At 45.2% G+C, this 248545-nt stretch overlaps 6 protein-coding genes and 1 long non-coding RNA gene across 23 annotated transcripts; 5 read left to right on the top strand and 2 right to left on the bottom strand.

Annotated features, from left to right (window-relative positions):
- Positions 1 to 25443: 25443 nt before the first annotated feature.
- HELT (helt bHLH transcription factor) lies at positions 25444 to 26842 on the bottom strand. Of its 2 annotated transcripts, none has more exons than XM_054203786.1 (4): positions 26816 to 26842; positions 26310 to 26414; positions 26050 to 26146; positions 25444 to 25922 (listed from the first exon to the last, which is right to left on the bottom strand). In XM_054203786.1, the coding sequence occupies exons 1-4, from the start codon at positions 26840 to 26842 to the stop codon at positions 25444 to 25446; spliced, it is 708 nt and encodes a 235-aa protein (XP_054059761.1). The 2 variants fall into 2 exon arrangements, with proteins under 2 accessions (XP_054059761.1, XP_054059762.1); XM_054203787.1 differs by having other exon boundaries at positions 25444 to 25919.
- A 29494-nt stretch (positions 26843 to 56336) lies between these two features.
- Positions 56337 to 60600, top strand: LOC128910610 (uncharacterized). Its single transcript, XR_008466793.1, has 3 exons — positions 56337 to 56480; positions 59104 to 59212; positions 59869 to 60600. It is a non-coding gene; the product is annotated as an uncharacterized LOC128910610 (long non-coding RNA).
- A 21872-nt stretch (positions 60601 to 82472) lies between these two features.
- On the top strand, positions 82473 to 124281 carry ACSL1 (acyl-CoA synthetase long chain family member 1). Of its 3 annotated transcripts, none has more exons than XM_054201889.1 (21): positions 82473 to 82612; positions 91559 to 91786; positions 98820 to 98934; positions 99330 to 99394; positions 100685 to 100786; positions 104587 to 104686; positions 104831 to 105009; positions 107750 to 107782; positions 107960 to 108011; positions 108811 to 108884; positions 109925 to 110002; positions 112324 to 112458; positions 113999 to 114133; positions 115064 to 115159; positions 116138 to 116210; positions 116887 to 116975; positions 120781 to 120897; positions 121446 to 121589; positions 122134 to 122235; positions 122314 to 122385; positions 122588 to 124281. In XM_054201889.1, exons 2-21 carry the CDS (start codon positions 91592 to 91594, stop codon positions 122726 to 122728), a joined length of 2097 nt encoding a protein of 698 aa, XP_054057864.1. In that variant the 5' UTR covers positions 82473 to 82612; positions 91559 to 91591; the 3' UTR covers positions 122729 to 124281. The 3 variants fall into 3 exon arrangements, with proteins under 3 accessions (XP_054057864.1, XP_054057863.1, XP_054057865.1); XM_054201888.1 differs by lacking the exon at positions 82473 to 82612 and adding an exon at positions 84151 to 84234; XM_054201890.1 differs by lacking the exon at positions 82473 to 82612 and adding an exon at positions 87167 to 87187.
- A 2309-nt stretch (positions 124282 to 126590) lies between these two features.
- CENPU (centromere protein U) lies at positions 126591 to 137599 on the top strand. 4 transcript variants are annotated; one of them, XM_054201898.1, is made up of 12 exons: positions 126591 to 126696; positions 127036 to 127154; positions 127883 to 128000; positions 129439 to 129544; positions 130418 to 130508; positions 131301 to 131376; positions 132446 to 132563; positions 132944 to 133022; positions 133805 to 133852; positions 135202 to 135263; positions 136313 to 136469; positions 137133 to 137599. In XM_054201898.1, the coding sequence occupies exons 2-12, from the start codon at positions 127104 to 127106 to the stop codon at positions 137268 to 137270; spliced, it is 1044 nt and encodes a 347-aa protein (XP_054057873.1). In that variant the 5' UTR covers positions 126591 to 126696; positions 127036 to 127103; the 3' UTR covers positions 137271 to 137599. The 4 variants fall into 4 exon arrangements, with proteins under 4 accessions (XP_054057873.1, XP_054057875.1, XP_054057874.1 ...); XM_054201900.1 differs by lacking the exons at positions 126591 to 126696; positions 137133 to 137599 and adding exons at positions 126726 to 126905; positions 136849 to 136955; XM_054201899.1 differs by lacking the exon at positions 126591 to 126696 and adding an exon at positions 126729 to 126905 and having other exon boundaries at positions 131328 to 131376.
- Positions 137578 to 157006, bottom strand: PRIMPOL (primase and DNA directed polymerase). 6 transcript variants are annotated; one of them, XM_054201893.1, is made up of 14 exons: positions 156913 to 157006; positions 156298 to 156418; positions 153193 to 153377; positions 151991 to 152082; positions 150855 to 150996; positions 149210 to 149357; positions 144366 to 144656; positions 142495 to 142657; positions 141155 to 141252; positions 140751 to 140837; positions 140555 to 140663; positions 139407 to 139489; positions 139276 to 139322; positions 137578 to 138289 (listed from the first exon to the last, which is right to left on the bottom strand). In XM_054201893.1, the coding sequence occupies exons 3-14, from the start codon at positions 153370 to 153372 to the stop codon at positions 137984 to 137986; spliced, it is 1746 nt and encodes a 581-aa protein (XP_054057868.1). In that variant the 5' UTR covers positions 153373 to 153377; positions 156298 to 156418; positions 156913 to 157006; the 3' UTR covers positions 137578 to 137983. The 6 variants fall into 6 exon arrangements, 5 of the variants coding, with proteins under 5 accessions (XP_054057868.1, XP_054057866.1, XP_054057869.1 ...); XM_054201891.1 differs by having other exon boundaries at positions 156363 to 156418; XM_054201894.1 differs by lacking the exons at positions 156298 to 156418; positions 156913 to 157006 and adding an exon at positions 153842 to 156236.
- Positions 156993 to 170647, top strand: CASP3 (caspase 3). 4 transcript variants are annotated; one of them, XM_054201903.1, is made up of 7 exons: positions 156993 to 157082; positions 162557 to 162649; positions 164817 to 164941; positions 165449 to 165577; positions 167546 to 167721; positions 168213 to 168330; positions 169265 to 170647. In XM_054201903.1, exons 2-7 carry the CDS (start codon positions 162576 to 162578, stop codon positions 169489 to 169491), a joined length of 849 nt encoding a protein of 282 aa, XP_054057878.1. In that variant the 5' UTR covers positions 156993 to 157082; positions 162557 to 162575; the 3' UTR covers positions 169492 to 170647. The 4 variants fall into 4 exon arrangements, with proteins under 4 accessions (XP_054057878.1, XP_054057877.1, XP_054057879.1 ...); XM_054201902.1 differs by having other exon boundaries at positions 156994 to 157124; XM_054201904.1 differs by lacking the exon at positions 156993 to 157082 and adding an exon at positions 157646 to 157668.
- Positions 170648 to 192889: 22242 nt separating this feature from the next.
- IRF2 (interferon regulatory factor 2) lies at positions 192890 to 237052 on the top strand. 3 transcript variants are annotated; one of them, XM_054202395.1, is made up of 10 exons: positions 192890 to 193146; positions 210793 to 210922; positions 211868 to 211974; positions 218146 to 218245; positions 218860 to 219036; positions 221081 to 221127; positions 225220 to 225331; positions 228858 to 229022; positions 234225 to 234271; positions 235685 to 237052. In XM_054202395.1, exons 3-10 carry the CDS (start codon positions 211888 to 211890, stop codon positions 235994 to 235996), a joined length of 1047 nt encoding a protein of 348 aa, XP_054058370.1. In that variant the 5' UTR covers positions 192890 to 193146; positions 210793 to 210922; positions 211868 to 211887; the 3' UTR covers positions 235997 to 237052. The 3 variants fall into 3 exon arrangements, with proteins under 3 accessions (XP_054058370.1, XP_054058371.1, XP_054058372.1); XM_054202396.1 differs by having other exon boundaries at positions 210793 to 210926; XM_054202397.1 differs by lacking the exon at positions 192890 to 193146 and adding an exon at positions 199252 to 199433.
- The last annotated feature ends 11493 nt before the right edge of the window (positions 237053 to 248545 follow it).

Below are 248545 nucleotides of genomic sequence, written 5' to 3'. Positions count from 1 at the left end.
GTGAAGAAGTGACTTTAAATATCTCTTCCATCAATGCAAGGTTTTTAATTGGTTGACTAAGACCAGCTGATGTATGATCCCGCAGGATATTTCACACCCGATCCGTAATTTTCAAACTCGGTGCTAGCTGTTCTGGAAATAAACCCTGTCTTTACCAAACAAGACTCTTTTCTAGGAATATGAGGTTAATGCAGGCATGATTAATACCCTTGCTGAGCCAAGGTGGCCTGATCGACAGTGTGGTTTTGTGAAGCTGACAGCTTATCCAGTGTACGTTTCATTTGGGAACTTCCCTGTCCTACCAGCCTTACTTGCAAAAGTGAAAGATCATTTCCACAGGTAGTGGTGACTTGTCAGTCTGTGCATAAAGGGGAATTGATCTGTAAATGATATCAGATGCCTTTTGGAATCAGTTACCTTTGTGCCAGGTACTTCCTTTGTGCGAAGCACATCAGCTGTACTAAATGTCTTACCAAGTAATGACTTGTGCAACCAAACAGCTCTACAGAAGACATGGTCTTCAGCCAACGCAGACAATGTCCCAGGCCACCAAGAGGTTTCAAGTAGCAGGAAGCATCCCAAATCCAGCCCAACCCCAGGCATTACCAGCCAATACAATATTTATTTCGCAGCCTCTGGGTATTTTCAAGGCAGGTAACAAATTTATCCTCTGATTTATAAATGCACAGTGTGAAAAGGAGACATTTGGCAACATTTTCAGTTGCTTAAAACAAACCGCAAGTGAGCTGATCATGTTCATCACTGGTCCGGTACTTTGCAAGTTGTATGCTATTTGATGGAATGTTTATTACCATCATATAAATATCTTGGGTCTAATTCTGACAGTTTTGATGTTGTTGTGGACCATTTCTGGAATGCGTGAGAAGACTTGGAGTTTAAGCACTTTACCATTTAAAGTCTCTCTTCACAGTTTACAAGGGACCTAAATAAAACCCCATCACATAGCTCATGGATCAATGCAAAACCCAGGCAGAAAAAAATGACCTCATGCTGGATTATGGGAAAAAGGCTTTGCAGACCAAAAGGAGAAAAAGATCCAGAACACGAGGATCCACAAGAAATCCAACTGTAGTTTTAGGGCTTCTCTGCTGGGCTGCTCCTTGCCTGTCCCTTCACCTCTGGCAGCACTTTAAAAGCCGACATTGGCTTTTTTATGATATCACCACTTCAATGGGATGAGCATGAAGCTGAGGTTGAAGCTGTGCAGTGCAATATAGTAACTTTTGCAGATTTTATTGGTAAGATTGGAGGGAAGCAAGAAAGGCAGCTCTTAGATCCATCACCAAATCCAGTGTCTTTATACAGACAGATCCTTCATGGCCTCCTCTTCCTCACCTCATTCAATGACTTTCTGCATAGAAAAGACAAGGTCAGCACTGGTCCCTTATGAGAGGACCGTGTGTATTGCAGTCCCTTGGCCTGTTAGTGGATCGGATAGCCAAACCCCTGAGCATTACATCTTAACATGCCCGCTGCCTTTTTAGATATATTGGTCACCTTAAAACAAAGACATTTCTAAGGAATAAAAATTCCTTTTAGCTTTCAAGGTGCTATGTATGGATTAAGCTTCTTTTTCCTGTCACTCTGCTGCTGAAAGAATCAGTAAAAAATGAAAAGTCTTGTCAGTGCAGGACAGCTAAGACAGGATCCATATACTTTTCCATAGCCAGGAGGTTGAACCACGCATAGATGAAAATTTCCAGGTGATTTGTTGTGTTGTAGAGCAAGAATATTCCCCCGGTAAAGTTGGGGGTGGCTGAACTCTTCTAAAATTTTCTATGCAAGATTTTGGTGTTTTCAGTAAATACTTATCAAAAAGCTCAGTCTTTTTTTTTTTCCTTTTGCCCTCATCCTTCCCTGTCTAAAAGTACAGGGTAGGTTCTCAGGTTACTTCACAACTGTGTTTTTAATAGACGATTTCAGGCATAAAGAGTGGGACAAGAGGCACAATATGATTGATGCGTCTGAGAGAAGCTCAGAGAGACCAAGGGATTCTCAGAAAGCGTGAGGGGAATCAGAGTGTGGCAAGATTTCCCACACTGCAATGAGGATTGTGTCTGTTACGTACATCTGTTGATGTTACCTTAGTTTGATCTGTCTTGAGATTCCAAAAAGGAAGTTCACTTCTGTCTTCCCAGCTTTATCTTTGCTTCTTTTTAGGTTCGGCTGACATTAGTCACACTCCTTCTACACCTTTAAAACCTCAAAGACGTTTCCAGTGGGACTTGAGTGATCTATGGGCCTTGTGGTGGTCTTTCTCTAAATAGCTGGAATATTTATTTCTTGCTAGAAGGATGAGATTATAAAGGGGTGCTGCTGTGCGGTAGCTGTTGATGTCACTTACAACTCATGTTTAATCTCTGCACGTGTGAGATTTCTGCAAGGAAATTTCTTATATTTTGGCATTAGTAAAGAATTAAGGCCAGACCATAGCATTTTCCTCTGTTGTGCATAACAGGATGACCATTTCAAGCACGCTTCCTTTTTTATTACAAAAAGATACTGAAAGCAACGGCCAGGGATACTAACAAACAAGAAGGAGAAAGTTATATTCAAGTTACTTTGTGCCCTCTGGCCTGTGACCTTGCCAGCCTGTGCTGAGCCGCCAACATCTTGACCATTTTGGTTACTACTGGAGGGAAAAAGCCAAATCCTTTCCTGGTCTTGAAACGGCTCCAAAACAGAGCACATATTCCCTGCTAAAGGTGACCTTTTTAGGTTTGGTTTTTGTTTTTTTTTTTTATCCCTGCTAGGTTCTGGTTTGCCATTATTAAAACTCCAGAGCGAAGCATTTACTAGCTTTGTCCCTATATTTACAATACCTTTTGACTGAGATGTCTAAGAGCTTTAAACATATGCTTTAAACAGCGGCCGGCCAGTGCTGACATTTGTTACAAATCTTTTCAGAGGGGCCGTGTGGAATCGTTCTAATCCGGGAAGAGCCACTGACTCGCTGTGTGATCTGACAGAGTGACATATCACTTGACCTCAGTCGCAGCAGCTGTAAAACGAGGTGGAAAAACCCGGGCCTGGCAGAAAAGCGGAGGATGCAGATGCTGCAGAGGGCGCAGCCTCCCTGCGCCAGCAGCACCGAAGCTTTCCCCCCACCCACTGCATGCTTTGGGGTCGGAAAGTGGGGTTTTGGTTGTTCGGGTTTTGGTATGTTTTCTTTTTCTTTCTTTTTCTTTTTCTTTTTTTTTCCTTATGGTTAGCTGGATTACTGGAGAAGTGCGGGAAAAGGTTCAGATGCTGTCAGATACAGTGAGGCGTGTTTTCTGTGAGATGGCTGTGGGGGCTTTAAGCAGTAAATGAAACTCTATTCCGTTCAGGGGCAGCTATAAGTTATGGGAGCTCTGGCAGAAGTCTGTCTCCTGGGGCAGCAGCGCTTTCCCCTGCCAAATTTTCTGACATCAGCATTACCGCCGTTCAGATTTCAGCTCGCTCGTGTCTGAGGATAACCTTAAACAAGAGTCCGTTTCCCTGCCCGTTCAGCACACCCACATTTAACCTTAAGTTTTCTGCTATTTATTCATGTGAAACATCTTCCCTGCCTTAGCCGTTCTGTCCATGTAGTGGGGTAGATCTTGAGTTACTGAACGTTTTAGAAAGCCACCCTGGCTTGCATCTGGGTACCCCCTCTCTGCTGAGAAATCTTTGGGGGGCAAAGTGCTCGTGCTGGTGCATCTATTCACTGTACGCTGCCCGGCAGAGGGAGAGGGGGCCGGGATGGACCCTGGTGAGTCTTGTTTTGGAGAGTGACCTGGTGAGGCTGGGGGGTGAAAAAGGAGGAGGGAGAGCTCTTAGAATCATGGAATCGTCTAGGTTGGAAGGGACCTTTAAGATCGTCAAGTCTAACCATCAACCCGACACTGCCAAATTGTTCCAGCTGATGAAAGTTTAAGACAGACTTAAGGCTGCTGTAAGATGTTTTAAACCCACACTGGTTTAAATCTAATCTTAACGGGAGATTAAAGAGCAAACAAGAAGGGTCCAGCTTCCATCCTCAGATATGTGACATGGCCAGGTGACATGAGCCAAGCCAAGCTGGAAATAAGTGCAGAAAAGAAATCTCATTCCAGCCTATAGCACAATTATTAGAGCTCAGCCTCTGCTAGAGCTGCCTGGCACAGCCTCAGGAGCTGACGTCCTGCTTGAGCTGCCCTGGCCCGCCGGCATTCCTGAGCCGTCAGCCGACAGCACGTGGATGCACCGGCAGCGGTCAGCACCGCATGCCGAGCAAGTTTGGTACAAAAATAGAAACACAAGAGATTTTTCCATTTTCTAGTGTGTCTTCACCAATCCTTACCCTTTTTTACTGCCAGTGAAATGCAGAGGCACGGGAGCTGCCGTGTCCCAGACGGACCTGACCTGTGCACATCTCAGGGTGTTCTGGTCTAGTTTGAGTCCAGGCAAAACCAAAACAGTTTGGATTTGAGTCAGCTTGAAGGTTTGAAGCAGTGATATTGTAAATGGGATGCTATGGGCCTTTTTCATAATTCTGGTCATAATTTGCTTCATCTTATTCTCATATAAACTAAGTCAGCCTGAAAGGCTGGAGCAATTACAGACCAAGGAATCTTAACAGTGATGGTCCATGGGAAGATAAGCCTGCCACCTCCTTCGTGAAGGTGCACCAGCCATCTCGCTATTGATGTCATTGCCGTTGTGACCTGGTACCTAAGGCACCGAGAGCTGCACTTGGGTGCCTGTCTCCACTAATTCCAGTGGCCTCGGCAGCTGATGCACGACAACTAGAATCGCTCGGGGCCAAGAGTACATGGTGTACATCCCACGCGTAATGCCATCGCTACCTGCAGACGGTTTCACCAACTCATGCAGTTTACAATCAGGTACTTAGGAATTGCTTCAGTTTCTCTGTGAGTGGTAACGATGAGGTTATTACAACTGGGATCTTTGAAAAATCTTTAAAGGTCTTTAAAAATAAACTTAATTTTCAGCAGCCTTTCATTTCATGAGCCATGAACACAGAAATAAACTAGTTAGTTTCCGGTCCTGGTTTTCAGACACTGGCACATGAATTGCCAATAGACCAAGAGCAGTCGAGGTCTGTAAAATATTTCTTTCACTTCTATTTCTTAATTTCCTGCTGGTTTTCTAATGTGGCTTTGAATTACCATTGTGACTTCCTGCATTTCTGTAAAGAAGGAGAAAGAAATGTTCTCCATCCCAGGGATATGTGATGTCATACCAGCTTTTTTTTTTTCTTTTTTTTTTTTCTGGACTTTCTAGATGGGAAGTCTCGTGAAAAAAGAGTCAAAGATGATGATGGTTCTAGGCAGAGCTCTTGAATCATTTAGTCCCACTTTCTGAATTGGGCAAAATGCCTTGTTGTGTATTTGCGCTTGACTTTAAATTAACCCCTGGATGTTTAGCACAACCCCTGGATGTTTACCACAACAGCATCTCAGCAGTCGGTGAGACCTTGTGAAGCTGTTTCCCTTTGCTTAGTAGCCTATCATAAGATTTTTAAAAATTAATCTATAAATGTTTGGTTTTTGTTTTTTTTTCCCCTGGCAGCTTCTAATCAATATGAAATGTGAATATGCCCATTCTTCTAATCAATAATGTATTTCGTTGTATATAAATTGTATTTTCATATGCTTATCCTGGATAAAAGTGTAAGAAACAATATGTATATTGTCTCTGGGAGGGGCAGAGTCTCTATAGAATAATATTACTTCAGTAGACTTTTTAAGGGGCTCTTTTATGGTGGTATCCAGTAAAGTAATTCTGGCTTCTGTGACTTCTTTTCCTCCACATCTTCCTTTTAAAGTAAACCAACCTGAGTTCTGTAGGACCGCTAGGAAATTCTTTGGGAGGAAACCTGCAACATGCATCTGTGCTGGCCAAACAGCTTTCTAATTCCCAGTTTCATTTCCTGAAGACACCTAAATAGGGCTGAGCTGCTGAGTGTCTGAACTTCTCCCTGCTGTTCGTATTTTATCTGTTATCTCGGACACCGTTCAGAAGAATTTATACTGTATAAAAGAGCACGGAGAAGTTGAGACCAACCACACAGCAAGAGTACTAAAGATTCATCCTTCCTCCCACACAACATGAAGGTTGAATAATGCTATAATATTTAAAAAAAAAACTCCTGAAATGTTATATTTTTTATGACTAAGCAGAGCAGTGTTTCAGGGAGTGGATACATTGCTAGTTCAGAATGGTCTAACGTCTCGGACCCTCTGACTTCTGAAGCTGGGGACTAACTCAGTGCTTCGGTGAGTGGTACTTGCACGTTTCGAGAGGCAGGCGAAATATAAAGTATACTTGAAAACACTTGTGTGGTAGCAACTGCCATCACGGAGCAGACCCCAAAGGGCAGATTTGCATTGCACTTGCTGCCTTGGTGTTTGTCTTGAGTGTCTGATCAGCCAAGCCAAACTTCCTCTGCTTGAAGGAGGGTTCTTTGGGTCATTTACTGATGTATTTATTAGTGCAAACTGTCTCTTCAGCTTCGATGGGAAATTTTTAATAACATCTTTCACAACAATGTCATGCTTTTGCACATCTCTTTTTATGATCGTCTGCTTTTTGTGCCCCTTTACCTTTAGACCTTCTGCTGAAAACTGTTACAACAGTAGTTATCATCCATTTAAATGGACTTTGTCCGCTTCTTATTAAAACGAAAGAAATCTTTGTGATTCAGTAAAGTCTGTGGATCTCTTTGGAAAAGTCTTTTGTAAGACAAAATTTTCATTTGACGCTTAATCATTCTATGATGATGCTATGATTAAGGTAGCATAACTTTCTGTTTTGTCTCACATCACTTAGTCTACCTTTTAATTGCTGGTTTTGTGGTTTTTTCTCTCTTCAGGAGGCGTAAACATCCATGCACTTAGCCGAATAGAGAAACAGCACACTAATTTCACAGTGACTTTACACCTATTTGCATAGTGAAGGCTATTATTTGTAAAACGCAAACATCCCAGAAGTCTGTAACAACAAGGCTATAGCTGCTGCACCTTGAGCTTGGTGACAGGATTTCCCAGGAGCCTACTTGAACCTCCTTGCTCTGGCTCAGAGAAGAGTCTGGTTTCCTTCTGCTGCTTCCTGGCTGCTGAAGTTCTACCTTTCTTTGCTAATTTTTCTTTTCTGATCTATTTCTACTATATGTGGATGTTTAATAACTTTACTTACAAACAAGTAGAAGGAGGGAGGTGATTGTCCCCCTGTACTCAGCACTGGTGAGGCCACACCTGGAGTATTGTGTCCAGTTTTGGGCACCTCAATACGAGAGAGATATCGAGGTGCTGGAGCGAGTGCAGAGGAGGGCAACGAAGCTGGTGAAGGGCCTGGAGAATAAATCTGATGAGGAGCGATGGAAGGAGCTGGGACTGTTTAGTTAAAGGAAGAGGAGGCTGAGGGGAGACCTCATCGCTCTCTACAACTACTTGAAAGGACATTGTAGAGAGGTTGGTGCTGGTCTCTTCTCACAGGTAATTAGCGATAGAACAAGAGGGAATGGGTTCAAGCTGCAGCAGGATAGGTTTAGGCTGGAGATTAGGAAAAAATTCTTCCCAGAAAGAGTGGTAAGGCACTGGAATAGGCTGCCCAGGGAGGTGGTGGAGTCACCATCCCTGGATGTGTTTAAGACTCGTTTAGATGTGGTGTTAAGGGATATGGTGTAAGGGAGAACTTTGTAGAGTGGGGTTGATGGTTGGACTCGATGATCCCAAGGGTCTTTTCCAACCTAAATGATTCTATGATTCTAATTCTGCACAATTTGGAAAGTGAACACTGAAGCTGGAAAAAGTGTGAAGTAGTAAAGAAATCTTAAAATTAATAGGTGGGGAGATAGGTGAGAGAACATAATATTGAAAGTATTTTACTTTCAATATTAATAATGCTAATGGAAATACCATTTGGAATGGAAATCCCTTCTTTATCAGGGAGTGTAGTGATAGGACAAAGGGTAACGGTTTTAAATAGAAAGAGGGCAGGCTTAATTAAATATTAGGAAGAAATTCTTTGCTGTGAGGGTGGTGAGCCCCTGGCCCAGGTTGCCCAGAGAAGCTGTGGCTGCCCCATCCCTGGAGGGGTTCAAGGCCAGGTTGGACGGGGCTTGGAGCAACCTGGTCTGGTGGGAGGTGTCCCTGCCCAGGGCAGGGGGGTGGAACTAGGTGGTCTTTAAGGTCCCTCCCAACCCAAACCATTCTGTGATTCTATGAAATACTAATATTTTATCTAATGAGTTTGACACCAAAAGTAGGCAGGTAGTGGTGAATTTACCCATGAGGTATAGCTATGAAGTCAGAGACAACATAGAAGGTGAGTTGGATAGCCTTGAGGACATGAAATTCAGTCATAGTACTAGATCATGCCCTTGCATGCTGATAATAAGTATTTCTCTTATGAGCTGGGACTCCATCCATTTGAAACGATGAGCAAGAAGAGGTCTGGTGTGTGCTGCTTGTTCCTGAGACGGCGGAGCTCTCAGTGCTGTGTAACTCTGCTTTTGGCCCCTGCCTCTTTAAAAGGCGCCCTGCCAGCCCATGGAACAGGCCCCCTGGTTGGTGTGTGTCACAGCTCTCAGTGGGCTGCGGAAGGTAAGCGGTGGCGTATTAGTGACATGTTGTCATTCATGTTGATTGAATTCTTCCTCACCCATTAATGGTCGAGGCAGAAAGGAGGACTTTTTGGCTCCAGGGAGGAAGAAGACTTTCCACTTGAATTGTGGGGTTTTTTTGTGTGGCCTGGGAAATTCTGTCATTGAACTTTTAATTTGAAGTAATGTTTTAAATTTAGGATTATTAAAGACGTTTGTTCTTTAAAATACCTTCTGTTTTTCTCTTTAGTCGCCCTCACTCCAAAATGGCATAAAGAAGGCTGGTTTTGAGAAGAGGGCCTGAGAATGGCCAAGAGGAGGGAAACACCTGGGCGGAGCAGAAGCGTGTAAGGTAGCATTCTACATAAACCTGTCTGCTTTCGAGCTGTGTAGGTTTCGATTTTTCTTATGGGGCAGTTTTACTAGCCCCAGCGTAGCTGCTGATGCTTGTCCTGAAGAAAGATCATTTGTTATGACCTCTCCTGCCCAAATATCTACAACACCTTTCTGGATTTAGTGAAAAATCTTCCTTACCAGTCAACCTTCAAGCGTATCTCTGCAGAAGGACGTCAAACCCAGCAGGACTCCCTTATCACGTGGCAGTAACTGATGTGACGCTGTCATTTTCGATATGTGTGACTTCTTGCCTCCAACCCCCATGCTGAGATCTCGTGTTCCTTTTTTCCCCAGGGTCATGTCGTACACAGAGTCCCCACTGTGGCTTTGCTCTGCTGGGTCAAGAGAAACACGAGATGACAATTCTTACCCTTTCCTATCAATGGTTAAATCTGCAGAAGGAAAGACAAGAGGTGTTTGTGGATTTCATCTTCAAGATTGATTTTATAAACGGGGGCAAAATGTAAAGACGGATCCTCTCCAGGGCTTTTGACCTCCTGTACCTTTAAGAGAGGGACAGCAGGGTGGCATCTAACAGGGTCTGTAGCTGTCCCAGGTTTTAACTCTTTTCTTCTGAATAGCAAGTATGTGATTCAAAGAGCGCCTGGCAAAAGCTTCTTGTATTTTTGCGGTAGCAGCATTGGAAATATTTCATGCATATACAAGATCCAGCATCCACGTAGACTGTTGTTGCTTTCTGCAACTTTTTTGTAAGTTTGGGGAAAACTTAATAAGTACTGTTTCTCTTTCTTTCTTTAAAAAAGACAGGGAGAGAAAGCCTGCATTTTCTGCCATTTCCCAAGAGGCTTTTTATCTGTTTAAACCAACTAGGGATTTTTCACATATTGACATAAGCATTCATTTGCTAATTTGCTGGACATTAAACTGCACAGCATTCTTGAATGAGACTGGAATACTTGGGTACTTAGTGCTGCTCAGACCCCGCATCATTCCCAGTACACATATGGTTTTCCTCCTCTATCTCCTAGATAAAAGTCACTGTTTGATCGCCTTAAGGAAAAGAATGAGTTAAATGGACCAATATTCTAGCCTTGGCTCTAAAACTGGGCCTTTTCAGAAACTCCTCAGCACCTGCAGCAGCTAGGTCATTTGCACATACATAAATAAATAAATTAACAATGAATAAATAATTTAATCCCACCACACAATGCCACCTTGCAGATCTGATCCTTTGCTCCCAGTGAATTTGTCCATTCCTAATTCTTTTTGATAAAGTCCTCAGATACTTGCTGACTGTCAGTCTAATTTTCTTATTGTTTTCGCTTGATTAGTTCTGTATGACCTAAGGTCGCCCTTAAAATCCACATCTCTCGTGAAGACTCCGAAAGGCCTTCTTTTTTTCAAAGGGATGGAAAGTGCCTGCCATTTCTCCGGACAAAAGCCTGGAAGGTTTTCAGTTATTAGCCTCCTGAAGCAGCCCTTTCGCTCACCCAAGCGCAAAAAAAACTCATTAGGGGGCACCTTTCTTTCTGCCTTCTTTATCTGACGCATGTAGGGTTTACGTGTTTCAAGATTTGCAGGTCCTGGATGAATTTGGACAGCCTCCCTTTTAACCCTGCCGGCCTGCGGTTATGCCCACCGCAGACATTCGCCGTAGCTCTTGTGCCCGGAACCACCTGGAGACCCTTCGTCTTTTTAAAAGCCGCTTTACGCCCGGCTTCGTGGTGAACAGAAGACACGTCGGCGTGCTGCTGCACTTTGAAGCCATGCTCCCGCGGGGCGCGGGTGGAAAGGCAGGCAAGGCTGCCAGCTGCCGACGGGCTCCGCGTCTTGCACGTGGCGATTAAAATATGAAATCAAAGTTAGTGACTCGATCACACAACCCTTATTATCATGGGAGGGATTTGCAAGGCTAAGGCAGTACAGCCCTGAGAGCCTGCCGTGGCTGGGCTGCATTGTGCCCTGGCCTGCTTATTCCTTTTCAGGCAGCAAGGTAAATATTAATCACAGAATCACAGAATGGCGGGGGTTGGAAGGGCCCTCTGGAGATCATCTAGTCCAAGCCCCCTGCCAGAGCAGGGTCTCCTAGAGCAGGTTGCACAGGAACGCGTCCAGGCAGGTTTGGAATGTCTCCAGAGTTGGAGACTCCAGCACCTCTCTGAGCAGCCTGTGCCAGGGCTCTGCCACCCTCAAAGTAAAGAAGCTCCTCCTCATGTTTAGGTGGAACTTCCTATGTTCGAGTTTGTGCCCATTACCTCTTGTCCTGTCGCTGGGCACCACTGAAAAGAGCCTGCCCCCATCCTCCTGACACCCACCCTTTAAGTATTTATAAGCATTGATAAGATCCCCCCTCAGCCGTCTTTTTTCCAGACTGAAAAGACCCAAGTCCCTCAGCCTTTCTTCATAAGAGAGGTGTTCCAATCCCCTAATCATCATGGTAGCTCTTTACTGTACCCTCTCCAGCAGTTCCCTGTCCTTGAACTGGAGAGCCCAGAACTGGACACATATTCTTCTCATATAGGCTGAGCTGCCTTCCTGAGCCCTACCAGGTGAGCTGGAGAGACGCCCTAAAGATGCATCCTCATACACATTATATCCAGGCAGCTTGGCCTTCAGAGGGAATGTGCAAAGTTAGAATCATAGAATCCTAGAATTTTTAGGGTTGGAAGGGACCTTAAAGATCATCTAGTTCCAACCCCCCTGCCCTGGGCAGGGACACCTCCCACTAGATCTGGTTGCTCAGAGCCCCATCCAGCCTGGCCTTAAAACCTTCCAGGGATGGGGCTTCCACCACCTCTCTGGGCAACCTGTGCCAGTGTCTCACCACCCTCATGGTGAAGAACTTCTTCCTAACGTCCAGTCTAAATTGCCCCATCTCTAGTTTTAATCCATTCCCTCTAGTCCTACTGTTACCTGACAGCCTAAAAAGTCCCTCCCCAGCTTTCTTGTAGGCCCCCTTAAGATACTGGTAGGCCACTATAAGGTCTCCTCGGAGCCTTCTTTTCTCCAGAATGAACAAGCCCAGCTCTCTCAGTCTGCCCTCATAGGAGAGGTGCTCCAGCCCTCTGATCATCCTCGTGGCCCTTCTCTGGACACGTTCCAGCACGTCCATATCTCCCTTGTAGTAGGGGCTCCAGACCTGGACGCAGTACTCCAGGTGGGGTCTCATGAGAGTGGAGTAGCGGGGGAGAATCACCTCCCTCAACCTGCTGGCCACACTTCTCCTGGTGCAGCGCAGGATACGATTGGCTTTCTGGGCTGCTAGTGCACACTGACAGCTCATGTTGAGCCTCTCGTCTACCAACACCCCCAAGTCCTTTTCTTCAGGGCTGCTCTCAAGCCAGTCACTGCCCAGCCCATATCGGTGCTTGGGATTGCCCCGACCCAGATGGGACCTTGCACTTGGTCTTGTTGAACTTCATGAGGTTGGCATGGGCCCACCTCTCCAGCCTGTCAAGGTCCCTCTGGATGGCATCTCATCTCAGAGAGCCAGGGAGAATCTCCATCCCTTACTGGATGCAGGGGGGAAAGTTGCAACCAATGACGAGGAGAAGGCTGAGATACTTAATGCCTTCTTTGCCTCCGTCTTCAATAGTCAGACCAGCTATCCCCAGGGTGTTCAGCCTCCTGAGCTGGAAGATAAGAATGGAGAGCAGAACAACCCACCCATAATCCAGGAGGAAGTAGTCAATGATCTGCTTCTGCACCTAGACACACATAAGTCTATGGGGCCGGATGGGATTCACCCAAGAGTACTCAGGGAGCTGGCAGGAAAGCTCACCAAGCCTCTCTCCATCATTTATCACCAATCCTGGTCAACAGGGGAGGTGCCAGATGACTGGAGGATAGCTAATGTGACGCCCATCTACAAGAAGGGTCGGAAGGAGGATCTGGGAAACTACAGGCCTGTCAGCCTGACCTCGGTACCAGGAAAGATCATGGAGAGGATCATCTTGAGTGAGCTCTCACGGCAAGTGCAGGGCAGCCAAGGGATCAGGGCCAGTCAGCATGGGTTTAGGAAGGGGAGGTCCTGCTTAACCAACCTGATCTCTTTCTATGACCATGTGACCCGCCTTCTGGATGCGGGGAAGGCGGTGGACGTTGTCTGTCTGGACTTTGGTAAGGCCTTTGACACCATCCCCCACAGCATTCTCCTGGAGAAGCTGGTGAATCATGGCCTAGACAAGTGTACTCTTCATTGGGTTAAAAACTGGCTGGATGGCCATGCCCAGAGAGTTGTGATCAATGGAGTGAAATCCTCTTGGCGGCCGGTCACCAGTGGTGTCCCTCAGGGCTCAGTTTTGGGGCCGGTTTTGTTTAATATCTTCATCAATGATCTGGATGAGGGGATTGAGTGCACCCTCGGTAAGTTTGCAGACGACACCAAACTAGGTGGGAGTGTTGATCTGCTTGAGGGTAGGAAGGCTCTGCAGAGGGACCTGGACAGGCTGGATCGATGGGCCAAGGCCAACTGTATGAGGTTTAATAAGGCCAAGTGCCGGGTCCTGCATTTCGGTCACAACAACCCCAAGCAACGCTACAGGCTTGGGGCAGAGTGGCTGGAAAGCCGCCTGGCAGAAAAGGACCTGGGGGTGCTGGTGGACGGCCAGCTTAACATGAGCCCGCAGTGTGCCCAGGTGGCCAAGAAGGCCAACAGCATCCTGGCTTGTATCAGGAACAGCATGGCCAGCAGGAGCAGGGAAGTGATGGTGCCTCTGTACTCGGCACTGGTGAGGCCTCACCTTGAGGGCTGTGTTCAGTTCTGGGCCCCGCTGTACAAGGGGGACATTGAGGTGCTGGAGCGTATCCAGAGGAGAGCTACCAGGCTGGTGAGGGGTCTGGAGACCAGGGCATATGAGGAGAGGCTGAGGGAGCTGGGCATGTTTAGCTTGGAGGAGAGGAGGCTGAGGGGAGACCTCATTGCCCTCTACAACTCCCTGAAAGGAGGTTGGAGAGAGGTGGGTGTTGGCCTCTTCTCCCAGGTGAATAATGACAGGACCAGAGGAAATGGTCTGAAATTGCGGCAGGGGAGGTTTAGATTAGATATTAGGAGGAATTACTTTACTGAAAGAGTGGTCAGGCACTGGAACAGCCTGCCCAGGGAGGGGGTTGAGTCACCATCCCTGGAAGTGTTTAAGAAACGTCTAGATGTGGCACTTCAGGGCATGCTCTAGTGGCAGAGATTGTAGGTTGTTTGGTTGGACTCGATGATCTCAAAGGTCCTTTCCAACCATGAAGATTCTATGAAGATTCTAAAGGAGAAATGAGAGGGGAATTTTGAACTGCAACCTGGCAGTAATGTGGAGTTTAATCTTGACTTGTGGTCCTCTATCAGTAGAGTCCTGCTTCTCAGCTGCCGACTGATGTCCCTGCTTACTGCAGAGTGGGTCGGACTAGAAGACCTTTAGAGGTCCCTTCCAACCCAATACATCCTATGATGATTCTATGACTGAGTAGCTGTCAAAATTCATTCTGCTGTTTGTAACCTGGGTAATCTCATCTCCTGGGAAACTTCAGGACTACAGTGGATCCTGGAGCACATCATTGGGACCATGTAGATATTGTGATATTATGATGTATCAAGTACATAGAGGCAGCTGAAGGCACCAGGAGACAAATCACAAGGAGAAATTGTATCAGCGTGATAACAGGCAGAGTCTTGTTTATAGCTTTTTGCATGTTTCCTTCCCCGCCTCAAGCTGTGCAGGGGTATTAAAAGCTTACTGAATAAATGCTACACAGCAATAGTGAAGGAATTTGAAGATTTAGATTAAATTAGCTCCCGGTGTCTCACTCGGGAGATCATGTATCTTCTGTTGAAGTACTAAGACATCCGACCTTGGAAAAATAATGTAGAACATGATGGGTGCTGATGTCCCCGGAGATCCACTCATTATCCCTCGTTCGGAGGATTTTTTTATCTGAGCAGGCACCATTTTAGCAGTCTGATGTCTGTTGGCACAAAACCACGGCCCTTAGAAGAATTGCTGAAGACATCAATGACTTTGCTGGGAGTTTGCTGGTTAAGTACACGGTTATTTGGCTAATAATTAGAGTAACTTCCTGCTTTTCTTCAGAATAGTCATTATCTGTTGTTGTTGCTGCTCATTTTAGCGCGGTTGCATTTTGTATTTTGATGTATTGAGGGAAGGTTTGACACCCAGTCCCAAATAGCACGTGAATTCTGCAAGCTTGAGAAATTTTAATTATAAATAAGGACGATACATTGGGTTTTCAGGAGCTTGTGAGAAATTTGGCTACTTCTTGAGCTCTGCATGTTTTCCCCAAATGTCCCGTTCACTGAAAGGAAACTGATAACTTATGGTTATGAAAAAGCTCTGCTGTGATTCTGACATCCTGGTGGGCAGGGTGTGGGCAAATGGAATTTATTTTAGTGGGGGAAAAAATGGTCATCTTGAAACTGTGTTTTAACACGGTGCCCCGTTCCGAAAATGTAACAAAACTGGGTGAGTGGGGGGTTCAGTGCCAAAACCATACCTGGCTAAGGAGAAGCCTTCTTTTTAAAGTGCACGAAGCACACGCTTCAGCAGCAAAACTGGCTGATGATGAAGTTTAATCTGAAAAAGGGATTAAACATTGTTTATCCTATAGTGTATCTCGTGCCGGTTCCGAAGTACATTCAAGCGAACGCAGCATTATTCTGTTTGCTCATGTTAGCAGCCAGAGCTGGTAAAATTTCAGTGACTCTAGCGGGGAAGAGAGGAGCAGAGAACTGGTTTCCATTGAAATCAACGGCAAAATTCTCGCCTAGTGTGCATGTACTTGAGAATATCGATTTTCTGATTTTATATGTAGGTGTTTTATAGAATCATAGAATGGTTTGGGTTGGAAGGGACCTTAAAGACCACCCAGTTCCACCCCCCTGCCCTGGGCAGGGACACCTCCCACCAGCCCAGGTTGCTCCAAGCCCCGTCCAGCCTGGCCTTGAACCCCTCCAGGGATGGGGAAGCCACAGCTTCTCTGGGCAACCTGGGCCAGGGGCTCACCAGGGTATGTGGAGTTCCTGAACCCCTTTTGCTTCATGTTGGCAAAAGCGGCAGAGGAATAACTTGGCTGCTTTTATTGCAGGTGTTTCGGAGCTAAAGCAGTGCTGTGGGGGGGTACGAGCTTCTGAGCTTGGCGTTTTGACAAGCAGGCTATTGAGAAAAGTACACTGGCTTTCAGCGGGTGGCTAATGGTTTTGTCTGAAAGGGTGCTTGCTGGAGGGAAGTAGTAAAGCCCCATTCTTCCCCACCCAAAATTCTTCTCACCTTTCCCTCCTCTTCTAGCAGTACGTGCAACCAGTACATTAAAAATATCTGACAACCAGGTTAACCAGCCCCTGGGACCCTGAAACACTCATCGCCTGTGTCACTTCAGTGGCTGGACTTGCCACACCTTCAGTCTGCATAACAGACAACACAAAAAAAGTCAGATTTTTTTTTTTTTTTTTTTTTTTGTAATGAGCAACAGGTCTTGCAGTCGAGATGGAAGAAGAAGTTTTCATTAGGCTGAGTCACTGGAGGCTGAACTTCTCGTAATGAAATGTGATATTTTGGCATGGAGAAGCATAGCCCCTCCGAAATATCTGAGTGGGTAAATTAGGCTACTTGCCAGGCAGCAGCGAGGGCGGGATTCAGCTGCCCTGATTTTTCCCTTACTTATGTATCTGAGCCTGACCTATTGATCCCACATTCCCTCCTGATTCGTAAGGGGAAAGATACATATTCCGAGGAAAATCTGACCATTTTTAAGGGTGAGACTGCAATCAGTCTGATAAATTGTCCTCCAGAGACACCTGTTTGTCCCTCTTGACTAGAGGTATCGCTTAGAGTTATTAATTCATTCTTAAACCTCTACCTTTTAGACATCTGACATTTAAGTCAGATGCTTATAGATTTCAGTATGTCCTTCTATTATCAGACCACTGAAAAGATTTTTCTTTTATGGTGTGATGTTGCTTTATGACAAAATAATTTTGCCGGGTACATGAACAAAAAAAAAACATTGGTCCTACCCCATCCTTACATTTTCATCTGGTAAGGAGTGAAATTTGCCAGCATCCTCCCTGTGCGTTTGTGGACCTACAGGCTCTGAAGCACTCTGTGTCCCAACCTTGTGCCCTGGCAGCGGGATGAGATGCTCAAAGGGGGTTTGTGCCCTACCGAATGGTTGTCATTTTCCTGAAATAACATATCACCTTGATTTTTTCCTCTTTGCAGTCACGGTGCCTGGCAGACTCTTTAAAGAGCCTTTAGGAAGCCGGATGCTGGCAGCAGGCGTTACCTCTCTGTTCCAGAACTCCAGTCCCCAAATCCCTGTAACTTCCTGCTAGAAGAGGATGAAGTTTACCATTCGCTCCCCAAATTTGATCCCAATCTGAAGAGGCAAATTGATTACAAATCCTTTTTGCAAGAAGCTCATAAAAAAGCTAGCCAAATACAGTCAAAAAAAACCCCTTTGCAAACCTGCTATAAATTAACATAGGATATTCCCATGACTGGAAGAAGAGCATTTATGTTCTCCCAGTTGCCTGTCCTTCTAGCTATGTCATATTCTCCTCGTAGGGGTGTATATCTTTTACCCACTTGGTGCTTGCCATATTCCGTGCTGTAAGTTGCTTCGTGAAGGGGTGGTAGAAGCTCCTTCTGAGAGCACAAGGCAAAGCCTAATATAACACAGTTACTAACTGCATGTAACATACAACAGACTAAGAAAATTAATGCTACTAAGAAGTTATTAATTTTCTGAAAAGGAGAGGCAAAGGTGCAGCATGGAGAGTTACAAATAGCTTTGGAGAAGATGAAATATTTGGTGAAGAACAGCATGGCATTCTGCTGCATGGAACCTCCTCGCTGCGGAAGGGAGATCCTTTGGCCTTGCAGAGTTGGATTAGCTCCTGCGTATGCACACAGATGAGGGCTGACCTTTCATTTAAGTATAGATTATTGTGCCTAGATGTGTTTTCTTTTTTTTTTCTTGGAGGAGTATTTGATGCACTGAGTACCAGAGGCAGCAGGACCCGTTCTGTAGCTGTTCTGTACACGACTTTGCTTTCATGATCAGAATAATTGTGTGCTTAGGACCAGACGAGGTTACTTGCTTTCCATACATCTTTATAAACACGTGGCTGCATAGCTGAATTCGTAAAATGAGCATGAGGAGCCACTGAAATACGTCTCTCTCACCTGTTTGGTAAGCTCTCTGCTGATACAACTCCATCATGTCTCCTCCTCGTGGAAGCAGCTCCAGCTTCAGGGATCTCTGGGAAGCTCTGCCCACCTGCACTAGCTAAGGATTTGGTCCACAATGTACGCACGTAGACAACAAGCATTTAAGAGTCTCTTGTTTGCTTTAACAGAGTGGCTTTCCTGCAGACGATGACTTGTAACCTGCTGTAAACAGTGGTACCTTTAATCATCATTTTACCGATTTTCATAGATCTTTGCTGTTTAGCAGGTTTTGCAATTATTCGGCAAAGGATGTACTCTTGCTCTTGCTCTTTTTCCAGTTATTTTCTCTCCTTCTCCAGGCATCATAGAGAATTTACGATGCTTTCAGTAATAAAACTCCAACACATGTTTTTTTCTCATTTCTTTAAGAGAGAAGTAGTGTATGAAAAACAGTTGTGGCATAGAAAAATTATTATTATATCCTATGATAAAAAGGGGTTTTATAGTGGAATACGCAAGATTCAGGTTATATTGATCCCCTTAGAACATTCCAATAGTTGTGTTGTATGTAATATATATTGTCTCGGGGTTTCCTGAGGTTTTGGAAATTTTGCAGTCTGTGCTCAGTGAATGTCATGGATCCCTGTTACACTTGTCCCGTTCTGAAACCGAAGCTATGTGCCGTTCCTTCTATAAGCTTTGTTGTTACTGTTCCCTCTGCAGAAAGAAGCTTTTCTTCCTGAAAACCCAGCGGGCAGTTTGGTCACGAGGGTAGATTATTTCCCTCCTACCACCTTTGGTAGAAAAACTCTGTACCCTGGCTTTTACTGCCAGCGACAGTGGCATCTCCTGCTGTATGAGTGAGGTTGTACAGGTGTATCCGATACCTGTCTGTATCACACCACGAGGCTGCCCTGGGGTAAATCAAAGGGCGTTTTCGTTTTGGGGGAAAAGAAAAAAAAAAGACCAATCCTATAACTTAGTCATAAAAGACTGACCTTTAAAGGCTAATCTCGGGGAATTCATCCCCTGGAATGGCGCTAATGTGGCATGCACGGGAAGTTAGGGGGATCTAAGAAAGCCACATTTAAGCGAAGAACAACCAAGCTAGACTAGGAAATAATGAGAAAAACTAAAGCGAATCCAGCTGTACTGCGGAAGAGGGCCTGCACAGGCTTCCTGTGTATGTAGTGCATAGTAGTGTACACGCGGTACCTAAAGCAGGCGGCACACGGGCCACGTGTACCTCCAGAGGAGGGGAATGGCAGTGCGAAAGCCATAGTGCCCACTCCTCCCTGGCGTGGAGAAGGCGCTCAAACCCTGTCACCATCGGGACCTCAGCTTCGCGCTTGCAACTCTAAACCAGGTGTCTCCTTCTACTTGATATTCTGAGATCGAACCCTCGCCTACTGGACTACCGTCTAATCTCTCCTTTCAAAGGGCTAACCAGGACACGCTGTTTCCTTCAAAGACAACAGAAGTGGCTTTGTAGGGGCAGAGTGGTTATGAGCAGGCGCTCCCAAAGCGGACACCCAATTTTTAGCCTCGAAGACTTCAACCTTGGGACTCCAACTTCCTAGAAGAAAGTCTTAAACCTAAGGCTAGCAACTAAGGGCTGTTAGATGGAGGCACAGGCTACTGAAGCAGAGTGAAGGCACTTTCTGCTGTAATCCTGGTTTTACGGGTTTCAGGTGGACTGCACCCTACTCTAAACGCCTGTACCCTCCATGGGACTGGAAGCGTAATTTTTGATGCCGGAATTCACAAGAGACAGAGATGAGCTCAGAGCTGAGGAGCTGCCTGGTTTCCACCAAGCTGTCAGGAGACTGAGATAGTCTCTAAATAAAGGGCCACAAAATAAGCTGATGTAAACCCTTCTACATGCTTTACGTTAATCCTTCAGCAGGGGTAAAACTGCCTTCATAATGTTCACCAAAAGTAAAACAACCGAGTCATAGACCCTGTTATGAATTCTCTGTGGCCTTGCAGGGCTCCCTTGTTGTCATGGTGTAACCCCAGCCGGCAACTAAGCACCACGCAGCCGCTCAGTCACTCCCCCCACATCGAGATGGGGGAGAGAATCAGAAAAGTGAGAATAAGCTCATGGGTTGAGATAAAGACAGTTTAATAGGTAGAACAAAAGCCATGCACACAAGGAAAGCAAGAGGAGGAATTCATTCCATGCTTCCCACGGGCGGGCAGGTGCTCAGCCATCTCCAGGAAAGCTGGGCTCCATCGTGGGTAACGGTGACTTGGGAAGAGAAATGCCATCACTCCCAACGTCCCCCCCTTCCTTTGTCTTCCTGCAGCTTCATACACTGAGCATGACGTCCCATGGCATGGAATATCCCTGTGGTCAGTTGGGGTCAGCTGTCCCGGCTGTGTCCCCTCCCGACTTCTTGTGCCCCCCAGCCTGCTCCTGGTGGGGTGGGGTGAGGAGCAGAGAAGGCCCTTGATGCTGTGTAAGCTGCTCAGCAATAGCTGAAACATCCCTGTGTTATCAACATATTATCAACACCGTTTTCAGCACAAATCTGAAACACAGCCCCATATCAGCTACTAAGAAGAAAATTAACTCCATACCAGCCAACGCCAGCACACCCCAGAGCTACATCTTTTTCATTACACAATCGTTCCGTAGACTAGGACTGCACTTTGAGGTGTTGTATTCTTAAAGTAAAAATTAAGTTGCCTTTAAACTTTTCAGAGCATATGTGCAAAAGTTCACATTTTTTTATTAGCAAAAGCATTTTTTCAGACTAATTAACTGTATTACTGCTGGTGAAACATAATGCACATTTCAATTGCTGTAGCTTGAAGATGAGTGTTAAAACAGTCTGCTTTAATAAGTTGAACTGAATTTAATATTCTGAATTCGAATCTTCCATGTTACTCCTCTTTTCTTACATTGGCTGTTTCATCCAGTTGTTCTCGGTGTTGCTTTCTCTCACCTTTTTAAATGAGTGTTGTTTGTTTTAACGTGCCGCTCTGCATGCAGTGTGCTCTGTGGGCAGGTATCAGAGCTTTAACCTATAGACATGTTAAAGTGCCATTCTAATACATCTCGCCATAATTATGTGTTCTCTTGAGGAGATTCTGGTGTTCTTTTCCTGAAACAGCCTTCGTTCTTGAGTCTCTTACACAGTCTGTGGGCGAGTTTGCTAGAAATAAACGTGCTGATGTGAGAGGAGGCAAATCTGTGAGATCTGGTGCTGCAGCTCATACGCAGCAAATGTGAAACGGTCGGCTGGAGGGTTTCTGCCTCTGCGAAGGGGTTGCTGGATGAGCCTGTAGCTGCTTCAGCAGCATGTCCCCAATACGCGGACTGTTCCCAAAAGCCACAAGGAAATAGAAGCTCACCTCCTCCTCACGCTTGGGTCACTTTATGCAGAGAAACACCCGTCTGAGCTCCTGGATGCTATTTAACTCTCTCTGAGGATGTGGTAGCACGGCAAGAAGGTGACCTGGATAGGGCGGTGGTTGTACCCTGGCACCTGAGACCCTCTGCTCTCCTAAGCACTCCTGGTATGACGCCGGTCAAATCGTGCAGGCCACCCCAGGGTGCCTGAGGGAAACGGGAACAGCAGTGGCATCCCACGGAGCAGTGGGACAGCAAGACTTGCAAACTGGCAGGGTCTTTGGTACAATGGGAAAGGTTCCATAGCTGTACCACTAGGAAGCCAGCTATCACGAGGAATAATGGTTTTTAACTAAAAGAGGGGCGATTTAGACGAGACATTAGGAAGAAATTCTTTGCTGTGAGGGTGGTGAGCCCCTGGCCCAGGTTGCCCAGAGAAGCTGTGGCTGCCCCATCCCTGGAGGGGTTCAAGGCCAGGCTGGACGGGGCTTGGAGCAACCTGGGCTGGTGGGAGGTGTCCCTGCCCAGGGCAAGGTGTTGGAACTGGATGAGCTTTAAGGTCCCTTCCAACCCAAACCACTCTGTGATTCTACGATCACGTCCATCACTGCTGGAACAGGTCTGTGATCAAGAGCCTTTGGCAGAGCTGCTCATCCTCCTTCCCTCGGCTGCTTCTCCCCATGGCTCGGCCCCTACAGATGTGCCAATGCAAGTGTTTGTGGTCCAATGCTGTGAGCAAGGACCACAGCTCACCCAAGGTAAGACAAAAATACTCTTTTCTCATTAGCTGGTGACCTGATTGATAATTTGCCCCCCAAATGACTGCATTGGCATGAATTCAGGGACTGTGCTCTGTGGCACAGGCTTTGTTTCCAAGGCTGGAAACTCTACAATGTGGCACAGCCACCAGAGCCCCCAGATGTTTGAATGATGCCTTCAGACTGTCGCAAAACCATGGGAAGAGAGAAGAGTTCTGATCTGTGTTATATGTGCCCAAAGTTTGTAAACCTTTTTTACTTATTTAAATTTTCCTTCCATGATAGTGGAAATAAATCCTTGTGATAAATTAGCAAGTTGGAAATATTTTCAATGATGTAATATTGCAAAGTTCAACATAAACTCTTTTACTATCTGAGTAAAGGACAAGTAAGAGTCAGTATTAGATACAGAACTGTAAACTCCAATTTTTCCATCCATCGATCCCAAAATGATTCTTAACCTTTAACATACAGAAATTACTGAGATGTGACTACTCTGTACAACTATTTTCTGGGATAAGCAGAATTGCTGCGTACGTAGGACCTGAAAAGTGTGAAGGAAAAAGAGGAGTTCTGATAACAGGGAGGAGAAGTGGTGGAAAAGAGGGCATGAAAGGCATGGGGAGGGAAGGCAAGGCAAAATGAGGCAAAAGAGCTTTAAATGTCTGAGAAGGAGGAAGACGCTAGCTGAAGGAAAGGAATAAGAAATGATAGAACAAGTCATTCATCATACGCATTTTTAGCCAAGCAGATGAGTGACACAGAAGCTAATATTCTGGGGGCTTTGGGAGGCAAAGTAGTTTATTTTCAGGAACAAACTCTATTTGTTCCTGCGATAGCTGCTGCCAGACACCAGTAAATGGCACTGCCGTGTCGGAAGATGAGCCCAGACGGGTGCCAGGGACCAGGTGTTGCCTTTAGCTCCCCGCTGGCCCAGCACAGGGGACATCCAGCTCCTACCTGCTCCCACCAGAGCCGGCAGGAGATGCTCACAGCAGAGCTAAAGAAATCCAGAAAAAAAAAAAAAAAAAAAAGAAAGAAAAAAAAGGCAAGCTAAAAACCTCTGCCCTCCAAGCACAGAAATATAAAATAAAACAAAACCAAATGAGCTGGACCTCTGTCAAAGCACAGGGATGCCTGTCCTGGGGATGCTCCGCGCCCCATCCCCATCCCCGGTACCGCTAGCTTTAGTGGATACCAAAATAATTTTAGGGGCAGAAGCCGGGATCTGTGGTGCTGGGGCAGGATGAACTCAGAGCCCTGCAACAGGCAGAGGGGAGAGACTTTTATCCTAAAGTCATTGAAAAGCTAAAGCAGGGTTTATCCTCCACAGCTAAATGAAAACCAAAAGGAAAAAGGAAAAAAAAAAAAAAATCCAGAATAGCAACATTGGAGGTACAAAGACTGTCATGGACCAGTGCGAGTTTGCAAAATTATATGTAAATGACCCCATTTTTGACCATGGTGGCCCTCTGCTAATCCCAGAGAGAAAATCTACTTAGCAAAGGAAAGTTTTGTTTAATTTGGTTAACAGGCACCAAAATGCTGAATATATTAATAATTTATATTTCCAGGGAAACGCTATATCTTTAATGCTTCAATGCCAAAGGGGCTTCACAAGAGCTTAATGCTCACAGAATAAAAATCGTGTTGGATTTTCTCCATTTTCTGCGCCCAGCGCGGGTGAAAATGAGTGTAGGACATGTGTTTTCATAATAGGCACCAGCCCTTCTGCCGCTGCTGAATGCGTCGGGCTGATCCCACGTTGCTCTGCCTACGCTGAGCGAGGGGTTCCCGCTGGATTTACCATCCTAAAGGTGTCCCAAGGAAATGAGGGGTTTTTTTCCTCCCCTCTCTGGCTGATACGTTACATTATCCCGTGACCTTTTTCCCCGCTAATCTGAAATAGCAGCTTTTCCTGTATTTACAGGTTAAATGGAAAATACACATTCTACTTTTTACTCATTGTAATGAAGATCTTTTTTTGTCTGTCTCCGCATAAAGGGTCGGGTTGGTTTACAAATTGCGGGTCAGCCCATTCTGTGACCTGGGCAAACAAACCGGGTCAAATCTCCTCAAAGCCTCCCCACCCAACTGGAATAAGTTAATTTACCCCATCGGCGGCTCCGACCCTGCCGGGAAAACCCAGGCTGCCTGAGGGATGGATGGATGGATGGATGGATGGATGGATGGATGGATGGATGGATGGGGACCTCCTGCCAGAGGCATGGGGACACTTGGGGACACTTGGGGTTCAGGTGGCACCGAAATTGCCCTATTAGGTAGGGCAGGAGGGAGTTGTGTCACGGCCAATGAGTCTTGAAGGACTCGCTCTCAGGAGCTTTTGTTTGGTGTATTGGTTTATTTGGTTGGACTAGAGGGCCTTTAAAGGTCCCTTCCAACCCAAACTGCTCTATGGTCCTATGATTCTACGATTCTATGATTCTACAATCCTATGATTATTCTCAGTGCTCTGCACCTCCGCAGAGCCTGCCTCCCCTGGGTGGAGTAAGGGAGAGACCCCCACCGCCACCCCCCCGGAAACAAGAAGGGGCGGCCGGTATAAACCCCCGAAAAAGAAAGGTTTCCTCCTCTGCACAAGCTGCGCCGCAGAGAAAATCGCTGGAAAAAAAAGCACAGGGGAGATCCCGGCGCCTTTTGGATGCGTGTCCCTGGGATCATCCCCCCCTCTCTCCCGCCTCCACGGGTGCGTGGGAAGGCGGCACCCAGGGGGTTGCGGGGAGTGGGGGGGACGGACACTGGGGCATCCCCCACCCCGCGGGGCGTCCCCGGGGCTTCATCCCCCGGCTCTCCCGGCCCCGAGCCCCCCCGCGGGTGCCAACCCACCGCCCTCGCCCAACACGCTTCTCTCGCGTTTTCTTTTTTCCCCTGGGTGGAGTAAGGGGGAGACCCCCCCCCGCCGCCACCCCCCCGGAGACAAGAAGGGGCGGCCGGTATAAACATTTATTCCAAGGCATCGCTTGTACAGGCACCGCACCCGGAGGTGGGAAGAAGAGCGGAGGGGGGGGGGGGCAGATTCAGACCCCCAGAGAGGGCTGGGGGGGGGCAAAGCCGGGCCCCCCGGGCATCCCCCTGCCCCCGACATCCTGCCCGTGCGCAACTCGCAGCGTCCGCCGTCATAAATAGGATTTTTTCGGGGGGATTGGGGGCGGTGGTGTGAGAAAGGCGGGGGGGGGCGAGTCTCTATAGCATGGAGGGGTGCTGGCCCGGTGGCAACCCGAAGGCGTTGGGGTGGGAATGGCCGAGGAGGTTGAGGTAGTGGCGGTCCAGCCCCTGGACGGAGGAGAGGAAGGTGCTGCGCTGCTGGCCGGGGCTGGCGAGGGGCACGGCGGCGTTGGGGAGGTGGTAGGGCAGGGGGGGGCTGCGGGAAGCGCCGTGCCAAGGGAAAGGCCCCCCCGGGGGCGGCTGGAGCACGGCATCGCCGGGACACTCGGGCCCGGGGTGCAGCGGGTAGGAAAAGTCCGGCTCCGGGAGGGAGCCCAGGGAGGTGAAGAGGGGCTCGGTGACGAAGCGGGCTTTGGACTGGAGGAAGGCCAGGATGCGGGCGTATTTGGTGTCTTTGGTCTCCATCCGCTCCACCGTGGTCAGGTAGTGGACCAGGTTCTTCATGCACTCGTGGTAGCCGTAGTGGAAGTAGTTGGCGAACTCGGAGAGCAGCTCTGCTGGAAAGCAAAGGGCAGGGGAGGGCGAGTTCCTCGGGGTCCGGCCTCTGGGAGGGTGGGGAAGGTGGGGGGGACACCCCCCCCACACACACACACACGCCGCGGGTGTCCGCGCCCGCCCACCTACCCTTCTCCCGGCCGCGGGGGAAGTCCGCCGAGTGCAGGGCCCGCAGGTACTGCACCGTCATCTCCAGGATCTCCGCTTTCTCCAGCTTCCCCGAGCTCTGCAACGGGCGAGGGGCAGAGGATCATCACCTCTCCCCTGCGGCTGACCCCCTCCCCAACAACCTCCCTGCATGGGGGGGGGCGGGGGGGGGTCGGTCCGCACCGGGGAGAGGCTCCCCCCCCCCCACCCCCCCCCGGACCACCGCCACCCCCCCCGCCTACCTGCTTGGCCAGAGCCATGGGCACCGTCTTCCCCAGCTCGGTGAGGCACCGGTTGATGCGGTCCCTCCTCCGCTTCTCGATCACTTTGTGGGAAACCGGTGTCCTCTGCAAAACAGACGGGGCGAGTTAGAGGCGAGGGAGGGGGCAAAGAAGCCGGATCGGGCCCCGTCGGGGCAGCCCCCCCACCCCCCCATCTTTTCGGCCACGACCCCTTCGAGGCAGCCGGTCCCCGGGCGCGACGCGACCCCGGGAGGGATGGATGGATGGATGGATGGGATGCTCCGGCGGCGGGTCCCCTCCGAGCCTTTCCCCCCGCACACTTCCCCGGGGATCCCCATCTGCTCCGGCGTCCAGGGCAGACCTGGGGTTTATTTTTTTGGGGGGGGTTAGGTTTTGGGTTGTTTTTTTTTTTTGGGGGGGGGGGGGGGGTGGGGGCTTTTTGAAGGGCAAGGCGGTGAGGGGGCCGGGCGCGCAGAGCCGTGCGCGCAAGGCGGGCGAGGACTCACCCTCCGCTCCTTGAGCTTGGAGGCCATGGTGGGCACTGCTTCCCCTCTCTCTCCGGACCCCTTTATAAAGCCATCACTTCTTAGGGGGGACCCCCGAGGAGGGGAGAGGGGGGGGGGTGGTGGTGGTGGTGGAGGGGGGCGGGGGGGGGGGGGGGGGGGGGGGGGACGACAGCGAAACGCTGATCCCATAGGATTAAGGGCGAGCGGCGCCGGGGGAATGTATGCATTAAAGATCAGGGGGCGAGCGAGGGATGAGGGTTTGGTCGGTGGGGTTTTTTTTGTTGCTGGGGTTTTTTTTTTTCCCCTTCTCTCTTCTTCCTTTCCTTCCCCCCCCGCCCTTCGTGGTCGGGGGCTGCCCAGCTGTGTCACCCCACGTGGACCTCGGGGACACACGTGACGGTGCCACAATAGCGGCGGGGATGGGGACGGGGATGCGGCGAGCGGGGCGCAGGGCGCGGCTACCCGCGCCCTGCGCCCCGCTCGCCGCATCCCCGTCCCCATCCCCGCCTCCTGCCTGCAAATCCCCGTGTCCCCCCCCCTTCCCCCCCCCCCCCCGACTGCATTTTAAAGCCTGTCCAGAGTCATTAAAGTAATTAAGTAAGCCCTTAATAGGCTGTTCCGCCCAGTTCAAGGGAGAACCCTTGGAGACGGAGTGGCCCCGTTTGTTCTCAGGCTTTTCTCACACGACTTGGTGACACGTCCATCTTTATAAGAGATGGCAGCGAGGCTTTTTTTTTTTTGCTTTTTTTTTTTTTCCTTTTTTCTTCCCCCCCCCCTTTTTTTTTTTTTTTTTTTGTTTACACCCCGGCAGGTGTGGGACCGGGGGGCTGGCACACGATATATCCCCCCCCCACCCCTCCTCTTCCCTCCCTTTCACCCCCCTCTTTTTTTTTTTTTATTTTCCGCCGGCCCGGGGAGGCTCTCGCCAGCCTTTGGCACACGACGCTCCTTTTTTTTGTGTGGTGTGCGCGTCTGTGCGTTGTTGTTTTACCCCCCCTGCTTCCCTCCATCCCCCCATCCCCCCCCACCCTCTCCTTTGGAGAGGCTCAATTTGTAGCCTATTATCCTATAGGAAAATGTCCCATTGAAAAGTATGAATAGTTTCATTGGGCCTAAATTTTAATAATGCGGGTCAAAGAAAAGAGGGGCAAATAAAGAGGGGATCGCAGCTGGTCCGAGAGTGCATTATTCGGTGTCACCTGCGAGCGGGGTCGCCGACAGACCCCCTATTCATTTGCCTAATTTTGGTCAATTTAACAAACTTCAGGAGAAATTATTGTGGCATTGTTAAGGAGGGTAAAGCTTTCTGATCGAATTAACAGCATGTTTTGATCCGGTAAATGTCATTAAAAAGAAAGAAACAATCGCGTTTAAAAGGGGGACTCCGAGTTAAACGCGCCAAGTGGAGACGCCGGAGCGCACAGCTCACAAAGGGAGCAAGTAACTGCCACAGGGGAACTTTTGTACGCTCACATTGCTGAGGTTTTTTTACACAAAAAGGCATTATTTCATACTTGAATACGTTTAATCCAACAATTGTCTATTTTCTGCAAACATATTTTCACAGCATTGTTAGCTTTCCCTCTCCGCCGCCCCTCCGCCCGGGCCAGCCGCGCTCCGAGCCCACCGAGCGCACCGAGCCCCCGGCCCGCCCCGCACCGCCCCGCACCGCCCCCGACGGGGCCGCAACGGGGTGGGGGGTGGGGGGGGAGAGAGGGGAGCCGCCCCCCCCATCCACCTCCCCATCCGCCCCCCCCACCCGGCATCGCGGCGGCGGGTGGGGACCCCCCCCCCTCCGCCCTCTCCACGGCCGGCGATGCGCCTCCGGGGCATCTCCCCAGAAGGGCACGGCGCGGTGCCGGGCCCTACCCCTCTGGCCCGCAGCCCCCCCCGCGGGGCTGGACCGCAGCTCCCCCCCCCTCCTCCTCTCCCCGGGCTCTCCCGCAGCACGGAGCGGCCCCGCGGGAGGAGGCGGCGGCGGCCCCGGGGCGCGTCTCCGCCGGTCCGGGCCGGCTGCCCGCCCGGGCGCCCCTGCGTGCGGTGCCGCATTATTCTTCCAGGAGCCTTGTAGGTTTCGGTATATTCATCCTCGTACAATGGGATTAAACACTAACCGTTATCATCCAAATTAACTAAACTCTGAATAGTAAATGCGGGGGCTTTTATTTTTTTTTTCCTTCCCCCCCCCCCCCCCTCTTTCGCTCCACTGGCGGAGATGGAGTTGATCCTCTTACTGTCTGTGTTAACCGCCAGCTGCAGGCACCTGCGAGGCAACTTTGTACACGAGGAGAAGTTGTTTATTTTCTCGCTGGCTGCTCCCGCATCGCCTCCCCCCATCGCGGGCCGGGGACGGCGGCGGGGGGACGCGGGGCGCTGCGGGGCCGGGCGGCCGGGGCATCCCGGCGGGTACGGCCGCATCGTCCCCGCAGGGCTTTCGGCGGGGAGCATCACCCGGCACTGCCACGGCCGGAGTTTTACCCTTGTAAGGAAGCTCGGAAAAGGCTTTTTAAAAAAATGTTTAAGTTTTTAAGTCCCCGTCAGCGCCCGTTGGGTCTCCTTGCGGGAAACGCGTGCACGGCTCTTTGGTACCCAAGGCGGACACCCGCGCCCCCGTCTCCCATCACCGGTTTTCTGCTCCCGCCCAGGTTCCCCGCCGGCTGCAGCCCTCTCCCCCGGCCGAGGGGCTGCCTGGGTGCCGGGAGGGTCCCCGTCTGCAGGGGCTGTGCCCCGGGGGAGCCCCCGGCCCGGCCCCGCCGTGCGCTGCCGGCGCGGGGATGCTGCGGGAGCAGTGGCCGCAGCCGGGCGGTCCGTCGCCTCCCGGTAGCGTTTGGCCCCTGTCCCGTTGGTGCTGGCGCTGCCTCCTCTGCTCTGCCACGGGCTCTGCGGGGGGGCTGGGCTGGGGGTGGGGGTGTGTGTGTGTGTCCTTTGGGAGGTGTCGAGCTGCTTTGAATCATAGAATCACAGAATCACAGAATGGTTTGGGTTGGAGGGGACCTTAAAGATCACTTAGTTCCAACACCCCTGCCCTGGGCAGGGACACCTCCCACCAGACCAGGTTGCTCCAAGCCCCGTCCAGCCTGGCCTTGAACCCCTCCAGGGATGGGGCAGTCACAGCTTCTCTGGGCAACCTGGGCCACTGCCTCACCACCCTCATAGTGAAAAATTTCTCCCTAATATCTCACATAAATCTCCCCTCTTACAGTTTAAAACCGTTCCTGCTTGTCCTATGGCTCCCCTCCCTGCTCCAGAGTCCCTCCCCAGCTTTCCTGGAGCCCCTTTAGGGACTGGAAGGGGATTTAAGGTCTCCCCAGAGCCTTCTCTTCTCCAGGCTGAACCCCCCCAGCTCTCTCAGCCTGTCCTCACAGCAGAGGGGCTCCAGCCCTCCCAGCATCTTCATGGTGAAGTGGCATCTAGTTTTGCCTTTTTATGAAAACAGATAGTCTCCCTGTTTTTCCCTACCCCACTTTTCTGACTTCTATATAACCTATTATAACCTATTTAAGGTAGGTAACCTATTCAACATCATGTTGGACGGAGCTCTGAGCAACCTGGTCTAGTTGAAGATGTCCCTGCTCATTGCACGGGCGTTGGACTAGGTGTCCTTTAAAGGCCTCTTCCAACCCAAACTCTTCTATGATAAACTTGGGGTTATATGCAATTACTTCACCAACCAGTTGAAGCTGCGGAGTTTAGGCTTGCAAATCATTGGCCTTGTGTGCGTGCAAGAAGCCAGCTAACGAGTCTCCTAAGGAAAGTGTTGCCCATGCAAGCAGTGCAGAAAGTCAAGTGTCACAGCACGGCTGGGGCCGCAGGTGGCCTACTGCCTGCCGGACTGCTGCGGGGCTCTGGAGGAGGGTACTGCCGGTCCTGCTGTAGAAAGGCAGTCCCACTCCTGGCCGACCTAATGGCTGGTAGGGAATGGGAGAACGCAAAAGGGGCAACAGGTCCTACCTGCAGGAAGAGGTAGCTTTATTACTTGGCAATCCTGGATTTGGGAAGAAGCAGAGCCCTGAACTACAAGAGAAGGCATTTCATTTAGTAGGGGTTTAGCTCTCAAGTGTACATAGGGCAGTTCCTGACGCTGCACTGTCTTTTGCAGTGAGTTTGTTTACACTTGCGCTCTCAGTGAGGCTGGGCTGGGCTAGCAAGTTTGGAATAGAAGTTTCCAGGCTTTTCATAGCTCCTAGTGCTCTGTCCTCCAGGTCTGGGGCTGTTTGGTCGTCGTCTTGTTCCCCGTCTGCAGAGGTACCTCTTACCTCGCTGCTACTGTTGCTTCCAGCTATAGTCTGCCACCGTGTCTTCCTCCCCTGTCCCAGTGGAAGGACCACACTCCTCCGCTTTGCTCACCTGCCATGAGTGGTGGCTTCCACAGGGGGGAGGTGATAAACATGATAGGACCTACCCATCTCCATCCCAAGGTGGTTCTTCACAGAACATCCCGCCCAAGGCTCTCTGTTATTGTTGGGTTGATTACGGGGCACGTTCCTCAAAAGCCCAGAGTGCTCTAGGAAGCTCCAAGGTACAATAATGCCCATAAGCTAAACACCGATCCTAAAAGGGGTCGTTGTCAAAAGGAAGTTGTCAAGTATCTCTTGGTGCTTGTGGTGGCCAACAGGACTTCCAAGTCAGTAGTGTCCCCGAGTGCTGCTATGTGCTTGTCATATTCCACCCTTGAGGAGGCGCATTTCATTGTGAGTATATTTCATAGCGTAATAGAAGGTTGTTATATTCATAAAGAGTCACTTTATGTAATTTTACACCTCTTCAGCCATACCGATTTAAACACATGTTGCAGTCTGCAGTCCGTGTGTCAGTCTCAGCATCCACCCTGTGCATGACCGTGGCAGCAGAAGAGGAAGATTAAAAAACTGGGACACCTGAAAAAGACCTCACTTTATTTGAGGATTTAAAGGAAATTTCAGTGGGTGCAGAGAATGCCTCAAAAGGCATAAAACCACCCACTCAGCCGCCTGGCTTGGTCATCCCTGAGATGATCCGTCCCCACGATGACACAGAGGTGACCGTTGCCTTGCCTGCAGCCTCGTTCTTTCTCTGCTGAACTGACAACCATCTTTTATTGATGATCTTTCTGGAGCAGTGCCGTTTGGCTGACAGCACTGCGCAATCGGACAGGATATCTCCTGTCATAAAAAGTTAGAAAAAAGAAACGCTGGCTGGTGCCTGCAGAAACCAGTGCTTCAAAAAGCAAAGTTTTTTGGAGTACGGATTATTTGGGAGTCATTCTCTCATGTTACTGCAATTTGTGATATCTCTTTGGTTGACTTTATTTTTGTCAAACATAAAATCTCAGACTTATATGTAATATAGCTAATGTGTACAGCATTATATAGGAAAAAAATGCTTGACTGATCAAGGCCGGGTGTAGTTATATTTGTTATACCCATTTGCAGAAGCTGATTTACACCGACAGAAGACCTGACGCAGCTTTTACTTGTCAAAGGCTTGTGTGTGTATGGCAAAACTTGAGACCATGCACTGGGTGTTTGCACAAGGCTGAGGCCCCCAAAGCCGCGGCGAGATGGTTACAATTTTCCTGATGACAGTCGTCATCTCCCTCATGTCACCGTTAAGACAGGATGCATTGCTCTTTAAATGACAGCCTGTCAAAATGAGACCGGAGTGCTAAAATCTTGAATTTTTGGTGAGGTGTACCTTAGATACCTTGTGACCGAGGTGGTATAAATAACCAACCAGCTAGACTTGGCCGCCTGGTGTGAATGAAGGCTGAAGGATTTGGTTCAGAGAGTCCAAGGGCTCTTTCTGCAATGACGTGTATAATGCTGATAAAATGTCTACCCCCTCCTCTCCAGTCTTAGTAAAACCTAAAAACTAAAAAAAGTAAATACTTAAAAACAGTAAAAACTTTCCCTCTGCATGGCTTCACAGAGGGGAAGTCATGCTTGGTCCACCTGATAACCTTCTAAGATGAATTGAGTGGCTTGGTGGATGAGGGAAGAGCAGTGGATATTGTCTACCTGTAGTAGACAGACTACCTGTAGTCAAAAGTTGTATCTTTTGACATTGTCTCCTATAACATGGAATCGTAAGATCATAGAATGGTTCAGGTTGGAAGGGACCTTAAAGACCATCTAGTCCCACCCCCCTGCCCTGGGCAGGGACACCTCCCACTAGACCAGGTTGCTCAAAGCCCCGTCCAACCTGGTCTTGGACATCCTCGTAGAGAAGCCGATGATGTGGACTGAAAACTGGCTGAATTGCCAAGCTTAGAGGGTGGTAGGAAGTCTAGTGTCCAGGAACTAGTGTCATAGCCCCAGGGTCAATGCTGGGTCCAGTCCTGTTTAACATCTTCATTAATGATCTGGATGATGGGGCAGAGCATACCCTCAGCAAGTTTGCAGATGACACAAAACTGTGAGGAGCAGCTGATGCACCAGAGGTTTGTGCTGTCATCCAGAGTGATCTCAACAGGCTGGAGAAATGGGCTGTCTGGGACCTCATGAAGTCTAACAAGGAGAAGTGCAAAGTCCTGCACCTGGGGAGGAGCAGCCTCATGTGCCAGTACAGTCTGGGGGATGACTGGCTGGAAGGCAGCTTTGCAGAAAAGGACCTGGGGGTCCTGATGGACACCAAGGTGAACGTAAGCCAGCAACATGCCCTTGCAGCAAGGGTAGCAATGGTATCCTGGGCTGCACCAGGAGGAATGTTGCCAGCAGGTCAAGGGAGGTGATCTGTCCCCTTTGCTCAGCACTGGGGGGTCCACGCCTGGTCTGCTGGGCCCAGTTCTGGGCTCCCCAGTACAAGAGACATGGACATGATGCACTGGAGAGTCCAACAAAGGGCCACAAGGATGATAAAGGGTCTGGAGCACCTCAGGCATGAGGGAGGTCTGAGAGAGCTGGGACTGTTCAGCCTGGAGAAGAGAAGGCTCTGGGGGAATCTCATCAATGTACATAAATACCTGAAGGGAGGGTGCAAAGAGGATGGAGCCAGGCTCTTTTCAGTGGTGAACAGGGACAGGACAAGGGGCAATGGGCACAAACTGAAACACAGGAGTTTCTGTCTAAACAAGGAAAACTCTTTTCTGTCCTGAGGGTGGCTAATCACTGGAACGAGTTGCCCAGAGAAGTTGTGGAGTCTCCGTCCTTGGAGATACTCAAAAGCTGTCTGGACATAGTCCTGGGCAACCATCTATAGGTGGCCCCGCTTGAGCAGGGAGGTTGGACCAGATGACCTCCAAGAAGCCCCTGCCAACCTCAGCCATCCTGTGGTTCTGTAAGTCTGTGAGCTGCCGGTGTGAACGATTAGTCCTGATGTAATTCACTCCCAGTTTGGTTTGGCATAAAGAAAATGTATGTTTTGGGTTTTTTTTAAGTTACAGACCAGATTGATCTCTTTTACGCTCTTCTCAATAGGATGTGATTCATTTAGATTCAGGGCTTCTACACCTGTGTCAGGCAGAATAAATGGCAGGGAAGCACAGCCTTTTTGTTTATTGTACTTCACCACGTGTTGCGTTGTATCACGTCTCATTAAAGACTCGTTAACAGCCATTATACTTATGACTGCTTTGTAAACAATGCTAATTCAATAGGACTTCAGAGCCTAATTCCCTCTAGAGTCCTTTGTGACTCCTAGCCATGACTTTCTTTCTAGCTGAAGTGGAAAAGAGGACCCCCGTGAGAGATTTATGGACTCTGCAAAGCCTACTAATTTAGCAATGCCATAGTTCAAGCACACTGTTATTACGAACCTGCAGTACTGAGCTTATTACGATGACGAGGAACTTAAAGGATTTCTTTTCAGCGAAGCGATAACCTTTAGATCAGTCCAGCTTTGCTCTGAGTTCCCAGGGGTGGAGCAGACCAAACACTACTCCCTGTTACATTGGGTTTTATTTCCGAAATGTGCCCTTGTTGCTGACTCTGAGAGATTTTGAATGTTGGGAGTGCTTTGTGGCCAGGCTGCGCCCAGCTTTTTAAGTCTAAATGTTAAGCTTGTGACAGTCACGGCAGAAAAAAAACCACGCAGAAAAAGAGGCCCAATGATGGGAACTGCCCCTCCATTTCCCTTCCTCTGTAGGAAGAGTGAGGTGATAATGGTGGTCTCGCATGGTACGCTGTGTGCTTCTGTGAGGTTTATCCAATGTCAGCTTATGGCAAACAGGATAAATGTAAGATCTCAAAGAGATCTTACCAAGTCATCACTCGCTTCTCTGAACGTTAGCACCAAATCCTGTAATTGCTTGGAGTAACCTAGTGACTTGTGTGGCTTGTTTCTTCAAAGAGAGGAGAGATAGATACGACCGGAAAGGGAGGTCTGGGAGGTGCAACTGGGAGGGACTGTTCTGGTCCCTGCTGGGAAAAGGTACATTACGAGAGTTGAAGGCTTTCCATTGCTATCTGTGGAAGTCCTGTCTTGGCCGAGCACTGGAAAATGTCCTGCTTCTGGTTGTCCTTCATCAAGCAAAGTTCTTTGTCTTTGAACATTGCCAAGAGCCCTCTCCTCTTTGTGAACTCATGGCGCAAAGGCAACCCAGAGGCTATGGTAACGTAACAACATCACATGATAACATAACCCACAAAGTCCGCAAAAACAAGCGTAGAATTTGATTGCATGTCCTGGCTTTAAATAATCACTTCTTGCGTATGTCCACCTTTGGCAATAGCAAGGCAAGACCTCCTCTGCTACACTGCCAAAACAGGACTATTAGAGACCGTCTTTAAAAGCTGTCGAAGTATTTGGGGTAAGCGCCATCCCCTGCTCACCCTGTTCTTCAATTCCTCCCTATTGCTCCACTACCTAATGTCAGAGGGAGGATAACGGAGCTCTGGTCCAACCTCATAGGGCCATTCTTCTGCCAAAACTGGGTAGATCTGGCACAGGGGTATCAGATAGTGATGAAATATTTCTCTGATCAGTCCCACTTAACAGGTAAAGTTCAGAGTATATCGAAAGCCCAGCGTTCATAAGCCATGAGCCAAGCCCCCAAACTGTTATGATGACTGAAAAATCAGAGCTTAAAATTGTCAGCATTATTATTATTATTATTATTATCCATCAGAAGGTGGGATGTTCCTGTGGTTTTCTACTGTTGGTTTTTCCTTTTCCAGCCTCAGTTGCTCAGTTTTTCAAGCATTCCTCATAACAGCTGGGAGAGAAAAGTAATTTTTATGAAAACTCTATGTCAGCCGTGGATCCCGAAGCAGAAGTGTGAAGCACTAAATAAATGCCTGTAAAACTGTTAAATGAAAAGAGGATGTTTTTAGGAACGCTAGAAAGGGTGTCTGTGCTAGACATGGTGCCACCGCTTTTCATTTCATCCAGCTCATTTTTTGAACTAACTATACCAGCCGGGAAGAAGTGCCCACGTCCCCTCTGGCTTTAGTGCCATGTCTGTCCCCAGGGGCTGTTTGCTGGAAGGTTATTCTACGTGACCTAAGAGCATGCAGCCGCCTCACGCGTGGTCTCAGGGTCCATTCTGCCTTCACATTCTTAACCTACCCCCTCCAAGGCCAGGCTGGACGGGGCTTTGAGCAGCCTGGTCTGGTGGGAGGTGTCCCTGCCCAGGGCAGGGGGGTGGAACTGGATGGTCTTTAAGGTCCCTTCCAACCCAAACCGTTCTATGATAGTATGATTCTATGACACAGGAGCACGGCTGGGCACCCAGCCTGTCGTGGCGCTTCAGACATTAGTCACTGACTTTTCTAATAAACTGTGGTTTTGGGATGGGATAAGGAAAATGAAGTACGACAGTGCCCGTGCCAGAAAAGAGAGATGGGAAGAGTTTGTCAGTGCCAAGCACTGGAATCACATACTCCGTTCGACCGGTCTGGCATTATTTCACTGAAGCATCCGTATATCTGGCCTTGATATAAAAAGTACTAATCTCTGATAGAAAAAATACTGATTTCTGCGCTGTCCTGTTACATACACACATGAAGTTTGATATAAAATGCAGATCGGAATGGCATAATGGCACATGAGACTGACACGATGGGAGGCAGCGGAGAATTAGTCCCAAGGTTTCCTCCCGGCATGTGCGAGGAGGAAACACCCCGAATCTTCCACAGCCCCTCTCTGGTGCTAAAGGTGGGCACCAGTAGATAAAGGAACAGCACTGTATTACTTGTCACCAGGAACTTTTAAAAAATGGCTTAATATTGCGGTATGTTAACACTGTTGTCAAAGCGGGAGGTTTCTTTCTCGCCTTCCAATACATGAGCATCTTCGCTGGGGAGGCTGCTCGGCCCTTTCCTCGCTTTAAAGGCTTTGGGGGAAAATCTGGGGAGATTCGGGGTTGGCTACTGCCCTCTAGTGATCTTCACCGTCATCTAAACTTTCTAACACCTTCTTTTCTTTTTTCTTTTCTCCTTTTCTTTTCTTTTCTTTTCTTTTCTTTTCTTTTCTTTTCTTTTCTTTTCTTTTCTTTTCTTTTCTTTTCTTTTCTTTTCTTTTCTTTTCTTTTCTTTTCTTTTCTTTTCTTTTCTTTTCTTTTCTTTTCTTTTTTAAATGCAGTTGCTAAAATTAACTTTGTGTGTGATCAGATTCGTGAAATTCGGTATTACGAAGCAGTGGCTGATTCACGCGAGCTCTGGATTTACACCAGGTGACGGCAGGGGCTGTCCTTAGCGCAGACGCCAGCTGATAACATCTCTAAAAATACAGCTCACACAACCCAAACATGCCGTGTTAGGCATTTATATTATCACCTAAGTTAGTTCTTTTCCAATTCTTTATAAAAAGATATACCTTGCTTTGAATAAGCTTAGTGATAGGTAGCAATAGATAGCAATAAAAACATCGCTGCATTTTAAATACTGCCTTTTAATAATAAGCAAGTCACCCTCCTTTCAAAATAATAACAACAATAATGACTATTGGGAAATGCTATAACATATGAGCAATTGCTCACTAATTAGAGAAGGATGTGTGCTTTTTTGCTCAAGTCATTGATTCAAAACGCCGTGTTCCCTGACTAAGTCAATTCTTATCAGGTTTTACGTAATGCAAGTGCTGTCTGAGCAGAGCTCTGCTGTTGGCATTAGAGGGCAGTCGTGAGGGTTTATTTAATTTTTCGCTTATCAGTCAGCCTGGCTAGGAGCTAATTTAAAGCAGACCAGGATACGGCTATTTTTGCTCTATTTCCCAGGCTAAATGCAGGAGAATCAATTAAGAAAAACGGCCTCATTAAGTCTAGCACCGAGCTGGGTTGCTCATCGTAGAACAGCAACGACCACGACCACGGGATGGGGACAGCTGAGTATCCTGGGGACAGCTGAGCAGCTCTGCAGGTGGAACGGCCACAAATATGAGACCCTCAAATTGTAGAATCATAGAATGTGTTGGGTTGGAAGGCACCTCTGAAGGCCATCTGGTCCAACCCCCTGCAGTCAGCAGGGACATCTTCAACTAGATCAGGTCGCTCAGAGCCTCATCCAGCCTGGCCTTGAATGTCTCCAGGGATGGGGCCTACACCACCTCTCTGGGCAACCTGGGCCAGTGTCTCACCACCCTCAGTGTAAAGACCTTCCTCAAAGCTAGAAGTGTGTTGATTTAATTGGCCTGTGTAATAAGCACATAAGGAAAGAGAGTCACCTTCACTTTTATCCTGGAAGACTAATTGAGTAGTTAACAGCTTTGTCTTGTGTTCAGCAACACAACTCAGCAAAATGAACGTGCTTAATTCCTCCCTGGAGTTCCACAGGGACATGAGACCGTCACAGGTATGGACCGTGCAGCTTGTCACGCCTTTTGTGCTCTTCCTTCTAGGCCAATGAACCCTGCTTACCATCATCTTTAGGTACAACTTCTTCGTATTTCACCACTTTTCCTTCAGAGCTATGTAGGGCAAAGGTTACAAAAGTTCTTGGCATCTGCCATATGATGTAGGAGGAAATCATCAGCAGCAGAGTCTCTTGTGTAATCTACTGATGTATTTGGAGATATGGTTGGGTAATAAAATCTTCGCTTTATCTACGGATCAGACTGCTTCCTATAGAGAAAAAGTTGCCTGTTGTAAAAAAAACAAAAACAGCTTTGCGGCCACCTCACAATATCAAACCCCATAAAGGTGTGAGGATAATTTGCACAGCCCAGATTTACATGACTTACAAGGAAGCGTTCTGGAGCAAAGAGAAAGCAAATGATTTTTCACGAACATGAGATTGTCAGAGGACCGTGATTCACCATTCATCTGAGGGCAGGGGAACAGCAAAAAAACCTGGGTGGAAAAAACGGCGAGCGAGGGAAGAGCACGTTCCACATCCTGAATCACTTCTGTATAAGCCACGCTGACAGCTACTCTGTGTTTTGAGGGTTGTTCCAAATTCAACATCACTTGTCTTGAAATGATCTTGAATGGTCCTAAAAATAGCTCGGTACTGGAGATGCCAATATTTCCAGTAATTTCCCTAAGATGTCAGCAGAATTACTGGCTATGAGAACCAGCGCTCTGCCCTCATCTCCACAAGAAGATGATGTTTGTCTGCTGCAAGGCAGTGCTTTAGTAAACTGCATCCTCTCAATTTCTTTGGTTTTCAGTGTGTCCTAGATATCTTGGAAGATAACCCCATTTACGGCTGACAACTGCAGAGGTAGGAAGGTCTCATGTCCCCTAACCTGGCAGTTGGGCCATCCAAAAAGGCGAAGAGGGATCTCACCAAGGGCTTTGCCAACAGAGCAGATTTTTCCAGGTCGTGGGGTAACTTTAGGGTAACTTCAGGATCCCTATAATCTGGATAAACCTGAGGCAGGCTGTTTTTCCCCCCCCAGCCTCCTGACAGCCTCCTTCCCCTGCTGCCGCATTGATCTGTGCAGAAAGAACCTGATAAAAGTTTTTTCCACTCTTATTGGAGTCATACTGATTCCAGCAAAAGCCGGGAATCTGGAAAAACCCAATCTCCACTAAAATCAGACCATGGCAATGCCTTTTGGTATTAAATGGAGAGGTACCTTTAGGAGTGCAACATTTGAAATGTGAAAATCCTGGTCACCTTGGACAAAGAGTTGCTCCAGATGCATCCATCAGCCTGCAGTATGTGTAATGGCTCTGAGACCAACCAGAAAGTCCAGAGGAGAATTGTCCCAAACCCTTGGAAACCTCATAAATGGCAGCTCAGTGACACGACGGACTCTGCTGCTGCTTGAACACGTCCCTTGCTGTTGTTTCTGTGAATGCAGGTGTTTGGTGTACAAGTCAAACGTATGGGACCGACGTACTGCACTTCAACAGTGTGTGCTGCCACCTGAAACCACACGGTGGAAGGAGAGGAAGAGTTCGGGGAAGAGCAGCTTAGCAGCTTTCTCCTGTGTTATAACTGGCCTCTTCCTCCTTCTGGAGACCATGGTTTGCAAACCCCCGTGTTTCTTCACAGAATGGCACTGGCCCAGGTTGCCCAGAGAAGCTGTGGCTGCCCCATCCCTGGAGGGGTTCAAGGCCAGGCTAGACAGGGCTTGGAGCAACCTGGGCTGGTGGGAGGTGTCCCTGCCCAGGGCAGGGGGTTGGAACTAGGTGGTCTTTAAGGTGAGAATCACAGAATGGCGGGGGTTGGAAGGGACCTCTGGAGATCACCTAGTCCAACCCCCTGCCAGAGCAGGGTCACCCAGAGCAGGTGGCACAGGAACGCGTCCAGGCGGGGTTGGAATGTCTCCAGAGATGGAGACTCCACCACCTCTCTGGGCAGCCTGTGCCAGGGCTCTGCCACCCTTGAAGAAAAGAAGTTTTTCCTCGTGTTCAGACGTAATTTCCCATGTTCCAGCTTGTGCCCTGCAGGCTGTTTTCAGATGGTCTTCCCTCTGCCCTGCTCCTGGTTGCCATGTGCACCACCTGGGAGGAGAGAACCTTATAATAATTTACAAAGTGGTAAAAGTTAATTGACTTTAATTCTCGCACCTGTATCGTCCCGAGCTATCCCTTCTGCCTAGTTTGACAACTGCCAATCCCACGTGAAGAAACAGGGCGAGGAAGGAGTCCTGTCGCAGCAGATCTGAGTTGCGCAAGCCGCCAGCCCGGCGAGGAGGCCATCAGCTCACCCCACCGCTCCGGCGAGCAGGCTCCTCCGCTCGGCTAATTGAATAATAAGGGAGAAGGGCGATGAGAGATAAAAATTAAAGCTGGCAGAGTAAGTGGTGTTTAAACAGTGAAAGTTTTCCTCTTGCCCGCTGTGTCACAGCTTTGTGTGTCCACGGTGAACTTGCCAGTCTGCTTGGTAGGTGCTTGCAAGCTTCTCTTAGCAGAGTCCCAATCCGAGAAAACTCCCCAAACACTGCAGATTGGCAGAGAGGAAATACTGCATCTTACGAGCATAGTAACAAGGTGTCCAGGGAAATTTTAAGAACCATTTTATACTGATGGAGTAAATAGTGTTTAGCAGCATTCACAGGTACATAGGATACCTAATGGCAGGTGTAAAAGGATAAGAGATAGGCTGGGAAGGGAAGATCATCTGGTTTCCCAAGAAGACTACTTTCCCAGCATCTTTCTGCCAGTTTCCATTCCCTTTCTGTCCTCTCTTTTGTGCTTTGGAACCCCTCCCTCCACTTCTTCATCCACTTACCCTTGTCTGGGACGCGCGCAAGCAGCCTTCTGCCTATCCGCTACTTAAAAGGGGCTTATAAGAAGGATGGGGACAGACGTTTTAGTAGGGCCTGATGTGATAGCACAAGGGGTAGTGGCTTTAAACTAAAAGAGAGAAGATTTAGACTAGATATAAGGAAGAAATGTTTTACGCTGAGGGTGGTGAGGCACTGGAACAGGTTGCCCAGAGAGGTGGTAGGTGCCCCATCCCTGGAAACAGTCAAGGCCAGGTTGGACGGGGCTCTGAGCAACCTGATCTAGTTGCAGATGTCCCTGCTCATAGCAGGGGGGTTGGATTAGATGGTCGCTAAAGGTCTCTTCCCACCCAAACCATTCTGTGATTCTATGATTCTCTTGCTATTTCCTCTCACCAGTTTTCCTGGTGTGGGGATGTTGCCTGGGTGCCCCTCTACTGTCCACAGTGGAGGACTCGGCCTTGGGCAGCGACGCGGGGCGGTGGGTGCTGCAGGGTGCAGGGCAATGAGCAGGAGGAGGAAAGGGGCCATGGCTACCACTGCTCTCGGTCCCGGGTGTTCCCTTTCAGAGCAAAACCAATTTTATTTTACAATCACTGTGCCTTTTAACTCCAAAACAGTCCATGTGCATCTACTGGAGTTATTCCATTAGCACCAGAGGGCATTAAATTATGTCTCTGCAGGCACTAAAAGCCTCTGTTTTCACTTGTTGGCAGTTTCAGCCTATTTAGTGTTTTTCTTTACACTTGCATGTTCATCTTCTTGGTTTTCTAAACACAGAGTTAAAACACTGACGTGTCAGTACAAACTTTCTCTGTTAATAATGGTGCTGATTTTTGCACTGAATAAATATTTATTTCCAGGAAAAACGCAACTTTATTTTTTAAGGCAGCTAACGTTCGAAGAGGGCTGTGGTTTTTCAGGTATGTGTGGAATCAACAGGTTAAATTCACCTCTGCTGTATTGCCTCTGAATTTAGTGAATTTGTATTAGGGATAAATTCGATCAAACGTTTGCGGGCAGCTCTCAATCTGTTCTGGTCTTTAACCTCAGTGTGACAAAAGCTCTAAAATAGGACTTGGGGATCTGTTTGGTAGCAGAGAGAGATTTTTTCTTCGCTCACAGCTACTGAGTGCATAAAAGACTGCTTGAGCTGCAAAAATATCTTTTAATGCTGATGTTCAAGCACAAGCAATTGCCAGATGGGTGCCAGAAGGAGAAGGATCGGTAAGGGATCCTAAAGCCCGGGAAGGGATACCACGCAGCCGGGAGCCCACAGCCACATGTGCTCCACGGTGCCTACGGAGGGACCAGCTCCTGTCTGGGAAGCAGGAGAAAAGCTAAAAGCTGGAATAATTAAAAAAAAAAATAAATAGAAAAAATAAAAAAAAATCGAGCAGCCTGTTGGGCAGGTCGGGCATCTCGGTGTGGTGCTGTACGGCACATTCGTGCTACCTGGGAACACTTAATGCGGCACCACCACCATGCAAAAGAACCCGCTCGCGGTCTTTTGGAAGTGTTATTGCAAATATTCAACTTCTTTTTTTGTTGTGGTTTGTTTGGTTTTTGGGTTTGGTTTTTTTTTTTTTTTTTGGCGAAGGTACGGGAGTCCAGAAAAGAAACAGAAGCAGCTTTCATTTGTGACTTTTATACAGACATTCCTCACTGGAAGTTGTCCTGTTTACCAAACCATGGCACGTACCTTCTCTTTCATTCAAAGCACTTTTTTATGTGTTATCAGGTGGCTGGAGAGGAGATAAAGCGCGGCCTCGGGCAAAACAGGTAAAGGGAGAAGGAAGAAGACACGAAAAGAAAATCTAGGAAGACAATCAGACTGATTTTCTTGATTTGATCTATTCTACTAAGGCATAATCTTTCCAAGCAGCTGCATTAACAGTCATCTTTGAACACCCTGGGCAGAAAACTCAAGGGAGCAGTGTAGGGAATTGTCCAAGCCTGGTAAAAGGGAGAAGTAAATTGCTTAATAAGCAATTCTTCATTTGTAATCCTTATTAAATTTCACCCTAATCACAGAACATTAACAGCAGCGGCTGTGATAGCAGAAGTCATATATTTTTTCAGGTCAGACAGTTCTCCCTCTTTTTCTGAGAACTTAATTTTCCAGTACTATTTTGGGAGGTCGGGTGCCTTTATTTAGCAGTGTAAATTTTAGTCTCCAGACCCACAGAAGCGTATTCTGTAATAAGCTTGCTGAAGGCTAATTGCCAGTGTTCGGTATCCACAAGATGTATTATCAGAAAGTTTAAGATTTTTAGAAATTTAAAGCCAGCTAAGCTCAGGTACTCGTGTAAGTATTTTGCTAAAAAAAGCCTGCATTTAAGACTGTTCCTTTTCCAGTGGAATTTGTACTCTTAAATCGGTGTGAAAGGTTCCTCAGTGAACTGCTTAACTCAATAAGCAAATAGCCGAATAGCTAAATAAGCTGTTACGAGGGTTTTTTGTTTTCCTGTGGTTCTTGGAAAAGAACACGCATGAAAGGTGATACAACCTGACCTCTAAACACGCTCTGAAGATCGGTAAACAACCCAGGGTATGTCCCACAAAATGAAGAAAGTTCTTCCAACAGATACAGGCTTGTTGCAGCAACACCAGGTTCAGAATAAACAGTGGATTTGAGTTTCTCCACTATTTGACCTAATTTTCACTGTCTTTTGGGTAGAAAATCATGTTTTCTCTATCTGACCTTTTTGGTATTTGTGGGCTGTGCTTGAAAAGGAGCTTTGAGCCTCAGCCCAGGTGTCCCACTGGAGAAGCAGCATCCTGACCCTTCAGTCAATCACAGGGACGGCCTGTGCAATGCTCAAGGTAACTTATGTCCCTCAAAGTGCTCCCACCCGGAGTTGAGACGCTTTCGTGCCACAGCCTGGTGGTTACCCTCACCAGGCACATAGGAGACAGTGGCTGCCTTCCTTCTGACACCAACGCACCGGTGCCGGCTTTCCTTTGGGCACCTTCTCCTGCGTAGTTCTTGTGTTTTCTTTGTGGGGTAGGTTTGCTTCTACAGCGCCATCAGTGTTGCTTTCCATCTGAGGCATTTCATTGAGGTTTTTCAAGTTCTGCACAGTTGCCATTCACCTTTTCTGATGCATCATGCTAGGAATTACTGAAAGATCAGATAGTAGGAAGAAATTCTTGGCTGTGAGGGCAGTGAGCCCCTGGCCCAGGTTGCCCAGAGAAGCTGTGGCTGCCCCATCCCTGGAGGGGTTCAAGGCCAGGCTGGACGGGGCTTGGAGCAACCTGGGCTGGTGGGAGGTGTCCCTGCCCAGGGCGGGGCGTTGGACTACATGGCCCTTAAAGGTCCCTTCCAACCCAAACCACTCTATGGTTCTATGAATTAGCCTCCTGGTGCTTCAAATGAAACCTGGGTTTATTCTGAGAGCTCTTCTTTAGGTTCATAATAAGGCCCCAAAAAACGCTGGCCAGACCATCCCATGCTAGGAGATTTGATGCCTTTCTTCAGGGTTTGGTCCAGAGTAATTCCTCAGATGGCTGCAGTTCACAGTCCACGAGAGACCAAACAGCGTGTGTTTGACTTGGACTGACATGTCAGCTCAGCTCTGGACTTTGCCCTTCACTGGTCTTTCATTCTGCGAGTTAAGTAAGTTTGTAGTCTAAATCACAAATCATCTATTTGGGGATTTAAAAAGTCAACATTTTTCAAGGGAGCTGGGGGAGAGGGAGGCCCTTTCAGCAACAGCTTGGCGTGCTCAGGGCACAACAATGCTGACACGTGCAATATAGAAAAACACTTGGCACTGGCCATCTTTCCAGAGTATTCTCTGATTTCTTGTGGACTTTGGCACTGCTCGGCTTCTTGTCTCTCTGATTCACGTCTGTTTTTGTCTGCTACTTTAGATTCTCCACTCTGTCTGCCGTATCAGAGTACTGCCGTACACTGTGAAGTTCCTCTGTATCAGTGTGATGGGGATGCCTTGCTTTGGCCAGCAAATTTTCTTTGCTTTGTCCCAAGTTAATTCTGAATCTCCCTGTAGCAACTTGCTAAATGTCTTCTTGTCCCAGATCTGACTTATGTCTCTTGTTAGAGGTTCACCGAACTTCTCAAAGGCAGCTCTTCACCTTCACCTTCACCAGTCACAGATCCTCTCCCACTTTCCCCTTCCTTTTTGTACTTAAAACCATCGCGCTTACAGGTCTCAATTTTATGAGGCATGTTACTCTTCATTCTTTTGTCTAACATTTCACAGTTGGCTTCATCTGCCTTGGTTAACTGGAAGCTGCTACAAAGGGCTTTTGAGCTGCCTGTTACCAGAAATTAAGCTGATTTCTGATTGCCTGCCTTTTTGCTGGGACTCAGGGCTTGTAGGTAAAACATCCGTTAAGTCTTCTCCAAGATGATTCTCCTGGTTTCTTTTCCTGGGTTCGTTAAACACTAAGACTCTGATGGACATCCTCATCTTTTGGTGCCTGACCTCTACCTGCGCAGCACCAGGGCTGGTTTTACAGCAGCCTAATGAAGATCTGTTTCCCTACAAGAGTGACGTGCTTTTGCCCTCTCACTCTGCACGTGGATGTGACGGGCAGTCAGTCCAGTGAGGACTGGAGAAAAGAAAGGAGATGTGATGGCTCAAGAGGAATCCAGCTGTGGAGAAGGTAGGGCTGGGCTGGTGTATTCTGGTTGGTAACACGATGAGCTGGCCAACCCTTGGAAGACACTGATGGAACTGGTAGATGTTTTTAGTGGGGCAGCGTACTTCATTCAGGAGGACCTCAAGGAGCAAACCTGGATTATTTTGACATTTCAGCACCAAAAAATCATATTGATCTACCTGCAGGCATACTTCCTTATTGTGTTTCTCTTGCGCTTCAGGTAGTTCTTTTCCCTTTTGTGGGTGCGAAAAGAAAGAGGAATACTAACCCAAAATGTAGTGTACATGGAATGTCTTCGGAATTACTTGAGGTGGGATGCCTAGAAGTATGGCCATTTCTCAATGTTCTGCCAGGTGTTTCTTTTGATCTATGCCTTGTAACTAGAGGCTCCCCCGGTAAGAAAGGTGGGGTGATCTTTAGATGGGTCTGTTTACTTGCTTTGAAAGTAGATTTTTATCTAGCTACTAAGCCCTCTGCTGTTACTCAAGAAACTGTCATTGAAATCGGGATTTTTAGCTGAATACAGATTACCATGATTGAGTCAGTCTGAACTTCGCATTTTTAGATAAAATAATTATAACTTGAATTTTTCACTAAAAAGTCTCTAAATGTAATAAGGGATTTTAAGAGCAAAAGGGTATTTTTAAACCTTAAATGTCTTCAAGACAAAAATAGTTTAAAATTGCCATCACGGTATGGTGCTAGAACAGCTTCGGGGCACCTCTGCCTGCATACTCTCCTGCAAATCTGCGCATCCCTGTTTTATACAGAACCGTAGCATTGTTTCCATATTTTTTACAAACAGCATAATACAAATAAGCTCTACAAGCAGTAGACAGGTATGATCATCAAAAGGATGATTGAGTTAAAATGGTATAAACTGGCGTGCCGCGCACGGCTTTGCTCAGCGACACGTTGAGAACATTTCGTGGCTTGGGATGAAGAAGGATTTCAGTGGGACCAAAGAGCCGCTGTAGCTGCCAGAGAGCTGCGCAGGGGCTCCTCCAGCCTTTGACCGGGTTGTGTAAACCCAGTCTGATCTGTTTACCCTTTCGGTCTATGGGCCCACCTCTAGAATATGATATGTATAATTTATATTTATGTGGGCCCTGGGCCAACAGTGAGAAGCGGGGGTGAGTTAGCGTGTTGAAACGTGCAGATGTGAGTAGTAATGTGCAAGAACATGAATGTTTCTGTGTGTTTTTCACGGAAAACTGGTCTTGCCGTATTCCCAGGAGACCTGAGGGTTTTGTTCATTTTGGTTTTGAATGTAGAATCACTTAATGGGCATCCTGCGCAGGTTGTACCATTATTGTGCAAATGAAAGCTGGCCTTTGTAACCTCCTCCCTTCTTTATTAGGTTATCTCTGGCCTGGATGATCCTCTCCCGAGTAACCTCTAATTATCTGTACCAATGGGAGGGGAGCAATCCTATTTTGTCCCCTCGGGGCACCTCAGCATTTGTGAATGGTTAACTCTGATCTCAGACAACTGGTTGCGTTCTTGCGGGAAGCCCAAGCCAATGACATTATTTTAACCTTTTGCCTACATAACTTGTCCCATAACAACGATGATTCCCTCTTGGAGGCCGAGCAAAAGGTTGAGGTGTATTCCCAGCAAACACATAACACTTGTTTCACACAAAGGACATACACGTGTTACCTGCAAAATACTGGCTTCCTCGACACGTTATGCTGCAGTCTTTGCTGCTTAAGAAACTGCCAAGACGACCACTTTAAGTAGTTTTGCAGTTTATGGATGGGTACGTGTTGCTCCAACACGCAGTGTCACAATGGGGTTGGCAGTGAAAGAGAGTATGGGCCCGAATTGCTACAAGACTCTGACGAAATGCTGTGGAAAAAGCAGTTTTGCAAGTCAGGCAGAGGTGAGCGTCAGCGGCAGTGTGGAGAGGACGAGTTCAGGCCCCAGGAAACTCAATCTGCTGGAGCCTCAGAAGGCATAAAGGTCATAAAGTCTGCCTGGAGTGTGGGAAGCCGTGCCCTGCCCCTCTTGCCCATGGTGCTGGTGACCCCAAGAAAGGAGCCCAGCTCAGCCTGGCTGTGCAGATTTAATGTGATCTGCAAGGTGAGGATGCACCTTAGATATCTTTCGCTGGTTGGTGTGTTTGAAATACGGCTTGCGTCCATGCCAAGCTTCACGGACCTGACCTTGTCTTCTCACAGATGGGTTGGATGGTCTCGTCCAAAGCTGATGGATTGTCGTGGGAAGGGCACCTGCAATATGGACTCATAGAATCATAGAATTTTTTGGGTTGGAAGGGACCTTAGACATCATCTAGTTCCAACTCCCTGCCCTGGGCAGGGACACCTCCCACCAGACCAGGTTGCTCCAAGCCCCGTCCAGCCTGGCCTTGAACCCCTCCAGGGATGGGGCAGCCACAGCTTCTCTGGGCAGCCTGGGCCACTGATTCACCACCCTCACAGCAAAGAATTTCTTCCTTATATCTCATCTAAATCTTCCCTCTTTCAGTTCAAAACCTCGTCCTATGGCTCCCCTCCCTGATCCAGAGTTCCTCCCCATCTCTCCTGTAGCCCCTTTAGGGACTGGAAGGGGCTCTAAGGTCTCCCCGGAGCCTTCTCTTCTCCAGGCTGAACCCCCCCAACTCTCTCAGCCTGTCCTCACAGCAGAGGGGCTCCAGCCCTCTTGGCTGCTGCACACACATGGCCATAGGAACGCGGCCACGGGGTTTGCAGGGAAATTTCCCAGGCGGTCTGCCTGCACAGCTTCCTGCAGGGATGACTCTCGGGCACGTAGCCCAAGCCTGTGCTTTGGTGGAGCACCATGCCATCAAGGTGTGCTTGGACAGGTGTAGGGCATGGCGAGGTAGAGGGCCATCAGATGGCACTCAGGAATCTGCAGTGGGGTTCCTGTGGCAATGGCACCGGTAGTGTTGGTGGAAAAATAATGTTAAAATCTGTCCATTTTTTTGCAGCACTGGAAACCAAGAGAAGGTGACGTACTATCCAGGCTAAGGCAGTTGTTTGCAGACTGCAGTTGTGTTAATAACATTTTTTTGGGGTTGGTGAGAACGTGAAAAAATTGGAGAGATGGAAGTTTTGTCTTCAGGTTTTTTTCTGAAACAGAGATCCCACAAATCTATGCTGGCTTGGAAGAAAACACTCCTTTTTGCTTTCGGCCTGTTTTAAAATTAAATTTAGTTTGAAAGGGTAGTTTGAAATGACAGGCTGAACTTTTGTATTGAAAATGTCAAAAGGAAAAGAGAAAATGTAGTGGTGAGCAAATGGTGAGCTGGAGGCCTGAAACTGTTGAAATTGATGCAAATTTATGACTAGTTTTACTGAGCTGCAGGGAAAAACACAATGACCTACAGATCATGGGTTTGAAATCTCTGTGTACCAAGCCAGGAATTAAACCGGTAATTGTTCAGACAAAATTATTTTTGGCATGAAGGCTGTTGCCTTCAATGAATACTGCCGTTCTGCTTATCCATCTTAAGATTTACGTTCAGGCTTCTCCTTTTCTCCCACTTAGCCTGAGGGCCAGTAAGACAGTTGAGTAAAACAGATACTTAAAAACAAAATAGGAAGGTATTGTCTCCTTATGTAAGGCAGTCAAGCTGTGAAATGTTCTGCCATAGGTGACTGAATTGTTGTTATTAATTACTGTAGGGCCTAGAGGGTTGCTCTGCCACCGGGTGCTAATAGGTTTCCAGACCAAGGAGCTCAGTTTGTGTCAAAGGCTAAAGGTGTTTTGGCAGGGTAGAAGGAAACTGAGAAGCTGTAGTACAGCTTAATAGATGGTGGTGCCAACAGACCTTTTCTAAAGGTCTTTCTGAAGGTCTTCTTAGTGTAGCAGTGCGTTAAGAAAGCCTTGAGATGGAAGGAAGTGGGGAAAATACGGAAACATCTCAGGAAGGCAGTGACTAAGTGTGGATGTCACGAGTTGGGAGAGCCTTTCAGGTCTGCACTGGGAGGGGAGAATGGCAGGTTTAGGACCAGGGTGAGGGAAGGGGATGGGATGGGATGGGATGGGAGGAGATGGGAGCAGGTGCGAGCTACATCCATCACTCGGGTGGGACGGGGCCACCAGTGCAAGTGAGGAGTTAGAGAAAAGGGCGGTGTAAGAGGGAGCAAAGGCTTTTAAGGAGCAGCTGGTCCTGTAGCAAGCAGGTGTTGGGAGTGAGCCCAGGAGCGTGATACCTACCTGAGACACTGGGCTCCAGCACAAGGCTGCCCTCAGGACTGCTTGCCCAGAAGAACTGTGTTTGCAGCTAGTGGCTCCCCTCGGGATTATTTTGAGGGAAGCACTGCTGCTTGCTCTGAAAGGATGCTGGGGTATTCTGTTCGGGGATCTGTATACTCTTTCCCCCCTCTTGTTTATGCAATAAGCTCTGGCTGATGGAGTTTGGGGTTTGCTTGTTTTGGGGGGGAGTGGTGGGATTGTTGGGATTTTTTTTTTTTTTTTTTTTTTTAATCTGCTGTAGTATTGGTGGCATTTGTTGTCCTAGGCTGGAATCAAGATCTGTGAAGATGAAAAAATTCTGATCTGGTGACATGGGAGGATAAAAGGAGAGTTGTGGGGAAATGAATACAGTTAAATTTTCTTGGATGAAATCAGTAACATCTTGTTCTCTTTGTGGAAAGATATAATATTAGAGGCTGGGGGCAAACTGGGGGAGGTGGTGTCTCTTAAAGAGGAGAGAACACTGTTGTGATGAGGAAGACCATCCTTGCCACAGGATTTTTCTCAGAGATGATCTGCAGCATCAGTCCAGGCGACAGGTGCGGAGGAAGCAGGAGGACTGGGCTAGGTGGAGAAAAGTTGACATAGGAGGGAAGGGGAAAGGAACCGAAAGCAGAAGAGGATATGGAAAGCAGAGAAATGGCACCATGCTAATGGATAAAAAAAGATGAAGCCAAGAAGAAAGGGCCAAAGTGTAATCACTGTTCACAAACCAGATCTCGCAGAATGAAGGAGTGTTTCAGGAAAAAGCTTCGGGAGTTGGTGGCAAAAGACCAGCTGCTACACATTAGATGAGAAACTGGAAAGGAACTGTTTGCAAAGGAGATCTTAATTCAACATCCTCCTTTTGAATGGAAGGAAAAAGGGCTGTGAATTCAAAGAATTAGTGATGATGATGAAGCATACGACTGAGGGATGGGGTGGTTCCTCGAGCAGAAGAAGGAATTGCTGTGGATGTTTGTGATAAATTGAGAAGGCAGAAGAAGAAAAGTCTTGAGTCAGAAGGCTGGTGGGGAAAGAGCTAGGTGAAGTGCAGGTAATAACACAGCAGAGAAGAGAACGTACAGGCCTACCTGAAGATGATGGAGATAGTGGGGATTGCAAGCAGCAGCAACACAGCAGAGGCTACCCGCCTCCTTAAGTCTCTTCTCCTCCCTTTCTTGGGTTGGATCCAAGATGAGAAGTGTGAGAAAAATTAGATGCTGTACTGGGTTTTCAAGTCAGGGTACATTTGTCTTTGTAAGTCTAGCTGCAGTGCTTGAAGGCAGAAGCCATGACTGTGATTAAGCATCCCTTTCTTTCTTGACTCACTTTCCGATGCTGTGATCCTCTTTCAGCCAAAGTGGGCTGGGTCTTGGCATCATTTGGGGTCACTTTGGACTTTAGCTGTAAACAAAACAATGCCTGGCTTCTGTTTTGACCTCATGGTCCGTAGTATAGTTTTACTGGCTCTTAAGTTTTTCCTGCTCACTTGTGACTCCTGAGCAGAACAGATGTTTTCCCTTTGTCTCTCTGAAACCATTCCCCTGTGACTGTTTGGGGAATAAAATAAATATGTAGATGCCAGCTGTGAGATAAAATATACCTGTGGCGACATGTAAGAGAGCCCTAGTGTTGAGTATACATACACTGACATGTTACACTCGGCTTTCTTTGGAGCCAAAGTAAACAAATAGGATTATGCAGTGAATTAGAATTAGTTTTGCAAGAATACCCATATAACCATTCCATAAACCAACTTAACAATGCAAAATAGATGCAGAGAACGATAATAACCTAGCAATCCCTTCCCCTTCTCTTTCCCAACCTCTCTTGAGATGAAATCTGATTTAATAGAATAGTATCTGCTAATACATGACAGCTCAACATCTGAATTCCTTTCTGCGAATTCTCTGCTATTGGGGTATGATGTGATGCCAACCTAGGTATTCTTAAAGACTTTTAGTAATATCCACCAAGGGGAGTTGTACAGATTTATCAAATGAAACCAATCTGAAAGCTATTTTAGGCTAATGAACCCGAGTTCTTTGTGCAGACAAACTGTCAGTTTTCATGCAGTAACACGTCTGTTTGCGCCACACTATGTCAAAATGCTTTGACAGTACCAACACGTGTAAGCATGACATTGTCGCACCCGAGCGACTACAAAGCCGGCCAATAAATTGGGAAAGGCGATCCTTTTGGAAGACCAGAGTAAATAGATGGTATTTCTGTGGACTGTGATACCAGTTGATCGCAGTACCTCATCACTGTTAGCTAGTACCAGCACAGTGGTCTGCAAAGGACAACTTGGTTGTTACTCGATTTTAGGGAAGGGGAAAACCGATACTGAGTGAATTGGTCAGGAGCTGACACTAGGTTTCAAGGTCGTATCTGAATTTCTGTCTCCTTATAGTATGTTAAACTACTTGGCAGTATCTAAGTCTGGCATTAGATGCAAGCAGAGTTGACAGTTGCCCAAAGGTAGACTGAAGTGGGTGGAAAAATGATGTCCTGAAGAAGGAGTCGTGTGGGGAAGGGGGACCAGGCGGACAGACCTTCTAAATCTCAGGTTATGCCAGCAGTGAGGTGAGGGGATTTATGGGCTGCAGGTTGTCTGGTTTTCCCTCCTCCCTTCTCCCCAGGTCAGCATGTCTATACATATATATATATATATATATAGACACACACACACACATATATACGTATTTTGCATGCGATGAGGAGGGAACAAGAACAGGCTGAATACTGTGAACATATTAGCCTGCAAAGAGCTGAACTAGACCATGACCTCCTGCTCCTGGGATCAGGGAGCTCACTTCCCTTGAGTACCGTGATCCTCTCGGAGGCAGCAGTGTCTGTCAGAGCTCTCCTGCCCCCGCTGTCCGATTGAATTTTGACCATTCCAGAAGAGGAGAGGAAGACGTGCCGTTCTGCTTCATCCTCAGAGCGAGCACAGTTCAGCCTTGCCCAGGCTGCTGGGAAACGCTGAGCACTCAGGACCAACCATTGCTACAACGGGGCTGCCAGAGCAAAGTCAAAGCTACGTGTAAGAAGGAAACAGAAACCCTTGGACTTGCAACACCGGGCTTCGGCGCTGTATTTAGGGGTAATAGTTAGTTCACAGACTTAAGCAGGCAGAAAAATCCATGACTCAGATGACCTTAGTTAGCGGAGCTCAGAGGAAATAAACCACGCTCCGAGGCACTGCCTTTGGGAACGTTTGTAATGGCTTATTCCGCACGTTTCGAAAGACAGGAAAGGCATTTAAATGGGATATCTGTTTTCTGAGGGTATTCAGGATCAGAAAGAAGTCATGAAGCAGCAAAATAACGTAATGAACAAAATATTCCTAGCAGGTAGGCAATATAATATAAAAGCACATCACCCCGTGTAACAAAAAAGTTGTCAACAACTGGTCATCTTCAGAACTTTAGCATTGTTCTTGCAACAGAAAAAGTCCCTTTCAACGCAAACAGATTTCAGGACAATTTAAACAGGTTTCATGACAGCAGTAGGTGAGGAATAGAGGCAACTTCCCCTGCTACTCTGAGAATGTTATAACAACATGCCCAAGATGCGAAAGTTCATGTCTTTGGAAGTGGTCCATGCCTCACTTTATCTTTCATTGGTCGATCAATGCCTTCCATTGATAAATCCATGCCACCCTACTGCAGAGTGGATCAGGAGAGCCAGGTATCCCATGCCAGCTGACCACTGTTAGACTAGAGAGTGGTGTGGCCACCTGCCCTTTTCACTGGAGCTGTCCTCAGCTGTCCTGGAGCTGATGGCAGAAGAATTTGAAAAACCTACACGATGGATTTGATGACCTGGATGAAGTATAGTATAGTATAGGATGTAAATGCATAAAATCCATGGATTCTGGTGATTCTGCAACAAGAGAAAGTGGCTTACAGATAAAACATATAGCCAAATCAGAAGTGTGCTGGAGGGGTTCCACCAAGAAGTCTCCTCAAAGCCTGTAAGATGTTCTCCATGAGGTCAGGGCCGTAGGCGAGAGTACCCCACCTGTGCAGCAGGGGGAGGAGCGCTGGGGGCTTTAGGTCATGGAGGTGAAACTTGTTCCTTGTTCAACTCTTTCAGAGCTACAGGAGCTGTCTTGTCCTTTCTGCAGACTCCCTTCCTTCCGACGGCTGAAGGGACAAGGTGAGATCGAGCGGCTGGTGGCTGTAAACGCCTTCTGTGGGCCAAGGTAGGTAGACTTTGCACCCCACGGCTTGCCGAGGAGATGCTCAGTAGCTGTGAATTAACTACATTTGGGGTTGAAATGAACTCTCTCTCTTCAGTTCTCCAAGCCAAAGCGTGACCGCTTCAGCATTTCTGTAGCAGCCGCAAGTGATCCGAGAGACAGCTGGGTAAAACTGTAGTGATGAAATTGCCTATAGGTTGCTAAGTATAGACACAGCACAGACAAAAGGCTTCAAAGCAATGCCGAAATGTCTCTCAGTCATGCCTAACCTTCGGTGACTGAAACCCCTGCCACCTTCCCTGCCGTACGTGTGTATGACAATTGTCATGCCCTCCCGAGCTGGGAACAAAAATAACTCGGAGGCAAACGGTCTCTATGTGTTAATTTGAAATTCTTTTCTCTACACCTGCTGCTGTAAAAGCTGCACTTCAATCACGTAAATCACACCAATAAATCCTTTAAGGAAGTACATTTTCTACAACAAGTGGCTATTACGCCACTTGCGGGGAGGTGGGTTACTTGAAATCCAGAGCTAAGATCCAGTTGAAGTTGTTGTTGGGAGAAGGGGAGCGAGGGCAATACCGGGTGTGAGACAGGCTTGATCAAACCTGGATTCAAATCAGAGAGCAGTGTCGGAGCCCCGGTGGCAGTGCCCGATGGTGGTGCCCACGGCTTTCCAGGGTGGCAAGGCACGCACTCCGGCTCGGCGCGGCTGGGGCAGGCTAACACCGCTGTGCTGGAAATAGCAGGGCACGGATCAGCCGAGGACACGCGGCTGCTTGTCCACCCAACGCACCAGAGCAGCTGACGGGGAGTTTGTGGCATCCAGGCGTCCCATGGCAGCGTGAAAGAGGAGGAGGGGACAGGACCTGAGCTAGCCCAAAAAGTTCACTTGTCATACCTTCTTACAGAAATTGGACTTAGCAAACCTTAGGCTGCCGCCATCTGATGCAAGGTGATTTTCGGTTCACTAGCAGGAGTTGTGAAACGAGATTTATGGTTGTGAAACCACAACAATATCTATACAACCTAATATCTAGGGTGGTGACGAGCTGGTGTTATGAAAAACCTTTTGAACGCTTTGTATGGAAAGAAAGATGGGATCGGTGCAGAGCCAGCGGTTTTACAACTACTGGGGCTGTTCTCCACCGCCGCCAGTCCTTGCTGGGAGCAGGGGGGCCTGGGTAGGGATGGAGGATGCTCCTTGGGTGTCCCAGGTGAAGCAAAGCCAGCCAAATGCTCTGCTTCAGGCAGCGTTTCACAGCTGCGCAGGCTCTGTTTTTTAATTGCCTGCAATTTCCAGGATTAGACCCTGGCCTGGGTTCTTGCTGACTTCACGACTGCAATAATTCACCACCAGCAGCAGCGGCCCTGGGGAGCTCCCTGTTTTGTGGCCGCAAGAGCAGTACGGTTCTACACACCATCTGCATCTTAACTACCGCCGTGTGCGGAACGGACTGCGCAGAGACCTGGGAGTCAGATAGGAGTACGTGATGCATGAGATGCCACTACGGATCAAGGATGCAGTGCAGGCAGGCGGAAGAAAAAGCAGGTGGACCCTCTTTGTAACACCTGAACTTAGTTTGTCTTTACATATATATGTGTATATATATATGTAGCTGCTGACCCAGGGAGAAGGGAGAACCATCCAACCTGCAGCCCATAAATCCCCTCATCTGAGATTTGCAGGGTCTCCCTGCCTGGTCCCCCTTCCCCACCTGACTCTTTCTTCAGGACATCATTTTTCCTCCCACCTCTGTCTACCAGAAGGTTTGAATGTTGGCAAATAACTCATGAGGGTGGCACAGGCTGCCCGGAGAGGTGGTGGAGTCTCCGCCTCTGGAGACATTCCAAACCCGCCTGGACGCGTTCCTGTGCCACCTGCTCTGGGTGACCCTGCTCTGGCAGGGGGTTGGACTAGATGATCTCCGGAGGTCCCTTCCAACCCCTACCATTCTGTGATTTTAAAGGACAGTCATCTCTATGACCTGTATTATATGAACCAAACGTCGCTCGCTCAAACGGCAAATCAGCAGCACGATTTTGAATTAAATATTGAGTGACTTTGTGGACAACAAAGTCCAAAAGCACGTAAGAGGCGCGGGGCATGTGTGGTGTGTGGGGGTGCGCTTGTCTGCATGGGCATGCCCGTGCTGGGGATGGAGTGTGGGGGGGGGTGGGCGAGGAGCAGGGAGGGGCAGACTTGATTGGATGTGAATAATGGGCTTGATTTCTAAGCTTTTCATCACGAAGCCTCTTCCAGACTGAAAACTTTCCTGTTCTTCCTGTCTAAAAGCAGATTTCATGGCAAAACAATTCCAAGACTTTGGCTGTCATCCAGACATACTTGGAGCGGTAGTATTTCAGCTGATCAGCAGGGCCCTTTAATTTTTCTGTCATGCAGCCAAGATCTTGCTGTATAAAGATAATCCCCAGTTCAGCTTTACCATCTGAAATTACTTTTCCTTAGGAAGGAGCGCCGCAGGAAAAACAGTGCTTGGCCTTAGCGAATCTGGGTTTTCTGTAGACTACTAATGGATATTACAGAAATATCAGCCTGATTTTTATATATATATATATGTCTATATCAGCTATACATATATGTGTGTATATACATATGACTCAATAGGAGTTTAACAAACTGATAATAAGTTCTGCCTAAAACCAGCAGGTGACTGATATTTCCATAAATTTCTGTAGGCAGTGGGTGGGGAGATTCTTCCTTGTAAAGGGTCAAGTAGTTTTTAAAAATTCTTGTTTATTAAACCGTCGATTATTATAATCTTCATTGTAAGCAATAATAATGCGGGCTTGTGGGGAGAAATGTCATGTCACGGCAAGCCATGTGAAAGGATGGTGCAAACTGTGCTGTCGCTGCTGCGCTTTTTGGCCTAGTCTGCGTGTGGCTTGAATCGTTTTATGTGTGGAGGGCAGGATCCACAAACCCTTATTAATAAAAATAACCAGACTGCAGGCAACAGGGTTGCTCCCCGTAAGCGATATTGTCTGCAAGAGCAGGATGCACATACCCTGAAATTACAGCAAATTAGTTGGTTGGTAATGTGTTAGAAAGTACATTAAAAGTGCATTTTATAGCAGCTTTCCAGTGTCTAAAGGGGGCCTACATGAAAGACGGAGGGGACTTTTTACAAGGGCATGTGGCGATAGGACAAGGGGTAATGGCTTCAAACTGGAAGAGGGGAGATTTACATGAGATATCAAGGAGAAATTCTTTGCTGTGAGGGTGGTGAGCCCCTGGCCCAGGTTGCCCAGAGAAGCTGTGGCTGCCCCATCCCTGGAGGGGTTCAAGGCCAGGCTGGATGGGGCTTGGAGCAACCTGGTCTGGTGGGAGGTGTCCCTGCCCAGGGCAGGGGGGTTGAAACAAGATGGTCTTGAAGGTCCCTTCCAACCCAAACCATTCTGTGATTATACAAATTTATTCAGGTCTTCTTAGTTTGTTCTTTTGGATTCGTTGAGCTCAGCTCCCTTGCTCTTCACCATCAGAAGCTGGGGAGGGGACGGGGCAGTGAGCACAGCCCTGCAGAAGCTGTACGGGCTTAGATTGGGAGAGCTGCTCCTGCTGCTACGCCCCGACGGTGCTGGGCAGATGTTACACGCTTGCAGTGAAAACAGAAAATTACCAATCTTTTATCTTTTTTTTTTGGATGGGTGGTGGGAGGAGGGGAGCTCATGTCACTAAACCAAACAATAGTATGAAAGGATTTAAAATCACTTTATGCATGACTTTTTCTGGATGTGGATTTAACCTCTCCTCTAACTACACTGCTCAGAATCTCACCTTGCGTGTCTGTTTTGCTCACCGATTGTTTTGCAAGGCCTTGGGTTTTGATTGTCAGTGCAAGTTGCTTCCAGAAAGCAATAACAATTGAACAGTTGCAGTTGTCGGGATTACAGGCATCTACATTAGCTTGTGTTGATGACTACTTTATTGTATAAATTCCTATATAGTGTCTGTCCTTTTCAACGAGTGGCTGTGGGGACACTGCTTTGCCTTCACCAGGGTGGCGTTATTTTCTGCGAAGCAGTACAGTTGAAATGTGTCCGTGTCCAAAACCCCTTTGGGCTATCTTTTTTATAATCCTGGGATCACCGCACGCTTGCACTAATGTCTCCTGATGGATTGTACCAAAACGGACCTAGCAATGACATTCAGAAGATACATCTTTTTTTTATTGTTTTAATTTTTTTATTTTTTTTCCACCTGGCCATAACTGTGTCACATTCAAAAGAGGATTGCTGGCTTTCCAGTGACAGCAAGGTCCCCACCACACACACTTGACTGGGTGAAACTTCTGCCCCTACTTTTAACCAGTGTTGTTATTTTGCAGATTTTTGTAAACAGCGAACGTCAGGCACGTGAGGAACTGCCAACAGCTGCACTGCAGTAACTTGGAGGGATTTTTACCGTCTCCTGAAGAATATGGATTTTCAGTTCACGATCTTCTCTTTATTCACTAGGCAGTTTGTGTGTTTTTTGAAAAAAATAATATTTCTGTTCAAACTGAACGTGACTCCTATTCTGCTTGTGAGAAAACCAGCGCAGGAAGCAGCGGTGTGTGCATAAACAAAGCTTACATTTACTTTACTTCACATCCTGTGGGGCTGCATTTGGCTTCCTTCCCTCTTTCCTGCCTGCCCTCCCCCCCAACATTTTTCAGGTAAATCTCAAATCTGACACTTTTTTTTCCCCCAGGATCCTCTTGTTCCCGTGATAATCTCTGCTGTTCTTCCTGTGCGCAGTCACATAACGTCTCAAGCCTGTTCCAGCGGTGGGACACCTGTCCAGGGAATGCTACCTGAAGGTCTGGAGAACCTCTTATCACACAAGTGATACCCAAGTTTTTACCCAAACCTTGCATCCAGGAGTCCTTTTACTACTGTTTTCACCTGGGCTTTACATGGTCTCCACTACATCTTCTTGCAGCGCTGTGTCATTTTTAGTGGGTCATTAAAGGAAAACGATGCTGCTTATTTAACTCTGCCTCCCGCAATTTACTCTTCCTGAAATTCCAGAAGGTCTTCGCTTTGACCAAGAGGTTTGCCCATAGTGGATCAGCGTAGGATGGAGGCTTTACCCTGGAACCAGGCTAATTTGATCAAGTTTCTAACATCTCTCGGGGTGTTCAAATGAGCTTAAATTCACTTTAAAAATAAAAAATAAAAAAATTCAGCACAAGTGACACCCCGCACCCCCAAATTTACCTGAAAAATTAATTTATGAAAGGATAAAAATGAAATGTCACCACTGGAACTTCAGGTTTCTGTTCATCAGTTTGAAGGGATAATAATTCCTGGAGCTCAGTGCTGTTATCCTGGGGGTTACAAGTCACAAATGGGAATCTGAGATTGAACTTCAAAATCTGCACCTCTTCACTCAATTGTCATTAACTCCTGAGAGATTTTCCGGAATTATGCCATCGCATCTGACAGATCCTAACACTAGTTCTTCTTTTGACAGCTCGAAGGAGCCCCTGATCTTCTCTTCCCCGGCAGTGTGCAAACAGAAAGCAGAAAAGAGGGTCCCTCCCCTCCTCAGATAAACTCTGACTTAATTCGGGCTAATCCTGGGAAGGGCAAGTGCCGCTGAAAGCTGCCGGGGAGCTTCGAGAAGAAGAGGACACAGAAGAGCTTTGTGTGAGGGTCCGACGTAAGTGAAAGCTTAGTCACGTATTAGCTCAGCGCTGATGACATTAGCCACTCTACGCTCAGCCTTAGCTTCATTCCTTCAGATATTTTATTGTTATGGCTTAGGTTTTTTTGATGGAGAAAGGTCAGCTAAAACATCGCCTTCAACACATAATTCTGCTTAAAGGAGCCAAAAACCCCCAGAGCGCAAACTCCTGTCCTACCTGTAGTTTCTACCTGAACATGGATGTTGTAGACCTTTTTCTTGACTGTTGGAAGAGAGAATCTTTTTTGCTTCCTTTTGTTACAATCACCGTACAGAGCTGAATGAGCACGTTTTGGGCTCTTGGCTGCGACTATACTGTGGGAATCCTGAAAGGTTACAGAGGGTACAAAGGTCTGAGTATCCTTTTAGATATAAGAGGTCTCAACCTGATGTATTCGTCAGTAGGAAAAGCCCAAGGATTAAGTTAATGACTTCACTGCTCACTTGAATGTGAGACCCGCTAGCTTTGACGCTGAGTCAACAGCGTGATTCAAGTTGTTTCTACATCGTTTCTGAGGACGTCCGCAAGAGAAGAAATTCAGGAGTTTGTCGAGCTGTGAGCAATAAGAGGGTAAAAAACGTCAATGCTATGGTTGCAACAGGAAGGCTAGTTTTTACTAACTCCTCTTGCAATAATCTTAGATATTACAATAATCTTAGATATTAGAGGAGAGCCATGAAGATGATCCGAGGGCTGGAGTACCTCTCCTATCCTCCTATGAAGACAGGCTGAGAAAGTTGGGGTTGTTCAGCCTGGAGAAGAGAAGGCTCCAGGGATACCTTAGAGCCCCTTCCAGTACCTGAAGGGGGCCTACAAGAAAGCTGGGGAGGGGCTGTTTGCAAGGGCATGTAGCGATAGGACGAGGGGCAATGGTTTAAACTAGAGCAGGGCAGGTTTAGATCAGACATTAGGAAGAAGTTCTTTACACTGAGGGTGGTGAGACACCGGCCCAGGTTGCCCAGAGAGGTGGTGGAGGCCCCATCCCTGGAGACATTCAAGGCCAGGCTGGATGAGGCTCTGAGTGACCTGATCTAGTTGAAGATGTCCCTGCTGACTGCAGGGGGTTGGACTAGATGGCCGTTAGAGGTCCCTTCCAACACAACACATTCTATGATTCTATATCGAATACATTTTATACAATGAAAAAGGTGGAAGCTGACAATTATGAAGTACTCTAGAGTACTGATGTTATTCTGCTTCGAAAATTGTTTTATCCCTTTTTGTGTTCTTTAAGAAAAATACTTGATATTGGGAAACGTGCAAAAGAGAAAGTACAGACAATGGGTAGGTGGTTTGGGTTGGTTTTGTTTTAGCTAGTACTCAAGAAGTGACTTTAGCACCAGCGGGAGTTACGCAAATATCAGCTGCAGCAGTCCATCCCGAGTGGAGCAGCACAGCCAAGTCTGGGGAAAGAGTGCTTTGCCATGGCACCTACCAACCAGCGTGGACATGGCAAGGCTCCTTATTTTTCTGGGTGCAATAAACCATGCCAGCTCTTTCCAGTGTCGCTGTGTTGACACCAGGGATCCTTGCCAAACTATCTTGATATGAGATTGTATCTTTTGCCACCTTTCCCTGAATTACATCAGAGAAGTTTTGCAACATAGATCTGATCTGTTTCATTTGAAATAGAAGTATTCTCGAATGAGTGGGCACTGCAGTAACAGAGAACAAATATGTACTTTTATCTTGCCACTTTTCATTGAAGTCTTACTAGTAGGCATAGAGGCAGAAATATTTCAGGGTTTTGCTCTTATTCTTGGTATTCATTTTGCTGTGTGGGCAAATCAGCACGCTTCTCTTTGCCCTTCTTTCTCAATCTGTGAAATGGAGATAACGCTGCTCTCAGATTTGAGGTGGCTGGGCAATGCCACTGCGGGCCAAATCCCGGGACAGTTTCAGAAACCTAAAGGAGTCACCATCACTGTGACTTAGTTGGGAGCGGGCCTGGTTTGGTCTGGGTATATGTCAGCAGAAAAATTGACCTCGGGAGGGTAAGGGTGAAACTGTGACTTTTCTTCTAGTGACGATAACACCGTGAAATAGGAGGAAAGATTTGCATTGTTAAAGGAGATGTGCTTTTGATGTAATCAAAGATGTGTCTTGTGGTTGGTTCTGTGTAGATCTGGAAGGAAATTAGGAAATGTGGTTGTGAAAGAAAAAAGGACGTTGACCGAGCAGTAGGAGACAATTACCGTCTTTTCTGTAAGAAAACAGGAATTGACTTCTTTAATGATTGGAAATAAGATATATTCAACTTCAAAGGGAGTTCTTGAAAGGCTGGCTCAGTTGTACCAGCCTCTCCTCAGTCACACACCAGCTTGCCCTCTGGGCACCCTGTAAAGTTGTCCGTGGTTTGTTTATAGCCCCACCACCTCCCGTCTTAGACCTGGAGGAGATGCTGGGAAGACAGACATACCTGCAGGCAGTACCTGCACTGTGAGAAACTGTCTTTCTGCCAGAGTGGAGGCTTTTAAGCTCCCGTGGTATCGCCCTCCTTCCTCTCTGCTTTGAGGGGAAGAGATCTGAATGACTACACTTCAGGTTAGATGAAGATCGTATCTTTTTTCAAAACTACCCTGGCAGCAAAAGGAGATCAGACGAAATCTCTGCAGAAGACATTTGACACACTGCAGGGCTTCGGTCTAATGTGACACATTACCTGAAAAGTAAGATCTCAGAGAGCGTTTATTGGAGTGATAGGAGGCTGGTGTCCTCACAAGTACTTGTTCCTAGCTCTCCATTCCCCATTCAAGCCTTGCAAGGGCTCCATGCCAGAGCTTTCCCTGCGTAGCCGCTGGCTGATGTAGCTGGATACTCAGTTTCTCTCTGAACAGTGCTTGGGGTAGGAAGTAGTCATCAGAGAACCAATGCATACAAGGAGTGAAATTGTGAAAAGTGAAATTGTCTCCTTTCAGTTTCAAGCCATCAGGATTTGCGGGCTTACATTGACCACAGCTGGCTGGCTGCACAGCCCCCAGGAAGTTTCTTAACACACCAGACACTTGTGCTGATACAGAATGGGTCAGGACTTCCTCTTCTCTCTTACTGCATCACATGCGTAAGAGGCTGGTGATCCATTGCACCATGCAGGGCTCAGCACTGGGGCCAGTTCTCTTAATATCTTTATCAATGACCTGGACAAGGGGATCGAGTGCACCCTTAGTAAGTTCTCAGATGACACCAAGTTGGGCGGGAGTGTTGATCTGCTGGAGGGTAGGAAGGCTCTACAGAGGGATCTGGACAGGTTGGATTGATGGGCGCCAAGGCCAATGGTGTGAGGTTCAACAAGGCCAAGTGTCGGGTCCTGCACTTGGGTCACAACAACCCCATGAACACTACAGGCTTGGGGCAGAGCTGCTGGAGAGCTGCCTGGTGGAAAAAAAACTGGGGGTGCTGGTCGACAGCCAGCTGAATATGAGCCAGAGTGTGCCCAGGTGGCCAAGAAGGCCAACAGCATCCTGGCCTGTATCAGCAATAGTGTGGCCAGCAGGACTGGGGCAGTGACCGTCCCCCTGTACTCGGCACTGGTGAGGCCCCACCTCAAGTGCTGTGGCCAGTTTGGGCCCCTCACCACCAAAAAAAAGACACTGAGGTGCTGGAGTGTGTCCAGAGAAGGGCAACGTGAGGGGTCTGGAGCACAAGTCTGGTGAGGAGCGGCTGAGGGAGCTGGGGGTGTTCAGCCTGGAGAAGAGGAGGCTGAGGGGAGACCTTCTCGCTCTCTGCAACTCCCTGAAAGGAGGGGGTAGCCAGCGGGGGTCAGTCTCTTCTCCCACTTATTAAGTGATAGGACAAGAGGAAACAGCTTCAAGTTGTGCCAGGGGAGGTTTAGGATGGATATGAGGAAAATCTTCTTCACTGAAGAGGTTATCAAGCATTGGAACAGGCTGCCCAGGGAAGTGGTGGAGTTGCCATCCCTGGAGGTGTTTAAAAGACATTTTTACTTGGGTATTTATTCTCCCCTCTGTGTGTCCAGTCTGCTGCTTAGAGCAGGGGAAAAAAGGGTGATGGCAAGTTTGTGGGTTGTCCTCTTGAAGCTGGGGGGTGTAAACCGTGCTGGTCCTGTGCTGGGGAGAAGAGCTGGGCATGGGAAGGGAGGTTAGGGTATGTGCTGGGGTTAGATGGCTGGAGTTTTAGAGGGAGGGCAAGCAGGAAAACTACTGCCAGGAGAGAGGGAGGGTATGCCTTGGGAATAAAGGGCAGGCAAAAGAGAATAGGAAGGAAGAGGTGATTCTCCCTCTCTGGGATGGGATTCTGCCCCTCTACTCCGCTATGGCGAGACCCCACCTGCAGTGCTGCCTCCAGCTCTGGGGCCTCAGCACAGGAAAGACATGAACCTGTTGGAGCAAGTGCAGAGGAGGCCATGAAGATGCTGGAGCCCCTCTGCTGTGAGGACAGGCTGAGAGAGCTGGGGGCGTTCAGCCTGGAGAAGAGAAGGCTCCGGGGAGACCTTCGAGCCCCTTCCAGTCCCTAAAGGGGCTCCAGGAAAGCTGGGGAGGGACTCTGGATCAGGGAGGGGAGAGCTAGGACAAGGGGTAACAGTTTTAAACTGAAAGAGGGGAGATTTAGATGAGATATTAGGAAGAAATTCTTTGCTGTGAGGGTGGTGAACCCCTGGCCCAGGTTGCCCAGAGAAGCTGTGGCTGCCCCATCCCTGGAGGGGTTCAAGGCCAGGCTGGACGGGGCTTGGAGCAACCTGGGCTGGTGGGAGGTGTCCCTGCCCATGACCTCTTTAAGGTCCCTTCCAACTCTAACCATCCTGTGATTCTATGAATACTTGACAAGAGAGGGAGACAGGAGCAGGTGTACAAGTGCCGTTTGTGATCACTGACCCAACGTAGCACCTGGGAGTAAGGGAGAGAAAGCCCCTCTGCTGATGGAGAGCCTGCTTGGAAAGGCGCGTGCAGGCCCGACAGCCGGCTGGCTTGTGCTCGCAGGCACGGCGGGTCTGAGGGAAAAGTCAGACTATTTCTCTGCTGCTATCTGACCGTTGGCCAAACTACATATTTAAAACAAATAATCAGTTAAGTCAGCAACCAAGTTTTAGAGCTGAGATTTGTGCAAGGGTCAGGTACTGCCCCATCTCCCAAATTCCTGTTTTCTGCACCGGGTGTTATTTCTGTTACCGTTTAAGAACTGTGATCGATGCTTTAAGATACAGAGTCTGTGCGCTCATTTTTCAGGTTTGTCCAAACTTTTCTGACCTTACTGCAGTGCAGCGGAGTCTTTCGCTTCTTACTCTGTCTGTCCTTCTCTGATGGCATTGAAAGCTTTCTCCCTTCCGCCCACACTCGTGTAAATGAGCCGAGTTTATCTGAGTGCTTGAAGCCTGGTCAGGGCAGTTTGGTCTCAGGGTTGCTGTGGCACAACTTAATGCAGTCAGACCTCAGACCCCAGCTTTGCACCACAAGAGCTCTCAGAAGCAAAAAGAGTTCCTCCTTAAAGGCAGCTGCAGTATCAGGATATCTTTGTACCGCAGAGGACAGCTCAGGACTCCTTGTTTCTTTGACACGTCCTTGAACAAACATGCCGGTGCATATATAAACCTGAACAAATACTATTTTTCTTGGACTTTCAGAAGGAGCACAGATGAATGTGTGGCTCAAGCCCTCGCTGCATCAGATCGCTCCAGCGTGAAGCCCTTCCCAGCAGCAGGGCTGTAAAGTGGCAAAGCTATGGAACACCACTGCAGAGAGGGGTGGTGAATTCCGAACCCGGCTGCTCCATCCTTTCTGAAGAGGTATCAGCTCTATAAACAAACCTTTCAGCGCTAAGTACCTCTCTCCAGCCAGGAAAGGGAGGGAATAGCCCACCTGGAAAAAAATTAACCCTAAGCACTTTTTCCCTTCCCAACTTATTAACATATAAAATCCTTGATCCGACCACAGAGCAGATATTTTTACCCAGAAGAGAGGGCAGGTGCCAAGGGTTCAGTGGACTTTTACCACTATTGTTGAATTTATCCAGAAGATGGTCTGGTTTTGATGGCTGCCATCAGTAGGGCAGAAATGTGAGAGCTGCCCTTGGACATGGTGGGTTTAGAGTTGGAGGCTAAATCTCTGATGGATTTCCTATCACTATGTCCACCTGTGTTAAGGAGAAAGGAAGCAAGAGGTACGTAATTACCAGACAGTCACAGTTAAAAATGAAAAATCCTTTCCAACACATCATCTTTAAATTACTTTGTAAGCCTTGCAGGTTCTCAGCTCCGCTGTCTGTAAGCACCATCCGTGCCTGTGTGGTGTGGATGCGAGCGGGTAACCATACAAATGAAGCATCAGCAATCCACGCTGAATAAGCTGATAAAGCTAATGCAGGGGAGTAGGAGCTACTTGAATAACTTCTTTCAACATATTACCGTAGCTAACATTTTGTTTGGGTAGTCATGGAGTTTTTCCTCCTAGCAGGGCTAGTCAGGAGGTAAGAGAGGGACTGCTGTGTACAGAGCCAGGTAAGAGGGTAGGTCAGCATTGTGGTTGCTACCTATGGAGACTAAGAGCTCCCTTGGAGATGTAGTTATGACTGCCTTCAGTCGTGCTCTCCTCTCCTGTTGTGCCCTGGCCAATTGTGTGTGATGGACTATGTTTTAAAACGTTGTTCCCCATCGCCTTGTGGGTATTCCCTCTCGGTTTTTATGGTTTTGGAGGGCTGTCTCCCCCGAGGGATAGTGGTCGAGTGCCCTGCCACTGTTGAAATGCCACAACTGGCTGAAAATCGGCCTTGCTTTTTATCTGGTCCATCTCTCCCAAGCACCAAGGGCTCTTCTTTCTGCGTGCTTGAGTTTTTTGTTTTGCTTAAAATGATAAAGCCTTCACCGTAAAATCCAGGCTTGCATTTTAACCCATTGGGCCCTACCATAAAAAGGAGGTCCTAAATAACTGTTAAGATCGTTGATGGTTTGCTTAAACGTAGCACTTGTCAGAACAGCCCTTCCTATCAGTCGGGAGGTATCTGGGGCCATCTGTCTTCAGGTCCAGCCTAGCACTATAGTACCCACTCCTGTCTCACTGAGGGTTTGTTACTGGTGTTTGTAAATTGCTTTGATGGTAAAAGACTGTAGATTTTTGAGATACAGATATCAATATTATACCCAAAATTCATCAACCTCCTATCTGTAGATGCTTTGCACTAGTTATTTCCTATTGAAAATGGAAGTGCATTCCCTGGAAAATGGTAGCACAACTGGTAGGAGAGTAGAAAAGGCATAAGGAAGCTTGCCAGCAAACCTTGTGAGCCCAGCGGTCGTTGAGCCTTGTATCGTATAATGGAAGTTGATGCTGGGTTTGGATGTACTGCCTGAATGTGACCTTCCACACACAGATGTGAGGAGCAGAAGGCAGGAAAATAGAAAAATCCAGGTGAGCTAATATTACAGCATTTCCATCAAAATACCGCTCAGACGCTTGGTCTTTCAAGGGGTGGTGTGTGCAAGCAGCGCAGGGTGCTTGTGAGTGTATGAGGTTTCAAAATTCAAGTTGCTGTTTAAGTGAATCTGGGTCGGGGGTTAGGGAAGAGCACCCTGTTGCGGCAAAGGGTCAGTGTGACTTCGAACATCTTTGGAGGCCTGGGGGTGATTGAGTTTCGCTTTGGGCTCAACTCATTATGTAGAAGAGAAGATGGCTGAAAAGAACATTCATTGATCCTAATCTCTTCCAGAACTTAAAGGTTAAAGGAGAAGTTTAGTCTATCTTCACATAAATGAAGCTTGCAGGCTTTTTGAGAAGAAAACTGCCTGCTTTCTTGAAGAAGCCAAATTAACTGACATACAATATTTGGCCTTGGACTACACCTGAAGGTGTGGGATGCTGCAGAGTGTAGAAAATGTTGGAAGAATTCCCTGGAGTTGGAGACGCCTCTGCTTTTCCCTTTCTGCATGACAGTAGGGATAGCACTAACCAACTTCCCACCTTCTATTTGCCCCAAATGGTACCGAACAGCCCTCTACGGTCATGCAGTGGAACTCAAAGTGAAGGCAAGCGTTTGCCCGTCGCTCATGTGCTGCTGTTCCCTTGCAGGTGATCCATGCTGAGTGCTGCTCAGCCTGCTATGAGGAGATTGGATCTGCTGTATTGGGGGGGAAATAAAGCTAAAGCACGGTCTGGGGCACAGCGAGTGTCTGAAGAGCTGCACTGTGTCCTCTCCTGCTGTGACAAGGAGATAAATGGCCACTGAAGGCTGAGCCTCTCCAGCTCCTAGTGACCGCAGAGAGGGAGCTGCGTTCGCTGGGCTTCTCAGGTCATGCTCGTTCTACACAAGGATGCTGGATAATCAGCTGTTCAAAGCCATCTGGAATCATTTGTCTAGTTAAGTAGAGTGTCAGCCCTGGGCTAATCTTGCCAATTACCTAATTGTCTTGTACCACTGAGAGCACTAGCACGGAGATCTCTCTGTAGCGCTTGTTCATTTGGGTGGTTTTTACCCAGTTTCTACCCGTGCTTCCTTTATTTTGCTGCACCACGTGCAGATGCACGTGAGCTGCCTGCGGGTCCTGGGCGAACCAAATGGAAAGGCTCTGGAAGATGTCTCTGGGTTGGGAATTTGTACCCAAGGTGCAGGCTGGGGGCTTTGTCATGAGAATGATGATTTGTTTTTTTTTCCCCCCCTAGCTTGCGGAAAGTTCCTTGGTTTTCTTTCCTTATAACCTTGCTTAACCCGACAGCTGCTCATGAAGGTTTTCATTTCTGATTTATCTCTCCTGGCTCGCAGCCATGCTCCTGAGAGCCAAATTGGGAGCGATTCCCAGTCCAGATGTGACAGTAGCTCTCGGGGGGACCCTGCTGCAGAGAGAGAAGAGGAGTATATGGAGGGTTATAAGTAACCCGGTGATTCTGGTCTCAGAAGTCTTTGCTGGCTTGCTCTTTTTATTCAGCCTGGGATTTGGATAACCCAGTGGTACGTGTGTCAGCTCCAGCCTGTTCCTGGTTACATACTGTAGTCCCCTACCGGAGCCTCAGATAAATGTTGTTTTAAACGCTGCATCTTTCAACTTGGCCCACAATTTACCAATGCGATATGCAGCCTGTGTAAGACTGATCATTTCTAATGCTATAGAATAAATGTTGATGCCAAGACTGGCCTGCGTTCCTGGTGTGGGAGGTGTGGAATAACCGTGCTGGGGTAGCAGTGGAGGAAAGGGCTCCTCCTGGAAAACGCAGTCGTGGTGTGACAACAGCATGTGGGCTGTCAATACGGAGACTCTCACTGGGACAAAAAACAAGTTAGGAAGTCACGATTAAGATATTAAAATAGATTTTCATCAGGTAATGGGCTTACTGTGACAATATCTCCTTCCTATCCACAGTCCAAAGATTTTGCTGCTGCTATTGACTTTACCTGGAAAACACTCTGGATGTTATCAGGACAAGTAGCCTGATGAAATTTAGGATGGATATACCATTAGATGCCTGGTGCTTTAGTTATGATGTTAAAATACTGATAAGGTGTGTAGTCACTACATCCTGTACTTATTTGCAAGCCCCTTCAGTCAGGGTAAGACAGCGATCGCATGCTTATCAGTTGTGCAAAGATCTTTTGATTAAACATCTCTCCACAATCTTTCTGAATTTCATCTGCACTATGTACTTCCAGGTGCTGTACATATAAACGAGAATATTCCCCGCTTTGTCAGTCCCTTGACAAACCTGGATATTGGTTGAACGCTTCTTTTTTTTTTCTGTATTCCTGTGGCTTGCGAAATTTGTAGCATAGAACCATAGCAGAATGGTTTAGGTTGGAAGGGACCTTCAAGACCATCCATTTCCACCCCCCTGCCCTGGGCAGGGACACCTCCCACCAGACCAGGTTGCTCCAAGCCCCGTCCAGCCTGGCCTTGAACCTCTCCAGGGATGGGGCAGCCACAGCTTCTCTGGGCAGCCTGGGCCAGCATCTCACCACCCTCACAGCAAAGAATTTCTCCTGATATCCAACCTAAATCTCCCCTCTTTCAGCTTGAAACAGTTACCCTGTGTCCTATCAGCAAGTCTAATATTATTAAATGCATGTAGTTTTCTGGACAAGTCTACTTCAAATGTACGCACGCAGACTGCGTATGAATAAAACGGATAAAGGAAAATGAAAGTCTACAAGATAGCATCATGTTGAAAATGAATGTTTCATAACCATGCTGAAACACGGCGTGTGTGTTCTAGACTTATTTCTAATACTTGCAAACAGGAAAGAGAATTACAAATCGTGACTAATCTATCCCAAGCAAGTGCTTTTCTATGACCCGAAGGATTGAAATAAAACCCATTTGTTTGCTTGCTTTGGAAAAGAATCAGTTTTTTCTGCATGGAAGGAAGCAGGACAGAAATGCGGCTCCTGGGGAAGAAAGGGGGATTTACCAGGGCTGCAAATCCCCCCTGGTTCTTCCCACTGACCATGTCTGCTCACTCTTGGCGCTCTTCCCACTTCGCAAGAAAAAACAAGGATCCTAATACCAGATTTTAGTAAAAAACCCCCACACTTTCCCTAACTGAGAAGTTGGAACCCTTTTGTGCCAGAAAGTTACTGGAAGAAGGAGCAAGCGTACCTTGGGGGTGTCTGAGGAAGAAGAATGAACCCTTTTTTTTTTTTCCTTTTTTTTTAATTAGGGATTTAGGTCTGGATTTGGAGTTCCTGTTTCAAAGAGGAAACATTAAACAAGTTGGAGACGGCCTTCCAGACCTTACCGTATGGAAAGCCAGGGGAATCTTGTCCTGGATTTCAGTGGAAATAGGGCTGAGAGAGCCAGACTAACCTGAGAGTCCCACAACACCAGAAGTTAACTTGTCTCCATTGGACTGGGAGTCACTTGTAAATGATTTTACACAAATCTTAAAACTGGAGTGTTATCTGAAAGATACAGGTAGCTTCCTACAAATTCGAAACAGTATTTTTGACCTTTCACTTTGAATTTGTTTTACTTTTTTATCCTTCAGGATAAAGAACTAATTACTTTTACAGTTGTGGTCTCAAATGAGTGAAAAACAAGGCCCTCCCTCCAAAAAAAAACCAAAACCAACAACACATCTAGCGTTCTGCTTCTCAAGATTTCGACTGCTGTTCTTCTAACCGGAGGCACAACACAACCGCAGTCTGGGGAGGAGGCTCTTTCGTATTTGCACGTCCCGCAGAGAAGTCCCCGCTTGCCGGGAGGGTGCTGCTGCTCTGCCAACGCGCCACGTGCTCTCTCCGTGGAAAAGCTCGATCGTGGTTCTTTCTTGACAATTTTTTTTTTAACGGCATGGATACTTGAAGTTTTTAAAATTGTCAGAGGCGCTTTGGTGAAAACCCATTTGCTTTGGGCAAAACTCTAGGGGAATCCTTTATGGACGCTGAAGGGAACTTTTTACTTGCTGGAGAATGTGCATTTTAAGAAATACACATTCTTAAGCTATACATGCATCTAAAATCTGATTGTAGCAAGGGCAGTGTGGAAAACCAGTGCCATCTTACTGTAGATAAAAATTCACCGAGCAGCAATAGATCTTCTAGGCAGTACACTGCACCCGCTGTGAATTATTAATATCCTAATCTAGATTCTGTTGAAGCTAGGGGAAAGATTTTCATCAACTCCAAAAGAAGTCGAATGAGCCTATGTGTTGGATCACGCTAAAGGACTGGTAAAAATTGAGTGCTGGCTTATTAGTTACTATAGTTATAAGGAGGAGGAGACCATTACTGTATATGGCCTGGTTGAAAAACGTTGACGATGATCTCTGCGTACCTCCCCCCTGCCCCTTTTGTATTTCCATTTCGCAACTCTTATCAAATTAAGCTGTCAGAAACGTCCTCGTGGTTGGCCACCCTACGCTACTGTAGGTGATAACAGATTTCAGGAGACATCAGTTGGCGTGCTTTAGTCGGGTAGATTTTCCTGAGGTTTAGGATGATGGAGCTTTGAATTTGTGTTCTGAATATCCGCATGATGCTGCTGGACGCCGACGAGTTTTCGTGGCATTCTAGGCAAGCTCAGACCTTCCCATGGGAGGGAAAAGTCCTTCTGCACGGGGCAAAGCCATGCCCTCTGCCGCTTTCTGGGAACCTGATAAAGGTCCTTTTGTCCCCGTGAAAGCAAGATTTCTGATAACTCAGCGTACTTTGTGACAGTGGCTGCTCCAGGCTTGATATATTGAAAGGGTTTTTTTTCTGTGCTTATGGGGTAGATAACAGTCGAGAGGCAGTTGCATTCGACCAGCCTTTGAAAGCAAAAAGAGAATGCAGAGTCTATCAAAGGAAAATGAATGAACTCATGTTTTCACAAAGCTAAAAGATATTTTTCAGATTCAGCAGTTACCACCGACGGTTCAAGATGAGCCAGTGCTTCGTAAGAGGGGATTTGCTACAGGATGCACCTGGTGTAATGTTGCTGTCTTTCCAAAGGGGGTGCAGAACACGGGGATCATGCTCCCGGGGCTGGGGACCTCAGAGGCCAGCTGACGGCAGAGCGGAGCTGGGCCATCACAGGTGATAAAGCAGTTGCCATGATGGGAAAAAATATTATCCCACTTTCTGGAAAGGTTACATGCGCTTGGATTATTTTTTTTTCCTTCCTTTTTTTGTGAACCGCTAATCTTAAATTTCTAAATTTTCTAATTTGTTACCAGCTAGTCTCTAAGTTGTTAACTAAAGGTTACCTTATGTTGCCTGGTGAGGTGCGTTAGTCAAAGAGAGCGGAGGGAAGTTTGCATTGGCACGCTTGTAACAGGAAAGAGCCCACACAACCCGCACACATGCAATTTATTATTTATTTTTTTTTAACGTCAAAACCTGAAGGGGAAGTATAGGATGCTGAACTTCTTACCGCTTTTGAGATTTGCTAAACAATTGTGAAGTTTGTGGTTTCCCTCTAAGAGAGCGTGGGTTTAGCGAAAAGAGCAGCACCTGTATTTAACCTGGTAGGTGTGCAGTTAGTAACCTAAGCACAAAACCGAGTAAGCAAATACTTCCTGGTCTGGGCTTATTAGGTAATTTTCAGCTTGTCATTAACTCAGTCGAGCCAAACTGATATCTGCTGCATTCCTCAAGGATTTGTGCCAAATCGTATGTTTCAACCCTTAGTAATTTCAGCTGCAAGTCTATTTTAATCTTGCCTTTTTTTTTTTAAAGGTACTCGGCGCTCCACACTGACACCCCTGGGTCCTCATTCTCCGCGGTCACTTCAGGCAAATAAGAGTTTAAAAAAAACTGGTTTTGCCCGAAACGCGTGGTTTTTTGAAGTTCTGTCAGCAAATCCTCATATAATGGGAATGGGAAGTGTGACTGCAAGGGTACCCGCTTGCAGGTGGGATGGGAATGCGAATGCAGTTTTCGTCCCCAGGCCACCGAGGTGCCAGGCAGCAGGGAGGGGCTCCTCCGTGACCTTGGGGTCAGCGTGGCCACCTGTTGCCCTTTTTACACAAAAGCGGTGTGTGCCAGCCAGCACGAGCCAGCGCTGAGCTCTCCAGGGAGAAGCAAAGAGAGCGCAGGAGGGCAGTGAGGGGCCCTGGCAGCTCCGTCTGGTTTAAAGTGCACGAAACGCTTGCCACCAGCACGAGAACCCTGGGCGTCACACATTGTCACCACTGCTAAGAGCCCGCAGCCAGCACTGCTGTTACCACCACCAGGTACTCCAGGCACCGCCGGCTGCTATTGCCCGAAGCAGAGATTGAAATCCCTCTTTCAAATCAATCTGTTGTACGATTGCCCTTTGAACATCGCTGTAATATTAAATAACTTCAAAATAGATAGAATGAATGGGGGATCGAATAGGAAGAGAAATTGGGAAATGTTTACATATCCTGAAGTAAAATAATAATAATAAGTAATACATAATAATATATATATACAAAATACTGTATATAATATAATATAATAAATAATATGCACTATACAATATATGATAATAAATAAAATAATAATAAGTAAAGACTTAAGTTTGGCTTAACCAAATTAAATAATTTTTATTTAACATTAAACTTTAAGTCTGAACTTCAAATTGTTGCTCTTTTCCCCCGTTGTACTCATCTATTAATTTCTTAGCTCCTAACTCTGTTTCTCGCTTCAGCCAGGGAGAATACACATGTGCTGCCATGCTGCCTCTGCCTTGTGGGAAAAAAAGAAATTCATGATCTAAATAGTGACCTAACTGCTGGGGTGTTTTGCCTACATATCAAAATTCAGGCTTCTTTTTCAGGTCACTGAAAAATCAAAATTCAGGTCCCTTGTTTTTGAGGGTGCCATACAGTTTTGTTGGGAACAGGCCCCAGCCACTGAGCAGCAGTGATTGTGCTGGGCTGTGTTTGGTGGCAGCCAGGACTCACTAGTCCACTCTGGAGGCTCTAGTTCCTTTTCTTTAATTGATATCGTGAAGTTTGAAAGAGGCAAGGACCCCCATCCTTATTGATTCTGACAACAAAAAGACTCAGGTTTCATACAAGTGATGAAAAAGTAGTATGGAGAGAGCCTGGTTAGGGTTTTGAGGTGCTCACGTGTTGCTCCAGGCAGAAGCTGGAGTTGGCCGGTGTTGGTCTGCTGGTGGGACGCACTTGTCTGTATGTTCTGCAGGTACCATCATACTTCATTTTAGGGTCTCCATGTGCTTTATAGATTCCAAATTTGTGGTAGTGATTAAGAGACTCGGATCTCTTCATCTGAGTGATCTCCTAATCTGGTAGTGATTAAAGCCTCAGAAATACCTAAGAGGTGTAGTCCTATAAAATTTGTATTATCACACAGAGGTTAAACAATGTTGCAATAGGATGTGCCACTGTTTCACAGCAGGAAATATAAGGAAAGAACTTATTGTAGTTACTTTTGAGATAGAGAAAGTTAGGAGTATTTTGTCTCTAGTAAAAGTTTGTTGCTGCTAGATATTTCTAGACAGAGATTTTGGAAAATCAGTTTTCTAAAGTACCAATATGTAGGTGTCCGTGAATGTTACGTAAAAATGAAGCTAAGCACTTCAAGTAATAATGTTTAATATAATTTAGCGGTTTGTTACATGAATTAGTACTCAAATACTCCTCCAGGCCCACCTCTATATAAGAAATAAGAATTTCATTACCAGGATGCATAGTAAAAGGTACCTTTCCAAAGATTAGTGCCTACCCATCACTTTCAGCAGTGTTGGATGTAGCTGGGTCTAGGAGGTCTGCATCTTAAAATATAATAAAACAAAATACAGAATAAACTTAGACCATTAAAATATCCCTGGACGTGTTCCTGAGCCCCTCCCACAAGACGAGAGGTTGCACATCGTCTCGTCCCTTCACTGAGTCACCCCGCAGTGGTAGGAGAAAGGCAGCAACCTCAAGCAGCCTCACACACGCTCGAAGGCCTGCGAGGGGAGGACAGCTTGCAAGGACAAACGTGCTCCTGTGTGGGGCAGAAGCTCCTGCATCCTGTACCAGGGAACCCTCTGCACCGGCTGGGCTGCTGTGCCACCTGAGGCGATGGAGGATGGCACTGGTGGTAGGACACGGCTGCAGCCAGGGAAGATCAGGGGTATGATACAGCGAGGTCTCCACGGTGGGTATCTGGGGTTGTGGGATGTTGTAAGCACGGCAGTGGGATGGGCTAGGGAAGCACCAGGTCAGGAGTGATGGCTTGACCGGCTCCTGCTGTTCAGGAATGGGATAGGGAAACTCCATTTCAAGGAACAACTCAGTGTCCCATCTCTAAAGCTTGCTTGGGTCCACGCAGTATGGCAAAGACCACGCTAGCTGGCAGAGAAATGGTGCCAACACTCAGTAGGTCTTTTGTATAGACAATTGGATATATGCTCAGTGGGTAATTTGATTAATGGTGGTTCCTGATAATACAGACATGGCCAAATGATGCTTATTTTCCACTTATTAACACCGTTTTACCAAGGAGAAGCATATTTAGCCTGTTTTTCATGTCTCTTTCTTCTAACTGGGAGTTTGCAGGGGAAGGTTTGTTATTCACAGGCCAGAGCCATTTGTTTTCCTGTGCAGCACAGCTCAGTGAATCACCCCATCGCAGAGCGGAGGGTGGAATTGTTTCCCAAGACAATACAGGTGATTTATGACGAAGGGCCTTGACAAGTTGTTCTTTTAATCCCTGGATTGGCGTTTATCCCAAATGAAGATGTAGTTTACTGACGTACCTTGTTGTGGAATACTTCAATGGGGTGTATGTTGGCCACGCTGATCTTATCCACGTCCTACAAGCCCTTCATTAAAAACATTCCCAGGGCTCATCTTCCCCACAACGTTAACCTGTGTGCTGGCTCTAGCTCTCACCCTGTCTAAACACAGCCCCACACCGAAGTGTGAAGGAGTGTGCAACCTCAGTTTTGTAGCCAAGAAGGAGCATTAACTAAAGCCAGAGCTACTCCGGCTGCCAACCTGAGCTCCCTGCACTTAGTCCCTCTTTCGACAGAAGCCACACACTGGAGCAGGACTTGCCACATGTGGGAATCGTAAGGTTTGGGTTTTTTTCCAGAAGCCTGTGCTTCAGCGTCTTTTTGTGCTTACATGGGTGGCTCCTGTGGATCTTCTCCCTCTGTTGAAGCCAGGCAGCCGATAACCTCCAAGGTCTGCTCACCCATCAGCTTGGGGTCGCCTCGTTGGGCACTTGGTGGGCTCAAGCAGATGAGATGCGAAGCTGTCGTTTCAAAAGCAGAGCTCCAATTACACACACAGTTTAAGCATTGTGACACAGGTGTCACACGAAAATGCAAATGACAGAATTGGTGTACACATTCCAGTATGCAGACGTGTTTTGTGAGAAATAAGGTTCGTTGAGGCTTTTTTGAATGCTAGGCGCTAATTTAAATTCAGAGCATCAAAATCGCTACGTACAAGATCTTTGGCTTTTGGAAAGGGTTGGGTCCTCATTAATTCTTTCTGTGTTCCCTTTCTGACCCCTGTAGGCAAACAATGAGTTGGAGGAGCCCAGATGAATCCTTGCAGTGGTGGAGGATGCTTTTTAGCTGGCAGGTTTGGGCACGTGAGCACGTTCACTTTGAGATATCCTTTAAAAGCAGATGTTCCTTGCCGTGACATCTGGCCGGTTCCCAGGGCTGAACTTGTGCTTGCGCACCAATACTCCTTGGAAATAGTCGTAAGGAGGTGTGGGTATGTGAAGAATGTGAGAACATGCTGTGCATTTGGAGGTCAGTGCTGGTGAGGGCTCTGCTGTTCGGTTTTGTGTTAAACGTGTGCTGGCGAACTAAAAGGCAGCAAATAAAACGACTCACTCCTCCTGTCAGCCAGAAAAGATTGTGCTCAGGATACGTTCCAGCCGATGAGATGGTATTTTTTGACACAGACACTTTGTTTCTTAGTTGGAGTTTAAACATAACAAATATTTAACTTCTGAGCTTTCTTGCTCGGATTCTCTCTGTGCAATATTTCACTTAATATTCACTTAAGCAGACAGAACATTATTGTCGATTTATATATTTCTGCAAAATAGCTTTACACGTTGCAGCTTCTGTCCTCAAGTAGGTTTTAGAAGTAAGGCATGTAAACTTTATCTTTTTTGTGTGATGCCTTTGACCCTCAAAAAGATAGGTATACAGAGGAACAGCGATTGGGGAAAATATTTTAGAAGAGGAAAAGTGGAGAAGTTGGCTTGTTCGTATTGCGCTGGCAGAAACAACCAGAAGAACATCCTCCTCCTGTTTGTGGTTTTACTCAAATAACTCTCAAATTTGAAAAGCTTTATGTTGATTGTTTGGATGAAACAAGTAGTAAACTTGCTAGTAAACTTGCACACGTGTACAGCTTGGAGGAAGAAGGGGAGGAACGCAGCCTGTGAACCAAAGTTCAGAGAAAGAAAAAGGACCGGTGGCAAATGAACTGCCTTCAGCACAATTCTCTCTGTTGCTGTTTCATGCTATCGCTGTTTTATTCCAGTCCTGTGTCCTTACATGGGTACCTTGTCATTTGAGGAAATGACATTTTCGCTAGGCTGACAGAAGCAAGCTGCCATCAGTTATGGCCCGGTTGTCTTCTCTTTACTGTACAATATACAGTTTCCATAGGACTCCTCGATCTCCTTCATACCTTCTGGGCTTCAAACTGGCACCCCAGGACTGTGGGAAGGGCAGTTCCTGTGCGCGGAGTGTGAAGTAAACGGGGACTTTGCCAGTTCATACAGCTGCTGGGCATCAGAGCATCCCAAACCATAAGCCATGTATTTATCTTCAAGGAGGTAGGAAGCAGGAGAAGGAGAAATATCTGATAAAAGAAGACAGTAACACAGCGTGGAGGAATGGCAGGCACAGCTGAAAAATCCTTTCTGTATTTAAAAACCCCACAAAATCCTCAAAACCTCAACAAAGTAATGACGTGCTTGAAAACATATATTTGCTATTTAAGTTGGCTTTCTAGTTTCGTTTCTATTTTGTCTTCTATAAAATGTATATATATCTGTATGTATGTGTAAGTATATAATGTCTCTTTTCTGGTTTGCAATAAAAGTTTTGCAAATAAGTTTTTCCTGCGCTTCTATACAGAGGATTTCATAAACACTTTATTTTTCTGACTAGATATCTCAATGTTTAGAAGACCTATATTTCATGGCACTCATTACCTTCATGACTTCCTTACTTCTGTCTTTTTAAGTTGAAGACCTATTTAAAGTAACATAACAAGTGTGACCGAAGCACGGTTTAGGCTGGCCCTGCGCAGACCTTCATCTGCCAGTACAGCTCATTTGTGACAACAGTATGTTTGACTTTGCGTTCATTCGTGTGTAAGGAAGACAGATGACTGCGGTCTTCAGGAATACCCCCAAATGTATCTTTCTCTCTTGACCTAGGACAGAGTTTCTCACTTCTGGGAGGCTCTTACCTGTGGAATATTTGCCGTCATGCCCAACGCGATGTGTTGTGAACATTTCAGGTGAATATGCACCTGTATAGTGAGATAGAGCTGGAAAAAAATGGCACAGAAATAACCAGATTCAGTTGTCCTAAACAAACCAGTCACCTGTTGCAAGCCCGCGATATCTTATTCTAGTCTCTTCCTCACACAGTACCTTTCTGTCCCAGCTCTAGCTGTCACACAACCTCAAAGAAACTTAGGTCCCTATGTCACCACTGCCTTTCGATGTGTGGCAGGAATACCCCAGGTGACATGCAACCAGAGACATGCCATATATTCCTGCGAGAGCGGGGAGCACTGTTGTCACTGCCAGGGCCCTGGGGACATCTATAGACCTTAATGTCCCTGAGCAGTGTCACCTGGGACCCCCACCCATGCCCCTGCCCAGCAGTCCAGGGGCTCCACTTAAGCTCAGGCCTGGGCCATGCCATTTCCAGCACTGTCCCCTTGTTTTTACTGGCTGGAGCCACATTGTGGGTAGCTTGTCTCCAGCCCCGTCTCCTGGATAAGTCCTAGACGTGTGTCCCAGCCTTGTCTTCAGTCCTGGTGCTGGCTCCTGCTCCTCCCCACTGGGTCTCTGCATGGACCCCAGCCCTGACTCGTTATCTCAATTTGCCGAGAGCTGTCAGCAGAACCAGTCGGTGTCACCTACGAGCGGCCTGGGACTGCTTCTCTGGGGAGAGCATTGCCTCTTACAGAGTTGCCCTCAGCTCCTCGCTCTCTCCCTGCTCAGGAATGACCCCAATCCCCCTTCCTGGCATTTTCTATCCGGACTTACATTCCCTTTCTCAAGTGTTTGAGACAGTTACAAATGCAAAACAAACATTATTCCTTTTCCCCCTGGGAAGAGGGCTGACAAGACATAAGTAACTATGCCTGCTCCACGGACCCAGTAGCTCATGTTTTTTAATTGCAATATATGCTAGACATTTTGAAGTGCTTATTTACATAACATTTCTTTGTTTTTCTTCTCTTGAGATTCCACGCGAGTGTTAGCAGATGCAGATACAGTATGGTAGAAGGCTAGGCAGTCTGTTTTGTATAAAAATGATACACTTGGGATGGCTCTCAAATGGTACGCTTGGGATAACCCAATTCAGTAGAGTGATGTGCGTGCCCTGTAAATCAAAATAAAAAGAACACAGCTAAGAGATTTTTTTCCTGGCAGATACTTAATTTACTTTGTCAATGATAGCCAATGCATGTATATGAGAACAGTACTTCAATATCAATATTATTGGTAAAAGCAAATGTTGATGCTGAAAATTCTATAATATCCATATATTGCTGAAGTGGAAATCCTCTGTTTTGGGTAATCTGTTTACAGCACAACTTCCCTGTTAACTAAATGGTCCGGGGGAGAAGAGGGGTCCAAGAAAGCTGGTTGATTTTTTCGAGGATCACCTTGTCCTCGCTCAACAGTGGTCCATCCCCACGCGCAGGCAGTCGAGCAGAGATGATCCCTCCCCTCCACTCAGCACCAGTGAGGCCACACCTGGAGAGCTGTGTCCAGTCTGGGCCCCCCAGTACAAGACAGACACGGACATACTGGGGAGAGCTCAGTGAAGGGCCATGAATATGGTGAAGGGACTGAAGCTTTTGTCATCTGAGGAGAGCCTGAGCAAGCTGGGATTGTGCAGCCTGGAAAAGGGAAAGCTTGAGGGTAGGGGGGATCTTGTTGGTGTGTATAAATACCTATTTTTGGCGGGGGAGATGGAGGCAGACCCTTCTCAACGGTGCCTAGTGAAAGGGCAAGAGGCAACGGGCACAGACTGGAACACAGGGAGTTCCCTTTAAACAAGAAAGCCAGAATCTCCTTTTGGATCTCTTTATTTACTTATTTGGTTTATCTGATTAACTTAATGAGAGCAGATTTCCCTAGCGAAATGGGTTTAGAGCCTCTATGCCCTGCACATCGATAAAAAGAGTTGGTGACATCTCAAATATAATTTAAAATGCAAATGTGGTTGTTAAAGTGTCCTAGCCCATGCTGATCCCCAGGAGCCAGGTTCCTTAGCTCCCCTGTGTATGACAGCCCAATATTGTCATTGTAGATTTTATGTACAGCTCCTACTTCCCTCTATTCATATTTTCTATATCTGTTTTTCTAAGTAGTTTGGTTGAGACTGGGTCCCTCTCTTTTCTGATCAGCTGGAAAAAAAAAAGCCAATTTCAGAGAGTAAAGTAGTCCCTGGATGTATAATCTGGTGAGCGTCAAGTAGGAGTAGATAGGTGATACCTGGCATTAGCGAGATACCCATTTAAATATTGTTTAGCTGGGACTTTTGCAATTTTGTGTTGATGGCAGAATTCATGAAGAGGTATGTACCAGAGAGAGAGAGAGAGATATTTTTAGAAACCCTCTTTCCAGTGAGAGAAAATCAGTTCACTGAAATTTTTCTGGCAGAGGGCTAAAACTCATTGTTTATGGCCTTTATGGAGAAAGATGTGACAACGAAGGATTAATTAGCATAGCAGATAAAATCAGGATGAGTTTTGGTGGTTGGCAGACGGAAGCTAGATGCGTTCAGGACAAAACATGAAGTCACCGGTGCCTGAGACAGCGTATTTCTACATCACTCGATTCCTTCACCCAAAACCCTGGACGTAACGCAAAAACCACTAGGCAGAGCCTGGCTGGAGCACGAAGCGTGGTGCAAGAGGAACAAGCCAGCCAAGCGGCCGATGTCTGTGCTGCCCGTGCTTTGGGGCTTTATTCGGAGTGGGTTTAGTGGTGCTGGGGGCTCCGTGCCCACCAGCAGTCAGTCCGACGCCACCCCTGGACTACGTGCTTCCATTTCCCTTCCCGAGAAAGGCATTTATTTTGCATTTCTGGGCCCTTCCACAATCGAACCAAAGAGCGGTTGAGGGGAATATCAGCAGCTTCACAAGCGCACTCCTCCTTCCCGCTAAAAAATGATGTTAAATTTTTGTTAATTTGTTAATTTGCTTAAAAACCCCTCTATTTTGCAGGAAGTCTTATGTCTGCTATGTTCCACTATAAATTGAAGCAACAAGAAACAGCAGTTGCCTTCATGTAAAATAAAAGTACCTCCTATAATTTACACTACATATATATATATGAATGTGTATGGTCACATCCACACTTAAAATAACCCAAGTAACACCCACGAAGCACAGGAGGCAACTAAGGCAATGCAGAGTGTGCAACACCGTGGCAATTTTGAGGTATGAGTTGGTGATTTACAGGTCGAAGGGACTGATGGAAGCACGGCGGCCACCCAAACCCCGTTCCGAGCGCTGTCAGTTGTCGCCGCCGCGGCCCTAAGCGCCTCATGGGGATGCGCCTCAAACCCCCGGCTCCCTCACAAATGGTGAGGCGGTGGCGAGCAGCGGAGTGGCGGCGGGAAGCCGTGAGGCGACGGCCTGCGAGGCGAGTGGCCCTGAGGCAGGGGACCATGAGGCGACTGCCCGTGAGGCGGGGGACCATGAAGCGACGGCCCGTGAGCCGCGAAGCCGCGAGGCGAACGGCCGGGACGGGCCGCGGCCCAGGGGCGGGGAGGGAAGGGGGGCCGGGAAGGAGGGAGGGAGGGCGGGGCGTGCCGGGCCCTAGCGCCCGCCGGTCGGGAGGGCGGGCGGAGGAGGAGGGCCCGGCAGACGCACACGCCGCTCCCGCCGTGCTCGGCTTAAATAGGGCGGCGCCGGGGGGAGCCGCGCACACCAGAACTGTGGTCGTCGTTGCCGGCGGGAGGTGAGCGGGGTTCAGGGCGTGCTTCTCGTACCACTGCCGCCCGGGAGACGAGGGATGGGGCGGCGAGCCCGGCCGCGCTGAGGGCCGGGGGCTGTCAGGGAGGCGTCGGCCGCCGCTGAGGCGGGATGGCCCCGCCGGGGCCTGCCCTTCGCCGCGGGGCTGAGGGCGGCCTAAGCGCCCGCTGTCACCTGCGGTGAGGGGCGTCGGGGTGGAGCGGCCGCCGGTCCCCTCAGAGATCCGGCCTTCCCTCCCCGCTCCGCCGCCATCCCCGGCGCTGCGGGGCATTGTCCGGGCTCCGGCGCTGCCCTCGCCCCCGGCACGGCCCGGGGCAAGCGGCTGCGGTGGTCGCCCCTGCCGGTTCCCGAGTAGCCCTCGGCGCTCCCTGGCCGCTCGGTGCTGCCTGCTAACCCGAGGGGTTTCGTGTTTGGTCATTGGAGCTTGTCTTCAAATAGGTTGTTCTTACGGGAGTGAATGCAGCACGTACTCGAAGCAGCTTGGTTTTCTATTTCTTTTTAAGCAATTGGGAGCGCGTATGGAAATGCAGTGTGAGGCAAACTGGCCTAAAATGGAAGGTTGAGCGGCTTTGACTTTGCAGGCCTCCTCTCTGCTGTTAGGTAGGGCTTGCAGTGCCTCAGCGCAGCGATTCAGCCTGCTGTACGCGATGCTTTTGTTCTAGGATGCATACATTTCTCGTTCCTGTGGAACAGGAATTGCAACACTTGAAGCCTTCTGAGTTTCTAAAGGGCACGTCTGTGAACTGTCTGGGGTATTACAGGCACCCTCTTGGACCTGGTGATGCATCTAAACGTATGCCTTGCTTGGGTTAGAGTCTGATATATGATGGTCAGGTCCTGTGATAGGAAAGAGTGACATCTAAAGAGACTGCTATCCAAACCCCATGGTTCTATATCTGTACCTGGACCACAGAGCTATTCCATGTGGTGTTGGCAGATTTTTTTTTCCTCCACATTGCTTTACAGAGAACGGTGCAGTATCTCCTGAGCCTGCTCGGGGTGTTTGTATTCCCCTTTCTGCTTGGAACGTGCTCTCAAACTCACAAGCTGAGATTTTTCAGGTCAAGAGATTTGGATCAGATTTCTTGGATCAAGAAATTCTGAGTGTAAGAAGGCATTCAGTTTGCTGAAAAATACCTTTCTTTTCCTCCTGCAGCAATCGTGTTAGTAATACAAAAACTGAAATACAAAGTTCCTCATGGAACCATACTGTTACTGCCTGATTCTTTAAAGTCCAAGGATATCTAGCTTGCTCGTATTGGAATATGAAAATGTCTGACGATGGCTGATGGGGAAAATCTAAGGCTTGTAATTACAAGTAGCTGTTGTGTGTAGCGTACTCAATTCAAGGTCTTGAGCAAATGGCCTTAGCCTATTCGGAGGACAGCATGATCATAATGAATTTAAAAGGCAGCTTCTAAATTTGGTAGATGCTGTTTTACAACTACAAATCAGCCAACATGATGTTGGAAGTAGGTCTTTGGTTCTTAAGAAGCAAACCCTCAAGTAGCCTTTTGCTTCAAGGGCAAGTACAAGGTTGATGTCGATGGAAAAACAAAACCAGTAATTCAGAATGGAAGGAAAGACAACTTTAAAATAGTTATCTTGGTAAGTGACTCTTCTGTTTCTTCCGTAAAGTCCTTGTAGCTGACCCTCCTACCTCATCGCTCCACTAGAAATGAGTATTGCGTGGGATTTTTTGCAGGGGAGAGAGTGGTGGGTTATACCTTCTCTGGCCTGGGTGTGTTGATCCCCAGTGGGGAAGAGTAAATGGTTTCTTCTCTCTCTTTTTGCCCTCCAAGCAAACAACACTTTGACTAATGAGAGCAATAGGAGATAGTAGTAGTTTTTTATGTTTTGTTTTTCTAAATTTTGGTAATACAGTTAATTGAAATGAGTAGACCCAGAAAGGCTAATGGCACACAATTTTTCAAGTGTGCAGCAGAGAGGGAGATAGATTCTGGCCCAAGGGGATACATTGCTTGATAAATTGGGCTTCTGGTAGTCTGAAGAATAGACTGCTAGCCATATCCTACTTCCCTGCTCCGCTAAATTGCGAGTTCAGATATGTTAAATATTCTCATGTGTTAAATATAACTGGTGGTAACTCCCCAGAAATCCTCACAAATAGGAGGGCAGACGGTTTGTTCATCAGTATGTGGTTTTGTGTGGGAGTTCACAATGCCGTGTGGCCCGAGGAAGCACTGCTGTACGGCACTGACCTTTACAGGCAGTAGGCTGAACCCTGGCTGCAGATGGGGGGCTTGTGTTTCTGCAGGTCCCGCCTGGCTCCTGAAACAAGGACACTGGATAACACAAGGCTTCTGCTCTCTCTTGCTGCCTTTCATGTTGGGAGATATTAATCTACAGAGTAAAATATGATAGTGAAATAGTCCTTTTTGGTTAGGTTTTAAATCTCAGTCACACTGTGTAGCCTGTCCAAAACTGACTGAAAACAGCTTGCATGGTTTTATAGAGATTTAGAGGAAAATTGGGTTTTGTTTTTTGTAGTCAGACCATTTAAGGCTTATAGCAGAAGTGCATCATGTCCCATTTGCAGAAAAGGCTTTCTAGCTTTTTGTATGAATTATTGTTCTTAAACTCAGAACTCTTAAGCTTTTTAGTTTGATACTGCATGTGCCTTGGTTCTGAAACTTGGCCTCTGCAGTTGGGCTGCATTAATAGCCTGGCAAGGATGGATTAGTTTCCTAGGAAAGCTGGAAGAAAATGCTTACTACTACTGGGTCAGAGGAAATACAGGGGTACTTCAGTACCTGAGGTCAAAAGGTTGCTTGGTTTGTCATACTCTTTCTTGTAATGCTGGTGTTGAGAGGTCACTCGGTGAACGGGTTGCTTCTCATAAGTGCTTACTGATCTGTCCAGCCTCACAATGTGAAGGGTTAGTGTTTACATTCAGAAGGACAAAAAAACCCAAAAACATATCTAGTGTGATGCAATGTGGCTTAGTGTGCCTGACCCAGGTTGCCTTCTGCTAGATTTCAGGAGGCAGAAGCATGAGTAAGAAACTCATTCTTTCAGAGTCTCAGGTGAGTACTCAAAGCATGTGTTAACTTGATGTTGCATACTGGGCTTACTGAATAGTAGCCTTTTCCTGAGAGGAGTGGAATGAGTAAGTTGGCATGATTTGCTCAAGCTGTTAATGCCACAAGAAAGTTCCTGGTTTGTAGCAATTTGCTTCTGTAGGGTGGTTTTCCTCTAAACTGTATTCAGATTGAGGTTAAATTAACAGACTAGTGCCATGATCTCCTTGCAAATAGGAGTTGTAGGGATGCAATTCTAATGGATAGTAATTTAAGCTGCAAAATAGATTATTTGTAAGCAACTTCTGTGGTCTTTGAAGATGAGAAACTGACAAGACTGTTCAGTGACATGTTGTGTGTGTATAGGCATGGATTAAAGAAAACTTAAATCGATCACTGCCTCAAAAGTTTTAGTGGGAAGTGTTGGTTTTCCTTAATATACAGGGTCACCGAGTGCTGCTGGAGGACTGTAATTGCACAAAAGGCATTGAGCAGGTTCTTGTCATGTGGTTCAGCTCCTGAACTCGAATAAACTCCAGTGACCTCATTGGTGTGCACTCAGATTACTTATTGGACATCATTAACAGGCAAGAATCCAGGTGTTGTTCCATTTGATTGCAGGAGGATTGCAGCCAAACGTCTGAGGACAGGGCTGTGACTTTTCTTGTAGATGGGGACAGAGCCTTGACACATCAGTGTCAGATGTGGTGCTCCTTAAAGGCTGCAGCAAGAGTTTTAACTTCAGTTGCAGTTTATGAAGTAAATCACACATGGCCCAACTGATGGGGCTGAATCCAGCTTCCAGGATGCTTCCCTCTGGTCCTGCCCTATCCCAAATGCAGGAACAGAAACTGAACCAGCAGAGGCAATCCGAACCACTGATGATGCTCTGTGGTTGCTCAGAGCCAGACTAGGGGTCTGAAGGAGCGGGGTGGGGGTGAATATTAAGGACCTGCTGGTTCCTGTCTGTACATGGGATGGATTCCTCACTAACAGCTTTTTAGTTCCTACCTCTTTACTGCTGCAGGAAAGTGCATCTGTCAGTTACTGCTGTAAAAGAGGAGGGTTTATAGCTTTGAAGCCTGGCTGGGTGATCTAGGTGATTCTGGGTAAGATGAGATAATTAGTTTTTTAATTGGGGAAGGTTGGTGGAGGAGGAGGGTGGCAGAGTAGTGGATTAGACAGTTCAGTGGTACTTGGTTTGTTTGGAAAACTCCTTTGTGGCTAGGGAGAGACTATCACATCATACATGACATGAGAGACTGCACCACAGGAGACACCTTGCTGGTGTATTCACATCATACAAGGCTTAAACTGAGGATTCTCCTTCATAGCTAGATTCTCATTCTACCTATGCTCCTTTGCTGTATCTTAGGGTGGTTATGCTTTTCTTGCTAGTTACAGTTTGTCTCTGCCACAGGTGATTGCAAGACCTCAGGCAAGTTGCTGCCTTGACTGCAGGGCAGGGGGAGAAAATCCTGGGAGGACTTGCATGCAGTGTTTGGAGTTGCATGCTTAAGGTGTAGTATTACAAGAGTTCCATACCTTTCCCCAGCTGTGCTGTCTTGTTTGCTTCTGGGAGCTAGTGGCTATCTGGTCATCCAGAGAAGAGTTGTTCTAACTGAGAATTAGCATCAGAACTAACCCAGGAAAATGGTGTTTGCTGGGTCATCTCCCTTGTGTGACTGCACAACCAGCTGAGTGCCTGGCCAGCACCAAGAATGTTGTGGGTGCATGTATCTGGGACAGGTTGGACTATCTCAAATTTAAGCTGATTGTAATGCACTCTGAGATTAGGATTATGTATTTTATTCAGACAAAAGAATTTCTCTTGTTAATAGCCAAAGCTATTTGTTGCACCCGCTTATACTTAATGAAGGAGCTTGAACATGATTCTGCAATTGCTCTTTCAAAGGATGAGTGGTGAAAGACTTAAGTAAAACAGAGAACCGTGGGAGCTGTGCAGCGTAACCTGCCTCAGTAAGAAGACAACAAACTGCAATGGCAAGTAGCTGTCAGGATAATTTAAAGGTATACGGGTTGCTGATCCCCTGTTTCAGCTTATCATAGCGAACACATCTTGGTGCCATATTCATCATGATAAGAGATGGGAAACGTGTTTCATAGCTTTCCCCTGCCTGCAAGAGGCTGTGGAAGTAACATACTTTCTTTCGCACCGTGCGGTGGACCTGCCTTTATGGCAGGCCACTGCGGCACTAGTGAGTCGCTCTCTAAATATTAGGATAGAGGGGAAGAGAGGCCATTGGTTCTTGGGGTTGTTTTCTTTGCAATACAGAAGCTGACGGCTGCTCTCCTGTTCTCTTCTGTTGCACTCGAACGATGTCTGGCTATGGATAGACAATAGGCAGGCTGCTGCCCGCTGTAAATAGCCCATTGTATGCCCAGAGTAGGAGCAGCAAAGAACGGCAGAGTCCTGCCAACTTGGGTCGTTGCCTTGAGATACTGGCTCTGCTGTAAAGAATGAGTCTTGGGTGCTGCAGGGTGTGTGTGAGCGGAGAGAGCTGCCTTTGTCTGAGCTGTACAGAGTGCCTTAACAGAATTGATACCATTGCTTTCATGGGCTGGATTTTGGGAATTGCTGTTTCTGTGGAGCTGGCCAGGACAGGTAGCTATCTCTGAAGCGGTTTTTGCCCTGTTACTAAAACCACTTTCCCATATCTCTGTTACTGTTTCTCAAGTTGCCAACCAACCAAGGCGTATTGGTTGCATTGAGGGAACAAGTGCTTTTGACCTAGAATGTTACCCATTCTGCTCTAAGTTTTTTTGCTACGTGTAGCAACCTGAGTATCACAAACTGGTACCTCTCTTGTCTGGGATCTTCTTCCTTTGGGTCTCCAGCTGTAACTTCCAATCATTTGCTATGTCCTGTCTCGCACTGGGACTGAGTTTGAGTCTGTTCCATGTGGTCTAGATCCTGTCTGGATGAGAGGCCATTGCAGGACCTGAGTTTGTGAAGAGAGTGTGGCTATTTTTGCTTGCCTTGAGTGAGCGGACTTAGCTGGGTCCTTCCTTGAGGAAAAGGACTGAAAGCCAGACTCTGGCTCTGCTGGGAGGATCTCTGTCTCAGTCTAAAGGCTCTAAACTGCCCTCCTGGGTCACAGTAAAGACCCTGGATGTCTGATGTGATTGGAGCATGGGCTGAGTAAATATTGAGGTGGATCAAAGACGGCTGGGAGGTATTGAAGCCCCCTTTCTTAATGGGGCATATTTGGGTGCATTTGTTAAGAATGTGAATTTATTCTCCCTGTTGCATCTGGCTTTGTCTTAAATACAGAAAGCAAGAATTGATAGGACTTAGCAGATAGTGTTAAAGCTAGGAATTGCTTAGTCTTGTGGAAAACTCTGTCCTAGCCTTGGGTTTTTGTGCTGATGAGGCAGAAGGTGTAATAAAAAAAAAAGTCATCCCTCAATATAAACCTAAGCAATAAAATGTATCATTACGTAACTGACAGCTTGCAGTATAACTGCTCAAGAAAGGTTTTATGTTATGGGCTTCTCTACAAAAAAAAACTGGTCAAGGAAATGAAAAGTAGTGGTGTGCATCTCTTTTCACCTAGGCTGAAATCATAGCAGCTCCTTGACTACAATGGGACTTGTGAATGAAATGATCATGTTTACTTCAGCTCTTGATAGCTGTAATGGCACCACAGCCTTTTGGAAGAGTAACTCTCTAATTACGTTGCATTCCTAAGTCATATAGTGCATGTGTGGGGCACATCATGACTAATGCAGAGAGGAAAGCAAGTATCTGTTGTTTTAAGTCAAAGGTGCTTATTGTAGGGCTTGAGGAGGAAAGAGCTGAGCTTGCTCTTAACCCTTAGGTACATCATAGCCCCCTTCTTCTAGTTTCATAACAGGGTGTCTCTAATATGCCCAAAACTTACTTGTAAGATAAGACTTCCTTGTTGGAATGACTTCTTAGTCTTACTGTTCATCTGTGTATATTAAAACTTAAGAGGTAGTTTTCATGCCTGCAATGCTAATGAGCATGATTTGATGCATAAAAAGCAACAGCATGGTAATTCTAACTATTAAGTCAGTAATTGTGTTTTTGTTATTTATTTTTTTATGTCGAGGGAAGATGGAGAGATTCCTTGTTAGTATCTTCAGTTCTTCTCCACCTTCCATTACCACAGCCTGATGTGTTGTGGATTTTGAGTACAGTCTGCTGTGTATCACAGTGCAAATAACCAAAAGGCATTTCTGTAGTGGCCCTGCACTGCCTATCTAGGTGAGGGACTCCTGTCCCCTGAGGCTATACCATAAAAGCAAAGAAAAGGGGGGAGGATGGACAGTGCCTGCAGGCTGGGAAGCTCTTGGTGGGTCCAGGACCCTTCCAGAGATGGAACTTGATTCCATCTGTGACCTTACTTCAGCCTATCCTTCTGCTAATGTTGTGAAACCATGGGCCCTTTGAACTATTTTTGTGGCACTTTTTTTTTTTGCTGTTTCTAGCAAATCATTGTCCAAATACTGGTTAGACTTTTTATGAACTAGACAGCTTCTCTCCTGCCTGGTTGAATAACTGATTGCAGCAGCAAAGATTTCAAGGGCAGACTGTAAACTAGAGATTTTTCCTATAGAAATATGAAATATCAGCCTGGTATGGTTGGCTTTAAAACTCATAAGCATATCATTCTGCCTGTTTGCATTTCAGCGTCTCCTACGCTGCCATCCTGCAGCAGTGTATTGTTATACAGTGTATTGTAGCTATTTAAACACACATTCTGACGTTCTTCATTGTTTTAATTCTATTGTCCATCGGAAGAGGCTGGACCTAAATTATCTGACTAAATCCTGCTTTCCTTCAAGCAAGCAGGAAAGCGCGTCGCTTCCCGACATCTGTCCCTGGGTGACAGGCAGGGGTGAGCGCTGCTGCCAGCCGGGCAGGCGGGAGCCCTTCGGCAGGCAGTGGGGTGACCGGGGGCCGGTTGCCATTGGCCCCGGGCAGGCCGGCTGCCTGCTGCTTACCTCTCACCTACTGGGCAGGAGCTGGGGGGTTTGGCATGTGACAAACGTCCCGGGAGACCTTGGCTGTAGAGGAGAGCACCAGCTGAGCTGACTGCCATCCCTTTTTTTTTTTTCCATGGCTGGTTCTTGCTGTGGAATATCCATGTCGGGGAGCAGCTTCTTTCGGCTCTTCCTTCTGTGCGAACGTGACAAATCAAATGTGCTTCCTGTGCTTGATTATACTGCTGCCCTGGGCCTCCTTAGATGCTGCTTGAGTCTGCCTCGTGACCAGAGATAAATTGCTGGTATGGTGCTGGGAGAAATAGGAAGCTTGCTAGCATAGAGGAGCTATGGGAGGATATCAGCTGCAAAGGCAGCTTGCTGTAGTGAGCTTTCTGTGCACGATTGAAAAGAGAGAGTTTATTTAATAGACCTAAGAGATGAAAAATCCTGCTAGGCTGCTATAGGATTAGGATGCTCTCTCTTAGGTTAATGCAGGCAAGTTAACATCTTATACCCCTGCCCTCCCTCTCCTTGACTTCCCTGTTTGCCATTTACTGATTGAACAGTCTTACAGTACAGCTACTGTAGAAGTAAATGTTTAGCATTTGTGAAATGTTGTCCTTAAATATTTTGCCTTTTTTCTAAAATGCAAGGTCTGTTAAAAGCCATATTAAAACTCTGCAGAAATTGCCTCCTGTCAGCCCCACCTGTTTTTCTAGAGTATGAACCAGTAATTGTATGCTTGCTTAATTGCAGCACAGAAGTCTAAAGGTATTGCCTCTACCTGCCTGCTGGCGGATCAAATTATTTTGATAGTGGGAAGCTAGCAGGACAAAGTATACATCGCTCTCCTACAACAACAGTGAATTGAAAGGCGATTTCAAATCTTTGTGTGTAACTTTCTTTCATATCAACAGATTCCAGCCTTGGGACAACCGCACTGAACTGCAATGCAAGCACATGAGTTGTTTAGATACCTACGAATGCCAGAACTTGGGGATGTCAGACAGTATGTACGTACCCTTCCAACAAATACGCTGATGGGCTTCGGTGCTTTTGCAGCTCTCACGACCTACTGGTATGCAACAAGACCGAAAGCATTAAAACCACCATGTGATTTAGCAATGCAATCTGTGGAAGTAGAGGTAAGTGTCACTTGATGGATGTTGTCATTTGAGAGATACCAAATGCTGATTTACATAAGACCGTTTCCAAACTTGTAGTGTGGGGGGAACACACTTCAGGGCATGTTTGTTTTTTCTGAAATATGGCTTGCACTCAGGTTTTTTAGCTTTTTGAATGGAAAAAACACTTTGAGGGTTGATGTCAGTGGTAATAACTAGCATGGGAGAAAAAGTCTTTGTGCTGAGAAAACTGAGCTTCTGATCTGACTGGTGGGAGGAGACTTGTGACTGTTAGAATTGGCACAGTGCAGTTTTCAATTCCTGGCCACGTGTTTGGGTGTTGACCTATTAAATTAGGTCTTGGGGTCAGAGTCTGTATACTGATTAGGTTAATTTTCTGTTATAATAATTAGTTTATAATAGCTGACAGATGAGACTATATATTGGGTTACAAGCATGAAGAGGGTACTAACTGTCCTCAAATGATCTGTGGAAAGATATATTAGTCCTGCCAAGAGATCCCAGCAATAGAGTAAGTTGAAATTAAAGCAATTGCCTGCTAAACTCTGGATATTCTAGGTTAGCTTTTGTTTTGTGCTTTTTAGAAACAGACAGAGTTGCTGTTAGGTGTTTTTTTGTTCTAAATAGCAAAGTCAAATATGGAAAGTCTGACTGGGAGCTACTGTTGCTTAGAAGCAAATATAGACAACTGATTACATGGCTGGGGTTTCCTGAGCAGCAGTTATATCAATTCCCTTGTTCACTACAGAGTAAAAATTTTACTGCTTGTTTAATTCTTTCAAGAGTGCCTGTGTATTTCTTCAGGGTACACAAGGTGTTTTCTTCTTGGGAAAGAAGGATACAGCTTTGAAAAGTTGTGATCTTCAAGGGAGATAATTACAAAATGTAGGACTGTAAGGCTGACAGTTTCTTGCATTACTCTTGATAGTCAAGAAATACCACTATAGATATTCTTATATATATACTTGCAACTGAAGTCTCCCTTTAGAGCACATTCGTCTGTGTGAATAGACTGCATCTAGTTGTCCTACATCAAATGCAATTAATGTGACTTCTCATTGTGCTTAAGAGTAGATGTGACTACAAACTCATGTAAACAAATGTGGCAGAGCAGTTTGAAACTTACAGTAGGTAGACTTTCATGAACTGTAGCAAAGCAAAATCCTGTCATAGTCTCAAATCAGGCACTTTGCAATGTCTCATGCTATTGAAATTGAAGAATGAAGCATTAGCTGGCCCCTCCATTCAAAAGTTTAGTTAGTACCATTTATTTCCTAATCTTCTTTCCAGTATAGTATACAGTAAGCTAACTCACATGTGTTACTACAGCAAGTAATGGTCTGCTATTAGACGTACACAAAGGGGAAACAAAAATGTGCTCTGGCAATGTGATAATTGCCAAAAATGTCTCCTTTCAAGGAACATGTGTAGAATAAGGATCTAGAGGTGAGATCTTGCCTCTCTTGGTGAGCTTTTGCAATCCTGACAGCAGTTGCTTGGACAGTGGTGGAACAGTCTTGTAGAGTAGCAGAGTTTGGTGGCTGGAGTAAACTCGCAGTGAAAGCTTTCCAGCTGTGGAGCGCCTCACCAGTCAACATAGACTTCAGCAGATTTGTGGGGCTTTGCATTGGAAGATGGTAAAACAGGGGCTCTTAACTGGCTACAAAAATCAGTGACAAATACTTATTTGCTTGAGACTCTTGACAGCAGTCTTACTTCACTGCCTTTACCTCTTCAGGTGAAATTGCTAATCACTGCTGGATTCTGTGACTGAAATCGTTGTTTGGTAGTATGAGTCTTCACTAAACTACTTAATGCATCATTGATCTATATTGTGCTAATTAAGATCAGCTCTCTGATCAGAGCAAGATAGGTATAACAGCATTATTTTTCATTGCCTCTTCAGAAAATACATTTTAATAGGAAGTCTGAACAGTAGTAAAACTTAAATGAAAAACAGATGAGTGTTAGCATGCTGTGGTGATAAAAGTGCTCAAACCTTAAGAACATGTTAAACTGGATAGATCTTGCTCATTTTTGCTTATTGACAGTTCAGATGATTGACAGCCCTTGATGCAATGTTATAAACTGTATTAAAGTGTAATCACGGAATCTTCAGAGTTGGAAGGGACCTCTAGAGATCATCTAGTCCAACTCCCCTGCTAGAGCAGGATTGCCTAAAGCACATCCCTCAGGGCTGCATCCAGGCGGGTCTTGAAAATCTCCAGAGAAGGGGACTCCACAACCTCCCTGGGCAGCCTGTTCCAGTGCTCTGTCACCCTCACTGTAAAGAAGTTTTTCCGTGTATTTGAACGGAACTTCCTATGTTCTAGCTTGTGCCCATTGCCCCTTGTCCTGTCACTGGGAACCATTGAAAAGAGCCTGGCTCCGTCCTCCTTAAACCCACCCTTTAGGTACTTGTAAACATTAATCAGGTCCCCCCTCAACCTTCTCTTCTCCAGGCTAAAGAGTCCCAGCTCTTTCAGCCCTTCCTCATAAGGGAGGTGCTCCAGTCCCATGATCATCTTGGTTGCCCTTCGCTGGACTCGCTCCAGTAGTTCCCTGTCCCTCTTGAACTGGGGAGCCCAAAACTGGACACAGTACTCCAGTTGTGGCCTCACCAGTGCAGAGTAGAGGGGGAGAATGACCTCCCTCGACCTACTGGCCACAGTCTTCCCTATGCAGCCCAGGATGCCATTGGCCTTCTTGGCGACAAGGGCACACTGCTGGCTCATGGATAATTTGCTGTCTACCAGGACCCCCAGGTCCTTCTCCTCAATCAAATGAGAGTGTATGTTTTACAGCAAGTTTCAAGTGTCTGTTAGAATTGGTTCTTTTATAACAGTAACAAGAATGTAATACAGTGCTTGGGATCCAGTTTCTCACTACATGTAGAATTTCTTATTCCATTCTCTTATACGTGTGTTAAGATGTATTGTCACTTCCACAGAAGAAAAACATCAAATACTACTCTCAAATTATGTCTTAACGTTTTTTTTCTGGCTAAGCAATACAATATTAAAAGGTCTAGGGAGTAAGAAATGTGCTGCAAAAAAGACGTGGCAGAAGGCAGGCAATTCCTCTTCTCTACTGTTTTAATATCTGATCTACCTATTCATTAATGATAATAAGTTTGAACTATAAATAAGCTCCTGCTTAATTCTTACTTGTGACTTATTTCCTTGGCCTCTAACAAAGTTAAAAGAAGTCAGTGACTGGAGTAGGGTTTCTACATATTCTGGTAATAATTTTTCATAACTTTATATGAGAGGAGAAAGATCATGTTTACTGCTGTTCCAGGTCACTTCCCATCTCTGGAAAGCTTTGATTTGGTAGGCTAGCACTCAGTGACCCATTTTAATCATCACTGAGTGAGCATAAAGATTGCATGCTTAGTCGAATATTGGTACAAAGAGTTACTTAAAGTATCAGCTCTTCTAGAGTAGATGCTGTAATTAAAAGATGTGGAGTATCATCTTTAAGTATGCGTACTACAGTTACATTTTACTAAAAGAAACCCTCTTGTCTTCAAAGCTCCCAGCCTCTCTTCAGGGGAGACTTCTCAGAGATACAGGTGAAAATCTTTCAGGATCCACTTGAATCCATTGTCTGTAGGAGGGGAGACAAGGCTAATGAAAAGTAATTCTAAGTAAAGTCTGACTAGTGTGAGACTGCGTTGCTGAGACTCATGCTATACTCTATCATGTGCCGTACTGTTAAGAATTCCAGTGCTATGGTAATGGCAGAAGTAGAGCATTAGTCCTGTGTTTTGCAAAGCTTGTGCACCCTTAATGCCTGTAATTGTAGGCGCATCTGGATCTGTCTGCTTGTAGATTCCGCTTTCTGTTGGTGATTGCTAACTCAACTTCGCTTATGGATTTGAGTGCAGGTGTATGGCTGTCATATATATTAAATCTTGGTTTAAGAACCCAAATACTTCTATCTGGCTCAAGTTCTGCTAAAGCATGTAGAAAGATAGCATGTAAATAAACAGTAGGATGTCAGTATTTTCTAGTAGTAAAGAGTTTGGATCTGTGGCGTTTTTCTTCCTTTAAGAAAAGACATTCAAATATGGAGAGAGGTATTCAACTCATGAAAACTTTTAACCCCCCTTGCGTTTTCCTGATACATTACCAGAACTCTAGCTTGCCTTGTCTCTCAAGAATCACTTGATTAGACATGTGCTTGCCTCCCTACTAAGTGATCAGTTTCAGCTGTTGTGTGCTTACCTAGGCATCAGCATGCTTAAAATGATATGGCTGCTTTGAAAACTCCAATAGTTTATACTTCTTGCTGCTCACAATATGCGTGCTGGTGACCTAAGTGCCACTTGCTGGTGTACTTTCCCTCTCAGGAAAATGGAAATTGGGTCTCCCGCCTCTGAGGCGTGGTGGAGCCAACAGAGCGTTTTGACATTACTGCTAATCCTAAGCAGCCTGTGTCAACAAGAAGCAAACCCAGGGCTTGAACAAGAGTGGCTACCTTGTTATGTGACCCAAATAGGCACTGATAGAGTAAGATATGCCTCTGTTGTAGAATAAATCTGTTTCCCTCAGCTCCTGCTATTCTGAACCAATGCCAAGGCTTTTCTTAATGTCCAGCTCTTGCTGTGTAATGGGTCAATTCCCTGCAACTCCCTCAGCTCCTGCATGGGCTGCTTTGCTTGAGTAACCAGAGGCTGTTCTCACGTTAATGAGATTTTATTGCCTGGCTCCTTAAGAACATGGGTAAAACTGACAGCCCTTTTGAGTGCTTACCTTTGTACCGGACAGATCTGTTAGATCCCATTAGAATAATTTCTGTGAAACCAGCCAAACTTTCCATTCCTCAGATTCAAATGTTTGGTGGTTGTAATGAATGGGAGCATAAGTAAGGTCTAAATGATCTTCAGCATATCCAGGTGTATTTTACTGCATCTCTGAAGACTAACATTGAACTCCTGATGGCCTTCATGCACTGAGCTGGGTGTTTTTCAGCGAAACTCTTATTCTAGGGCTGTCGAAAATTGAATTAATTTCACTTTACTTTGGGGAAAAGAATGAAGTAAGCTGAACCACAAGTTGGTTATGTTTCCCTTTACTGAAAGCTCATGAGAATTGATGGCATCTCTTCAACAGCAGTTCTACAGAGCTGCTGTTTTTTTTCAGAAGGTGGGTGCAGTCAGTCTTGTATCTGAGCAGCGTGCGGTCTGTCTAAGTCTCTCAAATTTGGTAGAGTGCCTCAGGCCCTGCAAAAATGGCTTTTGTGTTGCTGAGTAATAGGGTGTGTAAATAAAATGGTGGTAGCTCAGATGAGGAGAAAACAAATATTTCTTGGCTTTGCCCAGGAATGGCTTAGGATATGGTATTTCATCTGACAGGGGAATTGTAGCACATCAAACATGGTACTGATACATTGTACTTGTAACTACAGTCACAGGTAATGCCAACAAACTACAGTATGTGACCTTCCTCAGGTTAGCTCCAGAAGCGGTAAAACTGGGGAAAAATCTAGAAGCTGACCTTGGATAATCAAGATCTGTGAAACCAGTGCAATAAAGCAAGTAGTCTTGCTCTTCGTTCCAGGCAGAGACATGCATTAGTGAACTCTTCACTTCCTGTAGAGTAGATGTTGGTCTGAGTGCAAGTATGTTCTTGAATTTCTAATGTTCTGAATTTTTAGAGGTAAGCCAGTCATTAATTTGTTCTGGGTCATGTTCACAGTGTACATCTCTGCTTACTGTCAAAGGAGTGGCAAGCACTGCATTACGCATAGTGTTTTGCTAAAACAAGTTAGACTTGTTTTGGTGTTAAAATATTTCTTCTGTGCCTTTAATGTGTTAACTCCTTTCTGTGGACATGGGCAATATGACATCTTCTGCAGATAAACCTGTGTTTATCTAGCTTAAACATGAACAGGTGCTCTCTGGTCTTCCAGGGGACTTTGAAAACAGGAAAATAAACCAATGGCCGGGAATAGCCTATGATTGCATAAGAATAGGTTTTTTGACACTGTAGATGATGGCACAATTGAGGCTTAGATTTAGTTAGTCCAGGATTTGAGTTTGTGAAAGAGCCAAGAGTTGACTACAACCACTGATGGAGACAGAATCTTCTGCATTGTTTACTCAAGACCCTCTGTTTAACCAGCTGGGCTCTTCCTGCTAAGAACTTGCTTGTAGGTGTCTGTCATAGCAGGACTAATAAATGTGGCCCAATAGTGCTTGTATAACTGCAACTTGTGAAATGAGACTGATATCAAATGAGATTGTTTAATCAATCGCTCTAAAAAAGGCTATGTTAAAACTATGAATTATTGAACTTTTGTATGGACTTCCAATTGTAGCCTATGTCATGCTCACCTGCTGAAAAACGGTGATTTTAACCCTCAAGGTAATATTGTCTCGACTGCCTCTAACTAGATCAGGAGGAAACCTGTTTTGTAAGATGGAACTCTAAATTGGATTAAAGACTAAATTTCTATCTGGTACAGAGTATTTTACTTATGAGAACGCTTGTTTTAGGGTGTTGTTGACCACCCTTAAAATCATTTAGGTTTTGAAACCACAGTTTGAAGCATGATTATGTTTTTGTAATCTTAATTAGAAAAGTAGATTAGGATCTCGGCATTAATATTGTATCCAGAGAGCTTGGAGGCTGGAGTGATTTAGAAAGCTTGATGGAATTAATTATGCTATATACTGCAATAATAGAGTAAAACACTTTTTAAGGAAAAACCCGGTGTCTAGTAAGGAATATCAACGGCATTTTGTGGTTCTCACTTGTTCTGCGTTATCATAGGTAGCTGAGGAATAAGATTTTTTTTTTCCTGTCAGGTTTTTAGTAATGCAGGGAGCAGCCTGACTCTTTAAACAATATCCTGTGAGATGTTGCAGATCTCTCCCCTGGTGGTGAACAGAACTGAAGTTCTCTCAAGCAGAATTTGCCAAGGCTCCTAACAAAACTTAATGGATGAGATGTTTTTATTCCTTCAGGAAATTCCTGTTCGTTTATAACCAACAAGTGTGTCTAACCTTCCTAATTGGTTTTCTTAGGGTAGTGAGCATGCTAGAAGGTCCTCTCTTCTTAAGAGTGATGAACTGTTAATTTACTACTACGATGATGTCAGAACAGCTTATGACGTCTTCCAAAGGGGCGTGCAAGTATCAAGTAAGTTTAAAATCACAGATAACTCTTTTCAACAACATGTCAAGAACTAAAGGTCTGGGCTCATCTGAAATGCAGTTGGGAACAGGGCACATCTACCTAGCAATATGGTGAATGTATCGGATGTGGGCTTTCTTGAAGGAAATTTAACTGTGACCTCTTGTGAAGCAGTTGTGTGAATAAAGTCAGTGCTCTGCTCCTTAGCCTAAACCAATCTTGCTGCCTCTGTGTCCTTCCCCAGCTTCCCCCCCTGCCCACAAACCCCTAAAAAAAAAAGTTTCTCTTCTGAAGGTGTCTGCAAAGAATCTAGAGGCTTAATACTGAGAGCGTAGTCAGTGTGGTGTCAGGTCAGAGGAGCCAGGGGTAAATTTTGAGTAACTCTTGATTATCATTTTTAGATAATGGTCCATGTCTAGGTGTCAGAAAACCAAACCAGCCGTATGAGTGGATCTCCTATAAAGAGGTAAGTAGTCTCTCTAAGCTAGTGCTAGACCTGCTTTTGCTTGCTGAGACCACTGATACAACATCCAGTAATGTGATATAACAAATCTTAATTATTTATAGATGTTTTAAAAGTAGTAGCAGAATATTGCAGAAAGGTTCTAGTTCCTGTTAGAGTATCTTAATGGAACAGCATCAAATAAGTGCAAGAGGAAGAAAAGAATAGTATCTCCTGCACCTGGGTTTATTAGTGGTTTTATTTCAGAATTTTTGAGTTCTTGCTAGCTTTTAGCATCTTGTTGCTGAATTGTGTAGAACTTGGACACTGCCTCTGAAGGGCTGCAGCTTTGAAGTGGTATTTGGGGACTCAGGCTGCTACTGCTTGCTTGTGAGAGGCTCATTTTATGCTAGGAAAAGTCCTATCTACAGATGTTACTTGTGCTTCTTGACAATGTGTCTCCGTAGTGCTGAATGGTGGTTGCATAGGGTGTTAAGATACGCTTCTAACTAGTAGCGTGCTCCTTCATGATTGCTAAAAATATCTTTATGCAAATCTTCTAACAGCTGTGCATTTTTAGGTTGTTCCTGATTTAATCAGTTATTGTCTTCAAATTTGCATAAAGCTTGCCTATTGCATGCTGCTAAGGTCATTAAATGTCTTTTGTATGTAGCAGACCTCACTTTTCCCAAGGTCATTTTGCTGGGCGCTTGTTAGGTGTGACCTCTCTTTAATAAAGCTTTTCTGTTTGAGTCATGTGACTAACACGGATTCAGGTCATGTGCTATATGGAAAGAATTTAGAAAATTGCCTTCCCAAGCTTTGTTTATAGAACTAGATGGGTTTTGCCTCCTTTTCTCCTGCTCTTAGAAGGGAGAAATGCTATTCCCTTAGGCACTGAATGAAGCAGATGGATGGCATATGTAGTGCTTGTGATTGAGCAGAAATATAATGCTGAATCACTCCAGGGTCACTTCTGGGGTTTGATACAGACACACAGAAAAGGCTGTTTTGTTGTATGTGAGCTTAACATTTAAATTTACACCTAACACTTTGAAGTCCAACTGGATTAAGTGTCTCTTCTGATGTATATTGAGTGCAAGTGTAGTATCTACAATCAGTGCAGTGTAATGACACTGCAGTGTTTAGGTTATCAAAGTCACAGAGGACATCCCAAATAGCCTAGAGAACTTCTGTCTACTTCATACCACTTATTTGCCTTCTTTTTGTAAGACTTAAGGTACAGTAATGTTAAGGAGTGTATACTGATGAGTTTGCTCTCAATTTTTTTGTCTTTTTTTTTTGCCCCTCCAGGTTTCAGACAGAGCTGAATGCGTGGGCTCTGCATTACTCCACCGAGGCTTCAAACCGTCTCATGTTCAATATATAGGAATCTTTTCACAAAACAGACCTGAGGTAACTTAATTGACGGTGTGTGTATTGGTGGTTGAGCTGTTACTGAAGTGGCCCCCTCTTAATATCTGTTGTTGCTTTTTGATAGTGTAGTGAACATCCCCACTAAGAGTCGATTGGGCATTGGGGGGAAAAGGCTAAAGACTGACGTTGTAGACCCACGAGGCATCTTCATATAAGAAACAAAACTGATAATTGATACAACTGTTAGTCTCTTATACCCTTTTGGCTTTTTTAAACTCCCAGAGCTGAATGCAGAACTCAACTCATTCTCTTCTGCTCTTTCCAGTTTACAGAGGAGGGCTGTTTAATGGGAAGCTAATGCAGTACTTAGAGAATGTAATCACCATTTGCTTTCTCTTAAAAAGTGGCGTTGAAGTATGAGGTAACTGAAAGTGTCTGGAAGTCATAAGGAGGCTTTTAAACCCTTCAAAACCCAAAGAAGCACTTAGTGATTAAATATTTGGACAAATAGAAGATGGCTCAAGGTGATAGCTCTATCTCTGCCAGAGGCCCTGGGCACAAAGATTCTGGGAGGGAGAACTGCTGATGAAGGCAAAAATTGAAAACTAATTGCAGTTTAATAAAGGGGCAGAAAGATTAAAAGTGACATAATTAAAGAAGATCACCTGACAAAGCAAAATGATGTTACAAACCTGAGGCAACCATAGGGATATTTCGATTGATTAGCTAGTCTCTCCTTTTTAACCGTGAAGTGGTTCTAGATTGCTGTTTCTAAACAATATGAAATATCCAGTAAATATTTATTCTCTAGACTTGTTTATTAAATTTATTTAATAGGACTGAATTTCTCTAACCTATGTTTATGTCCTTAGTAGCTTGAGCTGGTACTTGCTTCATTAAGCTAGTTCAATCCAAACCTGTATTAAGACAGGAGACTGGCTCTTAAGTTTTGTCAAGAATATGCTGTCCCTCTTGATTAAATGTACCCAGCTGGATGCCATTATCTAGAGCCATCTACAGTGTTGACAGGGTTGGAAGCTGAATCAGTGTCTTGGTCGTGCTGGACAACTGCTTGCTCTTGGATCTCTTCTGATTTCAGTTTGTCACAGAGCTCTCCCTGCTGCCATTAGAATGCAAGCTGTGTGACAAGTGACCTTGACCCCCTTCCTCCCCTCCCAACTTACACCACAAAACCAACCCTAACTCTAGCCTAGTACAGGTGAAGGAAAACACTTTTTTTCCAGACTCTGAAATCTGCAGTAGTTTGCTGCTTGGATTTTCCTGCTGGAATTCTGGGTCTAACAGTTACGGTTTCATTTCTGTAATAAAAAAGGCTGGGATGTCTCTAACCAGGAAGCTGTTAAATGACATTGTGTTGCAGACTCTTCAGTTCATTCTCCTGTGCTTATAACATTATGAACTGGAAGTAAAAAAGGAGCCATGTGTTAGCGTTGTGCCTGTTTGAACTGTTTGTCTATAGACCTTTGAGTGCAAACTCTCTGACTGCTGGGTGGGTGGATTTTCTGAAGGAGAGCAACGGTAGTGCGTTCTGCTCTTGGATCACAGAGACAAAATGTGCTTGAGTTGCATTGCTCCAGCCAGCAGGCTGTGAGTTGGGTCTGGAATGAGCTGAAAAGACTTGTTTAAACCAACAATTTTAAATCTGGGATTTTCCCTGCTGAAACACACTGGATGGGTGTTGTGACATCCCCAATATAATCACTAATCCAGACAGGAGATTATTTGAAGGGTGTTTTTTTTTTTTGTGTGAAGTGATTCACATTTGTCAGTTCAGGGAACAACTGCTGGGGAAGTCCCCTAATGGGGGAAAATCCTAGCATGTTACTTGCTTAAATGTTCACTAAAAAAACCCAAAACCAAACTTGGATTTATAAATAAAAATATTACTTTCTCTTTGAGTAACTGGGAAACAGATGATCTCTTCTGCAAGCAAGGAAGTTGTGTTTTGGATTGAGAAAACAGGACAGTGAAATATACAGTGTCCCTTAATAGAAAATCAGAGCCATGTCAGAAAACAAACTAAAACTTTCAGACTGCTGTCTGTATTCAGTACTAGTTGTTTGCTCGGGCTTTGAGAGAGAACTCGAGTGTCAAGGTTTGGTATTTGTATGTTCTTAACTTAGAAGCTAAAATGGAAGAAAAATGTCTTGGTAGTTCAGAAAATAGAGATGCTGGTGGCTGTATTGAGAATGACAGGGTGCAAGAGTTGTTGGAGGCTGCAACAGGAAGCTTTTATCGCTGTGTGCGGCTTCTGCTGTAGTAGACCCCAACCCTATTAAAACAACTCCTAAATTTCAGGCTGCTGAACAGCAATACAGCGTCCCCCTTGTATCATGTACATGTGGAAGCTCTCTAGGAAGAAATATTCGGTGGACCCTTTCATGGCTGCTATAGGTGTGCCTGCTTAGACTCATCAGTATGTCTAATGTCTGCATGAATGTCAAGTTACCTGGCCTTGCACTAGTTTTATAAGAAGTCTTTTTAGACAAGAGGTGTACAACTTGGCTTATTGCGTAAATGGTCTCAAAAAATTCCCTGTATTTAAGGCTGTCTCAATCGGTAGAGAACTTACTTTAGGAGACTTGCCCATAATAAACAGTGTGTAAAACTGAGATTTAGCAACTTTGTTAACATAGCCTCTATGTTAGATATTATGTGGCATAACCAGCTGAATGGTCTTTAAACTTGTCATCGTTCGGGGGTGAGGTAACTGGCTACTGTCCTGCAAAAACACTGGAAAGTGTGACAAAGTTTGGGGGTGGGGAAGGGAAACAAGCACCCTTGTTAATGCAATGCTTGTTGAATTGTAAGTTCTGATAACTTTTAAAGATGCATGTTGTTTTGTTCCTGTAACTGGCACTGACTAAAGGTAGAGTGTCAGAGAAATTTTTGCCATGCTTTGATGAGAAAAACTGAAATGTTCCAATTCCACTGGCCTCTTTGTGTGTCTGGAGGCTCCCATTTCAAGAGTCACATGCTACCCTGTATTTTGGTGTAGCTTGTTATTTAGAAACTATACCCGATAGCTACTATCTGGAAAAAGAATTGCATGACTGCTTTACCTTCGTGGTACTCTGGATGAAATCAGGCTTGCTGTAAAGCACCGCCAGCTTGCATCACGCACAATAAGGCTGCAATATCCAGTGGGTTTATAGAGTACTGCACTTGTTAGCAGGCAAATCCTTCTTATTGCAGCTTGTAGGGATGTAATTGCTTTTTTTTTTATAGAAGTCTTCAGATTAGATTCCTTTAAAGAATTATGGTTAGTCTTGAGAAATGATGAAAAACTTTCTGGGGCTGGCTTTCCAAAGGACTTCTAGTTTAACTGTATAATGCAGAGATAAGAATACTGTGTGTATATATAAATTTAATGTGCATCAAGACATGAGCAAGTCCTTCACTGATTCATACACCATGGTAATATAGAATACTGAAGGCTTTGGCTACTTTGATAACCTAAAACCAAGAAAAAATACTGTACTCTTACTCAAAGTCTCTTTCTGTTAATAGGTAAACTAAGGAGACAGTTAATGTTAACTGGTTTTTCAAAAGTACTTAGAATTACACTTAAGGACAGAGTTGAACTTTATTGAATTGGAATCTTTCCCATAGCTCCTTGCTGTTTTTCTTTCCATAGATAAAAATGTAGTAGGTCTTCAAAGTAAACAAATGATACAAACTGCCACTTTCTTTTTTGAAAGACTTGTCCAAAGGAGCTCTGTACTATTAGCTTCCTTGTTGGAATCCAAATACGAGCCTTTCTTAGAGGTCTGTTATGATAAGCAACCACATAGTGACTTGCATCTCTTTTTGTGCAGTGGGTTATCATTGAACAGGGATGCTACGCGTTCTCCATGGTGGTGGTGCCACTCTACGATACACTGGGAACTGAGGCAATTACCTACATTGTGAACAAAGGTAGGATGCTTTCAGTAACTCAGTGACTGAATGTACAATGGCAGAACTGTAGCCTTCTTCAGAAGTCTTCCATTACCATGTTCTGAAATAAGTATGGATCTACTCTAAACTTGTCATACTGAAAATGCTATTCTCTTTCATCAGCTGACTTGTCATTGGTTTTCTGTGACAAACCTGACAAGGCCCAACTTCTGCTAACCAATGTGGAAAAGGGGGAAACTCCAATGCTCAACACCATTGTTATTATGGAGTCTTTTGGCATGGATCTTGTGGAACGTGGCAAAAAGTGTGGGGTGGAAGTCTTCAGCATGAGAGAACTAGAGGTATGCACACTTAACCTACTTTACTGCTTTCATCCCATTTACTTGTGGAAGAGGCAGTGTCTGTTTAACAGAACTTAGGACTGAACAAAACGTGGTGGATTAGCTTCAAAATACTTAACTATCTCTTGGACTGAATTTTACACAGAAAAATATTTTAAAAAAACCAACCCAAACAAACAGAAAGAAAACGACTTGCTACTAGTATTGCACAATACTCAAAATGTAAAATTTGTGTATGCCAAGATGACAGAATGAAAGCTTGTTAACATAGTCCAGAGCAAACATCAGATCTGAGTGTTAAGGCTTGCCCATGTGAAGCAGTAATATGATAATTATATGCTGTGACTAATACTTCAGAAATACTTGTGTCACAAAGAGCCTGAGTAGGTTTTGGTCTTGTGAAAAATGGCATCTTCCCCTTTGTGCTGAATCTACAAAATGTTTTCTGGGGGAGGAGGAAAATGGCAGCAAACTGTTCCAGGGTAAGCTTATGGTAATGCAGGGGAATGAGACTTCCGGGTTTTGGAAGTAGAAGCCATTTTTCTTAGCCACTTAGTGTTCAAGTCTGGTTTTGTTTGTAGTTTATTTTGTCTGTATAGATCTCTTATGCAAGTCTATTTCATAACTGCACTCGCTGTTTGGAGAACTCTGTCCCAGGATCGAATTGGACAAAGTGCATCTTTACTGTGAGATTATGAAACCAGGTTTAGCCTGGTTCCAGCTGGAGTTGGTGAAGACTTGGCTCACTGGGACTTGAATTATCTCCAAATAAGTGTGCTTGTCTTGTGCAAGTGGCAGTAACTGGTGTGAAACACTTCATTTCACTGAACTTGTTTTCACAGTAGTCTTAACTGCCATGTTAACAGGGCCACCTTCTGGTAAAGATACAAAAATGCCAGCATGTCTTTTAAAACAAGATGATTAACTGTATCATAGCTAACTAGCCTCAGCAAGACTGCCAGGTTGAAATGGGGCTAAAAACATTATGCAGAGTGACTTTGTGCTATAGCTCACTGGCAAAGGGGTTGGGTTTAAACTTCGGGAAAAGATTGGCCCAACTGCAAGTTGGTACACTAACATCAGCTTCTTTCCTTGAGTTGAACTCCCGTTTTTGACAGAGGAAGATGCTTTCCATTGGATCTCCTAGCTACAGGAAAACAAAAACAGGGAGCGAATGTTTTCTTTAAGTTAGACATTTAGATGCTTAAGTAGTGACTTCCAGTAGTACTGTCATTCTTACTCAACGACACCACTTGATGTTTGGATTAATGCAGTAATAGGTGCCTTGAGCCTCTTGTCTAAATCTCAGAGGTTAGACAAACTTGAACACTTCTAATAGTGTTTCAGTGAGCAGGAATAAGTTTTTTTCCTCACTTTTTTGAGAGGTCTCCCAAATATTTAGGAGCTTAGATTAGAATAGAATGACTATTTCTAGCTTTAAGTACTTGTTTTCTGGACTTGTGGCTCGAACTTATTGTTCAGGTGTGCTTCATAGGTTATGTGACCAGTTCCTCTATGTATCTCCCAGGTTTCTGATGCCTACTATCTGTACACATACTGTGGTTACTGAGAGCTGAGTAGCTGTGGGTGAATGGCTCTTTAGTAGGAAGAGATGTTGGGAGTTCTGTTCTAGGATACTGAAAGATGTGTGTTGAGATCTTAGCTGTATGTTCAGTAAATACCAGCTCTTACTCAAAACAGGCTGTAGGGAAGCACTGAGCTTCTGGTGGTACTTGAGATGCAGAGGCTTTTGTTTTGAGCTGTGTTTTCATAGTGGCGAATTTCTGCATAATGGCACTGTTTCAAAAGGGCAAACTTACAGGCAGGGGAATGTTAACTGTGTTCCTGGACAGTCCTTTGTTTTTCTTAAACCTCTTTGGGTAATCAGAGGGGTGCATCGTACTAAAGGAAATCGAGGGCATAAAGGAATGCTATTGTTGTGTACTTGGAATGTAAAGGTGAAGTTGATGTGCCAGCCCTCAAAGGGTGCTTCCAAAGCTACCCTTAACAAAAGGTCCGTTTTAATTTGCATAAGCCCTTAAACTAGTATCGTTTCTAGTCTTAAATAGGCATGACAATAATAAGTCTTGATTTGAAATTTTAAAGTTCATAGATACTGAAACTTCAAAACTTTCCTCTTGATCCTTATATCCTCGGTGATAAAAGGATCTTCTTGCTATCCATTTCCTGCTGCCTAAAGAACTACACCATCATTAATGGTCAGGCTTGAATCATCCTGAGGAGAAGAGGCTCTGTAGGAGAGAATCTTGTGCTCTCTGCTCTTCAGTAGAAAAGGAGTACAAACCACCGATGACCCTTCATGGGGAAACGGTCTTCCTTCTCACATGGTGTGGGGTGCTCACTGAGATGAATCTTGCTTCATCTGGTCAATGGTTGTCAGTGGCGCATGTCTTCTGCATGAGGTTTAGGATTGATTGCCTGCTGTGGCTTGTCATAACACTGCTTAACCTTGAGCGACTTCTGGCTTACTGGCTGGAAAAAAACCCTATGAGTTCTAGATTAGTTATCACTTTTGTATTTGTAGAACATGGTAGTTATTCTATATATCTTTAAAGAGTCCTTTAAAGCCTTTGTTACTCTTCTTGTAAGTTAAAATGCCTTAACAGACAGTCTAAATAATGGAATGTTATGGTGCTTGGTAATGTTTGTCTGGTAAACTTAAAGCAACGAAGCTACATGCTCATGTCTAAACTGTCTCTCTCCCCTTTCCTTTCTGTAGGAGCTGGGAAGAGCACACAGACAAAAACCTATGGTAAGTATGAATTAAGTTAAAGTGACAATCTGAAGCTGCATAGCATTCTGTAGATCAAACTAGCAAATCTCCCTATCTTCCATAGCTCAAAAGTAACATTAGTATTTCAGTATTTTGTCCAGGAAAATCTTTTTCCTTGCTATCTTAACCATACTAATACTTTCTTAACTCTCATAGCCTCCAAAGCCAGAAGATCTAGCAGTCATCTGTTTCACCAGTGGAACGACAGGTACACCTCATTACATTATGCAGAATTTATTATCCTGTATGTGCAAAACTAATTCAGAAGCCCTCCTACTTTTTTTTCAAGACTCTCCCCTGCTGCTGCATCTTTTTGGCAAGTAGTAGCTGGGGAAGTTTTATGGTAAGGCTCCCTTTGATTTTTCCCATTGATCAATAGAGTTGCAGTATTGGGGGGAGGGGTGTGTGTGGAGGTGTTACTTATTTCCAAGTCCAAAAATGTACTGAACCTGTATTTCCATTATTATAAGGGCTCTGCATCAGACTTTCAATTCTTCCATAGTCTTTTTTTATACTGTATTAGCAAAATTTGTTCCTTAGCTCTAAGCAACCTTGCTGTAAGACAAAAACAGCGGGACTGTCTAGGTGTCATTCACTTGACATTTGTGAGTTAATACCCAGCGCTGGCAGGGAGTAGAAGGGAAGAGTACAACGACAAGTTGTGCTTTTAAAGCAAGTGTGAGAATAGAAATTAGTCTGGGTTTGATAGCTGCATCTTCAGAGCAGTGTTGAATTTTGAATGAGAAGCTTATCCAAGAAACATGGCAATTTCTTAAGGATTTGCTCTCCTTATGAAACTTGAGGACTACAGCACAAACTTCCTACTTAACTGTTACCAGCCACGCTTGAAAGTGTGTTAGCAAGTTCTCTGCCTTTGTTTAATTGATCTACAAAGAAAGGTATTAATATCGATTGACTGAAATGCTACTAGATGAGTTTTGCCACTGCTCGGTGATTTAAAGGATCTAAAAATTTCACTGTTGCATCCTAATGTGCTTCTTCCTTAGGAAACCCCAAAGGAGCTATGATCACTCATCAAAACATAGTCAGCAATGCTTCAGCTTTTGTGAAAACTACAGAGGTAAACTGCAAAGGTTAATGTTACGGATTTGCATGAAGGGAAGAATCTCAGAAGTAAAACCAACATTGAAATCTCATTAACTTTGGTCTTAACGTTTAGTAAGATCCAAGTGAAAATGTAACTTGACAGCGCCCTGCCTGTGCTAGGTCAAAAGTCAATATTTATTGGATTCTTTTGTCAGGGTCAAGAACCTGACAGACCTAATTTGGTTAGATTCAAGCAAAATCTTATAAAGACCCTGATGTGGATATGTATTACATTCTGCCACAGGCTTATAGGATTTGTCATTAGTGCAAGCTCTATATCGGAGCGTTGGTGTAGAGGGTAACCTTTCCCACTAAGGATGGGAGAAGCTATCATGTATTTTAAACCCCTAAAATACTTAACGCATTTGCATAAATGAGCAAGAAGCATGAGACTGTATTTTTACTTGATACAGTGTTAACTTGTTGTTTACAGTAGACTACTAAAGTTCATTGGCAGGCTAGCTAAGATGGTTCTAACACACACAGATGTAATGACAAAATAAGTACAATTATATTTTTAAAAGTGCTCTGCATGGCGAATTGTTTTTCAATTACACAGCTGGTCTCACAGTTAGATCATGTAAGGTACTCTTGATATCACCCTTATGGTAAATTGGATAAACAAACTTTCTAATCTAAGACGAAAGCGAGTATTTTTTAAATCCCTAAGGCACAGTACTTTAACTTTTTTGTTCCCCCTCCCACTGTATATAACGGAACTTTCTGTGGTTTCTCTCAGAATTTCTTCTATTCATAATCACGTGAGTGATAAGTTGTGATAATCTGTTCACTGTACCCAGTTCTAAAAGACTACCATTTCTGCAGTGTGTGTTTATGTATGCTAGAAGTCATGGCTGCAATATTTTTAACAAAAGAAAGTTGATGCAGCTTCATTACAAACAAAAGTGAAGTGAGGGCCATGCTCCAGAGTTTAGACACCAGATTTCACTGTTGTGTTTAACTTAGAGAATCAATGAGAATGAAATTTAATTTTGCTAACACTTTCACTTTCAGAAAACGTTTATTCCCTCCTCTGATGACGTTCTGATATCATTCCTGCCCTTGGCTCATATGTTTGAGAGAATTGTTGAGGTAAGCATCCGTTTGGTGTACTGAACTACTGAGAAGCTTGCTTTTCTTACGGAATGCATGTCTCTTGAATCCCAGTGATACATGGGATGCGTATGGAAGCTGGAGGTAAGGTTCAGGAAAACAATATCCCATAAACAACATCTAGTGAGCACCAGATGATTTGTTTTCATGCTGAAATATAAACACTAACCTTAGAGCTAGGGTTAATAAGAAACTGGTTTACTAGAACATGAAACAATTCCTTAGCACACATACACTGCTTAGAAATTCCCTCTAATATAATCAGTGCGTTAAAAATCCATGCCATTCCTTAGTCTGTAAACTTTAAAAATGTATCTTACTCTGTGGCATCCTGCTTGCTTACACAAAACTTAATTTTAAGCTGGTTAAGCTTACCATTGCTTCCAAGAAACTTCAATAAAAGGAAGGGGGTTTGCTTTAGTGGAGTACTCCTGCAGGAAATGGAAATGGTTTTTAATGCTATTTAATCACAAACTTTAAAGTTCTCCCGGATAGCTTGTTTTACCATATAGCAAAACCTGGGACTCAGTTTTTGAGGAAGGGGGGCTCGTGTTGTCTTAATACCGGCAGTCTTAATAAGGACCTCTGAGCCCATAATTAAGTGGTATGCATCATTGATAGGATGCAGTTTCCTCAAGCTTCTTACATACAGTAGAGGCACAGATATTTAATTGCCATACTTATTGAAACTGAATTAACACCTCTCCCTTATACGTATGTTGAAGGTAGTCATGTCCCAATTTATGTAGGGAAATAAACAGCCTCTGCGCCAGTGTGAAAAGACACATGGGGCCAGAAATCATCCTGTAATTGCAGTTAGGAATCCTCAGCTTTCTACCAAAAAAGATAAAAGCGTGTACATACATATGTGTCTGTACCTAAGCTCTGTTCCCAGTCTTCATAACATACATAACTGAGGGGTACAGGCGGCCGTGGGCTTTCAGCACACTCTTTCTCCTGGTAACCTGGATACCGGTTATAACTTCAGTGTCTGTTTTACTGATGCTGGTCTTGCATCTGAAGGTACAAGCTCTGTAGGTAAAAGCTCTGCTCTTCATCATGCAGTGGAAACAGGGTGGGAACTTGTGTTCTAAAGGATAAAATGAGAAGAAAGTGTTTGGCTCTCAGCACTGCTCAGCTGTTTTGAGGTCTTCACAAAGTAGGTGTTTACCTGTATATTTACATAAGGAGGTTAGGCAAGGACACCTCTGGTGGGAAGGAGAAAAGACTTATTACTGTTTGGGGTAGGTATGAACAGAGCTCTGTGAGAAATGAGCAGTCTGCCCTTCTTGTAAAGTTCACATTTGTGGATTCTTCTTTTTTCCTTTTTTTTTTTGGCTTTCTAAGGAAGCTAGAGGGGCAGTGAACTTGACAGGACAAACATGTTCCCACCTGGCAAAGGCAGTTCCTGCTCCTTCCATCTGGACTGATGCATTTGCAGCTTTAGCAGATGGTGGCAAAGCACAGGTGAAGGGGAAAAATGACACTTGAGCTCATCTTGTGTGCAGAACGTATGAGAATGGGTGGCAGGGAATGAAACAAGAGGTGTTACAGAGGAAGCGGAAGAAATAAAAACAAGTAGGTGTAGAGAAACTCAGCAAGAGTAGGGATGTTATTAAAAAGAATAAATAAAACCCAAACAAAATAGGAAGGAAATGGGTGTATAGGTGTGGGGGGTGGAGCCTCTAACATAGGGAATATAGAACACAATAGAATTAAATCTGCTTTCCTTGGTGTAGGTCTTAAATGATGCAAAAATAATCAGTGGGTCTGCTAGAATCTTCCAAAGAACATCTTGATCACCTAACAAATCTGCTTGTAGCAGTCCTGTGAAACGGGAAAGAAAGTGCAAGAGAATGAAAAGGAAATAGCACAAGGCAAAAATCCCTGCCGGACCAGTACATTGCATGTGCTGTCTTTTTTAGTATATAGCAGGGAACAAAGTTCTGGTGTTTTAAAATAAGCCTGATAAATATTTAAAATAGGAAAGTTCTGTTTTTCAGTCTCTTGCTACCTCTGAGTTGCTGGCACTGCCTTAGTTGACCAACTGCCCCTTTTTGCAGAGGGGCTTTTGTGCCATATCTCGTTCTGTCAAAGTCCTTGGGCTGTGTACACCAGGCGTGTCTTGCGATTTGGTCTTTCCCATCCCATCCTATAGCTGCAGAACTTGTCCAGAAGCTGACAGGATTTAAGGTGGATTCTGCACTGTCTACTCTGCGCAGGACTGTTGTACAGATACAGCTACAACGTGTTATGTTATACGTGTTGTCTTTTCAGACTTTTTTACTTTTTTCTAACAGTGTGTGGTTCTGTGCCATGGAGCTCGGATAGGATTTTTCCAAGGGGATATCAGACTACTTATGGATGACCTAAAAACGCTGCAGCCAACCGTATTTCCTGTAGTACCAAGGCTATTGAACAGAATGTTTGACAAGGTAAGTCTACAGGCATGAGTCTTGGCACCTGTGCAGGGTTTTATCAGACTCTGTGCTGAAACTGTTGTGCTCTGGGATGTTCCACGGGCACACTAGCAAATTGGTGTATCTTTCTAAAATAGAGCTGAAAGCGCTCTACAACACTGTTTGCATTAAAACACTTTCAGGCAGCAAATGCTAGTGTTGAAAAGACTGACTAGGGGACTTGGTTCTCTCTGGCTTGATTAACGACTTACTGTTTTGCTCTGAGCAAGTTATTTAAGTCCAGCCTACAACATGAACTCGAGGCTTAGCATCTGTGTGCCACGCGTTTAGCATCTGACTCATGGAGTGGAATTTGCGAACCAAGGTCAGGTGTTTGCATATGTTTGCATGGATGCATATAAGTTTCCTTCGCAGCAGCCAGCGTGTTCCAGCAGGGAGAATTATAAACCAGCCAGTCGGGAGTGCTGGGGAGAGGGTGTGTCAGCAGCCCCAGTCTCTCCTGTGCTTGCTGCTTGCCTCCTCAGGGTCATCTGAGAAGTAGATTCTTTCTTGAATTTAAGATTTTTAAGACATCCGGTGGATGACTGACTCTTCTTAGGATACAGCCAGAGGAGCTGAAGGAGAGCAAGAAGTCCTGTGACTGTTAAAGAAATGACAGAGCTGTCTATGCTGTCTTAGCTAGGATACTGCTCTGATCAGGAGACTAGAGGAACAGCAAGTAGTACGAGGCTCTGTTTGGCCCCAGGAACGAATATGCAACTCTGATACGTTTGGAGGGAAGGAATTCTAAGCCTTGCCTGTAGTACTTAAAACTTACACCTTCATTTCTGCTTATGCATTCTCTACTGGAATTTGTGAAACTGAGCTAAAGCTTGGGACTCTTCTTTCACGATGTCGTCTTGCTTGTTGACTCTGGTGCCCTGAGGCGTTCACACTTCTGTGGCACTGTTTCAACCTCACCCAGCCTTGCAGTAACCTAGCATGTGAAGCTAAGTGGGAAATTGGGGGGAGCAGGGTGGGGGGCTAATGCCGAAGAGCTGCTGGGTTAGTCTCTTTCCAAGGGAATATACTAATCTCTGGTCTGCTGCTCAGTCTGCCCTGACTTGCTGAGAACAACCAGGGGGAGCCTTTGAAAAGTAATCTAAAAAGCAAGGTTATATACACAAGTCAGACATCTCAAATATTTCTGAAGGGACTGCATCTCCTCAGAAAACCCCATGTCTTTAGGATATGTGAGGATTATGCTTAATTTTGATTCAAGTGGAATAAAAAGTAAAACATTCGTGTTCATTCATGCTTTTTAATGAAGAAACTATACATTGAAAAAGCACCACACAGTTGGATGGGAAACAAGAATTGTGATAATCTTAGCGGACATCTCTTGAACTGAGGTAAAGAGGCCAAAATCCAAGTATTTCTTACCAGAATTAAGATGCTTTCCAATAGAAGTTATTTAACTTATTTGGTTTTCACTGTTAAGAGTCTCTGTGCATGCTTCTGTGAGAAAGGGAATGGTAGTCTGTGAGGCTTAACAACAGATCATTTTTCTTAACAGATTTTTGGACAGGCAGATACTTCATTAAAGAGGTGGATGCTGGATTTTGCTTCCAAGAGGAAAGAAGCAGAACTCAGAAGTGGTATAGTTAGAAATAACAGTTTCTGGGATAAAGTCATCTTCCGCAAAATACAGGTATGCTTGAAAGCCTCTGAGTCTTTGTATGGTGGATACTGGAACTTTTTATTATGTCATTTATTTGCTCGTGGTTATTTTGAGAACGGAGCTCCAAATGTGCTTACTGTGTTACAGAACAGCAGTTTGACATGTGTTTTCAATATTGGAAGTGTGAAGCATCACTACATATCCTATCTACTTACTAGTTTATAGGTGTTAGTTTGCAATTGCTGAATTTCATATGAATGTTCATAACCTGGTATGGCTTTCATCGCTGATTAAAGACTACCTGGCGACTCAGAATAAAAACCAAAATTGCCTTATTGCCAACTTCATTTTTTAGTTCCCTTTTGTTCTAATAACATCCGCTAACTGTATTAGGGAGGCTTCTCTAAAACAGTCCGGTGCTTCTCTCTTACCACTTTGAAAGCAAACACTGGCCTTCTGAAGGAGGAAGGAATGCTAAATGTGACTTAGTGCTGCCTGTAGCCCCTACTGTCTCCGCGCTGTTGGTCACTAGTAAGTTATGCCTGCTATTGTATCTGGCGCTCACTTGCCATGGCCCTACTCTTGGTTGTACAATGTGCCCCTGTGGCTGCTTTTCACAGCACTCAGGATGGATGAGAAGCTGACAGAAGGCAGTTAAAAATAGTCATTGCTGTAAGGCCATAACTTAAGCTCTTTTAGACCTTTGGCCAAGCGTGTGTTGCAGTGACACTGCAGCATAGTCTTTGTAGATACTGCATGTTTGAGATACTGCTTCTTCCAGCCACTTACGAGACTAAAAACACTGCGAGAAAGACAGCTAGCAATAGGAGACTAAACTTTAATCTGTAACAGTTGTGGGTGGCACTGCAGGTGAACAGTGGCTGAGGGAGGGATGGAAAAAGACTCTGGAAACTTCTCTAAAATGCTTTTGGTGTCCACAGTATCTTGTGTTTGTTGTAGGCAAGTTTGGGAGGAAAAGTGAGGCTCATGGTCACAGGAGCAGCACCTGTATCTGCAAGCGTACTGACCTTCCTGAGAACAGCTCTTGGCTGTCAGGTGAGTTTCCTGGCCTTAATCCTGAAACACAAAGATTTTAGTACCTCATTCCAGCTTCAATGTTAGAGCATTCCTTGTAGTCTGATTATATGGCTAACTCTTTCTGGCATTCCTCTTGGAAACTACATAAGTGCTCACTCCTTTCCAGAGTTTCTCTCTGTCTCCTGAGACTTCTGTATTCGTCCCAAAGTCTTTATCGTAACCTGTCTTAAGGGAAAGATTTGGGGGGGGCTGCTGTAAGCAATAATTAATGTTCTTGGATTAAGTTTATGGCACTTGCTTTGCTTACAGAGGTATTCATAAGTACTACAGAGAATCTAATTAAATGATGGTAACTGTCATGTTGTTGCTTTGAAGATGAGACTGGAGAGAATCAGATTGCGCATATTGCATTTATCTTCAGAGCCTCTTCAAAGTATATGCTTTTTGAGGTAAAATGTGAATAACAATGGCACAGGATGGAACCAAATGCCTTGAAATTTCAAGGATAGAAAACACACTAAGATGTGAGGCTTCTGTGACTTCTTGAAGTTCTTCAGTAGTGTGCTGGTGTAGCAATGCATTCTGCGCAGAAAAGGATAACGTGTCTTGTATATAATAATCACAGAGCTGTGATGGGGTTTCTGTTCCTGGCTGTCTTGGATGAACCTGTCCTTAAATGAAGTCATGGCTAGTGCCACTGTTCTTAGTTTCTTCCTCTTTCTCCATCTGTTGCTGTCTGTTTTGATCTAGACAGGTGCCACATAGCATGTAAAATTGAGTGAAACTGAGCCAATAGTGGAACTGAAGGTGGAATATTAACACTTAAATCGTGTATTGTGATAAAACCCTAATATAGCGATATTCTCTTTAGAAGATGCTGGGGATTTTGCTAAACTCAAATTTAAACAACTAGGAAAAGAAGCAAACTTCATGTTTATGGAAAAAAAGCTGTTGAAAAGTAAGCATTTCAAATAATTGTCTGGTTTCATGTCCTAGTTCTATGAAGGTTATGGACAGACTGAATGCACAGCTGGATGCTCGCTGTCACTGCCTGGCGACTGGACAGCAGGTATGGTGTTTAACGCTCTGCCTGTCTATTACACTTCAGGATGCTCGAGAGGTCCCTGATCACATTATTTAGTCCTCAGTAAACCTGTCATGAAGCATAAGATTCTGTTTTCGTTTGAGTGAACTAAAAAAGTTTTGAAGGGATCCCTTGAAGTTTCTACCCCTAAAAACCTAGGAACGTTCAGTAACCCAAGCTTGTAATAGGCTTTGTCCTTGTAAGTTGAAGTGGATTCAGGAGAGGGGAGGTCATAGTATCAACCCTTGCCACTTTTACAGGAATCTGATGTGTATAAACACAGTGCTGGAAACTTAAATGGCATTTTTTGGTGTTGGAACAAACAGTCTGCATTTTTCAGCTGTTACATCTCTAGCTCCCTAACTGAAGTAATACTGATAATTGAAACTATAGTGGGACTCTTGCTACTTAAATATGTCCATCCAGCTTATAAGAAAAAGCAAACCCGAGTACATGCTTCTGCTTGTAACACTCGGGATATCTCAGAATTTAATGTTTCAGTCCCAGCAAACTTAAGCTATTACTGTACTGGTTTTGGTGTAGTACATTACCAGAAATCAGCTTTCCATCTCTTTTACTTTAGCATGTAACCAGCTTTTACTGTTTTACGAACCTGACTAAAAAGCAGTTCAGGGTATTGAAGTGTTACTGTTTTTAACAGGGCATGTCGGAGCACCCATGCCATGCAGTATCATCAAGCTTGTTGATGTACAAGAAATGAATTACTTGGCTTCCAGAGGAGAGGGTGAGGTAAGTAATTTCACAAGGTCAATATAAGCCTCTTCTGGAATCTTGGAAAATGTTTTTTGTTCCAGAAATAACAAGTAACTGAGTTAATTAAAAGTGCTGAACATGGCTACCTAAAATCAGACGCCTGCCTTGCCTGCATGCAACGTCAGCTAACGATTCACAGAAGGAAAACAGAAAACAGTGTATTGGAGAGGAGAAAATGCAGCTTACTGTGGATAACAGATTACTATGTATTTATGGCTGTATGACCACATGCTGCCTTCCGGCTGTGAGATAGCAGACAAGCTCACAATCCCACGCTGCACGTGTCTGTCAGTAAAACGCTAGCAGAGGGCTCCCCCCCACCCCCTGCCAAGTATTGATGTGTGTAGCTTGTTACCCAGCTTGCGATGTGTGAGATGAGGTAACTTAAAGTGGCTGGAACACCATTAAGAGAAATGGAGATAAAATACCATGAAGGCTGCTAATGACTTGTGACAACTGCCTGAACATTCCCCTGAACTTTTTTCTGCAGCCTGCACAAACTGTATGTTTTACGAATTGCACTTGGAGAACTCACCTTTGTATGTAATGCTACATGATCTCTCTTCCAATATTTTTTTCCCCAAGTAAAATATATAAAGCTTGAACTTTGTATATAGACTTGAACATATGTTGATGTAGTGATTTATTTTTTTCCCCAGACCCTGAAAGCAAACTAACTACTGTCTTTCATACGCTTTCAGGAGGCTTTGGGGGCAGTTGGTGTGTGAGAAATGGATAAATAAAAAGTAGCTTAAGAAAGTAACAAATCTGAACTGCAAACAATATATAATCATCGTTTGTTTTGGTTGTAACTTGTATGAGACTAGAGATAAATCATTAGGCTTTAATTCACAGTAATACTGAAGGCTTTAGTTGGGGCTGGTGGTGGCCAGTAGATGGAGGGAGGTGATTCTGCCCCTCTACTCTGCTATGGGGAGACCCCACCTGGAGTACTGCAACCAGCTCTGGAGCCCGCACCACAAGAGGGCATGGACCTGTTGGAGTGGGTCCAGCAGAGGGCCACGAAGATGATCAGAGAGCTGGAGCCCCTCTGCTGTGAGGACAGGCTGAGAGAGCTGGGGGGGTTCAGCCTGGAGAAGAAAAGGCTCCAGGGAGACCTTGGAGCCCCTTCCAGTCCCTAAAGGGGACCTACAGGAAGGATGGGGAGGGACTCTTGATCAGGGAATGTTATGATAGGACACGGGGTAACGGCCTCAAACTGAAAGAGGGGAGATCTAGATGAGATATCAGGAAGAAATTCTTTGCTGTGAGGGTGGTGAGCCCCTGGCCCCGGCTGCCCAGAGAAGCTGTGGCTGCCCCATCCCTGGAGGGGTTCAAGGCCAGGCTGGACGGGGCTTGGAGCAACCTGGGCTGGTGGGAGGTGTCCCTGCCCAGGGCAGGGGGGTGGGACTGGATGATCTTTAAGGTCCCTTCCAACCCGAACCATTCTGCGATTCTGTGAAACTGTTTACAAGTAGAGAGCAATGTCAAGATTCTTTCCTGTCTTGTATATGACCCCATGTTTAGTCTTCATCGGCAATTTTTGCTTCACTTTGTGCATTTAAAGCTTGGTCTGCTAGAGGAACTGTGTACGAATTGTCATAATGAGAAACAGTTAAGCAGTTTAAAAAAATAATCTAAACGTTTGGCTTGCACTTACTGTGAAAGTTTGCTGCATTAGGAGTTTCTTTGGACTTGCATTAAGGGGCTACTGTATTTATTATCAGGTACCATCTTAGTCTTTCACTTGTACCTTCCTCAGTGTGAATTTAACAAACAAGTGTTGTAACTGGTTTCACAGAACTGAAGCCCGTAGCTGTAGAACCGTCTCTGGTTATCTTTTGCCTAAAACAGTTGTTCCTCCTCAGTGTCTGCTCTTCAGCTGGATTAAACACTCCTAGTCCTCCTTTCTGAGTACGCTTTCAATATTCTCCATTCTGTCAGCCTTGCTTTTCACTTTTGCCAGTTATCACTGTTCAAGAAGGATAAATTTGTGAATTGAATTCTATATGCTCGTATGCAGATGAGGTCTTAGTGCCAGTTAGGAGGATACAGATAAATGGCTTGCTGTCTCTACTGGGAAAAGCTGTCACCTGCTGCCACCCTGTGATTGTAGGAGCCCTGACACATGAAATGCTTGATCAGCCAGCCTTAGACTGGACTGGGACGTACAGAGTTCTCTACTCATATCCTTCCTGATAAGCTCTGTTTTATAGCAGAAATGACTCTGCTCTTAAAACATGACCTTGGTTTGGTCATGAGTTTTGGTGCTGTTTCTACAAGGTCATCAGAACCCTCACTAACACTCTCATCTCCCTCCTATTGACAACATCTCCTGTTCACTGTATTGTAGTTCACAGCACGTCTGTATTTATGCTGAGGTAAGCACTGAAAATATTTGGGATGAGGTTTTTCAGGAAATGTTCTCTGAACTACACTGGTAACTTCTTCTAGTCTGAGAATTTATATTAGTGCGTGAAGATTGTTTGGCCAGTTCCTTGCTCATTTTATAACTGTACTAATCCTCTAGACCAATAGTTGGCCTAGTATTTTATCAGCCCCTATTGATAGTTATTATCCATTTGGCCTTAACTTAAAACTGGATTTTCTGTCCCATTCCGCTAGATTTGTTCTAGAGCCCTGATACAATTGATCAGACCCTTCTTATTTCCCCTGTCATCCAGGCATGCCAAGCCACTCCCAAGCTGGTGTGATGGTTTGAATCCTTTCTTGCATCTGAGGACTCCTGTGTAGAGCTTTCAAGGTTTTTGGACTCCAAAAACCCCTTTTTTTGATTCCTCAACAATTGTGTGCAGTGGGCATCTCAAGCTTCAGTCTTGCTTATCTTGCCTATGTCTCTGTCCTCGCTTCTAATGAGGTATTTTATTGTCCTGATGATCCTTAAATAACAAGAGTCCTGTCCTGTGTCCCCTTCTACCCACCAAAGAAAACTTAAACAACCTTGGGTGTTACATTGAGGAGAAAATACTTAAGTCTGGGATCATCTCTGGATACTTCAGGCCCTCTCTACTCCATGTTCCTGACCAATTGCTCTACTTTTATCTTCTCTTACTGCAGATTGTTTTAATTTAGCTTGTAAGGGCTGCCCTGATTCTCTAGCAACCTCTTCATCCATAAACCTTTTATCTTGCTGGTGTTTTTCTCATACCTTGTAAGCATGTTCTTTGATCCTTATAATGTCCATGCATAGATGTCCAGTTACATCTAGAGAAGTTGTTCTTAGTTTTCCACTTGGTAGACAAATCCAGCCAACCTTCAATTTAAGGAAATTGCAGGTTTCCTTTGTAGAGAAGTCTTGAGTGCTCTAAGCCCTAAGTTATTATTTTGGACAACAAACACGCAATTGCTTGATATACAGCTCTCTTGTCACTAGTCTTAGCACAATGCCCCTGCTGCTTACCAAAGCTGAAACAGACACATTTCCAGGCCGAGGGGTAATATTTCTGGATCCATCAGAATTTCTTCAGATAAAAAATAAATTTCCCTCTGATAAATTCAGGTAATTCAAATAGCAGGTAGGAACACTGCTGCTAGACTAGAAGAGAACAGATGCTTCCAGTTGCTTCTTATCAAACTTTATACTGATGGAAAATGTTATGTCTCCAAAAACCACGAGTAGAGATTTCTGTACTAATGCGTAAACTTCAGCTTGCCTTTTTAGTGGGGGGTTATTGAGAACCACTGGAGAAAGCGTTCATTGCAAAGAGTGTTTGTTAACTTCCCTTCACAGTAGCACACACTAACAAATGGCTGTTTTCAGGTGTGTGTGAAAGGGCCAAATGTATTTCGTGGCTATTTGAAAGATCCAGAAAAAACAGCGGAAGCTCTGGACAAAGATGGCTGGCTTCACACAGGAGATATTGGGAAATGGCTACCAGTAAGTTAACTTACATAGCTGAAATGTACTTCTGTAGTTATTAGCAGTAATTTAACAAACAAAATATTTGGTATTAAACACTACAAATTCAGTGAAAGACAAGTAACTTTAGGAGGAGGATAAATGACTGTTGTAGGTAAATCTGTGCGCCTGGGGCTAAAAAAGTATTAGCAGCGCCAATCCTGAGGCTTTCCCTAGTTCAAGTTAGGTGGGTGCGGAGCCTGTTTTCTTCTAACATTAGTTTGGCAGTACTCTGGCTCTACCTCTATTTTACTGTACTACATGATGTACCTTAAACTGTCTTGGATCATTCCCAGCATTTAAGTTTGTATTAAGCCAGAATTCAGGCCATAGCACTTCTGGTCTGTTGCTGAAAGCTTAACTAAGGTTGCACAGTAATACCTGAAGTTGAAATACATAGAAACAAGCTCTTGTTTTTACGCTTTAATTCTGGTACGTTACGTGATCTAGTGTGGCACGCTTAAGCTGTGCAGATTGGTTTTTGACTTGAAGTGCCTCTTCTGAGCGGAAGTTATCTCTGTCAACAGAATGGTACGTTGAAGATCATTGACCGGAAAAAACACATCTTTAAACTAGCCCAGGGAGAGTACATAGCACCGGAGAAAATAGAAAACGTGTACCTGAGATGTGAAGCACTTGCTCAAGTGTTTGTCCATGGAGAGAGCTTGCAGGTAAGCATTCTTCAGGTAATTTAAAAAATAAATGCAAAAGGAGACTGCAGAAAAGATTCTTCCTTTCCTCCTTCCCCTTACCCCGAACTTTGGGACTGGAATATTAAATTCTTTTAACGTTACACATATTGGTTCTGAATGCGCTTTCAACTCCAACAGCTTTATAACATGTTACTGATGTAGTTTCAGACTAGGTAGTAGAGCTGGAGTAATTTAACTTACTGACTGTACATAAGTTGCTAACAGTGTGCAGGGAAAACAATTTAAAAAAATCAAAGAAAAAAAAACAAACCCCAAACCACAAACCCAAGATGTCCAGGTTTTTGCAACTGTAAATTGAAATGTGGGTCTTAAGAGAATTACTCTTGTTAAGTGCAAGCTTCTGAACTGCACTCCTGTGCCCAAGTAGCAGAAAGCTGCTGACTTTACAGCAGGATGAGAACTGCTGCCCAAAACCTAACACTGAGTATGAAATGTGTAGGAACCAGAGTGTTGACTTTAAAAAGGAAGGAAAAAAAAAGCTTGACAAAAATTCCTTTTTTAGGCCTTCTTAGTAGCTATTGTGATACCTGATCCTGAGACTTTGCGCAACTGGGCCAAGAAAAGGGGATTTGAAGGCTCATATGAAGAGCTATGCAAAAACAAGGTGAGTCATCCCTAATGAAACAGTTAGCTGTTCTGCATCAACTGTTTCAAGCTATATAATGTATTCCTGTCTCCACAGGACCTCAAAAAACACATTCTGGAAGACATGCTGAGGATTGGGAAAGAATCTGGTTTGAAGTCATTTGAACAGGTAAGATGCTAATGAGAACCGAACACCTCATTCTTTTAAATTTCTCACTACCAATACAATATGACTCTGTGGAAACTGGTTTTAATTTGCACCTGGAAATCTTTAAAGTGATGGGCTTTGTTATGATCTCTGGGCAATCTCTTTTTAATGGCCTTGTCTATTCCCAGGAATGCAGCTTGGCTAGTAACTATTTATTTTTCAGGTTAAAGACATCTTCATCCACACTGAAATGTTTTCTATTGAAAACGGCCTGCTGACACCGACACTGAAGGCGAAGAGACCAGAACTGCGAAAATATTTCCAGTCACAGATAGATGAACTCTATGCTAATGCCAAAATGTAACTGCGAATGGAATGAGGAAAGTGGCACACGTCTGATGTCTACTGTTGGCCTTCATATCTGTAATTTAACTACAGCAAACATAGGGAAGGAAACTGTGCAATCATTAACTTGTACAAAAATGGGTACTTGCCATAGGAACATTGAAGAAATGGAACACTGCCTTACTGTCGAGTTGTGTTGCATACTGTTTTTATGGTGACCTACAATTTCCAAAAAGAGCCTTAACTATAAATGGTAACTATATGTAAGTTATTTAAGACTTCCTTGGCCAAAAAAAATGGGACTCTCCTTCACCAAGGAGCTAAGGTTTTCTTATTGCCAGCATGTTTGCTGTCTGCAGCCTATCTCACAGTTGTCAATTCTGCAAAGGATTTGGCGGGTTTGAAAATGCCTCTAAGTATCTTGCATCCTCAGAAGGACTACTTAATCTGTTTAAAAAAAAAAAAAAAAAAACACAAAACAACCCACAACAAAAAACCCCAACCACCAAAAAACCCCCACCTCTGCAGTTGTACAGCTGGTATCGCATCTTGCATTAGTCCTGGTATTAACTGGGGCAAGGCATCTGAGTGGTTTTTCTCCCTTCTGTATCTGCAGCCAGTTCTGAGATCTGCTTTTGTAAGGTAGAAGTCAGAACTCTACCCAAAGGAGACTGCTGAAGTCCTCAGAGTAAGCCTGCGTGTGCTGGCTCCGCACTGAAGGTGCGGACGCGGTTCATTCAGCCAGCGCAGCCTTTGCTACATTAACATGCCCCCAGCGTAACGCCAGCCCTGTAAATGAACAGATCCGAACTCTGGCAAGAACGCTAGAGACCTAAAACCAAAACCATTCAGGAGGCTGCGGGCTACGCTAACAGTCAGGTAGTCACTGCGCCTGTACTAGCCACTTGTTTCCCTGCAATGAACGTGTATTTAAAATGCATTTTTTAAAAAAAAAAAATGTGCCAGGTCCTCTATAAGCAGAAAAGCTTCTGACGTAACCTCTCAGTTTTCTGTGCTTTATGTACGAGCCACTGAGTATTCACTGAATAGCAAAATAGGTCAGGTAGAATGTGTTTTTGTTTTTGCCTGATGCTTTGCAGCAATTGGAAGTATTTAAATATGCCAACAGAACGGTGTGTTGGCACAGGATGGGTATTTGTTCAGGGATAAGAACCTAATTCCCAGATAAATTACAAAATGACTAGTTACCTTTTTGTTTGAGAAATCAGCAGAAATAAGCCTTATTACAGCATAAGTCTTTTGCTATCCTTAACAGAGTTGGTTTTGCATTAGCATTCATTGCTGTTTTTTGAAAACATGGATATATGTAAAATACAAGCACAACAAGGGTTTGCACTAAGATTTGTGTGTGATTGTAATGCACTACTCTGTAGCATAATTTCATACATGTGTGCAATTAAGGTACACAAATCTGAGTCAACTGTTAGAGCAGTAGTTTGTTACATTGGAATTCAAATGTTTGCTTAGTGTTGGCTATTTCTATGTTTTATAAAACCAAAACAATTTTCAAAACCAATGAAGGAAACCAAAATAAATATTTCTGCATTTCAACTGGGTGAAGCCTTTGTTTATCAAGGAAAGGTGCTGCTGACCAACAAGCTGAGCTGTAACTTGGTGACTGACAAGCTGTAAAACTTTCCACTGCTGCAAACATATTAAATAGAGCGTAAATGCTGGTTTTTGACACTGTTTTGGAAGGCAACTTTCTGCTTTAGTCTAATACTTATGTGTAAGGTTTTGGCCATTATCTGTAAGAAAGGGATGCTCTTGTATGTAACTTGTTCCATGCTCCATGTCTTCAGTAGGGTTTCTGACAGGTAGTGGTCTTACCATCATCATAAACAACTTTTGAGCGAAATCTGGGGTTTTCTTAAACTCTTATGCTGCTTTTGGGGTGGTGGTGGTGGTTGTCTTTCCTGTGTTAGAATCATAGAATCTTAGAATTGTCTAGTTCCACCCCCTCTGCCCTGGGCAGGGACACCTCCCACCAGATCTGGTTGCTCAGAGCCCCATCCAACCTGTCCTTAAAACCTTCCAGGGATGGGGCTTCCACCACCTCTCTGGGCAACCTGTGCCAGTGTCTCACCACCCTCATGGTGAAGAACTTCTTCCTAACATCCAGTTTGAATCGTCCCATCTCTAGTTTTAATCCACTCCCTCTAGTCCTACCATTACCCGACATCCTAAAAAGTCCCTCCCCAGCTTTCTTGTAGGCCCCCTTAAGATACTGGTAGGCCACTATGAGGTCTCCTCGGAGCCTTCTTTTCTCCAGACTGAACAAGCCCAAGTCTCTCAGTCTGTCCTCATAGGAGAGGTGCTCCAGCCCTCTGATCATTCTCGTGGCCCTTCTCTGGACACGTTCCAGCACCTCCATATCTTCCTTGTAGTAGGGGCTCATGTTGTCCACCAGCACCCCCAAGCCCTTTTCTTCAGGGCTGCTCTCAAGCCAGTCACTGCCCAGCCTATACTGGTGCTTGAGATTGCCCTGACCCAGATGGAGGACCTTGCACTTGGTCTTTATTCTTCCCCTTTCCCCTTTACACCATGCACATGGCTTTAATCAGTGGTATGGCATGAAAGATTTTTTTGGGCAGATTCATCAGACCATCATTGATTAAGCATCACCACCAAAATAATGTTTAGAGCTGTCCTGATGTTACTGTGAAATAACAAGCACGCTAATGTTCCCAGTCATGGTAGACTTTTTCTCTTGTGTAATTTTGTATGTACCTTTATACATTCCTTCCCTTCTGAAGGAACTCCAAATTTTTGACACTCTTTTTCTTTGGAAAAGGAGTGAGATGTCACCATGCCGAGAGGGTTGAGAGCTGGATCTAAGGTTTATGTTCTTCATACATCCCATCAAAGAATGCTTTCTGGAAGAGCCGCTTCTCACTACAGCAGCAAAGCTGTCCTGTACGTACTCTGTGCTACTGCTTGGTGCCTTCAGCTCACGGACCTCTAAATGGGGCTGGGTGCTATAGCCGGCAAACTGGAATTATAGAGAGACCACTCCATCTGTTAATCCCAAAGTGGTATTTCACCCTGTTTTAGCTTATTTGATTGGAAAAAGGGGTGGGAGCAGCAGCAGATCACCAGAGGAACACCCTGACCCGTGGATGGAGGTGTGGCACGACAAGGGCCCCTCCAAATAATAAGACTTTTGTTGACAAATTACTGAACCTCCCATTAGAGTAACTAAATGCCAGAGATCTGGAATTGCAAGTTTTCAATGCAAATCCTACTATTTTTTTTGGGCACAGTATTAGAGCAAGGAATATTTTTGTATGTTTCCCATCAACTTCTTTTTGAACTGCTGCAAGTTTTTTGACCTTAGGTTTCAGGTTATTGTTGTAGACACGATCTTGTTCACTCGGTTTTCTAGGTGGGCAGGAAGTCTTGATGCAGGAAGCAATATTTTGAGAAGAAAACCTGGGTTTTGGAGTTTGGTTTGTTGTGTGTGGTGTTTTGTTTTGTTGTTTGTTTTTTTTTTTCTTCAGTGTGGTTTGTAGGAAAATACGGCCAGATGAGAAACGTGTAGGTGAATTCTTCTGGAGCGGCTGGTCAGCACACACCTTGGATATGTCTGGGCACTGGAGAAAAAAAAATAATCCTGATAAGTGGAATGAGGAAATAGCTTTTCATTCATGTCTCTAAAATGTTAAAAAAAAAAAAAAAGGCAGGTGCTGGAGCACAAGTACCTCAGTACTCCCTTTCAAAGCGGTCCCGGCAGTGGCCGTCCCCTCACACCGACGCTCCCTCCTGTCCGGGGCCGGCCCCGTCGGTTCTCCCCTCGCCCCGGCGGCCGAGCTCCGGCCGGGCAGCCCAGGGGCGCAGCGGGCCCGTCATGGCGCCTCCGCCGCTGCCCCGCTTCCCCTTCCGGCGCTCCGCCGCCTCTTCCCTCCCCTTCCCTTCCCCTTCCCCTTCCCTTCCCGCCCGTCGGTTTGAATCGCGGCGGGAAGGCGGGTGGGTGCCCTGAGGGGGCCGGTGTCCCCCGCGGGCGGGAGGGGCGGAGGGGCCGCCGGCCGCCATTTCCGCGCCTGAGGCGGCGGGTCGGGCCGGGCCGGGCCGGGCCGGGCCGCCCGGGGACTCCTGCCTGAGGGGAACGGCAGCTGTGAAGCACGAGTAAAGGCGTAAATAGCGTCATGCATCGCCTTGCTTTAAATTTTTAATATGTATGTCTTGTTACTGATTTATACGTGCTATGTCAGGCGTTAGGCTCGTCTAATAGAGTGAGTTTTACTGCCTTTAAAATGAGTTATGTGTAATAGGTTGGATTAACGAGGATTTCCCCTTCTCTCCCAGGTAACTTTTGGTATCCTCAGTAACTGTATCCTCAGTTGTACTTTTACCAGCGTATACTGAACAGCAAAATGTCCTCAAAGAAGCAAAGGAAGAGAAATCATTCCGGAAATAAATCACAGGTAAGTTTTGCTAGGCTGAGCAGAATTAAAACAGCAAGCGTTGCGTTGTGTCACCGTGCTCTTGTGGCGTTGGCTGTGGAGGGGCAGGCGTATGCGTGTATACACACAAACCAGTGAGGAAATGTACTTCCACGCTTGGGTGTGAATGACACGTTTACAAATATTTCATAAACCAGTGCCCTTCTCCCCTACCTTTCTGCTTTACAGACGTGTCTGTGGAATACTTGACTTATAAGAAGTTGTGCATAGCTTTTATTATAAATTCCACCTTTTATAAGAAGTTGCGCCTAGCTTTTCATATTTTTTTAAAGTGAGAATCACTAAATTGGGCAAGGATGGACCTTCATGTAATACAAAGATGAAAGAAAAAATATTTTAATGCCTGAAAAGAAGAAGGCTACAGATTACAGAAACCAGATATTAGACTGCTATAAAATTTCTAAGCTTATATACTTGGTTTTATAAAATAAGATAAAGCTCATGCTACAGTATAGTATCAAATAGAAGAATAGATTAGTTTTATACCTTCGCTTCTCTTGGGGCGGGGGAACATAGCCTGAGGAAAAAACACATGCTTCAAATACTTTATATCATAGCTCAGTAGTCAATATGGTCCAAGTTAAACGTATTTCTGATCAAACGTTTGTGAAATTCATTGCCACATTTCATTTGTTTTGCACTCAAAAAGCTGGATGAACTAGCTATTTATTAATTTCATACCCATCCAGGAACACAAAGCCAGCTCCCGTCCTCACTGGAAATTGCTCCCACCTGAGGAACCAGATGTCTCAAGGATATTGAAGGTAGCAGACGCAAATCAACTGGAGGAACCTGACGATTCGTTTGGTTAGTATTAACTTGAATGTCATTTAATGTGTGATTTTCATGAACAAACCATATGGACAAAATATTTCAATGCTTTCCTGGGACAAGGTATTGTTTTTTTTACTAGAGGAAGTTATGGGCAGGAGAGACAGAGGGTTTTTTTGAGTGCGGTGGTATTTTTCTGTCATGTAGGAAGTAACAAGAATAATGCTGTGATACGTGCAAATAAAAGAAAAATACCACCTATTCAAGTTTTATAGTCTGAGTGGCAGAATTTCATGCAATATAACATTGCAACCATGTAAGAGTTTGCATTTTAAAAAGAAAGTTCACTATCTTAAGTTACTCTCTATTAAATTACACAAATTATGAAGTGAAATTTTTTGCTATCGTAAGAGTACGCGTGGCAGCAAACTTGGACGTTCACAGGGATGTTGTTCTACTTAAAAAGTAACCTCATAAAAACATGCTATTTTTGGTGAAGCATTAAAACCATTTTCATGCTCCATATGGGACTTGTGCAATGAGGCCTCAGTATACTGGAAGAGAATCAGTTTAGAAGGAATACGTGTCCCTGTGTGAAGTTCTCTGTTATTAAATACATATAGGTCTTATATGTCAATGTCAGTAAGAAAAATCTTTGAAAAACTGCGTAATTAGAATAGAGGAAATGCTAAGAGCTATTTCTCAGCTGTAATAGTTATTACTCTAAGAAAATTATACATGCAACTACTAGAAACAGCATTGAAAATGAACAATAAAGAACAATACAGCAAAAGGGTTGTTGTAAGGGAAAGTCCGCAAAATGAAAAGCTCTTCCTTGCTTCTGTGGGATGTGTTAAAAACGATAAAAAGGATGCCCACTAACACTAATGTAAGCCAACGCTAAACTCTGGTGGCAATGTGCTTGAAAAAATGAGACATATACTACGGAAGGCAGGCTAAAACCGTAGGGTTCTTGGAGTTTTAATCTATCCTGGTAGCTACCTTCACGAATTCTACATTTACAGACTTTCTGTAGCAGCTGTTAACTGTCGTCTTATACCATCCAACAAAGCAGCTAAAAATCCATATTTAAAAAAAAAAAAAAAGGTAAAACTTAGAAAGTTGTTTAAACGTATAGAAGATGGGTGTATGCCATAGCAGAGAGACTTTAAATAAACTGTAAAAAGTGTTTTGCTTTCTGTGGGCCATACGTACGTGCTGAGCTTTCCTGCACCTTTGGGTTCAGTTTGTAAAGAAATAGCAGGTGGATGAGCATAGAAACTATGAAGCTTTTCACGATATATATTTTTCCCAATCCTCAAATAATACTTTTAACAAGACTTCCTTTGTATTAGTGAGCAAACCACAAATATTCTAACTAAATGCATGATGGCAGGCAGCGCTGGCGTGTCCATGCTCTTTGCCTGGACAGAGAGGAACAATTTTCATCCAGGTTATTTTCTGTTCTTTATAGATCACCCTTTGCACAGTACCGCTGTGGATGCCTATGGAGAGGAACATTCAGAAAACGAGTCGCTTGGTCATGCTTCAGCACGGCAAAAGAAAAATGCAAAAAGAAGGTCTGATGGAAAAAAATAACAATTGCCAGCATTTAATTTCATCTTTAGTTTTTTAGATTAAATGGGAAAAATGTTCTGTTTGTCAGGTTTCCCTGTTTGCTTATTAAACAGGTGCTATAACTTAAAATTTCCCAGTTGAGAAACCAAAAGAGTAAGATTGGGGAATATAGAAAAGAAATGGGAGAATAAATTAGTGTTTACCTTTTACAAGCAGTATATTGATTTAAGTACTTACTGTATTTTTTTTTCCAAATCAAAAGATTTTAAAATATCTCTGATATATTAATTAGTCCTCTAAATGCTGGTGTCTTTAAAGTTAAAAAGTCAAAAAAATGAAATATAGGTAAAAGTCAGTTAAACTATATGTAACGAAGAGAATGAATTTTTTAAAAAAATCTTTTAATACAAGTTTTAGCCTGTTTCTCATGTGTTAGATCACGTTTAAACGTGAAATAGTTCTTATTTTAATGAAATAGCAAGACAATAATAGTTATATGAGAGTGTGTATTTTTTTTGTGTTTGATTTCTTACCCTGTCCCCCCACCAAGAAAGCCATCTCCTTTCCTGATAAAATATCCTCAGTAATAATTTTGTTTCTGTTTTTAAGTTTCTCCTCAAAAGACCATGGCTATCCCAGTGCTCAGGTAGTAACGGATTTCTAATTGTTGCAAGGGTTGCTCTTGAGGGATGAAGTTTCTGTTTCCCTTTAGATGCCATTTGCAACCTTTTAGTAGTTGATTTAAGAGACACAAAATGAGTGACATAGCAATACAAAACGTTCCCCAAAACCTAAGATGATTTTGTTTAGATGGTTGAAGATTGTTCTTTCTCAGTGTGTAGTGGATTTACATGCGGATATTTTTCTTTTCCTAGTAAACAATTGCATCGCTCGAAAACATCTGGTAGTGTTGTTCAGAAATTCAGCACAGCTGATCCTGAAGACGCACCCCTTAAGGAGAATGAGGTACAGAGAAAGTTGCATATCACCCAATTTAATTTTAATTACTTCATGCCATGCCTGCATTAGAGAGGAGTTTTTTCTTAGTACTTCGTTAGTACTTAATTGTGTCCCAAATTAATAATCCTCAGAGTATTTCTGCGAGATGGCCAGGTGAGATGCTTAAAGCTACGGTCTCAGGTCGATGGGGAATGTAACAGCCAGGTGTTCCTGTGTCCTCTAGCCCATTCTCTGGCTCATTTGGGAATATGTTCTGTATCTTCTTTCTATCTGGAATATATGTTCCTAAAGAATGGCATACTAAGTGGAATATAAATCTCTCGTACTTGTTCAATATTGAAATGAGAGAATTTAATTTTTCATGGATAAAATTAATCTTGAATATATATTAGAAATAGACAAAACCCACTTGGTTTTGAATGAGTGTTTTTCCGCACTTAGACCGCAATTAATGTAAAATGCTTTTGGCCACTTAGCTTCCAGGTGTACAGAGGAAGAGTTATCTGCAGACTTGGGAAAGTAGGCCTGTGATAAAAGAAGCTACGTGGTAGTTTGCATCAAAGTGTTTTACATACTGAAAGTCATTGGAATTGTTGAAAATCCTTTTGCAAAATTCAGTCCAGCAGTGTGATCATTGTGCTGTGATTCTGGCAAAACTGCCCTCAGTGAGTGTGACTGATGTTTCAGTCATGAAAAGCTGAAATCCTTCCATGTGTTCTGCCTAATTGCCATCTCTCAGAATTTTAAATGCGTAAACCTAGGGGGTTTTTTGATGTTAATCTGCTTTTTATATCGTAGAACACTCTGAATGCTACTCAATTCCAGGCAAAAAAGAAGAGGCGGCCTTCAGAGAAGAGCACATCAGATCCTTCTGGTAAAGTAGACTTTTCAAAGCTCCATATGGTTTTTCCTCATTCAAGATGAGTGCTTTTCCATAACTGAATGGTTTTCATTTCTGACGTGTAGCAGCATACTGCTGCTAGAAATGGGATGCTCTAGTTTTGGTCTAGACACTCATTATCAATGGTTAAATTGAGGAGCTTTTATCCTTACGCAGCTCTGATCCCCACGGTTTGCGTCCCTGGACTTGCCTATTGCTCCCTTGAAAAGGGGTAAAGCGTGCGTTATCCCTGGCACCCAGCCCGGGTCCCGCTGGAGGGAAGCTGGGTCCCCTTGGGTCTGTGGCTACGGAGCCCTGAGACACTTGAGTTACGTCCCTTGGCTCGGGAGCCTGGGGCTCCGGGCTGTGGGGCAGAGCTTGGGGTGCCCTGACTTAGAGCGTAGGCACAGCCCTTTGTATAAAGACCTCTGAGACAGGCGCCTTCTTCAAGGCAGTGGCGTTTTTCGGTGTAGAGAAACTGTTTCTCTGGTGTCATCCGACTTCCTTTGAACTGTACCCCGTGACATTCAAGTGCTGGATTTACATTCGGGAGTGCGTGAAGAACCATGCCTTAAGGTTTTGTGGAATTAGCTATTAATACTATTGCAAAGTTTAAAGAAATGTATTTGTATATAGCTTTTTTTTTGAAGCATATATGGTATAAATACAAAACATATACAAATATGGTATAACAACTCATGATTCTTTGAGTCACGGAGGTTGCCCAAACTCAGGCTAATGATTTTTACAGCACAAAGAGCTGTATCTACAGTACACTGTAGAGTTTATCAGTTAGTGTAAGAACATGCTCCTGGACTTGTTTGAAATGATGGAGAGTAAGTTGTATATAATTTATAGAATTCTAAAGTGTTCCCAGATAAGTCTAGCATAGTTCCATCATCAAAGACAGATGAAATAATTAATATTTCCCTCTTCTCAAGTTTCATATTAAAACATTCATGACTTTAAGATGGTTATTTTAATGGTGAGCACAAAAACTTTTCTGTTATTTTAGAACACGTACCTGAATTGTACAGTGCTTGTCTTTATTCTGTTGTTTCAGTGGATAGCCCATGTTCTGTTCAGGTTTGGTGTCCCAAGGAGCTGAAGAGATCTCCTAGAGATATTACAGAGCTGGATGTTGTTCTGGCTGAATTTGAGAAGATTGCAGCAAATTGCAGGTAAACATTCTGCTTTCTTGTGGCTGAATACCCAAAGTTTTACGAACAAATTAGCTGCGTTTTTGCTAATGGGCTGTCGTTTAGGGAATGCACTATTGCATGGTTACATTCTGATGTTATTTTAATGATTATTAGCATTCTGTGATCTTGAGGTGGTCTCCAGGAATTTGATATTTTTCCAAACATAAGAACAGCACATCTCAGCTGATGTTTTTCAATGTTGAAATTAAGCTATTGCTAGTACATGAAAGACCTGCAGTTGCCTTTGCTATTAGCTGCTTAACGTTGCGGTTTATTCATTACTAAAAGGAATGTTTTTGGATTAAATTTCTCCTTTACTAAACCCAATGGGTTGTGTTTTGTTCCTCTGACTCCTCCAGAGAGAGGACAGAATCAAACGTTTGCAGAAAAGCCATCAATGGCTTCTGTTTGGCTTTCAAGGACCAAATCACCGATCTTGTAAGTAGACCATAAATAAAATCAATTTTGTGGTAGCGATTATAGAGCTGTATATTACACTGTAGTCAAAACGCGTATAGGTTTACATTGTCCTTTACACATTTATTTTATAATACTTTAAATTTTCTAATCTTTTGTCAGGATAAAACTGTTTAAAAGCTCATGGGCTAGAGTTTTAAAAGGTTGATGATTTAATCTTTATACTGCGTCTCAGTGACTCTTGTGTAGGGGCCTGACTAAGGCCTCTAACATAGTTCAGGGAAAATCATCCTTTTTTCATTAACAGTTTGAACCTAACTGTAAAAAGCTCATTTGCTTGGAAAACTAAGATTTCTTCTCACTAATTACGACGAGTAAAATAAACTCAGAATTTTGTAGGAGTTGTGATAAGTACAACGGATAAGTACTAAAACTATAGTTCTAAGTGATTCATTAGAATGGACAAATTTTTTGTCCATTATATATCTATTATTAGGTATATAAATTTTAAATAAAGTTATAGAAAAATTAAGCTAGGTAGTATCGCACTAATTGGTACAAGGAGTATTACTGGTGCTAACTGGTGCAAGATGACTGATTCTGTGCAGCAGTCATCTTCTGGCGTGAGGAGAGAGGAAAGAATTGATACACAACTGATACACCCGTAAGCTTCCTTTGAACCAGTGGTGGTGTTTTTAAACAGCTCTTTGTATTATTCCAAAGTAATTCATGCAGCTGTGTTTTTAGGAGGCTGGAGGTGAAATCAAGATCCATAGTCAATCTGTAATTCTTTTCCTCTGTAGATAGCGGAAATCCATGAATTAAAGAATATGAAGAAGAAAAATGCGAAGGTAAATACATATATATCACTAGGTCGTACAGCATACAGAGGCGGGCATTGAAATGTCAAGAAGTTGACTAGAAGAAATAAAATCATCCACAAAAAAGTGTACTGTACTACAGAATCAGCTGCACAAACAGAGGATAGGGAACCACCAGAGGTTTTTTGGGAAAGATCTGAGTAAATGTGATGGATTGCAAACTCCGTACATATACTGCTATACTGGTGTAAAAAGAAGGAATGCACATTAGGATGTGTAGGTGTCTATGCATGTGAATTACTCTCTTTTTTTTTTTTTCTTTTTTTTTTTTTTTTTAATGAGCACTGGTGAGGCCTCTGGCGAGCCAATTAAATACTGAGAACTAACCTTCAAGAAACATAGGTGAATACAAAATCTGGGAGAGCAGCAAAGATGGTGACGTGCGAGGATAAAATTGGATTGTTTAGTTTAAAGGAGAGAAGTCCAAGGGAGCTGCGTTCCCTAAATACAGGCAAAATTGTTGTTCAGAGGAAGGCGGTTCCTCTCCTCATCTGGAGCGAGTGGTAACTCGCTGGAAATGCAAGAGGGAAGCGTCGGCAGGAGAAGGAACTAGTGTAAGAACAGGAAAACATGACAGTGCTCTCATCAGGAGAGAGGTGAATGCCCTGCAGCAGAGAGATTTAAGAGGCTTTCTGCCCGGATTAACCTCTTCTGCAAACATTTTGATGACAAAATAGCTTTTAACAAGTAAAGTCAACAGAAAGCTTATTCTGGGAGGTAGCAATTAATGTGCTGAAGTCTTGTTGAGGTAATATGGTAAGCTACTCTGCATGTAAAATGAAAATTTAAGTACATCTACCATTCACAGCCACGCATTTATCCTTATTTTGCCTCTTACACATTTGTTTAAAATCAGATTTGTAGTTGCTAAATTTAAATTTATGATTAGCTTTGGTTTTGTTTTTAAATTGGATATTTTGTTAAAGAAAGCTTAATTATGCTTTGTTCCTTAGTTATGGCAATCATACTAAACACACATTCATTTTAGTCTGCATTTTTAAAACATAAACAAAGAAAAACCTGCTGGAGTTGGTTGTGTTGGAGTACAAAATGTCACAGGCTCCTTTACTATGCTTGTAAATCCAGTGTTCCTTAAGAGAAATTTTGGATGGAGATGAGAGTTTAACACTTCAAAGTTCTTTAAAATGTCTAAAATATGAATTTCAACTATGGCAGTCTGTGAGGTCTGGTATCTCGGCATCTGCCACACCCAGAATCAGAAGCATAAAACCTCAAAGAGAAAAAGCCAATGAAATTTGAGCTGTTTGCCTTTGAAGTTAGAGAAGCATTTCAAAGACTTTCCCCACTATTTTTTTCAGGTAATAACAGACATCAAAAAGAAAAGGCAGCGACTGTTGCAACTCAGGGAAGAGCTAATTAGGTATGTTTCTAATGAGGCACAATAATAGCCTGAAGAATTTAAGGAGTCTGGTGTTTTGTAACCTAGAGGTGAAATTAACTTTTATGTTTTTTCATTTTGTTTTGATGAAGCTCTACTTCTGTATTGCTTTACTGTTTTTACAAAAGCTCAGGGTAAGCTTTCCTTTCCATATTTCAGTTGCCTAGATAATCATTCTTGCAAGTTCTCTTAGCTAACTGGTAACAGGGATGGTATTTCGGACCATACATTCAGAAGAAAAACACCTAACGTTACAACTGGAATTGCAAAGGGGATGAAGCATAAATTTGCAAAGAGCTTTTTTGAAGTGGAGAATGTATTTCGTTCACCTCTGCAACTTGGCAGGGATGCCTCTGGGTACGGGGTTTGCTTCCATCTCACGTGGCCATGCAGTTCCCCTTCTCTAACTTGGCATTAGCTTTAAAGTATCATTTAGATACACAACACAGAAATTATGTTATTTGGAAGAACCACTGGACTTCCCCGAATCCATCTGGTTACTGGTGACAAGCTTTACATTGAAGCTGTGTATAACATACACGCTGTAAGTTAACTCTGTAGGGACCCAGGGCTTGGCGCCACAAAGGCAGATGAACTATGGCCACGAGAGTCTTGTTTTCTTTGCAGTAAGTGCTATGGACAAACTTAGCTCAAGAAAATAAATAAAGGCATCCCTCACTATGGGTTTGAACCCCCTCACAGATTGAAAGCTGTCTTTGCACTTTGTTGTGTTTTAACCCTCTAATCATCTTAAGAAAGCTTCTTTGCTGAACACCGTTAATGAAAAGGGCTGCTGCTGTTCAGTTTTCGGAGGGCTGATGTAAAGGATTGAGCCGTCCTGTTCCCTCGGGCAGCGGCATCTCTCGTTTGCAGATCCCGAGTACACTGCAGCGTAAGCACCTCAGGTGTGCGCAGCTGCAGAACAACGGGCACTTACCTTTCCCTTCAGTCTTCTTCAGAGGGAAATACATTCATAGTTCCTCAGGAAATAAAAATGCAGATACAGTCATCAAAGCCTTGATCTTTTTCAGAGCTGAACCGCAATTGACACAACTGCAAAGAGAATACGCTGAGTTACAGGAAAGGAAATCTTCCTTGTGGCAGGCAACCAAATTACTTACTGACTTAAAGGAGCTACAGGAAGACTGTTTGGATTATAGAGAAGAAAACCCAAAAGAAAAAGTGGTAGTAAGTACATATTTTCTGTCCGTTTCTGAACTGTTCCGGATCAGTTCCCCCAGCCCTTTTTTTATTTCCTGAACTGGTGGGCATTTCTATTAACGTTTAACTTACACTGAATAGCAATATTTTGTTAATTGTCTTTGTGGAAGCAACTTGAGGATCATTGCCATAACTACTGCAGTATCTCACGCATTTTTTGGGTCTCATGTTTGAAACGAAAGTATTTCAGAGAGGATTCTGCTCCCTTGCTGTCTATGTCCAGGAACTGAAAGGACATAGAAGGGTAACGGTTGTCCTCAGGTCTAACATTTTTTAATAGAAAAAATGAAGAAAGATTAACAGTAAGAAACAAGTAATCAGTTTCTTTTGTTGCTCTTGTTCAAAGGTGGTGAAAGCTCTGGTACTTACATGTCTGTTCCGTAAGGTGGTTAATGCCAAGAACAGCACTGGTATTCCGTGACCTTGTATTTCCTTCCCTTTCACCGTGGGGCAGACCTGGTGTGCTCTTTTCTGTTTCTGCATTCCTGCCAGATGTAAGGAAATCCTACCCTTGCAGAAGACTCTTCTTCACTCTTAAAAATCACTTTGCACCATTTCAGATAGAGGAAAAACAAATACAGATTTTCCAAGAGTTAAAAGTCTTGCCTTGTCATTTTATTTCCTTAACAGTATGGAATTTCCAGCCTCCCTGCTCTTCTGGTGGAGTCGCGGAGAATTCTAGGAGCAGAAGGACACTTTCAGAATATTAACATGAAATTGGAAAAGGCTCTGGCTGCACAAAGAGGGAAGTTACCAGAGAAACATTAAGTTGTTTTAATAGACTTTTTGACATTCGTTAGGAACAATTATTAGAATGGTCAGCGCTTAAAGCTTGTTTAATCATTGTTGCTGTATTTTGCCTCAGCGTTTAAAGGAAGTCAGTGACTTACTCAGAGATTTATCCTTCTGTTGTCAAATAGTCAGAATATCAGTGAAATTAATGAAATGGCAATTCCACTTAAAGTAGTAAAACTTTTCTGTGCTGTTGACAATGTTGGGTTTTAATCTTGGGCTATTAAAGTAATGTGATCTTGAAAGCAATATATACTTTCAAAAGAGAACACGTAGACAGTGGTTGACTATTGATAGATAAATATTTTTATTAAATTTGTATTTGAAATAAAAAATTTCCTCCCGTTTCTGGAAGTAATTTATTTTACTGGCTTATCAGTAAAACTTGGACATACAGCTAACAAAACAAACTGTACAGCAGTGAGTGCTAAAAGTGCTAAACCTGGAGCAGCAATTCCCGAGTTTTCAGTCCAGTACTCTTCAGGCCTGTGTAATCTTCCCCGATCTCCTCATGCTTGTTGAAGATCATCCAGTTGCGAGGATACTTGTTGCTCAGTTCTTTGTCTTGCAGCTCTGGAAGAGCATTTTTGACCTGCGTGGCGGGGCCTTTCGCAGAAGGCAGGCGATCGTGCACCTTGTGTTCAAGCAGGTTGCATCACTGGTGGTTGGTTTGCCAGCCAGGTCTGTGCTCAGCTGCCGCCTTTAGTCCACATGTCTTGCTGCCCTAAAGCTTCCAGAAGAACTTCATCAGGAATTTCTTCCATGGCATAATTCAGACTATCGCTTGCAGCTTCAGCAAGTTCCACGTCGTCAGTAGCTTCTAGGAAACAGGCATCGTCGCTTGTGTTGTCCCACTCGCTGTCTGACCACGGGAAGTCTTGAGACAAGTTTTTTTCTAGAGATACTGAGCTTTCTGACAAGTCTAACATGTTAACATGTGGTTCTAGTTTTTCTTCTGTCTTCCCCCTTTCATCCGTCAGTGTACGCTCTTCTTCCTTTTAGAAGCAAGAATACTATTTATTCCATACAAAAATGGTCTTCAGCCCTTTAACTGCTCTGATCTCAAAGCCTGAAACTCGTACTGTCACATATAATGGATACTATAGAGAGCTGGACAACAAGGCAGGTTAATTTATAGCCACATTACCCCATGGAAGCCTATTTTAATAGGAATAAAAACTTGCTGGTTTTCTAGCAAACTACAAGTAGGCTGTTGTATGCAGCTTGTTAGCATAACAGAAGGTTAAAACTAATTTTAGTGTGTGTTTAAAGATACTGTCAGGATCTGAAAATGCATTTAAATTACCCTTTCCATGAAATAACGCTAATAGCTATTGATGATCTGCTTAAGTAGCACTTAATGTGCCATTTTGTAGTGTGTAAAGTGTAAATTTAAAAGTTGCAAAGATGCCAACTCTTACTCAGTGGAAAAAATGATTCTGTTCAGGCCTTAGAGCCTAGCTGCAGTATCAGGTCCGTTTAAATATTCTACCCGTGTGGGTAAACATAGGTGCTTTAATACACTAAAACGACATTACATGAACTTCAAACTTGAGGGTCACTGACTTAGATGTGACTGACTCAGGTGTTCCAGGATCACTTCTACGTTAGCTGGCCCAACATGAACTCAAACACACGCAGCAGAGCTTAACTTGGGCAGGGTTTCCATTCTGCGCTGGCAGCACTCTTGTGGCTTGTGCACTGGGAACTGCTGCTCAGACCGCAGCGGAAGACAGTGTTCAGTCCCAGGTGAGGTCAGGCTGTTCCATAACTTAGGCTTTATCTGCACTGACCTTTTTTATGCTAGATCTGCTGCTGGAGAACTTAAAAAGGACAACATGGAGCTGCCACCCCAGCAGAGAGCTCTTCTATACCAGCGTTAACTCCTGTGTGGAGCTCAACAGCCTGCGTTAGCAGGGACTTCCAGAGACAGCTTTGCTCACAAGAACGTCAGCATATAGCAACAGGACAAAAAACATACCTCTTTGAAAAGAAAAGGGAGACAGAGCCGAGGTGGTAATGGAAAACCTAAATCAAATATATAGCATTAAGTAAAGTTAACATTCCAAAAAGTATTTAAGCGTAATTGCTTTGAAATCACAGAATACATACTTTGCGATTTGAAGTTTTGTTCTCTGCAGACTGGGTCATGACACTTTTGATACCAGACTTCTTTCTTTAGGTCCACCAGAATCCTAAGAATGAAATAATTTAGGTTTTAGTAACAGTATGTAAATGAAGTGAATGCATACAGTATGAAACTCTGACACTAAATGGACAGGGTTGGTTTGTCCCCGTCTGTGGATATTGCTTTCATGCTCTGACATGCTTCTTACATACTTCCAATAAAATTCAGGTTTCTTAAGCTAAAAAAAAAAAAATTTCTTTTAAAATTTGAGACTAACGTTCAAAAATGAAATTTGGTTAACTTATTTACATTAAGCTTGGAAGAAAAAGTCATTAAAGTAAGATTAGTATATGGGACCTAACTGCAAGATAAGATTTTGTTGCTGCTGCTGTTACAGATAATTTCATTATAAAAGCCAGATAAAATCAATATTTCCTGTCAACTGATCAGACAGCCCAGCTTTTCCAGCTGTGCTCAAGAAACACCAAGTTAATCAAGCCTAATGGCTGTGGGTTTTTAAAAAAAAATAAAATAAATATATATATTTCTCAAAAACACATTCCTTATCTTTCAGTTATTTTAAGTGTTACATTTTTAAGTGAAAACGTTTCTACTGATGACATACTGCAATTCTAGTGTCCAAACTATACGAAGTCCGAGCCCTTGTAGAGTCACTGGCAAAACTTACCTTGACTAAAGTGGTGGCAGGAGTTACCTTTGTCATTTTAATAACATAAGAATGCAATTTTAGATGGGCTGTAAATGAATTTAAGAGTGGTCTGTTTTCTTTGTCTTATTTCTGATTGTTCAGCTTCCTAGCGAAGAAGCAGCAAAGCTTTGACGTACTCTGACTTGTATGTTGGTATCTTCAGGCAGGTATTTTAAATAGCATGAAGATGACTTCACAGAAATATTAGAAATACAAGTTCAGTTATCACAAAGTAAATTTAGAGGTGAAAAAATGGTGGTTTTTGTTGTTTGGTTGTTTTGGTTTTTTTTTTTAAAAAGATGCTGTATCCACACAGAGCAAGAGAGCAGAAATTTTGTAACGGGTGCTGATTCTATCCATATAGAAACGGTTGAGCAGGAAAATAAATAAAGCCGTTTTAAAGTGAATAGTTCAAGAGCATACATTATGTTGTTACTTTTGTGAGCTCTTCCAATATTTTCACACCAACGGTAACCAGAAATATCATATACAAGTATTTCTTCCAGAGAGAAATAATTCCATCGCCGTATCCCTGGGGGGAAAAAAAAAAAAAAAATTGTTACGTCTTTAAAACTACTGCTGTGGAATACTCATTTGTAAATAGCAAAGTGGTCTTTACCTCCTTGCACCCCGTCTTTATTAACCACAGAGCGAACAAAATGATCAATTTCTGGATATGGTGAATCCTGGTAACCTTCCATGGAATCTGTTACAACAAAGACCACCGATACGCTCCGTTACTGGTTTCGTCACTGTGGTAGGTAATGGTTACATGTTATATAGAGCACAGACACAAAATGCACATGAATTGTAACAAATCCTTAAATAAAAGGATTTTAAACCCAGTGTTAATTTCCTGTCCATCTTTAAACCGCATTGGATAGCAACGGGGGCGGGAGGGGAGGGCAAGTGGCATTCAGGCCACCTCTCCTAGAGGTTATCCAGGGTGTCAGTCACAGTACGTCAAAATCTAAGAGTATTTTTTTTTTTTTTTGCCTATAGAGAAGCAAAGGCTTGAGGTACCTCTACAGCTTCCGGTAGTTTTCCTGTTTAAAAAAGCAGACATTCTTCTCTCCTCCTCTGGAACGCCAGATGACAGAACCTTTGTGTCGTCCCTCACTCTGAAGAGAAGAGAGAAGCCAAAGGAAAACGCGTGATTCTTACAGTATTACGTGGTGTGGTATAACGTGCTGTGACATAACCCAGGGTGGCAGAACAGAACAGAGTCCCGGTGGCCCTGCTGGAGCAGGGGTTGGACCTCCAGACCCCCTGCCAACCTAGCCACCCTGTCATCCTAATGCCACCCCTCCACTGTCCCTGCAGCACTTTTTCTTCTCGTTTTGCGGGTTTCCTCTGACTTACACCAGCAGAGGGCAGGGATCCCTCCTCCAGAGCACCATCTGGCTCCTGGCACAAATCCCAGGACCCAGCCATTTAAAGACTGCTGGGCCACACTCTAACAGCAGCATTTGCTCTAGATGCAATATTTATGCATATATACACATTGAAAGCTTTCTTTTCTTTTTTTTCCTCTCTCTCCCATGAACCGTAGAGTTCATAGAGTTGCCCTATTACCAGCTGGAAGCCAGATGACCGCAGAAAGATAAATTCAACACAGCAGAATTTCTCATCCATGTTTATGACAGACTCAGCCCACAATTATGATCCAAATACACGGCACGATTTGTGCTATGGGAAGATTAGCATCAGCTCAGGACAACGAACATCTCGGAATATAAAAACTGAAGCCACAACAAATATATGTTTTTTAATAAAACCATTATACGTAATATCATACAGAGGGATGTACCACTTTAACCTTCGTTCTGCTGCAGTAATGATTGGGATCATCTTAAGATACAGTCAGTGCAGGGTAAGATGTATCAGAGGTTGAGATACAGAAAACTTGATTATTATACGTACCAGTATCCAACCTAAGCACCAAATGGGAAATGCAAGTAAATATGGACAAAAATCTTTTTTTTTTTTTTTTTTTAATCATGCTTCAGAAAATATTTAGACTCTTCATATTTAATTGACTGGAAGACTATAATAATGGTTACATTTCAGCATTTTGAGCGTGTATAGAGAAATGAGGCACAACTCAGAAGCCGTACCACCTGTTCTGTGATTTTTAACCATTTGAAGGTGGTTTAAAAAAAAAATAAAAATACAGTCCCAAGAAATTTTTTCTTCAAACTGAAGGAATTCTACTGGAAACTCCTAAATTACACTGTAATAACGTTCACGGAATAACTGCCCACCGGTAGTAGTTATTTGTAACTACTCTCCTGCTGCAGGAGAAAAATCACTAAAATATATATTTAAAAATATTTTCAAATCTATCAGAATGAAACAATTACCTGATGTTGCAGATCAAAGAGGAAAGAAAATATGCTTCTTCCAAGGAAACATTCTCTTCACAGTTAGGGACAAACTGATTATCCTCTGCTATCTTCAGAATCACATTTTTTCCTGCTTTTGATGATTTATACATCCGGAAATTTCTGTTCTTTGTATAAACTCCTACAGGAAAACAAGTATTTCTTAACAAAACAATGCTGGCTAGGAGTTAAGATACTTAGTACTTGTAAATTAAACAGTTTTCCTTAGACCCAGCTAGAGATCTAAGGAACGGACAAAAACTCTGACTTCGGCTCACAACCCATGCAAGACACGCAACAAAGTACACATGTACATTTTTATTTATATTTTAGTATTGTGTATTTATGTTTATGTTATTAACACAAACACTCGTCACCTCTACATACGCATTTTAATCATTCTGACATTACCATTGCTAAAAGTTTCCTTTCCGTATAAGAAATTGGTGCTTTCGCACCAATTTTGTGAAATACAACTGAGCATAAAAGGCTGCACAATTATTTTAATGAGAAAGGACTTTATATTCATCAAACTTCCTGTTTCCTGTGGACCAGCCACCACTTGTCCAAAGCACGTATCAGGAAAATTTAATTCCAATCTCAAAAACAAACAACAAAAAATGAACAAGTATCTTTAAACATTGCTTAATCTGTCTAAGAATTTATTGAGGTGGGCGCTTTATTTGTGGGTTGCATTTAATTTTCATGAAGATAAAAAGAATGTAAAGAACTCATACAACAGGAATGTCACAGAACTTTCTATCCCTGCAGCCTCGTGATGTAATTCAGTATTTCCAGCTATTTTGATTTTAGCTTTCCAGTTTTGAGGTAACACGCGTAACATAAATATTGAGGATGGCTGATTTCAGGGGAAGTAATATCAAATTTTTAAAAGGTGACACGGTAAACAATTTGTTTTTAATTTCCATTGGCAAATACGTTTGAAGGAATTTTGAACAGTAGGTGCAAAGTAATCCTTCTGAGTCAGTAACGTAGAAGCCTACTGTAGGGCCAACTTGGGGATTACGTTTCAACAAGTCAGAGATACTGAAGAGGCCAGCGATAAAAGCGATCCTGAATTCCACAAGAATTTGAAGGAATGGGGGTTCTTCAGAGAACTCTCAGAAAAAAGAAAAAGAAGTCCTCAAGTACGTAACACGCTTCTGTCCGAAAGCATGCTAAGCTATTTTAATTGCACTGAGACAGGGCAAAAAGCAGAGAAACCAGCTACGAGGACAGAGAAGGGTGGAACTTTCAAACTCCAGTTGACCATGCGTGCTGTGCTCCTGGAGATTTTTAACATTTTAATACCACAAATGAACTAAGCCCAGCTGAGGCATGAAGTGCCCAACCCCAAATTTCTACGATTCTGTCATTAAAGCCTAACAAGTGCCATTCCAACCAGGGGAAGAAGGCTCAATTCCCACATGTGGAACAATACAGACCACCACGCCTGTCAGACTTCTTCCATGAGTCACAAGAAAGCAATAAATAATTCTTCCATAAACGACAAGAAAGCAATATACGCTATCCTCTTTTAATCCAAATAGGAGCATTAAGTCCTTAGGAACAAGATTAATTAGTGTGTTGTGTGGCAAGAGTTTCTTCAAACTTCAGAACAAAATAATTAAATAATTAAATGCAGTAATGGACCAAGAATCTAAGGCTCTTTTAAAGCACAGCATTTATGACCGTGGTTTCAGCACCTAACTGTATTTGGTTTAAATTCTGACCGTAGGGACAACAATAAGAACACTGTTGCTCTTACTGTCTGTAATCAAAGAGTAAGGAACATCTCATTTAACATCTATTGCATCCCAAAGACATTTAAAAGCACTTATTGTATTTACCTAGATCCACAAAAAGTTGCTTGTCTCCATCTTTACCATTTACTATGAGAAAGGAAAATGCTGAATTTTCTCCCTGGTGTGATGTTTCCGGATCCTTTGTCTCATGAGCAATGGCTGGCCAGCCTTCGGAAGCATCTTCGATGGCTGTGAGGTTTGTAAGAGGATCATCTAATCCAACCACTGCAGCAGAACACTGGAAAACACATCCTGCTCCTCCTCCTGGAATCACAACAGCAGCTTTGCTCTTCATTAACCTTATGGCAGGCTGCAAAATGGTTCTCACAAAGTTACCTGAAAAACAAAGAAGGAAAAAACCCACCCCAAAAGCAGATAACATCATTTATGAGTCAAGAAAGAACTTGATAGTTCCTGCACAAACATTTTTCAAAACAGCCAAGATGGAAGGGGTTGGAGTTTAGGGTTGTTTTTTCCCCTTCCTGGATTTTTAAAAAAAAAAATCTTTTGGACCAGCCCAGTGCACAAAATGGTTCTGGTTAGTAACTAAGAAAACCCACGTCTGGCAACAATTTTTACTAAACCTTTTTTTTAAAAAACATGACAAAATAAACAATTGTGCATATATTAAATGTATCATACAGCCACAGTCTTGACCTTTGCAATTTTACTACTGAGAACAGAGAGAAGTGAGAAGCAAGCTGGCAATCACCTCTTTAGAAACAAAGACAACAAACCCAAACCAAAATGCACAGGCTGTCACTGCAATTTCCTGAACTAAATTCAAAGTCCCAGATAAAAGTGCAAAACTGAAATAAACGTCTTTTGTATCTTCCAAAAGAATTCCTCCTACCCATCACACCTGTAGCGCTGCCGTTACTGAAGCCTCCGACAGACAAGATCTCAAGCTGCTCCCACGCTTGGAGCACGAATGATCTTGACAATGATTAAAATGAGGAAGACTTTTGCACTGAAATTTCTGTGAACCTGAATTTTCCACTAGAATGTCGGAAACTTACTGAACAAGTTTGGCTTGGGTCTCGATGCTGGCTTAGCAGGAGCTTTTCTGCGTATGAACTAGGCTGCTAATAGTAAGACTTAATCAAATGCTTAATGTAGGACCATTTTGTTAATGACAGTCATATCAAACAAGTCAAGTATTCAAGGTCCTTTATAAAACATAGTTTGATTTAATATTTCAAGTACCACTTAGTGAAACTCTTCAATACACGAATAAAGCATTCATACAGCTTTGCTATTACACAACTTTTTTATGCAATCATAGGTAGTTTTTAATCATTTAAGTGAATATTTTTGCAGTAGTTAATAACAGCATGCAATGGCCTTAACAACCTCAGATTTAGGATTTTGAAGAGCTCGTGATTGTCCCTCTCACTCCTGCTTTCCCTAATTTCACTTTCAGAATAATTAAAAAGGTTTACCTGCAGCTTCACAGTATATTAACTGACGTAACATTTTGACCAGGGCTTACTCGAACAACAAATTACTTTTACACAAGTATTTTGTAATGACTTTTCAAACTCCCAGTATTGTAATCCAACTCCAATTGTACTCCAGGCTCTGCTAGATGGTAACCAAAGACGGGCAAATAAAACCCATGGCTAAATTACTTGCAAGGAAAAAGAAGAGAATAAACACAGGAAGAAAAACTGTGAAGTGGAAGGAATACTTGCAAGGAGGATTCTGCAGCTGTTGGCTGAAGCTTCAATGGGGAAGCTGAAAGAACATGAACTATAGGTCCTCTTATGCTGCAGATCAGCAGAACGGCTGGGTGTATCAAGCATTAATATCACCATCCTCCTCATTCGTTACAGGACTACCGAGTCCTGTACTGAGTCCTATTGAGACTACACACAAATGATTCATAGCCGTAGACAGCTTTAACCCTGTGCGTTCAAATACGCACGCAGAATTTCTTAGGTTTACAACAGGAGTTACTCAGGTCATCAAGGAGAAAATGTACGCATTACAGAAGTGAAGTTTATTTCAACCATCACAAAAGTTGAAGTATAAGTCCTGTTTGACCACTTCCTTTTTTTGTGCGTGTAATTAAGTAATGATCACTCTGGTGTCAGAATAGCAAGGTGTCAGTAAAAGATTATTTTGGGTGTTAGTTCTTGATCATTCACACACGCCTTTGTTTTCTCTCTTCCCATTTCTTCTAACTGGTCAGATGTGGGAACTGAACTCTGCATTTCACCCTTTTGATCCCTGACTGTATTTTTACATTTGGGATTTGTCAACTGTGTATGTAAAATTAGAACTTGTATGTAAAATGTAGAACTTTATGTAAAAAAAAAAAAAAAATTATATAAAAAACCACCCTATGTAAAACCATTGATCTCCACAGCTTTCCTGTGGACCTACATGATCTCCTGCGCCCTCTTACATGAGCTATGAACTCAGTCCCTGTAGTTTAACTCTAACTAGTAACTAATTCCAAATACTATATACAAAATGTTTTTAATTGTATTTCATTTTAAGCCCATGCACTTTGTCCATGACTCCTGACATAAAATGCTTATGAAATGCTTAGTTTATATTCTAGTTTATCCCACATAAATACCACTAACTCATCTTAAAGTAATTTTCATTAGACAGAGCACAATGATGGATTTAAAAAAAAGACAACACTTGCATGTGTCTGAAAAATATATTAACCCTTTCAAGTTTACTAGTAGACAAAATCTGTCACCTCAAAGAATATATAGATTTTCATATAGATTCTGTGAAATTACTGTATGAAGTCATCTGCATTTTCAGTTATTTACTACAGCACAGTATTTTGCACAAAGTACAAAGCTAATACATTTTAAGCCAGGTTTGTCAAGCAGGTTACTAAAATGCATTAATGAAACATCTAGACTATAATATTATTGGTAACATGTATGAATTTAACACTGACATTTATATATCTCATTTATAAAAAAATAATCAATTTTTACTGCAATTTCAACATCTTGTTGAAAAGGCAAAGGCAGAAGATCAATACACAATCTCTAAATATATTTTAAGTCTGATAGTAAACATGTCAAATTCACGTCACGGTGGAGACGCAGAACACTTAATTAATGGACTAGAATAAACAGCTCAAGCTTCTACTGAAAGAACTGCCTAACGTAATCTTGTTATCAAGATCACGGGCTAAAATCGCTGTCATACCACGTTATTTATCATCCATGTATTACTGAAGAGTTTTATACTGGCAGAGGAGTTAAAGACCATACTTTTGAACTAAAAATTGCAGTAACCCCGTTTAAGTCTTTGGGGTTTGGAGCTGTTACCACGATGTCACATAAAAAAATAACTGCTCTGTGTCACACTTGGGCTAGCAGACAATATTATAAGCGTTTGCTTATAACTTTGCCAATCGGCTTAGCTTGCCATGGCAGCTACTCCTCCAAAGGTTTAGGGACACAGATTCCACTGCTCCTAAGAATGAGAAATAGGTTTATTGATGTTTAAAAAAAGCTGAAAAAATGGTTCTGAGAAATCCTATGACCTCTTTGTGCTGGAGGAAGGATCTGAATTTTGGCTTGAAGTGATGCTTAGGCCATGAGGGAAGGTGCAGAGCTACAAAAAGAGGCAAGGGTGAGAAAGGAAAAGGAAAACCGGGCATGAAGACAGTCAGACAGATTGTGACCAAGCAGACAGCAGAATAAAAGTGGGAACCTGAGTGGGACCAAAATTATGAACTCAACATCCTCAGCTCCTCCTATGCTACTTCCAGTGGAAACCCAGTAATGAAGCACATAACTTCTTTCTCTCCAATACATGTAATTCTGCTGCTGTCACAGTTCTTCCTGAAAACAAATTTCATCCCTTCTAATAACCCATGAGATTTTTACCGTGTTACTCTCTAACAGCATTTCTGCTTCCTCTCCCTCACCCTATTTGTTTGTTTGAAACACAATAAGGAACAAGGGTTATAAAGTCAAACACTCAAATACTAAGAAATGACAAAACCAAGGCTGCAGGTGCACTGTTAAATAACCCAAACTTCCGCATTTGCAGGTTGATACAGATTTTAATTCCACCACTGGGCAAGCTGTTTTCTACCAGTTCCTGCTTCGCTCAGACAAAACTCGGCTGGTATTCTATTGTGCCCTCATTGTTCACTGTATGTCTATAAGCCTGCTTTACTGCACACCATACAGGATATGCCAGAAGAAGAAATGATGAACTGCAACATTAACTTTTCTTAATGCTCACCACTAGCACCTCAGTGCTTCATAAACAGCAGTTTAAAAGTATGTTCAAAATACTTCGTGAAGTGAGGAGGTATTACTAGACTTATTTTTAAAATGGAGCCAAGACAACCCTGAACTGTCAATTCTTTGTGTTGGAGTTGCCATATCCCATGAAATCTCAATTTATATCAACAATTAAAATTGCTTTCGGCTTTCTCTTAATCATGTTTATGCACAGGTTGCTTGAAACCGTCTTTGTCCTGCCTTTCTGACCCTGTGCTCAGCTGAGCACAAACCAACTATATTTAGAGCCAACAATCTTGGCTTCAATTGCCAAGACTGACATTAACCTGAAAATTAAGGAGTCACAGTCATACTGTAAAACAACTTTCAAGCCAAAAGCCAGTCTTGACAGTAGTTTCATAAATAAAACATGCAGGCACAAAAAGAGTTACATTTTTGCAAACACAAATGCTAATTATAGAAAAAGGAAGTAGAAGATCAGTTGAGAAATAACGAGGCTTAATAAAATAGAAATAAATAGTCATTTCTGCTGGGAATACATATTTGTTTCCACATATAACTCCATTAAAGGAAATACTCAAATGTGAGAGGGCACTGTACCAAGTCAAAACCTCATGTTTTATTTCTAGGTGTAAGAGAAAAGAACACACTTACCAACATGAATGTTATCCTTAAATACAGTCTTTTGGGGTAGAAATATTAAGTGTCGACTAAATTTTTCATCAGTACTGGAATCTAAATTCAAGACATCTTTGGCCGAACAATTTACATCATAAAGTTCTTTTAATTTTTGGCTGACAAGCTGAAATTATAAATATTAATTAGGCTATTTTCTCTAGCATTTTTAATAACAGTATCTATAAAACCTAAGACACATGCAGATTCTACATTTTTTTTCAAGTTTTTTTTTGTCATTTTGAGCATACAATGAATTGCAATTCAAACTAACTCATAACATAGAAAATTTTAGGCAAATTTGACGGTCCATATTTCCTGAAATAAGCAAGTCACTGAATATACTAACAGTGATAAGCTGAGCAGATTTTCAGTTTTTCAGGTCAAAGTCTAATTTAGTGCCTTATTTGTTTGGGTTTTTTTCCACCACAAAGCAGTTCACACCCACAGTGACAATGTTTGTAATGCAGGCTTACCTTGGATGGAAGACAAAGGCTATCATGATGTAAAGGGCCGGTACGCTAATTCACTGTTTGATTTAGCTAATTCATTGGTATGGCCCCAATGAACACTAACTAAGCAGAAAACATAAGATGTCTGGCTCTAAAATAGCTCTAAAAACCTTCCATAAGCTAAGCTTGTGATTACTCATGTTTAAGACTGGACTTGGAACCTAAGGGTCTGGAAGCTCTAGATTTTAGCATCTCGGATACCCCCCCCACCAGCAAATCCAAATTTCTCTTCTTAACCTGAGGAATCTCTAGATTTCAGAATTGATCCGCAATGGAGTAAACCCCTCCGGATTCTGTATCAATGAAGAGTTCTTTACAAGGGCGTGACCTCAATCGTATTTTTCTTTTGTTCCTTTCTAGCTAGGGACATGTAAGTGTCAGAAGTCTCATAAATACATGGCCACTCACAAAGATATTGTATTGGAACAGAAAATATTCTTCTAAAAAACTCCCTTATTTTCCATCTCTGAGATACTGAATTTGCAGTGGAGCTCATTTTCCAAACAAATTTGCAATAACGTGGACATTTGCACTATTTTAGAATATTGATAATTAGCAAAGATATTTAACTTCAGGTAACAAACTGGTAAGTGCGTAGTCACCTGATGTTTGCTACATCATCATCAAACTCAACTATAATGAACTGCTACGTGAAGACACCGAAAATCAAGAGGGATTTATCTAAGCCTTGATATATGACTGCACCAGCTGGCAAAGGAAATGAACTGAGGAATATCCGAATGGAACTTTTATTGATGCTACTCTGAAGAATACCTAAACACTCCTTCAGTTTTACAGCTTCAAAGTGGCAGAGCACATAAAACAATCTGCAAAACCAAACTTAACCATATCAGTAAACTTAGAGTGATTACAAGCATTCCAACAACCATTGTTCTCTATTTTTTACTTTCACTTTCACATTCTCTATTTTTGCCTTTCACTTTGCTTTAATTAAAACAGTACTTTTTACTTCATTAAAAATAACCACTAGGTCTACAATTCTTTCTCATTTTACTACAGAACAGTCAAGATAAAGTAGTAAATACTTTGGTTTCATATTAAATCAACACAAAATTCATATTAATCTACAACATGACTTCGCTCCACTTTACCTCAATTAACTTTGCAACCATACTCTCGCCATCAGCAGCAGGATTTGCTGGTTTGTAGAACTCCAAATCAAAATAAAGTTTGCAAGCATCTTTTTCAGGAATGACTTCATAGCAATGCATAAGACTTGTTTTATAACCTTTGCTAAGGAAAAACAAAACCAAATCACAACCTCTCACGATAAACGTTACACATACTTATCAGTTGCAAACAAAGATCCTCCAAGTCCTAAATATTCTTCTATTTTTCAATCAACCACCCATATTAAAAAAAGTAGCAGCCTTATACTGTTTTGAAAAATCTGGAACTAACTTCATCATCAAATATCAACAAAGGTATCTGTCTGGCCTAGATTTTTTTTGTAAAGTACTCTCCTCCCCATGCCCCACCCCCAAGTCTTACAATACATACTGTCAATAGATACGCTGTTAGGAATTTAAGGAATAATGGAAACTACAGTAAAAAACTTAGGAAGTTATCACTCCTATGTCTTAAGCACTAAAAACGGGGTTACATAGACTTTTTTCCAACTAAATTAAAAAAAACCTAAACATTTTCAAACTGAGAAAAAAAAATCAAGCTTCCTTTTCATATAAAAATTGACTCTTGGATTTCTTTTATTTCATAATCAATTGTTTTATTGTAAAACAAAAAATTGGGAAAAAAAGTTCAGCACACAATCAAATTCTCAATACTTGAAACTACCTCACACAAATACAAAACCATAAATCAGTAACTGGACGTTTACGTTAATGCTCATGTAAATGGATATATGCCTAATCATAGAAATATGTTTGTGTCATGTGTTGGTATGATCCCCCCGAGGAAAGCTGACAGCAAAAGCGAATCTACTGCTATTTGATTTAAGTTCAGCACACAAGGTCCTTAATTACCAGGAACTAATGGCAGTCTGCAACTCGAAAGTTGAAACCCAATATAGAATAGATTGGTTTGTCCTCATGAAAATTTTCCCCGTGGCCAAGATCAAACCTCAAGCCACCCATTACAGCTCTGTGCTGGTCAGAGCAGCAGGCGGCTCCTGGGGATAGCTATCCAGTAACAGCTATTACTACTTAATAGTACATCCGGTATACTACTATCTTATAGTGACGTATAGGGTACCTTTTCAAATACTCACATGTAATAAAACCAAAGCTCTTTATATGTTGTCACAAGGTAAAACCTCTGTCCACTTTGTCTGTTCTTTTCCAAGGCAAATACGTGAACATCCTTTCAAAAATAAAAACGCTGCAGTTTTTGGTTTTTTTCTCAAAGAAACAGTTAAAGTCTTCAGAACTTCAGTCTATGATTCTAAGTTCCTAATTTCTTAGGACAAAGGTTAGTAAACACTACAAAACTTTAAGTAGATCACTTATCCTTTTTCAAGCTCAGTAGCATCTGATTTTAATTAAGAACATCATTCTGATTTCAGTTACCTGAGTAAAAATTGGAAGCTTTTCTTTGCTGTGTATTAATATAAACTCTGTTTTCTCTGTAAAGTCTTTTTTTTTCTGATCAGTGGCAAGTGCATCTAACGGGAAGAGGAACAATGTCCTGAAAGGACGAGCCTCATGTACATGATGGCAGCATATGGCTTTATAGCAAATAGTCTTTAGACTCTATAATATTTAAATCCAAAAATGGAAATCTGAAAAAAAAAAAAACCAACCCTACTGCCAAACCAGTGAGAGTGCATTTTGGAACACAGACTGTCAGGATTACTTAAACACCTAAAAGAGCATGGAAAAAAAGCCGGTACTTTCTTTAAAAGCAGCAATCAATTTGAAAATTATTCAACAGAAAACAGAGGGTACATTTTGCACAATCTTTATTTGGCTCATAACTTCTTATCATCTGAACTTGGTACTCTGATGCCATTGGAGAGTTGTATTGTTTTTATTTTGTCTCTGCCTCCTGTTTATCTCTTTTTTTTTTTCCCCCCCTCAGTTTTTTCCTCCTCTTTCTTCCCACCTAACTCTCACGGCCTTCCCACTCTCCTGTCAACCCTGACAACTTCCTTATCTTCAGAAGGAACAAACGTATGACTACAACGTCATTAAAAAAAGCACTTTTCCTGTTAGAGGTTAACACCAGGTATCAATTTATGTTAGAACTAATAGTTGTTAGAGCTACCACCAGTGTAGCATGAGTTCCCACAAGGACAAAAAAAACCCCTTGCTGTTTAAAGACTGGAGAGAAGGGGAAAAAAAAAAAAACAAAAGAAAAAGCCCCCGACATCTTGCAAACTGATAAAGACTTTACTGTCAACCACGTTTTTAAGTTAAGTTCAAACCTGAAAGTACCTAAAGAGTAGAAACAGTCACCTAACAAATATCTTACCTCTTTGCAGGTTTTTACATAATTGAAAGCTTCAGCCTGACGACAAAATATTTTCCAAACAGAGGACGGCAGAAAGGGTTTGGACAGTTTTGGTCTATAAACCGGAGGAAGAGGGTTTCTTTCATAGTGAGATGCCAATTCTTCCACTTTCTTCACTCTTTCTTCCCATTTTCTCTTCATTTGCCCTACAGCAATTACAAATTGTCAAATCAGTATCAATTTCTGGTTGTCACTCACTTTTAAAATACCTTGTACCCCTCACTGCTTTTGATTCTAGTTTTGTTGAACGTATTTTATTTAATAACGGAAAGTAGGTGATATTCCAAATCAACACCCAACCTCGCTATGATACTCTTTTTAACATTAATTGTTTCCACAGTTTTGGAAGTAAGATTTTCATATTAATACTATCAGAGGTAAAGACAACAGAGGGACGGCCTATGAAGTTTCATTTTTGTTTACAGAATGTTATTACATTCCTCCGCAAAACACATGCAAACTCTGTTAATTAGCCACACAACATTAGTAAGGAGTGAAAAAATACTATTACTTCTGCTTTATGGTTGGAGAGACAAATAAGATAATGAATTTGTATGGGTAATAACAGCAATTGAGTTCCTTAGAAAAATTAAGATTTCAGTGACTCTACCTCTGAGCTTTGTATCTCAAAGTAAAAGAACTGAAATCCAAAATGGGGACTCCATTCTCCATTGCCGACCTTTGCTGTTCATCAGTAATAGTTTCATCTGCTTTAAAATCTCATGTACCTTTGTGCAAACTTAAGATAGCAATCTTTTCAAGAAATAGCACATGATGCAGTAATGCTTGGTATCTTGCAGCCTTTAAACTTATAGTCACATAAAGTAATCCAAATGCTGAAAAGTAATGTAGCAAAGCATAAACACACGTTAACATACACATAATTATTTATAAGTTTAATTAACTTTTTTTCGGGGAAAATTCATTGCCCCTCTGAACACCTGCAAATCGGTAAAGAGCACTGCTAAGAAACTATGAAACAGATGAAGAGGGGCAAGAAGTAAAAAAAGATGAAGGTGCATCTTTTTGTTGTGTCCAGTATAACCACCTACCAAGCCTTGGTTCTGAAAATAACCTCCCAGTTGCAATGAAAGATAAAAATGAAACTGACTATACTCAGAAGTATTCAAACCTTTAAACTCACCTTGTGGACCCATCTTGTTAAGTATTTAAATATTCTTGTGGGCCCCAAAGCCCAGATTTTAAATCCTCTGAATCTCCACGCAAGTTTTCCACAGTAAAGATTCCTGGACATCTACATTTCTGCCCATGGTACGGCTAAGCCTGCCTGTGTTTTGATAGTTTGTGCCTATGTCAAGTCTAAATAATGGAATGTTTTTTCCTCTTAAAGGGGTCAGACGTATTATCTCTCTGACTTTGCCAGCCTCCTGACCTGTGACTTTCCTTCACTCCCTTCCTTTTCTTGCAATTAGCTGCTTCTTTGGGAATGAAAAATGAAATTATAGGCAGCAATCAGTGTTTCTCAGAAGTGCTAGCACAAATCTCACTTTCATTTTGATGCTGCTGACTCTGTTGTAAATTAACTGGGTGCAAAAGGCATTCCCTACATCAGCACATTCCCACAAGGTGACCATTAAAAAGCAAAGGACAGTTCCCATAATTCTCTCCTCACTTTAAACTTCCTAGTTAGATGAGGATATATCTTTGCAGAAACATGGCTGGGAGGACACCTGAACCTGGCAGAAGGCTGATGACCCTCACTTAAAACTGAGATCTACCACTGTTCTTGCAGTCCGAACACTCTTGGATTCTCAGCAGCGTAACGTCTTGGGTCTTCTCAAGGTAAGTTCAGCTCCTGCATCAACTACACCTAACACATCTATTTAGAGCATGTACAATTTACACCTGCAGAGGAGGCATAACTACAGATTAGCCTTCTGAGTTTACTGGGAAATTCCCACTTCATTGCCCTCCCTTTTGTCCCACCAGAAGTAAGGGGAGTAATTATTTTTATTTTACTTGCTAGAAAGAAATTTTGTCAACACCGTATTTTTGACTCAGCAGGATGATCACATGAGGACCCTGGGAAGATGTATCTCCCGGGAGATGACTTAAAGAACTTGATGTTTTATTCTCCCCCTTTGATGGAAGACTATTTCTTTTTTAGTCATGAGGATAGTGGACATCTTGTATTTTTATACCTTAGGTGGTTGTTGGTTGGTGAGGTTTTTTAAACAAACAGACTCACCATTTCAGAAAAGGCAATTTTCTCCCTTGTGCTACAGGGGAAAGACAAACACAAATGCATGATTCCTTCATATGTGTCCCTGTGTTTTTGTTAAAAAAAAAGCCTACTCAAAAATCTGTAATGATTATGGACAAAACACGCTATCCACACCTGCTGTGAAACAAAGCTGAGACATGCAAATCAACCACTGCTCAAAATAACATGATTATATTGGTTTCCTGGCCTGTGTGTATCACGCAACATAGCTCTATGGCAGAATTCATGTTCTTCAACACCAATAAATCCACGAGATTTTCTCCCAGCTACTGATTCAGCCTTAAAAGAACTTATTAAACAACTTTCTCCCTAGTGCTATGCTTCTGAATGTTAGCGAAAATTAGCTCAGTTATCTTTATGTTGAGCTGAACTGTGGCATACTAACACTACTTGTCTTCCCTCAACAACAAGGAGCATCAAATTTTCATCTTGCGCTCCAAGTAGAAGTAGCTTCTACAAATAAGCTTTGAGGATTTTTGTGCAAAATACAGGATATCAGACTTCATGATAAGACCTCAAAAAAAGAGGCTACTGCCTGTTGTGAGAACCTGGAAAACTTAGTTTCTAATGTTAAACTTACTCTGACTACTGCTACCAAAGGTCAATACACAAATATGAAACTAACTGACTTAAAAGTTGATGACGAAGCTGAAACTAGCCCTCAGCTTCAGAGTGTTGTTCTGTGAGGCTGGATGGCAGGGCATCAGGCATTTGTCAATCGGCTGTATGATTTCTCAGTTTTCCTCATGCAGTGGTGAGGGATAAACCCCACCGTAAGGGGAGGGTCTTGCTCTGACAGAGTCCGGTACATCCACGCTTACCTATCTTGCTGAAATCTGAAAGATTGTAGTAATCATCCCCACAAATTACTGAAGATGGCAATTACCTTCATTCATAAACCACCATTGTCAGAAAGGTAAGATTTTTCAGCGCGCGGAGGAACTAAAACAGAAGACAAAAAAAACCCAAGAAGGGCTGGGTTACACCAAGTCAAACATAACACAAGAGGCTCGGCACTCAAAAACCCACAGCAGCCTCGCATGGGTCACCCACACGCATGGTGAGGCGGGTAACCGGGGCAGAATGGCAGCCAAAGGGCCCAGTTCTTTATGTCCCCCCCTGTATGAGAGAGCACACTGAGGGGCCCGGTCCTCCACAGCAAACCCCCCACATCTCCTCACATATGGCGCTGGGCCCCCTCAGCCATGGCACCCTAGGCCTCCCCAGACATGGCACTCCGCCCCCCCTCCGCCATGGCACCCTAGGCCTCCTCAGCCACGGCGTCCTGGGCCCCCCTCAGACATGGCGCTCCGGCCCCTTTCAGCCACGGCGCGGGGCTCGGCCTCACACCGCCTTCCCCTCATGGCCGGGAGCCTCCTGGCACGGCGGGGAACAGCCTGAGGGGGGTGTAGGGAGGGCAGCGGACACCGACTCACCGCCATAGCCCGCGCGCTGCCGCCGTTGGCGTTTGAACGCCGTGCCGTTAGGGGCCGGCGGGCGGGTTCCCCCGCCCCGCGCGGGGAGGAGCCGGAGGGGCCGTGAGGCGATCGCGGAGAACGGTGGCCCTTCCTCCGCTGCGGGCCGCGCCGGGAGCCGGGGAAGGCAGGTCGGAGCGGGGCGGCAGTGGAGCGAGCGGGCGGCGGAGACGGTGGGTGGCGGTGGGCGGTGGGGGTGGGGGAGGGCGTCCGGGCCGAACAAAACGGTGGGGCGGGCCAGAGTCCGTCGGGGAGCCGGTTGAGGGAAGCAGGAGCTTCCCCACAGCCGGACCGCCTTCCCGCTGCGGAGCGAGTCGTGGTCAGGGGCAGCTCGCCCCCCACCATGGCAGCGCCTGGCCTCCCGGGCGCGGCGGGACGAGAGCGGCTGCCGGGCTCTCCCCGGAGGGAGACCGGGGGGGCTCGCTTTTCCTGAAGGTTAGGGCAAGGCAATTTGCTCATTTAGGCCTGTTTTTGCGGAGAAGCTGTCTAAACAAAAGGCGGGGGGGGGGGCGGGCGCATCCTGGGCTGTATCAGGAATGGTGTGGCCACCAGGAGTGGGGCAGTGACCGTCCCCCTGTACTCGGCACTGGTGAGGCCCCACCTCGAGGGCTGTGGCCGGTTTTGGGCCCCTCACCCCCCAAAAAAAAGACACTGAGGTGCTGGAGCGTGTCCAGAGAAGGGCAACGGAGCTGGTGAGGGGTCTGGAGCACAAGTCTGGTGAGGAGCGGCTGAGGGAGCTGGGGGTGTTCAGCCTGGAGAAGAGGAGGCTGAGGGGAGACCTTCTCGCTCTCTACAGCTCCCTGACAGGAGGGGGTAGCCAGGGGGGGTCGGTGTCTTCTCCCAAGGAACAGGCGATGGGACAAGAGGAAACGGCCTCAGGTTGCACCAGGGAAGGTTTAGATTGGATATTAGGAAAAATTTCTTCACTGAGAGGGTTATCAAGCGCTGGAGCAGGCTGCCCAGGGAAGTGGTGGAGTCCCCATCCCTGGAGGCATTTAAAAGACATGTGGTGCTGAGGGACATGGTTTACTGTTAACTGGGCAGTGTCAGGTTAATAGCTGGACTTGATCTTAAGGGTCTCTTCCAACCAAAACGATTCTGTTTCTTATCAGTTGGTAGGCTTGAAAATAACACACCTTGCCTGTAACATTACGGAGCCTGACAAGGCTGCTATCTGTGGTGGTGTGGTTAACAGGTATAGGTGAATTAATACCCAAGGGTGCCATCTACTCAGAATAATTTCAGGTCTCACTGATTTTGCAGATTAATGCTGACTAACTAAAAGTCTGTTTGCTTTTGGAAGATCAGAATGCTGGCCCCATGTCAGTGCTCTGCAAAGATCTCATCTAGACCAGAAGTAATGTGAAGGGCTGTCACAGTATTGGCATGCTTCCATCAGTGGTAGTGACAGTAGTATTTAATAGTAGCGGTATTTAACTGGTATAAGGCCACACAGAAAGTGTAATGGTATGTTTCAAATGTTTTTAGTTTTTTCATACAGTCAGCTTCTATACTTCCCTTCCACTACTAATTAGATAGTTATCAGTTATCATTATAGATGGTAGAATGGAAAATTATTAACTTGCATCTCTACATTGGTAGCACAATGTTCCATGTATGTATTTATGTATGTAAAAATGCCTGCTTTGAATGCTTGACATTTTCTCTTGCAGTCATGTGAGGTGGAAAACTGTGCCCTTTTCTAATCTTTAAGGACATGCTTTACGATACTGGTTTCTGTTTTGGATGTGCATTTTAATACTGCTACAATCGTTGCTTTATAGCAGCTGACATACACTGAACATGTGTTGTCTTGTCTCCTGTGGTTTGCATATTTCGAGATACAGCTGGTAACTAGAGACAATTCAGTTATTTGCTTCCTTCCCTGTCTGAGAAGCTTTGGTATTATTTTTATCACTATGTCATTAATTTGCCTTGTTGGCTTACAACTCAAATAAATACTACTTTAAAAAGAAACCTGATGGTTCTTGTGGCAGTGGTGATATATGGTGATATGAATTTATTTTCATTAGGTCCAGGTAGAATAAGTAAATCTAGGCTGGAATGAAGTAAAAACATTGTTTTATTTATAATTTTGCTATCTAAAGAAAAACAATGGAACAACTGCATTTATGTAAGGCAAAATATATTTTTGCTTTTATTGCTATACAGAGGGACTTTGGTCATTTTTGGTAGCTTGCTGAGCGTAGTTTTGGACCTTTCTGAAGCATATTATTTTTTGCTACTTGTTACCTATAAAGATCATCGTAGCATCATCTTTTTATTCGCTATCTCTGTCTCATAGGGTTTTTTAAAAACTTTGGGGTTTTTTTCAGATAAAATATTGTATAATGAGCTTCCTAAAACTGACAGAACATATTCTGCTAAATTAGAAAAATGCTGTTGCTCATTTCAGCTACTTATTTTTTAAGTTTCCTTACAGTGGAAAGCTTGTTTTACCTAAGCTTTCAGAGAAAAGAATATCAAGGAGCAAAATAACAATTTTAATTAAATTCTTAATACATTGTCCTGATTCCTCCCCCCCCCCACCATCCCTGAGAGCATGAGATCATCCTCTGCAGGGAAATGTATATTCTGCGTGACAGAACATGACATCATTGCATTACCTAAACCAAGATGAGGCAATTCGTAGTAGTCTGTTAGAATCGGCACTGTCCTCTAGAGAGTGTTGCTGTTATGCTGACTAGTGCTTTAGAGCAGAAAACATACTGCCGATGAAAACATGCATTTGAGTGCCTAGCAACAAAACAGATATCTCTTTGTGGATGTTTTTTATTCTTTAACAAAGTGCAGGTGACTTGGTGCATTAGGGTGCTCAGAAATTGATGGATATTAAAGGTGAGTTACAGATTATATTCTGAAGATAAAGCATGTGTATTTTAAACGGCTAACATATTACACCCAGTTTTTCTTCACTATCTCTGTAGCTTCTGTAAAGACAAGCTCCAGTTGTGATGCAGTAGAATGCAGTAAGCTCTAACCATTAAACAATTGAAACTGTAGGCCGTGAACTAGGCTTGCAAAGGCTTTAGTAAGAAGTATTTTTATGATATGGTATTTCAAAATGTGTTTTACATTTTTCAGAAACAAAGTATTGTAGTTCATTGTAATTGTAGGTTTTGCTAGCTGCTACTTCAAATTTCATTGTTTCTTTGGCATTGTGTCAAGGACAGCAGTTTTAAATTTTAAGGTTGCAAAAGAGTCAAGGAGATAAGCGTTAATTTAAGGTCACTTAAATGTTGAAGATCTTCCTTATTGTTAGCAGCATGCATGTTATAGAAGTATTCAGCGGTCCCAGTCTGTTAGGTCTCCAGTTTGCCTACTTAATCAGCTGCTGTTCACAGGTGTTATTCCCACCAGTTTACTAAAACCAGTCCCTGATGGGATGGCTCATATGATAGACAGGAGGCGACCACAGCTCAGGTGGGCACACAGTTACTAGTTTGCACTAGCTGGTTCAGGTGCTTGCAGCACTGGCACTGCAGATCTTCACGGTGCCAGACAGTTGGGATTAACACCTGGGTATTTAGCAGAAGTTGAATTCCATGCTGACATGGCTACAGTGCTCTCGGTACACCTGCTGGCTCATTTTGATAATGGAGTTGGGATGTGATACTGTGCTTTTTTATATGGTGTGGTTATTCGTTACGGTTGGCAGACAAAGAACAAACAAGGAAGAAAGTTCACCTTTTCCCTGTTTCTCCTATTAATCCCAGCCACAGTGAAGGGTTTGGGTTGTGCTTCTGCAGAAGGAGGAACAACCTGAGTTGTAACGGAATTGTGGGCCAGTCTGGTTGGATGTTTTCCTACAAAAGAAAGTTTTGATTAAAAAAAGTGTTAAGCTGAGAAGTCAGGAAAGCTGGAAGCCAAAGCCAAGGATGTGGTAGGTCCCTACCACAAGGATGTGGTAGGGACAGGGTTGAAAGAGGTGTAGAAACTCATGGAAGCTGGGTTTGTCTGGAGCAGGGGAGCAACTTCTAGCGTTCTTGTCAATGAAAACCACTCTTTCCACTTCACAGGGATCAGAAGCTCTGCTTTTAAGTTACAGCTGGGTGGACACACCAGTTGTCACTCTAGACTAGACTTTGTTGGTGGTGCTAATGCTCCCTGCCCAATGATAATGCACATAGGGTTGGATCACTGTTGTGCCACAGGTCTTAGGTACTTGAATTACCCTTGGGGATTGTTTGTCTTTTTTCACATAGGGAACTTTTAAGGCATTAGACTTTGAAGTTAGGATGAATAAATCCAGATCATGGTGCTAGGCAGGCAAGTTCAGCATCATATATTAGTTCTTGCCCCATGATACTGTCTTTAAAGTTAATTTCTAAAATATAAAGCAATAATGTATTTTAGAAATTTTATTTCTAAAATATCAAGCTTATTTGGTACTTTGGTTTTCAGGAAATTTATAGATATGAATAGATATGAAGAGACCTAATATAATAATAGTATGATGATGTAAGATGGCAGATGCAGTTTGCCACCAAAGAACTAAGCCTCAAATAAGAATCTTCATCGCATCTGACCAGTAAATCTTGCTACTTGGTCTGATTGTTTATACATCCCTGTTTACCATAAGTAAATCTGCTAAGTAAGTTTCTTTAAAATTCTTGCCTTGTAGTGCGTTGTTTGTTTCTTGAGGTCTAAGCACTTACTTAACTTCTGAGCATTTATTACTTTGCCCTATCTGGCGATTTAACTTTATGATGCTTAATTCTTTTCTGAATCCTTAGTTAAAGGTAACTTGTGGTAATGTGTTCCATGAGTACACACAGAATAATTGGGAGGGAGGTTTATTGCTTTTAAATTGATTTCTGGCTTGGTAAAAATCATCATTTCTTGTCCTGTGTTCTGATCAAAAGTAAATAGCAGCCCACAGCATAGAGTTCATTTCATCAACTGTTTAAAGTTACGTCGTTGTGGTTTTATGTTATTTATATTGCCTTCAAATACACCAATTAGGACTGGATGCAGTGACGTTTCATTTGAAATGGAATGCAGAGAAATTATTATTTCTCAAAATAGTATGACCCAAAATCCAACTTCTATGTTAGTCTTTGCACATGTGTGATAACTTGTGTAGCTTGGTTTTGGATTTCAGTTTCTGTCATGTGGAGATGGAAGGATCCATATATGACACAATGTTCATAATACTAAAATGCTACGAATGCATGTAGGGACATGAAAATATTTTAAAGATTGTTTTCAATTTGTTTATCTCTTATCCTGCTTTTTGTAGGCATTTTCAATTATTTGGTCACAGGGGTCTGCAGACTATTTTTCCCAGAGTTGTTTTAAAACGCAATAATTTAGAAAAATATTTCATGTTCTTCTTTCAAATATAAGATATATAGGGATTACACAAATGCTAATTTTTGCCTACCAATACTAATGCTTCTAGGCTAAAGTTAGTCAGTGTGAAAATCCCCTTTTAACATTCCTGTTTTCTCTATAATTCTAAAAAAATTGTGCTCTCATTGTGTAAGGCTTTAAGGAAACCTAACAGAAATTAAGCAATCCAAAGGTATTATTTCATATGAAAATTAACTGTCATCTGTTTCTATTTTCTTATGTTTTCAAGCTGATAATTGAGAGCCATAATGTCAGACATAGGAGATGGACCACGTTCGGGGGACGATCTGACGGATGCAAAATCTGTTCCTGGTTCCAAAGGGTAAGTGAGGTACTTTTGGTTTAAGTCTTCAATTTAAGTCTTGAGGAATCTTGTGCTGTAACAGAAGGTGAGAGACATAGAAGCAATAATGCTAAAAGGAAAAGTTTCAATTATGGTAAACTATAATAATCGTAAACACCTATTAGAGTTGTTGTACTGACTTTGAAAATGTACAGTCACTGACAGAACAGGCCAATGTGTATGTACAAGGAACTAAAAAGCAAAACACGAGGTGCAGTTAGACAAGTGGTTAGCTGCTCTTGAAAAGAGACTTTTCTGTCTCACCATGGGCTAAATGTTCACACCTTTCCTTGCACTGCTTCCAGAGCTCACCTGAGCCACAGCAGCCAATTCAGCTGCTTGAGCTGACCTGCTGTAGGGTTGTATGTGCAGAAGCACAAGCGCGAGGGAAACTTACAGGGGTGGAAGGGAGGACACGCAGGCCTGTTCTTCCTAGTGACAGCTAGTTGTTAAGCTGATGTGGCACTGTCATCAGATTACGCTCCCTCTGGCAACTTAATTTGTTTCTGAAGTCATTCTTTTTAGTATTTCAATGAAAATTTTATTTAAGAGCATTACAAACCTTTTTATTTGTAGAATACAATATGATAGCGGGCCCCAATCTTGTAACCACTTACCCATGTGCTTAAGTGAGAAAATCTATACTGACTTCAACATATATGGACTGAGTAAAATTGACAGCCATTGCAGAATCATGATGGGTGGTGTAGTTGGTGTGCTTGTTAAGGCAAAATTACAGCTGCATATGAAGTCTTGGTCATTCTCTAGGTTTTGAATGTTTACTTGTGAAAATTCAATGCTAATATGGCTTTTGGTTAGAATTCAGAATAGATTTACAATCTCAGAGCTGATCTTGCCTCCAGGTACTTAGCTTTCATAAGATGAGGCGTTACCATTTTAGACACAGTTCTTCCTTGATTCTTTAAATTTTAAGCTTGTTACAAGTTGCACAGAAGGTTACTACAACTACAAATGACACTCTACTTTTTTTTTATTAAATTATTTGTATATACACACATTTTACCGAACTTGAAACAAAGTTTCATTTGAGAGCATAACTACACAAAGCAGTTTTATTTATTTTAACCTCTGGACCAGTACAGTCTTCACTAATCTAAAATCAGATCTATCAGCTGATTTAACAGACATAACTTAGATTCATAGAATGGTTTAGGTTGGAAGGGACCTTAAAGATGGGATGGGACACCTCCCACTAGACCAGGTTGCTCACAGCCCCGTCCAGCCTGGCCTTGAACACCTCCAGGGATGGGGCAGCCACAGCTTCTCTGGGCAACTTGGGCCAGGGGCTCACCACCCTCACAGTGAACAATTTCTTCTGAATTTCTAATCTAAATCTCCCCTCTTTTAGTTTAAAATTGTTACCCCTTGTCCTAGCGCCCCAGTCCCTGATCCAGAGTCCCTCCCCAGCTTTCCTGGAGCCCCTTTAGGGACTGGAAGGGGCTCTAAGGTCTCCCCGGAGCCTTCTCTTCTCCAGGCTGAACACCCCCAGCTCTCTCAGCCTGTCCTCACAGCAGAGGGGCTCCAGCCCTCCCAGCATCTCCGGGGCCTCCTCTGGCCCCGCTCCAACAGCTCCGTGTCCTTCTGCTGTTGGTGCCCCAGAGCTGGAGGCAGCACTGCAGGGGGGTCTCCCCAGAGCGGAGCAGAGGGGCAGAATCCCCCCCTCGCCCTGCTGCCCACACTGCTGGGGATGCAGCCCAGGCTGCGGGGGGTCTCTGGGCTGTGAGCGCACATTGCCAGCTCACGTCCAGGTTTTCACCCCCCAGCACCCCCAAGTCCTTCTCAGCAGGGCTGCTCTCCATCCCCCAGCCTGTGCTGATACCAGGGGTTGGCCCGACCCAGGGGCAGGACCCTGCACTTGGCCTTGTTGGACCTCATGAGGTTCCCATGGTCCCACTTCTCCAGCGTGCCCAGGTCCGTCTGGATGGCATCCCTTCCCTCAGACATGTCAACCGCACCACTCAGCTGGGTGTACTTGGCAAACTTGCTGGTGGAGCTTCTAGGGAACAAGTAGCAAACCTTATCAGTTTCATTGGTTTTGCTAAAATAACTTTATTTTATTATTATTTTGAAACTAGAGAAGAGAGATTAGAAATTAACAGCTAAAGTTTGTCTGATTTCTATACAGAAAGAACCTACCTGCTAGCAAGTCTATGGACTCTGGGATTCTGCCGGACTACAGTTATAGAATGGATTATCCAGAGATGGGGCAATGTATAATCATAAACAATAAGAACTTCCACAGACACACTGGTACCACTTTCAAATTTTTAAGTTTTTTCCTTAATTTAGATAAATTAGTGGCATGTGTTATTCTTCAGAAATAAATATGCAGACCTGTTTTGATTGCAATCTAAAACTAAGTGTTTTGAAAGGCTGTGATTCATTTCAGCACATTCTTCCAAATATGCTTAGAGGGAACATGTTAGGGTATACCAGTGATGGGGAGAAAAATTGATAGGCACTACGAGTCCGTCTTACCTTTTAGTGATGACTTCTTTTGCAAATGAAATCCTTTTTTATGTTTTTATATTGATGGGTAGATAGAAAAATAAGGAGTACCTAAGCCTACAGTATAGGTACAGAGAGAAGGAGATGGCGTGCATGTATAACAGTGCAATGTTTCTTCCATTAGAGTGGATCTGGAATAATGGAATACTATTCCAGGCTGATACAGGTATAAGCGAGAAAAGAGTTTGGCTCAATCAGACCATGCCATCTATATCATGTAAAAAAATAACACTTTTCTCTTACATGTAGGAATGTCACCCCGTTCGGGTACAGATGCGGATGCCGCAAGTGTCAGAGAAGTTTTTATGAAGTTGGGATATAAAATAAAGATCAACAATGATCTTTCATGCGGGGACATTTTTAAACTATTGAAAAATGGTAAGTAATAATATGTTCGGTGTGTGTATTAAATTAACTACTGTTTCCAAATACGTCTTTTGCCCTCAAATCTCTTCTTCCGTGCTTCTTTTAGATGATATTTCACACCTGCCGGTGGTTTATTGCTAAGGATGACATGTACATCATAGTTTCTATGTTTATTCATCTTTGCTGTCTCTCCATCTTTTGTGCCATGACTGTTGTCTCCGTATCCTTTCTCATCTTCTAAAGAAGGCTGGAAAAAAGGCTGAAACTTAAATGCAGACTGATTTATATTCTGACCCTGGGATCACTGAAGCTCTGTGAGTTGGAAAGAAACCTGCTTAATTGGGTAGAGGGGTTCTGTGCTATGTGCTTAGTGGTGTGGCCCAAGAGGTGTTCTGATCTGGGGGTGTTCAGATCAAGGGACCAGAACTGCAAGCGTGTGGACTAAATTACTGTTGTAGAGAAACAACTCATGTTCTGTTTGACTTGTGAAACAAAACACCCATCTGTCTAGTGAGAGCTTTGTACTACTGCTTGTGTTAGTCCTGCTTTGTTTGGACTTGGCCACATCGAGGCCAGTAAATTAAATGGTGCCTGGAGGTATCTGTAGCTCTGGAACAGAATCTAGTCTGTTCTAGATAACTGTTGGAAAGTTCTCTGGCATGACTGTGGCTCATGCCTACTAGCATTCTCCCTGACTCTTCCAGGTCACAGTTCGAGAGGAAGAGTGTTCCAGGGATTATTCCCAACAGCCAGTTAGCCTGCAGCAATCCTGTTTCCTTTTTCTTTCTTTTTTTTTAATGTGTTTGCTAACATAGGCGTAGGTTCTTTAGTGCCAGTTAATGTTTATGCCAGAGCATGCTCCCAGGAATGGTTAATTTATTGGTACAGTTGCAGCCTGTCTGTTGACAGTAGCTGAAAGTGGAAAGGCCTCTGTCTTCCCTGTGGTAAAAGGCCTCCAAATAAACAATGTAAACTACAGACCACAGCCTAACTAGAGATTCCCAAAAAACAGCCTTTCCTGACTCCTCTAGATGCGGTGCTTGTCCATAGATTGTAGAAATGCCTGAGTGTGCATCTCTTGAGAAAAATCTAAATAGTTCCGTTTTTCCAGAGTAGAAATCAAGTGTTTTGGCAAACTCTAAACAGAAGATGTCTGCTTTTGGGACTGTTACACTTTTTATCTACAAACTCTTGCATCTTCTTGAGTTTCGCACTCGGAATTCCTTTTGGATCCTTTCTTTTAAATCATGTTTGTATCTTTTCGTGTATTTAAAAGAATCATCTTGGTCTTCAAGTACGATCCCTACAATGTCAGGCAACAAAAGACATCAGAGAATATCTGTTCTATGCTCTTTGCATACCACAAGATGGAAAAAAATATAAATCTACAAACACTTTATATCAAGCTTAAATGCATTTAAGTACAAAATTCAGAGGCTTGAAAAATCTTTCTAGACCTTGCTACAGGGCAACAGTGAGAGAGAGAGGTATAATGCTAGTACTTAGGTCCCAGCAGCAGTAACAACCTTCATGCTGCATTTAGTTCCTGTGTAATCCAAGTAGTTGAAGCATCTCTGATTAGAACGAGAGGTAAGGCTTCCTCGTCCTTTCCCAAAACTGAGAACTTCCCATCAGTCCGATCCCAGATCATGAGACTGTTGCCCGTTACTGCATGAGCAAGGTGACCGGTCAGACTTGGAGACGCTGTGGGGACACTCTCTTTGTCTCCTCATGGTGTTCCTGGCTTAGTTCTGTGGCCGTGTCTTAGAATGGTGAGGGTTGGCCTTTAGTTTGGGGTTTTCTATGTCCAGCTTCCTGAAGTAAAGTAGGCTGGCTCCTTTTGCTCGTAAGTGAAAACTTGTTGGAGGTTTCTAAACGCGGGAATTAGAAGTCAAAGACTTCTGTCACCTAGGAAGCATCAAATGTTCGAAGCTTTTAGGGAATGCAAGAAGTTAAGATAATTCTCTTTTTTCTTTCAAGTGTCTGAAGAAGATCACAGCAAGCGAAGCAGCTTTGTTTGTGTGTTGCTAAGCCACGGTGAAGAAGGATTAATCTATGGCACAGATGGCCCTCTTGAATTGAAAGCACTAACGAGCCTTTTCAGAGGTGACAGGTGCAAAAGTTTAGCAGGAAAACCCAAGCTCTTTTTCATTCAGGTGATGTGCAGCTGAACAACGATCATCAAATCAGCTGGATACTTAAAAAAAAAATAGTTTCCCTTTTAATTATTAGTGCAAAAAAGTTAATTATTTCTAAAATTGATTTAAATGGAATTACTTTGAGAGCAAGATTCTCTTCAGGTCTAAAAGTAGCACAGTCTGCCCTATTACATTGCATTACGCTAATTGAATGAATTAAGTAAAATCTTTTTGAACAGTAACCAATATTTTAGTGAGTTTCTGAATGCACGTTTGAACAAATATATATCTTAAACCAAACTGTGTAGCTGATTTAAATAAATGCTAGTTCCTTTTGTTCTGAGTCTGTCTAATGGAAATGTGACATATAAATTCTTGTTATTTTTGCAGTGTTTTAATCTGGATAGTCTTAAAATGAAAAAAAAAAAAAAATCAGTATTCTGATCATGATCACTGCCTTTATTTCTTTATTTTTTATTTTATTTTCCATTCTTCTTTCCACCAAATAGGCTTGTAGAGGGACAGAATTAGATTCCGGTATTGAGGCAGACAGTGGATCAGAGGAAACAATGTGCCAGAAAATACCTGTAGAAGCAGACTTCCTGTATGCATATTCTACAGCTCCAGGTGAGACTTGCAAAGGAACTTTTGTGCCTGAAATTGTATCTATATATCAGCTTGTACTGATACTGTAAATGACGATTTGCAGTTGTATCCAGTCAGTGGGTGACTACTTAATTTCATCTCTTTCATGGAAATACAGCTTTTTTTTTTCCTGCGATTATTTTTCTCCCCTGATGTGATTTCTTTTTGAGGTAGTTGCTATTCTCAGTTCCTACAAAAAAAACCCAACAAACGCCACCAAACCCTGAATATACATCTTTCTCACAAGCAAACCCTCAAATTTTCATCTGCTATAAATTCAGTTAATCTGAGTCATGCAAATAATTTACAGCAGGAAGTAGAAGGTATTATTAGTTGTGAGAGAATAAAACAATCAGATATCTGTAGATGCATATACAGAAGTGACTGATAAATACCAGCATATTATTTGCTTATTGACTCTATTTTCATTGCATCCTTAAGGAAAATTAGTAGTGGCAGAGCCCTTCGTATGCCTTTTACGTTATCGGTTAGCAGAAGTAGGTTCCAGTCTTTAATTCACACACGTAGTCCTGAAGATAGTGACACCGAAATCCATTTTGCATCTCGGCTCCATCTGTACTGTCACCTCTCCTTTGTATACAGGTACTCTGTAAAGAAGTAGTAAATGATTAGTGGCTAAGACAATAGTGGCAGCAGAAGATAGTTTTCCTGCCTTTTGATTTTCTATGTGCTTAAAGTTTTTCTTAGATTAGAAAAGATGGGAGGATTGGAAAAATCTTTTGAGTTGGAAATCGGGGAGATTATAAAACCTAAATTTTTCCGGGTTAGTAGTTTTGGGTTTGTACTTTAAAACATTGCTTGCTTTTGGAAACAATGCACCGTTGCTCTAATTGCTCCCCTGTCCTGTGTCAGAGGCTGCTACATCTGATCAATTTGACATCTCTCTTTTCCACAGGCTATTACTCCTGGAGGAATTCAGCTGAAGGCTCCTGGTTTATTCAGTCACTGTGTAAGATGCTGAAGGAATACGCAAGGAAACTTGAACTCATGCAGATTTTAACTCGTGTAAACCGCAGAGTGGCAGAGTACGAGTCCTGCTCAACTCGCCAGGATTTTAATGCAAAGAAGCAGATTCCGTGCATTGTCTCTATGCTCACCAAAGAATTTCACTTCCCTTGCTAAAAGAATTTCACCTTGGAATTTTTCAGTTCACGTTTTTATCTGTAATTTATATGCGATGTTAGTACGGAATACCACTTTTAAATCTTGAATTACTGTTCACTGCTGTGTGTGGCATAATGACTGGTTAGATATGTCCGTTACTAGAAGTAAAACGTAGTATGGCTGTGTTAGAAATGCAGACTTGAGTAGCTGAAGCGCAGGCAATTTTGAAAGTACTGCTCTGAGTATCTCAAAAAATTAGGCGGAGGAGGCTGAAGATCACTTATCAGATCTATTTGGTGCTATATTTCACTTCTGCCCACAGGAAGAAGATTCAGAACGCGATATGTTTACTAATGATGGTAATAGTGTTGTCGTACATTCCTTCTTAACTCCAGTTCTTAAGGTTTAGGTTATAAACTAACTTAAACTGGTTTTATAACTTAGGGCATAAACTGTGGAAAACAGCCATTGCATTTTTTACAGACAATTAGGAAGCACATTGAGAATACGGTCAATTTTTTCCTGATCATTTTATAACTTTTCATGTGGAGTATTAGCTAAAGCAATTATATCAACTCGGTACCTGTTTCGAAAAAGATTTTGTATTCTGACCTTTAAAGCTGCGTGACTAAAAGGACCAGTCTTCCAAAATGTCTTTGTCTGCAGCTCCCTAAGGGGGGAGCTGTTGGGGCATATTTAGAGGTGGAAGAATTGGTGCAAAAGGAAGTCTACGTTATGAATAGTCTGCTTTCCTCTTTCTGGCCGTAAATAAGAGCAGGTTTGCTTTGTGCTGTGTGCGTACTACCTTTAATTTGTGTGGAAACATGGATTTGTGGTACTGGAGAAATTTCCCTTCTTAACTTTAATATCAGTTTGAGTTAATTACAAGACTTTAGCTAAAATATGTTAACAAATAGTAAATTTATACCTCGACTCTCAATTTTGTGCAACAGGCTTTTACAAAATTGTGAAACATTTTTGTTGATGTTTCAGATTGTGGCAGTCTTCTTAAGATCAGAGGAAGACAGAATGCTAAATGACTATAGGGTGCTGCAAAACAAGACCTAAAACTCTTTAAATTGCGTAGTATAAACAATGTTAGCAAATTGATGTTTACTTCCAGAGGCATTTGGGGGTTTTTTAACTTAAATTAAATACTGTTTCCTAAATTGTATCATGCTTGTCTATGTGTATTATTGTTTAGGATCGGACAGCTTTTGCAAATTAATTTGAACTTTAATTATGTCCCTTTTTTCTCAGAATACTACTTTCCCTTTCCTTCCCCATCTGTCTTACCACCTGAAGTGTAAAAGAAGGTGAAAAAAAAAAAAAAATTGAAAAAAAAAAAAAGGCATTGTATACCATATAACCAGGTAATACGAATAGCGATTGAGACATGGAGAAATGCAGGTTCAAAAGTTAAGGTAATTTTAAACATTGTAGATGAGTTTTCTGATGACTGCCTGTCGAATAGGAGGAATCTTGTGTGTCTCTTGTCGAAGTGCTTTGTGAGGGAGGGTTAGTCTATTTTAGCTAGTTGAAACTTCAGTTCTAGGCACATTTATTACCCCACGCTTCTGTTGGGAAACTAAATAGGCCCCTGTTAAACATACCTAAAAATAACATTTACAAAAACCTATACGTAGGTTTCTTCATGTAGGTTGTGAATTACAACAAGCAGCTGCACAGTTATATGTTGTAAATGACTGATGGGACGTCTGTTAATCTGCTTCAAAGTAATTTGGAATAGGAATGTTCCTTGAACTCTTAGTTATTTTGCTGTGAAAAGGAGTTTGCTCTTCCCCTAGATTAAATAGGTTCTAGGTCTTGATCCTTCTTGGTCTTTTAGAGGAAAAATGATTCTACATTGTTTCCAATTGTCTTTAAAATAGAGCAAAATAATATCAAAGCTAAGCTACAATGAGCAACTGGTCACTTAGGAAGAGGTAGGGATTAGGGAAAGAGGTAATACTCCTACCAGTCCTCTTCTCCTTGGGACATGAGCTGCATTTTATTCCAAGGCAGTAAATTCCTTCACAGTGCCAGGAGAGCTTCTGGGTACTTCTAGCTGAGGGCTGGTGTACCAGTCGATGGGACTCGTGGGTAGAGATGGAGCCTGTTGGAGAAGGGAGAAGGTTCTTGAACCCTCACTGGGTTTGGCAAGGAGGTCTGAGTAAAGCTGCTGAGATAAGCTCATGGTAACTGGGAAAATGTCATCTAGTCGAAAGGCTGAATTCGGCACTGGGGGATTGTAATAGAGTAAGCATTTAGGAAAGACATGAGGAAAACAGGACAGCTTAAACGGTTGTCTGTAGGGTGATGCTCTGAAATAGCTGAAGGCCGTAGTATAGAGGCACGATTGCCAGTTAATCATTGCTGTAGGTTTTTGGCTGGATAAATCTCAGAAAATTGGAAGATTACGGCAGAGGAGTGGAAGCAAAATGAAAGGAGGGATTGGACAACGTAATGGGAAGGAGGCAGCTGCCTTAGTTTGGGTGAAGCTAAATGAGGAAGGAACAGGTGACTTACGCTAAAAACCTGGCAGAAAGCATAAGTCAGTTTTGCAACAGGCTCCACTGGTAAAGGGGCAGTGGGACTATCTTTTTCTTGTTGGGTTATGTGATAAAAGCTCGTCTGCACTCCCACAGGAGCACGGAAAGGCAAGGGCAGGAGGGGAAGCTTCAGTAATACCCGGGGGTGGGTTGCAGGGGAAGAGCATTTGGGGATTGCATGGGATTTAGTATGGGATGTTTAGGGAAGGAACCAACGGCAGGGAAAGGGATGGATTTATGTGATTTGGGGAGGAACAACTGTGGGGAAAACAGAGGTGTAAGGGGATAAATAAGTGTGAGTAATTTGCTGGTCAATTCACTCGTCTGGCCATGCCCTGGCCTGACCAGCGCAGTCCGTCCTGACTTCTTCCCGAATTCTGCCGTACCTGTTCCTGAGCGGGGGCTCTGCCCTGCCCCGTGTACATGGGGGACTGAGCGCCACCACCAGTAAGACCCCGGGTCAGAGCACTTGTATCTCTATGGCACAGCGACTGGAGTGACCTGATTTATGGGCCGGCAGTGGGAATAGCACCCGGGGTCACGGTGGCCTGCGGTGCCAGCACCTGCAGCAAGTGCGGATCTGGGTGCCAGCAGCTGGGCTCTGTGTGCGTGTGCCTACTGGGAACACATCCGCCTCATGCTGGTTGGACCTGGGGACATGCAGCCACAGCAAGCTTACCTCTCTTGGGCTGCTGGATACGGCCTGATGTGTTTTCCTCCTAACACATATCTTTTGAAAAAACAATTTGGAGAAGACATACTGTCCGACAAACGTCTGAAGTGTGGGGGAGACACTGTGTTTTTTCCAGAAGGGGAAGGAAATCAGTATGTTAAATATGGAAACCTTCACAGAGACCAGTGGTGAAAGGCTGGGAGAAAACACTTGCGTGAAAGCGTTACACAGTTTTGAATACACGAACTGATGGGAACAGTTCATCGCTTCCCAGGGGAAGGCCTTCACACCAAGGTATGGCTGCTGTTTCCAAGCCAGGCTGGGGAGCACACATCTGTGTTTTCACCTGATGATACACATATTTGCCCGTCCGAAAGGCTACTAAAAAGCCTGACCTTAGTATTTTGCTGATTTGAAAAGCCACCAGAACCACAAACCTTGCATACATCAATGATGAAATGTATGAGACACCTAATGATTTTTACTGTTTGCTTTTCATAGAATCATAGAATGTGTTGGGTTGGAAGGGACCTTTAAAGGCCGTCTAGTCCAACCCCCCTGCAGTCAGCAGGGACATCTTCAACTAGATCAGATTGCTCAGCTTTTGATCTTGCTTTTCTAGCAAAACTAAAAAAAACACAATTTTTTAATTTGTTTACAATGCATTTGATGCTAAGCAATGGAAGGATGAAGAAAATAGAGACCCAGGCTGAAAGCGGGGAGGCAATTCATGCTGCCTGGTTTATCCCAGGTCGGTTGCTCCCTTCTGGCTAAGCAAATCCTTACGCTGAATGCAGTCAGCCTGCCCTCTTCCCACAACAGCCTCCCCGGGTGCGTTTCTTAAATCTGGTTTTGTTAAATGAAAAGAAGGCAAGTCAACACTGATGTATCTAAGTCTCATGGAAACTAACTGTCCTTGAGAACAGAATCCGCGCTTTTGGTACTTTGCTTCACATCAGAAGAAAACCCATACAAATAACTCAAAATAAAAATTTAGGGGTGTTCAGCCTGGAGAAGAGAAGGCTCCGGGGAGACCTTAAATCCCCTTCCAGTCCCTAAAGGAGCTCCAGGAAAGCTGGGGAGGGACTCTGGAGCAGGGAGGGGAGCCGTAGGACGAGGGGTAACAGTTTTAAACTGGAAGAGGGGAGATTTAGATGAGAGATTAGGAAGAAATTGTTCACTGTGAGGGTGGTGAGCCCCTGGCCCAGGTTGCCCAGAGAAGCTGTGGCTGCCCCATCCCTGGAGGGGTTCAAGGCCAGGCTGGACGGGGCTTGGAGCAACCTGGTCTGGTGGGAGGTGTCCCTGCCCAGGGCATGGGGGTGGACTAGATGGCCCTTAAAGGTCCCCTCCAACCCAAACTATTCCATTATTCTATAATGATACAGTTTTTAACAAGTTACTAGGCCTATTTTTACAGATAATGCATTCCTCTTGGAAGTATATATGGTTTCTCTTTGCATTTTAAACTAAAATACTATACATTCGTATGCAATTTATATTTTTAACCTCACATTTATTTATTTTCTGCTAAAGCTAGGCAGTATGTGTATGAAATCACTTTTTAGAAATATTAACTGTATGAGTAATAACGGCTAAATCATACCAGCAACAGCAACAGGCTTGTCCTCTCCTATCCTATAAGGAATGCTACTCTTTAGCAGGGAAAAACTACCTTTCAGCTGCGTATTTCCTCCTGCTGATGACTGCAGGCAGCAGGGCAGTCACAGAACTGCTCAGGTTTTTTGAGATAACGAGGCGAGAGACAAATTTCTGCTTCATCGCCACAGGGTGTCACTGCAGATAGCCCAATAATCTCCGAAACTCACGTTTATGAGTCATTTCAAACCAAAACCAAAAGCCTCCTGAGCGAAGCAACCCTTTCACATCTCGCAGCGGTTGGTTGCTGTCTGTCAGCTTGAGTATTTATTACACCCTGGGATTCGCATCCCGAAGTACGTGAGAACATCCCATTGCTGCTTCCCAGGAAAACCTCCCGTCTTTCCCACTGTGTGTTAGAGTAAACCAGAATCGGCTCTTTTGGAAGAAAAAAGGGTTTTGTCTGCTGTTCCAGACCTACCCAGAGAACACTTCCAGCCATGGAGCATCTCCCCCGGCAGATCCCTGCCATACCACTGGTAGTCCTGTAATATTTAATAAAAATAAAACCACAGCATCCCTCCAAAAAAGCTTCTGCCATGCCCGTGGAGATGGTCTTTAGGCAGAAGGATGGTGCAATAGCTTGCTTCGCTTGCATCACGAAAGGCGATTACCAGTAACGGAGGGAAGAACTTGCCTTGTAAGCTCTTAAATTTTATTTTGAGGTCTTGAAGTTCAAAAGCTGATGTTGGAATTTTCCTGCATAATCACAAAACAAAAAATTAAGACCTGAATTTTCCAACCAGATGAAACACAACGGGTTTTTTTCTTGCTAGAGACCAAGAGACCACGAAGCCAGTCACGTAATTAAAGTGCCTCAAAAGAAAAAAGGCGCACAGCAGTCATTTTCCAGAAGTGGGTTTGTTTGGTGTTTGCAGGCAAGATTTGGCATCGGATTCAAGAACTCTCCACTGCTGTCCCCAACGTCAGAGGAGCAGCGATGGATGCTCGGCCTCTGCCTGCTGCGCACACGACCAACATGTTTCTGCCTGGCTGAACACGGTGAGCTTCATAGGGACCTACCTAGTGAGATTCAGTAGCGTGGGGTGCGTAGTAGACCGACCTGGATGATCTAATGGGTCCTCCTGGCTTCAAATTGCACACGGAAAGGGGCCATGCCAGGGCCATCTCACTGCCTCTAAAGGGCGGACCAGGTAACAGGTTTTCCTGCGTATGCATAAAGCTTATAATAATATAATCTGAGTGGTTTGAGAGTATCTGATGTACCTATCGATGAAGAGTACTACCAGAATACTCCGTGACCATTAAGAAAATATTGGTTCTACTTATTTAACCACAAGAGCTTTAAAGAGAGCGGTGGAAACAAGCAGCACTATGCAATTTACACTCTTCTGTGCAAAACCACAATTAATACTAAACACTAACTTACAGGGGGATTTAAATTTGTAGGATCCTTCACAACAGAAACAAGCATTTCCTCTTTCGCTCCTTGTCTGCTTCTGGTACTAAAACCCAGAACATTTTGTGTTCCCTTTTATCCCATTCAGCTAAAAGCAGCTTCCTCAAACGCCCAGCCCGCACCTCTCCTGCGTGATGCGACGCAGAAAGGCCGGATAAAGGCAGACGTAACCTTCTCTGGAAAGAGCGGTTCTCCTGCGGAGCCCCTTCTTTGCCTCCTCATCCTCAGCTGGTTCCCCGTGCTCCGCTCTCCCACCTCGCCTGGGCCGAGGCTATGAGCTGTCTGGGTGAGGGCTGACCTTCAGGTGATGGGGATGATGATGAGGATGGGGATGATGATGATGATGATGCAGGAGGTCCTGAGCCCGGCCATGCACTCAGGGGACCATGGCTTCCTCACTTGATGTCTGGTCCCATTGGCCAAACTGCTGGTAAGGCCGGTGACCCCACGTTTGTGGCCTTCTCCATTCAGCCTGCCTGTTATTAAGACCTTGGGAAGGCAATAAATAACCCCAGGTGAGCTGCGGTCTCTCTGCCCTTCAGGCTTGACATTTAAAGCAGACATAGGTTCACCCAAGAGTCCGTAATTCTTGGTTAACTTTTTCTTGACCAGCATAGGGTCTATATAAGATTACATGACACCATTGCGATAAAAATGTCTCCTGAGAAGCGTTGGAAGAAGGAACCAGCTTTACCGAGCCTCCAGCGGCACACCGGGAGCTGGTACCGCCTCTGCCTTACGCTTCGTAGCTGCTGCTTGCTGAAATGCTACTGAGTGGAAGCATCTAGGGGCGAAATGACAACCAGACTCTTCCCCCCCCTTTCTCTAGCCCCCATATTTTGTGCCTGCAATTCTCCCGGCGGCGGTATGTGATGCAGAAGCCTCCCTGGCCAGCACCCTGCCGTAGTGGGGCTAGCTGCTCTCGCTGTAGAACAGCTCTAAGGGCCAGCGCTGTGCAGGGCTCAGTAGCCCACAGGACTCCGGGTTTCTGTAGGCAAGCCTTACTTTTGTAAGCCAGTCATGGAAAAAGAGTGGGGTTTTGGCTTGTGCTGAAATCAGTTCAAAAACGGCAGGTGGCTTGGCTGCCCAAAGTGACCTGGGTCTGTGATGATGGCAGGACAACTGCCACCTACTGCTGAAACCCCGAGCAGCAGGGAGGGACAGGCGCCCGGCGAGCATCCTCACCTCTTCCTCCGGTCCCCAGCTGGGTGCTGTGAGGGTTCTGTCCCAGAGGGTGCTGAGCCCCTGGCCCAGGTTGCCCAGAGAAGCTGTGGCTGCCCCATCCCTGGAGGGGTTCAAGGCCAGGCTGGACGGGGCTTGGAGCAACCTGGTCTGGTGGGAGGTGTCCCTGCCCAGGGCAGGGGGGTGGAACTGGATGATTTTCAAGGTCCCTTCCAACTCAAACCACTCCATGATTCTATGATCCTCTCAGGGCCAGACGCAGGCTGGCCGAGCTGGGGGGGACCCTGCTGGCCTATCTGGTGTGCAGGCTGGACCTGCTGGGGCATGTCAACGCAGGCACTTTTTGACCATCTTTCCCCAACGTCACCTCTGTGGGAGGCAGCGGGGAGGGCAGGGGAAGCAAGAGGAGCAGCAGGGAGGTGGGAGACCTGGGAGAGAGGTGGTACCTCCCACTGCCACCTTCAAATACAGCCCAGCAGCTCCGGAAACCTCCGGGGGAGAGGAGGCTTTGCAGCAGCGTATCAGCTACTCTGAGTCTTTTAACTTGGACGTTGACCTTAGGAATGTAATCAGAGAGCTGATTATAAATAGTTTGTGCAGTTGTTGATGAGATTAAAATGTGCTGCGGCAGGCGGTTGGAAGCAAGGGGTTACTCCAGTGTGTGCCCGGGATGCTGTACCCTCAGTCATCCACGGCCGCACGGCAAGCCTGAAAAAGGGAAGTGGCTAAAGAAAATGCTCAGAAAATGGTCCCAGAGCAGGGGGGGAAGGAGGAAGCAGCCTGGCTTACAAAACAAGGCAGGGGGGGACAAGGGGGAACCGGCCAGGGAGCAGAGAAAATTAAGGAGGAAGGAGGACAGTCGCTGTGAGGGATCATGGTCCAGGCATGGACTTACCTTAGAGCTAAAAAACGTCCTGCATGGAAAAAGACTAAATCAGCAAAACCCTAAAACGAGGGGAATGCCCTAAATAGCAGAAGTAAAAACCCGCAGGCAAACCATCGCTGCTAATTTGTGTTCGGATGCAGCATGGAATGGAGCTCAGGAGAAAAAGAGGGCCGGGGAGGTAGGGAAGGAGAAGGGCGAGAGGTGGGTGACCCAGCAGGTCGGGGCACCCGCTGTAGCCAAGAGCTGCAGCAGCACCATGAGATGGGCTCAAAATATCCCTAGGAAGGGCCGATTCTATCAACCACGAGCTCAGGCAGGAGTGGCTGCCAGACCTGCGCTGCCCCGGTGAGTGGAGGAAAGCTACTGCCTCCTGGAAAGCCCCAAACTTCACAACCTCGAAGACTCCACAGGTCCAGCGGGGCAGGAAAAGGAGGCAAGGAGATGGTGCTGGGCAGTGTAAAAGGCAGCGGCATCAACCTGCTGTGGGCTTTTCTGCAGTTACGATGGAGGAGAGATGCCAGGAGCCAGATGCCAGTATGCTCTAGAGCAGCGTCACCCAAATGGGGTGGCAGCTGTGGAGAAAGCGGAGGAGCACTTGTAGGCAGCAGGGCAAGGATGGCTTCGGTGGGCAATGGGGACCAGGAGAGGCCTTGAAAGCAAAGACAAGTGGGCTGTGCCGGAAAATCGTATTTGGAAGAGAACGGTGAAGCAGCAGAGGAACAGGGCGATGACCAACAGTGGGCTGGGAAAGCCACCAGTACAGCCACCTCCAGGAAGCTGTCCATGGGGAAAACCACCGGTACCAGGCCCCAGCAAAGTGTTGGCGGTGGCCAAGATGTGGAGCTCTTGAGCAAGAGTCGTAGCTGGACAGATGCCCTGGAAAGGCGGGATCCTTTGCAGGCGAGTGTGTAGGTAAGGCCAGCTCTGACAGTGTCCCTCACCCGCTGCTCCCGCATTTGGAGAGGTGCTGAGGTGCCCCCAGGCTGGGTCCGTTATTCAGGATGGATGGAACCTGGAAGCTTCAAGTTTCTCTCTGTCCTGCCCCTGAGGACCACCTGGTTTTTAATTTGGCAGGAGAATGGTGGTGGAGCAGGGAGTGGGTCCGTCAGCCAGCAGCACAGGGGACGGAGTGGGGTTTGTGTCCATGGGTGAAGAAATCCCCACGGAGAGGTGTGCCAGGGCAAGAGGAGAAGTATGGAGTGCCCCTCGTTCACTGCTGAAAGCTGGAGGATTTGGGAGAAAAACTGCTCATCTGTGTAATTCTTAGATGGGAGAATTTTGCGGAGAGAAGCAGCAAAAAAAAACCCCAACGTTACGAAGGATTAAAAGGAGTGCTCTGAGAGATGCTACAAAGCACATTATTTTCTCCCCCTTACTGCAAACCAAAATAGTAATCAGCCTTGTCCCGGTGACTGAAACACATACAGCAACTGAAGGATGCCTTATTCCTGACACCTGAGTGCACGCACAACGTGACAGCAGCAACTTGCACAGCTGCCAAGTTCTATAAACCCGATGAAATCAATACAGCATTCCCACCGAGCCAGTCTTCCCAACTTCTGGCTGGAGCTGTGTCCCTGTGGCTGGACTTTGGCATCCCTTGGTGGGAATTTTCATGGCTCGGCGTTACCGGGTTGTAACGCTGCGGGAGGCAGAACGTAAAGCAACCCGTAGCCTAAAGGGACTGTATTTTTCCTACCCGAGGCCTGAGCAGAGTGAGAAAACGAACGCTCGTTACCGACAGAAGACAAAGGGGTAGAGCTAGTGAAAATAATGCTTCTATGAACGGTGAAACTTCAGTCGTTGAATTTCCTGTGGCTTTGTGCTTCCTGTTTATGTTCCCCTCGTGCCACGTGTACGAAGGGGTGAGCTCTCCTCCCTCAGGGCTCTTCGGGTGCTCTGCGGGGTCCTGCCCACCCTGGCCAGTGCCCGTGGCTCTCCTGGACGGAGGTCCCCAGTGCCACAGGTCCTCTGGGCCTCTCCGCAGGGATGCTGAGGGACAGGGAAAAGGGGCCTTAACTACACATGGTCACAGGTGTGGCCTCTTTTCTTTAGGACAGCTGGCTGAAAAATAAAATCAAACCAAAATCAGAAGAAATGACCCCTGTGCACACGTTTCTTCACCAGGGAGAGGGTGACAGTGGCAGCTGCCATAGGTGATTTGGTCGTGCACTGGTTGTCACAGAATCACAGACTGGCAGGGGCTGGAAGGGCCCTCTGGAGATCATCTAGTCCAACCCCCTGCCAGAGCAGGGTCACCCAGAGCAGGTGGCACAGGAACGTGTCCAGGTGGGTTTGGAATGTCTCCAGAGACGGAGACTCCACCACCTCTCTGGGCAGCCTGTGCCAGGGCTCTGCCACCCTCAAAGGAAAGAAGTTTTTTCTCATGCTGAGGTGGAATTTCCCATGTTCCAGTTTGTGTCCATTGCCCCTTGTCCTGTCACTGGCCACCACTGAAAAGCGCCTGGCCCCATCCTCCTGACACCCACCCTTTAGATACTGATAAGCATCGATGAGATTCCCTCTCAGTCTTCTCCAGGCCGAACAGGCCCAGGTCTCTCAGCCTGTCCTCATCAGAGAGGTGCTCCAGTCCCCTGATCACCTTTGTAGCCTCCGCTGGACTCTCTCCAGCAGTTCCTTGTCTTTCTGGAACTGGGGGGCCCAGCACTGGACACAGCACTCAATGACGGGAGTCTCCAGAGATCAGCATGGTGTGGAGACCCGTGTGCAGCGGAGCAGAGCGAAAGCAGTTCAAAGAGAGCACGGCCTGCCTTCATTCCTCTTAATGCCTGAGGTGATTTAAAAAGAAAACCAAACCTACATTTCACAGGATTGAAGATAACTCCACTAAACCAACCGCCTTTCTTCTGCTGCTGTTCGGGTTACAAGTAGGAAGCATTGGGGAGCTTCATGGGGAGACAATTCGCTCATTGGCTTTACTCTGGGTTTAAGCCGAAAGCCGCATTGCTTACAATCAGACCTGCAGCTGAATTGTGATAAACCGGGAACAAAACCACGGTGGTACCGAGCTGCAAAATGAAATTCCAGCATGGACACACATGCAGATGCTGGCACTGAGCGACGAGGCATTTCTGTGCAAGGGCCCTGCAAAAGGTCGGAGCAAAATGTCTCAAAGCCCTGCAACTCAAAGATACGAGTTGAAAAAGTGTAAAAATACTGAGGCAAGTTTCCTCTGCCTCCGGCTTCTTGTTTTGACTCTGTCCTGATCTCTCCATAACTGCAAGAGATAAGGTATCTGCAGCGGAGTTCACCATTTACCTCCTTTCTAAAACAGAGGATTGTTTGTTTTGCCATCTTGCAAAATGTTGCAAAACACCCCAAGCACTGATTGCGGGCGTAAGTCAACAGCCTTGCTGGGGCCGCCCATTTCCAGCCCGCTTTGACTCCCCGGCTTGGAAGCGTCTATAAGAGACAGTAGCTCAGCCACAGCAAAACTCGTGCAACTCCGCTCGCTCAGGTCCCATGGGGATTTCGGTTGGGAAATGGGAAAAACTGAAACTCGGACCAAATGAGGTTAAAGTGAGATCCTGAGGGCAGGGGGGGAAAAAAAACAACCATGTCAAGGAGAACTCAGCCCAGGATTTTCAATGTTGTTTTAAGGCGTGGGCAGCCCTGCCAGCCTCACCAGCATTGTGCTGGGCAGCGAGGAGAGGTCTTACGCTGGGGTACCTGGTTTGCTGGATTCCAGGGTTTTAATTTCCAGCTGGGATCAGCTGGTTTTGGCCTGACAAAATCCAGAGAGCTGTGTCGGGTCAGGTGGACTGAGGGCTGTGCCTCCGCCATTCCCGATTTACCATAAACATGGAGTGACAGAGGTGGCTCCTGGCCAGAAGGAGCCCTGCAAGGATGGATGCTCAACGAGCCCTCCAAGCTTTGGGGCTTTTGTCCTTTAGGAATTTCCTTCAATTGGCAAAATAACCAGCAGCTCCGCGTGCAACTAACAGCATCTGAGTTCTGGCTGGAAGCGGGAGATGAGGAGAGAGGAGATGAAGAGCAACCTCGCAGCACTGGGCTTGTAGCAAGGGGTCATGTCTTTCACCAGAAACACTACTGGAGCGGGAGAAAGGGGCATTCTGAGCAACCTGTTGTCTTTCGCCTTTCTCACGTCCTCAGCTCAGCAGGACTATCACAACCCAGAGCCTGTGACTTAAGGAATAAAAACAATACTGCATCTTGATCTTCTTTTTTGGTTGATATTATAGTCTAGCCATGCTGTCAGGTCAAGGGACAATGCTGAAGTTAAAGTACTTGACATGAGCGACCAGTTTGAGGGAGGGGATTCTACTCCTCTGCTCTGCTCTGGTGAGACCCCACCTGGAGTACTGTGTCCAGCTTTGGAGTCCTCATCGCAGGAAGGACATGGAGCTGTTGGAGCGGGGTCAGAGAAAGCCACGAAGATGCTGGGAGGGCTGGAGCCCCTCTGCTGTGAGGACAGGCTGAGAGAGCTGGGGGTGTTCAGCCTGGAGAAGAGAAGGCTCCGGGAAGACCTTAGAGCCCCTTCCAAGTCCCTAAAGGGGCTCCAGGAAAGCTGGGGAGGGACTCTGGATCAGGGAGGGGAGCACTAGGACAAGGAGTAACAATTTTAAACTGGAAGAGAGGAGATTTAGATTAGAAATTCAGAAGAAATTGTTCGTTGTGAGGGTGGTGAGCCCCTGGCCCAGGCTGCCCAGAGAAGCTGTGGCTGCCCCCCAATCCCTGGAGGGGTTCAAGGCCAGGCTGGACGGGGCTTGGAGCAACCTGGTCTGGTGGGAGGTGTCCCTGCCCAGGGCAGGGGGTTGGAACTGGATGGTCTTTAAGGCCCCTTCCAACCCAAACCATTCTGTGATTCTATGATCAGATGGGATGATAGGCCAAGTAATGAAGCTCTTCTCCGAGCTACCTTCCATGTCTGTTCCCTTTTGCACATGAACCCGTTTAATGCAGCAGCAGTTGGCTTTGGCCGAGGGGGAGAAGCCATTGAGCTGGACAGGCTGCGACTTCCCGCTTGGAGAAATGAGAGATGTTGCCGCTGAATTGACAATAAAAATCGCATGGCTTTGGACAACCGGCCGTGGACCAGCACCTGTGGATGAGCAGGTACTTGGAGATGAGGTGAAATTTTCTTAAGGAACCAGACTGCCCACGTTGGGAAGAGAGGGGAGATAATGTGATGAAAACTTTAAATACACGGTCAGAAAAAAAGAGGGGAAGGCTACGCAAACGCTGCCAGCAGATCTGCTAACAGCTTTTGTGTAAATGTTCTCTGCAACGATTCCACAAACTATTTACAACTGGTTTATGTGCATTAAGAACTGGCTTGCCAAGCAATGAAACATTACCCTTTCTTTGAAGCTGACTGGGAAGTATTAACACCTGCTTATCAGGCTTTTACATATCTAGCCCAAGGTATAATTTTATAAGGCTTTCCAACAGGGAGAACTCTTGACTCTGCAGCCAGATCCACTCCACAAGTGAAATGGTGGTGCGGGAGGAAAAGAAGTGCCGTGAAATTACGCGTAATTGCTTTTTCTCCACCTCTATGATACAGGGAGCAGGTGAGTCAGCATTCCCATAGAACTCCTTGACTGGGAAAGGAGGAGCTCTGCCTCCGCCTGGCAGCCGCCTGCCCTCGCCTCTGCTCTTTGATAGCTGCACGCTAAAACTTTCCTGCAGGGCTGGATGCTGCTTATCAGCGCCGTAACACGCATTCCTGTGGAGCGCTCCTTTCTTCTTTCATTAGGAGGAGGATTTGCCACTCCACATGTAATTACTTAAAGCAAGGTGCAAATAGGCAAATCGTAACCACAAGCACCTGAGTTGTGTTTTTTTTTCAAAAGAGTCCCACTAATTTAACGTACTGCTGCAGCCTGGTTGGGTTCCTGGGTCCAGGTGTCATGCCACGACTGCCAGAGCTAAGGAAGCAAGTCTTAGAATCATAGAATCATAGAAGGTGTTGGGTTGGAAGGGACATTTAAAGGTCATCTAGTCCGACCCCCTGCAGTCAGCAGGGACATCTTCAACTAGATCAGGTTGCTCAGAGCTTCATCAAGCCTGGCCTTGAATGTCTCCAGGGATGGGGCCTCCACCACCTCTCTGGGCAACATTCTCCTAGCTTTAAATCACCTAAATATCTGCTTCTGGTTGTTATTGTTGTTTCTTTCTTTGAGATACGAAAAACACAGGTACAAATATATTGTGCTGCTGGAGAAACGTTGTACAGAGAATATTATTTCTTGTAGCACTGTACAAGAGCAAGGTTCCCGAGAAAGTGAGACACGTTTGTACCAGGCACTGTAAAACTGAGCAAGACGAGACAGCTGTTATCGCCGGGAGCTTATCGTCCCCACAGACATAAAAGACAAAGTCTGAGAGAACTAAGGGTAATGGGGAAGCCTCATGGCGGGCAGGTAAGGCTGGGAAGGCAACTTAAATTTCCTGAGTCTGAGCCGGCATCGACTCCACCAGCCCATATTCAGAGACTGTCTCTCTGAAGATCAAAGTTGGTTGATCTCCCAGTTATTTTTTAATTTGGGCACTTTAGCTCGGCCTGTTTAAAACTCCCCTGCAGGACAATGGGTTTTTATCTCTCTGCTTCTCTCTGCTCTGCACTGGGGCAGTCAGCAGGTAGAGTGCCTCGCCGGCCTTGCTTCTGCCTTGCATGTCACTAATTAAAGAAGCCATTCAAAATAAAGCTCCTACTCATACTCTCTATTAATAGCCAACAGCCTTCCTCCTCCCTCCCTTCCCACGGCCTCTTTCTTTTAAAGAGGTAAAGCAACCCTGCCCAGATTAAATATTTGGAAGAAATTCTTTGCTGTGAGGGTGGTGAGCCCCTGGCCCAGGTTGCCCAGAGAAGCTGTGGCTGCCCCAGCCCTGGAGGTGTCCAAGGCCAGGCTGGACGGGGCTTGGAGCAACCTGGTCTGGTGGGAGGTGTCCCTGCCCAGGGCAGGGGGTTGGAAGTGGATGATCTTTACCATTCTTTCCAATCTAAACCATTCTATGGTTCCGTGATTCTATGATCCCTTACACTCAAATGCCAACTCAGCACCTTTTCATCCGCGTTACAGCAGCATTCCCCAAGATGGTTTCCCTGTAAGTATGCCCCACCAATACCCCGGTAGCCCCATCGACACCACAGTCATGATGGCAAATTCTGGGAACAGATGACTTAAAATTGATGTTGGCTTTTACAATGCCACGAAAGGTTTCTTGTGCAGCTTCTGCCAGTGATGATCCCTCCTCGGCCGTGTGGGGCTTAGCAAACCTGAGAGTGGGGCAACGGCCAGAGGGACAGAAATGAGTCGTCAGAAGAGAAGTGCAGCGAGATGGGCTGCAGGAGAGATGAGTCACGGGCGAGCTGTGCTCCAGAAACAGCTCAGCAGGGCCAGCTGCTGCCTTTCAGAAAACGAACTTGCTGGACTCAAGGGGCCACCACCAAAGGTGCAACAGAGGAGCTCAGTTCAGCTCGTTGCCTGCATTCAGGAGAAGCTGCATCTGCTCTTGCTTTGGGAGGAGGGTCAGTTGGGCACGCAGAGGCTACGGAGAAGCTCTCTGGAGAAGATCGGTGTTGCCAGGCCAAATGCAGGCAGGCAGCCAGCAGACGGGACTTGTTATCCAAAAATTACTCTGCTGTTAATAATTAAACACTGATTAGGAAAGGCAAAAGAGCAAAAGCTTTATAGGGGGTGCTGAGTTGGAAATAGATTTGTAACTTGCTGTGACCGTCTTAACGTAAAGTAGAAGAGCCCTACATTAAATGTTTATAATTGGCTCTTTTTTTTGTTCGTTTGTTTTTTTGGAGTCACACTGGGCTGTAGCCCAGGCGGTGAGCTGGGGAGTGCACCAAAGAGGAAAGGCTGCAGCTATATTTAAGTAACCCCCCAGACACGTAGCATTGGAGGTTGCTGCAGGGTCAGACGGGCAGGGGGGCACACAGGGCACCGCCTGTTTTGCCAGCAGGAGATCTCCTGAGCAGGGGACCCCCTTACCAGCACCTCGAGGGGGTTGGTGAGGTGGCCACATACCAGCACCTCCTGAGCTGGGCAATGGTCCCTACCGACCCCCATTGCCCAGCACATGGCATGGACCATGGGAGGTGGGATGCTGGTTCACCCACGTGGGAGCATCTGCCCAGGGAAGGTCCCACAGGTGAGTCAGGTCTCTCTGTCCTCCTGTCCGCCAGGTCCAGAGGGGAGGAAAGCACCCCTACCACGGGTTGGGACCTTTCTCCCCACCTAAGCCATGGGACCTTGGCAGGATTTGCGGAAGAACATCATCTGCTTCAGAGGGTGATTGATGGGGGAATGCGCCTGGTGAGCATTTCTGCGACGAGTGTCCGTGGAAAGGCTTCTTTATATGTGAAAAACCACTACAAACAGAAAGTGAAAAGAGAAAAAAGTCCCTTCCCCCTCAACAAAGAGAATTGACCTGATTTTAATAATAAATAAGTTTTGAATTAATAAATCAAAGCCTGTGTTTACACATGGTCTGAAGCAAAGCTCTTAATATCTCATTATTATCCAGAAGAAAAAGTACTTGTTCTGCTTTGTCAAGCCAATAGGCGATATATCACTTATCTTTTTATTCTACCTCAGTTTCACTGGGAAAGCTGCCATAAAAGCTTCCACTTCAGCAAAACGCTGTATTAAAGCAGGGCTAAGCAGGATCACTTTCAGGTAGGATCTGCTGAAGCAGCCTGGCTCCTCTCCAGGTTTTCTCTGCCAAGCTCCACTCCAGCCCTGAAATGTCAAGACGCTGTACGTGTTTTTAAAGGGCTGCTTTCCTCCCTAAAACCTGCTGCGAGGGCCAAGAGACGTGAGTAACTAGAACCGTCGCACGATGCCGGTGGTTAAGCAAGTTCCTCGTTCCTTCTCTCTTCTCTCCTGCTAAAGAAAAGGAACGGCGTGCAGCTGCTGCGCTGGCAGAGCGAGGGGCTGAAGGACTGCGGCCAAATAAAAGCCGTGACAAGTAAAAAGAACAGGCACTCCAGCCCTTGATGGGGTTCTTCTCCGTCGTATATATGGTGGTGGCTCAGAAGACAGGCTCTCCCCACATACCTGTCCTCCTGGAGCACCCGGGTGCAGCCAGACCATCGGGAAACTACAAAAATTCCTTAGTTGAAAAAAATGTCTGTCGTGGGTTATTATTTTATTCGCTGAGGGCTGGATAAAGCAGCACCTTAATGAGGACACTTGCCTTCACTGAAGGCGTAAGAGGCTTTGAGTTGCAGTGGAAAAGTTTTATTTTGCTGGCTAGAGAAGTTACTGTTCAGAGAATGGTCTGAGCAAACAGTTTTTTTCCATCCTGGAACAGTTCTCTGTAATTATTACTTTAATTATTATGCAGAAAAACAAAGCAACACTCCCACCATCTAAATTCTTAGCAATCAGCACAGCTGGAATATGAGAGCTGAGAAGTACTCGCTAATTTAGACACCCTGTTAAGCCTCTCAAGGGTAGGTCTCCCCGCTGACGTAACCCAACTGAAGACAATTATCTCATGGACGGATTTGCTGTAAAATGCGTGAAGGAAATTCCCTCTTCGTGGGCAGAAGGCCTTCAGGCCATGCTTCTGTCCCCTGAGATGACACGGCTGAGCCCCACCAGGAAGGGGCAGGGGTCCACATCCCATGGAAGCAACCTCAGCAAGCTACACATCACCCTGCAGCTGTTAGAGGGGGAAAGAAAAGAAGGAAAGACCAAAAGAAGGTTGAGTTAAGGAACCTGGGCAAAATGAAGGCAAAGAGGGTGAGCTGGGAGGCTCTCCCCAACCACGCTCCTGCTTGCACACGTCAGGCGTGTTGAAAACTCTCTCTGAACTCTAGGGGAATTGCTCATGTCCTTGCATTTAAGGGCATATTTGCTCAATTGGGACTTAAGTGAGTTAGTTTTTCCCCCCCAGATGTTTGGAAATGAAGAAGAGACCCAGCTGTACCTCCGGGGCTCCACCTATGATGGTCTGCAGACGCTTCCTGATGGCCACCGCCCTGCCTGTCCCCCTTCCCACGCCAAGGCTGGGGTCACAGCAAAAGCAACAGAGCAGCAACAAGCTTTAGTTTATATTAATTTAATAAGAGCTTAGGAAGAAGTTCTTTCTTGTGAGGGTGGTGAGCCCCTGGCCCAGGCTGCCCAGAGAAGCTGTGGCTGCCCCATCCCTGGAGGGGTTCAAGGCCAGGTTGGACGGGGCTTGGAGCAACCTGGTCTGGTGGGAGGTGTCCCTGCCCAGGGCAGGGGGGTGGAACTAGATGGTCTTGAAGGTCCCTTCCAACCCAAACCATTCTATGGTTCTGTGAAACACCAAAGACCAGACAGTCCTTTTATTTACATAATATTTACATAATAATTTGTATAAACAGAAAGTAAAGCAAACAAAAAACCTCCCCTCCAATGAATAAAACTGATTTCAAAGGAGAAATTAATTGCAAGTTGCTAAAGTGTTAGGCAACACTTTTTCCGTTATACTTTGGGTGATTATTTGTGTTACAGTAATATGCAAATACATTAAATTCTTAACTATAATCAGATATCTCGTGTTTTGTTTGGGGTTTGTCTTTTTTTATAAGAAAGGTGCCATTACTGCATAGTATCTAAAAATATCAGTGCTGCAGATTACATCAGCATCAGAATGTTTTTCGCAGGACAAATGAAAATTGGAAATAAATTTCACTGTGCATCACGATTAAAAATTCTATAATTCTATAGATAAAAAGTCACGATGCCTGTGACGGGGGTTTTAAGCACCAAAATGATGGAAGAGTCAGCTCTGCGTAAAAGCAGCGTGAAGCCCCTCAACAGCAACAACAACAAAAGGAGAAAATTTCATAAATATTATTAAACTTCTCAAAGATATTATTAAAATTTAAAAATAAGCCGGATGGCTTATTTAACTTCTGGAACTTAAAGGATTCCCATTTTCAAGTTTTTTTCTCACAAGGATGAAGGCCAGGCCAGAACAGTGAATCTTTTGTGAAGGAGAGGCAGGATGCTAATGGAAATAACTGATTCCGGTAGCTGGATCCCTAAGGAAGGTGAATAAAAGAGTAAGTTGCAAACTTTGGCAATTCTGCAGAGAAAAAGCTGTGGATATTTGATGCTTCCAGGTTAAATTTTCTGATTTTAAAGCTGCCAGGTCTTACTGAAACAGCAAAGTCACGAGAGGTAAAAGTCTCTTTTCGGAGGGAATGAGTCACCGCTGAAAGTTAAGTTTAGAAAACAAAACCTGCCCATTCCCATTACCTTTCAACATCAAAAAAAAAAAAAAAGAATCACCACAGAAGATTTAACTTCTGGTATATCCCACAAACTCGTGTTGCTAGAAGACGTGAAATGCCGTTGTTAAAGCCTCGAATGCGCCCTGTCGAGATCCTTGAGCGTGCCCCGTTGAGATCAGCCGGCGGCGGTGGGAAGGAATGGCACGAGCCGGCTGCAAATTCCGCTCGATGGTTTGGCCAGTGTTTCTCAAGGAAGCCAACTGTGTTTTATTTGACCAAAAGCAATTAATGTAATTCGCGGTGTTGCCGCTTTGTGAATAAGAAGCCCTCCAAGCGCGATGTTAAATAATTAATAGGGTGGTAAGCATTTCCCCCCCCCCAATATCTGCTGATACATGAACAACAGTTTTCGCAGCTGGCTCATTCTGTAAAACAAATTAAAAGCGCGTACTAGAAATGACAGCAGCCATCCAGCATTGCAAAATCCAGCCCCAGCCGCTCTTCCCTTTGCTCGGAGGGAGGGGTGGTGGGGCACCTTCCCCATCCGGAGCCATCTGCAGCCATCCCCACTCAGGCCTTTTCCAAGGCATCCTCCAAACAGCTTCTAGCCCCTGGAAATTCATGGCACAGGGGGCTGCTTGAGGCACAGTTGGTGTCTTTACCTTGAATAGCACCTCAAGGTTTTGGGTATTTTTTTCTTCTGTGAATGCATATGGGTGCTTTTTTGCACCCTCCATGAACTTCTGGCACCTCAAAGCAGGATGTCTCACTGTTTAATTACCTGCTGGGTGAAGACCCACCTCCCTTGGTTCACTTTAAATCTGCCACCTGCTAGTTTCACTTGATGCTCTCTAGTTCTTATATTAGAAAAGGAAGCAAATAATCCATCCCTACCCTTCTCCACTCATGATTGTACATTCTCTCTCATCTGACTGTTTTCTGTTGGTTATCACTTCTCCATCCTAAATAATCCTGGTCACTCAAATCCTTGAATCACTCTAACATTGAGGTCACTCCATATTTTTAGTCATATTTGTTGCTCTTCTCTGGATTTTTGCCATTTTTCTTACACGCGGGCCAGAGCTGCCGGAGGCAGGCATGCTGCAGCCCTCCCCGTGCTCTCCATTGCGCTCCATCCTGGCACGTCCCACCAGCTTTGTGGCATCTTCCGAGCGCCAAACCAATCCTTCTGTGCAGTTACTATGACTGCAGGATCTTATTTCTGAGTGAGAACAAGCTGGTTAGAAATTTCTCGCTTTCAATCATTTTACTGCTCTCTAATCACACCTGGAAAAGTAACCACCTCCATCCTGGTCAAACAGTCATTAATACTATCTTGATACTACCGTTTTCCTAGTCAGACCTTAAATCTATAAAAATTCAGCTTTAGTTGCTGGTTTGACTCCTGCTTTTGGCACGGAGCGTATGGCACCTTCCCCACCAGCCACAGCCTGGTCCGACCCTCCTATACGAGCTGTGTCCTGTCACTACCGTGTCCTGCTGACCGTCTCCTCTCCACACACATCGATTCACTCAACATGCCAATTCAAAGCCAGGCGTTCCAAGTCCCTCATCCTCATTCCACTGTGGCTTCATGGAAATCAGGTCGCCTGGTCGCTTTTCTTCTGGAAGTATCTGGGAGTACCTCCCATGTGAATATGACCCTTCCTTGTGGCTCCTTTGCAGCTGCTCCAGGGATCTGTGTCCCTCCCCATCTGTGTGGACCTCTCCATCCTGCTGTTAGTGCTTCTGGAGAAGTTTTGGAGGAAATGCTTGATTTTTCCATCCTGCCTTGCTCCCAAAATCGCTCCCTTGCTCTTTCCTACTTGCCTGGTGCACACGTGGACAACAGCCACCTGATAGGCCCCAGTGTTTTTTGGGAGACGTTGGATTCCTGACACCCATGTCTCCCTTCCAACCTCAATCATTCTGTGATTATGTTCTCCTTAGTGCAAGGACAGCACTTTCCAAAACAGGAGGACTCGTCACCCACAAGGGTGGACTCCCCACCCCGTCGCTCAGTGTCCTCTGCATGTCCAGGGCTGCCACTGCAGAGGGTCCTCACAGCACCCGGCACCTGGGGAACACCTCCCTCTCGGTTTGCCATCCCACTGGAGAGCAGACCTCTCCTTAACCATCCCCCCCGTGCCACCCCCTGCACAACTCCTGTTCTGGCATTCCTCCCACCGCTGACGGCTGTGCATTACCTGACTGCACAGGTAGCTATACCCCTTGTTACCTGAATATATGTACGTACATACATATAGCACACATACAGATATGCATGCGTGTGAGAGATGTGTACACACCTCTCTCGATACACAACCATTCGTGATGACTACATTTCGTATCTACATCAGTCCCCCCGTGCTTGGGGCCCTTCCTTCATCATCTATGGGTAAGGCTAGGAATCATAGAATGGTTTGGGTTGGAGGGGACCTTAAAGATCACTTAGTTCCAACCCCCCTGCCCTGGGCAGGGACACCTCCCACCAGACCAGGTTGCTCCAAGCCCCGTCCAACCTGGCCTTGAACCCCTCCAGGGATGGGGCAGCCACAGCTTCTCTGGGCAACCTGGGCCACTGATTCACCACCCTCATAGGAAAGAATTTCTTCCTAATATCTCATCGAAATCTCCCCTCTTCCAGTTTAAAACTGTTACTCCCCATCCTATGGCTCCCCTCCCTGATCCAGAGTCCCTCCCCAGCTTTCCTGGAGCCCCTTTAGGGACTGGAAGGGGCTCGAAGGTCTCCCCAGAGCCTTCTCTTCTCCAGGCTGAACCCCCCCAGCTCTCTCGGCCTGTCCTCACAGCAGAGGGGCTCCAGCCCTCCCAGCATCTCCGGGGCCTCCTCTGGCCCCGCTCCAACAGCTCCGTGTCCTTCTGCTGTTGGTGCCCCAGAGCTGGAGGCAGCACTGCAGGGGGGTCTCACAGAGCGGAGCAGAGGGGCAGAATCCCCCCCTCGCCCTGCTGCCCACGCTGCTGGGGATGCAGCCCAGAATGTGGGTGGCCTTCATGGGCTGTGAGCGCACATTGCCAGCTCATGTTGAGCTTCTCATCAACCAGTAACCAAATCCTTCTCAGCAGGGAGATCTATGGGCTAGGCTAGAAATGACATATTGCAACATCTCCTCAGTCACTTTTATATGCTGTAGTTTGCATCGTGATTATCTAAATTCTGCAGAATACCCTTCGTCTCTACGTGGACTTCACGACCAATGGCAGTTTGCAAAACCTGACGAAATCCAAGAGCTCTCTCTTGAAGTAGGCCCAGCGGCTTGCTGGGTTCACAGAACCACAGAGTGGTTTGGGTTGGAAGGGACCTTTAAAGGCCATCTAGATTTTACGTCATCTGTTCCCAGAATTTGCCATCATTACTGGTGTGTCGATGGGGCTGCTGAGGTCTCGATGGAGCATATTTATGGGGAAACCGTCTTGGGGAATGCTGCTGTAATGCAGCTGAAAAGGTGCTGAGTTGGCATTTGAGTGTAAGGGATCATAGAATCATGGAACCATAGAATAGTTCGGGTTGGAAGGGTCCTTGAGGATCACCTAGTTCCACCCCCTGCCTGGGCAGGGACACCTCCCACCAGCCCAGGTTGCTCCAAGCCCCGTCCAGCCTGGCCTTGAACCCCTCCAGGGATGGGGCAGCCACAGCTTCTCTGGGCAGCCTGGGACGGTGCCTCACCACCCTCAGCCTAAAGAATTTCTTCCTTATCCCTAGCCTGAATCTTCCCTCTTTTCGTTTGAAGCCCTCGCCCCGTGCCCGCCGGGGTGTCCCGGTGCCGTGCCCCGCGGCGGCGGTGAGGGGCGCAGCGCCCGCCCGCCCGCTCCCGCCCCCGCCGCCCGGCCCTGCCCGGCCCGGCCCGGCCCGGCGGAGAGGCGGGGGGATTTCCAAGCGCCGCCGGGCGGCCTCGCCGCTTCCTCCCCCTTGTTTTGCTTTCGGTCCGGGCCTTCCTCCGCCCGGGCGGCGGCCGGGAACTTTCCGTTTTGCTCCCGCGATTATTCAGCGCCGGTTTTCATTTTCCATCCCGCGTCCCCTGGCAACGCCGGTAACCTTGAGGAATTATATAAGGGCCGCGGAAACGCGCCGCCAAGGTAATTTCATATTTTTATTGTTTTTTTTTTTTTAATATTTATTTTAAAAATAGGGCGGGGGAGATGCGGGGAGGGGGGTCCCCGCCTCCCCCCCCCCCGGGCAGACAAAGGCGGGGGCGGTGGGTCGGGAGGGCCGGGGCGCGGCGCTGGCGACTCCCCCCCCCCGGCCCCGTTCTCACCGGAGATACCGGCAGCCGTCAGGCCCGGGGAGGGGGGGGGGGCGGCGGAGGGGCTGCGGGCGGGGGTCTCGCCGTGAGGGGGGGGCCGGGGCGGTCCGTTACACAAGCGGCGGGGCGGCGCCTTCCCGCCTCTCCCCGTCCCGTCCCCCCCCCCCCCCCCCGCCATGGCGGCCGGGGAGGGATGTGAGGAGACCCCCCCCTAGGGCGGCCGGGGAGGGATGTGTGAAGGGATACCCCCCGCCTATGGCGGCCGGGGAGGGCTGTCAGTGTGGAGGGGGGTGCCCTGTCCCTGTGTGGGGGCGCGGAGGCAGGAGGGGTGGGCGCCACAAGATGGAGCGGGGCCTGAGGGGGGGGCTCCTGCGGGAGCGGCGGAAGGAGGAAGTCCCGGGAGCGGCGGCGGGGCAGGCCATGGCGGGGCCGGCCATGGGCGGTGGTGCTTCCTCGCTCCCCTGCAGCCCCAGCAGCAGCAGGCCTTTCCGCCGCCCTCTCCAGACCTCGAAGTAAACACACCTCTGGAAAACAACCATGTACGTTGTTTTCTTCCCCCCCTGCTGTATGACCTCAGTGGATCCAGCGATAGCAAGTGCGCCGTTTGAACACCCAACACACAAACCGCGCTCTGCCTTCTGTGTTTTGGGGTGCTTTTTTTTGCGGGAATAACCTCTTTTTTTTTAATCTTTATTTTTTTTTTTTTTCCCCTTCTTGTGGGTACGGGGTCGTTGCGTGGCAGTTGGCAGGGCCGCTCCAGGGAGTGGAGGGCCGAGGCCTGGACGCCTTCCCACGGAGGAGGCTGAGGAACCGGGGGGTGGGGGGGCGGTTTGTTTGTGTCCGAGGGTCAAATTCCGAGCTCCTCACAACGTCTGGGGTGAAAGTTGCAAGACTCGGATCCCTCAGCCCAGGTTCCCTGAGATATTTCAGTCTTTAATTCCCATTTTGCTTTGTGAGAGCACCTCTTCTATGATTCTACACAGCAGAGTGTTTTGAGGCTTGTTTATTTAGGCAGGGAGCTCAGATAAAGCGATTTGGGAGCGCAGAACTTTGCTCCCTGTTAGTGGTGGTTCTCGTTTATAGCCCCGTTCACCATGCTGAGATCTTGCAGACGGCAGTCTCGTGAATGTAGGAGCAGTTGTAAACTACACCCTCAGTTTCTGGAGGTGAAATATGGCATGTTTAAGTTTATAGTTATTTTATTTAAGTCTCAAAGGGTTTGCATATAATAACCTTTGCAGAATGCCCGCGTTAGTACCATAAAAAGAGAGTTGAGTGGAGAAGCAACGTTTAAATTCATCCTAATACGGAAACGGTGACATAATTATAAAAGTAGCAGAATTGATCTGTGAGGCAGATGGTTTCCGTCTGAATCGCAGTCTTTCCATGCCACCAGCCCCTTCAGAGACATCAGTGTCCTCCTCCGGCCCCTGTTGGTAATGTCTCCCAGAGGAATTTACTTCCCATGCCCCTTGTGTGCAGTGATTCCTTTTCCGTGGTAAATGGCGGTGGAAGATCTGAGCGCCGACTCCTTTGACACAGTATCGCTTTGACGATTCTTCAGCTGGGTACCAGCATGGTGAGGTGTCATCTGCTGACCCCGGTGCTGTCCCTGTGGTCCCAGATGGTCAGCAGAGTGGTCAGCCATTATATTTGACACATACCTTTGCGGTGCCACCTGCTTGCTTGCTGACTACAAAAGTGACAAGACGATGTCAAGTGAGTCTCTCTCAAAGAGCTGTTCCTCATAGGCCATGTTAACATGGAAAGGGGTAGCTAAGCGGTATGAGAAGTAACATACAGGCTGTTGAGAAATAGGGTTAAAGACCCCCAGTCTCCATTGGGTGGAGGTCTTTGATATGTGGGACCAGGTGGAGTTAGAGAGAGGCAGAGTCTTAGTGCACAGTTGAGAAAATGATGCAGGAAAAAAAGGAGCTCAGATTCAAGAGGAAATGGAAATATTTTTGGAATAGAAAGAGTCTGCATTAGAAGAATAGCCTTTATGTAAATAAATTTGCAGCCAGCGTATGTATACCTTAAATTAAAACATGTATTTATTTATGTATAGTCTGTATATATTAATAGGATTTAAAAAAAAAAAGCGGTGGGGAAAAGCTGACAGATGAAGAATGTAAAATTTGCCATGACACATCTTGTCTTGAAGAAGAGCATCATCCCCATGGTATTAAAACTGCTATTAAAACGTCTCCATGGTACAATACTTGGAGTATCAGCAATTTTTTGGAAGCTCACATACTGTAGAGAGAGACTACAGATGGCATAGAGGACAGAGTGGCTTGCACGTGCATGAAGTGGGATACCTCTTATTAAAGAGGAAATAACTGTTTTGGGAAGTAACAGAAGATCTCAGGAACTGACGTTCTAGGCCCGTATAGGAGGAGTAGGGATTAGGGCTGTGGGACTGCCTGCCCTACCAAGATGTTGACAACGACTGACATGTATTAAGGACGAGTAGAGAAGCTACAAAAGCAGGAAATACGATGATAATGGGAGGCTTCAGTTGCCCCCACGTAGATTATGTCATGCTCCGACATGAAATTTGCCCAGCTACTAACTTTTTAGATGACAGACACCCCCTGCTTTGCAGGTGTGGCTTGTACGGGTGCCCTGTGGGTAGCAACTCTGGACAAGGTTCTGGCCAGCAAGAATTAAGTAAGAATTTTACTTTAAAAAAGCCAGCTATGACATGACAGTGATCATAATGTACTTGGACTGAATGTTGCTTCAGGAACAATAAAGCCAAGGGATGTTGTGGCAGTGTTTAATTTTCCAAAGTAAATCTTCATAATGCAAGGGAAAAAAATGAATAAAAAGGCGTGAGGCAGCCAACACTTAAAATACTTGCAGGTGGCATGTAATTCTTCAAAGATGCTATAGTAAAGGCTCAGAGCAATTGCATGGCATCTGTCAGAAATGCCAAAAAAGCTGAGCAGACTGACAAGCAAAGTAAGAGGAGCTCAGCAGAAGTAAAAAAAACATCTTTCATAAGTTACAGCTTTGTTTCCAAATGGGAAAGGTGGGAAATAACATAAAGTCTGTGTTAAACACAATAAGGTAGGCCAAAAAGAGTCATGGAATAAGTTGCTAAAGCATACAAACAATTGGTAAATCCTCTTTGAAATGTATCAAAAGCAGGAAACCTGCTGATAAGTGATCCACGCGTAGAAGGAGTGCCCAAGGAAGATAAAGTCATAGCAGAAGAGTGAAACAAATGTTTCAAGCCTTGCTTCACTGAGGAAGAGTGTAAGGAGATGCCCTTGCAGGAGGCTTTTTCTTTGTTTAAGGAGTGAGCATGTTGGAGGATTTCTCCCAGACTGAAGCGTCTGTAAGAGACCTTATTGGAACGAACCATTGAGAAGGATGAAGTAGATGGCAGGAGGTGATACTTGTTGAAGAGTTCTGAAGGAACTTAAAGTATGAAATTGCTGATGCATTGCCTGTTGTGTGGCACTTGTTGCGCAGGTCTGCCTTGGTGCTCCAGGAATGGAAGGTGACAAATGAGCTGTCTGTTTTTCAAGGTTTCTGGGGAGGCTGAGAACTCCCGGGTGGTAATTTTTTGTTTGCTTGTTTGTTTGCCAGGGATTAGTGAATGGGATTAATGAACACGGGTATAAATGTGATACATTGACAAAGACTAGGCCTGACTTTTGTAAAGGAGGAGTTGTGCGTCACCAGTCTCCTGGTGTTCTCTAAAGGCCATTGCTGAGCTATTGTTAAGATCTGGTTGATAGAGCCCTTCTTAAAGCAGGGCCAGTTTCAAAGCAGGATCAGATTGCTTCGGGGCATGTAGTCATGATCAGTTTGCTCAATGAAAGGAGGTGGCCAGTTGTCCCCCTCCAGAGTCTGCCCAGAGTCCGTGCCATCCATCAGAAGGTGCCATCCAAGTGATGGAGGAAGGGGTAGGTGGTGATGTGACAAGTTTGCTGGTTGTATTAACTCATTCAGAGCATGAAAATCCCGAAGGCTGAACCGCAAAGACTGCAGAAGGATCTTATGTTGAAAGTCCAGATGTAAGTTTGCAAATGAAATTCAGTACAGACCAATGTGAGTGTAACACAAAGGGAAGGGAATGCAATCTTCATTTTCTGTACATAAGCATGAAGTTTGAACAGACTTTTTACTCAGGAAAAAAATCATACAACACAGATAATGCAGCAAAAAAATAAGCTCTGTGCCCAGAAGTGGCTAAGAAAGGAGAAGGCAGGTTTGGAATTATTAGGAAGGAGTAAAAATAGAAATAGAAAACACCGTCATGCCACTATAATTTCATGTTGCCCCGCTCTCCTGAATAGGGTTTACAATTTTTGTTCCCCTGTCTCAAAGAGTAGGATGTAGTGAAAGTTGATGAGCTACAGAGAAGGGCATCAAAGACGATCAAGGGTATGAAAGAGCTTTTGTGAAAGAGTAAGTTGCTTGGAAAAGAAGTGACTGAAGAGGATGTGGGGATGTTCTTTAAAGTCGTTAGTGTCATGAAGAAAGTGAATAGGTAATAGTACGGATAAGATAATTGTGACCCAAATAAAGCAAATGGGAGGCAGTTTCAAAACAAAAGGAGGTGTTTGTCCTGCAGTGGCAGAAATGGTGGTGTTCATGGCCACTGCGTGTGTGTGTCAGGAGTTTACCTGGGTTCACAAGTGATTAGGCGGTCTGTGGAAGAGAAACTTGCTGTGCAGCTTAGCAGTCAGAACAGTTCAGTATCAAATTTTGGGCACTGACTGCCCACAAATTACTGGTGATGCTGGTCAAGAATTATTGCTGGAAACTGCAAACAGAAACCTTCTCCGTGGAGAAGCATAAGCTACGGTCCACTTGCAGATAACATAGCGAAGCAAGACCATGTGTTGTTCTTTGTTATGTGAATCTTGTGGCATAAGATCTTACGAAACTTCCAGCAAAAAAATGTTTCTATGATGATCTTGTTTAATCTGTGCTTGTTACCCCTGGACCTGTTAACCTGACACAAGTTATGGTCCGGTTAAGTGCATCCTGGGTGCGTTTAACATTGCGTAGGAGTGGTACCCCCGCAGAATTCCTCTGATGTTTGCAGGCTTAGAACCTCAATTTATATTTTGTGGATCTTGCATTGAAAGTCACGGTCCATTTGTAGGTAAAGAAGTAAAACTAATCACGTGTTGCTCTTACTTATCTCCGTGGCTTGTTTGTAAAGATTGCCCTTTTGAAACTCTTCAAAGGCCTACAAGGATTGTGATATTGAGGGCATAAACCATAAGGTAGTGTTTACAGAAGTTTTATTATAGCTTGCGGTGCTATAAACTGTAATTAGTGTAAAACATTTTCTGGTTTGTCCTTTGAGATCACAAGTGCAAAAGCAAAACAACAAATAAGCAAGCCCAAAAGATTCTGGGTACAGAGAATGAGAGGAACGGGTTTATTAAGTTGCATATTCCTCATGTATGAATAACATTACAGAAAAAAATCCTTCGGTGTAATTAAATATTTTCCCCTTGGTTTTTTTCTTCAGAAGTTTTGTTGGAACTGTAGGAAGGTTCTTCCTTGAATTGACCATGTGTGAACTCTTGTGTTAAGATTAAAATAGATTAAGATAGCCAGTCAGAAAACTTGGAATCAGCAATTAACAGTTATTAACAGTTAGGGGAAGAGAATGCGTGATAACAGTTAAGAGTTTAATGTCCGCATATATATATGCACACATACAGATCTACATATATATAAAAATATATAATTAGATGTTTTGTATGTAGCATAATTAATACATTGTACAGCACACATTTCTTATTGATAGAATGTAAAACAGTTTTAAAACTCGCTCTTCCAGTTAGTGCCGGATATGTTTTCAATTTCTTGGAAGCTGATGAAAAAATTACTGGTTTTTTGAATGAGCTAGGGAGAAAAGAAAGAAGTTGTAAGCAGTAAAGTAATGTTTGGTTTCTTAATGTGTAATATGCTGCAAGCCCGGCTTTGTGTATATTGGAAATCTTCTGACCCCTTTGTTTGCTTGGGGGCAGATTGCAAAAACCTACCACAGCCTTTAGCACGAGGACCTTGTGTCATGTTGCAGCTCGGACACAGGCATCCAGGAGCAAATCTGCCTGCATGTGGCATGTTGTTTCACCCAAGGTACAGAACTAAATTCTAACTTTAAATGATTTTAACGTTCAGTTGTTGCTATATAGGTTGTTAGCTTTCGAGATGAGCTTGGAAGTAGTAATTTCCATATTCTTGAGTAGAGCAGATAGATTGCAGTTTGATAGTTTTTCAGGTAACCTGCACAGGTTTGGTTTGTAGCCCCCAGCATATCTGTTGTTAGGAATGGAGTTGAGCTGCGGCAAAAGCAAAAGTATTTCTATTTGTCCTTTAGTTTGAACTGCATGTAACAGTGCATGTTGTGTAACCGTTTCCCTTTTGCTGTAAAATTATTTTAAGTACTTTTTAATTCAAAGACTTACATGCTTAACGTCAATATAGCACAAAAGAAGGAAGTATTGCATACGGTTTTGAGAAAATCTGAACGTATGGTTAAGTTCTGCTTTTTGGTGTGTACAGGGGGGTATATGTGACTTGAGCTTGGTGAGTGCACAGACGACAAAGTCTGTCCTGTAATATTCCTGCTGGTGTTGGACATCACTTGACAGCATTACAGGCAAACCTCTTACAGCTTGATCTAAGCATGATAATGCCCTAGTTCTTTAATAAGTTTCAGTAGCAGTAAGTTTAAGTCTTTATGTGTATTTCATGCCTGTATGTAACATGTGTTTGGTGCACGGTGGGGGCTTTTGTGCATTTGGTGCACTGGCTGCTCTTTTAAGGTGTTTCATTGAATCATGTAACTGTGTTTAATATGCAACTGGGAGATGAATCCAGTGGAAAATACTAAACTACTGAATTGAATTGGATGTAGCGCATAAATTTGTAAAAACAAAGTCAAATATCCCCTACCCCCAAATGCATTCCAAAATTGTGACAGCATTTTATAAAGTTTATCTAAGATAAAAATAATTCCACAGTAGGAAAAAAGGCGGGATAGGAGACTAATGTTTTTAAATTACTGAAAGCATTCCAGCAGGATCTGAAATCCCAACAGTGTTAGGTGAAAAAGATGAAAGCAAAACTTGAGGATAAAATTGAAACCAAATATAAACAAAAGTGAAACCGACTCCATCAGTTTTCATTTCCCAGTTGGCAAAAATGAAAGAATAAACACAGAGCAAAGAAGCACGAGAGCTGAACTTGAGAAATTATTTCAGTTTTATTATTTATTTAATCCGCTGGTGAATTTGACTTCTGCATAACAGTACTCCTTTAGCAGACTACACGGTAGGGAGTAGAAGTTGCTCTCCCTGGTTTGTCCTGGTACCGCTTTTCCGAGCCGGTGGTCTGGGTGATGGCCCCGCAGTTCGGGAAGCGACGTCTTCGTCAGTCACGGAAGTAACGTTTTGAAATGCTGTGGCAAGCGTGCACAGAAAGGCCAGTGGAGGTGATGACATCCAGCATGATGAAAGCGAGTCATTCAGCGGGTGGGCGCGCTTGAAAAATTTATGCATGTTGAGATGTGAATTGCTAATAGGATCCAGTATAAAATGTGGTGGGCTTTTTCTTTTGCTCTCCCCACCTTTGGGGTCATCCACTTAGATCTGGGTCAGATCAGCAGTAACCAAAAGATGTTATCTGATGTCGGCTTTGCTGATGACATGAAATGACTGCGAATGGTTTCGCTCCATTTCCACAGATCAGTCAACAGCTAGAAAGTCCTTTTTGACCTTGAGAACTAGGTGGTGAATTGGTGAAAAGATGGACAAACATTGGGTGGCTGTGGAATCTCGAATTGATGTCCTTCTCATACATACAGATGCGTGCTCCTAGGCTACGTCGACCAAAACGTTGGTTAGGTGTTGAGGAGAAGTTTGGGCAATCGCTGCTCTGCTGAAGCTGTGCTGGCGTGAAATGAAAGACTTCAGTGCCAGAGGTCTACTTCTCACACATTTGCAAACATTGCATTCGAGCATATCAGAACCAAATTCTTTGGATGATAAAACTGTTCTGGAGATTTGAGATTGATGAGGGAAGGTGATGAAGACTAGCTGTGTTTAATTTAGTAATATTGTTCCGGCTTAGATGAGAAATGAAGATGAGTTCAGTAATCTCACTCTAGCTCAGCAGTATTTTAGGAAACTTGCAAGATAGAAATAGCTGCTGCAGATCAGAAATTGAGGCTGGCTCATTGCTGTTGGTCTGTGGTGAACACAAAAACTTTAAATTAGGAGCACATTTTGTAACCGATCCTATTAACTATTCATATCTCAACATGAAAATGAGTTAAGAAGTTCCTGTGTGTCCGGTGGCAGTGGAAAGAGTAGCATTTTGATAAATTGGAGAATTACATCATACCGTTTCAACAAGCGTCAGTATTAAGCATTTAATACTCTAGCGCTCTTTAAGCACAAGCCTTTAAAGTGTATGCACAAAAGAAAGACATTTCTCTGTTAAATTCTCCAGTGTCAAGCAGTATCTCTGTAATAACTAATTCAATTTATTTTTTGTGCTCAACACATCTGCTTCTTTCATGGTGCTATTTTTGTAACCGTAAATAAGTGCATGTGACAGACATGTTTCCAGCTCGCAGTGTGGATGATTCAGAGGATCCCAGCCCCCAAGTCTCTGCCTTGCTGTGGTCTGTCTGTAAAGCAAATGTCTCAGTAAGCGGCAGAGTGTTTTTTACAAATCCGAAATAGCGCATACTTTTCTTTAATACCTTCTCTTGCAAGTAAAGGAGAAGCTGCTTTCTTGAAAGGGCTGGTTTTGGCGCTCGCTGTGAGGTTAAGCAGAGGTAGTTTTTGTCTTTTGCTCTCAGTTCTGGGTGCTGCGCGAGCGATTAGGAGTTTGGGCAGCAAAAGTGTAGGTGTGGGTTAGCTATTAACTTCAGTGGCAGAAACTGCCCTTGCCCAGACAATAAAACGAAAGCTTTAAGCAAATATTAAATCGCACTTTAGTGTAGTGTGCAAATAGTTTTTGCTGTGTGTTGCAGAACAGTATGTTATACAAACAAAGGTAGCTGTGAGAAACAAGCCCAGTCCGAGCAAGGTGGATTACATCAGGTGCAGGTCATGGCCGGTGAATGTGAAAGCCCTTCCTTGAAGACATTTCTCAGTGGTAGCTATCTGGAATAATTTTTCTGCCTCTCTTGAGTGCCTCTAAAATGTCGTTGTCTTCTCTGCGGTCCTGCCTGAGCCTCGCAAGCCACCAGTGTGGGAACACTGAGATTAAGGACTTTTGTTCTGTGATGGCTGCTTCTCTTTTATATAGCGCCCTATAAAGCACTAGGCAGAAGAATGCTAGACAGGACACAGAGATGAGGTCTGCCCCGGCTTTAAAAAGTATTTTTACAGTTTCAGATCCTGATCTTGCAGGTACTTGCATCTGTGATTTTCCACTGCTTTCAGAGGGACACACGTAGGAAACATGTTGTGCTTGTTAAAAGTTTTAGGGATGTCTCCTGTAAACCTGGTCACGGAGCACATAAGAATGCCTTGGTCTAACAGAGCCATGGAGGCACTTCAAAAAATGCTGTTGAGTTGCATCACTATGATGAAAGAAGTGATTCTTGATAATTGTTTGAGCCTTAGTAGCCTTCTAGTTTCCACCAGGCTGGAAAATTCTTTATGAATCAGGTGTCAAATGCTGAGTTTTTGACAGCTTTCAAGAACGCACTGGGGTTGGCTTCCGTGGATACTGACTGACACAGCTAAGCAGCAGCAGCTATTACACGTGGGTATTCAGGATTGGAGTCGTGTGTAAGCACTTAATTCTGGAATAAAATTGATTTACTGGGGGATAACTGCTCCCCAACCCGAGGAATTCATTATTCCCTAACAACCATGCCAGCAATTTTCTTGTTGTAAACAAGCCCTTCCCAAACTTGTGTGAGTGAAGTACAACTCTACTACTGAAAAGTCACCACCGTCTCTCTTCTGGGCAGCTTTTGGGGGAAAAATAGTTAGACATCCCAGATCCTGAAGACAAGTCTTGAGCAATCATCAGACTTTAAACAAAGCTTAAGGAGGAAATAAATCTGATAAAATTTATGGCTGCATTTGAGACTCCTGGAGGAGGTGGCAGGGGAAGAGTTTTCTGTAATCACATAGTGTTGACCGTCACTTGCATTGTCATCCTGACGCCACCAGAATCTGGCATCTCCATCTTCACTCCAGCAGTCATTCTGTATTGTCACCAGACTTGCAGGCGTTCATATGTGTGCAAATGATTGTCATGGCAGGGGTGCTGCGGAGATGATCTTTAACAATCTATTTGTTAGAAGCCTGGGCCAAAGTTCCCAGCTGATGTAAGTCACCGCGATGCCAGAGAAGTGAATGGGCCCAGCCACAGACATCATGTTGTTCAAGTGTCATGATAATGTTCAACACAGGAGCCAGTGCAAGGGAAATTTTATTGTAGGTATTGAGAGGTTGAAGCGTTGTTTCATTGCAGCTAAGTCCAGAAGCAAAAAAAACAGCCTTCTGGTTCTGTTGTATTAAAATAAGATGGCTTTTCTTCAGCACACTTCTCATCTGCAAAGCCAAGGGCTACCTTTAATGATGCCTGAGATCACTGCAAAATAGCAGCTCGCGTCTTTGCTGCTGAGGGAGGAAAAGCTTTGCGTGGAAACCAAAGGAAAGAGTCTGTTTTGATGTGTAATGTCTGAATCCCAGCCAGGGCACGTTAACACCCTTTGGGTGGAACAGAAATGCTATAGAGCTGATGAAACACACTCTATATACAGTATGAGTTCCCATTGTACGTTTTCCTGGGCATGTTTATCATGCAGTCTGTAAAGCTGATTTCAATACATGTTTGAGATATTTGCTGCCTTTGTTTTGTTTGGGTTTTTTATTTTTTTTGCAGGGAATGTTGCTTTGATTAAGGTGGTTTTTGCCCTCTGTCCCTTGAGGACACACACACTTTTCTTCTTCTACCTTTGTGTCTTTCTTGGGTAGAGCAGCATGAGAGGAGGGCATGCTGAATGTTTCCCTCCTCTTCTGTCTCCCTTGCACCTCCTGAGGTGGGCACAACTTGGCCCCTACCAAGCAGGGGCTTGGGAAGTTGGGTAGCTGTTGCTAGCTTGAATCCATCGCACAGCAGCCTGGGCTCCCAGGTGTTTCACCACCCCACAGAGCTCTCCCCTTACCAGCCGTGGTCCTGTTGTAGCCCTGCCACGTTTGGTTTGGGAACCCAGGCAAGCAGGTGAAGTATTGCTGATTGGTTACCTGTACAGGTTCTTCCTAATGGCCAGGCCCTGCCTTTACACCAGTCTGCCCAGGACTTGCGCCCTCCCACCCTCCCGACTCTCCAGTTCTTGGCTTTCTGGTCTCTCCTGATGGAGTTTCCTCCTTTCTGCAGGCACCTGAGCAAATAAGATACCACCTTTCCTGCCCACAGTGAATTATTTTTCTTGATGATGGACAGGAAGGATATAGCGTGCTCAGGGAGTCTTCGCTGCTGCCACCAAAGTGTTAGGAAAGAGCGGGAAAAATACCGTGTGGATCAAGAGTTACAGTCAACACAGGAGCTGGGTCTGTGGAGCGGACGGCCGTGGGGTGTGCTTTAAGAGAGCACAAGGCAAGAGGTGCTTAATGATAAGTAAATTTGCCAGCAGAGTCGTGATGTTTCCCCCATCCCTCCCTGTTCAACGGGGCATCGCCGGCAGAGTATTCTTAGCGACAAAAAGAGGCACCGTTACGTGCAATTAAAAGACCAGAGAGGGTAGGTTTTGCCGTCTGTCTATCCATGAATCCAGAAAGTCTCTTACAGGGTTTTCTGTGTTTTTTTGCTTCGTATGTTTTCAAAACTAAGAGCTTCAGGATTTTATTTTGAACCCTTAACACTTGCACCTGTGAGAACAGCAATGCCCACTTTTCCTCGTTTACTAATCCTACTTTAATTACGTGTTTTGCTGTTGGTTCCAAAAAAGATAGGGATATTTGCATAATTTGGGGTTATTGTAAAGAAGGCATGTTAATTCTGCTTCTGCAGCGTAAGTGGTGAGATTCTCCTCCTCCTGGCAAATGGGAAATGCACCAGGCAGGGGGATTTCAAGTGTCCAAAATTGGGGCAGCTGAGTGAAGTGCTGTTCAGTTGTCTGTGTGTCAGTGTCAATCTCACATTTCTGAAGTATTTCTGAAGTATTTCTGGGCAGGTGAGGCTAGCAGATACTTAACCAGGAAAAGTAAGTATCCCTCTGGCAAGCTTGACTTCCAAGCAGGGCTTTGCTCAGAGTATGTACGGTTAAACACGCATTTACCTTCGAAAGGGGCATCCACAGTGGAATAGTTGAAAAAAAGGTGGCTTTATATGTAAAATCCTATATGAAGGTAGAGTCTGAACTGTGGCGAAGGGACAGAATATTGCTCCAAGTACTGTTCCTTAAAATAAGATCATGTTTCCATGTATCCTGAAACAGTCTTGGCACAGGGACAAATACAGAACCCAGTTCTCTGAATCCTAAAATTAGCGTATGGTCTCATTTCAGCATATCTGTTTGGTCACACAGGATGATTGATGTTTTTCTGAACTGCATCAGCGTTAACAAACAAAGGGAATAGTTTAAAAGTTTATCAGCAAAGCACCAGTACAAGATAACTTTTTTTAAAAAAATACTGTCAGTTCTGTATTTGCAGAGCAAAGAGAAATAGATACCGTGCAATATTCTGCACAAGTCCTCTGGGGAACAGATGTTTTTTCACAGCTCTGGAGAAAGGCTGTGACATACTTCACAAATGCACCTCAAAGTATCTTATCCCACCTTGCCTTCTCACAGCCATTAATAACACTCTCATATACTGGCAAATCTTTCAACTGGGTACTTTGTGATGGTGAAAGAATTGCTTTTTCAGATTTTTTTTTTTTTTTACTTCCATAGAAACGCATTTTAAAAAGAACATCTGTAGGCACAGAGTAGCTTGTGTTTTTGGGAATAACCTTTGTGCCTTTTCGGTTACCCAGACACCGTCAGAGGGAACGAAACTGAAGGGAAGGGGACTTCTTGTACTGCTCAGATTTAATGCCTGCCATGCCGTTGCTTTCACTTTCTGTCTACAGCTGCCATAATTCTAGTGAAGAGCTCTTCATTCTCAAAGGTTACACTTTCTCTATGGCGCAAGTGTTTTCTCCGTCAGGGAAGAAACAGAAGTCAGACTTACTAGAATGTTTTAGCAGAGACTAGGGAGGACGACAAGCTGTTTATTGAACGTTATGGACTGAAAATATTTGTATGTGTATATATAGATTGCAGCCATCACATCTCTTTAAAGGTGAACAGCTCTTGAAAATAACTAGTATTTTTCTAATATCTCTTTAAAATAAATGAGTGCTGTGAGCTTCCTTCTGAAGAGTCTTGCATAAAGAATCTTAGAAAAATACATCTTGCGAAGTAGTATAGAGCTGAAATTTGGTATGATTTATTGCTTCTCGAGAATGCTCTACACATCTACCTGCTCAATGCCCTTTGTATGACTACTCCTAAAAACATTGTTGTACCCGTGTTTCTCTCTCTTACAGTGTTGTGACTCTTCTTTCAGCTGTGTCTATCCTAGGAAGTTGGCTTGCGTGCTTCATGCCAGGCCGGTGATGTGATTCCCATGTAGAAAGCTCATTTTGAAGTGCACCGTGCGGAAGCAGGAGCAGTGGTGTTGACTGGCCTCCTCGCTGTCTCCCTGTTCCTCACTGCGTTGTGCTGGCCAGGCTTCAGCGGATCCTGTGCTGCCCACCCTCCGCAGCACTCTTCCTCTGAGTCACGTCTGCAGGATTAGGACAGCTTGTCGGGGGGTAGCCACCACTATGTTTTTGTGGTATCTAGTTGCAAAAATAAGGGCTGAACTGACTGCAGGACTAGCACGAATAGTACAGTAAATAAACCTTCAAAAAAGGTCAAAATAATCCCTCCATAAACTGTGGCATCAGCGCATCTGTGAGCCGTGATTCTTGTGTGGGGCTTGGCTCCTCACAGGCTGCCGGTGGCCTCCACTTCCAGGCAAATGCCATTGAATTGGGGCTAGTGTCTCGCACGCTTGGCTCCTATTTGGGAATAATTTTATTGATGTCTTAATGTCCGTCGATACATTTAAGCTCCCACCACTGAAAAGGCAACCGCCCCTGACTATGGCCCCCTGTAAAAAGGAGGCGGGTGATAAAGATGGAGCAAAAAAAGGGAAAAGATATTCACGGAGCTACCAGCCTTAATGCATTTATAGGAGGCATGGTTCAAAATTGTGGCTCTTGAAGGTTGGATGTTTTGTTAAGAATGGCAAGTGTTCATAAAATGAGTTCCCAGCAGGAACTTCCATGTCTAAGTGAGCTCCCCTTTTCCTGTAGGGTAGAAAACTGATTCCTTGGGTCCCCTCTGCATTAGCAGTTGACTGTGTTTCATGGTGGTTATTCTTCCCTTCCCCCACCATGGGACAGTGCTAAGTCAGAAGAAAAAACAAACAATTATTTTCGATGTAATGCCAGAAAGTTTGACTGCAGCATGTGTCTCTGGGAGCGTTAAGCACTTTCCTGTACTCTCCCCAAGGAAATGCTGGGATTCGGTAGAGTCCAAGTTTGAAGCTGTGGTTTAAACGTAGGGGTCTTCATTAGTGGTTTTGGATTAAGAGGTTCCTCCCTGTCCTTCCCAGTGGCTTGTTCCTGCTCCCATGCTGGAGGGCCCTCCCCTCTTGGTTGTGCTGTCCTACACATCTTTGAGCAGGGTGAGAGCCACGATCTGGGTTCAAAGAGACAAAAAAAGGCTTACGGAAAGAAGTGTTGCTTGTAAGCCTGCTGAGTTCCCTGGTCTGTTCCCTGGTCTGTTCACAAAGCTGCCTCTGCAGAGCAGCATTAGTGTCTGACAAAATGGGGATGGGACTGAAGGGGGGGGGGGCGATGGAATGAGAGGTGCTTTCTTGCTGCTGGTGGAGCTGGAGCTGCTCCTTCCCCCTGCAGCCCCAGCCGGCTCCACTCCTCTCCCCTGCCAGCCCGGCCACCTCTGGCCACGTTCTCTCCGAGAGGTGCCAAGTGACCCAAGGCAGACATTAAGCCATTTTTCTCCCAGTTAACCCAGGTGCAAAGGTTCGGTCTGGCAAAGGTAACCAAGCTTCTGGAGAAGTTTGTTCAGTGCAGCAGATGGGTACCTACAGCTCTGGGGCTTACAGTGGTAGGAACTGGATGCCTTGGCAGCTCTGAGTCCACTTGTCCTGAGACACTTGCACGTAGCTTCTTCTACATGTAAATGTGCAGGGGAAGTGCAATGTTAACGTTGACCAGGAACGGAAGATAAGTGCATAGGTGCTGCTGGTTTTACAGCCTGCTTCAGATTATAAATGTTGATGTTTCATTCTGCTTACAAGGATCGACTGTTCCTGCTTTTTCCTTTCTGCTGGGTACACTGGGGAGAGACTGGAGCGAAGGAACCTGGCATGCCTGCTGTTTTGTACAGCTCACCTTACTTTCTGGCTTTGTAGGTTTGCTTTACAATTAATATATTCTGATGGAGGGTGAAGCTGGCTTGATGTTAGATGATGGCCCCTGAGACTTCACGTGCCTTTGCTACCTATTTTGGAGAATTCCAAAGGTCTTTACAAACTTAAATGACTCATAATGGTAGATGGTGATTGTCCCAATACTCACTGATGGATGGACTTCAGATTCTCCCACCTGGAGGCATCAAAATCAGACTCCCAAGTGCACCCATTGACCCTGCTTAGGGACCTACAGAGGCTGTTTTTAAGGCACTGCAGAAGCTGATGTTTCTTTCTGTATAAATAAATCATGCGTTTGACAGCTCAGGAGGGGAGATGTGGCACCTTCATTTCCCACAGGCAATTACTCGGTAGAGTTGACTTGGTGTTTTCATCGCAAGGATGTTGTTGAGGTGCATCTGCCAAAAAACCTGCTGTGTTTTAGCACCGTTGTGGTCAGTGCTGACCTGAGGCAGACGAGTCTGGGGGTGTCTTGTGAAGATGTCAGCCTTTATTTTTTTTTTATTTTTATCCTCTTAGAGGAGCATGGGGTGTGTTTTGATGAGCAGGAGCATGCTGTGCTTACCCCCTGTGAAAGACGTTCCCCCAGAAGATGCCCACCGTCCCTCCAGCTGAACATCATGGCAGGTTATTTTTAGCTGGGTTTGGTTTTACTTTCGGATAAACAGATCTTGGGAGCCACTCCTCGCTTCTCGCAAGCCAAACCTCTTTTCTGATTACCTTGGGACTAATTGGCCTTGGTGTGGGTGATGGATGTGAAGGTGTGTGCTGACAGCTGCGGGTGCTAATCCCAGAGGAGTCCTAGAGTGCCGAAAAGGAGACGAACGCCGCAGCATCTGCAGGCGAGCAGCTGGGGAAGCCCCCGGGGACGCGGGAGCGAAGAGACGACTGGCTCGACAGTGCTGTTTTGGGAAGACCAGCTTCCTTATAGTAGCAATGTTGGCAGCTTTCTCGTCTCCTGAAATGCTTTGCTTTTGCACAAAGGCAGCTGCTGTTTCTCCTGCGTTGCCTGTCCCAAGTGGGATTCATTGCCGCTGCCTTCAGGATGACTTTCCTGCCTTCTGTCTGATTTGTTCACTCAGATGGGCTTGAGATTTGTCTCAAGAGTGAGACAAGAGTCCTGCTGCTAAATGGGAGCACTCATATATTGAATGCCAAAGATGATGCACAGTGTTTCCAGGAATTGTCTCAAAGTGCATGCGTACTTAAAGATATCTTACAAAGAAATGCATCCAAGATGATCGTTGCATCTGCTTGTTTCTTCCTTGACAGACGAATCGAAATTTGCTCGCGTTTTTAGTACATTGCCATTTGCATTTTTCAGCTTTGACCCAACGTGTAGTAGGGGAAGATGGTACAGATCTCCCGTACATCCTTTGCAACCTGGATGGGAATCCTGGGTGCCAAGCAGAGGGGGCTGCAGCCGTGTCGCCCTCACCCAGAAAACAGCTTCCCTCTTGCACAGAGAAGGGATTTACACAAGGGCTCAGCTGCTGTCTGGTTCTGGGGTTGGCTGTTTTTTCATGTCTGACGTGAATCTGAAAGGGAGCTGAGCAGTTGCAACCATTTTATGAGCTATTTTAGAAATTCATGTTCACTGGAAAAGGCTGTGGCTGAAGCGCCAGTGACCAGCTCCACACGGTAGTAAATAAAATACCAGTATGTTTGCCTAGAGATTAGTGTGAGCATGGCTGCTGGTAAATTCTCTGAACACATCAAAGAGCCTTATTGTTGCACTCAGGTTTTAATTCCTTATTAGTTTCAGGAAATACATGTCCTCAGAGCAATGAGAGGAAACTTTGAACGTTTTTCTTCCTCTTGTGCTGGGTGTGGGCTTGGTACTGCCTAATTGTTAGTCTGTCTGATGCCTGTACTCCCATAGGAAGCAAGAACAAACCCATTTACATTTGTGTCATTGCTGCGTGCTTTCAAATACGTGGCCTACTCACTTTTTTCTTTCTCTTTTTTTTAAGATCAAAGGTGACAAGAATAGCGGAGCAAAGAAGTTAAGAATGATGCAGAGAACACAGATGTGAAGAACAAAGGAGAGAGGAAGGAGCTGAGCCTGGTGCAGAGGGGGAGAGGAGAAGAAGAAGCCTAAATGCAAGTACTTGAACGTGGAAATGATAGGTTGCAGGCTGCTTAAGAGGAGTTTAATGCGATGCTTTAATCTGCATCTAGTGCCTTTTGGCACTTTCAGAGTGGTGCCTAAGATAGGTTAATGTTTTTAAAATTTTCTGCCTTGAGTTCAAGACTTTGGACTCTTATGTCAATAATTTACAGCTCTAAACAGGGAAGTGGCATTGGGGTCACGTGCGTGTGTGTGAGCGAGAGAGAGTTTGAGTCTAAACTGAACCATACAGGGTGGCGTGGTGCTGCTGAGGGGGCTGTAAAGCACTTACTGCCTAGCTAGGCAGCATGGAAATGTAAAATAGAAGCTAAAAAATCAGAGACTGGGTTGATCAGAGAAAGCTGGAGGGAGGGGGTCAAACTACTCAGCCAGGACCAAAGTGGTCTGATGATTGCTGTGATGTAAAATATATTTTTCGTAATTTTAGTGAAGTTTATGGGACAGACACAGCCGTTTGAAAGCACTCTCATTAGCAGGTACATCATTTTAGCTGCTACAGTGATGCCTCCTGCATGTGAATTGTTTTGGTTGCATCTTTTTTATTGGCAAAAAAAGGTCTTGTGCAAATGCAGGTATGTGGGCCAAAAAGAGGTCTCTTCAGGAGCCTAATTGTTTTTCTTTGCGGCCTCTGGTATCCCACCTATATCAGCAGATGAGCTTTTGCCAATATGATGTATTTTCTTCAGGTGAAGATTTTCCTAATCCGGGTGTACCAGAAGAGTGTTCTCTGACATGGGGAAGGGTTTATTATCTCACTTGCTCTTAGGGGAGGCTTCCGCACAGATCCAAAGTCACGATTACATTTATAATTGTTTGATGCCTGCAAAGCCTTAATAAGTCTGTTCTGTGCAGAGATGGGGAAGCTGCCTGGGAGTTCTGCCTGGAAAACAAGTAACCGTGTCCCTTGTTCCCTGCAGCTCCGTCCTGGTGGGTGACAATGCCTGTCGAAAGGATGCGGATGCGCCCCTGGCTGGAAGAGCAAATCAACTCTAACATGATACCGGGGCTGAAATGGCTAAATAAGGTAAGGATGGGCGCAGGCTCGTGTGTACATGTGCTGAAGAGGGACTTTATAGCACTGCCTGAGCTTTGGATAGGTAAATCAGCTCATTCCTGGCTTTCAAAGGGGTGACATGGGGAGGAAGGGCAAAGCTGAATGCTTCCTGCTGAACCTGTTCCTCCGGGCTCGCCTGCCAGATCTGAGGCGCCCTGCTTTGGCCTGGTGGATTTGTGGCTCCTTCGAAAGCATTTTCCAGCTCTTTGTTGTTGGAGCGAGCATTTATTTAGACTCTGCTAGTTTGGTTTTTTTTTTTAAGCTGGGAACAGATTGCTCACCAAGCAGTGTCAGAGGGATGTGAACAAAATGCTCTCCTGAGGTGGACGGCTATATTCTGTGTTAGACTGTGGGTTGAAGCAACGATCTCCTGTTTCAGACTTGTGCGACTTCTCTGATGCTTCTCAACCTGGGAGAAAACAGGGTAGCTTTTCCCCTGCCAGACCCAAACCTAATATTCCTGCTCCTGAGCTCTTACTAAGAGCTCTAGACACTTTGAGAGCACAAGCATGGGCTCCAAAATGCCAGTGCCCAACTGGATTTGTTTTTTTTTTTTTAAATTGGTTCAATAAAACCAAGGAGTGTATTTGAGCCTTTGAACAGTAATAAACCCCAGAAATACTGCATGCATTCTGTGGTATGCAGGTAATTCACCACACTGAAAAGTATGAAGCAGTTTTGGCCACAGAGGTTACTTCATTATCAAAATGTGTGGAAATGCACAAAATCAGGTGTGGAGACATAGGAGCTGCCCAGCTGGTCAAGACACTAATGCAGTTAGTCTGGTATCCTCCCTATAGCAGTAGTTGTGGTGCTCAGGTGTTCATTTTTAGAGCTGAAGAATGGCAATTAAGATTACTACTTTTTATTTCAGCTTTCAAAGCTAGAAATGCTCCTGACTGTAAAATTATCAGGAGCTCTTTAAATTACAGCTACAAATCTTCTCAGGAACTTCCTGCATCAGTGACACTCACATGCTGTGGCTGGGTAAATAAATATTGCTTTATCCATTCCCTGCTTAGCTGCCCTGTGAATTTGAGGAGGTCCTTGTTCTTGCATAATGGGGTCACAGCTGAAGAGGAGGAAGAGACCAGTTTTTACTGTTGTCTTTGTAATTTGAATCCCACGTTCAGGTCCCTATGGATTTTTCTCCTTGAGTATCTCTACTTCAGTGTCAAGTCTCTCCTGCTGACAGTCCATCTCTGCCATTCTTCGCTGGGCATTCCTGCCCAATCCTGGAATAATTCCTCTGCAGTTAGTAGGGCACGGTATTTCAGATTTGAGCGTATTACTTTTAAATATAATGTCATCTGTAGATTTTGTTCACGTAACCTTCTTCAGTACGTCCCGGGAACATACTTGCCTCTTTTCCTCTACAGTGTGAAAATGCTGCCACTGTGCTAAGGGTTTCACTCTTCCAAGTTCAGCTCACCAGCTCATAAAGGCGGTTTGCGAGGCATGTCGTGTTGGTTAATGTTTGCAGCCCCCTGATTGTGTTGTTACAGCGGTTTTTGCCTTGTGCTTCTGGCGTAAACTGTTTGCGTGCAGGAGTCGGCAGGAGATTTTGTCCTTAGTTAGCATATTCTATAGTGACCAAGGCTTGTCTCACAAATAAAGTGTTTTGAAATGGATATTTTCTTTCTACAACAAAGCCCAGGCTCCTACCAGGAGGAGGATACCTGGAGGATACAAGGAGGCCACCTAAGTGGCCTGCCTTGAGGTTTGTTAAACTGATTCCCCAGTTCTGCCCTCTGATTTGGCATCATTCTTGGTTGCCTTTATTGTGCTCAACAAGCTAATTGCACTTCTGAGCATTTCTGTTTAAAACTGTTTAAACATTCATTGCAACAATGAATCATTAAACCAAAAATATTTCTATTTTTACTGTAAATCCTGACCGTAAACAAAGCCATGCATGGAATCAATGATACAGTGTCATGTGTATCGCAGCCCGTTCTGTACCCACAGAACTGACTCGAGGCTGTAGGATTTTGGGATTTGTATATTTTAATCAGAGTTTGGCAAGGGGCAGTTCACGGTATAGAAAAGAAGGTGGGTCAGATTAGCAAGAGAATTGTACTCGTCTGTGTGGACAGCCTTTAAGGAAATAAGATTTAAATACTAAGGAAACAAATACCGTTCTAGCTTTGTCATTGGCTGTCTCTTCTTAGGGAATTTTTCCAGACTGAGAAGGGAATTAAACCTCTCTCTGTTAAAAATGACAAATCAGGTACAGCTGACTTACCTAATTCCTTCCCCTACTGTCAGTTGATCACATTATACTTGCTGCTTTGTGTTCCCCTCCAGAACAGACGCCTCTTTATAGGGCTTAAAAAATAAGTACTTGTGTACCTTCCTGGTGAAAAATGTTATCCTGCTGAATGGCATGAGGGAGGAAGGGAATTTCTTCACCCTCCCAGAGAAACAAAACTGGGAGGTGTGAAGGAAATTACATAGCTGAGTAGAGGGCAGAGGTGTTGTGGGCAGGGGGATAGTCGGAGGTCAGTCTCCGTCGTGGATCTGAAAAAGGAAATTAGAGTGGAAACATTCAGAGTAGCTGTAACAGGAGTCGAGAGGTAACCTGCTGCTTTGATGGATGCTTGGAGTATTACCATCCAGACGGATGCCGCTATTTAAAATTTGTCGTATGACTTTCCAGCTAGTATGTGATCTCATGCTCATTCACCTGCTTGGAGCGTTTTGCAGTGCTAGGGTTGCAAGTGTTCGATGCTGTTTTCCTCCTCCTGCCTATTTCTAAGAGTGGGACATCTTTTTCCTTTTGATGTACCCACTAGAGTTTGGTAGCAATTCCTGTTATGCTGCAAAAGTTTTGTGAGTTGTACTTGCAACTTTAGGTTAGGCTAAAATGTCCAGTGATGGAGTGCTGTACCAGGCAGTGCATGGTTTTCCAAGTCTAAGAGAAAGCACCGATGAGCCTTTTCCTATTAAGGTCATTACTAGGAAGCATCGACTGAAGAAGGCGATAGGTAAATGCTTGATAATGTGTGAAATCAAAGATTAGTATTTAAATAGAAAGCATAAGGTAAACTAGCACAGAATGCACACCCACGTGGTATTGCTGCAATCAGCAGTCTTGTGGGATTTCAGAGAAGATTAGATATTTGATAGTTGGTGAGAAAATATGTAGTTTCTATATAGGTATGTAAAACTATACATATATTATAAAGTTATAATACACATGGATTCTATGATTTTGTTATTTGTATTATAATTTGCTGTAAGACTGTGTTTCAAGACATCTGTGATTGGGAAGAACGTTGTGTAATGAACAGAAAAACTGTAATGAACGCTTGGAGTGCTGTTGAGAGTGTCCTTGCACCCTCCTTTGGAGCAGTGAGTACAGTTGACAATGACAGGATGCTATGTCTGGAGTCTTGTTCAGTCTGCTAGTTCCTATAGAACTTCTTGAATTATCATATGGAATATGAAATCCGTGGTATAACCTTCGTACCGTTGTGTAGCATTGTTCCAACCTCTCCCCATCACTAAGCATGAGAAGACTTTTTAATCTGGTCAATTGTTAAAGTTCTTGCTGATAGAAATTGTTTTCTGTAGAAGTATGAATTTTTTTCCATGGTCGTTGTAGTCTGTGGGAGAGTAAAGGCAAGGAAGCTTATTCTTGCTCTGGTGAACGCAGTAGTGCTGTGGACCACGGGATGGTGGGATCAAGGCTTTCTTTAGACCACTTCTACTTGGGGAAAGAGGAGAGCATATCTGTAGGATGATTTAACTATGTAGAGTGGGAAGGCAAAAGACGTGACAGAAGTGATGGGAATAGATTAAGGAGAAGAATTAGAGTATGAGGGCTTGAAGGGGAATGAGGAATGTATTAAATCTGTGCTTTCACCAAATTAAAGTTCTTTGAGACAGAGCAGAACCAATTTTCTTTTCAGTAATTTTACTTTTCAGTTAAGTCTCTTCTAACTAATTGTACTCTCTGAAATTAATGGCATATTTTTCAGACAGTTTCTGCTTCCAGAGTGATAAGGCCTGTTGTTTATAGTTAATACCAAGGAATGGTATGCAGAGAGACTCCTGCTTATACCTATTGCTCTAACAGCTGAGGTCAGCTCACTTTGTTATGTGCCCCATTGGAGGGTCGGAAGCAGAAAAGCATAGAGGGGTCGCACCTGTGGGGAGGAGTGGACAGGACAGGTGACCCAAAACTGACCAGCAGGGTATTCCATCCCATCTGTATCATGCTCAGTATAAAAGCTGAGGGATCAAAGGGATCAGCCATCTTTCTTCAATGGCTGGTGTCTGAGAAGGGCTCTGTCTGTTCGTCTGCCTTTGATCCTGATCGATGCGTTCCTGAACTCAGTTCCCGTCCATCGCTGGGTCCAGTCTGGGATTTTCCCAGGGCCTGTTGGAGACATTATTGTCATCCTTGGGAGCGCAATGCTGGTTTTGTATATACTCTATATATTTCATTATTTTCTTATTGATATGATTACCTTTTATTATTAATATTTCATTAAGTAGTTTTAGTTTCTTTTCAACCCATAAGTGTCTCTCCCATATTCTCTCTTCCTTCTTTTTGGGGAAGGGAGAGAGAAGTTAAAAGAGAGCATCTGTCGTTCGTTTAGTGGCCAGCCCAGCCCAAACCACGACAGATTTATTGGCGCCAAAGGTGAAGCCAAGCGAGAAATTCTGAACGCAGTTCTCAACAAGCGAATGTAAATGAGAGAAAGGATTGAAGACAAGAGTTGAAGGACCATACAAAACGCGGGCTCAAAGAAGAAAAGATCACATGGAAAGGAAGGGAAATAACCCTAACCTTGACATTAGTGAAATATTAACCAGGCAGACAAGGAAGAAAAGTGGTTGTTGGGGGAAGGGGAAAGGGCAAAGGATTCATCTCACCCGACCACAGACATCTACAATGCAGTCGTATAAATGAGAGCCGCCTGTCTAGAGTAGTTTATAGTCAATGGAGAGAAATAGGCTCTTTTAGGGTACAATTCAGTTGGCGTAGCTCAGGTGGCATTTTGCCCTGGAAATTCTCTTCACAGACTGAGAAGTGGATCTAAACCTGTAGTGGCTGTGTTTATAGTGCAAGATGTCTGCATGTGAATCCGGATCAAGATGTATTACCCTAATATGGGAGAAAAAACAAGTGTTGTGGAACAAAGTCCTTTTGTGTGGCTTTGCAGAAATGCCCTTGAAGAGTTCTGAAGCAGCCCTGTAGATCAGCACATAGGAATTCGTTCCTGGGTTGGATGACATAAAAGCACATCTGACCCAGCATCCATCTGGCCCAGCATCCTCTGTGCTCGGTGCTTGTGGAAGGGGTGTAGGAAACATGCTGTTCAAGCTCTGAAAGCCATTGGGCTCCCAGAGCTGGAGCTGCATCCTATTTTTAATCATCTTTAATAGTCACCAGTGTACTATCTTCCATGAGTTTTTCTGATCCCTTTGGGAATCGCTTTATACCTCCATCACATAAGGCATGCTCTGGTTTAACTACATGATGCGTGTTAAAAAAATAATTTAAAAAGTCCCTTCCTTTGGATTGCTTTACATGCGCTTCTCTTTGGCCTAAAGTTTCTAAACTAAAATATGTTCAACTATCTTCAATGCCACCCCTTCACATGGGTGTCCTGTATTTTTTTTATCCCCACTGGAGAGATGTCTAATAGTTGATATATTCATACATCTGTTCGCTTGGCATATAAATTTGCGAGATCCCTTTCCTTCACCATGCTAGGATTTTACTGCCTAAATTCTAAATCCCTTGAATTTGCTGTGTTCCTGTGGTTGTTTAGTTTCATATCTAATTTTTCTAATCATGAAAGTGTCTGTGCTGCCAAAACTAGCCTTCGTTTGAATGTTTAGAAATGTGTAGCGCTGCATGTTTTACCCATGTGTCAGCTTGGAAAGCGGTCAGGCTCATCGGCCATGAAGGGGCATCTAAGTATTTCGTACACTTAGGGCTGTATTCTGCTTTTGGTGACGCCAGTGGATATTTTCCTATTGAGTTCAATGACAGCGGCACTGGGTTAGAAGGAAGCAAAACACTTGCAGATGCTGGAAGTGTGTTTTTAAATAAGTGACTTAGAGTCATCAGAAGATCCCTCAAGTCAATCAGTGTTGGCATTTCCTGTTTGTTTTCCCTTCCAGGAGAAGAAGATTTTTCAGATTCCCTGGATGCATGCCGCAAGACATGGGTGGGATGTTGAAAAAGATGCTCCCTTATTTAGAAACTGGGCAATTCACACAGGTATTGGAACTTTCTTTCTGCAGAATAGATTTTCACATTGTTTTCCCTTTTAAAGTTACATTTTCTTTCTTTCTTGTCTTTGCTTTTGCTAACACAGTGAGTGAATTTAAGTTTCTAAATCTGTGGGAGGCTAAGTGCTTTTTTCAAGGTCTGTGATGCCCTCCAGGTTTATTGAAGTGCCATAACTCATTTGCATTGAGGAACACAGTAAAACTTAATTGATTTAAACGTTAACAAGATTGGATTCAAAATTGTCAGGAGCAGAGCACGCTCAGCACTTTGTAGACTTGGGCCCTTAGGCTTTTTATGCCTTCCTATGGATTTGAGCCAGACATAATAAAGGTAAATGCTGTGCAAGCTTTTCCACATTGTTGTGGAGTCACATCTGATTGGCAGCGCCCTGGGTCTTTCTTGAGCAGAAACTGTTCATCATGTGTTCTAGAAATGTGCATGGGAATGAGATCACAACACTCTCTCTTGCAACCTCAGCTATTGTTTGAATGCTTGTCATGGGAACCAAAGGCTGATACCTTGAAGTTAACCTATGCTGTTATTAATTGGCCTTCGGTTTTCAATTACACGTCGTCTGTGCCTAACTTTCTTTTCTTGCTTAGGAAAATACCAGTCAGGAGTAGATAAACCCGACCCAAAGACGTGGAAGGCAAACTTCCGTTGTGCTATGAACTCTCTGCCTGACATAGAAGAAGTGAAGGACAAAAGTATAAAGAAAGGAAACAATGCCTTCAGGGTGTACCGAATGCTGCCGTTATCTGAAAGACCTTCCAAAAAAGGTAGAGAGGAGAGCTTGTCAACATGAAAATGGTGTTGGGAGCACTGTTAATATTTTGGGGCCTGCAAAATGTGACGGTTCTACTTCTACTGTGAAGCTGGATGCTTTTATCCGGGTGTTCCCCAGAGCTTAGGGACACCTTTATGAAAAACAGGCTACATTCAGTTAAGAGAACAAGCCGCTCGGAAAGAGGATCGGCGAGATGTGATACCCCCAAGTTGGTGATCTCTGAAAATTGTGTTAGTTCTGCTAAAGCCAACGGAGTTGTGTTCAGATGCTAGTCCCAGGTCTCCTTCAGTCCAGGAAGATGATGAAGGGATGTTAGAGATCAATGCATTTAACTCATTCAGATTTATGGTGGCAGACATTTTGGTATCTTTTTTCCAAGCAAGGGTAGAAATAAACTGGCGCTCTGTTGAGGTGAGCGGGAGGAGTACACTCTCTGCTCAGAACATCGAACTGTGAAACCAGTTTGTTTGTTATGTAGCTGCACTAGGCTGTGAAAAACCAGCCCCCACGGCATGATAATGCTGAAATGGGAAACTATGTTTGAATCCCCAAATTTAGGGATTAGGTCTCCCACCTGCCAGATGAGGACCTAGCCACCAGGTCTATCTCATGAGTATTTGGTTTCTTATGGAGGAGAAACATTGGCTTCTTTATGGCTCATTGGCTTTCTTACGGCTTCGTTCGTAGTTTATGGAGTAGAACGATGGCTTCCTCAGTCCTCTGGTATCCCCTGCTGTCTAGGACTTTCAGATGAAAATATAACCTGCAAACGAAACGCATGGTGTTCCTCTACAATCCAGTCCCGTTCACCTGTAGCTCAGTTTGCTATTTTCTTAAATTGAGAAGTGAAAGGCACATCTTCAGTTTAAGGTCACTGTGATTGGAAATGATGAATTTTGGCACTTTTGGGGCAGAATCGTACTATGAAAGGGAGATCAATCTGCAAAAGTAGAACATTTGCTTTGAAACTGTTTCCAGTCTCTTGTTGGTGGTCTATTTTGTATGTTCAGGCATATTTCCCTAAACCATAACCTGTCCCATTGTAGCAGATTCCTCTCATAGCTGTAAGAACTAGAAAAGTTCATAATGAAGGCTGAGATTCTGGAGCTGGGGGCTGTAGCAGGAGAGGATGCCGCAGCCAGTCCAGTTACTATAAAACTCTGACATATTTTGGGCTCTGTATATTTTCTCACGTGCCCTTTCTACGTGGCACGTGGCTAAAATTATGCGTGAGTGAGAGCGAAAGAATTTGGCTGCAAACAATTCTAGTTCTCAGTGCTGTCTTGTAGCCGAGATGGGAGAAATTCCTGGGACACGTCTGTGCAAACGGTGGGGTAGAGCTGAGCTTGCACCAGCAAGCCTGAGCTTCCACGTCAGGCTCTCGTCAGGTCAGAGCAGGGGCAGCAGCGCTGGGGTCTGCCAAGGCACACAGCATTTTGTGAGGGTCCTGTGCTGTGCGGTTTTCTGGATTCTCAAGTTCAGCACGATTGCAGAAACCACTTTTGCATGAATTATAATCTGTGTTACCCCCCAGCCCAGGTTGCAACTATCTACAAAAAATACTTGTTGAAGTTTATTGTGATCTCTTTTCACATATTAAATCGATGAACAATCTCCCTTTTCCTGTAGCTACAGTGAAAGTGTCACAAATGTGATGAGAAATACATTTTGATTTTTTTCCCTTTAAGAGTATTTTTCTCTCCCTTCCTTCTTTTTTCAGCAGGCCTTGCTGCTTATGTCACTGTTCGGTATTTTTCACCTTGATTTTTTGACTGCAGTTTCTTTTCTCAGTCCCATCTTGGTTCTTTTTTGTAGCCCTTTCAAAAGGAAACACAAAGCCAAAATGTTCAAGGTGAATTTTTGACTGCCTAGGCCTTAAAGGGGGGTTTAAAATTAAGCAAAATATGTTCTCCCTTTCCTAGGAGGTGCTGCTATTTTGAGGCACGTTTTGGGTCTGTTTCTTAGTGAATATAGAAGGTGTGGAGGTTAACTTATGGCACACGGGACTTTAAGAAATCTTCCTTCTGTTATTGCAGGGAAAAAAACGAAGTCCGAGAAGGATGACAAGTTCAAACAAATTAAGGTAAGAAGTGGCTGTTTAATAACGTGAGAGCCTGTGAAAACAATCTGTTGCAATTTTTTTTTAATAGCCTCAATAGTATATTGTGGTGGATATTTGCAAATCTCTCGTGCTTGTGGTTTGGTTAAGAAGCTACAGTTACATTGAGTGTTTAGGGTTTTTTTTTAAAAAAACGTGAAGGCTGTTAGAGCCATGACTGACGTCATCAGTTGACACAGCCCTTGTGTTGCAACGCCTGGAGGTTGGAAAACTGGCAGCCTCGGCAATACATTTGCCATTTGTTTGTCTGTGTAAGTAGAAATACAGTAATTACGGAAGGAATGCTTCTGAACAATAGAGCTACCTTTTAAGCAATTCATTTCTGTGTGTAAGGCATTGGAAATTCATTTTCTTTTAGGCGAGGGGGAGAAGTTTTGTCAGAGCTGCACGTTCTGCTCGTGTTTTGTAAGTCGGACCTCAGTTGTAAAGCTCCTCCGTCACTGCCTGAGGTTTCTGCCTGTTCGGAGCGTGGACCCAAACTGCTTTCCCTACAAAGCACGGTTTCCCCTAGCTGTCACACTTCTGCCTAGCACCTCTTCGAGGTGGTGGCTATTACATACCAGCAGGGTTTGGTCTGCCTTCCATTTTTTCATAAAGCAAATGACAAAGGTTTCAGACTTTCAGCCTTCAGTAAAGTCAGTGTCCTTGGTTCTCGCTCGTAGCAGCCGCGTCTGCAGCAGAAGGGCAGCTCGGTAGCCCACTGCTCGCTTGTGAAGGGCTGGGCCACCCACGCCTGGGCACAGGTCCTGCACCCGCTGGCCAGGAGATGCTCTGGGCCAGGTGAACCCGGAGGCCTGGGAAAACTCCGTTGAAATCAGGTTTGGAAGGCAGGCGCTCTCCTGGTGGTTGTGACTTGTGGAGTTACATGTCAGAATACTGCGATTTTTAAATTGAACCACTTTTTTAACCATCCTGCGTGGATTCCGCAGCCACCTGTGCTTGTTATAACGTGACTCTGATGGCAGCCTGTGTTCAGAGGGAGCCAGCAGACTCCTGTGGGCAGAGCGGAGTGGTGTGTGATGCCTGCCAAAGCTGGCAGAAGCATTTGGCCATTCCCCTCCTTCATAATCTTTCTTTTAGCCAAAATATTAAATGCCTGAAAAGCTGTAGAGGCGCTTGAACAGTCTCATCCTCTCCATTAAGATTAATTTCACAAATAGTTGTTGCTGAGGGGGTCCCAGTGATGCTTGGGGATTAGTACATGTGGCGTTAGGCCTGGGAATAGGTGCCAGTGGGGTGATGCTCACAGCTTTTGGGGATGCTTTCGGGGACGCCTTCCTCCAGCTCGCTTGTCCTGAGCGGCACAGAAGTGTTAAACCAGGTGACGCAGAAGCGGTGAGCTGACCTGGCTGTACCTCCAGCGCCTACCAGTGATACCTACTACGAGCATACGGCTCGCCAGCCACCAGCTATGGTATGGCCACCTGGCTCTTACAGGCTTTGAGCTGGGGCCAGGTGGTTTTCCTGTCTGTTCCCCTTTATTCTCACAAATGCGTACACGAGCTGGCCTTCAGATATGCCTGAATTTTAAAATAGATGTTCTTTCCATGCTCAGCTACTGTTCAACTGATTATTGAATGTTGAAGGCAATAATAGCGGGGAAGGGTGGTGGAGGAATTAGTGCAAATGAACATTTCTCTGAGCATTGAAAGCTGCTTATAATTGCTTCGCTGGGTGATGTGAATTCCTGAGATCCGGGTTGCATGTTTTGCATTGAATTCCTTGCAGTTACCCTGAAAACCTCTCTTTAGTGGGGGTGAGTGGGAGGCTGCTCCATGACCTGCCTGGTAATGGGGTAATTGCAGCCAAGGGAGAAGCTGAGCATCCGAGTGCAGATTTGCGAAGGGATTTCAGCATAGCAAGAGTCTCATGTAGAGCTCCCCTCTGTTGGCACTGCTGGACCCTGTGGGCACCCACAGCAACCGCTGGTGGGGGTGAAGAGCTCTGTCAGACCTTGCTGAGCTTGAGCAGGGTGCTCAGGGCACCAGAGAGACCCAGACCTTACCAAATCCCTGCTCGTCATTAGGCAAGGGGGGCTGCGAGCAGGTCTCCCACCTTGCAGATAGATCTCTGACCACTGGGCTTTGGGGCAAAAGGGGTCTTTCCATTAAAACGTGAATTCGCAGCAATGGGAGGAGGGTGTAAGTGTCTGAGTAGCCTAGATAAAAATAGGCTCTTTCCTTTGAAACAAAATTAAGGTCTCAACTGCCTGCCTGAGGCTTAATTTCTACCTTATCCTAGATTTATCCTTTTGACTATGCATGCAGCTCCTCGTTGAGACGTTTTTTAAAATCTAAGTGACACCTTTCCCCATGCATTTAGCTTAGGCTTCCAGCAGGCATCTGGACACTGAGAATTTAGATCATTTAACACCAACTGTGCCAGTGTCCAAGTTCCTTCATCAATCTGGCACCATCACCCGAGCTCCAGGATGCATATTTGTTTCTGCAGCTCGAAAGGGGCTACTAAATAAATTTCCCTGTAAGCAAGCCTCAGTAAAGCTGAGCAGGGTGCTGGGCGCGCAGGGTTCCCATGGGGGCTGCTGTGTTTGCTGGGGCATTGCACAACACGAGATGGTCAGGGCTCCAGCGTGCAGCCCTAACCTGTCTCTGCAGGCAGTGATCCTCGGTGGATCAATAACAGCTAATTTTATCTTTTACAGCTCTCCAATTCTTTGCCTTGCCAGTTAACACAGCCGGTACAGCTCATCAAAGACCTAGTTGCCCTTAGCACTAATTTTGCATCCTTCTGATGTGCAGAGGGGCCTTGGGGCAGGGTGCGTGATTGGACACGTTCCTGGAGGTGTTCACAGCCAGGCTGGACGGGGCTTGGAGCAACCTGGCCTGGTGGGAGGTGTCCCTGCCCAGGGCAGGGGGGTTGGAACCAGGTGACCTTTAAGGTCCCTTCCAACCCGAACCGTTCTGTGATTCTATGATTGCATTACAGCCTTACTTCATGGCTGGGAAGGCACAGACTTGTGTCAAAGTGACGGCTCTTTTTGAGTTACAGCATGTGGTGTCCAGGAAAGACCTGTCACGCCATCGCCAGTTTTTTGTCCCTGTGATAACAGTTCATACAGTTAGTGCTGTGACGGGCCAGCACCACAAATCTTGTGGCTCGCCTTTGCCCTGCCCTTGCCGAAATGCTTTACAGCAGTGAAATGGGCATGGCGTGGCATCAGAGCCAACTGGGAGCTCGGCACCTCTCTGTCGATGTCCCTGGGTCAGTGGCGAGGCGGAACTTCTCTGTCAGGGTGACACAGCCAGCCGAGAGTAAGAGCAGACTTTAGACTTTGTAACCGATAACACCGTAAGGCAGCCAATACTGGGGAGGAGGTTGGACCTGTAGATAATCCTTTAAATGTGTTTATAGCTTTTTAAAGAAATCCTGAGTTTCTGGAATTAAACCTTTTGGTGTCTATTCCGTAGGGAGTTTTTTAGATTCCCACTCCAGTGTACCAGACCTACAGAGATGCATCTTGTGGAAGGCTCAGTCTATGTAGAACAGGTGGTGTTTTCCCAACGTTACTGCCCCATGGTAATGTTTATGATGTGATCTAAAAGGCTGTATTTAGTGTAAACACTTTGGTTTGCTTTCAGGCTTCCTGCAGAGAAAAATTAAGGCTAGAATTTAGTAATTGCTGTACAGAAGCTAAGGCTTCCTTTCAGACAGCACTGAGATACACCATGTTTGAGAGGGAATGAGGATGAACACTAAATAGAGTACCGTCTTAAAGAAACATTTCTTCCTTGTTTGTTCCAAATGTTAATCTCTTGTAGTAAGTAGCAAACTAATTTCTTGCTCTCTGAAGCTTACTCTAAATCTGAAAATTAAAAATAGCTTTCATTTCAAAGCAGAAGATTTGGAAATGGAGTAGACTCTGGCTTCTTCTCAGAGAACCAAACTATTCGTTCTAAGACCATGTCTAGCAGAGAGCAGGGGTATATGACAGGCAGAAGCGATATAATTTATTACCATCTCAGAGCAAAGAGATGAACTGAGTCCAGGCTCCTAAAATAAATCAAACCTGACCCAACTGTACTGTTTTCATTCTAGCAAGAGCCAGTTGAATCATCTTTTGGGATTAATGGGCTAAATGATGTCACTTCTGACTATTTCCTGTCCTCCACTATAAAAAATGAAGTTGACAGTACAGTGAACTTTGTAGGTAAGTACTTCTATGCTTTTCTTATATGCTCAGCATACAGGTGACTTCAAAAACCCTCTTGACTCTTCCAAACTCAGCTTTCCGTCAGCATTTTGCACTTTGGAGAACACCACAGTTACAGTCGGGTCGACGCAATTTTCACTAGCCCAAGCCACGCGAGGTCCTGGTTGCAGGTCAGCCCCACCACATCGCAGAGACCGCGAGCAGCCCTGTGGCAGCGTGGTGGTTCCCCTGAGAGCAGAGCTCTTACAGACATGCTCAGGTGGCTTTTCCCGACATGGACTTAATCCACAGGGTTGTCCTCAGCTATGAGGAGACTGTAGCCAGTGTCGCTTGGGAGTTAAATTGCAGTTGGATGGTGGTTTCCCGTTGCTCAAAGCAGAGATTTGTATAGGGTGCTGTTTTAAATTTGTGAGCTTAAATCTGCAGACGAAATTGAGGAACTTGGTTCTTTTTACTGGCACCTCAGTAGCAGAGTTAGTTCTTAACATCACTAACAGCAAGGATCAGCGAAGGCTGCATTTAGAAACTGGTACATTAGGAATTAGCTGTCATCTCAGCATGTGAATAATTGGTTCTTGGTAGAATAATTGGGCTGGTTTTTGACAGCTCTTTTTTGGCTGAGGTTGTCAGTGCAGCGAGGACTCCTAAAATGTGACCCATATACCATTTTCTCTAGAATTCCACTTTCATATACGTCGTAAAAGCGTTTGAAAAATAACGTTAGTCTTGTCTTTGGAGAGATGGTAGAAATCCTGTGCAGTGACTGTTTTTGATGGCCGTGTCTTAGGTCGCAGGCCTTTGCGTAGTCATTCCCCTCACGTGCTTCTGTGGCTGAGGAGTTTGTGAGTAGTTTTCATCTCTTTGTGGCAGTTCATTTAATCAGCTGTTGCTTTGTAAGAGTGTTAGAACATGCTTGTTGCTCCTGCTATTACAGAGGGTTTTATAACTCGAAGGAATAGCACTCTGGTGCTATTAGTGCTTCCTGTTTACTGACTGACTCATAAACAAATCTGAAAGTTGCCAAGGCCAATACGCAGTCCCAGGGAAGAACTTCCTACACTTCAGCTTTATTTTACAGTCTTAAAGTCAAACAGAGATCAATTAACAGTGGTCTTTGGAATGTAACCGGTGTTCCCCAAAATCCGCTGACATCAGAGACAGTCATTTTGCTGCAGCCTCGGTTTTCTACAGGACAGCGTATCCTGAACTCCTGTTTGATTTTATGATGAGGTGTTGCACCTTAAAAGATCTCGGTAATTTACAGGGCAGGACCCATAGTGGCCGCATCAACATCTAAAAATGGTCAAAAGCCTGTTGTGGAAACCAAGCAAGAGGTTCAGAGAAACAGAGCTGAATTTGCACCTTAAGGGCTTTCATTTTTCTCTGGTCCCCCAGAATCCATTTTCAGGGGTAGGACAGCCAGGCTTGGGTGGGTAACTGTCAGCCAGCGTTGTTTAATTAATGGCTTGTGAAGTGTGCTGCTTATCCAGGCGGGAGAGAGAAGTCCTTATTTAGGACTGCAAGCAGGATTTTAATGTAAACAGGGGGAAAAGGGTAAAATAGATCTGTTCTGCAGAAAGGAGGGAAGTCAGCTGGAGGGGAGAAAAGACAAACAGCACCTGCGGTGTTTCTGACATATGTGGAGCTCACGGGAAGGTGGTGGCATATTGCCCAAGTGAGCGGTAATTTTTGCTGTGCGACTTATCTCTCGGGGTGGGTAAGAATTTGTCAGGTACTGGGGAGAAAGATTAAACAGTGCAGATGGCCTGCCCATACCCTGACGGGGTTGCACAATATTGGTTTCTCCCAGATAAAAATTAACTCTGTGTGTGTGCTCTTGACCCTACATCCTGCTCAAAAAAAGCAAGTTATTTCAGAACCAGGAAAGGTGGAAATGCAGTGGAACCGAAATATCTGGAACAAAATCGTAGTAATTGTAGTGATTCGGCTTCTAAAAAAAAGACTATCCACTATTTATGTAATTTTCTTTATGCTGGAATTGTCTCATAAAATATACATCCAGCTTTGGGGGACTTTCCAGTGGTTACCTGGCACTTCACGAAGCAAAATAATATGCATCTTCTCTCTGGGAGAAAAACCTGTCACTTTTCTTTTTCAAAAAGTTGTGTTCTGGCCCTGTCTACGGATAGAAGGCAGGAATGGCTTGAGTGTATATACATGTGCATTCATGTATATTTGTCTTAGTTCATTCAGGAACAGATGCTATCTTTTGCCTTTTTTAAAATTAATAATTAGAGCAATTAGGTCACTTACCAGAAGAATTTCAAGATCTACTGTGTTTCATTGCCTACATTTTTCTTCCCATCGTGGGTATAGAAAAAAATGTACTGTCTAAATTTCTAACGGCACCGCATTGTACAGAATTTGTCTGTGTGAAGATTGTGCCTCTTGAAGCTTTGTGTTCCAGTGAAAGAATATCTATAGTCCTTGGCTTTTTCTTGGACAGCTGTGGATTCAGGTTAGCCATCCCCTGAGACAGCTCCATCCTTGTTGCTCTTGAAATCTAGGTAGTGGCTTTCAGCTCCACCTTGGATTAATGCAGTTCATCCTGCTGGGATCGGTAGGGCAGTTGTACAAGACAGAGGGAATTGTCTCAAGCAGCTCCAGAGAAGCGAGATTCTGGCTGTCACCATAGTTTTGCTTTGCTCAGTAACTTCTTGGTGCCTTGGTTTATTCCCCTGTTTCAAAAGGATGTTGTGTAGCACAAGTAATGACTGCAAAGCATTTCAGGACACTTGCAAAGCATCCATGGTGCCTTCACTTTGTAGAAATAAATAATGTTCCTTTGGTATTAAATATCATGTGCCTGGGGGAACAGGAAAACCCTCTGTTAATAACTAACCAGAGCGTAGCTTTCAGTCACAAACCATGGGGAGTAGAGACTACAGGTACAACCGTGCTTTTCTACACACCATCACTGGCATTGCAAGGATCAGTGAAAATAAGCAATCATAATTTGAGGAGAAATTTTTCACAGATTCATTTCATGTATAAATCAGAGTCCCACCATGTTTCACATGACGATGGATCCAGTTTTTTGCATGCCAGCTCCGGTCTTCTGGTGCATAATTTACATGAAAGCGTCCAGAGGCCATGCTTGGTGAGGATGCTTTCCCAGATTAGGAGAGATTGCTGTGGCCCGTATGTCCTGGTGAGACCATGCTTTTGGGTAGGAGAGGAGTGTGGCTGTGGTCATCCCTGGGAAGGCCTCTGGACAGCTGGTATGTCAAGGAGGGCTCGAGGACATTAAGTGTGAGAGACGGGACAGTTAGGCATTTTCAGTCATCACAAGTGGGTAAAAAAATATCTCTGAAGGTGATGGAAACTAAATAAATGACTTCCTTTAGAAGTCCCATTGAAAGCAGGTGGTGGGCATGGAAGAAAGCGCTGAGAGGGTATTGAAGACTCACTATAATACCAGGCAGGCTCCAAGGACAGGTTCTTAGAGATCCAGCGGGGTCGAGGTGTTACGAGTAATCAATTTTTTATTTCTAAACCCAAGTTGTAGGACAGCCGCACCTTGATGGCAGCAGTGAGGAGCAGGTGATAGTTGCCAATCCTCCTGACGTTTGCCAGGTAGTAGAGGTGACAACAGAAAGCGACGAACCGCCCCTCAGCATGAGCCATCTGTACCCCCTACAGATCTCCCCTGTCTCGTCCTATGCAGGTAAGCATCCTGGCGGTTTTTTACGCTTTCTTCTTTGGAAGTGTTTGGAAGATGCTGGGGGCGGGGGGGAAGGGGGCTCTTCCAGGGTGGCTGGCAAAGATCCAGAAATGTCTGTTCGGCCGCCTTCTGCATTTTTAATGAAACTCTGCACGTTTCACCTTGGGAAACAACTCGGCAGATCTGAGGTTGGAAACATAAGCTGCAGATTTTAGCCTGTGACTAATGGAAAAAGAACCTTTTTAGATGTAATGCAGCGAGGTCTTTTCATCTTTTATTAGGGCGGCATTTTCAGCGATACAAATAATGTGCTGCAAATATAGTCTGTCCCCCTTGCCCCCTGACTTACTAAAGATTAAAGGTCTTCTCTGCTGTGTGTTTCCTCGGTGGTCACAGAGTGCTAACGGCTGCCCTAATGGTATATATAATGCAGATGTGGAGCTTAAGGCCCCGGGGGAGTGGATCTGTCTTGTTACAAATAGGCTGCAGAGTAGAACAGCCATGTAGCAACTGATAAGAAGTGGTCCTGCAAGCAGCAGAGCTGTGGACGTCTGCCTTCCAACGTCTGCCTCCCATCTGGATTCTCTGATATCTGAAAAGGGGTGAGATAACAAGCTTTTCCCCAAGTCAGGGTGCTAGTGGTTTCTCTTTTTTGTCTGGCCCCTTATTTTCATAAAACGGGTAGGAAGTTAAGAGTCTTTGGCACTCGTTTGTCCCTTATCCAAGTCTGACAGCGTGTTCAGAAGTGGTTAGGGGAGAACAGACACAAATGCACATGCGGGCACGCTATGTAGAGTCCCTGCAATCATACAAGCCTTATTTCCGTAGGAAGCAGGGCAAAGCCACATTTGAAAGTAGAAAAAGTTTCAGATCCAACCTGTCCTTCCTTTTTTAACATGTTGGTAACTTGCAAGCCTCAAGAGACTGGGTAGAAACATAAATGTAATCTTTTTAGGCAAACTTAAGTATTAATTGTTCCCCATGCAATTTATTATTTTACACATGGTTTTTGCCTTTGACTCATTAGGCTGAAATTACTTCCAGACACATTTGTATAAAACATGTACATGTATTTAGGAATTTTTATCTTTGGGTCCGGGTGAATAGTATGATGTTCTTTTGAATAGCCTCCAATGTTAGTCTCACACATGTTGATAAACGATCAAGCTTCCCAATGTGTTTAGTCTGTAACAGCCAGAGCATTCAGAAGGGCTTCGCAAAGCGTTCCCCCCCTTAGGGCGATGAGGGTGCTTTAACTTACTAGCAGCTGGGAGACGGGGCCTTTGAAACGTTTGTCCTCTTTCCAAATGCTTCTTGCAAAACTTTTCCCTTTTATGTGAACACGGCAATGATGCTTTCTTTTAACCTCAGCTACAGGGATCTAAGTTCTTGGAATGTTAACAAAAGTCACTATCTTGGTCTTGGTAATTGCTTGGGCTGGGATAATAGAGAGGAGTGGTCTGGTGACAGGAGAACCACCTTGACATGAGCAACTCATGAGCTGTCTCCCCTAAAATCAATGTAATGAGCCTGCAGAAGGAAAACGTCTTGGTCTTGGTGGTTGCTTGGGCTGGGATGATAGAGAGGAATGGTCTGGCGACAGGAGAACCACCCTGACATGAGCAACTCATGAGCTGTCTCCCCTAAAGTCGGTGCAACAAGCCTGCAGAAGGAAAATGAGGCATGACTGAAGTACTTCTGCTCTCCCCATATGTTGTCGTAGTATCCTGGTGGCCTGGTGGCAGTATCCAGCTGTCCTAACTTCTACCAGGACCTGCTAGCCTATAACTCAGGTAACATAGAGGTAGTTTCATGCCACTGACGTGTTTTTGAATGCATCTCACGGCAGCTCTTGAGGATCCTGGTTACTCTTGCTAGAGGCCAGTAAGAAGTGGAGTGCTGCAAGATTCTGTCCTAGGACAAGTCCTATGTAATATCTTTATCAAAAGATGCTGGACTACACGCTTGAGAAGTTTACAGTTGACACCAAACGGGGAACATCTCCATGAGGGCAGGGCCACCATCCACAGACAGCTGGAGAGGCTGCAGGAATGGGCCAGCAGGAACCTTAGGAAATTCAGCAAGGACAGATGCCAAGTCCTGTGCCTGGGAAGGAGTTGCAGGGATAGAGGCTGGCACTGGTGGGATGGGGGGCAGCTCAGCAGAAAGGCGGGTGGGCAGTGAGCTGAGCATGAGACAGCAGAGCACCCTGTCCACAGAGAAGGCCACCAGCTTTCAGGAGCATGGCCAGTAGATCCAGGGAAGTGATTAGCCCCCTCTACTCAGCACTAGTTACGCTTCTTCTGGACTATTGATTCCATGTTTGAGCCCCCCAATCCAAGAAAGATAAAAACAAATGGGAAGAAGCACCAGGAAGGGCTACGAGGATGTTCAAGGGATGGCGTGCTCGTTCTGTGAGGAGATACTCGGGGACTGAAGCATCGGACTGATACTGTCCAGCCTGAAGAAGAGATGGTTTTGGGGACCTCATAGCAGCCTGCCCCTGCCTGCAGGCATGTTATTGAGAAGGCAGAGCCAGACTTCATGGTGGTGCATGGTGGGAGTATGAGAAACAGCAGGACTAAATCGAAACAAGAGAACTTGGTCCAGTTGGATGTGAGGAAAAAATGTCACCTTTTTCACCACAAGGACAGTCAGGCAGTGGAGCAGGATGCCCAAAAAGGTTGTGCTGCCGCCATCCTTGGAGGTTTTCAAGACCTGACTGGTTAAGGCCCTGAGCAACTTGATCCAGTCCTGTAGCTGCCCTGCTTTGAGCAAGAGGTTGGGCTGTAGACATCCCGAGGTCCCTTCCGGCCTGAATTGCTTTTTTTAAAGCATGCGTTTGCCCTTGAGGCAGGAATGAGGACAGAGGTCTGTGGTTTGTTAGAACTCTGAAACTTTTTGGACACTCTTCTGACTATTTCTGGCTTTGTCTTGCTCCACACAAACCCGCACAGGAGAACCACGGGAGGCCTGGCCCTGTGCTCGTGGCTTTGCTGGGTAGAGCTGCCTGCTCTGTCAGGTGCTGCTGCTGAATGGCAGGAAAGAGTATGACCATACCAGCTGTGCAGGAGCACACAGTTTAGCTCTTCTGAAGCAACAACAACAGAAAAAATAGCCGCCTGAGGTATCAGCTGTCCTACATAAATCTGTTTTATTTCAGAAACACCTCTAGTTCCTTTCTGACATTGTTCAGGCAAATGATATGAGTGGCCATTGTGAGATTTCTCATATTTCCACTGACGTCTATGAAATCCATTTTTTTTTTTTTTAGTACCGAGACTGTTCTTGTCAACCTCCTCTTGTGTTTGACTCCGATTCAAATAACCTTCTTGATTGAAATAACCTCTCTAACTTTCCGTGCCCGAGTGGCTAGCTTCCCTGGCTTTGCTAACTATAGTGCTATCTCTTGCTCAGCATTTTGTTATGTATAAACACCAAGGATGGATTCCTTTTCAGCTGCATCACTCTTTTTCTGTTGCCACATGTTTCTTCATGTCAAGGAATATCTGTTTCTTGTCTCTGTGTGGATTCCTCCTATTGATTCTATCTCCGGGGCCATTTCTCCTTTGCACAGATTAATTTCTGCCTCTCCTCCCCCCAGTATAGCTTAATTAGCCAGCTTAATCATATTGGCACATCTCTCTCTAGCCGGGCCAGTGAACGAGAAGCCCTGCAGAGTGTTCACTTCACAGGGCTTTGCAGTTAGATTTAACGTTCGGACTGCACGCTACATCGGAGACTGTGGCGCAGGGGAGGTGCTGGCTTTGGAAGCAGTAGTTTGGAGCAGCTGAGCTGCTCGCATCCTGGCTTCAGAAGGACTTTGGGTGCAGTTTTGGCTCCTGGGGTCTGAAAGAGCAATTCAGACCGTTGTTTTACAGCCCTCTCCCTAAACATAATCCCTAGCCAAGCCTCGAGAGAAGGGCAAGGTGCTGCCAGGCTTGCTGAAGACATGCAGGGGCACGGTCGATGAGGCACAGTCTGTGCACCCTTAGCGCTCATGTTACGTCCAGTGCAGAGCACAAGGATGCTCTTTGGGAAGGCAGGATCGTGGTGTACGGTCGCAGGGGTGCAGGGGCTGTGCAAAGCAGTCTGCGTGGGCTAAAACGCGTAACACAGAGCGGAGAGTGAAAATTGGGATTTGAGAGCTCCCTTGCCTGCTACAGTAACTCATCACATCGTTCCTTCAGCCTTGTTGGCTCAAGGCGTGGATGAGCCTTATCTCCTCAGCCCTGGTGGGAGGGACTGGAGAAAGACTTCTTCCGAATGCTGTTGGTAGCCTGACAGATGCTTAGCGTTATCCTACCGGGAAACAGGAAGGCACAGAGCCGTCCTGAAAAGAGGGATTTGTGCCCCATCTTGGATGTGTCTGAGGCGCAGCACTCTCAACCGGCCCATGGGCCAGGAGACCTGCATTCAGACCCGCTTGCTTGAAAATAGTCAAAATACCTGGATTTCAGGCTCTCCTGCAAAGGGAGAGATGTAGCTGCAGGAGGATGGCTGTCCTGGTGGAGCCATGCCCCTGTGTTTGCGCTCTGGTTGAAGTGATGAGGAGGAGGGAAGTCGTGTGTGGCGGAGGAAGGTGATGGGGCTGGAGATAGTAGCACTTCTACGTGCTCGAGCGGTGGGTGAAGGGTTGAGAAATAGGCTGGGGGGGGTTGAGGCTGGGCACGGGTGGCAAAAGCAAAACAAGAGCAAAGTATTACAACAGTAATAAAGCACCAGAAGTGACAACAAGCCCTTGAGGTGGCAGGCTGAGATAACAGTTCATGAAACAAAAACACACTTATCTCCTCTGGGGTGGAGTTGTTGTTGGTTTTGCAGGGAGATAAAAATTAGGATTTGGACAGAACTTTGCCAGGCCTGGAGCTGCCAAGAGAGGGCAAGGGAGAGGGGCATCCCCTGCTCGCGGGAGGCTCTTCCCTCTGCCCAGAAAGCACAGACCTGCTTCTTCCCCCTCTGTTGTTGTCTTCTCAAGAGTGTAGCCATGTTAACTGTGATAACCGTGGTGAGTTTACTCCAGTTGTTCAGTACAGCTGTGCTGGTTGCTGTGGCAGGGGGTCTGTGCTTCTCCATTGTTTACTGGGCATTTGGCTTGACTCTGTTTGCTTCCACTTGCTGGAATCGGATCAGACCTCTTGAGCTGGATTTTGCTACCGTAGATAGAATAGTGAGTTTCATTTTTGTCTTTGTTTTGTTTGACAGAAAGTGAAACGACCGACAGCGTTCCAAGCGATGAAGAAAATGCAGGGGTAAGTGTTTTCTGGATTTTTAGCGCTTTGGAGCAAGGTCTCAAGGACAGTGTCCTGAGGTATCCTTCCCCCTTTTCTGTTTGCAAGTCTGTCTACCAGCAGAGTATTCATTTTAATAATAGCTGGGGGATGAAAGCAAAGGGAAGATGTCTCTCAAGGGAGACAAGACATTTGGATGGTTGTCACAGAATGGATATCTCTATAAGTTCTTTCCTCCTCATTTGTCCAAACTACAAGGAGATTAATTTGCATGATAAGATGTTCTCGTGAGCCATCAACAGTGCCAGCTAGTTTGTTCATGTGATGCGTTGACATTGATGGGTAGTGAGTATTTTATCTTGGTTGAAAGCATGCTCACTTTGTTTTCCTTAAATGGCACCTGAACTCCTACAATTGGAGGAAATGCTTACATGTGTGGTACAAGTGGAACTTGAATGTTTGAGGTGTGTGAGGCAAAAAGTTTTCCTGAGCAGTCAGTTGGGTATTGCCGCGTAAAAGGAATCCGTGGAGAAAATACCCACCTGATGAACATTTCCTGAACTGCACCTGTGCAAAACCAGCACTTGCCTTTTCTTTTGGGGCTGCCATCAAGTGACCAGACCTGCCGATCTCCATGAGTACTTAGAGGCCAGGGGAAGCTCCCTTAGGGCACTTAGGTGCCCTGTGCTCCAGCGGCTTTTTTTGCAGAAGGCCTCGTGCAAATCTGTCTCCTGCTATGACCCTACAAAGCCCTCTGAATCCTTCTCCTTGGAGAACTGCAGGGTGTGCAGCTGTATAACGGCACGGCGAACCCTCTTGGTGTTGTCTCTCGTGCCTTGGTTAGGGTGGAGCCTGTACATAGACTGACAATAATGACTCCCCAGACCTCCTTTAACAGAACATGCCATTGCAGCATGTGTGATGGGGAAAGGACTGGATGCTCATCTTTCCTTGGTGAACCTCCTCCCTGTGATGGGGGACACACCATCAAGTGACAGTGATTTTCCCGGCAGCCTCATCTGCGTTGACAGTTTGGGTGATGCTGTTTGAGAGGTCTTGGGTCTTTGTGCCTGCCTGTTGGCAGGAGGATGCTCTCTCTGGTAACGGAGGGGACACTTCGAGTTGGAGCTCCGAGTGTTTAGTCGTCCGTGTCCATTTTTGACTCCGATATACTGGGAATAAGGCCTTTATTTTCCATCAGAAGAGTAGGCAGAGCCTCTTGAGTGCTGGAGAGCCGCCAAGGTTTAGGCACACGACTTCAGGAAGGGAGAAGTGAGTGAGAGCAAAGACATTCAAAGCCAGCAGCTAGAGGCTCAGGCTTTTGGAGATGGGGTAATTTTGGAGATGTTTCCGTCTTCATCTTGTTACTCGGAGCACTTCCCAAAGTCGTGTTTGCTCATATAGTCTTCCCTCCTTTTTTTTCCCCTTTTATAGGGACGGCTTCACTGGCAGAAGAAAAACATTGAAGGCAAACAGTATCTCAGCAATCTGGGAATGAGGAACACTTCTCATATGCTTCCCAGCATGGCAACTTTTGTAGCCAACAAGCCTGACCTCCAAGTCACCATCAAAGAAGAAAGCTGCCCACTGCCTTACAACAGCTCCTGGCCCCCTTTCCCAGACATCCCTCTGCCACAAGTAGTGTCCACAGCCTCCACGAGCAGCAGCCGGCCAGACCGCGAGACACGGGCCAGCGTCATCAAGAAAACGTCAGACATCACCCAGTCGAGAGTCAAGAGCTGCTAAGCCTTTGACGGTGTGGTTTTTTTTAGCTTTGTTTTGTTTGGTTTTGTATTTTACGTTTCTCTAGGAGAGGTTCATCCCTTGACGCACACGAGACAAATCTAAGGTAAAGCCTTGGCAATATAAAACATTGCTGTGTCCGACTCCAGTGCCGGAGTGTTTTTAACTCAGGACTCCAGCCGTGAGTATGTACACCTGAACCCAGGCGGATTTCCAAGGTTGCTGTGTAGGAAGACAACCCAAGAACTTTGGCCCACTCGCAGGTTCCAGTGTTTCATAAGAGGACCAACCAACCACAAGGGAAGTGGTGCTGCTGCGCTTCTTGCTGTCAAGGCTGTGATGGAACTGAAAGCCTCAGAATGGAAGAGAAAATGTGAACTAGCTGGAATATTTTTAAATAAAGAAAAATCTATTGTGAATATTGTACATAGTGCAGTACTAGCAACGTTGCAGTCTGCTTCTGCACCTTATTAAGAAAGCACTTACGAAAGGCCTTTTATTACCTTGCTCTACTTAATGGCACATTGAAGGTCCCTCCCCACCTGTATTCTTTTCCAAGGCTATTCTTGCTAATGTGTCTTTAAAGAATAGAGGAAAGGAAAGGAAGTTAAAACTTCCCATGTGGATTTCATACGTTTTAAGACTGCTTTTCTCATGTTTGTTTCTAATCTGCTATGCTTGAATGCCGCGTGGTACAATAGGAAAAAAAAAAAAAAAGAAACCTATTACAGAGATATTATGCAAATTCCCAGATTTAAAAAAAGAAGAAGAAAAATACTCTAATTCTAACCAGAGCAAGCTTTTTTATTTTTTATACAGGGGAATATTTTATTCAAAGTAAAATTCTAAAGTGAATATAATTTTTTTTAATCTTTTCTACAGCAAATTTATAATTTTAAGATTCAGTCCTTGGTTATCAGCAGTTATTACATCCTTGTGGCACATTTTTTTTTTTTTTTTTAATTTTGTAAAGGTGAAATAGCTTTTATGAGCTCATGTAGCAATCAGATTATCCTGTGGATTGATAATAAATATGGTATATAGTTAAATTTTTAATAATCCTCTTGTTTGTCTCTCTTTTTTAATCTTTCAGAAGCCCCAGGTGGCATGGGTTTGATAGGTGAATGTCACCCCTCGGAGTGAGCAATTAGCGTGAGCCGCCTTTACAGTTTCTGGAGTACCCATCTAAGAGGATGGGAAGCACTGTGCTTGAGACAGCTTGAAGGCGGAAAGAGGAACTAGAGCTTAAAGGTGTCGTACTCGAGTTTGGCTTCACGTGCCGAGGGTGGGAGTTGGGGCACCCCTTCTGCTCGTATTCTGTGGTTGGGCTTTGAGCAAGTCACCTCACGGAAGGGATCTAGTGAAAGTCCATCCCCCTCCCAACACAGGCTCAACTGTACTTGGTAGATCTCCATTTAGCTTGCTCGCAGTTTCCTTGTCCGGAAAAATCTCTTTTTGCGGAGTTTAAGCAATAACTCCTCATTAGTGGAATGAATCAGAAGTCAAATAAACATTCCCCAAGGCTTTCAACATCTACCGTGTGATGGCAAGTTCTGATTCCTCTGGGTCTTTGAGGGAAGCTACTGAGTATCTAATCACGGGTGCGCAGTGGCTCGCAGGATTGCAGGGTGATGGTGGAGGCCGAGCCATGCCATTGGCTCTGTGAAACGCTGTACGCTTTGGGCTGTCATTGGCCTGGGCAGAAGTTGAGAGCACTTACCCTCTTGCAGTTTTTCCAGCTGCTGGAAGCTGAACGGATTGACTCAGATATGTGAAATACGTGGATACGGATTGTTCTTCAGGTGTGATTAACACTCTGATACCAACTCGACAGGTAGCTGAGCCGAGTGCCCTGTATATGGGGCTGACGAGCGGTAACGTGCGCGGAAATGGCTGTACCACAGGGAGATGTGCTCACTGGCTGTTGGAAAGGGAAAGCAAACGGTAGGATTGTGCTGTGTGCTTAACCTGATGCCACCATTCTGAACTTCATCACGCGTCTGTGTGAAACTTGCAGTTTTGTTTTACCAACCCGCTGAGGTGAGGCTGAAAACTCGGTAATGGTTATAACGGTTAAAATCATCGTATGTAAACTTTCTGGTCTCTGTCCCGTTCATTTGGTTGTGCGTTTAGCCTTCCAGTGGTCCTCTGGGTCCAGAGGCCACAAGGTTTGGTCATCCTCAAGGAGGTTGTGGGTGTGTGTGTTCCAGTGAGTCTTTGACATCCCAAGCCCTTTGCCAGCAGAGTTATGAGGCTCATGGCAGGTTTTTCTTTTTCTTGGTTTTGGGGCTCACTTGGGATTATTTTTATATTTTCTTAACACCGTCCGCTTTGTATTTTGAAGGTTTTTCCAAACTTCCCAGCTAAAGTTTAGAAGTTGCTCTGTAGTATTTCCTAGCCTCTTTTAAGATGACGGACTCTTGTTTGTTAGGAAGGGACCTCAGGATCACAGAAGAGCTGGGACTGGAAGGGACCTCTGGGGCACATTGGGTCCAACCTTCTGTTGAAAGGAGGATCTTAGAGTAGGTTATCCAGGACCATGCCAAACCTAGCCTTGAATATTTCCAGCAAGAAAATTCTCTTCTGGGCTTCATGAATCCCTTTCCTCCAGCCTTTTGTGGTGCGGCAAATTCTCTGGCCTGCGGCGGGTCCTCAGGGTAGGGATGTAGCTGGGAGCTGCAGGTGGAGAGTGGCTGGAAGGGGGCTGTCCGGGGAGAAGAGTTGTCTCCTGATGTATTTTTATTGTGGGGAAGGAAGAGTTGGGTTAGGTAGGATAGAAATCCCGGAGCTGCAGTTGTGCTGGGCCTGGGAAGAGGGTGCCAAACTCAATGGAGGGCTGACGCTTGAATCCTCCTCGTGAGATGGCTTGTTTTGGGATAGGAAGGGCTGCAGCGCCGGGGCTGAGACTGAGCCTCAGGGCGAGGGTCAGGGCTGAGGGAAGAGGAACCCTGGTCGTGTGGGGCTGGAAAGCATCATGCGATGTAAACTAAGCGCTGGCGCTCATCTTCTCCTCCGAGGAGTATTTAGTCTGTGGACGGAGAGAGGCTTTTTCTTCTGGCTCAGCCTGGCTTTAGCCTTAAGAGTTAAGACTGAGAGAAAGCCCAGAGGTACGGCTGTGTGGGGGCTGGAAAGCGTCTTCCAAAGTAAACAGAGCTGACTCAAGGCTTTTGCTTTTCCGAAAGCAGGGCTGCTGTTTACCTCTGCGATGGCCTGCTCTCTCCTCGCCGTTCAGATTGGCAGTGCTAAATGTTGGCACGTCTCCGCAGGCCTCCAGGAAGGCGGCCATGTCCTGTGCATTATATGCGGCGAGACGCAGTGGGTTTTCCTCGTTCGTAGCCATGGTTTGAGCTCCCTGCCCGTCACCCACGGCATTGAGGGAGCATCTTGGAGGCCTTGTACCTTCCTGCAAAGCCCCTTTGTATGTCTGACCTTCTTACGCAAGTGCTCCCTGACCTCAGTCCTGTGTATCCATCTGAGAGAGGGAACACGTTTTCCCTTTATGGCGGAAGATTTCAGCTTTCCCAGTCCCCGAGGCTCACTCAGGTACCTACATGGAGCCTGGCCTCCAGCAGGGCTGCCGAAGAGGAGCAAGGACCGAGCTGCCCTTTTCTGTGTGTCCTGCGTGACTTTGGGTGAGAGCCTGCCTCCAGCAAGCTGTGCGGTCACTGGGGAAAGGAGCTGGTTGCCCAAGGGCTACCTGAGTTTTTCTAGATATATAAATGCTTTTCTGCAAAGCAAACTGTCACTTGCCAGGAGGAGGATTTGCTACTCTTACCTTCAGCCACCTGAAAATGAGGAGTAGTCGACGGGGAAAGGCAGGCACCTCCTGTTTAACCCGTGCATTAACTTTTATTTAGCTAAACCAAGTTACATGGTCGCATCTCGCCTCCGCTCGTTCCACACGAGAGCTGGCACCAGCGTGCCGATGGCCGGGTAACTCAGCATGATCCCCCCTCGGTCCTGTGAGGAGCTGCAAAACCATTAAACCCCACCTTGCTCCAGTAGCTGCGCAACAGGAGAGGCACACGCATACCTCTGGGAACGGCGTGCATAAGCGGTTAATTCCCCTCTTCCCAGGACTTACATGTTTGAAGCTCTTCCAAGAGGTATCCAAGCACGGGAGTTGCCGGACGTATCCATAACACTCTTCCATCAAAGAGAGTATCCACCGCGCAAAGGCGGTGACGCCTCTGCAACTTGCTCAGACCAAAAGCGGTTGGCCAAGCGCGGGGTGATGTAAACGCAAAGGAGGATTTCTTCGGGCTGGGACGTCAGGCATTTATTCTGAAATGCAATGTTCGATTACGTTTGTTATCCGTCCTTGCAAAACTACACAAAGGCATTGAAAAAACCCAACTGTCTGGCCTTTAATAGCGTAACCGCCAATTTGGTTCTGAAACGCTGGAAACCAGAAGCCTGTCCATTAGCATTACCAGTAACACTGAATTAATCTCGTCACGCAATTTTGTGATCCTGCGGAAACCTCCCCGAGCGGAGGCCGGCAGGGAGGTAAGGGCCAGGCTCTGCCCTTGCAGCGCCCACACGGCTTGTGGCCAGGGTGCTGCCCGTGCCCTGCCAGCCCAAGCGGTCCCCTTCGGGGAAGCTCAGCTAACGAGGAGCCCTGATGCCCAGGTCTGTGGCAAAGTCTAATTCCCTTGAAAGGGCTGTCCACGGGGCTCAGGTAGGAGAAAAGTCGTCTGGGGAGCAGCAGAACTGGAGAAGAGCGATTCACTGGGGATTTGGGCTGTGTTCAGAGGTGTTTCCTGGGGTGTGGGATGGTGCTGAAGTTCTCCTGTCGGTTCAGGCACACACGCAGCCTGCCCCTCTCCCACCCACCGCCTGGTCTCCTTACGAACTTTCTAGTGAAGAGTTAAACCTACACAGCATCTTCTTCCTCCAAGAGGACCTAGGGAGAGCTGTCTCTTCTATCCAGGTACCTGTTTTCTCAAACTTGTAGGAACTTGTAATCCATCCCCTTCTTTCAGAGCTGATATCCAGTGACTGCAGGGTGGCAGAACAGTTTGGGTCAGGAGGGACCTCTGGAGGTCACCTGGCCCCAGCCCCTGGTCCAAAATGTAAAGTTAGGTGAGGTTGCTCAAGAGCTTTGTTGGGTCAAATTTTGAGCATCCTCATGGATGGAGACTCTGCTGCCTTCTGGGTCCCTGCTCAGTAGTTTCACTGTGCCAAGGGTGTTGGGGGGACACAGGCTGATGGGGTTCAGCATGATGACATGTGTCTCAGATCCTTGGGAAATCGGGGGGTTGTGGAGTTGGAGAATGGTTTGGGTTGGAAGGGACCTTAAAGACCATCTCGTTCCACCCCCCTGCCCTGGGCAGGGACACCTCCCACCAGACCAGGTTGCTCCAAGCCCCGTCCAGCCTGGCCTTGAATCCCTCCAGGGATGGGGCAGCCACAGCTTCTCTGGGCAACCTGGGTCAGGGGCTCACCGTGGTGTCAGCCGGGGACTTGGCTACAGGAGGTGCTGCAGCTGTGGAGAGAGCTGCTTTGAAGTCTGAGAAAAAGTGAGGAGTGGCGGTACTTAGCGAAAAGGAGATTATAGAGCACAGGCTCCTCCTGTATTTGCAGATTTACCACATGGGGATTCACCCCCTTTTTCCTATGGGTGCTTTTGCCTTCGGCGATCGCTGACATCCGTTGCCTGGGCGTGTGTTTCTGGCGTTTTTCAAAATCCACTGGAGTCAGCACACCCTCACTCGGAGAAGGCACCAAAGTATAAATATTTCTGTAGCGCCCAAGGGGAAAAAAAAAAAAAAAAAAGAGGTTGAGTACAGGGTCTTGGGGGGTTAAAAGGTGCGATTCTGACACGTGACGCTCTTCTGCTCCCATCCCGAACACGAGTTTACTGAGCGAATGGTGCCTCGAGGTAGATGGTGTTTCTATAGGGCGAACGTATATACCTGTGTGTAGATGAATTTACAGGCAAAGCAGTTGAGGGAAGCTGGGCTAGAACTGTTTGGAGGGGATCTTTTCCCTTGCCCAGGAAAGCTAAGTCCAGGCACGTCCTTTTTTTTGCAGGAAAGTTAATAAACAAATGCAAATGATTTCTTTTTTCCTTGGGTTTGGAAGGGGCCGAGGGAACTGCTAGAGGACTCCTGCAAAGGCGGGATCATCTTTTCTGTAAAACAACTGAAATAATGGGGAAAAAAGGAGAACATGGAAAAAAATGAAGTAATCCCCCCAAGCATAAATTTACCCAGGTGCGCTTATGAGTCACATAATGCTACAACCCAGGTTCCCGCTGCGGTCTGGGACTGCCACTCCTGACGCCGTCCCGGAGCCTGGCGAGATCCTCGCACACAAAGACATTCAAATCCTGTTCAAAGTGACGATGGGTGAGTCACCTCAAAACTCTCCAGGATCAGGCCCTTGTTTTTTTCCCCCCAGCCTGTAGCAGTGGCCTCTCTTCCTGGTTGTGTGCAACCACCTGGCCACCCCGCTCCATCCCTCCCTCGCAGGCATCTTGCCCTCTTTCTCTTTTCTTTCTCACCCTGCTTGCAGCTGGGGCCTCCCCCAAAGATGAGGAGCTAGTTCTGCTCCAGCCTCTCCCTCACAGACACTGGCTCTGGTAGGGGAGCCGGGAGATGGCCACAGGATGGGGTTGTGCGATGGTGGCCTTCAAGAGTGTACAGTGGGACTGAGTGCACCCTCAGCAAGTTTGCCCATGGCACCCAGCGGAGTGGTGCGGTGACAGGCCCGAGGGACGGGATGCCATCCAGAGGGACCTGGGCAGGCTGGAGAAGTGGGACCATGGGAACCTCATGAGGTTCAACAAGGCCAAGTGCAGGGTCCTGCCCCTGGGTCGGGGCAATCCCCGGTATCAGCACAGGCTGGGGATGGAGGGATGGAAAGCAGCCCTGCCGAGGACTTGGGGGTGCTGGGGGGTGAAAAGCTGGACGTGAGCCGGCAACGTGTGCTTACAGCCCAGAGACCCCCCGCAGCCTGGGCTGCATCCCCAGCAGCGTGGGCAGCAGGGCGAGGGGGGGATTCTGCCCCTCTGCTCCGCTCGGGGGAGACCCCCCTGCAGTGCTGCCTCCAGCGCTGGGGCACCAACAGCAGAAGGACACGGAGCTGTTGGAGCGGGGCCAGAGGAGGCCCCGGAGATGCTGGGAGGGCTGGAGCCCCTCTGCTGGGAGGACAGGCTGAGAGAGCTGGGGGGGTTCAGCCTGGAGAAGAGAAGGCTCCGGGGAGACCTTAGAGCCCCTTCCAGTCCCTAAAGGGGCTCCAGGAAAGCTGGGGAGGGACTCTGGAGCAGGGAGGGGAGCCATGGGATGAGGGGGAAGGGTTTTAAACTAAAAGAGGGAAGATTCAGACTAGATATATGGAAGAAATTTTTTACAACGATAGTGGTGAATCAGTGGCCCAGGTTGCCCAGAGAGGTGGTAGATGCCCCATCCCTGGAAACATTCAAGGTCAGGTTGGACGGGGCTCTGGTCCATCCTAAACCTCCCCTGGCACAACTTGAGGCCATTTCCTCTTGTCCTATCACCTGTTCCTTGGGAGAAGAGACCGACCCCCCCTGGCTACCCCCTCCTTTCAGGGAGTTGCAGAGAGCGAGAAGGTCTCCCCTCAGCTTCCTTTTCTCCAAGCTGAACACCCCCAGCTCCCTCAGCTGCTCCGTTGCCCTTCTCTGGACACGCTCCAGCACCTCAATGTCTTTTTTGTGGTGAGGGGCCCAAAACTGACCACAGCTCTTGAGGTGGGGCCTCACCAGTGCCGAATACAGGGGAATGGTCACCACCGCAGTCCTGCTGGCCACACCATTCCTGATGCAGGCCAGGATGCTGTTGGCCTTCTTGGCCACCTGGGCACACTGCGGGCTCATATTCAGCCGGCTGTCAACCAACACCCCCTGGTTGTTGTCAACCTGTGTTGTCAACCAACACACCAATCCACCAGGCAGCTCTCCAGCCACTCTGCCCCAAGCCTGTAGCGTTCATGGGGTTGTTGTGACCCAAGTGCATGACCCGGCACTTGGCCTTGTTGAACCTCACACCATTGGCCTTGGCCCATCGATCCAACCTGTCCAGATCCCTCTGTAGAGCCTTCCTACCCTCCAGCAGATCAACAGTCCCACCAACTTGATGTCATCTGCCAATTTCCTGAGGGTGCACTCGATCCCCTCGTCCAGGTCGTTGATAAAGATATTAAAGGGAGCAGGCCCCAACACTGAGCCCTGCGGAACACGACTTGTGACTGGCCACTGACTGGATTTAACTCCATTCCCTGCCGATGCCATGGCAGAAGAAACAGCCTGATGACCTTTTCAGTGAGTGTTTGGTGGAGGGTTTCCTCCTCTGCGGTACAAGCAGCAGGTGCAGCATTTTTCTGTCAACAGTAATGAAAATAGTGATGAGGAGGAAGGAAACCACGGGGGCCAACAACGACTGCTGCCACGGACGGCGCTTTGTCCGGCACCCTGGGCTTTCCGAGGAGGTGACGGTGGTTGCAGTAAGGCTTGGGATGCATGAAATCCAACCGCTGGACGTTACAGCTCCTCGAATGAGCTTTTCTCTGTGTGTGGCAGCTTTAAGTAAATCAGCAAAGGCAGAGGAAGCCCTGTCCGAGTTCAGGGTGTTATATTTTGATGAGCAGCTGATGGTAGGTGCCTCCGTTGGGCCGGTTCTACTCTCAGTTACGCGCCTGTAGAGTAAATAATTGAGCAGGAGCTGAAAGGTTGCGCTGTGGCGCTGCCCGCCCTCCTCCACCAGTTCTGTGCTCAGAGATAATTTTGGACGGGCATCAGGGGGTGAAACACGGGTGGAAAACAGGTCCTTGTTTTATACAGGCTCCTGTTGGGGTAGGGATGGTGGAGAGGAATACGAGTTACTGGTTTTATTTTAATTTTGTAAGGACTACGGCTTTGAGTGCTGTCGCTCCTCTCCGGAGGATACCTGGCAGCGCCGCCTTCATTCCCTCCCCTCCTTTGATGTTCGGCTTCTCAGCTGATTTACACGCCTCGTCCTGCCCTTTGAACTCAGGGCCTTTGCATATGTTTTTCCAGGCTCTTTCTTAGAAGAAGGCGAACTTTTAAGAGGCTCAAACCCGGGCGGCAGGCCGGGGGGTTGCCGGGGTGCTGCGTTATTAACCCCTCGCCGTTTTCTGCCCTGAAACAGGGGGGGGTTAGGGGGGAGCAGCAGGAAACCAGGCGGGGGCCGAGGACATTCGCTGTAGCACTCGCTTTTTGCATGTGCCCGTTTAAAGGTGTTATCTCTCACAGTCGCTCTTGTCAAGTTTCAGTTTTCGGTAGTATTTTTACTCTCAGGCAAATTTGTTGAGGTTTTTTGTTGTGTTTTTTTTTTTTTTCTTCCTTTTTTCAAAGAACTAAAAAAAAAAAATAATAAAATAATGCCACCTGACCCGCTGTAACATTTTAAATGCCCTTTTTTTTGTTCCTGTGGCGTGTGGCGAGGCGCAGGTCTGGTGGGCACAGCAGCCAGGACACCTTTCTGAATGCGGATCTCCGACGGGCACGAAAATACGGACACGGAAACAGGGGTGCGGGCTTGTTTCTGGTGCAAGCCCCCGGAGACCTAATGGGTGTTAAACCTTATTTAAGGCCTGTGGCGCTGGGGTCCGTCTCACCCCCTGGGCAGGCTGTCCCCAACTGCCTTCTCCGCTTTGCCCAACCTCCTCCCCCATTTGTTTTTGTTTTCCATTTCGCTTCCCCTGGCCTCTTGCTTTCTTTGGCCGGGTTTTAACCGTTTCACACGTGCATGGAGTGACTCCGGCAGCTGGAACCTGCTTCGTGCCCCTTTGGGTCTGTTCCTCCTTTATCCCTCCCTGGTCCCCTTCTCCTGCATGCCCTCCCACCGGTTGGCATGGCCCCACCGACCATCCAGCTCCCGATTTTCTCCAGTTAGTGACTGAAATGGCTGGGTGCTTTCACCTTCTCATAAATAGCCTCCAGCAGTGCTCGGGGTGTCTGTAGGTGCTGTGGTTTAACCCCAGCTGGCAGATAGGACCACGCAGCCGCTCGCTCAACCCCCCAGGCTGGGATCAGGGAGAGAATCGGAAGAGTAAAAGTGAGGAAAAAACCGGTGGGTCGAGATAAAGACAGTTTAATAGGTAGAACAAAAGCCACACATGCAAGCAAAGCAAAACAAGGAATTCATTCCCTGCTTCCCACGGGCAGGCAGGTGCTCAGCCATCTCCAGGAAAGCCGGGCTCCACCATCCCTAGCAATGACTTGGGAAGACAAACACCATCGCTCCCAAGGTTCCCCCCTTCCTTTGTCTTCCCCAGCTTCATACACTGAGCATGACGTCCCATGGCATGGAATATCCCTGTGGTCAGTTGGGGTCAGCTGTCCTGGCTGTGTCCCCTCCTGACTTCTTGTGCCCCCCAGCCTGTTCCTGGTGGGGTGGGGTGAGGAGCTCCAAGGGTTGGAGTCCCTCTGCTGTGAGGACAGGCTGAGAGAGTCGGGGGGGGTTCAGCCTGGAGAAGAGAAGGCTCCGGGGAGACCTTAGAGCCCCTTCCAATCCCTAAAGGGGCTCCAGGAAAGCTGGGGAGGGACTCTGGATCAGGGAGGGGAGTGACAGGATGAAGGGGAACGATTTTAAACTAAAAGAGGGGAGATTTAGATGAGATATTAGGAAGAAATTCTTTGCTGTGAGGGTGGTGAGCCCCTGGCCCAGGTTGCCCAGAGAAGCTGTGGCTGCCCCATCCCTGGAGGGGTTCAAGGCCAGGTTGGACGGGGCTTGGAGCAACCTGGTCTGGTGGGAGGTGTCCCTGCCCAGGGCAGGGGGGTGGGACTGGATGGTCTTTAAAGGTTCCTTCCAACTGTGACCATTCTATGGTTCTATGATTCTGTGATTCCCCTGCCCCGAAGCACCACCTCACTCCTCCCAGCAAAATGCAGGGAGCCCGGTTTGGGCAGCCCTGCACCAGTGGGGGCACACATGTACCCATGCAGCCCGGCCGCCTTCATGGGACGCTGCCCCTGCCCACGGGGTGCTGCGGTACCCGTGGTACCCTGCTCCGTGCAGCCACGTCGCCGCCGGTGTGAGGGAAGGGCTCTGCAAACAACGTTCTTCAAGGCGCCTTTCCCTAAAAGCTGCTGTTTCCCTGAAGGTTTCCGCTGCCCCGGCACACGCGGCGTGACTCATCCTTGTATTTGCACTTTCTGCAGCTTCCTTTTGCGTTTGCCATACTTTGCTGGAGAAAATGAGATGGTTCCTGTTTTGCTGGAAGGCCTTACAGTGCCGTGGCGCGGTGCATTTCGGGAGGGTATCGCTATGTCTCCAGCGACTGCTGCTTGGAAACACGAGTTTCTTGGTACTACAGAGCGAATTTATGAGCATTTCTCTTTGGTTGGAGGAAGATTTAAAGGGAAAATGTAGATGACGAGCATGAGCAAAGCTGATACAAGACCTCATCCATGAGCGTTTCAAAGGGGTCTTCAAAAAAGAATCGAAATTCAGTGCAAATTACCTGAAAAAAAACCCCCAAATCAGTTTAGGATCAGTTACCTAGAGATCAGCGACCCGCTCTGCCATGCCTTGCCCTCTCCGTTCCCCTGGGGACCACACGCTCTGTGCCAGGCAGAGCGCATCCTCCCTTGGGGACCGGGATGCAGCCGAGCATCCCAACCCTTGAGGACCGGGATGCAGCCGAGCATCCCAGCCGACTCCCGCTGCAGCTGGAGAGCGGCAGCACGGTGCTCCCCGCCCGCCCAGCAACTGGTAAACGTGAGCTGGGGAGCTCAGGACACACTAAATTCCTTTGCCTTCCTCTGCCTGGCCCCGGTGGCCGCCTCTGCTGAAGTTACCGTCAGTAGAGCCTGTTCTTTTTATGATTTTATGCGGTTTCAGGTTCCAGATGGGATGGAAGAGAAGCGAAACCAGAGCAGCGCGATAAATACCAAGGAATTACGCTTACAGCAAGTCCACATTTATTTACAGAAATCTGGTTAACTAGGTTCCAAATAGTTTTACTTAAATCTGTTAAGTTTCCGTCTGAATAAGGTCTTTACCGGCAGAGAGATGATGCTAAATCAAGTTCATTGCGGGTTTAGCTGCGGGAAGAAGCTACCCCATCCCACAGATCTGCTCTGACTGTCTGCAGCAAATGCTAATTTGAGGTAAAGTAGCCTCGATGAAAGGGAAAAAAAGGGAATTGGCTAAGGGAGCATCCGTCAGAGGGGTGATATTTTTATATGTGTGCTTTAATTAACCAAACACGATCTCCCTCTGTAAGCAGCTTCTCGCTGCTCCAGGGGACGGAGGGCGTTCAGGCGCAGGAGGGCCGTATCCCTGGCCGCTTCGTTAGGATCGTTACCCGTAAACAGCCAAGCTCAAGCAACCTCCCGGCTGGGTCACGCCAGGTAAAGCCGGCAGGAGGTGCGGTGCCTTCCCTTCCCTCGGCGGCAGCGCAAACAGCCCCAGCGCCCGGCCGGCAGCCGGTACCGGTGGCCAGATGCACTCTGTCCATCAGTGGTGGTGGCTGGCACCCTCTAAACAAGAGTTTTATTTGGGTTTTTTTTTGTTGTTGTTGTTGGTTTTTTTTCCTTTCTCTGTGCTAAATGACGCGTGG

Source organism: Rissa tridactyla, chromosome 5 (assembly GCF_028500815.1).
Source record: "Rissa tridactyla isolate bRisTri1 chromosome 5, bRisTri1.patW.cur.20221130, whole genome shotgun sequence".
NCBI lineage: Eukaryota > Metazoa > Chordata > Aves > Charadriiformes > Laridae > Rissa > Rissa tridactyla.
The sequence above is the reverse complement of the archived record's forward strand: the minus strand, read 5'-3'. Positions and strand labels throughout refer to the sequence as shown.

Coding starts and splice junctions, on each gene's coding strand:
- HELT (XM_054203786.1), bottom strand. CDS start 26,842: ATGGCCTCCAAGCTCAAGGAGCGGAGG. Junction 26,415..26,815: donor CCAAGCTCAAGGAGCGGAGG/GTGAGTCCTCGC, acceptor TCTGTTTTGCAG/AGGACACCGGTTTCCCACAA. Junction 25,923..26,049: donor CCCCCGCGGCCGGGAGAAGG/GTAGGTGGGCGG, acceptor TTTGCTTTCCAG/CAGAGCTGCTCTCCGAGTTC.
- ACSL1 (XM_054201889.1), top strand. CDS start 91,592: ATGCAAGCACATGAGTTGTTTAGATACCTACGAATGCCAGAACTTGGG. Junction 91,787..98,819: donor TGCAATCTGTGGAAGTAGAG/GTAAGTGTCACT, acceptor TGGTTTTCTTAG/GGTAGTGAGCATGCTAGAAG. Junction 110,003..112,323: donor TGTTTGAGAGAATTGTTGAG/GTAAGCATCCGT, acceptor TTTTTCTAACAG/TGTGTGGTTCTGTGCCATGG.
- CENPU (XM_054201898.1), top strand. CDS start 127,104: ATGTCCTCAAAGAAGCAAAGGAAGAGAAATCATTCCGGAAATAAATCA. Junction 130,509..131,300: donor CACCCCTTAAGGAGAATGAG/GTACAGAGAAAG, acceptor TTTATATCGTAG/AACACTCTGAATGCTACTCA. Junction 136,470..137,132: donor ACCCAAAAGAAAAAGTGGTA/GTAAGTACATAT, acceptor TTTCCTTAACAG/TATGGAATTTCCAGCCTCCC.
- PRIMPOL (XM_054201891.1), bottom strand. Junction 144,657..149,209: donor TAAGGATAACATTCATGTTG/GTAAGTGTGTTC, acceptor TTTGTTTTTCAG/GTAACTTTGTGAGAACCATT. Junction 140,838..141,154: donor AACTACCGGAAGCTGTAGAG/GTACCTCAAGCC, acceptor TTGTTGTAACAG/ATTCCATGGAAGGTTACCAG.
- CASP3 (XM_054201903.1), top strand. CDS start 162,576: ATGTCAGACATAGGAGATGGACCACGTTCGGGGGACGATCTGACGGAT. Junction 164,942..165,448: donor GAACTTCCACAGACACACTG/GTACCACTTTCA, acceptor TCTTACATGTAG/GAATGTCACCCCGTTCGGGT. Junction 165,578..167,545: donor TTTTAAACTATTGAAAAATG/GTAAGTAATAAT, acceptor TTTTCTTTCAAG/TGTCTGAAGAAGATCACAGC.
- IRF2 (XM_054202395.1), top strand. CDS start 211,888: ATGCCTGTCGAAAGGATGCGGATGCGCCCCTGGCTGGAAGAGCAAATC. Junction 221,128..225,219: donor ACAAGTTCAAACAAATTAAG/GTAAGAAGTGGC, acceptor TTTTCATTCTAG/CAAGAGCCAGTTGAATCATC. Junction 225,332..228,857: donor CAGTACAGTGAACTTTGTAG/GTAAGTACTTCT, acceptor TCTAAACCCAAG/TTGTAGGACAGCCGCACCTT.